The sequence below is a fragment of the Apteryx mantelli genome, chromosome 3, assembly GCF_036417845.1.
Source record: "Apteryx mantelli isolate bAptMan1 chromosome 3, bAptMan1.hap1, whole genome shotgun sequence".
NCBI lineage: Eukaryota > Metazoa > Chordata > Aves > Apterygiformes > Apterygidae > Apteryx > Apteryx mantelli.
In genome coordinates, this window is record NC_089980.1 from 42,209,943 (window position 1) to 42,453,735 (window position 243,793).

The 243,793-nt window shown below is 41.6% G+C and overlaps 2 protein-coding genes across 2 annotated transcripts; one reads left to right on the forward strand and one right to left on the reverse strand.

The window, feature by feature from the left end:
• Window positions 1–53,315: 53,315 nt before the first annotated feature.
• MOCS1 (molybdenum cofactor synthesis 1) lies at window positions 53,316–88,800 on the forward strand. The gene is given in 12 exon segments (XM_067293184.1): window positions 53,316–53,404; window positions 62,293–62,425; window positions 63,120–63,287; window positions 69,626–69,790; window positions 74,124–74,185; window positions 75,466–75,577; window positions 75,920–76,032; window positions 76,824–76,934; window positions 79,247–79,367; window positions 80,834–80,881; window positions 85,087–85,957; window positions 85,959–88,800. Coding segments are annotated over 10 exon segments (1,869 nt in total). The 5' UTR covers window positions 53,316–53,404; window positions 62,293–62,425; window positions 63,120–63,130; the 3' UTR covers window positions 86,068–88,800.
• A 19,771-nt stretch (window positions 88,801–108,571) lies between these two features.
• On the reverse strand, window positions 108,572–234,509 carry DAAM2 (dishevelled associated activator of morphogenesis 2). Its single transcript, XM_067293187.1, has 24 exons — window positions 234,307–234,509; window positions 210,614–210,703; window positions 188,284–188,358; window positions 180,928–181,022; window positions 173,120–173,453; window positions 164,530–164,640; window positions 163,107–163,210; window positions 160,931–160,997; window positions 159,888–160,005; window positions 158,196–158,334; window positions 156,713–156,771; window positions 156,092–156,276; window positions 154,795–155,112; window positions 147,251–147,358; window positions 140,620–140,726; window positions 131,642–131,726; window positions 129,925–130,031; window positions 129,105–129,193; window positions 128,172–128,340; window positions 126,296–126,403; window positions 124,748–124,808; window positions 119,246–119,377; window positions 111,145–111,315; window positions 108,572–109,060 (listed from the first exon to the last, which is right to left on the reverse strand). The coding sequence occupies exons 1-24, from the start codon at window positions 234,478–234,480 to the stop codon at window positions 108,845–108,847; spliced, it is 3,222 nt and encodes a 1,073-aa protein (XP_067149288.1). The 5' UTR covers window positions 234,481–234,509; the 3' UTR covers window positions 108,572–108,844.
• Between the last annotated feature and the right edge of the window lie 9,284 nt (window positions 234,510–243,793).

A 243,793-nucleotide genomic window follows, 5' to 3' on the forward strand; every position in this document is an offset into this window, starting at 1 on the left:
AATAACAATAGCTACTGCAGTAATAAGGATCAATTCAAAAACATGAAGTTCCCAAGCTTTACTCTCCACATGGTTAAAAGTAACCTGACATGCTCTCTAACTTGCCTGACCTCTCCCAGATGCTACTCCTGATGATCTCGTTTGCCCAAGCCATGCCAAGAGCCTGAGAAAGGCAGTTGTGCGCTAATTTATGCTGAGAGCTTTGCCATTTCCCAGTAGCCTGAGAGTCTCATTTTAGGAGGAAAGGATCATCAAAGCACAGGGGCTCTCCAGCTGCAAATGCTGGCCCAGCTGCAGCACCGACATGGCCCATCTGGCTTCTTTGCCAGCCTGAGATTTCACGATAGAGGCCAGGTTCCCCAGCAGAACAGCCATAACAAACCTCCAGTCAATCCCATCAGCTCCATGGGATCTGATGGTATAAAAAGCAAGTGCCATCTAGGCCAGGTAGCCTTGATCTTGTTTTCTGTCATTTAGACTGAGGGTCACTTACATGACAAGCAGTCTGTGAATGATAAAGTCACCTGCTCTGCCCTGATACCACTTTGTTGGATTCTCAGTATTCATTTTAATGTGGAGGGAGATGATTTGTTTCCCGGTAAGTCTACACTCTGCTGAGAGATACAACAAAAGTGATACAACATGGATTTCAGCTCAGAGCAAGGATAGTGGTTGATATCTTTTGTTCTGGGAGAGAGGTAACTAAGTGATAGATGCATTACAACTATGATTACTCAGAGAGAAGGATGGATGGAGATGTGCCATAGCAATCAGCCCTTACTAAGGAGTGGTAACTTGGTCTGTAGGACAGAACAAGGACAGAAAGAAAAATCTTAATATCATTTGTAGGACTGCATATGCATGACATCTGTTCTTTCCAACAAAGCTTGGTTTTCTATTTATTACACTGAAGTGTTTTGCCTCTTAAATACCATCTGGGTGGTACCATCAAACACTAATAGGAATTTAATCACCTACTTAGTGGACAGATCCACAGTCAAGCTGGGACCTTTCTGACCCACTAGGAACATTTCCATTTGCATATCTCTGGAGAGATCCCATGGGAAACTTTGACAGGCTTCTGTGGTGTGAGTATCAGTAAAAAGACACACTGGACTATGTTTTCATACAATATTTCACCAAATAAACGGTGTCAAGTTTGTTCACAGCTTGGCTGAGAAATGCTTGAAGAGAGTCTAGAGAAGGAAGTAGCACTAGTAATTTGAAGATAGAATTTTCCCCCACAAAGTGAGTACTGAAGCAGAACTTTCACAGAGTGCACGAGGGCTCTAATCCAGCAAAATGAAGGTTGCGTGACTCATTTCTTGTGGTCATTAAAATAGCAAAGTGTTGATCAGAACAAATCTAATTCCCCAACAGCAAAGGGAACCGTCTAAGGGAAAAGAAGTTCCCTTCTATGCCTTTGTATTTTCTGTTGGATGTGGTAGTCATCATTTTTTCCTACGTATTTGTGTACCCACTTTATCTCCTATGCTGCTCTATGTTATTAATAGCCATAATACATACCACATTTTTGTCTTGTGTGGAAAAATTCCCATTTCTTGTTTGTGAAGCCCTATTGATTTGAAAGATGCTATGTTTTTACATGCCTGCAATGGAATTTCTATGTGACATGAAGCAAAAACAGGCACGACAGACCATACAGAATTGGATTTACTTGGCGCTAGCCCTGGTTCTCAATTGGTTACAACTTTACTAAACTTTGACAGTCCAGGCTGAGGTTTCTTATCCTGAATATCTTTCCAAAGTTTTATCAGGGACCTAGAGGAGGTGGGGAGCACACTCTCACCAAGTCTGTAGGTGACACCAAGCTGGGGAAACAGTCGATATGCATGAGGGCAAGACCAACATTCAAAGGGTCCTAAAGAGGCTGGAGGAATGGGCCGACAGGAAATTACACAAGGACACAAGCAAAGTCCTGCCCCTGGGAAGGAAGAACCCCTTGCAGCCATACAGGCTGGAGACTGACAGGCTGGGGAGCTGCTCTGCCGAAAAGGCCCTGGGGCTGCTGTCCTGGCAGACAGCAAACTGGACATGAGCCAGTGGTGTGCCCTGGCAGCAAAGGAGGCCAACAGCATCCTGGGCTGTATTAGCAGGACCATAGCCAACAGGTCAAGGAAAGTGATTACCCCCCTTTACCTGGCAATCGTTAGACCACACCTGGAATACTACATTCAGTGGGGGACCCCCGATACAAGAATCACAGAATCACAGAATCGCTGAGGTTGGAAGGGACCTCTGGAGATCATCTAGTCCAACCCCCCTGCTCAAGCAGGGTCACCTAGAGCACATTGCGCAGGATTGCATCCAGGAGTGTTTTGAATATCTCCAGAGAAGGAGACTCCACAACCTCTCTGGGCAACCTGTTCCAGTGCTCTGTCACCCTCACAGTGAAAAAATATTTCCTCATGTTCAGATGGAATTGTCTGTGTTTCAGTTTGTGCCCGTTGCCTCATGTCCTGTCGCTCGGCACCACTGAAAAGAGTCTGGTCCCATCCTCTCAACACCCTCCCTTCAGATACTTGCACACATTGATAAGATCTCCTCTCAGCCTTCTCTTCTCCAAGCTAAACAGGCCCAGCTCTCTCAGTCTTTCCTCATAAGAGAGATGTTCCAGTCCCCTAATCATCTTTGTAGCCCTTCGCTGCACTTGCTCCAGTAGTGCCACATCCCTCTTGTACTGGGGAGCCCAGAACTGGACGCAGTACTCCAGATGGGGCCTCACCAGGGCTGAGTAGAGGGGGAGAATCACCTCCCTCGACCTGCTGGCAATACTCTTCCTGATGCACCCCAGGATACCATTGGCCTTCTTGGCCACAAGGGCACATTGCTGCCTCATGGTCAACTTGGTGTCCACCAGCACTCCCAGGTCCTTCTCCGCAGAGCTGCTTTCCAGCAGGTCAGCCCCCAACCTGTACTGGTGCATGGGGTTATTCCTCCCCAGGTGCAGGACCCTGCACTTGCCTTTGTTGAACTTCATGAGGTTCCTCTCCGCCCACCTCTCCAGCCTGTCCGGGTCTCTCTGAATGGCAGCACAGCCCTCTGGTGTATCAGCCACTCCTCCCAGTTTTGTATCGTCAGCAAACTTGCTGAGGGTGCACTCTGTCCCTTCATCCAGGTCATTGATGAAGAAGTTGAACAAGACTGGACCCAGGACTGACCCCTGGGGGACACCGCTAGCTACAGGCCTCCAACTAGACTCTGCGCCGCTGATCACAACTCTCTGAGCTCTGCCATTCAGCCACTTCTCAATCCACCTCACTGTCCACTCATCTAGCCCACACTTCCTGAGCTTACCTATGAGGATGTTATGGGAGACAGTGTCAAAAGCCTTGCTGAAGTCAAGGTAGACAACATCCACTGCTCTCCCCTCATCTACCCAGCCAGTCATTCCATCATAGAAGGCTATCAGATTGGTTAAGCATGATTTCCCCTTGGTGAAGCCATGCTGACTACTCCTGATCACCTTCTTGTCCTCCACATGCTTGGAAATGGCCTCCAGGATGAGCTGCTCCATCACCTTTCCAGGGATGCAGGCGAGGCTGACTGGCCTGTAGTTCCTGGATCCTCCTTCTTGCCCTTTTTGAAGACTGGGTGACATTGGCTTTCTTCCAGTCCTCAGGCACCTCTCCTGTTCTCCAGGACCTTTCAAAGATGATGGAGAGTGGCTTAGCAATGACATCTGCCATCTCCCTCAGCACTCGTGGGTGCATTCCATCAGGGCCCATGGATTTGTGGGTGTCAAGTTTGCTTAAATGATCTCTAACCCACTCCTCCTCGATCAAGGGAAAGTCTTCCTTTCTCCAGACTTTCTCTCTTGCCTCCAGGGTCTGGGGTTCCTGAGGGCTGGCCTGAGCAGTAAAGACTGAAGCAGAGGCGGCATTCAGTAACTCTGCCTTCTCTGCATCCTTCGTCACCAGGGCTCCCACCCCATTCAGCAAAGGGCCCACATTTTCCCTAGTCTTCCTCTTGCTGCTGATGTATTTGAAGAAGCCCTTCTTGCTGTCCTTGACATCTCTAGCCAGATTTAATTCCAAATGGGCCTTAGCCTTCCTCGTCACATCCCTGCATACTCTGACAATGTTCCTATATTCCTCCCAAGTGGCCTGTCCCCCTTTCCACTTTCTGTACACTTCCTTCTTCTGTTTGAGTTTTGCCAGGAGCTCCTTGCTCATCCATGCAGGTCTCCTGCCTCCTTTGCTTGACTTCCTACTCATAGGGATGCACCGCTCTTGAGCCTGGAGGAGGTGATGTTTGAATATTAACCAGCTCTCTTGAACACTCCTACCTTCTAGGGCCCTCACCCATGGGATTCCTCCAAGTAGGTCCCTGAAGAGGCCAAAGTTTGCTCTCCTGAAGTCCAGGGTTGCGATCCTACTTGGTGCCCTGCTGCCTCCTCGCAGGATCCTGAACTCCACCATCTCATGGTCACTGCAGCCAAGGCTGCCCCCGACCTTCACATCTTCCACCAGTCCTTCTTTGTTTGTTAGTACGAGGTCCAGCAGCACACCTCTCCTTGTTGGCTCCTCCACCACCTGTGTCAAGAAGTTGTCACCAATGCTCTGCAGGAACCTCCAGGACTGTTTGTGCCTAGCTGTGTTGTCTTTCCAGCAGATATCGGGGTGGTTGAAGTCCCCCATGAGAACCAGGGCCTGGGATCGTGAGGCTACTTCCAGCTGTCTGTAGAAGGCCTCATCGACTTCCTCATCCTGATCAGGTGGCCTGTAGTAAACACCCACAACAGTGTCACCTCTGTTAGCCTGCTCTTTGATCCTTACCCATAAGCTCTCGACTTGCTCTTCATCCACCCCTAGGCACAGCTCCATACATTCCAGTTGCTCTCTCACATAAAGAGCAACTCCACCACCTCGCTTGCCTGGCCTGTCTTTCCTAAAAAGCACGTAGCCATCCATGACAGCACTTCAGTCATGCGAGCTATCCCACCATGTCTCTGTAATGGCAATGAGATCATGGCCCTGTGACCGCACACAGATCTCTAGTTCTACCTGTTTGTTCCCCATGCTGCGTGCATTGGTGTATAGGCATTTCAGAGAGGTGATCAAGCATGCAGGTTTCCCAGGAGGGGTACAAGAGGATCCTCCATAGCCACATCCCATGCGTGCTTCCCCAGCTGCATTCACCTGCTGGAGGCCTCCTGACTTGAGCAGTCTTTTGCCAGCTACCCTGGCACTATAACTCTCCCCTTCCCCCATCTTTCCTAGTTTAAAGCCCTCCTTACCAGGTTGGCCAACCTGTTGGCAAAGACCCGCGTGCCCTGCCTCGTGAGGTGGATCCCATCTCTCGCCATCAGTTGTCGATCTTCAAACAGGGTCCCATGGTCGCAGAAACCAAAACCCTGTTGCCAACACCAGCGGCGCAGCCAGTCGTTAACTTGGAAAGTCCGTCTCCTCCTCCTCTCATCCACCCCCCTCACTGGCAGGATTGAGGAGAAGATGACCTGGGCTTCCAGACCCAACACCCAAGAAAGACATCAGCAAACTGGAGTGAGTTCAGTCGAGGCTAGCAAAACACCTGGGGCCTGGAGCACTTGCTCTGTGAGGAGAGGCAGAGGGACAGGGCTTGTTCAGCCTGAAAAAGAGATGGCTTCAGGTGACCCAACAGCAGCCTCCCAGTACCCACAGGGAGGTTATCAAGAAGGGAGTCAGGTCTTTCACAGTGGTGCATGGTGGAAGGATGTGAGACAACAGGTGTGAATTGAAACAAGAGAGATTCAGACTGGATATAAGGAAAAATTTTTTCCTCATGACAACAATCAGCCAGAGGAGCATGTTGCCCAGACAGATTGTGCAGTTTCTGTCCTTAGAGTTTTTCAAGACCACACTGAATAAAGCCCTGAACAGCCTGGACAGACCTCATGGCCGACTGCTTTGAGCAGGAGGTTAGATTAGAGACCTCCTGAAGTCCCTTCTGACCTGAAATATTCTATGATTCTGTGATCCTAAGCTCATTTTTTAAAGTTTCAGCCAGAAGATTTTAGCAATGTCCAGGAATAAAGTGAGGAAAACACATTTTTTACACACATTAGAATACATCTTACAGAATATTGTTTTGGAAACTTCAGTGCTCCAGCTCTAGAATGGGCACTTCTTTCATATTTTCATTTGAAGTGACCTTTGTGCTAGGGGTGTTCCTTTTGGTGTTCCATCAAAACCCACCCAAATCATAAACCTTTATAAACCTCTTCTCAGCAACAAACAGTGGAAACTGGTTGGAAGTTGCCATGGAGCCACCTGAAAATGTCTTTCTCTCTTTTCGTTGATTGCACAGGAAGACTAGCACTGAGATTCACCTTGCCTGCCTTTAGATGTCTACAGTGTAGGTGTTCACTTGTGAGCTAGTCAGCCCACGCTCCTTTTATAGTACGGTGTAGGAGTTAACAGCTGGTTAACTGAGTCCTGCCCTGGATGACTAGCCTAAACACAGAACTTTTAGTGGATTTAAATTAGATGAGCTGAATCTCATGACTAACAAGCAGCTATCTATCTAGTCTGTATTCGTTTTTTTCCTCATTATTTTCTTTTTCCCCATACCTGACCAGCAGGCAGCATTATATTGTTTCATCTGGTGCTTTTCTGTAGTACCTAAGTGCTTCATACACATCCATTAACTTAACCTCACTATAAGGCTATTACTATTCCAGTTTTATAGGTGAAGAATTGCACCATCTGCAGTTCTACATTCGTAGACATATTTGCCTAAAGACACCTGATCTCCAAATCCCTGTCCTTAAATTTGAGGGGTTGACTTGGTGTCATGTGACCCTACAGGAGACTTTCAAACCTCCCAAAATATGATTTCCTCAAATTTTCACTAAAGCAGTGCTAGATACATATAATGCATTGTACTCCCCTCTTTAACTTTACTGAGCAATGTACTGAGCACAAAGCTTTCTGCAAATCATGTTCAGCAAGGTTATTGCCATTTGCATACAGATAAACTGAGGCACAAAGAGTTTAGTGCATGTCTTGTTGAAGAGTGGGAATTGTCATGTTGATGCTTTTGTGTGACTTGATCTCACAATTGTTCCCCAGCTGAGAGAGAAAATGCACCTGGAATAGTGGGAATGGATCCTGGGTCTAATTCATTTCTTAACATAAGGGTAGAAACAAGTTGTAGGAGGACAACTGAATAATCTATTAAACATCTTTCTTTTTTTCTTCCGGAAGATTAGTGAATCTTGAGAAAGGTGCAGGGAGGAATCCAATAGGAACTGGATGGTATGACTGACCCTACAATGCACGCAGTGTTTGTGAAATATTCACATTCCACCGAATGTGGCATTTTCTCTCAGTTCTCTGAGCTGGCTCCCTCCCTGTTATACATCTGCATGTAAAGCGTAAGTCATATCCTTGTTCTGATGGCTTTGGAATGGATGTGTCTCTGGACCACGTTGTTGGGAAAAGATGAATCTTACAAATGGGCAAAAAATGTAAATTTGACTCCTTAAATTATAGTTTGCTGATATCTTCCACTGAAGCTTACTGAGTTTGTCCAAAGCAATCTTACACTTGATTCCTAATGGGTTTTTGTCTGGGAGCCTAAAGGCAATGACAGAGGAACAGGTAACTTAAATGCACGGGCTTTATACCAAATGCTCTGCCAATACAGCTGGGAAATCCTGGAACTGTGTCAGTTCTTGAGGGCAGAATAAACTGCACCTGTTTACAACACATTTTGTTCTGGTCCCTTTTTATCAGTTAGTTCCTGGTGACTGAGAAAATGCAGCAGGCAACTCTTACTTATTCTTGTTTACAGGAACTGTCTGTTTCACTGCTCTGGATGTGCGAGGGAGATTTGAAGTGAGCCAGATTTCCTGAGTGAGAGGTTGCAACCCAACCTTTGTGCTGAACAGCTACCAAGAGACTTCGAGGGCTCTTTCCACTTTCCAGACAGTGTAAAAAGAAATTAGCATAAGTAAGATCACACCAATCATCTTTCAAAAAATACAGCATGTCCATAAACCTGCAAGGTGATAGTTAAGGATGCCTGGAGTAACATAATGACTGGCTGAAGTTCTCGTTCATTCCTACTTGTAGTCTGTACTGGAACATGTCATAATGCCAAAGGGAGTTGCTGATATTCCAAAAGCTGTCATAGGAAATGGTTTCACTTTTGGTTCTTCATAGTTTGAAGATGCATCACAGATTCACCCAAAAATGTGGGATTGAAAACCTATTTTCTGAGGAAAGCCAGTAACTAAAAAAGTTGTGGTGATGGGTCCATCCTCCATGATAAAATCTTTTCATTCAGAATTAATTGCATTAACACTGAAGGGGGGCATTTTTTCAAGCTGCTGTAAATACACAACATTTTGTAGTTGCCAGTCAGAAAGATGTATTTTAGAGACACAATGGGCAAAATAGGCATAAACCTGATTCATAGATGGTGAACAGAGCATAAAGAGAGGAAAATCAGTCTCAAAGAATGTTTTATATCCTTTGGGTAACACCTAATGATGAGGCACTATAACCATATAATCAAACTCTCAGCCCTAAGGTGAGTGCCCCAATACAGCATACAAGAACAGTCACTAGAGTCAGGACCTGAACCTCCATACTGCAGAAATCACTCACTTAATAGTCTGTAGAATTAGGTGGTCTTACTCCCTGACCCAGTGAACATTTAATGATTTATACAAAGTGCAGCTTCTCCAATAGGGTATGGAGAGAGATGAGCACATAATCAGCAACCCATTACCAATAGCCAGGATGTGAGTTCAAGATCCTGCTTTGAATCAAGCAGTTTTGAAATTTAAACGCTTCACAAGCAGGCACTAAGCTTTGTGGCACAAGGAATAATCCACTGCATCACTAAGACTTCAAACACATCTTCTGACTTCTTGTTATGTGCCCAGCAACAAGCTCATGCTTCCTCTCAAAGGAAGCCACGTACATGGATGACACAAGCAGGGATGCTTAAAATAAGACATAGAATCATCACAGAATCACCTCCAAGAGTCATCTGCACAGACAAGACAACAGACTGATGTGAGACAAGGCGATTGCCTGGACTTCTAGCCATCTTCACAACAAAATATTTGAGGAATTTTACAGGAGTAGTCCAAGTGGAAATTTTGGACAGTCCCAGCGATTCCCCCAGGCAACTCTTGCTGCATCTAGACCAATTGATAGGAACTGAGTGTATGCTTAAATGTGCTGATTAACATCCTGGATGGAGAATCTGGCCATAGGTGGTTCCTGCTACGCACTTGATGAAACTGTACATAGATAAGACACTTGTAACCAGTAGAAATTGTTCCTGCAGATGCAGGAGTGGTTGCGTAGGACAAACTTTTCACAGTTAAGATAATTAGAAGATGTTTTATACTCAAAGATAATCAATAATAATGGGTCACACATGCACTGGAGTGATCCCATAGGACCACGGGCCAGTTGAGTGTAAGACTTCAGCAGAACAAGAGTTAAAGTCTCTCCTGATTCAACTGAACATGCCATTACAAGGGCACTTCCAAAGGAGACTCTTTTCACTATCTGAGCTACCCCATTCAAGAGATTTGATCCCCATATGAACACTAGTACATGCAAAGAACTCAATAAATTAGTTTTGTGGGTTTTTTTAATAAGAACTCTGTCCATGAGTTTCTGTGCAACACTTGTATAGGTCCAGTTTATTTAAACAGTCCCTAAACAGATCCTCCTCTACCACAGGTAGTATATCTCACCAAACACTGCTGTTATTTACTACTACTATACATGAACACCCATTTTCTAAACTGAGCTGCAGCTTTGACTTTTGACTTGCTTTGGTTGGGGAGAAGGGGATGGAAGGGGGCGGACAACTAACTGAACACAAAAGAACTTTGTAGTTAAAAAAATTTGTTCAGTTCTTGCAGATATTTCTGCATCTACTTGTTATTTTTTGCATAGGCGTGTGTGCGTAATGTAGGTTTCATGGCTTATGTAAGTTTCTGGTTAGTATACTTTAAAAGCTTCATGAAGAACATCACCAGTTGAATTATTTATTATTACAGACATTTTTAAGGCACTTATCACCATGATATCTGGATGAACTTTTTAGAGCTTATATTAGGTCATTAATAGCTAAAAAGAAAGAAAGAAAAAAACCCACCATCCTGCTCTGCTGTATCCCATAGCTGTAAGGCAAAGGAGGTGTTTTTGGCCAGTCAGCTAAAAAAGCAGAAGCTCATTGCTTCAGATCAGCCCACACATCGAGGCACAATTGCAATCCTTGTCAAGCACATCCAGACAAATACTTCAAAGCATTTCTGATAGAAGTTGTTTGTAGAGACAGGCCTCTTTTCCAGAGCGCCCTGTCATCAGATCCCAGAGCCTTCATCCTGGACCTACTGATGCTAATATTTTACATGAGCAGAAGCCACACAATCTGGATAACTGAATCCAATTCCCTGGCCATCAAATTGATGGGAATGTTAGAGCACCCACTAGCTGTGTCTGTTCTTGTGAGCCATATTGCCTAATTCCAAGCTGTGGGTGGAATATGTGGATGCTCTGGGTGGAATATGGAATAGGCTTTGTGCATGACATTATCTTCTGGTGTTGGCTAGACAGTTACTTCAAATTATTTTAGCTATATTTTCCCTGCGACCTAGGCTAATTTATTCTGCATCTGCTTCAGGCTAAAATGCATAGAGACACCTACTGCAGATTAGTTGATGCACAGTAACCTGTTACCCATGGTACTCTGTTCATGTGTCTAAACCATTAGACAAGTTTAATAGGAAGTAAGATAATCTGAGGTAATTCTCAAACACAAGTGTTTTGCATGGCTCGACTGGCATGCTGTAGCTTGTTACCTCAGTGCAACATGTCTGTGTATCTAAGCCATAAGAAAGATTTTCTTAAGCATTAGAGAAGCCCATCTTTTAGGGACAAGCAGAACAGGGTTCAAATCTTCTTGTGCCAAATGCATGCATTTCCTTGTTCTGATTCTGAATTTTGACAATAGACCAGTAAAACCATTGCTGAGCTGACTTTATGTTTTTCCAAGCACCAGAAGTCAGACTGTTCAATACAGCATTATCCCTGTATCTGTCTCATCTCATGTGCTGTATTATTATTCATATTATGAAGCTTTCCCTGCATCAAGCTGGACTTCACATTCATGTTTTTTTTCTTTTTTCTTTCTTTAAAAAAAAAAAACCTTTCACTTGTTCTATCTTGCAGTCTACCATGTTAGTCTTTCTGACTACTCAGGAAAGAATATAATATTTCTCCATTATTAAACCATAGCAGAGCATTACCCCAGTTAAACTTAATTAGCCCATAAAAAAAATGCAGTAATTGTATTCATTCGGAAAATAAAAATACTAGAATAGCCATACTGGCCAGAATCTATCACTAACCAACAGCAGATACTTAGGCAAAAATATAAGATTAGGGTAAATCTCCAGTGATATTTCCCTATTATAACATCCCACATTCCAGTATTCTCTGGTTTACAGACTTCATGAGCCAGAGACAGTACCTGCATCTTCATACTTCAGAGCCCTCAGAGGACTTGTCTTCCATGAATATGCCTGTTGTTCTCTGAACCTATCTATACTTTAGGGCCCTGCAACAATCTGAAGCAACAAAGTCCACAGCTTAACTGTATGAAAAAAATATCCTGATTGTTTCTTAATTTAAAAACATCTGCCTGATTTTTTCATGTGTCCTCTAGTTCATGTGTTAAGTGAAACAGTCATTCTCTAGTCACGTCCTCTGCACTATTTGAGAATGTATTGAGCTCTGTCAAATTCCTGCTTGGCTTCCTCTTTTGCAAGCTGAAAAACCTACTCTGTTTAACCTCCCTTCACGCAGAAGCCTTTATATACCTCTAATCACCATATTATTCCAGATTCTTTTTGGGTATAACTCAGCTGACTTTTTCTTACATCAGGACTTCATATGGCATGGGAGGTTTATAATATCCTGGCTAAGTACATCATGTCCCACTGCAACAGTTGGTCTGCACAGAAAAGAAAAATTCCTCTGCCAGCAGTTCCAGACTTTGCTCTTTGAGATCAAGTAGCAAAGACCCTTCTTTTAATGTAGAAATTTCTTGTTCAAAGTTAGCATGGAATGGGATTCTCAAGATTGGAGCAAGAAATTCCATTATAGCATAAGCAAAAAGGACCAGAAGAAAAGCTCCCTTGTAATCAGTTCTCTTCTACCATGTTGCAGAGCCACAACTGATGTACCTGTGATGTAAATAAACACTTTTGTGACCTTCAAATGTCAAACCAGGACACCACATTCCAGGAGTGACTCCACTGCAGTCAATTTTAGAGGGAATGCATTTATCTAGTTAGCCCCTGCTGATACCTCCATTAGGTAATTTAAGGCATTTAATATCCTTCTAAGTTAGTACCTTCTAAGTTAGTACTGAGGAGGAAATTATTTCAGTAGCATCATATATGATCATACCATTTGACTCCTCCCTCCAAACACCAAATGAATATTTGAACATATTTATGTTTTCCTGTATTACTGGAAATTGTTTCCACCTATTGAATTCTATCACTTTTGGCTATTCAGCTGTAGTAAATTAATAAGGTAAGCCAAAGTGTATAAAATACCATGTTTGGTCAGCAGAGTTAAATTAAGTGTATTAGGAAAAAAAACTCTAACATTGCATCAATCCATGACAAAATTGTCAATAGTAATGCAGAAACATTTAGCATGTAGTAAACACTTTATTCTGTATTTGGGAAAACATAATATGTATTTATGTCATGTGAGGCTTTGACACGAGGGCTGAAGATGCAACTTTTCCTAGATTCAAATTGTGCAAAATTAACAGATTGAAGTCAGAAGATAAGCAGGTACTTCAAAACTTGGAAGCTTAGTGGATTGCAGCAATCCAGTAGAGAAAAGGCAAACTTTGGGCTCAAGAGCATTGCCAGAGAAAGTTCTATCAGGTAGGAAGACAACAGGAAAACTGACACCAACCAAAGTGTGGTGGGTTTTTTTTTTTCATTTTAATTTAAAATTAGCACAGAATATCTCTCTATTCTAGGCAGCTTGGGCATTTCTCCTGCTGCCTGTGAAATCATGTAAAATCTTTTGCAATTGGCATCCAACTCCTGTATGTTGAATGCTCTAAACCTCGGTGTTGAATCTTCGGACAAAATCAAAAGCCAGGGAAATGTTATTCCGTCAGAGATTCTTAAAACATAAAAAGTTGCATTTCACTCTTGAAAGCAATATTCTGTAAAGCCAGAGAAGTTGTTGAAGGGTGGTATCTTTAACATCTACGATGACTGTGTTGGTAGTCTCTAGGTGCAGCAGTAACACTGGAGGAAGCCTGAAAGTAATTTTTTTAAGTGTGTACTAAGAGAAAAAGCCAGATGTAACTGCTCACCAAATTAAAGAAAATTATTTCTGAAGAAGCCTCACTATAAGATTATGGAGGCTGTTATAAGACTGGACTAACAGCTAAGCGCAAACTGTACATTGAAAACCATGACAAAGATATAGACAGTAAATTTGAGAATAGTTGCCACAGGTCTGAAAAGTTTGTATTCATAAAAGCCAGGTCAGAAAAAGCAAGATATTCCCATTTCCCACTTCTAGTTACAGGCTAAGGACTCTCACATTGCTGAAAAACAATGCACCTACTATCTGGATACACAGCTGACCAGGTTTATGCTGGCTTTTGGCTGAAGTTTAACCCCAGTAAATAGTCTGATCCATTTTGTCATAAAGCCTGATTTGTAATTTGTGAGTCATTACCAAATTATCCAGACACAAAATACAGGAGGCTTGCGGAAACTGGAAATAAGAGGAACAGAAAGAAAAGAAGGAGCTAGAGAAGCCCTTCCCTAGAAGCAACCCTTCAAGAGCATCATCTTTGTCCCAAAACTACGCAATGGAGTTATTCCAAACCACAGAGAATGTGGCCAGTGGAGTAACAGTGTATATAGGGAAAACAAAACAGAGCACATTTTCTATTAGTCATAACAGGGAAGATGACTGGAAGAAGGGAGAAACTTTTAGGAGGGAGAAAAGACCCCCTGTGAACTGAGAGATGTGACAGGGCTGACAACAATACAGCACATCATTGCTTTACCAGGAAATCCATCTGCCCCTTCCTTTTGATGACAGACATGACTTCCAGGTTAGGGATGATTCCTCCTCCACCACCAAAGATATTTCTAAAATTGTCTTGTGCCATCAAAATACTTTATAGCTCAAGCAGGAGTCACAGCATCAATACAGAATTTAACTAGCGAAACATATGGCCAGCACTGTGCAAGAAGGCAAGCAAGACGGACCTAGCAATAATCTCTTTCAGTTTTAATATCCACAAGTCTGTATAGATCAGTTTCTCCAACAGCCTTCCCTTAAAACAAGAGAGTGAGGTTGATTTTACACTAAATGATGGCTGAGATCCAGGTCCAGTCTCCTGAGGTACTGATTCCACAGGACTCCAGGATATTCAGTCTGACAGGATTGGGAAAAAATATCCATTTGTTGCGCTGACCGTTGAATCTTAAAAGAACTGATATACAGTGCACCTGCAGTTTCAGATTTTACCCTTGACACATTGAGTGCTTTGCTTTCCCATCTTAATTTGCCTTTATACTGGGGGAGAGGGAGAGGAGGAGGAGTTCACTGGTTAAAGGGTTTTTGCCTACTAAAGCCTTTAGGGTCAGGGCTATCCATTCTACCAGTTCCCTCATTTTGATGCTATTAATGGCTTAAAAATTGAATTTTGATTTGTTTAGGTAATCTATAAATGCAGGGAAACTCAAATCATAGATATTTCTAATGGTAAATACAAATTGCCAGAGGAAAAAGTACCTTCAAACTTAGTTCGCATGGGACAAATTATTCTACAATACATCCCTGGTCCTAAGGTAAAGCAGTAGGAAAGGGCTTTAAAGGACAAAATTGCCTCTCTTGTTATCATCCGCTTGCATGTGATCTAGCAAAATATAGACCAAGCTTGTGCATTTAACAGATAAAATTGGATTGCTCCAAAGAGAAGAGCAGCATTGTAATGTGGCTGTACCGGCATCTCACACTTCCACTGAATTGCAGGAGAAAACAAAAATAAGCAAAGATTTCAGAGGATAATAGATCTTGTACTTGCATGATCAAGCTCATCTTACTCATCTATAGTATTTTTCAGTATCTGACATAAATATTTTCCATTAAACTCTCTTTAATTATTTGATGCTGCAAACATTTATATAGGGCTCTGATGAAGACACCTATAAACTGATGCCTCTCTAGGTGTACTTTTTCTTTTCTAGACTACATAAATGTAGCTCCCTGTCTCTCATCCTTCAATTTGTGAATCATCTTTGTGCCTTTCTTTGTATTTTTCTATCACACTAGTGGTTTACTTATTGCCACATGAAATAGCCCCCAAAAGTGAATCATTCTGTCATCAAATTACAGCTCTGCAATCTTTCCCTTCTTGCTGCACTTCCTTCCTCTTCGATAGGCCAACTAAATCTTTGGGTCCCTATAAGCTATTCAGTTTGACCACTCAGAAATATTTTTGTCTTTTGCTGTCCTGCCAATACGCCTGAGCCCAGACCCACCGTGATCATCTCAAAGGCTGAGAAAGTTAATCATTCATGACCACTTAATCACCAGCTTCACTGCTGAAGCTGACAACAGGGGTGACAATTAGTGTGAATTACAGTGGCCTCTTGCATGAAAAAAAAAGAGTCTAGAAGATCTAGGAAATAATTTTCAATCAAAATGATTTGGGACAAAAAAGCAGCATCTGAAAAATTGCAGCGTCTCACCCATGAGGACAAATAGATTTGCAAGACATACATTCTCTTCCCACTGTAGCAAATATCTTCATCAGTGCAGCACCCTAAGGAAATTAATCTGTTAAGTTAATCTGTGAAGCCTGCTGCATAATGAAAGCTCATGAAACCCAAGATTTTAGCAGTACTGAAGAGAGAACTGGATATTTACGTGATAATAAGGACATCCACATGCTGATTTGGAAGTCTACACAAATTAAGAGACATGGAAACCTTTATGGTGTTATTACCAGCTCTGAATATGGGAGAATACTCACCTGAAAGGCAGGCTCCATCATTAGGATACTTACACTTATTGCAGCATCCTGTCTCAGAGATAACACACAGGACTAAACGGACTGCCAAATGATCAGTCAACGATCTTCCCCCATTCTGAGAGATCATCTGGCTGGAGTACCTCTGGATGAGTACATGAGGACTTTCTTAACAGTTAGCTTTGCTCCCCCTGTAGATTTACCTAATAGCTGACTGTAAAGCACTGTTAACAAAGACGAGACTCCACCATCTGTACTATCAGGTAGCACAGAATGGCTATAAACATTGACATGCTTTCACATCCACTGGTGCACTCTTCCTCCCTTTTCTGGCACTGACGGGGACATTAAAGAGAAGAGATTGAGAAACCATATTATGATGAAGGCAAACCAGGCACTATGACTCCTGCTATGCCTTGCTGCAGTGCAGTATGGATCCACCCCACTGCAGAGCAGTGGACTTGCAAGCTTTCTCATGGCTGACACTCCTGGTTAATGAAGAACGGTCTATTCAGGTCTATTTAACAAGAGATTTCAAGCTTCTTGGAGGATTAGTGTAGCCCACGGGAAGCTGCTCCCCAGAGCTTTACCGTGCAGAGTCCTGCACCTGTCTGACAGTGACTGGAAGGATTACTGCAGTTGTGAAATACAGATACATAATCATCACCTTTGAAAAAGATGCTGTGAGTGCAGTCCTGCAAACACCATTATGCAGTTTCCTTGTATTCTTCACTTGGGCATAGAAGTCACATTTTTGTGAATTCCACTTTTTGCGGATGAAGCCACTACACTTTTGTGAAGTTCTCAAAAAGAACCAGTGTTCATCCGTCGTGCTCTTCCATTAGGGCTGATCATGTGAGGGGCTGAGCAGCCTCTGCTGCACTGATTTGAGACATTCAGATGTTTGCCAGTTTAGGCCCCAGGATGCCCCCAGAGACTCTGCTGAATACACACTTCACCAGAAGCAAGACATTTCTGGTGTTCGACCTAAATTTTCCTATCTAGATGTTTCCTAGGTACCACCCAAACAGTGCCTTTCCCTCTTGCCTACCCCGTATTGTAGTTTGCAGATCTGCTTTATGGAATTATCTCAGAGAGGATATAAAATGCAAGAAAGGAATGGTAAATTTAACTTAACAGGAGCAACATGTAGGATTCCACATCGTATAGCACACTCATTCCTCTGTGGTACTGCTCAGATACCATTTTGATGGACTAGCATAAGAAACCAGATCAAATACTTTAGGAGGTGTACACAGAGAGATGAAAACACTCATTTAGATCAGTTAAGATAGTCCCTTAATTCACACTGACTGAATTCTAAAGCTCTATATTGCCTGCTCACATTTCTTTAAATAACAAAGAACTATCCTCCCAACCAGAATCTCTTATTAAATCCAATTAGAAAGCAGTCTGCACCATCATCAGTGCCACATGTTGCAATGGGAACTAGGCTGTAGCAGGAGCTGCCAAGACAGATTTAGACTGTAGCAAAATGAAATTAACTGGTTTTCATGATATTTAAAGCACGTAGCAAACCCCCATAAATCCCGCTCTCTGTGTTTATATAGTGCCATCCAGGGCATCAGCAGCACGTATTTTAAATAGCTCAGAAATTGGTCTATCTTGTAATGTTTTTAATTTATTGGCTGTATTGCAGATTTATTTATTTTTTGTTAGCATGTCGGTGGGAAGTACATGTTACTCGGTCCACAAAACCCTGAAACCATACTTGCTAAGAATGTGTAGCAGAGTGGGTGTATGTGAAGGGCAGGGGTCTTTAAGGCCCTGGGGTCTGGAGCAGAGGGCTTATGTTGAACCAAGACTACCTTCAACACAGAAGCCAGAAGCATTCAACCAAGTGCCTTTCCCTCCAGCCCTCCTCTTTGAGAGCCGTCACTCAATCTAATTAAAAAGGAACAAAAAATGGATGTTGGCAAGGGACCACGGCTAAGGGAAGAGAAAGCAGGACAACCCCCCCCCCCAACAAATTAAAAATTAACTTCATGCTGGAAAATATTTTTCCCTGTAAAACAAGTGCAGCTTCCCCTGTTGCTCTGGTAAATGAAATTTAAATATTTAACCACCGTGCTGGCACCATGACGGCTGCAACCTGAGCCATCCCCTGCCCACAGAGGCAGAGCAAATCTTTCAGAGCTGAAATAGCCCTGCTGCTCTCTGCTCTGCAGGGCTGCTTGGCTACACAATTTGCCCACCTCTTCTGCTCATGGCAGCTCCACCAGCCCCAGGCAGATGCAGATGGTGGATAAGAAGCCATATGGATGAGGCAGGTGGTACCAGGTACTTCTGCTGATGCCCATTATATTACTTCAGATATAAGCAAAAGCCAGTGGGACACTAGCCCTTCAAAGAGAGTACCCTGGCCTACTGCAGCCAGGACCAGCCATAAATCTCCTGCACTTTGCAGGACAAAAAAATCCAAGACACCTTTCGTAGCAGCATAAATGGGAAAGAGGTCATTGATGATCAATAGCCTGTATTTTCTTGAAAGATTAAACACCCAGAAGTCCTGCTAAAGTCAGTGTTAGAAACAGCCACATGGTACATTTAGAAAATCAGGCCACTAACCAGGTAATAGGCAGGTTACCTGCAGAGACAGGATGGTTCCTTGGAGTATATTCAATACTACTCTGTCTAGTCTGTTTTTTTTTTTTTTTTTTCAAAGGGACTGCATAATAGAGCCTCCATCACGCCCGTTGGTAACTATCCCATAATCTAACAGCTCTCTTTTCTTACTATTCTGCTAAAGTGTTCCCTCCTTGACATATTTATCTTCTTGTACTCACTTTAAAATCTCTCCTTTGTGAGACTCTTCAGGACCCTCACCTCCAGATACACCAAGATTATTTTGCCCACACTTGTTTAGAGCTTAATTGTTTCCCTCTTTCCCAACAACAGAAAGATGGCATTGTGCTCTCCTCTGTGCTTTTGTCATCCAAAAGGAATGAGGACTTTGCTATGCCTGGCTAAGGAACAGGCAAAGAAAACAGACAGGATGATTTATTCAACATATGTTATTGTGGAAGTTACAGCTGCATCAGAACATTGCCTACTCCAGACTTCCTCCAGGTAAGGGGTACTCCCCTCTGACCCCCAGCTAACATTAAAGTTTGGGCTCTGTCCTCTTATTCATTTATAGTGGACTTACCAATGCATCTTAAAGTGAAAAATGGATACATGTAATAAATGCAGCTATTTGCAGCTGAGAAAAGCTTCTGCCTGTGCAGATCAATTGCGATCCCTCAATCAGGAAAGGCAAAACAACAGAGCACACTAAGATGGGTTAAATACCAATGCTTCTCCTGAAGCCTGAGTGAAGTCTTTGAGAAGAAAATCAGAGCGCAGATGACATAGTTTACTCTGATTTGTCACTGTTTCACTCTGGAGCAAAATCCCATACCCTCTGGTGTGAAAATGCTGAGCCATGAGATCAAAATTGGGCTGTAGCCTGCAGGGCACCTTGTGGGGAGAGCCGAGCTTCCCTTCATCTTAGTTAGTCAGAAGCCCTGGAAAAGAAGGCACCAGATACTTTTGAACATGTTTCAGTCAGTCTCTCTATCTCACCTCCCAAGAACAGAGGGGACAGCCACAGCCCTGGTATATGTCAAATGCCTGATGAATGCTACCCTAGTCAGAAGAGAAAAAGCTGGATGCGGCAGAGAAAAAACCTTCTCTTGCCTAGCCAAAGGCACCCTAAAGCACTAAATATCATGTCTGGGAAAATCTTCAAGATCTTTAGGTCACCAAAGAAATATTACCTTACCTAGAAGAAGTAATAGGAAATGTTTTTAAGTAACTACTATCCCAATGGCTCCTACAATCAGGAAGAGAAAAGTCAACTGATCTTACAAATATGCTGGGAAAGACTGAATAACTCTGAGGAACTGAACAGAGATCACTACTGCCCCCATCATGCTGCTTCCAAACACACTTGCACCAGTTAAATTAAATGTTACCATCAAAAGTTACCGGAGCTGTTCAGTGGCCAAGGCTGGTTATCAAGTCCTGTTTCTACTAAGCCAAAGAAGTTATGCAGCCCCTTTCCACAGATACAGCACTTTAACTGACAGATTTTGCATGCTTCCTTGCAAGTATTAAGTGACAGTATCAATAAGGAGAGCAATAGCTGAATGGGCCTGGGAAGCAAATGCTTCTAGGGCCAGTCTGATAAGAGGACTACAACATACCTGACAAAATGAGAGAGGCAGTCTGCTTTCAGTACTGGTCATGATCATCCAAGGCCCTCAGAAAGCTACATTTCTCCACAGCTATATTACGTGCAGTCTGAAGACAAGGCTCTGCCCCAGAAAGCTCTGACAGACACCACTATTTTTTGGACTAGCAAAACTCAGCACTGGCTGCTGCAAGGAGCAATCTCTAGTGCAGAGCATAGATAGCTTTATTTTTTGGTGATATGGAAACAGAGGTGAGTTCCTGCTGGGTCCTCCTGAGAAACCCTTAGTGCAGGTTTCAGCTATGACTAGACTCTGCACAAAGGGGGGGAACACTTCTTATTGGACGCTTTCTGTTTAAATAAAACTCTCCAGAGCAGAACTGATACTATTATTCAAATTGGATACTGAAGATGATCATTACAGTCTTTGAGAAGAGATACATGGGCAAATCCACTACAAGAAAACATAAGCAGGATTCAAAGGAAGAGTTTGGTTATCTGGTAGATAGGTTAATGGACTGAATCATTTCTCCTGTATTTACTGCACAATTTGTCCACATCAGCTTCAGTAAAGTAATCTGACAGTCTCCCCTTACCTGCTCATTCACAAGTCATTGTGCTATGAGGCAAGAATCATCTTGCAAAAACTAAGGCCTTGAGAATGCAAAAAGCCACACTGAGTAACTATTATCATCCATTCTAGCCTTAAAAAAATCTATGAAACTGTAAGGTCTGAGGTTCTGTCTCTTTCTCTGCAGGTAAAAATCAATAAACACTGACCACTCATTTCACAAGGACAGAGCTGCAGCAAAAGCCCAGCACTCTCCCTCCTTAGCAGTAAAGGGTATCAAGCAAAAGTCTCCCTTTTGTTTCTAACTTCTCTATAATTTCAGTTCAGAAAGCACTCTCCAGCTCTGATATAGCTACCCTTTGCTTTTGCTCCTATGGGATCAGGTGTTCAGGGTCAAATGAAATCCCAAATAGGGAACACCTGAGTTAACAGGGTTTCTGCTCATCAGAGCTACTAGCTGCTCTTCATGCCCCTCTGGGAGTAGTAACGGTCTTTACAAAGTAGCTTTTAGGTGGACAACAGTATATTTTTCCACAATACTACATGGGTGAGAGGTTCTAGGAATAGGTGAGTCTTGATTTGCTTTTCTTGGCTTGAGCTAAGATGTTACTACAGCAGTTGTGAAAGGAGGTGCACCTTTAGCTAAAAGGTAGTAGGCTTATAGGGCCAAAGGCCCTACTTGTGGTTCTTGTTGATGATACTACTTACAGATAGGCGTCTACTGTTTGGTGCTGCTACTCAAGCATGAAGCTGCTGCCTTGTGGGCAGGAAACAGATTAAGTATTGAAAATGTGAGATCCCTTGAGATCCTATGGAGGTGAGTGAGTAATTTGGAAGAAAAGAAATTGAAGGGAGCACAACAGCAAACTGGAGGAAAATGGGGGTGGGAGAAGGGCTGAAAACAGCTTGGTCTGAGCCTCTGAGTGAGTATGAGGAAATGGAGCTTATCCAGTCTCTATATGTGACAAGTGTAAGGCCTCAACTTAGCAAGCCTTTTAGTGCATTCAAATTCAGGACTGAAGAACTCTTTATGAAACAGGCAACATCTGTGCATCCAAAGCAACTTCTAAATCAGCTAATCACTCTGTCAAGTCCAATTTCAATATATCACATCTCAAAGAGACGGTACATTCTGAGTCATGCTGAAGAAAACAGTCTTCAGATCACCGTGCTGCTTTCACCCCTTATGCTCAGAAAGGTCAGACTTTGAGAAGAATGCAGGTGGATGGATGTATAATGTATAAACTCACAAACATAAGCCTAATTATAGGGACTACACAACTACACTGTGCCTGATTCTTTAAGTTTCTTCTCTGTGTTAGGTAATTCTGAGAACCCCTTGCTGGTGCTTTACTTGTGGCGTTCCCTAGAAAAGGGAAACCCCTGAAGCTGCAGGTGAGAGTAAATACATTCAAATACCACAACAAAGCAGAGAGGTGGAGAGGTGATGCTTTAAAGTTTTGCACGTGTAAGCCTGTCTCCACATCCTTTGTGCAACAAGAGACAAAGGTGCTTCCTGTTACATGATTACATTTGTAGAGGAACAACTGTTCAGTTGAGAGCAGTTTTACCTTTTTTATCAGAAGGGTTTTTGCTGTCGTGGGGATCCCTCAAGGTGTTTCAGAGAGCTCTTCAGAGAACCCAGAGAATAAAGTGAGGTGATCCTTCACAAGCACACTAATATAGCAGGGTCGTGCAGCACTCAAAGCAGAAAACTAGGAGTCCAGATAGCTCTGCTATTTTTCCACCTCTACTACTAATTTCCTGAGTAGCTCTGAGCAGTGGAATTGATCTCTGCAAGGCCCACTTTCTAAGAAACAGAGCTCCCAGTACTTCCTTACTATGTGAAGAATGTTGAAATGCTTGGAGAGAAGTGCCCACATTATGAAAGAGCATCTTCCCTCATTAAACAGAGTGCCCAGGTCAAGGGAAGTTGGAGAAGTTCTGTCACTTTACACTAGTTCAGACAGAGCCCTGTAACCTGAGATGCAGATACATACAACAAATAAATATCAAACATTTTTAAGTGTCTTAAGAAGTAGCTGAGGTTTAAGCTTTACCTCACTAAAATCTTTATAAAGGTGCCCATTGAGTAGATCTAGGGTGAATTCATGCTTCAAAGTAGCAGATATATAACTCAGTGATGTTACAGCTGCAGGACAATCATGTTCCATGCTAAGCACTGATCATCTAGATCAGGAATATGGGAGTTAAGGCAAGCTCTGTCCTTTCTGTCCATGCACACTGCTTCCTGCAGTGGCAAGAAAGGCATGAGCAGGGCCTCAGGAGGTTGATGTACACTTTGGAGCAAGGCTTAGGTGCATCTGCACATGACTAGAATCTGGGCCTTGATGGGGAGCTGGGGGTGCTCCTGGGCTCTGCACAGCCATGGGAACCACCAAGGCAGCTCACACTTTTGCAAGGCAGGGCCCTTTCACACATTGGTGCTACTGTGTGCTGAAAACTCTGGCCATGCCAAAGCAAAGCACTTATGCATATGCTTAAGTGCTAGGATACTCCTGCTGTAGTCAGCAAGGGCCTCCATGCAGAGGATTAAAGGCTATCACATACTTAAGAGCTTTGCTGTATCAGGGTGAACAGACGCCATGCCTTGAGTGCTGGAGGTGTGATCACATGCACAAGTCTAGTACTCATATGGTCATATTCTGCTCTCACTTATGCTGATGTAAACCTAGAATAACTCCACTGAAATTAGTGGCATTACTTTAGCTTATACCAGTGTGCAATAACACCAGAACTTGACTCAGACTGTATTAACTGTCTCTTATTGTGCTCTGCACTTCTGAGGATAGCTTTGCCAGAATTGCTAAATTTCTGCAGAACTGTCTATTATTTGGGACAACTGAGAGATTTCCATCTCTGTAATATTAATTTCTCTGCTTTTATCAGCATTGCCCTGAGGAACCATCTTTCATCCTTGCAACAGAGATATTGATAGATTCCCTACTATGTATACTGCTTTCCTTTCAGCATTTGAACAGAATACATTTATAGAGCAGATATTATTTTAATCTGGAAAATATACCCCACCAGCCAAGACGCTATTGTTTTCATGGCTTAGCTGAGATGACGTTGCTTGCTTTTCCCTAGTAACAGTTTTGGTTGTTGAAAGAAACGTTGAACCAAAGAGATCTCAGGGCATCTAGTGGTTCACAGGGAAAACTACATCTTCATGCCAGCAATTTGTGGATGAACTGACTGCATTAACAAGTGGGGAGACGATCCCAAGTGCTAGAGAAGAGCATCACCTGTTCCAACCCTGGTCAGCAGCAAGTCTCTGGCTTCAGTCACAAAAGTTCAGCCTCTTAAAGGCTCTGCATGTGTCACTGCCAAACCTTCATCATCCCCACCAAATGACAGCGACAGGCACCAGATAGGTTTGAAGAACATAGAAGTCTGATTATTTGCCCTCTGCATCCATTCACAGGCTGTGATAGAACAGCCCAAGCCTAATTGGGCTGTAAAAGGTGTGAACTGGCCTTGCAATTAATGTGGTACAAATCAAAACATGGAATTATGCCTCAGTTTTACCTGTATGATTAATGGCACACATTAAATGAAGTGTACTTGACAGGGAAATTCTGCTTACTCCCACAAGGACTGTCCTTCTGAGGATGAAAGTACAGGAGATCAGTATAACCGCCATAGTCACACAGGTACCATTCAAGCCTTTATTCATGTTCATATACGTGCAAATAGCTTGGCTAACAGTGCTGGTTTTGCAGACTATTAAGAACTTCTTTGAAGATATTGTCTGTGTGGCCTAAAGCTAGAGGCGTCTAGGCTGCTAGGGGCTTCTTTCTAAACCCTGCATCTTGTGTGCAATTGTTGTAATCTGAGCATCCAGAGGCCCCAGCTGAGGCCAGGGCTTTGTTGTGCCAAGCACTGAACAAACATATCCTAAAAGAGAGCCCCGGGTCCAAATTAACAGTCTGAAAGAAACTGAAATGAAAGGAATAGCAATCCATGTGTAGAAAAAGACATTTTAGTACAAGGAAATAACACAGGATAGAGATGAGCAGGGAGGGCAAATAAATAAATGGAGACTAATTATCACTTCTATGTCCACCATTTCCCCCAAATGCCTGTCTAGAGCTCCCCATGCTTGAACTGTTACCCATTGTCTCTTGTTGTACAAGATAAAGTGCAGGTGCTCTGATTTAAATGCTGTGGCTGGGAAAGCAACAAGTACACTTCCCTCTTGATTATAAATTAGATCTATACACACTATAAGAAGTGAAAGCATTTTATTAAGCTTGCAACTTTGCAATGCAGCAAAGTTAAAAAGTGGCAGAATGATGGTAGTACACAGAATTTCAGTTCAATCCTCTTGTGTCTCTATTATGGCACGCTTCAGTTCCATGATTGCATGCCATTTTTCTCAGCAGCCCCCTGACATATATTGCAGACCTGGGCTGAACTGATCATCAAAATTATGCATGGCAACTAGCAGGGAAGCTGTCAGCTACTGCCAAGATCTACTTTGAATTCAGTAATGCTAGCAAAAACGAGGGGCCTGCAGTTCACCTGACCAAAGTTAGACTTACAGATCAGTGTATATGTACCATTTTCCAAAAGAGCACTTGTGTGCCAGAGTTACTCTGAACATAACAGGGAGGGCATATGCTAAATACCTGATCAGCATGCTCATTGGACAGCAGATAGTCTAATACATAAACTTTTTTGCAGCCCCTTAGCAAATGCATCATGCAATGACAGAACATATGTTCCTGTATAAAGGAAGTCAAGGCTAGTATACTTTGGATGCCAGCCACTGGATGATTTGCACAGGCATTTACTAACGCTGTGCTGTTTGGTGTTTGCCACTGCTAAAGCAAAGAAATCTAAATGGTGATTCTGCTACTAAGTCACGTCTTTGGCAAGGAAAATCAAAGATGAATGGGCTGAAAAAGGCAGGCAGAACTTGAAGTACAAGTGAGTAGTGATAGGTGGAATTACCCAAGCTGCTTTATTACTAGCAATCAGTAGAACTTCTTCTCTTCAAAGGCCATTTGTTCTTGGAGCAGATAGATTAGAGATGTGTTTCTGATCTGGGGTAATACACAGCAAGGTGTCCATGAATTCCCAAGTCATCATGGATTTGCATTTTCAGCAAGTAATTTTATTAAATGTTATTCCATTTAAATGTCACTATCAGTAGATTGTTCTTCACCATGTTAAAAAAGCAGCATGAGATGTGAGTGATGGAATATACCTATTTTATTGAGACAACAGAGTCCAGGTTGATGGCAAATGATGATACTATTGATAGCAAATACCTCAGAGAGACTGCAGCACAGAGGAAACCAGAGTGCTTGAATTAATTTCAGAGTGAAAGTATTCTGGTTAGTAGGAATAGTTAAAAGACTTGAGAGAGGTACATCACGACATACGCCTAAAGGAAAAATGATTGTAACTATGCAGCCTATACTGATTTGATCACTGGAATCCTACTTGAGGAAGAAAAAGAGACTTAAGATAATGTTAGATATTATAAAGAAGTAAGATTATTCAGAGTTATTATAAAGAATAACAGTATTAAGAGGTGCATTTTAATGGTGGATGCTCCTGTTAGAATGAAAACTGACAAGAGGGTTTGGGTTCCTGCTCCAGGATAGCTAGCGAAAAAAGGTGCTGCTCATATTATTAAACAGGGATATGTCCCACACATAACTGTCCATTTCTGTTCAGGGGTTCTCTAATGGAGACTTGTGCATATACTTAATATAGCAATATTGCCCTCTCCTTGTAACTCCAGCTTGAGGACTCTGCCAGTCAATTTCCAGTAAGTTCAAACAAGAAGCAGCTTCTTTTTATCCATCAAACAAAGTTGGGCAAAGACTGTAGGAAAAAAAAGTCTCCACAAATGTTCAGATGGATTCTCTTTAGAGTCATTTCTTGCTCTCTGCTGGGGGTTTTGTTTGTGTACATGTGTGCATGTAGCTTTCTGTTATGAAAACAAATATCTGACAAAAGAAACCCTAAAATGGATCCTTTAGGAGAGGATAATCAACACTCATTTCTCCATCAAAACTGTTTTCTTGTAAAAGCATAAACTGCATTATGTGTGGCCTTCTGATACTTTCTGCTTCCTCTACAATATATGGAACTGCTCATAACAGCATGTAGAGAGTGGGATTGTAAGAGTGAGATCATAAGGTTATTTTACAACTGTACCAGAAAAGATCGTTAATAAGTCCCCCACAGCAGAACCTAGATGGATGCCAGCATTTCTTGTTGGCAGGATAACAGTACTCAATGAAAGGTGAATGGACTGGCTCCAAACTTACTTGCTCCTTGCTCCAGCAGAAGTGAGGCACTCCTACATTATCCTCTAGGGAAATCAGATGGATGCTGCTTCTCCATCTGTCCTTTTTGCTGCAGGCTTAATGACATTCAGGAGACCATCGATGCACAGGGCAAAGATTCTGTCCAGTTCTTGTACTGTATAACCTGTCATGCCAAAATCTAACCAGTTCATCCTCTCGATAAATTTTCCCTCCTTTCCTTTCTTTTTTTAAGACACAAAAATTATTGAAAACACTGAAAAGAAGAGGCCTTTGCAGCAGGGCTGAGCATCAGAACTCCTCTGTTTCCTTCCCTGGTAGTGCACTGATTTGCTGTGTTACCTTACAAATAAAGCAATAATCTCTCTATGCCTTGCTTACTTCTGCTCTGTAAAATGGAGGTAATTAAAAACACCTACCTCATAGGAACGCCTTACACTGTGATACTTAATGGATTAACATTTGGAAAGCTCTTTGAAAGCCTTAGATGCGAGTCTCTATAGAAATTTGAATTACTGTTATCTTGCAGGATAAACAGGCATTTCTCAAGACCAATCCTTCCTTACTCTTGATATATGAAAGATGATAAAATATGGGGATTGATACATCAATATAATTCAGACAACAAAAGGAAGTCTGCTTACTTGATTGTACTTCTAATAATATCATCTTATTTTCAACATCTTCTGCTTATTTCTTAGCCTGAGAGTAAAAGTCCCAGTGCATATAAGCGTAATGTAACCTAGGACCTAATGACACAAATGTGTTTATTTTGAAACTCCATGACAGGTGTTGGAGAAAAGGCATACTCCAATTAGAATCCAGAACAAATATGCCTTTTTCCTTCATGCAATGGACAGACTTCAGCAGACCTTCTCCCCATGACTACTGAATGATGCTATCTTTCTGAACACAAGTGATGTCACCTGCGAGCCCCTGACCAAGAATACATACAGATTCATTTTTAACTTTTGCTGTTAAGAGCTGTCCGTTAGTTCTGCCAGTAAGGGCTTGTAGACTTTAGAGATAAGAGATGACAGTTCTAATCCTGTTTTTCTATAAATATATAGTTTATGTAACAGTTTTATCTGCTGTACTGCAAATAGGGGTACCCTTACACTATCTCTCCTCAAGTACATAACTGAAACCTCTTAAGAGGTCAAATATGCAAATAGCACAGCCAAAGTCTTAAACATACATCAGATCACACAACTCCAAAAAGAGGTAGATACCCCACTGTCAGACTGTGCACCAACTTATGCATTTCCACTACTTTGGTGATGGTGGGTGGGAAAACTACCCAAACTAAAATCTGGTTGTCCTATATATGTGCCTTGCAGCTCTTGGCAAGAGCACAATTTTGGAATGCAGCTTTTAAGTATAGGAAATTTTTTCATCTTTGTTCTAATTCTTCTGCTACCTTCTTCCCTCCTTACAAAACCAATGCATTTCTGCTCCTAATCCTGCCTAATACAGACAGATGAAGTGAGACATATCCTTTTGTTGTTTAAAACAAACATGAGATTCAGCTAAAATGTTACAAGTAATCACAAAAGTACTGATGATCTTAAGACAAATAAGGTAGTTGTGCTGAAGGGCCTAAAGGAGGCAAAACAGAACAACCTGGGTCTGAGAAAACAACAACTATGAAGAAATCTTCAAAGATTTGGATTTGTTTTCATCATAAAAAAGTGTAAGCAGAGATATTAGCTTTCTAATGAATAAAAGATTCTCCATATATACTGAGGGAAATTGAGAAATACTGACTTCATTTTTAGCAGAGATTTACGTTGAATATAAAGAGGTGTGTTCTAGCAGGTAAAACAGAGAGACACTGGACCAGGCTGTCTAGAAGTGAGGAATCCACTTCATCAGTAACTTAAAGGAGAGGCTAAACAACCTGAGGATGGCTTCAAGCTTGCTGGTCTTGCTTGAGAGTTGGAGGTTGGAGTGTACTCTCTCTTAACCTCCTTTCCAACCTCATAATTCTATTATTTAATGTACATGCACAGAATTTCCAGTTGTAGAGCATATCTGACTCTCAGCTTGTTTTTTGCCGAATATTTATGCAGCAGTTTTCACCAAAGAGTTTGTTTTACAAAGCAGATGAGAATCAATATTGTTACAAGTGCAGGCAGGAAACAAACAGACTTTCCTGAGGTCAGTCAACAGTCCATTTTGAGATGTGCATATGTGGAACTAAACCATTCTCCTCAAGTCCTCCCTTACCTCTATTACACTATTTTCTTGCTTGATTAACTTTTTCCTTGCTTTAAATAGTAGCTTGCATTTTCTTTACTTATTTGAATATTCATGTGCACTTGCATGTGACTTTATTTTAAAAGCCTTCTATTCTTTTGGAATATTGCTTCAGTTTGCCTTATTCCGTGTTATTTTTGGAAGATACTTCACTACCATGTCAAAGTTGGTGGTTGTTTTCTCAGTTCACTAGCTTGATTTCTGTCATCAATAGAATGATGTTCACAAAAATGCAGGCAGCAAGTATCCCATTCACCAGAGGAATGTTGCCCCCAGGGGCAGAATCTAGCTTATTTTGATGGTGGCTTCAGAAAGGTCAGTAAGTGTCATATTTTTGTTTTGTTCGCTTTTCAGAAAGAGCAAATCATCTAGAAGTGGGAAGACGCTTTCCACTATAGCTTCCCCTCACCATGTAGCATTCTAAAATGAATCATATGGGTTCTTTTCTACTACAATGAGTTACACAACCTTATGTAGAAGGTGAGACAAGGACACATGTAGCTCAAGATGTCAACAGAGATGCAAGAAACTTCAAGACATACTTAAATTCTTATTTAAATCATTGAAATAGCATACAAATAAAGGACAGTGGTCTTTGAGATTGTCTTTGGGTTTGCTTTGGGATAGATGAGCACTGTCAATGGTAGTTTGGGGTTTTCTTCAGGGGAGGAGAGGGTTGTATTTTATTTTTGGAATGATATGCCATGAAATATTTAGCTGTGATCTTGACTCCACTATTGACAGGGAAAGAACATGCTTTCAAGTGTTTTACTGAATAAGGTGCTATTGTTAATTTATTATATATAAGCAGACTCAAGAGTACAGTGCAAAAAGCAAAAAAACTGTATTTTATTGTGGGTGAAATAGACCTGATATGGAAATATCCTTAAGCATGTGTATAATTTTAAGTGCTCTGGAAAACCCATTGGTTTCAGCAAAGCAACTTGCATCTTAAAGTCCATTAAATGTCTTTCTGAATCAGTGCCTATAATGGCAAGTCTAAGAGATTTTTTCTTTCCTTTTTGCAAATGAGTTCTGTGAATTTTTATGATTCAAATGTATGTGCACATTGAAACCTTTGCAAACTTGTCTTTGAACTTTGCACAATGGTCTCTAACTTACAGTTTTGCAAATAGCTGCATATTACTTGATAAGCATGTCTACCCTACCATTACAATTTGTGCTAAATCCTACTGACATCACTGGTGTTACAATGGAGAGGAATCTGGCCCAGGAGGTCAACAAACAGTAGTGCAATATACTCTGGGACTCTGATCCGATGAGGAAATGTTAATAGTCAGTATCCTGGGTCTTGTTCTGGTTGCATGCTGGTTTTGCACAGGAGTCATTGCACTGACTTCTTTGAATTTGCACCTGATTGACAACAGTTCTATGGTATGTGAAATCAGAATCAAGTTTGTTCTTTCTTATTGCATATTTGGATAAGATAATAAGTGTTTATTGTAAAGAGAAAACGTCGTTAAATTTCAGTCACTTTTAAACAGCAGGATTCAATGACTAACACAAGCTAGATCCTGGTCACACAGGGCATAAAGCAGCATGAGTTTAACAACACAGTGTTAAAAATGAGTCACTTAATTAACAGAGACACAGAGTGATTAGTACAGACCAGAATAATACTTAGATAAAAATACTTTCTCTATTTCATTCCTTCAATTTATTTTTTCTTTTTAATTACATGGATTAGGGACACCAGGCTGACAAATTTCTTCATACAGTCAGTGCCAGCCTGAATAGTGTGGTGATGGACAACAGCTACATTAAGTATGCAGTGAGTGACTCTACAGATATCCATTTAGAGTTGTGTCAGTAGGTAAGAATGCCTTCTGGCAGGGAAATTTTCAATTGGCTGATAGTAATTCCTAGAAAAACTCAGAAGTGAAAAATATTCTCTACTGTGTACCTTTCTAAGTGTCAGACATTTATCTGAAGGCAAACAATACAGAAATTAGGTGGGCTACAAAAGAAATAAGGAAATATTCCAAACTTACAAATTTCTGCAAAGAACTGTAATATGGTAACTTTTCTATTCTACATGAGGGGAAGGTAAAACAGCCTATGAATTGCTTCAGTCAGATAACAAGAGTTACAAAATTTAGCACAGAACAGAAGAACACAAATCATAACTGTCTACTATGGTGGACAACCATAGTAGAGATTCCAGGACTCAGATAATATTAAGTGCTGCAAGACAAAGATGGAAGATGTGGTATAGGGTAACTTGCAAACCTCCCACTGCTGTATGAGGCTAAAGCCACACTGATCAGTCCCCTTGTTTAAGAGCAAAATGCCATCAGTAAATGAATGATAGTAGGAACACAAACAACTGCTTCTGATAAGCTTATTACGGGATCCTATGTACCCACAGGAGAATTACAGCAGAAGAGACTGTGATTAGAGGCAGCTGCTAAAATTGGAGGGTAGCAGGAAACAAAACTTCAGAGTTCCATAGGAAATGAGATGAAATGAAATGAACTAGCCCAGCTGAGATAATATAACGGTATATGCATTTGCCACACTTATAAATTAAATATTGACTTATTATTGCATTTCCATGGTGTGCAGATCCCAGGGAATTTAACACAACATGATACACATGTGGGGGCAGAAAGGAAGGTCATATACAGAAATGTGATGCTGGAAATGGCTTTCATGTGGTCTTAAGGGGAAAAAAACAAAACCAAGGAGTATTCAAAAACAGACTAATGTTTTTCTCTTTAAAACAAATTCTAATCAGGACTTGGGCACATAAAATATGTTGGACTTATAGCACAGTCATTCAGATGATAGTGGATAAAAGCATCATTTCATTTATTACTGTTTTTGAAATATTTCTACGTCTTTTTCAATTTTTATCACCAACTCCATTCATTGGAGCTTGATGTTGTTTTCATTTCGAGATGACGCAAAGTTTCCCGATAAACAGAAGAAACCATCCAAATAATGTGAAGTGTCTTGTTTAAAATCCATAAAAGTTTGGGCTATAAAAGCAGGTTCTCTTTCTTTAACTCCTGGTGTTTTGAAAGGAAAGAGAAACTCAATAGTGTATGTTCCAAATGGAGTGGGCGAGTATTTGATGAATGCACAGAATATAATACAGAGTTATCCTGTGGAGTGTCTTTGATGTAAATGGGATCTCAAAGGGCTTTATGAATTTAAACTGGGTGGAAAGATGGGGAAATTAAAAGCCAGGCAAGGAAATGATGAACTTTTTTTAGCTGATGAGAAGGAAAGATATGGACAAGTTGTCAGCTCTCACACAATAGTAGAGAAAGGTCTTGCACTGAGATAGTGGAGAGAAAGCTGAAATGAATAATATACATATATTCAGAATTTCCCTCCATGTATATTTATATATATATGTATGTGCACACACACACATATATGTATATATACATGTGCATATATGTATATGGGTGTGCATTTACAAAAAATGTGTGCGTGAAGTTCCCAAAAGGTTTCACACAGTTCACCAGAAACCCAGGGTTGTAGTGAAAGGGCAAATACAGAAGATCTGTTTAAGCGAAATAACTTCGTAGCCTTTTCGAAGGTGCCAGAGAGAAAGGAGAACAATTGCTGCTGCTCCTGAAAAACTCTAGAGGAGGCAGGAAAACTGACTGCCATGCAGATTATAAATGATTATCACTTCTTATCCACCCTATCATGCAAGCAACTTTCAGTCATTGGTAGCAGCATGTTTTAGTTGAGGCTACATAGCTTTAAATGCTATATTTGATTTGTTTGGTTGGTTTGCGCATCCTCCTTCAGACAGGAACTGCCTTTTGTAGACTTCTATTGGTCCTTTGAAGGACTATCAACACACTACTGATTCATCTAGGTCTAACTCCTTACCAGCCATTCTCTAAAGTTATTCATTATTTCAGTTGCAAACTAGCAACAAACAGACTGCATTCTTTTCAGGCCCTTATAGCACTGCTTTAGCCAACCCCACAACCAGTAGATGAGGAAAACACTCTATGTATAAGGAATTAAATGGAATCTAGAACCAAATTCAGGTGTTTTATATGATACTGTTAATCAGTATATCTTTGCTCCAACAACTGTCTGTCCTGGAATTCACGGAAAAAACGTGGTTCTTCTGTCATAGTAGCATTAGCTTGCAGGCATCACCACTAAACTTGTCCTATTGCTTCCACCCTCCCTCCATTACTGCTGGCTTCAAATATTTGTTGCTGTAGACAAAGGAGGACATGTCAGGCATGACATCACGTGCCATACCCAGATGCTGCCTATTTTTACTGTATTCCTGCAGTCCAGTAATGCAGCCTGTGGGTTTTTTTCCTTTCCTTTCCTTAGTTTACCTTTCTGTAACAGTTTCTTGGTCATCTTGACAGCTGCCTCTGTGTTGCCAGCAGATAAGGTGTGATTCTGTTTATGTTGCAAATTGTACAGTATTCCCACATGATGGATGGACCAAGGCTAGCTACATATGTCATACGGTGAAGCTTTTACAGTGGGGAAAACAAATCTCTGGCATTCAGTGATATGGTCTGCTCTTGTTTTATTTAAGGGAACTATTTGTCAATTAATGTTTGGATTATTAACTATAACAATGGGGTATCCCACTTCCTTGTTATACATCCATCTGTTAGCTCTGAAGCCTTTCTAATACTTGCAGATATACCACCCATTTGCCCTGCAGCAGGGAATTGAGTATTGCCTACTCTTATGTTAAAATGTCTCAATACATTTGGCCAGCTCCACTACAAATGAGTAAAAATTCTCCCATCTAATAACAAGCTAAGAGCAGCAAGGAAGTCATTAACTTGGCACATAGCCAGCAAACTCCCCTGATCCTTAAAATACAACTATAATGTGTGTCTATAGATGTATATGTGCATGTGTGTGCATGTGTGTATATATAATATATATATATAAAAACATAATAACCCTCATAGTCCATTCATTCTTGAGCACCTTCAACTGACCTACTTTGTACTGACAGCTCTACTCTTCCAAACAAATGACTGTGCAAAGCACTGCATTATAAAAGACCAGGCATAACCAATGACCCAGCCATCTGACCCAACAGCTGGCTGTATGATGATAGCAAAAAAAAGAAACAGTTCTACTGAACACGAGGACATCATCCTCTGATGAGTAACAGTGGCTACACTGATACTACATCCAATGGTATTGTGACATGTGAAGGGCTCTGTTCTCAGGTCTCTCTTCTACAAAGACTGAGTAAAAACCACTGGATTTGGCCTTCACTGAATAGCAGCAAGGAGAGGCAGCAAGGTACCAGATTATTACACATACCATGCAAGTGTGATTAGGAGAAGCACTAACAGAAATCTTTCTCTTTCCTGTCTTCAGCCTGTCTGCCTCAGGTTCCTTGTGAAAAGGATAATGGAGTTTCTAATGGCATTAGTCATTCTTTTATGTTCAAGGAGTTTTGACTGGTAAAGGCATAAAAATAAACAAGGCACAGTACAGATAAGCAGTAGGTAACAATTTTCCATACAATTGCTCTGTACACATTTTCACTGCAAATGTCACTATAAGAAAGAACTATATAATCAAGGCACAAATAAGGAAAGAGCACGGCATAAACACAACAGCCCTCTTACTGTAAGATTTACAACTTGTACTTACTGAAGTGTAAAGACTGCACTGAACACTAAGGGATGGATTACCTGTGGTAAGATAAATTATGTTTCCTCTGATGATATGGTTCTATGGGATGTGGTGACTCAAGAGTAGGGAGGAAGGGAAAAAGTGGAGGAAGAAGGAAGGAACACAGCTCTCAGTTACAAGGGGAGAACGAAACACACAAACCAGAGGAAGGGCAACCTAGCTGAGACGTTCAGTCATGAGACATTTCTAATGAGGGAAAAGTCCCAGATTTTAATCCCTTCAATGATTTCAGGCCCCTTGAGGAATGTTTTGAACTGAGGGCTCCCACTGCCCTTATGAATACTCTGTTATTGTGTTTAAACTACTGTGGCTAAAACTTGTCTTTCCACCTCCCCTAAAACTGATTATTTTGTTCTCTGCTTAATTCAATTCTGATTGTGTCTGGTGTGGTCAGAGCATGCCTCAATGAGTTTCAGCACCTCTCCTGCTCACATCTGAGTTGTTGTGGAGTTTCAGCACAGTCTAGTTACCCACCTGCTCTGCCAGGAAGTATGCACAGGGATTTAAGCTTAGACACTAAGGATCCTTCTTGTGACCCAAAACACAGGTGGCATTTTCAGGCAGCAGTTGAAGGCAGCTGATCTCAATAGCTCCTTAAGACTTTTGGCACTTAATTTCTGGGAAGTTTCCATTTAGATGGAAGTCCACTCCTAGTCTGTTAATGCATAACTTGCAAAGGAAATGTGACTACATGAGCTAAATAGTAAGCTCTAGAACAACAGAGAAAATGAAAAGGACTTCTAGAGAGGTACATGTGGTATCTGAAAAAAGAGCCAAGAAAATCAAATTTGAGTTGTATAAAATGTACATACAGCCAGTGCTGTTCTGTTATCTATGATCTATAAAATGCTGTGCTTGTCTTAATAATGGTGTGGTCACCAGAAAGCTGGCTAATCTGAAAACAATGTGATTAATTAAATCACACAACAGAAATACAAACTCAGAGACAGGCAAGGGCCCACCTACTACACCAACATTATGTTTCCAAGGGAACAGGGGAGGACAGAGATGCACCTCATCACAGCCATATTTAATCTAAATCCAAAATCTGCATTGCTTTGAATGAAAGAACCATGAACAGAGACATTTCATCCAGGGTAGAAAGGGAGAGAGTTATTGAACAGTTGTAAGAGGAGAGACTGAGTGTTCCTCTGGGGGCACCCTCTTGAATCTTTCCTCATTAAATACAGAGAGAAATTAGGTGTCCATCCAAAACTGGCCTTCCAGCTTCTGGTTGACTAAAATTAGATGAGATGAACTGCATCACCTAATTCAACTGACCTCTTGCCTTCTAATAATAGGGTTGCCTCTGTTCAGATTTTGTTATTAAGTTCAAGCTGGTGAGCCATACAGTTCCAATGCTCTACCAAATGCATTCATGTAATGATGATCCATTTGTGCTCAGTGTCATTTAAACTGTGCTACGTGGTAATGTAAGAATTATAAATAGACCTCAGAATTTAAATTGTTAGGGAGTACAGAAAAGACCCAACTAAAACAGTCCCATGAACCTAGGAGCAGCACCAAAGCACTCTGAATAAGAAACCTTATAAATGTACATAGCATGATGTTTTCCCCAGCTACATACAATTTCTGTGGGAGTTTCATGACAAAATTCTTGCTAGTTAGGTCCTTTTCTCCTATTTTGGAGGAATCAAGGGTGTTGAGGAAAAGTAACTGGTAGAACCAGATAACTATTAAGGGTAGAGAATAAGATTTGAACCTAGTATTCAGGAAGGAGTCATGAGAGCATGTACTTTCATGCACACAGAAAGCTAAAGTCTACAATGTTAACAAAAATCATCAGTGTATGTAATCTTTTCCAGGATTTTATGTTGTTCAACTCCAGTTTGAGCAAGATGATCTGCCATGTGTTTTTGGCATATCTTATTTCATGTGTAGCACTCGTGTGCAAGAATTTGATGAAGAGCTCATATAAAGTTCTCAGGAAACATGTCTCTTCCTCTGTCACGGAAAATAACCACTACTGCATCAATTCTGCTTCTCCATAATAGGGTCTTATAGTAGTTTCTATTTAATTTGGAGGGGTGTCATAGAACAGGAAATAATTCTGAAGTGGCTACTATTCCTGCAGTATTAGAGACAGTGAAACAGATTATCAGAAGCAGTTTCTGACTCAGATCACAGCCTGTTTTTGTATCATATTAAGTGTAGGATGGAAGTCCTCCTAAAGCATCACAAATTTTGTTGGGATTGCATAAGCCTATGGCACCACCTAGCTGGAAACGCTTGTTTTTCACTTCTGAAACATCTTTTTATTCAGCTCTTGCAATATATTTAGCTAGTGCAAAGCACAGAAAGGTGGGCTAAGCAGTTGCTACTTATCTACTTATGGTCTGACCTATGATTCCCCAAATGTGTTGCAGGTCTTCTGCACATACTAGCTTATCTAACAAATCTGTTATAGGATGACTCATGAGTGCTTAGTTATATCCACTGACTTTGTCGTGAGAACTCAGCTGTCTAAGGCTCACTTCTAATTACAAGACTGCTCATCTGAGCCGAACACCTTACTGATATTTCTTCCTTCCGAACAGGAAAACATGCTAAAGTTATTTGTTTGTTAAATCACAAAACTGTGTTATCACTCCAAATAGAAAAAAAGAATTAGAAATCTAAAGCCAACCATGAAAAAATATATTTAGTTTAGAGTAGGGATTATAGCTGCATTTAAAAAAAAAGTTAACAAATAAGCATTCCAAACCATGGTGGTTTGCAGTGATGGAAACCATTTGTTTCTTTGGATCAAATTTGACCAAGAGTTTCAACTTTACAGGTGGGGATAAGAAATATCAGCCTGCCCAAATGCTTTCTTTCTTTCTGCAACTTCTCAAAAACATGACAATTTTGTTTGTTTAAAAACAAAAAACTGTATTTTTCAAGTTTAAATGAAAAAGCAAAACCTGAAATGAAAGAGTTCTTTTAATAGGGGGTCAAAGAAACATTCCAACAACATAAAATGGTGTTTTGCATATTTTCTTTAAACAGATATTATTTTCTTTGTTAAGTTAAACCAATATTCCCTCCTTTTCTTTTCTGGATCATTTTTTATAGCCATCAAAAAAATCAAATACCCTGATATTCAGCCAATTTCACAAAGCAGGCTGGAGATGCACCAAGATATATTAATACTTTAATTGCTTTTGATATATTTCCCAGAAACCTGGCATAAAAGAAGTGAAATTTGACATTTACAAAATGGATCTTTTATGAACTCAGTGGCCTTGGATACACTTACAGTCAGAGAAGATGCTTGAGTGGTAATGGAAAGGTCTTCAGGAGTGAGTGATCATTTTATCAGAGAATAATATTTTATTTGGTGGAAGAATAGAGAGTTGATGTTTTGCTTTGTCAATGTTCCTCTCTGGCAGAGTTCAGAAAAATCCTTCAAGGAAGATACAGTACATACTTCACAGCATACAGAATTGTTCAGGGGCTTTCTTTTTCTTAAAGATGGTGTTTTAGACGTATCAACTTCCTTGTCTCTTTGCACTGTTAATGCAGGATGCACTTTTGCCATTGCACAAAAATACTTGGAGAAACTTATAAACAGTAGGGACTTTTCTTTCTGTATCATTATCAAAGGTGTTGCAGAAAATTTGAAATGAAAGCTTGAGCACAATTGGGACTGTGATTTCTCAGCATATAGCTAGCTCCTTCACACATATCCCCTGCTTGGTGCTTCAGAAGATTTAGTTTGGAAGCTGAAGGAAGAAAAAAGAGGAAGAAAAGAGATCATAATACCAGCACCTTAAATCTCATGCTCCAGGCCTCAAAGAAGACTAGTACAACCAAGAGGAAAGATACACCCTTTCTTCCCAAGCAGGTCGTCTATTATTAGCAACTAGCCAAGCAGTGAACAAGAGAGTTTTAAGAAAGATTAAGCACACCAAGAGGCTGCTGTTGCAGTATAGTAAGGTTAGCTGTTTGAACCACAGAGAGGTGGCTCTACCTTGCATTTCGTCAGCTCTGCTGACTTTGAAATTTAGATCCTGCTTTCCAAGTTCCATTTATTGCAAGATACACAGTCTTTTTCAAACCTTAATGAAGCTATTGCATTCTCCTTCCCAACGTATAAGTGCATCCTGACAGCTCTGGTCCTCCCAGCCCTGCTGCTGAAGTTTCCCAGAAATGAAAAGAGCAGAAAACATTTAAGTAAGTCATGAACTTTATCAGATCTTCAGGAAGGTTTTGGATGAAGTTCAGGGCAAAGGTTTGGGACAGAATTCACTCTTCTTAATGGTAATTTGGCTTGCACTTCCAGAGTAAACAAGTGAGAGTAGCTTCTAACAGGCAAAAAAGAGCTATTGCAAAACTTTCATGATTATGGACAAATACAAAATAATTTCCTGGATTATTATTCATCATTCATAGTTCTTCTGCCTAACTCTCCTTTCTGCTGCTTATCAAAGAATCTGCACATAGCGCTTTTGCTTCCTATCCATTATGCACTACAACCAAGCAAGCCACGGACACTCAGAAGGCACCAAGAAATTTTCTTGCTCGTCTTGTATCCGTTCGTTCTGATACAAGTCTCTTCTTGTGCCAGCACAGTTGTTTGTGGACAACATGGTGAGATGAATTGGAGAGTTAAAACAACCTTGCATTAAGAAATGTCCTTGGATTTAATGGACCTTTATGATACTTCTCAGAGTAAACTTTAGCATACTTCTCTGAACAAAGAGCTACAGCCAAGCTATGCTGAAAGGAGTTAGCATCACACGGGGAATTTAAACACTTATCGTTTAATGAAGGTGCCTGAAAAGGTATTTAGGTGTTTATGGTATTCAGGCCTCCATTTCCACACACATTCCTCCCCACTGTCCAGCACATACACATGTGCTTCTGCTATATGCCTGGAGACTGCTGCGTGGCTCTGACATGACTTGTCATCTCACAAGAAACACAGAAACAGAATTCACAGAATAGTAATCTATATGTCCATCTTACTTGCAGTGTCTGATTCAGTAAGCCTGACCCAATGATGCCTACCTTTCCTCAAATGAAAATCTGGGAAGAGGGAAAATCTGGTAGATTTACATGGCTCACATCCACCCCATCCAGTAGTCAGGTTCTAATAAAATTCTACATGAAATAAAACTTTGTTATGTGTGAGCTTCATGCATTGGGCAGCTGCTTGCTGCCTACTGCACAGCATAATTATTAAATATTTATTAGAGTGAGAAATGGCAGTCATGTTCCCAGAGGAGCTATATAGAAATTAGGAAAAAAATTACTAAAGTAGTAGTTTGTCCTAGATGTTCTTTGATCCAATGAACAGAGAATTTTTTTCACCAGTCCCTAAATGAATAAGGGTTGCTGCTGTTTAGATTTGGTTTTAGTCCTAAAGAGGGTTTTGCAAAAGAATTCAATAACTGGATTCACTGACCATTAGTGAATTCATTTAAAATTAAGTCCCTTAGTTATTTAGTTTAAAAGGACAAACTTTGAGAGAGAAGAGAAACTTGCTGCAGCACAGGAATGTAAAATACTGAAAAGGAATATAATTTCTTCCTAATCTAAAAAAGCAGGCATAGATTTACTCAGGGAATAAGGATAGCTGTTATTGCCTTTTTGTACCTGCTGCTGCAGTATGACATAGTAGTTTCCGATATGTTTGGGCAGCCTTTATTTAGATCACAGTTGCATTTGGGCTGGTAAAATTCCATCTGGTATTTATATCCCCGTCAAGGGGAAGAAACTTTATGAAAGAGCTCTGAAGCTAACATTCACTTCCACAAGAGTATCTGAAATGAAAATGGGTGTGAGAGGAGAAGCCTCAATCAGAAAAAAAGTTAGGCTTTGGAGATCTGAAAGCATAAGTACAAACGTAGTTGGAAAACATCAGTGTGTGTCAGAGTTTGCAGAGGATATTAAAATAAATGCCAAATGTTGCTTAGCTATAGAAACAGAAACAACATGGAAACAACTGACCCAAGTTTGACGGCAGGGTTCTTTAACAAGTTATGCCATCTAGTCTTGAATGGTTCCATGTGACCTGAGAATAGAATATTATATTTTCTATTTAAGAAATGGGTGATGGCGTGATTCAGGCAGCCTCAGGTCTATTAGTTTGACCTCAGCTGCATGCAAGACTTTATTCTCTCCTCCACAATTTTCTCTAACAGTATAAAGGTACCTGGAAAACAGAATAAAACATATCCTGATCTTAACAAATTAAATTGTACAGACTAATTGAATAGCTTCTTTAGTAAGATGTACACTTTTTCAGAGAAAATAAATCATATAAAATTTTAGTTTAAGAAAAATGGTGCTGGATGAAAAATGGTGCTAGGTGAAAAATGATTAAGATGAAGAGAAGGGGATTAGTCGATAACAATGTAACAAACTAAAAAGGATGAAGAACATCATGCTGGAAGAGAAAGTTTAGAAAGAAATGGCTAGTAGAGCTCTTCAAGATATGTTTTGGGATTTCTCTTATCAATTATTTTCACTAATGAAGCTGATGAAATTTGCTGCATACACTTTGCAGCCATTAGCAAATCAGAGGAAGTGTTGAATATCAGACAGGTAGAACTGGATTACCATGAGGCCCAGAATAATAGAAATGCAATGAAATTAAATAGCTCAAAACAAATAGTCATGCACTTACAGCATAAATTATTGCTAGTTCCTTAACAATGAAATGACAGAAGATCCTGTATGTACTAGTTAATCATCGGCTTTCTATTACCACCCATATGACAGTCTTCAAAAGGACGAATGTATCTTGGGATCATGTCAGAAAGAGATTTCCAGTAGCAAGGAAGGATTGTACTGAGGAAAGATTAATTTTACTATATAAGGCAGAGTTTGTATTTAAGCAGCTGTGAGGATGTATCCTGGAATATACCTATAGCTAGCCAGTTGAAGAAAAGGATTTTCTTCTTTCTTAATAGTGGAAAGGTGCAAATGGAGGGTTGGGTCACATGCTAAAATGATCAACATATGTGCCATGTCTACTGGCACTGGGAGTTTGTAGCATTGCTCTGTAGCTGAAGGCATCCAGGAATGGCTTTGCCAAAAAGCAGCAACACTCACAGGGCTCACTGCACCCAAAGAATAGGAAGAAACAGCTCTAGTTGCCCAAGAGCAAAATGAATTATGGTAGAACAAGTGCAGAGAAAGACTTTCTATTTCTCTATTCAGGCTAATAACACGTCTAGTAAGAGCAGTCTAGAAGAGGTGTTTCTCTTTCATCTGGTCAGAGGAGGGATAGTTATGAATGCAAAGCAGGGGAAAGATGTATGTAAGAGAGATGCCAACTTGCGCATAAACTGATGAGTAAGGTTTTTTTAGGTGAAAACTTAGAAGGTTTATGACCATCAGAGTCCTGAGCTTCTAAATCAGTTTTCCAGCAACAGTAAAGGTGCAAGTTTGTGATGTGGCCATCTGCAACAGCAAGGGACTCACCTTGATGACCTTCTAAATCCTTCCCAGTCCCGCTAAGTTTCATAGGAAAAATTTCCAGCCAGCTTTCCCCTGCAAACCCCTTTCCTTTCTCCACTGATATGCACACTTGTGATTATTGGAGGTCAAAGCAATCTGAAAAGGAGACAAAGAGGTGCTAACAGGCAGTGAGATAGAATTGTAAAACTCTAACAAGCAACTTGGAGTCTCTTGGGAAGATAAGCAAAGAGAGTCTGAAATACTGGTGGTTCTTTTTTTGGTTTCACCTTTGTTGGATTCTATCTGGTTTTAGAATTAACTTTTGCATATTTTCCTTCTCCAGACTCACAGTCTGCATGTGAATTGAATAAAGTCTTTGTAAACTTCCTCAAGACCGACTTAATATCCTAATCATGAATAAATTAGGAGGGCTAGGGGCATATCCTTCCTACTAATCCAAGAACAAAAATTTTTCTTCATTTTAGCTGGAGCAAAATTGGATCAAAGGGCTCAATACTCTGTAGCCTTGTTCACTCATACAGTCATTTACCAGTGCAAGATGATTGAGAATTACTGTGCAAGGCAGAAGCCAATGATGAAACAACTGCTTGGATTATACTTTCTACTTTAAAAAAGGACTCTCTGTTCCCCCTCAAACATCAATTGTATTAACAGATAGCATGAGTTGTTAAATAGTTTAGTCCTTCTGAAGTAGCAGATGAGTTGGTTGCTGAATTGCCTTTTTCCAAGGGGAGCATGCTCTGCTGAAAATTTTTCTGAAGTCTAACTGTTTTATGGGAAATTTCTGAGGAAAAGTTTAATGTTATTTTGTTATATTTTGCATATTTTTTGCAAATATAAAAAAGGAAATATATGGGGGGAAGAAACTACAAACACCCACCACATCTAAAGTGACAATACAGAAGTGAACAGATCAAATACGCTCTTGAAAGGCACTCAAGATTACAGACCAAAAATGACAGAGTAGAATGATACAGAGATTATAATGTTTCATTTAATATTACCGATATGTTTTGTTCCAATAAAGTAAAACAGATTTAATTTGGTTTTGTTCTTCCTTGCATATTAATCACCTTAAAGAGAATGCTTTAATATGGCTATGTTCTAGATTATAATTTTCTGTGCTAGTCAAATGTTTTGACAGCACAAACTACACTGAAGTTTCCAGAACATTTCTTTGCTAAGAATTTCCTTTTCATGACCCACTATTAGTTAATGATTTACAGAAAGTGGAGTCACTCCTGCTGGGTGGAGATAGAGACGCAGGACTCACTAGGTCCTGCAGGATTTGGTGTCATTCATTTTTGTCATTTCTGTCTCTTTTCCCACCTCCCTGGCCCTGCATTCTGTTCCCTGTTCTGGACACAGGCATGTTTTGCTGTTAGAACAAAGAAGCACTAGGACACCTTGCCTCTGTGACAGAAAAGGGGATTTTGCATCGCAGTGCTGTGACAGTTTCACTGTAACATTACTTCTTCATCACCCCTAAGAGCTAAATAAACGAAACACTGGCACAGTTAACAAGTGGGCAGATGATGCAGCTGCACTGTGCCGGGGCTGGAGGATCCCGGCTACCAGACTGCAACAATGGGAGAAGGCAGAACCAAGCACTGGCAGTAAAGATAAAGCAGGGTTCTTATTTCATGTCCTTAACGAGGGCTTGTATTTGGTCTGTGTAACAGCTATCCCATCACTCCTTCCAAAACTGAGACAGTAGTGCACAACAAACACAGTGCAGATTCCAGTGCTGGCGGTAAAGTGGTAGCTCCAGAAACAACAATTTCATCAGTGCTTTGCTGCACCCACACAAATTATCCTTGCCAGGATGCAGATACTGTGGCATTATGTCTGTGCTTCTCCTGATCTGAGCTGGTACCTCTGCAGAGCCAGGCAATGTACCGTGTGATTGTATCTGCTCCATTAGCTTAAGCAGGGTCCTGGCCCCACTGCATTGTGCAGTAAAGACAGTGTGTCCAGCGTGAAAAGAGCAGAGTTACTCTGTGGAAACCTTGCTGTAACAAAAGCTTTTTAAGGCAGGTCTTCTTAAATGATAAGACTTGTAAACTGAGAAAAAAGGAGTTTCTCTGAACCATCAACAGATGAGGCACAGCGCTGCTTTTATATTTGACCCAAAGTCACCTCTGATTCAAAATTCATTAGTGGAGAAGGGATCTGAACTATTTCCTATCACCCACAGCTTTGCCAAAGAGCAAAGCAAAAAAGCATACAATGAAGTTCATATAAGTGATTGAAGGCAAAATAAATTAGGTTAATATAATCAAATAAATGTGAGGATTTAATCAGACTGATTAAATCAATGTTCCTTACAAAATGAGGGGAGAAAGGAACCAGGAAGGAAGTTATTTTGTTTAGTTACCAGACCTCGTTGCTGTAGAGAATTATGAACTGTTATTGGGATGGGTGTACAGTCAGATTCTAGCCAAACAGCTACAGGGAGAGTCAAATCATTTCCAGATTGGAATTAATGTCACAAGTTCAGCTTCTGAAATTACAGGTAGTGAGGTGATAGACCTTTTCCCAGAGGCAGTGTTACACACAAGGAAAAAATACAGTTCAAAGAGACATCACTTGTTCATATGACAATAGCAGGACATCTCAGGACAATCATAGGACCTAACCTATAAAATATATGAACATCTGATGTTTTCTAACAAAGGCTGTCCTTGTGATATCTGCAGCATTTTTCTGTAGGTGTGAGTATCTACTTCTACTCACTAATAAATGCTTCTCTCACTCCCCTCATCCCACATGCAGAGCAGGCAGATGGGAGGGTTGGAATTTAAAGGAAAGGAATTAGGAAAAAGGAGGCTAGAAAAGGAGTTGGACAGTAGGACAGGCGGGCAGAAGCTGAGAGAGGAATATAAGAGAATGGAAGAGATGAGAAGGCCAAAAAACATGGAGAAGGGCATGTGTGTATAGTAATGAATGAAGACTGAGCAGAGAGGGATACCAGAACTTGGACTCTTTCCTTACATACTTGGTTTTGCAACTGTAACACAGGGACGGGCTGTGGAGGGGAAAACTCTATAATGGGAAGGGGAAGATGCATTTTTGCAGCTGGGTGTTGACTCCCAACAGTGGACATGTGAAACTACAAAGCAGTAATGCCATCTAGTAAGTCAGTTAGATGTCCTTCTGTACCTTTGGACTGATAGTCTTTTTTTTCCTTTTCTCTTCTTGCCTTAAGTAAAATTACTGTTTTCCACAAGTTACTATGCTGGACTGCAGAGACAGCTGCAATTATGTGGACAAAACAATGTCTTGTTAAAGCACTCTGGAATCTAATGGAACAATTACACAGTTTAATTGAAAAGTTGCAAAATCTTTATAGAAATTTCAGGTCTCTAAGGTTTTATGGGTGTTTGGCTCCAGGCTTCTTGACTGTGGGAGTCAGTTTCAGCTGTATCCAAAATCTAAGGTGAATACTAAAATAAGTATTTTAGTTTCCCTTCTCTGCTATATCCTTGTTTCATCCTTCTTTCTCTCTCCATTTTCTGTTATGCTGCATTTAACAAAAAGGCTCAGCCTTCCACATGGGTAGCACACAAGAGTGCTGTGTATGGAGATGAAGGATTTTCACAACAGCAAGACGCAGGCTTACAGGCCGTAGCTGCCAAACATTGTTGGATGTCTTTTGGAACAGGAATATTTCATCAAGATAAAGTTATTTTTCTCAGTCAGAGAATTTACAACTGCTGCATGTTTTCTGCTTACAGCAGAGCTGTTGTCATGAGGCAACTCTCCACTGGCCAAGATAGAAAGAGCTTTCCAGTGAACAAGGGCCAATGACTCCAGTGAATCTTCATTCAGGCCACAGAGTTTACATTAGACCAGCCTGTTCCACTTTTGATTTTATAATTTATTTTAACCTTATACCCACAGTGTTTTAACCTGAAATAACTGGGTAAAGAGATCAGATTTCCAGGGCTGGGCTCCTAATGAACACATCCCTAGCCACAAGGAAATACAAGGCCAACAGAGGGCTCTAAATGCACCCTTCCTGTGAAATGAATAACCCATTCTCACATCTCCACAACAGAGTATTTCAGAGACTCCGTGGTTAGCGAGTTACAAGGTCTGGGCAATTACCACCACACTGGATGAAAGCTTTAAAAGAGCAGCTACTGCAGAAAATAAAGCCTATGACCTCTCATATTTAGTGGGCATAGTTGTCATAACCTTTGAAACCTCTGCCCTGATGGCTTCTCTGAGGTTAGAGTGGGTGTCATTGTTCAGATAGCTAGTTCTCAAGGGCTTGATTTTCTGTAACCTTATAGATTATTTGTAATCATTGATGTCAAGGGGAGTGAAAGGGAATGGGAGTACAGAATTCTCTTCTCCTATAAACACAGCATCTCAGGCCCATTTTTCCTTCATCTAAGTGACTAAACAAGGCACAATAAAGTAATGATCCCCTGACTGGAAACTCAAAGAAAGCTTTTCCAAGTCATTGTCATGTATTCTCGTATAAAAACATAGCTTAGAAACTGGCAATAGGGAAAGCACTGGGAAGAGATCAGGGAGTGAACCTGTTAACAGCTCCTTCCTGTCTTTTTTTTATAAGATGATAGCCAAAAATGTGAGAGAAGGAAACATTCAGTGAAGACGTAGCTTGCTTTATCACAGTTACTTATTGTGACTTGCAAGAACTGAACAGAACTGTAGTGCCTAGGGGATCTGAAGTGATAGAGAAATATCTGTGAAATGCTAAATCTGGAAGTGACCTACAGTATCTGCAAAAATACAATCTTTGATATAAACATCTACAAAACAAAAATGCCAACAGCCCACAAAGATGCCCTAATGCTTTTATTTTTGTGTTTTGTTCCTTTTTTTGCCTTGCAACTTGCTAACTTGATAAAGCTCTTTGGATACAAATTAACTTTCTCAGAGTGCTTTTTGGTACAGTTGCACTTACCTTGAGGGGATGCTTTAACAGACTGGAAGTTGACTTGTTTCACTGAAACAAGCAAAGAAATAAGCAAAAAAGAAATCCCCTCATGGGTAGATTAAGACGCCAGCTATAAATGCTATCATAGTGTTGTGAAAGTTTCAGCATAGGTATACTTCAGAGCCCACACAAAACTTAATCCATTTCCAAACTGTATCAAACACTTTCAGCACAAAAAAAATCTCAAAGGACTGCACTCTTAATTATTGTTATGATGGGATATGAAGAAGGGGTTTTGTTGTTACTGATGAACTTTTTTGCTTCAAAGCAAATGATGTGGGAGATGATACCCATTATATTTCATAAGAATTTTTTTGCTAATACTTCAGGACAAAGCCATTTGGATTTTACTCCATCAGGCCATTTGGAGTTTAATTCTCCCCTTTTGAAGTCCTGTAATTTTCTTAGAGCGAGGGAGGGAGAAATCTTCCTCTTAGAGTAGATGAAGATTGAGAACTGGAATTGCACTTCCAGGAAAAAGGGAGATCATGATCTGTGTTATGTCCAAAATATCATTGTATCATCAGGTCTGAGAATCATCACCTTGACCCATTGCCATGTGCTTCAAGTGTCCATGGTGTTGATATGTAATGTACCATCATGTACCTCCAAAATGTAGTTAACTTCAACTCTGTAAATTAGGTAGGATTTTCTTAAAACAGGAAAGGAGGAATGGGAGTTACTCAAGGGAGGAGAGGGAAGAGGAAAAATGGCACTGGAAGCCCAGAGCACTTGAGGGAAGGTGAAAAGAAGTGTTTTCTAACACCTGGTTCTCCCTTTTGCCATCTCCTTGAATTCTGTCAGACATGAAAAAATGTAAGCATGCTAACAGATTAACCCCAGGCCTAGAACTGCAGCTACCTGGCTGCAAGCTACAAGCCTACCCAAAGTTAAGCTGAGACAGTGTATGACCGTCTAAACTTTTCTTTGGGCATGTCTGTGCCACCCTTGTGTGGTGGGGTTGTTCTGTATCACTATGTTCATTCTGTTTATAGTTCTCAGGATTTAAACATGACAAGCATCCAGTTAGACCAGCAAAGCTGTCGTGGTCAGGCCATAAATGCCCTGTTTATCATGAACTTTGTCTAAAGAACAGAACTGTGCAATTTTGCTTCAGGTAAACAAAAGATCAGCCGTTGTCCTTCATGGAGATTTTAGTTACAAAATGGGAGGCTTAAAAGTGCAACTATTCCTCGACTGGGACATGCTGAGGGCATGATGATGTTATTTCATGTAGAGGAAGGAAACCAACAGAGAAAGGAATGGTTCCACTTACACAAAAAGGTCAAGCTCATAGAAAAACTTTTTCCACATTTTTCTTTTTTGTTCTTTCTTTCTATTCCTCCTTCCCCTTATTTTCCTTTTCTACTGTATTTCACCCTCTTTTTTATGCATTGCTTAATTCCCTTTCTGTAGTGTAGCTATGTAAAAGTATTGAAAAGTAAAAATACTTAGCTGTAACATTTAGAATCAGTTGGATTCCTTGGTGTTCTACAGTCCCTGTACTCTTGATACTGCGTTCTCAATCAAACAGAGAATACCAAAATTTTCATCATTATGAGTTTAGTAGCCCTAAACTAACATTTTTCCTTTTCTCATCATTGTGAGCAGAAAAACTGAAGACATCAGAGAAAATAAAGTGAAGGTGGAGGCGCAATAAGATGAGGGAGGAGAGGGCTGCGTCAGCACAGAAAAGATGAGGGATAGGAGAAGACAGGTTGACACCTGCTTTCTAACCAGTCTGGTTCCTTTCATTCCAGTGAGTCTCAGACCAATTTGATTAGAGTGGCTGGTTTTGTTCTGACTTCCTCTGCATTTGTTGGAGTTAATCTACATATACACATTAGAGGGCACTTACCTAGAAAATCCATTATGGGTGAGAGGCTGTTGTTCCTGTGGCAAACTTGGCATGGTTACACTACAAAATCCCTATTTGTAACTACCACCTCTGTGTGTTCTTTTGACACATACTTTTTAATTCTGTGGGAGCAGTATGACCTAGAGAACTGTGGATGTTATTTTGTGCCAGCTAGAAACACCAGTAAGGCTGTCATGCCTCTTTCTAATGAAGAAAGCACACTATAACTACAGAAGTCTCTGTTGTGGCAGCTCCATAGGATTTCTCAAGTGTAGATAAGAACAGTTATGCAGTGGTGTGCTTTGAAATGAAAAATGCTGCGAAGCTCATGAACAACAGTGACATGTCCTATGCCAGTCATTCATATTTCATATAGGCCCTCAAGTTTAACAGTGAAACTCTATCCTAGTCGTTTCTTTAAAGGATTGCCTATGTTGCTCACTAGTAACAAGTGCAAAGAGGGATGGTGTTCTGCTCTTGCAAGAAACAGACCGAACAATCAGTGTCTTTTCAAATTCTAACAGTTATTTCCTGCTGGATTTGCAGGAAGCTGGACACAGAGGCTTTGCCTGGACTAGGCACTCCTGCAGTCATTCCCAGCTGAAGCCCTGGCTACGTTCCAGCCCCACATAAAGACAGGATCATGTCTTGCACTTTGCCCTGGTTTCTGTTCAGGCATGTAGCCCAAAGTTTCAGAAAGGAGTTGAGAAACTCTCTAAGAGAAGCCCAGTCCGGATAATGAAGCAATCAGGATTCACTGTAACAGACCCATACAGCTCACATGCTGTGCTCTCGCCTGAGACTTTTTTATTACTATTATTTCTTCGTTAACAAATCTTCAAAACTTTGGTCAGTGCTAATTTGAAATAATGCATAGCACCAGACATAGTCCAGCACTCTATATTTTTGTATTGTTCTGGAATAGGTTCACAGAGGACACTAGTACGTGGACTCTGTCCTTTGATTTCCCATGTGGATTTAATGCATTTTGGCCAGCACACTGATTTATATGAATGGCACAGTGCAGAGTTCATGGTCTTGAAAAGCCAGTTAATCTTTGAAAGTGCAACAGTGTTGAATGAGCCCCGTAAGGGGTTAAGTAAGAATTCAGCAAAAACTTAAAACAAGTAAACAGCAAAATAAGACACAGGTAATCTAGGCTCCATGTAAGTCAGAAAGGAAAGCAGGAGTGGGAAGGGGGGGGGGGAACTGAATTCTTTAGATTTCGAGCTACTACAGAATTACTCCGTGCCAAAGATAGTTAAGTGAAAGTCCGCATAATGTCTGGAAGATAACTGAAAGCCTAGTGGCAAGAGATTCTGTGTATCCTGAAATTGCCATGGGCAATTGTCTTGAGCTTCACTAAAGTGACTGTGCTCTCTGCAGGTAGATGAGGATAGGTATTATTTTGCCATGGTAGAATATCACATGTAACTTTGGCTACAATGCAAGCGCATGACACTGCACAGCATCTTGGCCTAAATATACAAATCTTAAACCTTTAATTCTTTACCGAGTACTACTTCTTTGGACAGCTGCTGAGAGAAGCAAAGGAAATAAACCTCCATCTGCTGTCTCAGGTGTGCAAAAATACATACTCTTTGTGACCTATGACATGACTGTATCCCAATAATAGCATCATCTCTTATGTAGATGCTCTTATGACATTACATTTATTTTACATTTTTGTTTACTCCTAGGGAAGTGCTTCTGTCAACCAACAACAGCTACTTCTGATAGTAGTAGTTGCCTTTGGAGGAATAAGAGCTGATTTTATGCTGGTTTAATAAAATATGCCTACATATGTATAATCTGGTAAAACTGGAGAAATATAAGGCTTCAGCTGTGCAAAGGCATTCAGTTTCTTAACTTTCCTGACATGCTCAGCCCCATCATATTCAACAGGATTACAGAGGTAAGTAGAGTTTAATATAGGCTTTAATTCCTTCAAAATCGGGACTAAAATAATTATAGAACCAATCCCTTCACTGTAAGGTAAGTACACTTAATGGAGAAAGATATTAGAGAGTCTGTGGGTTTTTTACTACTGCTTAAGCAAGTCATAATTTGTTTCTCTTTCTGAGGCTGTAATGAATTTTGATCTTTATATACTTTATATTTGATTAAACTTTTTTTTTACAATTGAAGTGTTCCTTTAATTGAACAATTACTGTGTTTAATATGAAGCTAAAATCCTTTCTGTATTTCAGCCTTCATCATCACTTGCTGTTCAATTAAATTCAGGAAATCCTTTAATTACTAGTTATTCATGTTCTGCAGGGAAAAGTGATGCTTCATAAAACTAATACAAATGTAACCATTCAGCTTACTTCTGCATCCTTTGAAAATAATAATTAAAAGCAATATTTTGCTTTGTTATATGCTCTATTGTCTTGATCTGCATAACTGTCACCTTGATGTCAAACTGCTGGGAAGTGTTTCAGAATAGTTATTTAGCCACATCACAAGCCCTTCAAGTCCATCATGTTTCTTCTCAAATGGCTTCAGCTTAAAAAAAAAAGAAAAAGAAAAAGAAAGAAAGCAGTGGTGTGTTAAACCTTGAAGTCTTTCTGTTAGTTTCTATCCAGCCTAAAGACTGAATAAAGTCTAAAGACTAAAGACTGAATTGGACAGAAGAAAATGTTTTGCTGCAGAGCAAGGATTTAAGCAAAATCTGACTCAGATCTGAATCTGTATACACGCGCATACAATCATGTCTTGAAATACTAGCTGACACAAGTGATTATAAAGCCAAGCTACTGGCACGTGAATAAGTACTTCATAGCTCAAATGCTGAAGGGTTAGGTCTTCCGCTACCAAAAGCAGAACTTCTCATTGACATCTCAGCAGAGAATTACTGGTTTTTGCAAACATGAGTTCCAGATGTGAATACCCATGACACAGTAGTCTGGTAATTGGTAAATCTGGTAACAAAATGACTTAAGCTGGAAGAGTTATCAAAGAACCAGCATGGATTAATTGTATGAATATACAAAGGTGTGAGTTTGACTCTTAACAGCTACAGCAATACAACAGTTGAAAAGGTCATAGAGTAAGAGCAGTAAGAGTCATTTAGGGAAGCATGTGTCTTTTACAGGAGTAACTGACAGGGGAAGGGGAGTAAGGCAAACTTTTGGGCACTCAAACCCTCCTGTGGGTCTGTCAGAACCGGCAGATCCACATTCAGATCAGCTGAGTTTAACTTGGTTGTGCGAGTCCAAGCACTGCAGGGAGTAGGCAGCTGGTACCTACCATCCGGAGCACGTGGACGCTGGCCAAAGAGAGACGGTCCCGAGGTCGCCGTCCCAGGGGCCTAGAGGGAAAGGTCAGGGGCCGCTGCCTTCCCTGGGAAGCACTGAGAGGGCAGGGGACAGCCCAAAAGGCAGAAGAAACAGAAATACTGTTTTCGTATTTCCCACAAAAAAGGAATATTTAGTTCCTGTGCCGTCTTTTGACAATATTTACAGATTTTCCTTGAGGCCCGGGACTGAGGCCGCAGAGGGAGTCACTGTTTCCACCAGAAACGTCCTCCAGCGGCTGCAAGGCGGGTTTCGGGTGCCCCGCCGGGGCTTGCAGCAGTACCCAGCGGCCGCGGCCGCTCCTTGACGCCTTTCCCCGGGGGCCCCGGGGCGCCCACTGCGGCCGAGGCGAGGGGCCGGCCGGGAAGCCGTTTGCGCAGGTTGCGCCCTTGCCGCTGCGGGACGCCAGGGCCGCGGGAGGCGCGCGCGGGCGCTCGGGCAGCCCCCGCGCCACCGCCCTGCCGTTCCCGCCCTGCCGCCCGGGGGGGCGGACTACAACTCCCAGCATGCAGCGCCGCACCTGCGGCCGCTCTCATTGGCTGCCGCCTCCGCCCCCCCGCCCGTGTGACGGAGCGGGGCCAGTGGCGCCCCCGCAGCCCCCGCGTGCTGGGGGCCTCCGAGGCCCTATGGCGGCGGCGGCGGCGGCGGCGGCGTGGGGGCGGCGCGGCGCCCACACGCTCCTGCGGGGGGCGCTTGGGGCCTCGCCGAGCCGCGCCTGCACCACCGGGGCGCCGGTGAGGGCTCCCTCCGCCGCGGCTCAGGTGAGGCGGGGACGGGGGTGCCGAGGGGTCCCGTTACAACGCGGAGCTGCAGGGGGAGGGCGGCGCGGCCGTTAACGGCCGCGAGCCGCTGCCTGCGGGGAGGGGCGGCCGTTAACGGCTGCGAGCCGCTGCCCGCGGGGAGGGGGCCGGGGCTGTGCGGCCGCTGCCCTTCGGGCCCCAGCCCACCGCCCCCCTCCTCTGCCTTCAGCCGGATCGTGGAGAGCTCTGCCCCGTACACCGCTTTTTGGGGGTGGGGACATTGGTTTTGGTGGGTTTGCGAGCGTGTCGCAGTCCGTTGGCTGCCCCAGGAGACAGGCAGGGGGCCGGGAGCGGGCTGGCCGCAGCGAGGCGGGTGGCAGTGAGGATAAAAGTCGATTCACTGTGGTGACTGGGGCACCCAGGCGTCTTTTAATCGGGAGTTACCTACCTACGAAGGGACCTTTCAGTAGCGTTAGGGTGCGAGGTCGTGGGAGAGCAGATCTCTGCCTGGCGTGGCTTCGAGGTAGCCCTGTGGGTAGTGGTCTGTAATCAGAGTGTTCTGAATTGGAAATCCCAGACTTGCGTTTTGCAATTAAAATTAAGAAAATAGAAATCATGACAGCCTATGTTTAACAAGCCAGGCTTCTTTTGGTAGGTTTTTCTGGGGGAAGTTTGGATTTGAGAATTCCTCTACAATAATTGTCTGTAATATAGTAGTACTTTAACTGGAATCTAGCAGGACGCCACTGAAACTGAATGTTCTTCTGCTTTGTCCAAGCCCAGATTATGAAAACAGGGTTAAGTGATTTATATAACAATGAATTAATTGTATGAATCTTGGGAGCAGGCAACAAAACTTAATATGGAGTAATGTATAATTCTATGGACTTACTTCATTTTGTTTTAAATATAAGGGTGAAATTTCAGTCTCATTTACTGAACTAGTTCTGCATGCTCTGCTAGACAAAGCAGAGATTACACAGTGGCATTTGATCTGCTGAAGTCAAAGTTAACTGTAGTTCTGGGGAGATTAATGGATATGTTCTGAGTGGCCCTGTGAGCTATTTGTCCATCTATTTGCATGAAATAAGCAAGTGTTGTCCAGATCTGGCTTCTCCTAGTTTAACTTCAGGTATCTCAAATGAATTCACTCTCTTTGTGTCAAAACGCAAGAGAAAAAGCTCCACAGAAAGGCACAGATTCTACAACTGCCTGAAAGAAATAGGGCATGACATGGGGAGTAATCCCAACTGACACATGATTTATTGATTTACTTGTGATTGCATGGCTGGCTTTAACAATCAGAAAATAACCTAAAGGTACCAGTGACGGTTTTTGGGTCACCAAATTGAATGCATTCACTACCATTTATTTATGTGCAGATTTTGTACATTTCTTTATTGAATGCTTACTTGCCACAGTTATCTAGGGAGCTTATTGAATTTCTTTTGTCTTTTTCTAAACTGTATTTTTTTTAATCAATTCTGATCAGAATTACTTTGTATTACTTCCTATAAACTGAGTAGTTCTAACATGCAGTCAGGAATACATTTGAAAGAGGTCGATTACAGTGTCCAGCTCTGAACCACCCCAACTCCCTTTAGGGGAGAGAGTGACAGTGGTTGAAATTACAAGATGAGTGACTTGTGTGTATGGCACAGTAGCTGTGATGAGTGCTCTGGAGCACTTGCTGAAATCCTGCAGGGTCTGAGAAGCAAACTAATGCAAAAGCAAAGACAGTGCAAACTTAGTAACTATAATGTTGTAGCCTTTGCTCCTGTTCTCTATTTTGCCTGGGACTCCACCTGTAGAGAGGAGTTAGTGTTGTTCCAGCCACAGGGAACACTGAAATGTTGTTTCAGATGGCTGTGGATATTCAAACATCCAGACATTCAAAACAGTTTTGAATACTGTTTGACCGTCTCCAGGATTGGATCTGAAAATGTTCATGGGTTCTGTTTAGTTTCATGAGCTTGCATTGAGGTGGGGGATGGAAAGGGGAGAGGAGAGAAGTAGACTCTCGTTCTGTATTTCAGCCCCTTTTAAAATGGACTGCAGCTCCCTTATATTTCTCAGGCAGTTATGGATAAAAGGACTCTAATGCAGGAGCTTCAGAAGACAACCAAAAGACTGCATCCAGGGCCCCTCTTGTAAGTCTTTAGGTTAGGTTAGAATCAGAAGAGGTCAATGTAGCTGCTGTATTGATATTGTGGGGTGAGGGGAAGCACATTATGACCTTTTTAGCATATTCTCACAAAGTTTTTTTTAGATAGTGAGAGAGTGTCAGCATGCATACTACCCATTCAGTATCCTTCATTCACCTTCATTCATCCTTAATAATGTTTTCTATGAATGCACGGTAAATTACTTCCCCCAGCAGAAAAAAATAATAGTTTTTGTTTGTGTTTTTGATGTCCATTAAGGCTTTATAATATTCTCTCTACAAAATATATGGTGAAAATGGATGTGTTTATAGATGTGAAATGCTACTGACCAGCTAACCAGACTGAGCAAATCTGAGGCTGTGAAAATGTAGATAACTCTTGAAGGTAAAAACAAATATACCTGGGAAGCTAAGGACAAATTCTTTACAAATAAAACATGAAACTTGATCAGATTATTTTTGAACTGGTTGGTCCACATGTTTGAATCTCTTTAGATCTTGGCATTTAAGATACAGTTGTCAGTCTTGGAGATATGACTTTCATGTTGCACAGGGTAGAGTCCTTTTTTCAAATAATAGATAATGGCAGGTAGCGACAGGCACTCTGAGAACATCAAGTGTTTTCATGCTTTTTTGGTTGTGTGCAAGCATTTCTTGACTAATTCACAGTTAACAAAGGAAAATCTGGTGCCATTCTCTCATCTTGCATACATGATGATACCTGCCCAAATGGTATTCTTGAATTAAAAAATGTTATGTAGGATTAAGTTTTTCTACTACAAAACTGTATTTTCCAGTACAATAGGAAAATGTCTTTTTTACCTTTTTATTGTAAGCTAGAGATTTGCAGGCAAAAAACAGTATTTTGAAACAGAGGAGGAAGATTAGAGGGCTTTTAAGGTAATAAGGCTTGAGAGCAATAACATTAAGGGAATGAGCATCCCTTTTTTCCCTCTTGCAAGATGCATCATTTCCAGTAAAGGGCTTTGACATCCTGGGATAAAGTTTTATTTCAGCCTCTTCCAGCCGTTCATTAGTAGATCATGTAACTCTTGAACATAATCAACTGAAATTTTCTGCGGCATCAATTAAGTCTTTGCTGTAGGGATAAAGAGAAGAGCCTAATTTGTCTAAAAGGGTCTAATATGGACCTTATTCTTGGCCGGTCATGTTGGAAGCTCTCCCTGCCCTAGAGCTCCATTTTGTGGGGAGCTGCTCAAAGTCCATGTCCTTTCTCTGCCAGAAAACCAGAACTGTAGCGTTCTGGTTAAGGTCTGTGATTGTGCCGCAGCTACAGAGCCCTCAGAAAAATATTTGTCTTGAACTTCTCAGCTCAGACCTCATTCTGGCACTTAACCTACCTAGACCCATTTCAGCCTCTGGGGTTCACTAATTTGCAGGCTGAACAAGGACACTGTGGCATCACTTCCCTACAGACCAAGGTATTAAAAGTGCAGCATGAAGCAGGAGAGCTTTTGCTGAGTTGCCTCCATGATACTGAGACAGCAGCATTAAACACTGTTGTGAGGGGGCAGCACTGGTGCATAGACTCAACCAGGGCTGCCAGAGCTGAAAGAGCCAATCGGGTTTGGCAGCAGGAGCAGCTCTAATGCTGTTATAAGTAGGTAGGTTGTGGGGGTCCCTAAGGCCCGTCCAAAAAAATTATTTGCAAACATTAGTGTTTCCAAGTGCACAGGTTTCAGTGGGGATGAGGTGAAGGAGAAGGGCTATAGCAAGTGCAGTACTCTGTTTTCAGCTTGATAAATAGATAAGAGCTGCATTCTCTTCCCCTTCTGTTTAACTTAGGCTTTCCAGTACCTGTCAGTTTGTGGTGTTCCTGATGGTTGTTAATATTTCTGGTGACAGCTTCCAATTTTGTTGCATTGTTAGAAGAGTTCTGTTGGCAATTGCAGGTGAATTGACAGGTCTGAAGGGCTGATGGCTTGTCAAAATATAGCTGCTAGGTGCAGTCACCTAAACTCTTGTTCTTTCAGTACTAGTATAGAACACAGGATTGACAGCCCAGAGAGTGAAATTATTTTTTCACAGATCAGATACAGCACACTCAGTGACAGGGCCAACTTCTCCTATTAGCAGAAGTGTCCCCTGTCAACTATGGACAGAAGGGAGTGGGGGCTTGGGGATTAAAACCATCCCTTTTGGGTGAAAAACAGTTGTGCTGTTGGACATTGATCTGTTAAAATACCAACAACCACCTCTCTTTTCCAACTGCAACTGAACTCCCCTTTCCCTGCAGTCTGGGAACTGCAGCAGGCAACTCCAGCTTTCTCCCTGCCCTGATAGCTCATATACAAGTGGCAAGTGATTTAGGTCCAACCTCAACCTATACTTCTCCTTTAGAAAGTCGTGCCTACACAACGTCTGAAAGCGTGCTTCATCCTTGCCCTGAGCTGCCAGGAAAGTTTCCGCTTCTGACCCTTAACCTTCCCTGGGGAATTTGATAAAAATATGAGTCAGTTCTGGGTGCGGTGGCTGGTTTGGTAGTACAGGGTCCACTCCCACTGGAGCTCAGACTGAATACTATTGAACTCCTCTTGCATGTCTCCTATTTCCTCCCCGCTGGCACCAAACTGGACAGAAACTGACAGAAACTGAACCAACAACTTAGAATTTCTATCTTTAGTTACTTGTTCCTTCCAGACAAACCCACCTCTGTATACAAGAAGCTGACGGAAGGAAGTTCTAGAAGCTCTGGAGAATTCCTGCCCTTCCCCCCACCCCCCAATCCAAACACTCCTATGAATTTTGCAGCAAGAGAGAAAAACCTATTTCCAAAAGAAACTTTACTGACACCAGCTGCCTGTTGAGTGCCTGTTCTTATATACTGCTTCTTGATAGTAAACCTCAGAGTAATTAATGGAGGCCAGTATTCCTCAAGTAAGACCTCTTTAGCTTCCCTGTCTGTAAAAGTCACCCAGCAAGTAGATGGCAGAGCCAGGAATAGAATTCTTGTCTCCCGTGTTGCAATCGGTGGTGGCTCCTTCAGGGTTCAGGGTCTGAAGTGGTCCAGTCTGGGTCAGACTAGCATGTTGACTGTAGGAGTTGTCTTCAGTTACTAGAGAAACAGTAGTTAACGTAGCTGGGTATTGTACCTTTTCCATACCGAGACTATTTCTAACTTTTTTTCTGTCTTGACTTTGAAAGCTTTTAACTTCTCTTCCTGAAACTGCATAAAGATTTTGAGATGATAATGAGAGTATTAAGACTGATAAGTAGATCACACTTTGATCCACTAGCAAAGCATATATCAAAGAGAAAAGCAGCATAAGTACTTCTGTTTCTTAGTTATAAGTGTGCCTCTAGCACAAGCAACATTTCATTAACCAACCAGCTGTACTTTTAAGGAAGCAGAACAATGTGCATGTGGGTTAATCATTTAAATTGTAAGCTAAAAGAGCCTAAATTTTGGAAATAGGAAATTACTGTAAGCAAATTACTGTCCTTGAAAAGGAAGTTTTGGCATCTATTACATAAAATCATTAAAATATCCCTCTTGCCTCCCTTCTGTCAGCAAAGGACAACTGTTTCTTTCTCAATCATTTATACCTTCTACAGGACCAGGCTTCCTTACCAATGCCGCTTTAAGAATGATGATATGAATCTCCTGCCTCCCTGTTTTCAAGCGTGCATTACAGGGATGAAAAGGACTGGAACAGAAGTGGAGTGTTCCTACAAGAAGGACTAAAATAATAAACATGAGAGTGCTTTCCCTCTCAAATATGAACACCTGTCTAAAATAATGGGAAGGAGAAGATCAGAAATCAAGACTGGCCAAAAATGCAGTGTAGTTTTCAAAAAATAATTTCATGTTAAGATTTTTGAGGTTGGCAATATTTAGAATGTCTTCAGATTTAGTCTGTTAAGGATTGGGTTTTCTAGTAGGGGGACAAGCAAAAGTGAGGTCTGTATATTTAACTGGGCTTTTCTACTTAAACCTTATTTGTAGTCTAAGAAATTCTTGCAATAAGTCCAGCTGAACCAGCATTTCTAACAAAGTAAGCTCCCAGCTTCTAATTCCCTAGCAAAAGTAAAGCTGTACAGAGCTTACAGACAGTCCACAGGCACTCAGGCGGCAGTGTTTTCCTGATGGGAATGAAAAATAGATGATTTGTTCTGCCTGTGCACGTTTGTCAGAAAAGATTCAGATGTAAGAATTTGTGGAAGTATAAGCAGCAAGCAGAGCTGTGGATTGATCAGCTTTCACAACTGTTGTCATTGACACCTTTGGTACAAGGATGGAAGGTCAGACCTGTGGAGTCTAGTGTTGTGGTGGTTGAAAAACAAACTGAAAGAGATTTCTTCCTTCCTGCAGAGAAGCGACTACTTTGAAACTAGTACTGCTGTTTTATCAGGGTTAAACAGATGCTTTCTGAGCGCTGAAGTCGGCCACTCTAACTCCTTTATATTCTGTAACCCCTACATTGCCTGGATTGTTTTGAGAGAGCTACTTATCTAACCACAAAGCCATTCAGATCCAGAAGTGAAGTAGATAGTTCAGAGACTGGTGGAGAAATCATGCTGCCAAGGAAGGCTGCTCCTGCTTAGCAGCTGTGGTGTTAGCACAGCTGGAATCAAAATTGTTTTTGCTGCTAATGGCTGAAGTTGGGCCTCTCCCCAGATACCCTTTGCTGTCTTGGCTGATCTGTTTGCTGAGGTTTTCTTCCCTCTGTTTTCTGCACCTCATGTGTCTGTCTTTAAAATGCTTTCATAAAAAAATGTTTTGAGGAGAGATATTTGGATTATTTAACATTGTAGCTGACTATTTCTAAACACCTTGCTAGAGCTATTTCTAAATACTGTGCTGGATGAACTCCTACTGTTGGTGTTGACCCAGAGCCAGGGAGATGATGGTCACAGCTGTGTGTGTTTCTGCCCAGTCCCTTGGCATCATCCCGTATGTGCTAATTTTAGTATTTCTGGAGCTCTCTCAGGTCTATCTTACTCCAGATGGAAATTGTGAGTTTTGCTCAGTAAGTGTAAATATCAGTTAATGTGTAATTTTGTCCATCTCCTCATTCTACATCTTAAATTTATGTCAAAACTTTATTTAATCCTTTATCTACTGCAGTCTATCATGACTAGCCAGAATGATTTTGACTGGAGGTGCAATTTTGAAGCTGATTTATTCCCCCCCCCCTCACTTTTTTAACTTGGTAAACACCACTGTATCCAGAAATGGTTTTGTATGTACTGTTTCACTGGATATGAAGTTCACTGTACTTGCAGAAATCCTTTAGCTTTCTTCCAGCTTTCTTAGCTGTCTGATAAGTGTCTGCATATGGTTAAATAACAAGCATACAGTGGGGGTAGTTAATTTATTTTGCTCCTGTTTTCTGTTTCATTTTGTGATGCAGCTGATGCCTGTCAGAATTATTAAATTGGTCTCCTATAAAATGTTAATTTAACTGTTATTTAATAGAGGAAAACAGACCAGACTTGGTGGGGTTTGGATGATGGTGCTTGTGGGTGTTTGTATGTGGTGCCTAAATCAAGCATCAACCAGCTGGTTATATGTTGGTGAATTTTTGCTTTTCTGCGATGTTGTGATAAGAGTTGGTTCAGTTTACTGCATGTTTTGCTTCAAGTATTGAAACATTTTCCAAAAGTAGCTGAGTGGTTCCAGCTGTGCCGTACAGATACAGAAAATAGAGTTAGCATGGTAACTTCAAAGCCATGACCTAATGGCAGAAGTGGAAGTCCCTGCACTTAGACCTTGCTGTAACCAGCAGTGTTCCGGTGTTGTCTTCAGTGATGTTTTAAAGATGCTTGGTATAAACTTTAACTGTGTTCTTTTCCAATAGCAACTAGTAATTTGGGATATTTAATTTGATACCTAAATTGGTTCTTTAGGTGGTTTAAGAAGTTCTGGAGGGCAGATATTCAGAGCTTCCTGAAAATGGTGCCCCTCTAAAAAGATGTTACCCTGGGTTTTAAGAAAACAAAAATTCTAAATAGAAATCATGTTTAAGAAACGATTAATAACAGTTAATAGAGAGACTGTTAAAATTCCAAGTCTTTTTATATGGGCTTGAACAGCTGGAATGTTTTGGATTGTAAATTTCTGTTCCAGTCCCACTGCACCCTATATATCTGCCATGTTTTTTTCTGAGACAAGATTTCTAGTAGTATTTGGTTGTACAGATTTGAACAAGAAAACCTTGCTGGAAATTGTCTTGAAACAGATATTATGAAACATACTGTCCATGGCAGAAATCTGTTCTTGTATTGACAGGATGTTATATCTTGAACATGAAACTTGGGATGGAGACGAGCAGAGATGTAGAGTTTCATCAACTTTCAGTTCTCTTGCCCTGAACTTCAGGGACTGTCGTGTATAGCTTCAGTTATCTGAAGGCTGTAGTGAGACCATGGGGGTTCTTGGATCATCGAACCTAGGAAGCTGAGAGGCATATTTGAAACAAAAGTGTGCCTCATACTCTGCACAAGAAGTCTGAAGCAAATGTGGCAAAGCGGCTATATCTTAAAATACAAAGGGCAAATATGTAGTACAGTTCTGTGGAATTAAGTAAGGTGTGAAAATTAAGCATTAAGTGGTCAGTTTGGGCCATAAAGAGAAGCCATGGGATTTTTTTGTTGTTGTTCCACTGTTCCTGTGGAAAAATGGGATAGTAATTATCTGTTGAGTTCAAAGTTAATATTTATACAGCAAGCTGATAGTGAAGATAACTATTCAAATATTTTGCACCTTTTTTTTTCCTCTCAGGAATTGCCAAGCTCAGGAAAAGGACATTTCCTCCTGGAACATGCTGTTCCCTTCTCTGCTTTCTTGACAGACAGCTTTGGGCGTCAGCACAACTACTTGCGAATTTCTTTGACCGAGAAATGCAACCTCAGGTGTAAGTGTCTGTTTTCTTTCTTGCCCTAAACTCTTATGGAGAAGCAGATAGAACCATGTTGTGCAAAGAACTGAGTTAAGGTCCTTCTTGTGTTGGCCCTGTGCTATGTTTCTTGTGTTGTGGAAGTAATGATAAAAATACTTAGAGACTGATTTTCAGCTGAACTGCCAGTGGGGTGGGGAAGCAGGAGCAAGAGGAGGGGTCTGCCAGAGACTGATGAGATGACAGTTCCCATGCCAGCATTGGTGGGGTTTGGGTGACGGTGCTTGTGAATGTTTGTATGCCACTGCCTGAAACGTGTGATAAGCACGAGAGCTCACACCCAGGCAAGTTCTCTGCATTTGCACAATTATGCCTGCAAAGTTTAGGACTGGCAACGTTCTCATGCTTGCCAGGTCAGTTTGTCTATGTTTTGAGTTCAAGTTAGATAGCAGGAAGATTAGCCTTTCCTCCCAAGTGTGGATCCATTGTAATTTTGAGATTCATCAAATTAGTATTGTTTTTCTTATGAAGGAAGCCAGCAAATTGTTGGTAGATTGCTTGTTAATTTTGTGTATGATCTATCTGCATTTCGGCAAGGCAGACTCATTGACTCTCATTGAAGGCAGTTGCACTTGGTGCATTTTGCCTGTCAGTCTTAGATTGACTGTTGCTGATTCTTTCTTGGCATGTATTTCTGGATTCTTTGTTTCAGGTCAGTACTGTATGCCAGAGGAAGGTGTTCAGCTGACCCCTAAATCAGAGCTACTAACTACTCAGGAGATAATCACCCTAGCCAGGCTGTTTGTGAAAGAGGGTGTAGAGAAGATCCGACTGACAGGAGGAGAGCCGCTCATCCGGCCCGATGTGGTTGATATTGTGGGTGAGTTGCAAACAAACAAACTGTTTCAAAGTGGCTATATATGGATCCAAGAACAATGCTTATAACTATCTACTGATATAGTCCAACAACCTGAAGAATTATTATATGTAACATGACAGTACTTTCTCCCAGTATTGTGAAATGTAACATAGTTCCCTCCAGAAAACTCTCAGTTCTGCTCTCCTGCTTGGATGGAACTTCTGTCGCTTCATACTGCAAGAGTTAAACTTAATGTTGTCTTTATATTCAGCATCTACTAGAATAGCTTGCAGTAACACAGCATTGAAGTGAAAAATCAGGGATCGATGTGACCAAGTCCTCACTGGGAAGGAACAGGTGATACTCACAAGCTAGAGGACAAAAGAGGTATTTTTTTTGATAACAGATGTCGTCTGCTCATCTGTGGTTAGTCATGAATCCAGAATCATGAATGCCCATGCTTATACAATTATTGCTGAAAACTATAACTTCAATGGGAGGTAAATTACTGGCAAATTCTTTGAACCCTATCTCCTTTTAATTGGCATGTGTTGATTGATTGTGCCAGTTTTGTCTTGAGCCAGCTGCTTTTCTTCCCCCCATCCAAAGTCTGGTATGTTATGGATGTTACAACAACTTGGTGTTTTAGATGTATTAACTCTATGTAGGCAGGAATTTAGTAGCTACCTATTGATATAGTGAGCTTTGCTGTGGAAAACAGTTGGTCTCTTTGCTCCAGGTCTATTTTGTTCAGGAATTAGAAGAGTTTTTGGTCTTTTCTAATGGAAGCAGCAGAACAGTCTAGTATATAGAGCTGACCTGCTTAGAGCTGGAAGAAGAATGGCTGGAGTGAGCTGTCTTGGATTCTGCTTGAACCTTTGTTATGAGGAGTCCTGAAACTGTACTAATTTCATATGTTTGGAACTCTGTGGAATACCATTCTCAAGGGCATTTTGCCCATGCATGGTAGCTATTTGTATTTATGATTGAGAGAACTATGTGCCTTTCAAGAAACCTGGTGCTTATGTTTCTCTCAAGAAGGCGTTCCCTATCTCCAGTAATAAAAGATGTAATTATTTTTAGCTGGCTTTTGCCAGACAGAAGGGGAGTAATAGGTTGTGTTTTTAAAAACTAGTAAAGCTTTTTAAGCTTGGCATATAGTGAATAAAAATGAATTGAAATCAATAACATCACCAGTTCAGTGCAGAATTTTCTTTCCTAGTTTATGTACCTTTTTGATTTATCAGTGGTAGCTGATTGCTTTTTATACCCAAATGCTGTCCGCTGTGATGTTTAGGGTATAGGTCGAAGTAGCCAGTTCACTGCGAAATAGTCTTACATTGCTGCGATTCTGAAGTAATTGCGAAGGATAGAAGCTTGTTTTGTATGTTTTATTGTAGTGATATAATTCTCAAAGGCTTGTTTTTTGTAGCTAAAGGAGGGAGATGGATCTTTTTGAACCACCGGACTTTCATTATTCTGCTTGTATTCTTGCTCGCAGCTGAACTTTGGCAGCTTCAGAATGGTTATTTTAGTGGAGGTCAAGAAAGTAGTCATCTTGGGATCAAGACAAGGGATGTTAAGATGATTGTCCTGTTGCATTAGCTCATTGTGTCCCAAAGTTGTATTAGCCTGGCTGTAATATACGTATGTATGTATATATTTTTTTATATCTATATATCATTATATATGATCTTCTTAGCACAAGGTCATTAAGAAACTATTCCAGAACTGGATATCTCAAACTCTGAAAATTTCTACTTTGTAATAGTACTTCTGGAAAGAAAATGCTTATCTTGTAGACTGAGGTCATTGCAATGTACTGACAGCAACCAACAAAAATGTTTATTCCATCCTGTACCCCAAAGATGAGAGCTGTGCTTGTCTAGGAGGACCTTTCCTGGCAATAAATTCCTTACATGAGCTGCAACCTTAGGCCAAAAACTGTTTTTATACTGGGTACTTTCTGCTTCTTGGGCAAGAATTGAAGAAGCAAAAATGGTGTTGATTCAGGAGCAGGAGAATTATGGGAATTGTGACTCCTTCAGTAAGCTGGTGTTTAAAAAAAAAAAAAAAAAAAAAACTTCGCTAGAGTAGGAAGAAGCCAAGATACATTCAGAAGTTCTGCTTGATTTCTCTCTTAATGTGATTCCATTAATATATTTGTATTCAGTATTTGCACTGAAATATGAGCTGCAGTGGATTAAAGGGATACTGTTTTACTGTACTCTGAAAAGCCTATTTGTGATCGCATAGCTGGAAGAAGTTGCTCTGCTTGGATTTTGGATTCTTTACAATAGAAGTTTTGAGTTCTTCAGGATTTCTGAAACAATCTGGGATAGAAAAGTTAATAGCACCTGGTTTACATGCTCATATTTCATAACTACCAGTGTTTGGTCTATTAATTCCTTATTTAGTGCCAACTTGCACTTGTGGGATTACTTTGTTTAGTTTAATATCTGCATCCTCTTTGAAATATGTTTCCATTGTTAAGATGTCATTACCCTGGTCAGGTCTTAGTGACTTCAACAAGCCTGCTGATCAGGTCATTATAGAGTGTTTTCACACGCATGTTTTCATGACTCTGTGATCTAGATTTCTTTTTTTTGTGGGGTGCAAGAGTTGCAAAATATTCTATACTATTAATTATACATTGCAATGCATGAATTGTTTCTTCTGGAGATTCATTGGAAACTGTTAGTATTTGCCCAAAATGAGTGCCTCCATCCTAACTCCAATCTCATGGCTATTTTAAGGAGCATGGTGAACTCTGATGTTGTTTGAAAATAGTTTAGCTAGCAAATAGTGTTAGGAGATAACATTTTTGAAAGACTGAAGGCACACTATATTTGGAAGAAAAAAAAAAAGGTTAGTAAATGCTTACTGTGGTCTTCATTTATTTAATATTATACAGGAGAATGTTTCTCTAATTAGCACAGCATCAGCTCTATAATTCCAGACCAAATAAGAAAATCCAGTAATGGTACAGATGTAGTAGAGCCAAGTGTTCAGTGACTATGCTATTTAAGTTTTCATAAAAATGGGCATTTAAATGTCAATTTATTTACTTTTAACTCTGCACTACAATAGTCCATACATATATAAGCATGAAATGATTGAGTTAAAATGGCCTTTCTGATATTTATATGATTCTTGTCCATAAGCATACCTTAAACTGTAAAAGTTAAAGGTTTCATAGTTGTGTTATTGTCTTGTTTCTAATGTTTCTTACTGCTGGAAGACTCAAATCTCAGCAATATCTCTCCTTCTAGAAGGTTTATAGAAGCTGGCTGCAATACCTCACTTGCTGAATAGGGTTGAGGTTTAAGTCAGGTTGGTTTTCAGCAAACTTTTCTCTTACCCATAAATTGTCTATGAAATACCAATAAAGTTCATGAATATTAATCATAGAGAGATTATTACTATGACATTTTCCTACTACTTTGAGTCAAACTTTTTTTTTTCTCTCAATGAACATATGTAATCTGAAGGTACTGTAGAAGAGACCAGGTTAATTAATGTCTATTTATTCAGAGGCCTGCTGCAGAGGGCCTGCACTGCCTGCGCTCGAGGGTGTCGAGAGGATGGGACCAGACTCTTTTCAGTGGTGCCCAGCGACAGGACGCGAGGCAACGGGCACAAACTGAAACACAGACAATTCCATCTGAACATGAGGAAAAACTTTTTCACTGTGAGGGTGACAGAGCACTGGAACAGGTTGCCCAGAGAGGTTGTGGAGTCTCCTTCTCTGGGGATATTCAAAACGCGCCTGGATGCAATCCTGTGCAATGTGTTCTACGTAACCATGCTTGAGCAGGGGGGTTGGACTAGATGATCTCCAGAGGTCCCTTCCAACCTCAGCGATTCTGTGATTCTGTGACATAAACTGTGACTCAGCAGCTAACACTTGCTGAAAGCTAAATCGTGTCCTGGTGACTGCTGAAAACATATGTTTGAGACTTTTCTGAAGCAGTTGATAATGGATAATGGAATATAGAATCTATCTCCTTTGGGATATTCCAAGTTTAAATTAGCACTGGACTTTAACTGTGTGATAGCTGTTTATTGTCTTCTGAGAGATAGAGGCTTGTACAGGAATGGACTGACAAAATCATTTTTCTTTTTTTGGGGGGAGGGAGCCTTTTCATAGGAACATACAAGTTTCAGGAGCAAAGTGGTGCAGGGTAGACTTGTTAATTCATATATGAGGAGGTAAAGTTTCCTTTCTAGCCTCAAGCAGGGGAAATACAAGTGAGGAAACTGTTGAAAGAGTATTTGCAGGAAACTCAGCAACTTTAGGGGGATGCTTGTGATCCTAAAGGAAAAGTAAATGTAAAAGTGTTTACTTGTTTGAGCCTGATTGTTAGTCTCTTCCTTCATGCTATTGAATTACAGCATGCGTTCTGTTTCCTATTTTACTTAATAGTTTTTATCAGTTGCCTTCACTTGTGCTGATTGTTGCTAAAGCAATGACCAAAGATAAGCAAACGGACTCTATACAGGACAAGGTGTGTTACAAAATTATGAAATCCTTTTAACCTCTATTGAATTTAGAGGTCAATGAGCCAAAAATCAGGGGACTACAAATGTTCTACTTCTTAGTTTGTGCAAGTAATGCAGAGTGTACTAACTAGTCCTCCTTAACTTGCTGGTGTTTAGTATTAAGTCTCCATCTCCAATTTCTCATACTTGGGTTCTGTCCAGCTGTTGTTACAGATGGTTCCCCATATTAGTGGATTCCCAGTGCTTTGTCGTGTATCTTGTCCTGTTATCTGAGGAAGAAAAAACATTGATCAGAGCAGCTGTCTGCACTAATTGACCTAATCAGCTGGTGCTTTTTTTTTTTTTTTTTAACAATAAAAGCAGTGGTGTTCCTATGCTTTCCCCCAGCTGCTGGTTGCAGTGTGTATCCCCTGCTCTCAAAAAGGCTAGGCTGCTAGTGGTAGCTAGTGTTAAAACAGTTTTTGGCAAACTTGAGCCCAGTAGTGCTTAGCCTCTACGAAAAGGTTATTGTTGGTTTGCGGGGAGGGTTTTGAGAAGTGAGTAGAAGAATGCTAGAAAAATTCAGCTCTTAGTAAAAACTTTTTCTTTTGTTATAGTCTCAGGTTTCACATATCTTTACAGGGCTCTTAAGTCATGTTACAAATTGCTGCTTTTGTAAGCTTCAGCATCTCTGGTGTGATCCTGTTTCTTCCATTCCTGAGTCCTTGGCTGAGCTTGGGGTGAATATCTTCAGAACAGCTGGGAAGGGAGATAAAGCAGAAGCGAATCCATTATCAGCATGAAGGAATAGGAGTAAAATAGGGAGGAAAGATGGGACTATGAGACACTTGTACTGTAACTCAAGCCGTCTCAAGAATAAGGGTTCTTAAGATATTTCTCAACTAATTAGGGTGCAGGCTATGAAAAAATAGAGAAGGGAAAATAAGAGAGAATGACTTTACTGTGGTTCTGCTTCTGCAAGTGGTTTATGGTGTTTTCTTTTTTCTGTTTGTAGTGATAACCAGAGGTTTGAAGCCTGCCCTCTGGAAATCTAGTATGGTGGTATAGTGAGGATTTCTGCATTTGGCTTATGAGGAGGCAGCTGTTTTCTAAATTTTAACCTCATGATAGTAATGATTTCTTATGTGGTTTTCTTTTGTTAGCCATTTTTGAGTGTCCTGCATTAGCCCTCCTCAGTTGGCTGGGGTACTAATGTCGATGGTGGAAAGATTTCCATTGACAAGTGGAAGTACTTTTGTCTCCTGCAAGCTGTTACCTCAGATTCTCTGTATGGCTCTGAAATGTTGATCTTTCTCTGTCTAACTAGGAGTATATGTGGTGGTTCTTTCAGTAGTTAAAATCAGTCCTGCTGGCAGCTACTGCTGGGTTAAAACTGATTTTTCTAAAGCACAGCAGGATTAATGTTGCTATATAAATGCAGGTGGTTCAGGTGTCAGGTGCAGAAGTGATGGCTAGCTGCTTATTATTATTACAGAACAAAGAATTCAGTTTGCCAAGCTAGATTGAAAAAAGAAGGGAAATAGAAGCTACATAGAATCAGAGGCCTTCTTCCAAAAGCAAAGTAGCTATTTACTCTAATAAGTGGAGACCAAAATTAGCGTGTATTTTCAGTGTTGTTCATAACCACTTTTGCTTGCAACAAACTACTGTCTTCTATATCTCTTGAAATGGATTCATGCTAAAACATGGCTCTTAAAGCAGTACGGCTGGAAAGAGGATGAAACTCTGAAGTGGCCATGTTTTCCTCACATCTTTAATGACTTTTTTTGTTTTGCAAACATTCTTTTGGGTTTTCTGTGTAGCTTACAGTGGAATTCCTTCCTCTAAAGTATTCTTTTTTTCTTTTCATTTCCTAGGTCAACTGTATAAGCTAGAAGGGCTGAAAAACATTGCTGTCACAACCAATGGGATCAACTTAGCCAGGCTGCTGCCCAGGCTGAAGGAGGCAGGACTGAATGCCATCAACATTAGCCTGGATACTTTGGTCCCAGCTAAATTTGAGTTCATTGTCCGGAGGAAAGGTATAGGCTTGTGTTCCAAGGCAACTTTGTTAATACTTATAGTAATGCTGTGAGTTGTTTGGTATCTTTCATTTTCATGCTCAGTATGGGGGAGAAATGAATAGCTATCCTTTTGAGGCTGGGAAAAGCAATCTATACTAGCATGTTTGATAGGGGACTCTTTCCTTCTGTCTATAATCCTTAGGCATGTAGAAACCCTTTATTCAGAACTGGTGGAGCAGAGGATGCTAAGCTCACCACTGTCTGTGGCACTGTGACTTACATTTGCCAGTGACTGACTGAGTACTGGTTAGTCATGGAAATCAAGAGGACCTTCCAAATCTTGTGCAGGTCTCGTGCTGCTCTTCTTTAACACTGTTAAACACTATTCCCACTAAAGCAGATGAGGACTTACATGCCACAGAAACTGAACTTCTTGTCACCAACAGCAGCAGTTTTTGGAAGTCATAGTGGGACACCAGCAATGGTCTCACCTGTCTCTATCTCCATTATTTTTTTCAAATGAAGAAACAGAAGCTATGCCTGAGCTCATTTGAGGAAGGGTGCTAATCTTGTAACTTCTCTGATTGAGCTAGTGATTTCAAAGCTTCAAAAATGCTTTGGAGGTGCCTGGTGTTACGGATTCTTATTTAAATGAATCCTAAAGCTCAGCATGAAGTTCAACACAAATGTTTGTGTTTTCTTCCAACCTAAAACTGATTTGATCTTGCATCGTTCTATTTCTGTCCAGTAATGCAGCTTTGGCAGTCTGTGAACTTCTGATTTAGACAAAACCTCCAGGTAGCCACTAGATGGTGCAACAATGTCAGCTAAATCTTTAACAAGGGATTTAGAAGTCTGGGATGCGATGAGAAGTAATTTCAACATTTGAATCACTCCACTGTCAAATCGAAGTTCTGCTGACAGGTGCAGAAAGATGTTCTTGTCGTCTTTGTCTCTGGGAGTACTTCTTCGGGTTTCTAAGTCATGGTGCAGAAATCTGCCCCTGTCAGAAATAAATCTGACTCGAGCATTACCCTTCTAGCTTAGGCTGTTGCATTAATGGATTGTGTTATGGCACAACTGGCTTGCAGAGAAGTATCTGGGAGTATCAAATCACAAGTAGGTGTTGACTATGCTCTCTCCTTCTGCTCTCTGCATCTGAAGATTTGCTAGTTTGTGACATTCACTGGAAACAAGTTACTCCTTTGCTACTGAAGGGAAAAACTTGATCCTGCAGCTTCCTGATTTATATGGCCACAGCTCTGCATATCTGATTGGAAGCTGTTAGGAATGTGCTGCTTATATACTACATCTCACTAAAAGTTGTTGGAGAATTTATATGAATGTTTTTGTTTTTGTTTTTCTTTTTTTGTGTGTGTTTCTCTTAAAGCAAAAAAGGCCTTTAACCACAAAGAGGGAAACTGTTCGACCAAATAGCATAGAGAATGAAGAGGAAAGTTCCTGTGACTCCTGATATTTTTTAAAGAGGAGAATAAAGTCTCCAAATCATTTTTTTAAATAGAGATCAGGTGAAAACAATAATATTCAGTGTGGTTTTTCTTCTTAAGGGCTGAAATAATGTAAAAATACTTTTTATTGTTTTTGAGGGTTTTTTATTTAATAGAAGATTTCCAAGTATGGAGTGAGCAGAGAATAAAGTGCCTGCCCTACTGTGCTACCCTGTCTCATGTGGCAGTTCCAGAGGTGACATCATATAGCTCTATTAAGGTGAGAGGGATTCCAGCTCTAGACTCCTACAGGCTGATAACTTCTATGGAGGGCAAAGGTGGCATCTGATTATGGAGCTAACCAAGAACTCAAGAAGCTTGGAATCAGTTTTTCTGCTCTTCTGGGGACTAGTTCTAGGATTTTAGGAAAAGCCGGGAATTGTGTGTCTTTAATGGAGATTACAGAAGGCCTACTTTTCTTCCCAAATGTTTGGGGATAAGATAAAGACTGTGAGATAATCAGATATTTCACAGAAACAAAGTTAACCTCAAAATATGAAATGCAGTTATGGATTTTCATTTATTCTGTAACAAATTTTTATTTTAAAAAATTACCCTGCCCTCAAAGTCTTTTAAGTGGAAACAAGCTCACAGTTGTTATTATCAAAATAGCTTGCTTTGTTGTTGTTGTTTGTAGAGATTTTTGAATAGTCATTCTAATCAGCACTTTCATGCTAGTGTGGCAGGAAATAAGGCGCAGAACTGGGAAGGACATTGATTTAGATCCATTGCAAACTGTAATCTTCTTCATACCACTCTAGCCAGCTGAGCCCAAGCATGCGAATATTCAGACATGCCTAGTTTTCCATCTACTGCTTGTTTGTTTTTGTTTCCTGGCCTTTTGAGTCAGTGTCATATTTCTGAAGTTGCACACAAGGTTTTCTGAGTTGTTGCTGAGCTTTCTGATCCCTTTTGTGGCTCTGGGATGTGCTTGCAGCAGTGTATTATCTCTCTTCCCACATTCAGTCTGCAAATTTGCTTAATTGAAATGAAAGCTACCACTGATGCTACAATCTTCCTGGTGCCTGCAAAGCAAGTAGGTGATGAAAGAGCAGGGTGACAAGTTACAACCTCAGGCAGTTATTTGCAATAGTTAGTTACTGTTCCCTCCTTGCTTTTCACCTCCCCCTTTTTTTTTTTTTTTTTTATAGCCAGACTAGCATTAGGACCTGTTTGTAAAACAGCATCTTCTGCTTACCCTCTGTCCCTCCATGATAATACCTGCTCTTTACCAGCCAGAAAGCAGTTATGTGAAAGCTTTGTGTCTCTCCTTTTTTCTGATTTTGAGCATAACAATATTCTGTGCATCTTAATATTGAGTGAGCAAGCTATAGTTTGCTTGCAGTATACACCTACAGATTAACAAAGGCATGATCTCTTCACCAGAGAATTTGAGTTTTCAGTAGAGAAAAGACAGGGAAAGGAGGGTGACAGACCTACACAGAAAAACATATAAATAGGACCAACACAGGGAAAGTCAGCACAAACTTCTAGAAGATGTTGCCCTCTTGCTAGTATATGTATAAAGTACTTATACTCTGGGGCTATAGCTGTGGGAGTAGGAGCTTGGTTTCATGTATTGTTGGGTCTCTCACACCTGAGTTTACAGTGCAGAAGAGGAAGGGCACTTAGTGCTGTGTTTGTGAATGGCTCTTCTACCCCATCAGGTACTAGACTAACAGCTGTGCACATCCACTTACCAGAAATTTGTACCCAGTGATCAGTAGCTTTCTGTCTCAATCTTCCTACTATCACCTTGTTTCTTCTCCAACCAGTGAGTGTGGCAGGGAAGGAATAATATCTTGATGAAAGGTCTTGACTTTGTTGAAAGTTGACAGAAGGCGTGATTTGAATGAGAAAGGAGTTGAGTGTGGGGTTTGGGGGTTTTTTTTTGGTTTGTTTTTTAAGGCCTTTGGAATCATAAAGTTGCATTGCTGCTTTTTTTAATCTTCCAAATCTAGGAGGTACATGTATGGGTGAAGGCATTTGCCCTAATTTAACTATATCTCTGTGTCTGGAAGCAGTTGACAAGTATAGTCCACACTTAAGTAGGGTGAGGATGAACAGTTCATTCCTTGAAGTCATTGCAGTTTCTGATATATTTCATTTCTTTTCAAGGGTGAAAGGTCAACTGAATTGCTTTCCTAAATGCTCTTCCTCTCACCACCACCACCACCCCCCCCCCCCTTGCTTGCCAAATCCACATGTTTAAAGTAGTGATGAAGATCCTGTAAAATGCTGCCTCTGATCTTCAAACCAAAGGGGCTTTGGGAAGCCAACTAAAGCTGTAGCTAGGGATGAGCACAGAACTGAGGATTTTTTTTTTTCCGAAACCCTCCCCCCGACTTTCCATTTTAAATTAACTTAGCAGCATTTTAAGTGTTCGATTTACAACAGTGAGATTCTGCAGTTTTAACAGACACATGCTATTATTATCAAATAAACATTAATTTAGTATTCTTTTTTCATTGCATCTGGAGGCAATTCACAAATGTTTGCCACTCCCTTTAAGAAGGACATAACACAAGGCAAAGCTGAAGTAAGGGAAGTGGAGAGTCATATATTAATGATACATGGATGCCTAAAGCTGCAGAAAAGCATCCTAATGTTTTTGACTACGCAAATGCCAGTTAAAAAACCAGATCTTAGTAACTTGACCTCAGTCACATTGGCAGCCTTTAGGAGAGGGATAGAACTGAAGTTTCATTACTTGCAGCTCTATGGCCTGTCTACTGAATCAGATTGTTTTTATTTCTTTTTTTTCTTGTCTAGTATTTAATGACCTCCTTTTGCATTCTGTTTTTAAACAAGAAAAATACAATTTTATTCCCCTTATATTTTAGGCTTTCACAAGGTAATGGAAGGAATCCACAAAGCCACAGAACTAGGATATCATCCTGTTAAGGTAAAGCCAGCGTTTGTTTACTCTGGAACTGTTGTGTTTTGCCATAACTTGTGATGAAAGGTACAACTCACCCCATGAGGATTTTTTTTTTCCTCTGTCAATAATTCTTGGTAAGACTTAAGAAAAATTTTAGTCAATTGAAGGTCACATCAGTAGGTAATAGGGGAAAACTCAGATAATCTCCATGTGCAGCTGAGGGTATGGGTTCACACTGTAGCAAAGCCTGTTGATTGCCTAGCTACAGGCGTGATCCTGCTTTCTGCTTGCCTGTTCCCACCCCCTCTATTGAGGCACCACTTGTCTGACCTGTCTGTGAACTTGGCCAAGGGAGTTAACAGCCAGAAGACTACCCTGCAGAAAGACGTTAATAATTTTCTCCTGGTTTATCTCCTTGAAACACTTAAAGCAGAATCTGATGAGTGTCAGTGCAAGGAAGAGGCAAAGGGAGTTCTCCTTTGGGAGTGCAGGTAGATCAGCTTAGCTGTAAAATTGAAACTTCACCCTAACTCAGCTGTTTGTAGTTCTGAGCTACAACTGTGATTCCTTGCAGTTTCTCCAGTGTTTTTGGAAGATCAATTATGTCTAAGTGGTTTAGACTGTAGAATTATGGGAAACATTTGAAATAAAACTAGATTTTATTTTTTTCTGAAAAATCTTAAGAATCATGATGCACTATGCTTAGGATATACAGCTCTGCCTTCCTAACAGTGCTTTAACAAATTCACGGCTGTCTTTTTCTTTCGATAAAGCAGAGAGGACCCAAGGCTCCAATGTAAATACAGCTTATGAGGAAAGTGCAGAAAGCTCAGTTTTAACTTCTTTTTGGAGGCAGACTTAACTAGTCATCCTTCAGCCTGTGACTCTGGAGTGCTATGTCAACACTTCCTGGTTTAGGGCATTTGCCTGTGATCTGCTGAAGTAGATCACGTTGCAGAAGGTGTCCTGCCTGTACTTTCAAGGAAGCAGGAAAATGTAGCACTGGGGAGTGGAGTTGTCATTTTAGGCAGTAAAACTGCCATACTTTAAATGGGTAAGATGATGCATTTGTTACCTTGCTTTTATTAGTCCTCTGTTTAGCAAGGCTAAAGTTCAGTTAGGTTGGATGCAAAAACTGAAAGGTGAGTGTGACAGAAATGATCCTCTGCACCATATCAGACCTGCCAACTTCTCTAATCATCTTTTCTATCTACCTTGCCTTGCCTGAGGACTATGAAACCCTGTGCAGGAGATAAGAAAGTCACGCTCTGCTCACTAATTTCAGGTGACTGCTTTTCCTTCAGGTAAACTGTGTGGTGATGCGAGGCTTCAATGAGGATGAACTGCTGGGCTTTGTGGATTTCACAAAGGATCTGCCCCTTGATGTGAGGTTCATAGAGTACATGCCTTTTGATGGTAAGCAGTCCTGTTTGAAATTCTTCATGGAGTTTGGGGTGCCTTGGACATAAGTAAATTATCTGGTGGTTGTGTTTTTCACTCTTTGGGCTTGTTTCTTGAAGCTTTGGTGAGCTCCTGTAGAATTGCCTCAGGTTTTATGTTAAATGTTTTGGTTTGGTTTGGTTTTTGCAGTTCATCTGTCTTCCCTGGATATGTTGGAGAAGGATTAGTTATAGGATTAGTTGGGTTTGGGATACCTATAGGGACAACTGAAATTTGTGGAGAATGGAAAGGTGGTTCTTCCCTCATCAATAAAATAAAATCCACAGTCTAAAGTTATGCTAATTTTGTTAATTCCAGGCAATAAATGGAATTTCAAGAAGATGGTGAGCTACAAAGAAATGCTTGATACAATTAAACAACGATGGCCTGAATTGGAAGAATTGCCCTGTGAAGCCTCCAGCACAGCCAAGGTGAGGGTAGACAAAGAGCATGTGAAATGTGCTCCCATTCTTCCCCCTCCTGCTGCCCAAAATCCCCCAAGTATGCCAAGTTCAGCATTTTATATTTGACAAGCAAAGTGAAAAATGCTCAGTATAATAATTCTGTGATTTTGGTCAAGCTGCCTTCATGTGGTTTGACTCTTATTAAACCCTGGTTGTAATCTTTACCTCTAGAAACACTATGTGTTTACTGGATGCATCTGTCAAATATAAAGAATAGAAAGTTTATATCCTTTATTTGCAGCTTTTGAAACTTTTTGACAGTCTGTGTGTATGCATCTATGACTGATGCAGATGAACAAGCCTGATGAAACAGTTATTCAGTGAACTAACAATATAAAAGTGTATCAGAACACATTTTCTTCTCAGTAGTAGTGTGGTTAAAGATTAGCTAAAGCAAAAGCAAATAATTTGTTTTTTTCTTTTGAGAAATTGGCAAATTGAGAGGGAGCGTTGTGGGTTTTGTGTAATATAGGTACAGCAACCCATTGTAAATTGAATGGAACTGAGTAGCTACGTTTCATTTAGGCACTGAGCAGCAGATGCATCAAAACTTAAACTTTCACCCTACTCGCATCATTCTTTTGATCCACCCCAGGTCTAGAGAAGGCAGGCCTTGGATTTTGTGACAGACCCTTGGGAAGAGGAAGCCCAAGCTATCTTTTTCAGACCAGATTTGATAAAAGCCTGAAATAGGCTGAGCTTTTAAAACAAAGAGGCTATTCTAGTGTCTCCTTTTTTTCTCCGCTGTGTTTCTATAGAGTTATAAGGTGCCACATTTTCAAGGACAAATCAGTTTTATCACCTCAATGTCGGAGCACTTCTGTGGATCCTGCAGCCGGCTGAGGATAACAGCAGATGGAAACCTTAAGGTTAGTAGTGAAACATGAATCTTTTTGCTTTCACACTGCTAAAGTAGTTTTGAAATTCTTCCCTTAAAAGTAGCTGTGATGTAAGGTAGGATGGAAAGACACATAATTATTACCAGCTCACTCCAGCATATTTTTCTTTTGTTTTCTTGCTGTTCTTGCTGTACAAATTCTTGTTCAAGCTTGTTGGGCTGCTAGGGAGATGTAACATCACCTTTTTTTTTTTTTTTTTTGGTTTCTCTGTTTTGTTACCATAGTTAACTTGAATTGTAAAATGTTGGTTGCAAGACCAGTACATATAAACATTTATTTTAATCTTTGATTCAAAATCATCTTAAACATGTGACAAGCAGATGATTTCCCATAAAAGAGATCCAAGCAGCTGTGAGGGCTTGGCTTTTGTGTTCTACAAGGATACTGTCCTGTTTCACCAAACATCTTCCTGCAGTCGTCTTCAAGGGCAGCCTGTACATTTGCTCAACGGCTGTAGAAGGGGGAGGGGGTACTGTTTCCTGCCATGTTGAAACTGGCAGTTTCTGGAGGCAAAATTAAAGTTTTCAATTAAAAATTGGCGCTTATATGTTGTCACCTGATATTGACAACAGCTGTGCTGCTGTCTAATGTCAGATGACCCAGGCAGCCTGAAGGCCCAATGAGCTTAGGTTACATAAACTTCCCAAGCTGTGTGTGTATGTATATGGAGAAAGAGATAAAGAAAAAAATCTTCCATAAACATTGTTTTTCCAATAGGCTAGGCCTCTTCAAAACTATTTACATTTTTAAAAGATGACATACAGTAATAACAGAACTGGACCTGAATGTACAACACTGAACAACGGAGCCCTAAAAGTACAGTTAGAAGGATGACGAAGGTTGATCAGGAGGAAGGGAATGATGAAGTCTGCAAAGAGAACAGGAAAAGGAGATCAGCTACCCTATAAACTGAAGCCAAGCTATGAGAGTTGATTGTCAAAGAATTCTTCTGTTGCATAGTATTTGCATGCAGAGGGACATTTGCCAAAGTGGAATCTGCTCAGTTAGAGGAGGAAAAATTAAGTAAAATCTGATGAAACTTCACTTCCTAATTTTGGTGGGTTTATGTTAGTAGATTTTCCCTTTTGAGGAATCAGGCTTGTGCAGGCAAGCACAATGACTGTGAAACATAGCCATGCTGTTCTGTATGGTACTGTTCTAGCTTCCTGTCACATTTTTTGTGTTTGTTTTTAACTTACTAGCTCATTTCAACCAAATATAAGGGAAGGGTTTAGATATCTTGGAGTTGATAATTTGCATGTATGAAATGAACACTTTTCTGTTCCATTTTCATCTTCAAATAATTGAGTTGTCTCTGACGAGCTCAAAAAGCTAATAATAGACTACCCAACCCCCCAGAAGAGTCTCTTAAGCAACAGGTAAGTGATGTTAAGGGAGCGGTAATTCCCTTTTTAAATTCCCTGTTAAATTGTCCTTTTTTCTTTTTGCCTTCCACTGCTTATAGGGTATAAACTGTTGGTTCAAGACCATTATTGAGCAAAAAGGGTTTCCTACAAGCTACAGAAGATGCATCTTTACTGCTCTGCTTCAAAACAACCACTCTAAATGAAAAATGAGTCCTTGAAATAAGTTACAGTTTTGCATTGGGATCAGTGTGTGCATGTGTTCAGGAACTGCTCACCATCTGAAAACTTAATCCAGGAAAGGGTACGGTTACTGGCTTCGATAGTAGGACGTCTCTGATGTATCCATGGTTTCTTGCCACAACATCAGATTGTGCAAGGGAACGGTAGTTTACCAGCAGTACTCAACTCCTGTAGTAGAGTATCCTGCTGACTTGCCTGCATAAACCTTCTAATCTCCCTGTGTTTATCCTGTCGGAATTGAATTACATACATGGTAGCCTAGTAAACCACCTATCCCTTGTTCTCCAATGGCCAGTTACCTTCAGTGTTACTAGTGTTGAAGCGAATGTGTTTGTTTTATGGGTTCAGCACATGCTGTTCTTAACCACAAATAATCATCTGGGTATGCTCTCCCTTAAAGCTGACTTTGGAGAGTTGGGTTGACTGTCTTTGCTGGCTTACCAGCCAGGACATCAGCATTATGATAGTGTAATATTATCACCTTCAGAGACTGACAAAGCTGTTGGTGTCTGTGCAGTCATGAGAAGGTGTTATCCATGCAGCTGAATGGGAACTTGCTACTTCACGGAAACATCTGTTCTAATCATTGACCCAAGCCTTGTGCATTACAGAAGGATCATTTCCTCTCTTATCTTTCTCATTTCTCCTCTTTTATTTCCTCTGGGTTGGCTGCAGGTGTGCCTTTTCGGAAATTCAGAAGTGTCCTTGAGAGATCACCTACGGTCGGGTGCCTCAGAGGAAGAGCTGGTTCAAATTATCGGAGCAGCAGTGGGCAGAAAAAAGAAACAGCATGCTGGTATGTTTGTTGTACCTGAGAAAGAGAGGCAGTAACTAGGACAAACAATGTTCTTCTCCTGCAGAGAAGAAAAAGATTCTTGAATGAAGCTGCATTCACTGAGGAAAGAATTTTCTCATCTGATGAAAGACTATATTATCTGGCAGAAAGTTGGTGACAGACCAGTCATACAGTTACTAAAAAGTTTGAATGCCAGTTTTGAGTCTCCTGACCTTGCACATGAGCTGGAATACAGACTGTCTAGCAGTCTTTCAGATTTCTTTTGATTTTTCATCTTCAAAGAGGTGCAAATACCACTGCTTGTGATCACAACAACAAGCCGTAAAGCTAGGCAGAAATTGATAGAGTTGTACTGGGTTCCATTTTTCTTGAAATTAGTTTTAGTTCTTATTTTACAGCAAACTAAATTGAGCTGTCAGTCCAACTCCTGCATCATCATGTTTCTAGAAGTGACAGGGTAATGACACAAGGTCCGTGATGATGCAGTTACATCCTCAAGCTAGATTAGTCTTATCTTAATTTGTATAGCTATAAACTATATTTCAGTCACATCTGAACCTAACCACCTTTTGGTAATCTGGCTGCAGCTGGGAATACTGACCTCTCGTACATGAACTGGCTACAAGAGCAGGGAATAGTCCCTTTTACGTTAAAAATATGCTTCGGCTCTTTTGTTCTTTTACAGATTCTGCCAGATTACTAACAGTTGTTTTTGCCCTTTTTTGGTTATGCATAAAACAGATTTAAGGAAGCTCATCAGTCTGCATGTAGACTCATTTTCGAAGTGCATTGCTCTGACCCAGATAAAACAATGCTTTTTAAAGCTAAGAATTGAGCTGGAGGTTTGGTGGGGCTTCTGGGTGGTGGTGGTGTTATTTTTTTCTTATAAAATCCATTTCATTCATTTTTTTTTCTTTTGGGTGTTTTGGGTTTTTTTATGATTTGGAAGGGTGGAGGGGGAAGTGTTTTCCCCCTCTAGTAAAACTGTTTTGCCATCAACAGCATTTACCTGACATTTTCTTTCTTCTTCCAACTTGTTATCCCAACATTGTCCTTGGGGTCTTCTGTGATTGGACTTCTTTGAACTGGAACACTGTTAACAGCTTATCCATAGAATTAATACAGTTAAATGCTATTGATAAGAAATAAGATAGTCTCAAGTTATTTGAATATTGTAGTAGGTAGACTGTAATTCAAATTATGGAAAGCTTTCTGGGAAAAGACTTTACGGGGTGATAGTTCCATAGCAGCTGGATACTTGCAGACTATGGCAGCTATGTTTTGAAATAATATTATCACGCTAGATTTCTCCCCTCCCCACCACATTCCCCCGATTTTTCTTGAGCTTTGGTTTTCCTAGCATGAAGGTTGCACTATGAAGAGCAGAAAACTAAGTATGTAAACCAGATGCATGACTTAAAATCTAAAAAGCTAGGATTTTTATGTGTTCCTTATTTTATTTCTAGGCATGTTTAACATTTCCCAGATGAAAAACCGGCCAATGATCCTGATTGGTGGGTGACAAATCAGTACGTAATAAACATACCATGATTTTGCTTGGTTTATGTCTTTGGGGAAGCAGAGTGGGCTGGGCTTTTAATTCTGATTTGTGTATGGTTCTGGTTTCGGTTAGGCAGCGAAATGGGTTATGGTTAAAATTATGCTGAAATGGAAAAGGAGGAAAGGATTATTGCCCCTGCCAAGACTTATCCCATCTTCTCATGGACAGCACTTTTTTGGGTTTTGTTTTTGTTTTTTCTAATTTTGAGAAGTGCATTAAATTTTTCAAAGGAATCACTAACTTTTCTTCTTAAATCCAAAGGAAGAGACAGGAGAATAATTAATAGAGAAGTTTGGGGTGAGTTTTATGTAATAGAACTGGGCTGTAATACTGACCAAGTTGCAAAATAAACAGAGAGGATGCAGGACTTCCTTTTATTCCTTGGTCAAGAAATTCAGCTCTGATTCCTACATATGCTTTATGTTATATAGGACCTGTGATCTGATGGAAATTCAAGCTTTTTTCACCTCCTTGCTGCTTTAGAATCTGGAACATGGGGGTTCATTCTTTTGAAATGTCCTCTTAATGCTGCATAACAATTAAAACTATAGTATCTGACCAGCCCTATGGACAAGAGCCTTTCTCCTTGTTGGGCCTATCGAAGATGTCTTTTCAAACTCCACTTTCTGCGTGAAGCTCTGTCCATGAGTGATGTGGCACTGCTGGGGTTCTGTTACTGATTTTCTCACATACCCCTCACTGTGTTTTTACCTCCTCTGTAGATTTCCCTATTTCGTAATATAGCTATCTTCCCAAATACTTCTCTCTTAAAGACTGAAGAAATGCTTGTAAAAGCACTGTGAGATCCTTAGTTGGAAGTAGTTCTACTGTTTCTTATTAATGTCAAAAAAAAAAAATGCATCAAGGGTAGAAGAGATGAACATTATATTTCAAACCCAAACTCTCATCCTCCCACTGAAACTCAGGAGTAGGTTAGTCACTGTGCAGCTTAAAACACAGCTTTTAAAGCAGGTACTCAAAGGAAAGGTAACATTCACTAATTTGCAGGTCTCTGCTGCAGGTGATGTGATAATTGCTATTTTTTAAACCACAAACAGTGCTTTTCTGTTTTCTTTACTGGAAAATAGATTCTTCAGAGGACTTTTAACACAGTTGCTGTTTTTACTGGGGAATATTTTTCACTTTATATTCCTCCTTAAAGGTCTGTCTTTTTCCATGTTGAGATTAAAAGTGAATGGCTTCAATGGCCCAAGCTCATCTAGTTCAGTTTGCTTTTGCTTTTTGTGTTTGGCCACTGCTGCATTGCGTTCCAGGAAAAGAGGAACCATTGTTTAAAATATGTACTCACTTGCTACGAAAGGAAGATTTTTCTGATTTTTAAAGGTGAAAAATAAACTATATTAAACTCCTGTTGTAGGTCCCAGTTCACTGTCATCTTTTGAGATGCCTTTGAAAGAATCCTCACACGCTGAAGTTAGCATTCATAACAATGTTTGGATGTGCACAGATTATATCCATCCAACTTCCTTTGGAAAAGTGCTCCAACGTGGTTTGATGCACAGTAAGAGAGGCAGCCTGTCCAGGTTTCCCCAGCTGTTCTATGTTCCTTGGACACTAACTGCTGGCAGTCTCTGCATCAAGGGTACAGACACCACAGCTGGAGATGAAGGGAGAATAGCCCACTGTGACATGTGGGGAATCACTAGGGAATTTCCTAATAGTCTTTTTAATTACTTACACAATTCAAATAATGCTGGCATGCAAATAGTTGGGGAAGGGGGAGGGGGGAATTCATGTAATGAAACTTAATGAATGCAATGGAAATCATTAATCTGTTCTGCTAGTCCCAGTAAGCCAAACTGCAATGGAAATTATTAATCTGTTCTGCTGTCCCATAAGCCTAACCTAGCTTCTTCCCTGCACTGCTGTTGTCCGATCCTTTATTGTAATATGGTATGTCTCCTATTGCTTTTAATCGAAATATTATTTTTGGCAGATTGTTCTCTTCACAGGTTCGGTTCAAGTATGGGAGGTCTCTCCTTAATTTAACCATCTCCTGCCTCCTTCTTTTGCCTGAAATTGTGCTAGTGGGAATCTAACACGATTAACTTTCAGGCTCAGTAATAGGGTACGAGATACCATTTTTTGGATAGTTTGTTTCCTTATAGGTACTGCTGTAGAAAACCATTATCCATTTGTTTTGTACGCATGAGCAATATGGGTGAAGATAAAGATGACTAGGTGAGACTTGAAGAAAACAGGTTGTTAGGACAGGTGAATACTTTAAGAGCTATTTTGTGTACATTCCTGTCTGTTGTTTTATTTTTACTTCCCATATTTCTTAAGCTCACTGAATTAAACAGTAGTTCTCTTCCAAGCTCCCACCCGTTTGTGTCTGTCCTGTGAACCAAGTACTTGTCTGCCTTTGTCTCCAGGAGAGGCTAAACACTCTGCAAGGTTTTAACTTCAACTTCAAAGCTAATCAAGGAAGCAAAAGAACAGAGTACTTTGAGTTCTTAGCTTTTTAAAAGAAGATTCACATTAGCCCTTGGTATATAAAGGAGGAGGGAAAGAAAGAAGGAATAAGCACAAGTTTCTTTGCTCTTCTAAAGCAGAGTAATGTTGCACTCAAACATTTATGTCTACTTAGTCCCATTTCTTGTTTTTCTAGACAGTGCTGGATCAGAGCTGAGAGTAACCACATTACTGCTAAACTTGCAAGAATCTTCATTTTAGTGCATAGGCCATCAGCTGTAGATCTGAAAGGGCCTTTGCCTGAACGTAAATTATTGCAGTGATAAAAACCTATAGTGATTAAGCTTCAGTAACCCACACTTTTGTCAAACAGATGGTCAGAGGGTGCTGCATAACTGAGAAAGATACTAAGCACATCAGCCTCTTGTTATAGCAGAGGCTGGGACTCAAGAGGGAAGAGGGGTTTTGTTTGTTTTTGTTTAAAAACAACAACAACAACAACAACCACCACCACCAATGCACTGTCCACAGTGTGTCTGTCTGTTATGATGTGGACAGTCCAAGGTAACACCTGCAGGTCTGGGCAGCGGGGGTGACACAGCAAGGTGCAGAATGGCCTGGAAGCTGCTTTGATTCACTGGTGAGCAGTCTGAAAATTTGTGAGTAAGGGAGTTCACCCCCAATACCAAAGCTACCAAAGGAGATTACTGAGCAAAACCTAACTAACTACCAAGTTTCTCAAAGTAGAGCAATGAGAACAGAGCTCTAGAAGAAGAGAAGAATGCTTGTCAATGAGGCTCTTAAAGTAGGGCTTAGACACTTACCTCTATATGGCTTCCTCTTTACTTACAAAACAAATCACTTTTATGTGAAAAAGGCTCCTTCTGTCTTGATACTGGGCATTAAGCCCTGTGGAAATGCCAAAACCAAGGGATTAAATGGTGAAGGGCAGGAGGGTTTGCTACCTCTGTGCCAGCTGGGAGCTCTGTCAGCTCAGCTTGGAACTTACTTCTGAGTGGATTTAAAAATCTATCTGTCAATGAGGGGAGTGTGATTTTTTTTTTTTTTTTTTTTTCCAGTGATTAAACTTCAGCTGTCATTAACATGGTAAGAGCTGGCAGTAATAAGTGAGGCTTCCATCACAGAGCAACCCTGTGAACTTGTGGACAGTGCAGTTACAGATGGTGCCTTTTGTCCCTGCTCTCCTCAAGTGCTGGCATGACCTTTCCCTGCAGAAGGAGAAGAAAGCACAAAGTGCAACTGCATATGCTGGAAGGAAGGTGTTTGGAAAGGAGTAGTTCAGAGTAGTTGAGAGAAGACCTTCCTTTTAACCCTGCCAGGCTCTCTGAAGCACACTAATACTGGGACAATGTCAATGGGATGCTGAGATTCTTCAGAACTAGTGTTCCTGTAAGCTTACTTGGATGTTGTTTCTCAATAAGTATTGATACTTTTTGAAAGAAAGTTGTTGCCTCTTGTCTGTGACTTTCCCATGAGTGTTTCAAGTTCTGGGGTTTGTACTAACAAACCAGCAAATGTGGAGAGTTAGAATGAGAGAGAGGAGAACTTGAGGAGAAAAGTGGATGTTTGCAGGCTTCTTGAGGTTCTTGTAATACAAAACATCCCAAGCAGTGCTCTGGTAGGGTTCTCATCCGTTACAGATGTAGCTTACTCTTCCAGTTAATGAGGTGTATCATCATCTTCTCTTCTCTTCTTTTTCAGAGGCTACACTGATGTCATCCCCACAATGCCAAGACACCCTGCAGAATCCCCCAACTTCAAAACAGTGGGGCCACACACTTAATCATTGGCTGAATTTGAGAGGAAGTTTATCCAAACAGACAGGAAAAACATTTAAGAAAAATAAGCTTACAGGACAGCTCATCCTGCCAGTATCTCACCCAGAGCAACAGTGGCACATGATGACAGGAATTCTGCAAATTCAGCTCAGAGGCAGCTGTGTCTTCCAAAAGGACTTGAGCTCCAGGTTTGACACAAAGTGCCTTAAGATAGAGACTCTTCCTGTTGGCCAAGTTTCTGTGGACTCTCACTCCAAAGAGACAAGTCCAGGATCTGAATTCTGCAGCAGGGATTCTGGGTCTTGCACCAAGGTACCTTGTGCCTCTGATAGCTTGACTCACACAGATGAGGAAGGACAGGCCACAATGGTAGATGTTGGAGGGAAACCAGATTCCAGAAGAACTGCTGTCGCTGGTGCTGTGGTCCGCCTGGGTGAGGAAGCATTTGGGATGGTGAGGCAGAACCAGATGAAGAAAGGGGATGTGCTGGCAGTAGCCCAGATTGCAGGAATTCAAGGAGCAAAGCTAACCAGCCAGTTGATCCCACTGTGTCACAACATCCCCCTCAACCATGTTGAGGTGTCTCTGAGCCTGGATGAGGCCAGACACGCAGTGGTGATTCGCAGCTCTTGTCAGACCTGGGGGAGGACAGGTGTGGAGATGGAAGCTCTAACAGGTGCCAGCCTGGCTGCTCTGACTGTGTATGACATGTGCAAAGCAGTCACTCATGACATTGTGATTGAAGAGGTGAAGTTGCTTAGTAAGACAGGTGGGCAGAGGGGAGACTTTTTAAGGGTCTAGCTCATACCCAGACATGTCTAGTCCTCCTCAGGTGGCCACTGCTAACATGCAGCCTCTTTATGGAAAAGTTTTTGATCAGCTGCATTGGGGTTGGAGACCTTAGCAAATGTACCCTACAACAACCATGTAACTCCACTTCTACCTTATCCTATCACCTTACTACTGGGTGAACAGTGGAGCCACCTGCTAACTACATCTGTTTTTTAGAAAACAGACTTCTCCACTCAGCCAATAGTTTCATTCAGTGTCCTCACCATGAGCTTGAGCAGAGACTCTCAGTTATACCACAGATTTTTTTTTTTCCTTCTTGCTGTGAAGTATTCACAGCTGCTGTCATCACACCATGCACCTGTGAGCTCTGGAAATGAAGCTACTGCTGAAAGCACAGTTATTTGGCAACTATTTTTAAGTAAAGGATTAAGACCTCAGAATTGTCTTTTCCCCCTCCCCCTCCTGAAGGTTGAATTTAGATGGTGACAGAGAAGAAAACAGCTCAGGGACCTTACCATACACCAGAGGTCATAATTTTGGAACAGTCAGGGTCAGCTCCTCTCCCTTTGCATTGTTACTGCTTCTCTTGTCCATAAGTTGGACAAGACTGATATTCACATATTGGTTTCAAAAAAAAAAAAAAAAAAGGCAGCTGCCCAGCCCTCTGCCTTGAGAGCTCTGTGAAGCATGATGTAGAACAAAGTTTCTGGTGTTGGAAGAATTATTTCGCTGATCAGAAAGATACATTTTACAATGTTAGAAGTATGTTCCAAGATTTTGCCTTTAGTGCTCAAATACTTGAGGCCCTGTGTCTGCATGCGGAAGGGTTTAATTATGCCAGGCAGTGAAGCTAGTATCAGCTCTCCCTGAGTTCAGAGTATACATCGCACGAAGCCCCAAAAGACTCCACTTTTTTAATCCTACAGGCCAGCTTCTCATAACCAGCCACATTTAAGGTGCCAGGAGCAATGTTCCTATGGTTTTTAATAACTTTGGTAATTGACTACCCTAGATTAGTTAATTACTCAGCATTGTTTTAATAATGATGGAGCCTTTGAAATATTAATTTAAATTCTGACTAAACAGTTTTCAACTTTGGTTTACTTGTTTTCCACTGCTTATGGCTACTGTGAAGTTTCACATATTTCAAGGTGCTCCCTTTCGATACTCAGAGTTGAAGACACAGCTCTAACAACTTTAAATGGGCTATTGAAAAAGTCCTAAACTTTGCATGTAGTCACTTCGCATGAAATAAGCTGAAGTTACTCTGAGCACCAGTAAAGCACATACCAACACTATCACGCATCCTGATCATTTAAAGCAAGCACAGCTCTACGTTGAGGAGGTAATAGATTTTTCTGAAAATATATTTACTTATGCTTTACAATTCTTACACACTTGTTACCACAAAAGGCACTAAAAATGGCACTTTCCCTGTTGCAGGTAAATTAATTTGGTTCTTTATTGTTACTGTGAGATAAGGCATACACACTAACTGTTACTTCTGAGCCTGCTTGGCAGCAGATAAGGGGAAGGAGTCTGAAAAGCTTGATACTAGAGCGATGCTCAGCTCCATAAAGATTTTTATGTCTATATTCAGAGTTATAGTCCTAATTCCCTTTGTGTCACATAAACCAGAGATTACTAGTGAATTAGCCAAGGTTTGGTGGCACCAAGGCTGGCAAACAGCTGCAGAGCCTCTCTCCTGGGAGTCCTAACCCATGTTCCTTTCCTAACCCATGCAGCCTAGGAGGCTGCTTAACTTCTGTGCTGCCTGAAGTGGAAAAAGAGAACAATACAGAGCACTCTATTTCTACTGCAGCAGAGGTGCAGTTGTCCTCTCGTTTATGCAGAGGGAGGAAGCCTGACCTGGCTTCAGCCTAATGAATGAGAGAGACAATAAAACAGTAACTAGAGAAAAGACTAGACCCTTGAGCTCTCCTATCACTGCCATGGAAAAAACACATGACTCCCAGGTTGGCCTTTGCAGGAGGGACCTTCCTGCGACAGGCTTCTGAATAGTGACTGTAATGCCACATAAGGATGAGGTGGTGCCATCTTCAGCTGAAGTCAGCCACAGCAAACTCTTTCTGGCTACATTATGTGCTCTCATGCCTTCCCTACCACTGTACCTAGCACAGCTTTTTTGAGCCTCAGGAATCCCAGCTGGACCGTGCAAATACCAGACACTGTGTCCATCTGTGGAGCTGCTGCGCTGTTAGCTACGAAAGCTTCCCCAGCTCAGAATGCGAACAAATGGCCTGGGAAAGGAAGCATCTGTGTAGCACCTGCTACCTGCTAAGTTACCTGACTTACACAAGCACTTAGCTCCCCTCTGCAACCACGCACAGATACCCTGTCCTCCCTGCCTTCATCTGGTCACTAGGTAGTTTTCAAAACTAAGAAGAAACTAGACATAGTAGTAATCAAATGATGCTTTGGGGCATGTGATTCTTCGAGAAGTTTGTTGTCATGGTGTAGAGCTTGTACAGAAGACTTCAGATCATACAAGGGACTATAGCACACATGCATGACTGACGCACATTTTTACAACTCACTACTTCCTTTCTGGGGTTGAGACTGTCAATCTGGAAGCTTAGGGCAAACAGATTTTGGTGCCATTTTATGCTAATGTTACATTATCAAGTCTTGAAACTATGCACATTTATAGATATTGAAGCAAGTGTAATTTAAGAGAATATATTGCAAGAGAAATGAATTGATAGCACTATATGTTTCAATGTTGCTGGGTGGGCAATGGTAATATTACATGTTGAAGAACTGAATATTTTTGGAGGCATGCTTTTATCCACTACATTTTTAATAAATACTAGTTGTAATTGCAGTAAGCATGTTTTGCATTATTCTGAATACCCTTTTTATTCATTCAAAGGCACATTTACATTTTAATCAATGTGTTTCTGTGAAGAGTTTGATACCATTTTAGTTTCTCTAACTCAAGAGCAGCAAGACAAATCTTAAAAGTTGCAATTGTTAGTCAGCAATTAGCAAGATATCAGTCAAGATAACTCCTTACTGTAAGGAACCCAACATTCCTCTTTGCTGAGAGAAGCTCAGCTCTACCTGGATGTTCTTAAATTGAATAATCCCATAGGCTTAGCATCATAATTTGTCATCTCTCCTTTTTAGCCCTGCTTCTCCCACTTGTCTGTTAACAAGTCTGCATCGGTGGATGCACGTAACTTGCCACTACTTTGTCCTGCCAAGAAATGTAATGAACTGGTGCCTTGAGAGCTGAGTTCCTCTTACTCAGTATGACCATACATTGAAACCAGTGTCCAGGGAAGCTTCCCTACCAAGTCCATCCCTTCAGAAGAGCGAATAGGTGCAAGGGAAATTCCCTTTTTAGTCTATCTCAGCTTCTACAAAAGATCTCACCTCTTTTAGTATTAGGAAGCCCTGTTCTTATCCAAGGGAGTTTAGCTGGTTGATGTGTTTGCTGTAACTAGCTGCAGCCCTGCAGGAAGCCAGTGGCCCCAGGGCAGGGGCAAAGCAGCAAGTGCTCTGCTGTAGGGCTGAGACAGTGGCCGCGCTGTCCCAGGGTCTCTCTTCCTACAGACAGACATGAACTGCTGCTGATCCTGGGACCACAGTGCAAAGCTGTACATCCTCTTTGTAGGAGCTGCTTCCTAACTTGGAACTAGGATTTTGAAGATTTAACCAAAAGAAATGGCCTACAGCATGGAGCCTACCACATCCTTCCCTTGAAGGATGCCATAAGGGCATGAGTGACACCACCAGCACTGTACACAACTGGCATGCAAAGTCAGTGTTGCAGAGCATGGTGGCCCTCACAATATATGCACAATTTTTCTTTTGCCTGCTGGAAACTCTTACTTGTCCCAACTAATTCCCTTTGTGTTTTATTGTCTGTTCACTGCTAATTCAGTCTGTGTCTTTTGTGGCAGGCCTTCATGACCACATCCTGCAGCCAGTTACCACTCCCTTAGGCTGCCCTGGAAAAAAAAACTTGGATGCAGACTATTAAAGGTGAAGCCAGCAGGAGCTAGTCACTAATATTCTTAGGATATTAAATCTGTATCAAAGAAACTAATGCTTTCAGAAAGTGCAGGGGGAAGGGAAGTGGGGAATAGAGGGATAGACATGACTTGAAATACCTTAAAAAGAGACCTTCTTCAGAATAGAAATCACTCAAAATCAGACTCTAAAAGCAACACCAGCAGAACATTAGAATAGGGAAAGAAATTTTCAGCTATTCTAAACCACTGACGACCTGCAGTAATTCTACTTAAGTCGCTGAGGTTACTCAGCTTTACATGGGATTTGACTGAACAGGATCTGGCCCTTCTTCCCACCCCCTCCTTGGCAATTAGCTAGTTTGCAGCTCCTGCTGGCTGGCTCAGTAACACTTATGCAGGCGTGTAACAGCTTAAAAATGGCTGTAACATTGTGTGTGCTTTGGCCAGGACAGAGGACTGCTAATTAGTTAAATGGAAACACAGTTTACTTCCCTCCACTTACTAGAGGCTTGTTCCAAGAGAAGCTTAGCATTTCAGTGAACATAAAAATGGTTGGAGGAGTTGCTGTTTGCGGTGGGCTGATGGACTAAGTTTTCATTTTTTTCGAGACTTCAGGTTAAAGCCTTGACTTAGGTCTCAACTGCAAGTGGATCGGAGGAGCACTGTGAAGCGATGACCATGGCAGACAAACCCCTGACATGTTTGGCACACTCTCTGGAAAGGCACAGGGTGGAGCAGTTGAATCCTTTTTCACAAGTTGGGCCTGAAGGGCTGAATGCACCCTGTCATAATAAGAGCGGATTTTCATTTTGGTCACAACAAGCTTATACAACAGTAGCTGAGAACAAATCCAGCTAGCTCTACCTTCCTCTGTCTCTCTGTGCTGCCAGGGCCATGTTTAGAAAGCTTTCAGCTTAGCATCTCTATTTTTGTACTCATCCTATTTGCTCCTTTGAGGAACAGAGAGTACCCAAAATAACAGTGGTGAAGCACAGTTAGAATACAAATTCCCTGCAGGGCCTGATGCCCTGAGACACTGCTGAGCCTTGCTCTGAAAAGAGCTGCAGGACAGACCGAACATTGCTTGGCTTCCCAGGCACAATCTGCCAGCAAGAGTGGCATGGCCATCAGGCAAGTTGCCTAATGTCTGTGGCTCTCCTAGGTGCCACCAACACAACAGCTCTGTAGAGCTGATACAAAGCTTTCTTTACTGCTTAAGCATTACTCCAAGTGTAACACCAATTAACAGCAGTATTAGAGGCCTTTGCCTCAGCAATAGCTTTTCCTGAACCAGGTGGCAAAAAGTTAGAGAAGCAGACACAGAGCAATAGCTTATCTTCAAATTCTGGACAGCCTACTCAAAACCAGAAGCAACTCTCCGTACTACTAAGCTATTCCTGTGTAGATTTAGTCTTAAAAAATAATTGCAACACAAACACTCCCCTCCATACCCATGATACTTCCAGGATGCACAGCTGAAAGGACGCAAGGCCAGCAAAAGCAAAGTTTCTGGTTCCAGTGCCAAGGGGAGCATGGCTGCAATACATGTACAAGTGACAGGAGGTGGGGAGAGGAAGAGGAGGAGACAGCAAAAAGACTGGGCAACTCTAAAGCTGTGTTAGCATTATCCTTGGAAAAAAAGCACATGCCATCAGATATGCAGCAGTTCCATTAATAGTGCCCTGGGCCTGTTACCAGCTGGTGCAAGCTGTGGCATAGTTCCGTCAACATCAGCAGAGCTGTGCAGCTTTACACCAGGCAAAGACCTGGTAGGTAGCATCTGCTTCTGTGGGCCTGGGAGAGTGGGATTTCAGCTGTGCAGCTCTGACCTTCCATTACTGCTGCTTTCTGGGTCCTTAAGGAACATCCATTTAATTAGCAGGGTCATTTCAGCACTCGTTCCCCATGTGCAAAGTTCCAGCTAAGCTGGAATTACTGTTGTCTGGAGGCAGTGAGTGGGACTGCGTCCTCCCTCCCTCCACCCGCCTCCCCAGCTGCCACCCACAGTCTCCATGCTACGCAGAGCTGTGCTTCCCCACCCTGGGTCTGACGCTGAATGGAAATGTTTTAGCTCTGTGTGACTCTTTTGGCTTCTGCAGAACAACTCCTGGGGCCATCCTCAGCCCAAATCCAAGAAATAAGTACAGCTGAGGGAAAGGAATAATTTCTGCTGCCCTTGAAGGCAGATCTCGCCTTTTGCAGCTGGCAGTTCGAAAGGCTCTGTTCTGCCACGACTGGATCTTAACTGGGTTTGGTGGAAAAGAAGCTGCTGCCAGGGCCGCCGTGATCCCGGGCTTGCAGAGAACATGGGCAGAGCTTGCCTGGCCCCTCAGGAAAGAGCCTTCACTAGGATTTATCAAAAAAAAACAACCACAAACAAGCAAACAAAAAAACTCCAAACCCTTGATACCAGCACAGGAGCAGACTGGATTGTGGCTGAGATTAAGACAGAGAGGGGCCGATGCGACCAGGTCATGCGCAGAGTGCCTGCGCCAAGGAGCATGTCAAGTGGAAGGTCCTTCCTGCCCTCGCAGCCCTCAGGGAAGAGAAGCCACTAGCAAGGCCAGGGGGCAGCTAGACAATCCCAAAGCCCTGCAGTGAACTCAAATACTACAACCAGCCCTGAACAAACACACAAAACCTGCCATGGCTTGTGCCCAGAAAGGCTCCTGCTGAGGGCTACAGGAAAGAGGACAAGACACACTTGTCTTCTTGTGAGAGAAAGGTCAGAACAAAAGCTCTTCACACATCCTGTGTGCATGTGACATGAGGATGCTACACGATGCTTTTCCCAAGCCCCACACACTGATTTCCAGCCGGCTCTCTACAAAGCCTATTTCCAGAGCTCACTCAAACCTCTGTGATTAAGCACAGTCTAGCCACCTCTTTGGCTTTGAGGAAGCACCCAGAAGTGGGGCTGTCAGCTGCTAATGCACCCAAGATGGGTGTTCCTGACAATTTCCTTACAAGCAGTGTCCTGTCATCACAGCCACTCTATTGTCCCAGCGGCAGCAGAAATGTGCACAGGGAGTAGCCAGCCACCTGGGTAATTTTTTGATATCATTTGTTCCACCTTGTAGATTTTAGGTCCATCTCTGAAGTCCCTACATCAGAGGAAGGCCATCACAGTAAGACCACATATGGGGTGAGCATCTGGCCCTGCAAATGAGCTGTTGTCCTTTATCCTCAATGACATAGCCAGAACCCCAGATCGGCTCCTGAACCTCCAACACAGGAGCTGGTAACAAGAGGAATCCGATTTACCTTTTCTGCAGATTGGACATGCCCCTCTGGCAATAAGAAAGGGGTCAGGAACTCTCTCAGGGATCACAGGTGAGGAAGGGGATAATACAGCTGTCTGGGCCTAGAAGCTGGAGGACTGCAGGATCTACAAAGCCTGTGGTGCTTAGTTGCAGAGATGATTGCAAACCAGGTGCAGCCCTGCCACAGCTCCAGCAACATCAGTGGAGCATCAGCAGCTGACACCAGAGGTAGTCAAGAGTTCTCCCTTTCAAATCAGGCTGACGGCCATTGTACCTTCAGCTTGTTACCCATCAGTCTTGCCCAGCCCCAGACCTCACCAGACTGGGAGCTTTAGAGGAGCTTGCCTTACTGATTCAGCGGAGACAGTTACCAACAGGTTTTGCAGCAGATGCCACGCAGGCATCTTGGAGCTGCTGGACTGAAGCAGTGAGGATGGGCTCTTGCCCTGGCAAGATGGATCTTAACAGGATTTTCCAACCAGCAAACAAGCTTTGGAAGACACACCCAGGACATTCAGCCATAAGCAACACAACTGCATGCACGAGGTTCTTGGCCAGACAGACTGGGAGGAGTATTTAAACACAAGTTTCTTGCATTCGTCCTTATAGCCTGCTATTTCCCTCAGGCCTCCCCAAAGATGCCTGAGAGTACATCCTTCTGGGATGTCCCAGATGCAGCAAAGGCATCAACAGTAACACTTGGCTGATCACGGGTAAACCATAGCTTTTGCAAACCTATGCCAGAGAACTTTAGCTGAACCCCAGCAGCTGGAGGTGTTTTCATTTCCACTTCTCTTCTCCAAGGCTGGTATTTCAAGGTGTTTTTATTTCTTTTTAATCAATGCACACAGCCAGATCAGGAGGGGGTTGAAGGGAGGCAGTGCAGCCACTGTATCTGTACAAAGTAGTTCCACATGCAAGTGAAACAGGGCTTGACTCGCTCAGTGCATGTTTTGCAGTGTGGTTATGGGCCGTCATTCCACCTCGACAAAGCTGTTATTTATTTACTTAAAGACTTGCATTCCGTGGAAAAAGATGCCCCAAGATAGCACTGCGTTTCTAAAATTAAACCCAGCTGGCTGGAGTGGGGAGCCAGCAAGCATGTCTGTGCTTCCACCAGAAGCAGGAATAGGGCTCCCAGTGTCCCTGCCTTCCCCTGCCCCCCAGTATTCCCCCACCCTCACCAAATTCACAGGAGAGCTTGGAAAAAAGTCTTCCACACCCTCAGCTGAGGGGCAGGAGAGAGGCAGCTGTCAGGGAAGCCAGACTTAGACCCTAAGTACCTTACCCAAAAGCAGAAATGTCACAGTTTTCTACAGTGTGGGATGAGGCTTAAATATAATCGCTTCCTTCTCCAGCAGTACAGGGAAAGCCCTCGCTCTGCTGTGGATTACATCCCTACTAAACATCTGACACAGGCTTGCTTTAGTGTGGACAGTCAAGTCCTATAACACAATTCATAGGAACAGGCTACATTCCTGATCCTCATCTCCTGTCTAATCTAGCCAAGAGTTTCTTCCAGTTCGTGTGTCACTAGTAGCAAAACTCATCTAGCACTCGCTGTTGTAACCTAAGTTAAGAAACCTGTTTTCACAAAAACCGTTTATAGAATGGAAGGGCAAAAACAAGTGCTCTTCCACAGTTGCATGGCACCAGCAAGAATTTTCCCCACATCATACACTTTTGACACCTGTTTCCCCCCAACACACATGCACAGAGGCCACATCGACATCAGCAAGTAATTCAGCTCAAAAAGAGTACCTCAGCTAATCGAAGCAGCTGGTGCCGGAGCTGCTATTCAGGGGGTTTACAGTGGCCTAGATTTAGCCTGATCCCTCAGACAAAATGTCTCCATGCACATGTGGTTTGAAGCTCTCCAAAGGACCTGTCGCTGGTTGGGACCCCCCTGTGTCCATGAGGGCTGGGAGCGCATTTGATGCACTTTAGAAATGAAGGTCAGGAACCACTGAAGTGGCTCAGAGAAGCCAACCAGTGCAAGGGGCAGTGGGGAGGATCAGAGGGTTCGGCCCCAAACCTCGCTGCTGCTCTGTGCCAGGAGGCTTGTGGGGATGCTGGGCAAGGACAGAGGGCAGCAAGTAAGCAGAGAAGTCTAAAACACACCTGAAGCCAGCAAAGGAGGAGACGGGGACAGTTGACACAGACAGAAAAGTAACAGGGAAAACGGTCAAAACTCTGGCGATGTCGGGGGTGCCTGTGCAGCTGCAGCTCCCCACGCATGCACACACACACACACACACGCCAGCTCTCCCACAGCCCCAGAGGGCTCTCCTGTGCACGGGCAAGAGCTGCTGTACAAGCAGAGGGACGGGTCCCTGGCAGCCCACAGAGCTTGTAGCAACCAAGAGAAGAAGGAAAGGATGATCCCAGCACCTCTGGCCTGGACTGTGATCTGGGAGGACACAGACATGGGCGTTCTGGCCAGACTGATGTGTCATGCTTGGTAACTCACCCAAATTATCATTTTCAGAGGGGGAAACTAATCAAACCGCCCTGATGTTAAGTACTCAGCAGTGGAGACCTGGAGACAGGTTTGCAGGCCTTAGTTGGCGCTTCACTTCTGATTTGCAGCTGGAGAAGATTATATTTGTTATCAAAGAAACAAGGCTGCTTTTGGCAGCCGCGACTTTTATTCCTCAGTTTCTCCTATCTATTAGATGAGGATCTCACTTCCCTGCCTCACAAGGAGACAGGCTTGCTGACACACTGGGGAGAGTCCAGGTCCTATTATAATGACTGCAAAAAAGATGTCCAGTGCTGGTAAAGCCCATTGTAAAGCTGATGGAAAGTGCTGGCAAGAGTAAGGGGGGAGAGAGCTGGCTACTGCTCCTGCGAGAAGTTCTCAGGAAAGAGCTTGCCCCTCATCAGAGCTCGGCTATTTCTATGATTATGTCCATTTGCTCATAATTATTGCTCTGCACAGCACTAAGTTAGGACTACTGATCCTTGTCCAAACTCCTGCTGCCTTCCTGTTTGGATTAGGGTCCCAGCATGGGTTAAAAATTACAGAGTAAGACTGCTTCAGTATCTGATTTAGTCCCTTCCTCCTCCAATCTCACTTTGGGCTCGGGATGCGCTGGCCAGCATCCCCCTGGGAGAGGATTAATCAGGAACAGATAGGGAACTGGCAGCTGCCTCACAAGGACAAGATCTCAGCTATGGGATAAACTGCAATTTGGAGTCACTCCCTTTGACCCTGGTGCAAGTCCAAGACAGGATTGCTGATGCATCCCAGCACTAACACTGCAGGAGCTGGCAAGAAATCAGCATCCTCGAGGCCACAGCTAGCTCTGGTCCCAACATCATATTGCCTCAGCTATGGAGCTGCTTCTGCGCTGAAAGGCCACATATCCCCAGAAGCAGCTACAGCTCTCGAGCTGGGGAAATAGCCTCCTTTCTGTTTAATAAAAAGCTTTCACTCCAAGGACCAGAAAAGGGGAAGATGTTACCACTATTTTAGAAGAGCAATGTTATATTATGTGTGTAACATCTGCTTCCTAGACAAACAGCTCAGCCACTAGCAGAAGTGGGGCCAGATTACACAAGGAGAAAGGTAGGACATGCTGTTTGATCTGCCTGCTGACGCCAGCACCCCATTAGAGCAACACCTGCACACAGAGCCGTGCTAAGAGCAGAGCAAGAAAGTTAGTACCAGGCATTGATTCCCTGCAAGGGGCTTTACCTGGAGCCCAAGGAGCCCAAACTCCGGCAGCCGTTACTGCCACAGAAAGGGCAGCAGGTCCTCCCAAGGCAGGCAGCAAAGGGTAATAGCAACAGAAAGGATGGGTAAACCAGCTCCTTCTACAAAGTAAGAGTAGATCTCTCCACTGACTTGCCTGGGGACATAGAAATAGCCTACTCAGTGCACAGTGTTACCTCAGGAAACCCTGGCTCAGTTATAATACTGAGGTCCCATTATAACCCATTACTGTGAGTCCAAGGGTGGGCAAACACTACGCTGATTCCTGCCTCTCCACCAGGACACAACCCGTCATTCTGCATGGGCTATTTTGAGGGCACTCATCACACTCAAAGGCCAGCCAGAAGGCAGGCTGCAAGGCAGGGCCAAGGCCACATCAGGCCTGCTGACAGTCACAATAATGTTCAGTGGCAAAGACATGATTTAAAGCACTGTTTCTCATTTCTTGAATCTACTGACCGCTTAACATTCTTGGGGGGAACCCCCCCCTTTTTTTTTTTTAACAGCATTACCACAGTGCTACAAGAAAATAAAAAATACCTTAAGCTTTAAGTAGATGCACATTTATTTTCCTCCCATTTTATTTGCTTCCTTGTGTGGAGATGACGAGTACAGAAGTTTTCATTCTTTTTTTCCTTCCTCTGCCACTGGCAATGGACAATCCTCGGATACCTTTAAAGACAATTAGCTTTCCAGGAACCACAAATTGCAAAACAGTAGCAGAGTATGAGCATGACAGTGTAAGCTGTAGGTTTAGCACACCACAAAGAAGTATTAAGGTAGCCTCTCTTGGGGCATCCAAGCTACTTCCTATGACAGCACTCTTTATATGTTAGTGGAAGATAAAGTACAAGCTTTGCCCCTGCAGAACTCTGACAAGGCAGATGCTTTACTTACAAATAGACAAATACCAAGTACCCCTTTTTCCCAGGGCCCTCAGGCACAAGAATAGCTCCTATCATTTCAAGAAATCTGACATAGCCAGTTTTTTTTCCTCCACCTCATCTTCTAAAACCTACACTGAGTGTCATGGAGAGAACAGATCTGTCTTTCTCTGCAGTGACCAGCAGCAACACCATGTAGTTCACAACTCGCTCATATCCCTATATGCTCCATGGGGAGGGGAATTCAGGGCTATTCTTCACCCAGCTCCCCAGATCCCTGCAGCATGTGCATGAGTTCTTGTGCTTCCCCCAGTTAGCAACCTCCTCAGTACTTTGTGGAACTGCTCAGAATAGCTATTTTTATTGTACCTCTGTGAAGGGAGAAAACTGGCAAAGGTCTTGCTGTAATAAGACAGACCAAACCTCTGTTGATACCAGTGACAGACATTGCAGCTGTACAAAAGCCTTTTTCTGCATCTTGCATGGTGCGATAAATTACCAAGTCCTTTTCCCAATGTTTTTTATTCATTGTTTACTGGCTGTTATTCTTCTAGCTAGCCGGGCCTTTGTCCTTTCACAAGCATTGCTAGGAATTGCCTGAACACCATTGTGCCCACATCTAAAACAAGGTGGGTGAGGAGTGTTTCCTTGATTCCCACACTGAATTAATCACAGCATTTCAGCCTCCTCTGGACCCGCAGGGTTCACAGCTGCCACTGTAGGAAAGATGCAGCAGCTCTCCCAAGAGGAGCCTCTAGTCCCCCACAAACCCTCTTCGACCCTTTGGCTGATATAACCTGAGGAAACAGCTGGTGAGGAGAGGAAAGAAAAAATCAGGATCAGTATGAAACCCATTCATCCTCGCCTGTGCTTTCAGCAGAAATGGTGAGGGGAGGGGGAGCGCTCTTTCACCTCCCTCTCCTTTGCACTGTCAGCAAATACCTGAGCTAGCTCCAAATCCAAGAGCTCGAGTGTCATGCGACAGGGCACACCGCTATCAGGAGTGTGATCTGCCAGGGATTTCTATCTCTGCCTCACAGGAGGACAAGCTAGCCTGGGTGGCATGGCCATGCCAATATGCCATGCTATATCCCCAGCTTTATAATCCAGAGACATACCTTCAGAGCAGGTGCCACAGGTACCCCAGCAAGACTGGGCCTGCAGTTACAATCTAATCATTTCAGGACCTCTATTTTGATTTACATTAGCAGCAGCTGTTAGGGGACTGTCTTGCTCACTCCAGCTCAGTGAAAATTGTTGAAGACCAAGCAGGAAGAAAGGTTGGCTTGGAGGGAAATGAGCATTTAATTGTGCTGCTGCCTAAAATCAACCATTTAACAAGAGAAGGGAGTCTACAGATACTAGTAACTACCTGACATGGTATCTCTAGGGAGAAACTGGTATGTGGGACATACAAATGATGACGTATGCCAGCAGATGACTCCAGGCCAACTCATATTTGGACAAGCACCTTTTAGGCTGCCAGCCCTGCAAAAGGCTGGGATTTGTGGTAGCCCTGGTGCAACAGAGCTGGAAATAGCTCACTAAGGCTTGGGGTGAGCACAGAAATGGAGGCACTCAGCTCCCTTGGGCAGACCGGCTGCTGGGTGATGGCTGGCACCCCTTCCCTCACCCCCGGTGACCCCATGCAATGGGAGACCTCAGGAGCCTTCCCTTCCTGCAAGCAGTTTCCTTAGGCCATGCATCAAGAGATCAGTGCAGAAGTTGTGTCCCTGCCTGCACCTCCCACTCCCACCAGCGTGCTGGAGGTCCCTGTCTTGCTCCAGCCAGCATCCAGCTCCCTGGCAGGCAGGAGATGCAGCAAGTGAGCTGGAACTCCTCATTACATTTGTGTTGTGTTTCATGCTTTGATCTTGGCTGGAAAGGGGATTTTTTTTTTCCAGCCAGGAGGCTCCTCCTCATTAATTAAGCATAGGAAGGAAGAAGGGAGCTCAGCTCTGGGAGACAGGGACGAATATTTGTTTTAAAAAGCAAAAGTTAACCCTTTTGAAGAACCCTAATTGTTTCCTTTCAAAGAGGCTTAAAAACAGCCTCTGGAGACTGCTATTTCTGTTATTGGATTATTTTGAGGCTTGGACTGTACTTTGATATAGGATCAGGACCCTCTAGATTAAAAAGAAAAAAAAAAAAGCTTTCTGGAACAGACAGAAAAAGCCTAGCAAAAAAAAAAAGAAAGAAAATGCAAATGCTTAAGCTCAAATCTCATTGTTAAACATTTGCTTTGAGACACAGACCAGCAAGGTGACACCAGCTCTAGGAAGGCTGGCTGCCAAGCACATTTCTGGCTTCACAGACAACATCGTGCACCCCAACCGCATGGGTGGAAGATCCCCATGGATCTTCACCCAAGCATAACAGGCATTAAAGACTAGAGCTTTCTAGCGGTCCTATTACGCAAGTAAGCCAAAAAAAAAGGGGGTTAGATGCTTCCCCTTCTATTTAAGACAAAAACAGGTCCCTTCACAAATGGGTTTAAAATACATTTAAGAGCTGTTGCTGCAGCTCTGTGGATGCCTTGGGAAGCTGATGAACCTCTACATAACAGAGAGGACTTTGGCTCCTGGGCAATCGCACCAACCTGGGGCTCCCGCTGGATGAGCGCAGGGACAGAGGCCTCAGATCACCACAGTCATCCCACCCTCACGCGTAGGGGACAGGGCACAGAAAATGAAGAATGAATTTCTGGCATTACATACGTCATCACCGTAGTTTCAAATATCAGTAAAGATTCAGACTAGCAGTTCCCTTTCACAGGCTTGATGTGAAGTTTGGTGTTTGAAATCAAGTTAAATCCAAGTTAAATTCTAGTTAGTCTCCCTGCTATTTTAATCCAACTTGATAATGCACTTTTTTTTTTTTTTTAAAGCAACAGCTAGACACCTTGCCAAGAAACAAACCAACACATGGAAACCAGACGCTCCAGACTGACATCCTACCCCAGTTTGTCCCCTCATCAAGGCACAGGCAAACAGGGTATTTTTGCTTTCTTAATGCATCTGTCCATCGCTCTCTTAGATGACAAATCATTCTGCCAGGCTGGTGCTCAGACAGAACAGCAGGCCCCCCAAAAATGTAGCAAAATGACATTTTACCAGAGTTATGTGACCCCACAAGCACTGTCACCCTCATCTCCCCTAATAAATCCACACCAAAACCAGGGGTAAAAAAAAAAAAAAGACAAGAAACTCCACCTCCCCAAAAAAGTCTGACCAAAACAGGGATAAACAGTGACCATGTCTCAGATTACAACAGCAGGAAGTTCATTAGCTGCAGAAAAATGAAGAAAAAGAATAGTATCTAGCACAACAGCCTTGAAAACCAGAGTTTTGGATGGGGGGGGGGGCAGAAATCTTTAATGATTTTGTTTCCCAGCAGCGAAAGCCAGGTCCCGAAGGGCCGCACGGCTTCTCCCTTCCGGAAGGTTCCATGGCCGCCTTGGCACAGACAAAAGCGCCACCTTCATTTAGACAAAAGCCAAAGGTTAAAGAACGGGAAGAAAGGAAAGGAAAGAAAGAGAAAACCACCAGCCCCCCATCACGGGGGCAGCTGAGCCCCAGCAGCAGTTTTGCTCGGACAAGCTGGGCGGCCCTTACCTCCCTGCTGCGGCTCCAACCCCTTCGCTGCGTTAAAAGAAAGGTGAATCTTGCCCCTGCAATTTAGGCAGGGCACCCTCCGCTTATTCGAAGTGGTGAGGGCTCAAGCGCCGCTGGGCTCGCCGCCTGCCTGCCGGCCTGCCCTGAGCCCGTGCAGGCAGTGAGCCCCGGGCTGCTTCTGGTCACTGCCAGAGCCAGCAGCCGAGGCTGCGCTGGGGTCCCCGGGAAGCCATCTGCTGCACGAACCTATGGCGCTGCTAGCAGGACTCCCGATCCAAAAAGCTAGGCGTGCGCTGCTCAGGAGCTCGTGGTTAAAATGGCCCCCCTGGGTGAGCTGAAGATGAACGTGTGGGCTTGCGGTTGAAGGATGAATTTGGTCAGCAAGCTGTTGCTGTTTGCAGAGACAGGGAGATATACGTGCAAATGCAACCACTGCATACGCTGCACCTAAGATGAAAACAAGGTTATGTCTTTGAGCTCCAAGGAAGTCCTCGGCCTGGCCCCTGGTTTACCCACTCTGAAAGCGCATCTCAATGAGCTCCAGCCTCTCTCCGCCTCCTACTTGCCCTGCTGTCCTCTATCCAGTGTCTCCTCCACCCATGTCCCTGAAGGCTTCAGCCCTGATGTTGGCTTTCCTGGCTTCTTTTCAGCTGGCCTTATTTAACTCCTTCCTTTGAAGCAGGCCTCTCCTCCCCCTTTCAGTCACTCCCTTGCTGTCAGCATACCGCTTAGGTAAGTAAGCAAGCGTATAGCCAGCGTCTTAAAACCTGAGCTTCCTTCATTGGCCTCCTATTGTACTGGTATGTCTCAATGTGGATAACAAGATCTTCGCTAGCAGGACTATCTGTCTTGTCTTTTTTTTTTTTTTTTAAGTGAACTCACATGTTCCCTTTGCTGTTCTTTGCTTTATCCACAGTCTTTTTAAAAGATGACCTTGGATGTGGTAATGATGTGGTGGCTCTGTGGCTAGTTCCCTACCATTGCAAAGTGGGGACGTGCTTGTGTTCACTTTGTTGCTTGCTCCCCCAGAACAACCTGTGAACCTTCTCACCCAACCTGCAGTGACTGTGTCATCTAAAGAGCTAGATGCTCGTGATCAAAGAGAAAGACCCATAGCCTAGCAAAAGAATGCACCCAGACCCCAACTCACCTTTCAGACTTTCCAGCAAAACGCACAGAAAACTCAACTACAAAGAAATTTACTGAGACACAGTGGGGACAATATATCTTTAATTTTTTTTTTTGCTTTTTTTTTTAGTATTAGAGTATATTCTTATAAAAAGATATGGATAAAAAGGACACTACAGGATTTGTACATTTAATTCACTTATAGTCTTAAACTGACTAAGAAATGAGGATACGCCAAGGCATTACAGCAGCACACAACCTCCCACTTTGGTAAGCAGCATTGTACTTTCTAGCTTGGCAGGCAGGAGCACGTCCCAAAGTGACCTGTGAGTTTCAAGCTGAGCAGGCTTGCAGGGAGGAGAACGGCTGGAGATGGAGGTGGTTTGGGAGAAGTGCAAGCGTAGAGGTACCTGAATCTCCTTACAATTCTCAAAACTGCAAAGGTTTTTAAGGAGCCTTTTTAAAGGTAAGTGTGAAGGAGAGCTGAATGACTTGTTATGGAGGCTTTTCCAGATCAGTTGGGTGAGAGCTCCTACTGGTGGACAGCCCTTCACCATGCCCTTCAGGAGCCTTGTGGAACATCTTATAAACAGCCAAAACAGTCCAAAGGGGAGTTTTGATCCAGATGCTGCTATGAATTATGCTGGTGTAAACCCAGGGCAACCTGTGCTGGCTATACGGGAACTATTCCACATTAACACCAGTAACAGAGAGGACTTGTTTTAAAAGATCTTTTGAGTGTCCAGACTCTCTCTTGAAAAGTGATGCCATAACCCCTTTCTAGACTAATGGCATCCTTCTCAGCAAGTACAGTGAGCAAAATCTAGCCAATTTCAGGGGATTCTGGTTATCAAAACTACTACTCAGAGTAGCAGATAGCTTTAAAAAAAAAAATATATATATATATACACACACACACACACACACATAAATTCTACGTTTTCAGTTGACCAACTTGTGTTAACCACGTTGGCCTCTTCAGCCTCCCTTCCTTTGATAACAGAAACTAAGGTGGCCAATGGGGGCTAACTACCTGGATGACAGACGACCAGAGATCTCCCACGTTCAGGACAGAAGCTGAGGAGCAATGGCCCAACACCTGGGGACTGCTAGGAACTCCATGAGTAGAAAGCCAATCAGTAGAAAGATTTTGTTGATCCTGTTGATGTTAATGGATAGAAAGTGAATGTAAATTCAGTGTCCTTTTGGCATCAGTCACTGGTTAAAGCTAACAAGCAGCAGCACTGAGCACACCCTAAAGAACCTAAACTTTCAGTAAGAAAAACAGTCCAGCACTTCCGGGTGCAAAGAGAAGCTTGGGGAGGGGGAAAGAAGGAAAAAAGGGAAGGGGAAGAAATCCTGGTTTCTTGGTTTTGGAAATAGGAAGGAATAATAGCTCTGAGAAGAGAGAACTGTCCCAGTTTGTCTCACACAACATGTTAACTCTGGTGAGAAGTTACAGGGCATGAATTACTTTTGTACATCTATCCAAGCTCCTTTGGATCATGGCAAGAATTTGGGTTGAAGGGTGAAGCCTGAGTGAACAACTGTGCAGTTTAACACTTTTCAATCTTCCCACTGTGATTCATGATGAGAAAATAAAAAGTTTTTTTTTTTAAAAAAAAAGCTCTAAAATAACTGATCTGTGTAAGTTCACCATATGCTTTAAAACACTTGCTTTCCCAGGTCCAATATCACTAGGGGCAGAGTGATAAGAAGAAAGCCAAAGGAAAGGTTTTTCTTCCTCCTTTACCACACCAACACTGCTCACACGCAGCCCTCACCTAGCTCAGCTTGCTGCAGAATAACCAAGCCAGATGTCTAGCTGGTGTAATGCCCTGGCATGGTCTCAATAGTCTTTGCTGTTATGCAGTGTATACATACAAACATAGCAAACTAAAATAAGGCAAAATAAATAGAGGTGTCAGATTTACAGGTTCCCCTTAGAGATTCCTAAAACCTTTTTTTAAAAAAACATATAACCCCCAAACAAAAAAGAAAACAAAAACAACCAACCCAGAAACAAAACTGCATACATCATGTACATCATCAACTGTACAACTGATCTCCATTCCCCTCACGGAAACTCCTGACACAAGCTTCTCCCATGCTCAAAGTATGAGCTTTCCTAAAAAAAAAAAAAAAAAAAAAAAAAAAAAGAAAGATTCAGCCAGTGGGGCTGGTCGTTACAGAAACACCTGCCCCACAGCCTTCCGACAGGGCCCCTCACACTTCCTTTCCCTTCCTCGGACATTGTGACCACATTACAGAAATGCTTCTGAAGGACACGCAAATTGTCTCTCTATTGGGAAGTCTCTCACCTCTAAACACTAGTCCTGCTTCTGCCCTTGTAGGGAACTGGTGCCTGGACTACAGATGTGCTACAGGGCAGGGAATGACCTTGCTGCCCTGAAGTTACTTCACCTTGTAGCATTTCCAGAGAGTTGTGACTGACTGAGAAGAGTGACCCAGGCCAAAGGGAGCGAGACGGTGAGGGAGTGAAGTAAGTTTTTCAGTCTTTTCTAGGGTCAACCTAATGCAACCTTCTTAAGAACAATGCAGAAATCCAGAGGTAAGTGAGGGAGGACTAGACCTCTGGGGACAAGGTTTGGAGAGCGAAAAAATACTTCCCCCTCTTGGTGTGAGGAACTCTGTCATAAAGCTAGCATTGCCTGCATTTCTGTAGGAAGAGTAAAGCAGAATAAGTCCTGGATTATACACCTCTCTCTCACATTTCCCCCTGTACTTATTTCCAAAGTGAGAGCAATTTTATTTAAAATGCTGGTGCTTGACACAGCTGTAAGGACAACAACAGACCTTTGCCCTTCTCCGGATCTCAGAGCCTGATGGAGAGGGTCACTCAGTGTTATGCCTCATGACAGCCTGCTGTACCTGCTGGGGCTCTGCTAGCACTAGAGGATGCTGAATATGATTTTCCCATCTCCTTCAGCAGTTAGCGACTCTACTGCAACTGCATATGAAGAACAGAGCACAGCTGCACTCACAGCACCTAAGTGACTAGATGCAAGGACAAATGCAGCTTCAGCAACAATCTGAAGCCAGGCCCTAGAGCAGAGCCATCTTTTTCCTTATCTTCTGTGTGGCCAGTCTCATCTTCATATGGTAGACATATTAACAGGCCTCTCCACTTGTCACCACTTATAAGAAATCACTACTTGCCTCAGCGTTCAACCAAGCTTTTCCCAAACCTTCTCAGTGAATGTTTACCATGTAGTCAACAGTCAGGGGAGACTGTTCAGCATGCTGAAGGAAGCCTTCAGCCACCAGCAGACACTCTAAAACAGAAGTCTGGTGCTCTATGATGCTAAGACAGTTGAGCTGCAATGAATCGGGGCGTGACTCCAGGCTTTCTGTCAGTCCCAGTAATGTATCCCACAGCTGATTTATAGGAGTTGTACGATTCTTTGTGTCTGAGTCAGGGAGGTGGCAAAACTAAAGCAGCTTTTTTTGACTCTCTCAGCATGGCTGGAGTACCATGTACCACCATACAGGATCTCTAAATCAGCACTGAGCTGCGTACACAAATGAACAGATGTCTTATCACATCATATCCTCTCTCTGCTTTTGCTACATTTGTGGCCTGGCAAAGTGACTTCAGTTTCAAAAAGCACAGCATGAACCTGGTTTGACCAGGTGGGGAGAATGCTGTATTTATATTCAAGGGTTTTGCCCTGAGCTGTTCCTTCTCTGACAGCACTGCCATGCTGACAGTCTGCTTTATCAAATAAGTACCTGGGGAGCAAGCAGCCGTAAGCTGGACAGAGCCATGAGTCACATCTTCTTGCACCAGGGCTGACCTTGACACTATGCTTGAATTTCTGAGCAAGTCTTAAAACCAGGGAGAACACAGAGGGAAAACACTACAATGTTCTAATCCTTAAAAACATCATCTTTGGAATTCAGAGATTATCTAAATCTAAATTTGACTGTATACCAATTTGGCACATATTACCACCTCTCATACGGCTTACATGGCATAGGTTATATGGCATGCTTTAAAACAAGACAAACAAAAAGGGCTGGGATATAGCATGTCTACTTCAGGGAGCAGCAAGGAGCTCGTTAATATAATTTATAAGAGACATTTTTAAAAATCCATTTTGTAATTTAAAATAAAAATGCTTAAAAAAGTGAGAGTTTTTTCTTAAATTTTCAAAAACCTTTATGAAATAGTCTTTCTTCTAAAAGGTGCTTGTGTCCGCTGCAGTGTGCATTGCTGTTAATTGCTAATCCCAGAAGGGGAGTGGGATAATAAGGGAGGAGAATGCACCCAGCTCTTGTAAGATACCAGCTCTTTACGATGAGTATTATACAGAGGCGCGGCAGTCTGGAATGTCGTAAATAGGGAAATTCTGGGGTGGGAGACTCAGTAAACAATAAAACATTAGAGTTTAACAATTATGACTTATTTTGCTTTTTCCCATAGTTTACAAAATTATTTTACTCTCAAAGTGTTCAGAAAACCACCACAGTTTGCTCCCCCAGTATTGGTAGTGTGTAATACTGATGCTGTTCTGTTCTGGAAGTTCTGTTCTGCAGACTCAGTGCAGAACCTCAGGTTGAATGACATTCAAAGAAAAATCAAACCAAAAGATTAAAGTGACAAATGAAGCTTTTTTCACTTCCCTAGGATTCCCTGACATTTTGTGCTGTTGACTACTGATGCACAGTTTGCACCTCTAGTGAGAGAGGTGAGTCCCTCTCTCAATTGTTCTCTCTTCTTCTTGCTTAGGAGGAAGAATCCATCACCATTTCTTTCTTTTCCTCTTTTCCCTCTCTGAGGAGGATGATCAAAAAGGAAGACAAGATTAAAAAAAAGCCCATGACTACCCACATAATCCCCACCCTTTCCTAGAGCCATGAAGGTACACAGAGTTCAGGAGTAAGAGGTGTCTTCTTGCGGTTCTTTGCTTTTTTGGCTGTGCTTCACATGTGTAGTTTAAATACAAATTTCTTTTTTTCCTATGAGTTAACTCATCTCCAAAGCCTGCTCAGTTTATACAGTTCTGTGTCCTCCTCAAAAATTCTCAGTTTTGTATATGGGATCCTCCATTTGTTCATCCTGAGAAATCCCTTCAAAATGGGAAAGGCTGTGGGTTCCAAGGCTCTCCTTTGACACCATTCATATCTTACTGAGTTATGTGATTCACCTAGATAGGAGTGGGGTGTGTGCAGTGAAGCCCATTAGATGGAAACTCCAGTTCATCCCAACAGCAATTGCAGTGAGCATCAGGTGGAGGAGAAATCTCATTTCTTGCAGCCAGTGACCCCATTTGTTTTTCGCTACTTGTGACCTGTGGATGATGCTAGAGAACTCCCAGTTTCCACTGGGTTGTACTAAGAAATGTTGCACAAACAGGTAAGAAATGTTCAGCTGCTTCCCTCCCACCCTCCAGCAATGACAACAGGCTCCACAGGCATCTATTTCTAACCTCAAACAGGCAGTGTCTTACTTTTCTGAACTGCAAGCCAGAGCTCCTTTCCTAGGAGATGTATTTCTTATCTTTGAGGCTCAACCATCAACAAATTCCAGAAAATGGCTTTTATAAAAGCAGAATCCAAAAGACTTCAGCGAAGTATGTCATGTTGATTATGATTCTTGAATTCCAATTTGTTCCTGAACCTGATTTCTTCCTTCTGACTAACACTTTGGACAGTGTAGGCCACACAAGACTATTATACAGCACAGAAGATCAAAAGCATTTTTCACGTTCTAATTGACGGCTTGCTGTAAAATCCAATCCTGGAAGGGGACTGGAAACACCAAGAACCACTTCTTGACAAGCCCCCCCGAGGCCAATCTAGATCTTGAAGAAGCAACAGGTGTGTTTACAGAGCTGCTTTGAAATTAATGTCTTCCTTATTATCAGCAAGATGGAGAACATAGCTAGTTTTTACTTTGGCACATAGAAAATTATCCTTCTCCAGCTGCGAGGCAGTCCACAAGGCCCAAGTACTTTCTGTCATCACCACAAGGCCTTTGATGACACAATAAACTCCCAGAAGCAAGTCTGTTAGCTCTGAATGGCCAAGTCACAAACCCTGCTGGCTCCATAGAGGCACTTCTACAATGGTTCAAATTAGGAGCACAGAGAAGGGATGAGAAGAAAGCTGATCATAGAAAGGTAATGTCTCTAGCCACAGGCCAAAGAAATCCTTTGGAGCAGCTGTCAGCCAGGCACCATTGCACACATTCATCTTCCTTGTTTTGCACTTTTTCATCATCTTCTTTTGGTTGATTATTTTTCTTCCTCTTCTAATTAATAATTTAGCTTTGTCACCACCCGCTCCCGGCTTGTCTCTAAGCCCTGGTTCCCCGAACGCTTGCGGTTACGCTTGAGCTTGGATAAGTCTTTGTCAAAGACTTCACCTGACCTTAATGCTGATACCAGGTCATCAAACTCCCCACTCTCCTCGGAGATACTTCCTGCTTTTGCTTTCTTTTGTCGCCTCTCTTTTTCCCTCTGCTCTTTTAGCTGTGGAGAAAGACACAGAGCTTTAGTATTAGCTAACTGAGACACTAGATTACTAGAAATACTGTCAAGGAGCAGATAGGTGTGTCAGTATGGTTTAGGAAAAAAGAAATCAGGAGCTTACATACAAGGCCATCACCAGTGCCAATGGCACTTGACAGCCATGCTGGCTTTCCCCTCTTCTGCACAGGCAAGCAGACAGCAGGAGAAATGAGAAATGAGTAGTATCTTGTGTTTGCGTCACAAAGCACTACCACCCTGGAGCAGGGAGGAAGCATGGGATATGTCTATGCTGCAGCTATTTTGCACAAATTTTGCAGTAGGCTAGCGTCAGCAAAGTAACTGTGCCAAAGTGATACTCTACAAATGATGCTGGCATAAGTGATTATCCAGCTTCTAGGGCCAGGCTTGCAGCGACCTCTGTGCAGCAGCAGCTACTGTGCTAACAGTACCTAACCTAGTGAGTTTAAAGTCAGCTTGAATGCATCTACACAAACCACAGTCACTACTATAGACACAAACAGTTTTGCACTTAGGCCAGGAGTAGCTACATTCAGACAGGCAGAAAGGTCACAATGCGGCAAAAGGAGGAAAAGAAGAAGGAAAAAAATTCTGACAGCCGTAACATAGGCTGCAAGCTGAACACATTGGAGAATGAAAAGTGCATGAGAAATCAAAATATCAACAGAAACTCTGTCCACCAAACAGCTCATGTTTGGATGAAGGCAGCATCTTGCAGTTTGTATGAAGGCAGCATCTTGCAGTGATGGGAACAGGAAGGAACATTGCCTTGAATCCGGAAAAAGAAACTGGTTATAAACAGAAAGAGTAATGAAACAGTCCAAATGCACTGTTAGTGTCACGTGGACAGCAAGTACTCAGCCTGGGCAGGGAATAGAACCACTGATTTTACAAATCATCAAATAGGTCCATCTGTCAATGTGAGGCCCTTGGTCTCACTAAAGTGGCACCAGGGAATTCGGTTATCTTCCACACTGGTCAGCTACATGATTAGTGGAGACACCAAGGCACAGATAAGACTTTTGAAAGGCAGGTTGCTCATTCTGTGCCTTAGTCCCAAGCTGCAGGAAGACTTTTTCCATAAGCAAACTACAACCCCTGCCCTGATGCATCAGGTTTGTCAAATCATCTCAGTGCTTTAACAGCGGGCTCCTGTACTTTCTAGGCTAGCTGATATGAAACTTGAGTCTAAGTCCTGGCATTTTATCTCTTTGTCCAACAGTTCCAAGAACCCTGCTGACATCCAAGAGTTTTACCTGTCTCCTCTTCTGACTAGAGCAGAACAGGGTGCATTTGGAATAACAAACATTAAAAGCAGCAGTTCTCTTAAGCGTAGCCTGGGGCTGTGGTGGCTGCTGGAATTAAAGTGCTGGCAGAGTGGAAGGATGCAGAGGAATGCCGAGCTGTTCTCAGGCTTCAGGAAAGTCTGAGGTTAGAGGGGGAGGCTGGTTCACATGAATCCCTGGGGATACACACATCAGTCTCCCAGCAGCAAAATCAATGATGCGCACAAGCTCTCTTGCCACGTCAAGGACAAAAGCAGCCTCAGTAATCAAGACATTAAGGCCAGTCAGAGAGAAATATTGCTAGTGTAGGTTGAAGTAGGCACCAGGGCATTCAGTGTGTTACTATATGCTGTCAGATGACAGGCACAGAGCAGATGATGATAGAGGCTGAGTGGAAGCTGACCAGCTGGCAGGACCGAGGGAAATCTGGCTCCAAGAGCTTTGTGCAGAGCCTGCAGCCTGAAAGGAGGACAGTCTGACCCTGGGCAGGGGTAACACCATGTTGCAAAGTGCCAGGGCAGAAAAGGCAAGGCCAGAGTTGGGTACCTAGACCCAAAGGAGGTAATTTGGGAGCCAAACAGCATGCCCTTGAGGTCTGACAAGACAGCTGACAGGAAAACATCATTTTTTGTGAGTAGTAGGACCAAGGGAGGTGGCAGGGAGAAGGGTATGAGACAGACAGGATAGGACATGAGCACTGGAACTGGCTCTGTCAATCTTTCTCTCTTGAGACACACAAAGGTGATGAAATGAAATCCCTTCCTGTGCGTGGGTTCTCACCATGGCCTCCATGCGTGCCCTGCGCTCCTCCTCTTCCTTTTTCTTCCTCATATTCTCCAGATCTTGCTTGGCCTCTGCAAATGACTGTAAGAAAGTGTCGAAGATACCAAAAAATTCATCTGGCTGCATCTTGCCCTCGTTCTCTCCAAAGTGCTTCAATGCCTTCGCATACTGTCAAGGGGGCAGAAAACATAACAAGAATTAGGCAGGCAGTCTAGTAAGGCAGCAAGGAAAGCCTACGAGTAGCCACACATGTAATTTAAACCTCTGTGAGCATTCATGTGGCGAGTAAAAACTTCTCCCTGGCAACCCAAGCACCTTTCCCTTAAGGCAGGTGCCTCTCTCCCTAAATAATCTGCTCTCCTGGGTATCCTTTGGGCAACACAGTGCTGGAAAACACTAGTATCTACTGATGCCAAAAAAAACTTGTCCAGTGCCTGAGGATGATGGAGTGATTTCAGAGGACAACTGTCTGATCACACCTCAGCTGCAACTGTGGGACAGCAGGGGCAGGAAAGACAGTATATCCAGTGAGCTAGCTGGGGAAAAAACTACTAAACAGGTAATTTTAGCTCATCATTTCCCCTTCCACCTTCCTCTTTCCTTTTCTCCTCAAATCCACTGCTAGAAGGATTGGAGGTAGAGAGCTTTTGAAATAATGCTACAGTCTGTCCTCTCAGGAGCCTTTTGCTATGTCATCCATCTCTCTGGAGTCCTCTGAGTCAGGGTGTTGCCTGGGAGAGAGGAAACTATGGACAGACATGACATGAGAGAGGGGCAAGGAAAGCAGCCAGGGCTCCCGGGCAGACTTAAAAGAGAGTGAATACATCACAAATAGCTCTTATTTTAAAAGGCAAATGTTGAGGCTGCAGGATGCATGTGGAGACTGCCAACTGGCGGGACTTCAGTCACAGGGCAGTCCTGATCTGAATATGGTGAAATCACAGCAAAACCTGGCTCTTGGACATCAGTCCTGCAGAACTTGTACTCTCTCCTTTGCTCTCACACACTCACAAACATCCCTCTGTACTCACTGAAATGCACTCAAATGCATGTGTATATAGTCTTTCAGCACCATATATGCACATGTCCATAACTCCTATATAACTGTATGCATCCAACAAACTGTCCAAACACCTTCACTCACACACCTCTATCACAACAGGCAGCACTGGCAATACACTCCTGATGGCATTGGTGCCCTGATGCACAACTGCCCTAGCACACTCTGCCAGCACTTTAATGCACCACCACTGACAAGCAGAACATCCCTAAAAACATCCGCATTCACTAAAACAAATCCAAGGTATGGATTGTCTTCAAATTGTGTGGACTCAACTCATACTAACACAACCCAGCTTCCCTTTCCTTGGGTGGGTGCTCTTGCAGAATGGAAATGATACTGAGAACAATTCAGGCTCAGCTCCCAAGGAGAAAATGAGTTTGGAAGCAGGTCTTATAAACCCCTTTGGCCCTGTACCAGGTAAAGCATAAACAATGTCTCCCAGTAAACTGCAGGGGGAAGAAACCTCCAAGGAAAGCAGCTTCCTTCTGGCACAGCCTGAGAGATTCAGCATCTCCCCTCCTTTGCTTTCCTTGCCAGGCCCACAAAGCAGTTTGAAGCAATAGCTTCTTTTTTCTCTAAAAAGGCCGTGTTCTCAGCCAGAAACAAACAAAGAAACCCAAAGTATCTGGAAAAAAAAAAAAGTGTTGGAAGAAGTGCAAGTTGCTTTGAGCTACCAAACATGGCAGGAGTTGAAGGAAGCAATACAGCAGTGATAAGTCATGGAGGGAGTTCAGAGTATGAAAACAGCAATAGATGACTTCTCTGTGTTAACTCCTTTTCTCTGAAACCTCTGAAAACAGCTACTCTTTTCACACAGGCAGAAGTGCTTTTGCCATTGCGTCCCCACTTCCACTAAGAGCAGTAACAGCATTGCTGTGCTGGAAAGGCCCAGCACCCCGAGAACCTTCCAGAGGCATTTGTGAATATAATGTGTTGTGGACTCTGTGCAGCAGCAAGGAGGATCCATGCTGAGAACAGTGGACTTTGGTGCCCTGTACCTGGCTTAGCAGATCACAATCACTCACTGTAAAGCACTGGAAGATGCAAAGCAAAAATCTAAAAGCTAAAAGTGAGCTAAAAGTACCAAAATAAGTACAAAAGAAAAATCTTCAGTTCACTGAAGAAAGCATTTTAATTCTTTGTCTAATCCCTCCAGAAAAAGCTGACCGAGCAGAGGAAGGCAAGTCAGGAGATCCAACTTTAGCTGCCAACTCTGCCCATGATGTGGCTTGGGAACTCATGTTCCCTGAGCCTCACTTTCTCCATTTGTTAAAAAACAGAAAATGTTACTCCACTTATCTGATAAAGAAAATGGCAAGAATTCAGTCATTCACATCTGTAAGGCACTACATCAATTCAATGCACTATTGTAAAGACAGCCATGTTGTCCTTTCACAATCTAAACTCCAACAGACCCCTTTGTTTTTATTACTTCTTCTCTTTCTCTTCTGTTTTTATTACTACTTCTCTTTCTATTACTTCTTCTCTTTTTTATATGTGCTTTTTCAAAGTACTGGTGCTAGGATGAAGGATGCTGTGCTGCTGGAGGCAGTTTCCCTGGAGCTAACCATGCTGCCTACCTCAGTCGGCACACAAGAGGCAGAGCAGCATGGCACAGACCCAGCAGATCTGAACCCCAACACTCTCTTCTGGTCTCTGCCACGGGTTTTGTGTGACCCTGTACAAATCACTTAACTGCTCCCAGTGCGGATTCCCTGTCCAACAATACCTGCTTTTGTGCACTGTTGTGAAATCTATAGCTAAACCTTTATACAAGCACAAAGTTTTCAGGAATTGTGTGACATGCTGTAATACCATGGAACAAGGGCTGAAGCTTGCTTATTCCTTAAGTCATTTGGGGACAAATGACACAGGCAAAGCAAAATGGAAAATTGCATTTCAGCTGGTTTTCCACTGCAATACAGGATGGTATCTCTTTTTTTCATTAAAAAATTCATTTCCACACCATAAGGGCCCCCAAGCTCCAAGATATAACAGGTCCATGAGCTCAGTGCCAGCTCTCCTTCCTCTGCCAAACTTTCCACTGAATTCATCCTCTTGCCAAAGCAAATCGTTTAGACAGTTGTTTATTTTGAAAAGGCATTTCAGCAAGGAGAGGGAAAGCGGGATAGCAGCGCACACACTCTCTGCTGCGCTTGCCAATGAAATGTTAAACAGTGGCAGAAGGGCTCTGGAGACAGCAGGGACAGGGCTTGTATGAGCAGGAGGAAAAATAGCCCTGATAAAAATTCCCGGCCGTCTGTGCTGCCTGCTATTGAGGGAGGAGCCAATGAAAAAATGAATTACAACATGCGGCCATGCACAGTCTTCCCCAGATAAGTAATCCTGAGATTGCTGTTACAAAGACTCCAATCCTGTACTAAGGCAGCTCAAATAAATGTCTGTCCTCTTCATAGGACAGATTCAAATCAGATAATGGAAAGAGCCCTACTGATTTCAGGCAGGGCTGGGTCCAGTTCTCCTTGCAACCAATTGCTCTTAAAGGATTCTCCCATGAATTCCACAGTAACTCTGGCAGCCAAAACCAGGTTACAGGTACTATAAATATTTCTGATATGCTAGATACCAACCTGCACTTCTAAATCAGTGTACAATAGGTATGTAATTTATAAACTGAGTGGCTGCTTGTGGTGGCAGGCTGCAGTGTCTGGTCATGCCACTGGAATGCACCCCATCTTGACTTCCTGATCTTTTCCTTCTACATTAGCCCCAGAGGCTGGCAGAACATGCCAGTCTCCAAAAATGAATGCTTGAAATGCACAGCCTCTAACTGGCACTTGGACTACAGTATTTCTGCATGCTTCATAGCATTCTACCATCAATGACTATTTTCTTAAAGCAGATTTTGGCCTTCACTGCCTTGCTGTTCCTCAAAACATGGTTATTGTATGTGCTAAGCTTACTGAGTGCATGCACAGATTTTAATCTCCAGTCCCCATGATAAATATAAATTCTCTGCTTGAGAGGAGCTGTCAGGGGAAAGACTGGGAATGAATAATACCTTTCCTACCCTCCTCATTAGTCTTGTTCAAACTGTCCACCTCTGTTGTGCTACCACATGTCTCTCTATACGGAGGCTTAAGTTCGATTTTCAAATCTAATCCATCTTTGGTTTCATGGAGCAACGGTGTGAACACCAATAATTATGGCAATGTCAATAATACCTGACTAAGTAGATGCTGTTCTTTCAGGAGGATCCAAAATGTTTTACAAACGGGTTTGTTATAAACCACACACACATAAAGCAGAGCAGTTATACAGCAGTATAGTGATGTAAGTTCATACTCGTCAACACTTAAGTATATTGTAAAGCTTCCTTTGAGGTAACCATCACCTTATTCAAGTGAGAAAATAAAATTCACACCAAGGGAGGACACTTTGCCTTGGCCTGAGCGTTTTCATTGTTTCTCCACAGAAATCCAGGGGAAGACTTTTCACAAACAAAATTCAACCTCATTCTGTTTTTGTTGTGAAAAAGTCTATTTTTCGTCTGTCACGTAAAAACTGGTGAAGGATTCCAGGGCAGAATTTCACAATCTTCCCCACCCCCCACTTCTTCCAGTTGATGGGAAATGGCAGAAAACATTGCCCTTGACCTAATCTATGTATTCCTTTAAAAAATTGTGTTGAAAGTGAGAAATCCAGAAAAAGAACAGGAACCAGCTGTGCTAGGGTTCCTATTTAAAGAGTCAGTCTAAGTTTTCAATCAGTTCTTAATCAAGCATCTGTTTATTGCATGAAGATAACTATAGTTACAAGGTTTTCTCTGCAAACATGGATGCTTGCATCCAGCAATCTGGCCTTTTAAATTTAAAATATCATTTCCTCCCCATGGCCACCAACAGTAAACGGTTCTGTTTAAGCAGAAAAGCCAAAAAAATCAAATCCCTTACTTTCCTACTAGATATGATAAGTTGAAGCCTGGGTTAAGGTTTATTGATTGGGAAATCTGTACTTTATACCTGCTCCATCAGCCTAGAGTGGCTCCCCATTAGGTTTTGTGTAAAATTAAAGGTCCCAGCTTTAAATAACAACATCACCAACAGACTTGCAGAAATTGCCTCTGTCCCCAGTTTGGCCCAGTGGGTCTCAGGACTTTGATTAGTACCATGCACAGGAAGTTTGAGATTCCTCCATGGCCATATCTCCAAGAAGGAGGAGTTTGTTGCCTTCCAAGACTGAAGAGGATATTTGTATTCCATATGCATAAATGACAGGAGAAAAGCTTTTACTGGTGGGTTGGCAGTGGTCACTACTGTGCTGATTAACAGGGACTGAGTGGTCTACCTGACAGTAAATGCTGAACAGAACTGTAAAATATACCCGCTACAGAGAGGGTCAGTACTTCAGTTTGGTAATGGATTGTTTTCAAAACTTAAATACTGAAATGACTTTTTTCCAGCACTAAAGATACTTAAAAAAAAAAAGAAAGAAAGAAAGAAAAAACTTCCCAGGTTTGAAAAGATAATTTGTATTGTTTTAAATCCCAGCTGTGGAAACATGGCTCTGACTAACTCATAGCAATCAATTAGCCACATCTATATTTAGAAAGATATTCAGCTCCAGCTGTTAAAACTAGAGCTTCATTATTATTAATAAATCTGTGAACCAGACCAATTCTTCCTGGGCTCAATAGGATATTTTTAAAAGCCCTCCCTCTCCCACTACCTTTTTTTTTTTGGTTTGGTTTGCTTTGAGAAATCAAAAAAGAACACGATAATCAGATGTCTGTGTCCCTCTCTTCCTTTAACTGGCCAGTTATAGTAGGTTTCCATGGTAAGAAAAAAAGCTTGTGATTCAACAAACACAGAGAGCTCACTGAGAATGGAAGATGTTATGGGTTTTGAGAAGCACATCTGGTTTGTTAAAAATTTCCTTTTTTTTTTTTTTTAAAGAAAAAGAGGAAGAAGAGAGGGGGAAAAATAATATAAGGCAAACATGAGAAATAGCTCAGCATTGGTAAGGACAGACAGTTCCCTTTTAGGAGTCCAAAAGCAGCTCATTGCCAGTGGAAGAACCAAAGCCATAGGTTGAGCAGAAGCTGGAAAGGCATGTGTTCAAACATAGAAGGGGTGTGTGAGGAGAAGGTAGAGAAACGTTTCCCAAGCATGTTATAGTCATTAAAATAAAACATCTCTTTTTGTCAAGTGCTTTATGTTGGCTAATGTCTAAAAAAGTGTGCAACAACTTCCAGACATATTGGTCTGTCTGTAGGGAGATTCTCTGGTTATTCTTAAAGCAAAAGATCTACGTTTTTCTTGCCTTTGCCTGGTCAAGGAAAGTTGCAATTCTGTGCTGGACATGTATCATTTTATCATTTTAACCCATGACTGACCTTGTAAATAAACCACATTGAGATTTAGTCCTAGTGTGCCAAAAGAAAGGTCCACCATTATCTGTAATATCAAAACAAAACAGGGGAGTCTAAGCCAAGGACACAGTGAATCCTCTTCCAGAAACACAAATCTAACTATGATTAAGTTGAAAAATTTACCCAGTCATAAAACAGAGGCCCCCAAATCATAGAAAACAGAGTTTTTCTCAGTAAATTCAGATAGCCTTAGAAGCGGAGGCACGGAATGTAAAATACTGTTCTTATGATTATAAAGCCAATATGGTGCACACATTATTATCTTGGAAGTGGTTTGAATATTCTCAAGCAACATGTCAACAATGAAAAAAAACAGGCACATTATTCTCCACAACGTTCCCTTGGAACATTTATGAGTGTTGGACTGCCCTGCTTTATCTTCCAAGTGCAGTAAAAATTACTCCCCTGCTGGCATTTGCCAAGCTAGCTAGCTTTAACTGAGACCCAGTGGCTTCTGGTGTTTGGGGTAGCAAGTCAATGTTACCAACATTATCTCCACAGCAAGAAGATGCTATCAAGTCACAGAATGACGTTACACCAGAGTCACTGAATGAGTAAGGAGTCTTACTATCCAGATCCTCGGGCAGTATTTTGCCTGTCCTTCAAAATCTATGGCCTACCAACCCAAGGGCAGAGGTTTCATTAATAAAGCAACAGGTCCCTTAACACTGCTTATGTTTCCCTGCAGGGACTGACACCAGCAGTGGAAACAATACAATCCAAAAGAAATAACCCATTTGCTACATAAAGCCAACTACTTTCAACATGCCAGCCAACAAGGGTAGATTTGCCATTACATTTCGTTTATTTTAGAACTTGTTCTCCTGTAAACATTTTCATATGCTTATGATCTTTTCATATAAACTCTTCCTCATCCAGTTGAGAGACAGAGGGATTAATGCCAGCTTCCAAATCATCAGCAAAGAAAAAGCACCTCCTTAGCTGTCTGCACCTCCCTTACCAGACTTGTACAAAAAAAGCAAAATAATCACAACAGCACTTGAAGAGTAACACACACATGGTGCTTGCTGTGTGAGAAGGATCCTAAAACATCTGACAAACCATGCATGTTTGGGATCCGCCCATGCAATGAAATGCTAGCAGTAACAGACAAGAGTAACAGACAAGAGTAACAGGAAAAGATCAGGTATTCAGGGTCACCAAACTATCCAAAGGCTCATTTTTAAAGGGAACAATGAAGCACAAATGTCCCCAGTTGAATATACAGGTGGGATTAAGTCAGCAGAGGAAGGTAAAAGGTACCAGGTCACTATCGCTAATAACCATGGAAATTCTTTTTGAGAACTTGTTTAAAAGGCAGTTCCTGCAATACCACAGCACAGTGTGATACCCTTGCCCAGAAATCACCATCACAGTTCTATCCCACACACTGATATTGTTAAGGAAGATTAGCCAGAAGTGGGCAAGAGCACTGAATCTTCTTTTAACCTTAAGACATAGTCTAAACTGCTAAGTTCATAGACAAGCCAGATAAGGAAAAGTCAGAAACTTCAGCTTAAAATATTTTCAGTGTCTACTGTAGTTTTCACTATGGTCCCAGCATCTGAAATTGCTGTTTCCATTTTGATTCACGCTTTTGATTTGGTCAGTGAAACCCCAGACACTTCAAAAGGTATCCATACCTTGTCTCTAGCCTCATTCAGAAGGTCTTCTAACTCCGAGAAGCTGAAACTTGCCACAGTGATGAAATCGCTCATGACAGGAACAAACCTGTCTCCTGATTCCCGCATGCGTCTCTTCTGATAATCCAGTTCCTGAAAGAGAAATGAGAAATATAGACTGGCAAGTACCAAGGATTCCTCACTGAGAAAAAAAGGGAATGGGGAAGCCCATCTATTTAATTCAGTACAGAGTGTGCTCTGCTCCCACTCCTCATGCACTCGTCCAGAATTATAATTCAGAAAACAAGTGTTTCTCACTAAGCCAAAAGTTCTGCCTTTGCCGCATGAGATGGAGGCCTAAGATGGGACGGAGGAAGGTCTTAGTTACAGTTTCTTAGATCCTAGAACAACAACCACTTCCAAGAAAGCCATCAATACATTTAATTTCTAAAGCAACTTTAGAATCCAAGCATCAGGTATGTGAAATGCAGCAGTTCTCTTTCTATACAGAATGGCAAAGAATAGACAACTCAGACTGTGCAGCAATTGAATTTGGAATTTTTAATAGTGAGTTTCCCTCCATCTTCTCTTCCCTTTGTGGCTCAAAGGGCTGCATTCTTGGGGAAATGTGTACATATGTGCATAATCTTTTTAGGTCCTAGCTCTGAATCTCCCCAATGTATTTAGATTCTTTGCAACAAGGTTCAGGAAAGCTGAGAAAAAATTTTGCATGGTCCCCTCTGGGAGAAGATGATGGAGTATATGACTAGACAAGATTCATTTTGGTCCTATTTTTAAGAAGCAAGGCTTGTGTGATCTCACTCTCTGTCTGTCTTTCCACCTTCCCTTCACCTAGTGACTTTTTATGTCTCTTACCAATTCCAGTCTGACAGAAGCTGAAATGTCAGAGATAATTAAATTCCCACAGGTTCTCTGAAAAGCTCTAGCTGAGCAACAAAGAGATGTCAAAATTTTTCCCCTGCTGAAGAACTGGCAGAAAGAAGTCAGGTATTATACAGCATTTGCTATCACCCTGCTAGTCAATAAGCATTTGCTTTGGTGTCATAAAAGTCACAGAATTAGAAACTGGGGCTATTGTGATAAGAGAATTTATGGGATCCATAAAACCATAAGAAATCAAGCTCGCTACTTAAAGAAAAACTGACTGTAAAATTCTTTCTTTCTGGCTCAAGTCTTTTACTTCAAAGCCAGAATTACCTATGCTATCCCTTCTCTTTCTTCACTATGCTTGTGGCACTGAAAAAACTACTGAGCTTCTCAAAATGATTAAGTTGTAGTAAGACAGGCTGTCTCCCATGTCTGTGCTTGGCTTGTGTGCTGTTGACAGTCTCACGGGGACAATGAAATGGTAATCTGGGACTCATCTTTATCCTCAGCTGCATAATCAGTGGGAACGATAAAGCCATGCTTTCTCTGTAGGAAAACCAGCATGAAACAGCAGCAGCAGGTCAAGTTACAATCTGACCCTGTGTTCCCTTTGGAAAAAAATATTTGTGCGTGTTTTTGTTCTTCTGCATCTCTGCTGGCTGCAATTCCAGTTACAAGCATGTTTGGTGCTCTTTGTTACTGGTCATCAAAATACCAGGTCACAGAGTCAAATGGGTAGGTTTACAATCATCTGCGCTGAGAAACTACTTGGGCTGTGCTCCACACTGCTGATAGGCAAAGAATGACTTTGGCTATCAGCAATCCAAAAATCAGACTTGATGTATCTTCTGGTCTGACATGCATTGGAAAGAGGATGTAGTCATTACAAGGAAAGAGCACAAGGCAGAAAAGTGTCAGGAAAAGAAATGAGCAAGTGGCTGGAGAAATGTAGAAATTAAAGAAGTGTTGCTTCCCCCTGCTTTATGTTACATCCTCCTCTTCCCTGGTTTTCCTAATACATCATCATCTACTATCTTGGGAGCACTACTCAGTTACACTGCTTTGCAGTGAATTGTCTCCATGTTACAATCCTGAATTGGACCTTGCAAGTACAGGAAAAGTCACTTCACATGCTGCTGAGAATAATGGGTATTTTTTTAGCCACTCTCTTCCCATTCTTGTTTATAAGCTAATTTTAGCTGAAAGTTGCTCTGCTCCTCTATCCTCACCCCCAAAGCAGATGAGTATAATAGTTCTGTCATCCTACTTGCACTGTTGAAAGCTATGGCATTTGGGATTGTTACTGGAGAGCAATGTTCTTCAAAGCAAAATTAGGATTTGGTTATCTGCTTTTCAATTTCAAATTCAGTCCTTCCCTGAAGAATAGTTCTTCCAAATTAAAAAAAATCCCACACAAGTAACTGCTATGACTGTTAGCCAGTCCAAGAAAGAAGCCAGAGAATAAGTCCTCTACATCTTCTTGAAATGGTCTATACTAGTCATAAAAGCATAACAGCAGAAGCTAACACTGTCCTTGGTGGGCTGGTCTACTGGTTCACTAGCGAGATGAAAGGATTCGACTGTGGCAGTGGTTTCTCAAGTGGCAGTCATGGTCTCCTTGTTCTGTGAGAGGGCTCCACTGCCAGAGTTTATTTTCTGATTCATAAAAGACCAAGAACTACTTAGATGTCCTGGGAGCATCCTACACAAAGACAATAGCTGCATGCATGTTATGACAAAGGGCTATGTCTTGTTTTTAAAAAGGAGCTGTGAGTCCAGGAAAGCAAAGGGTTAGCCGTACCTTTAAAAGCATCTGACTGTGAAACTATTTTTAGCTTTCTATTCTTAAGGGGCCTTGAAGAAACTTCTCAGTCAGTGGAGCCAAGGCTGTGGTGAGAACACACTGGCCTGGAATCAGGAATCGCACCTTCCCCTCCTCCCCCTTCCACCTGACAATGATCTTCTATTGTTGCTATAGTGCTACTTTTTACATGCCAGAAAACCACGAATTGAGCAAGCAGACTGGGAGGCATTGGCAGCCCCAGCTGATAAATACCATGGCAGGGAGAAGAGTGGGGAGGGAAGATGGTGATTGAATGGGCAGGAGAGCTTACCCATGGAAGCCATGGATGGGAAAGAGAAGGAAAATTGGCTGCAAAGGCGAAAGGGCAAACAACCCAATCACAAAAAAACAAAACAGAAGCAGGTACTCACATTTCAAGAGGGGGAATTGTCTGCCCCCACTGAAACTGGGCCTCTCCAAGTCATGAGCTTCATGTCAGCCTTCCCTTTACAGGTGCTTTTAATTCCCAAATACCACTTGCCATGCATGTGTTGCCATGCAGCAATACCTCTTCCTATTGCTGCCTTCTCCTTTACCCCAACAATCCAGAAATAAGGCTTGGAAGATCTCTTTTCACTCAGGAGGATGACTGGCTAAATAGATGAACTGTTGGAGACAGCCAGATGACCCAGGGGCCAGAAATAGGACACAGAGCCTTTCCTCTACCTTCACAGCCAAACCAAACTCAGGCCAGGTGAAAGGAAAATGAAGTAATCACTCTCTGTTTTATATATGAAGGACAGGAGGGTCCTATTTCAGTTCCTTGAAAGACAGGCAATTATTTCACAGAAACCACTCACCATGATTCCTACCAACTAGTCCCTTTGCCAGCAGTCCTAGTGCAGAGGCCACAAAATGAACAGCAAAGGCAGCAGAGAACATCTGCTAGGATACAAGATGCTTCTCTAGGTTAGCACCAAGGCACTAAGGCAGGGGTCATAGGGGAGGAAGGTATGCATTAAAGCTGCTGTTATTGGTTGTCTTTGCTTGGTATTGCTCACATTGAGACATTCAGTGTCACCAGTCTGGATCTCTCCACTAGCATTAAAGTAATACGATTGGAAAAAAAACAAGTGAAACAAAGCTTCCACCCTGAAGACAGAGGGACACTGAAAAAAATAAAACCCTGGTTGAAAAGGCAAGGAACATCTAAACACAGCAATGATCCTCTTGAATTCCAAAGGCCTTTCTCGATTTTCTTCAGCACCATCCTTACCTCAGTATATCCAATAGACAAGATGTGCCACAACCAAACTGAACTTATGATTTTGTTCCTGTACTTGCAGCTCTTAAGCACAGAAAATGTTTAACTGTGCAGATGATGGGAGACATAAAGAGACAGAGATGACAGAGTAACGTTAGCCTTTAATCTTTACTATCTTTAGTGCTGTGCAAACACTATTTTGTTGTTCCCCACATTAGCCCTTGTGTGGGAGGAAGTATTTATAGTTACCGTTTCACAGAGAGGAGGTAAACAGGTTGAGTTTTTCAAAGCCGCACATGTAAGTCAACGGCATAACCAAATTCCTGGCTCCTGCCACTGAACACACTGTCTCACACTGTGCTGTCCTGCCTCAGAAAGCCCAGAATCTTTTCCCAGAAACTAAACCAACAGCATATCTACTGAATTATATGGCAGTTACACTAAAGCCAATAGAAGAAGTTTAGAAAACAGGATCCTTCCTATGAGTTTTCTAACCAACCTACAGCATTGCTGAGATAGAAGTCCATGCAAAATTCAAAAAAACCCCAGGCTTTAAATGAAAAGGGACAATTTTCTCTGGGACTTCTCACTGAGGAATTCAAAGCAGCTCATGTTCAATGTCTTTTTTTTTTTTTAAAAAAAGAAACAAAATGACCCTAGGCAAGGGAGAACTATCTAAAAGTATGTAACTCAGGTTAGTTCATGTATCATTTCATTGTCTCTGCCATACACCTGAAGGAAGCTTTAAATCTAAAGTTCTGTTCTCTCCTCTGGCCTTCCCTAATAAACAGACCATTTGCTCTAGCTCTTGTTATCTAGAGAAGCAAGCTGCCCACTGAATTTTGCCCATTTTGTAGTTGTCCATTGTACAGTTGGTGGTAATGACTAAAGGAAGCTTCCAGGTAGGGGAATCATGGCTGACATAGAAAGTTATGTCTCCGGGGAACACTTAGACCAATACTTCAGTTTTAACTCCTGTGAGTTAAATACACAATACACAAGACTGCATCAATAAACCATTTGTACCGTTCTCTATTTAGATGGAAGGCTCTGCACTAACAAAGCACAGATTGAGCAAGGTAGCCCAAGCCCAGCTTAAAACATTTTAATTAATAGCAGGAACAAAGGCCATTGCAGCTTTGTTTGACAGCTCAGCTGCCTCACTTTTAGCTAGTCTAGCTTTTCCTTCATCTTCCCAAGGCATGCTTGGGATAGGTTAGGGTTGTGTGTAATAGTATATTATCTGTTTACAACTACTCTAAGAGCCATGTGAAACACTTGCTCAGCAGCCAGCCAGCCCTCAGTAAGAAAGAAAATGAATTTTATTTTTTTTTGCAGTGCGTGCCATTTGTCCTTTAACTCTCCAGGCTGAGATCAAACAAGATTTTTGTTAGGCTGAAGTCTGCTAAGATCATCAGCAGGAGCGCCCCATGAGAAGCTTGTATTTGTTTTTTCTTGGCTAATACATTGTAGAACAGAATGGAAAGGAGAAAGGAAAGCCCACTTTCTCTTAAGATAGAATATATAGTGCCCCTGATTCTGAGCGAGATATTTTAGTATGGAGCTTTGGAAACCTTCAGATACTTACAGCCTCAACAGCTTTCAATCCGGTCTTTATATTGTTAACTTCCTTCTCCAGCTCTACCAGGCTGCATGAAAGACAGATATGTAGAAGTTAAAACAAAAGGGGCAGTGTTACAGGGGAATACAGGAACTCTGTAGCAGAACAGACCATTGGCCCATCAAGTCTGGTTTCCGGCCTCTGGCATCAGCCACACCAGACGATGAGAAATGAGGGGAAGAAGGTCTGTTAATACTCTGTGCTGCTTTTTGTATGAGATGGAAGATCAGGCAGACCCTGTCTGCCTGTGGTCACAGAAAAGATTGGGATTTTCCTGGGAAGAAGCAGGGGGTTACCCTCAGAACATCTATCCAAGAGTACTAAGATACCAGGCCTGTGAACTGAGCCCAACCCTCCAGCAAGGAGTGTATGCCACATGGCTGGCTTACAATAATTGACTGACTCATAAGCAGGGACCACAGCTTCAGCACGCACATTGTGATAGTCTCAGATTAGCCCTGCATGTGATTCTTGAACCATTAGTTAACTATTGAATCCCATTAGCAATACATTTACATGTGATTTTGTCTTCCTCACAGTCCAAACACTGCTGATTTTTTCCAACTGCATTTCTATCTTATGGCAGTCCTTGCAAGCTAACATCATAACTAAGCATTTAACCCTACTGTGCATGTTAACGAATGCTTCCCTAGACCCAAGTGTTGTATTGGATTTCTCCTTGTCATATACAAACAAGACTTTTTTATAGGATTTGCATGAAATGAAACTTTTCACTTCTAGGTAGCCAGTTAGTACTTACTTGTAAGCCAGCAGGCATCTCCCCCAAGTATTTGGTTAGGAGTAGTTTACGTCTCAAAAAACACCACAAGAGCCTTAATAAATGCCTTTAGGTATGAACCTGTATTTATTTTTTACTTGTCTTTCATTAGCTGGAGTAGTGCCCCATACAAAGAACAAAGTCTGGGCAAATAATAAGCAAAGATATTTTTGAGCAGTGGTTTGTAAAGAAAAATGCTAGTATTTGGGGGGACAGCTTGTGTATTCGTTTTCCACACACATTTATGGAAATGGAAAAAATTATCACTGAAATTTGTGCAGAAAGTATGATGCTTTCCAAATTTCTGTGCACAACTCATTTGTGCAAAAGTTTGAATGATCTTCTTGAAAATGGCCTACTATAGCCTCTGTGCCTAACTGACTCTGGCTTAGAAACAAACTTTCAATTATCCAGAAAAAATAGCACACAACTTAGATGACCAACCACAGAGTATGGTGAGTGAGTTGCAAATAATGACCAGCCTAGTTACAATATCTGATTCAGAAATAAAGTACATACGGATATATCTAAGTAAAGCAGTCAATTTAGTTACCTAAATGATTTTGGACTAAAATTTTCTGCTGATGTACATCAGAATAATGTCAAGGATGTCAGCAAAGGCATTCCAGGTGCCCCAGCTGAAGGGCTGGCCATGAGTTTGGGACACAGAAATTTAAAACTAACAACCAAATAAGTTAACATAAATCATTGGGAACAAGGAATAGCACTGCACTTACTTGACTTTTGCTGCTTCTGGAAGATGCTGCAACTCAGACTGAATATCTAAGATATCTGGGTAATTCTTCTCAAAGATCATAATTAAGTAGTGTAACAGTGTAATGTTCCTAAAACAAAGAAGGAAGAAATGAGAGAAGGAAGATGGTGGTGAGAAGGAAAAGGAAGGTGGGAGGAGTGAAAAATATTTGGGTAGGAAATGTGCTTGAGTGAACAAAACAAACAATAGATCAGCAGTTAGTAGCTCTGTCACGGAAAGAAAAGTATTACAGACTAAAATGAATTAGCCCTTTATGAGCCATCCTTCCTAAAACCTCAAGGGATATTTCACACTGCCTTGCTTTATTCGGGAAGCACCAGCATGCTTCCTTCCGTTTGCATAGATGGTGTAACAGAAAAGAAAACTGCATATCACAGTATACTAATTTGTCCCCAAACATTTTAGAGAATAAACAATTAATAGTAGTAAAGTGTCATTAGGAAGAAGTGAGGTGCTGTCAGAGATGATGTGGAATAAAATGAAGAGTTAATGAAAAAGAGGAAAAGGTTTTTGAAGACTGAAGAAACTGCAAAGAAAGATTCCTATATTAAGAGTGACACAGCCATACTTAAAGACTCAAGCCCACTACTACAAAAGAAATGGCAGCTCATGTAGGACTGGAAAGAAATGAGATTCAGGAGAGATGCAGGATTAGGCTTGAGAAGATTTTTAAAGGTAAATGGTGAATTTCGCATGTGGAGAGAACAGCCAGCCAGAATGGCTACTTCAGATAGGTATTACGTGGCTAACTGACATGCAAGACAGCAGATAGCCACTGCTTCATACAGACCAGGCACTGGGAGTTGAGACCTGGAGAGAACACAGAGTTCGCAGAGGACATTTAATATATGGAGAGTCAAGCCAAACAACATTAAGGCAAAAAACTGTTCAACAGTAGCTACACAAGGATTAGCTTCAGAATATGGAAAGGACATCACTTGTTAAAACAGAGCTCTGTTAGTTCAAACTCTATTAGGTAGAGATGAATTTCCTATAGCTTCTTACTGCCATTATTCTGTTACAGTCTGAAGTCATTTCACCACAACTGTGGTCTCTGCAGGTCTCACAAGGCAAGGAAGGTGTGAGTTAGTAAGAACCAGCATAGGAGATATCCAGGGAAAAATCTGTAGTGCTGCTGGACCCCTAAGGTGGCATTCTCTCCCTAGTCACAGCTAGATCAATTTTCAGAACCAGCATGGGGATACAGGGCAAAACATGCAGTGTAACACTATGAATGCCTACAGCCCATGTCCATAAGTAGTAAGCACCACAACCCAACAACAGCTATTTTCCTTAACTGCCCTAGAAACAACCAAGCCCAGCTTCTCTGAGCTATGCCCTGGCCCTTGTGGTCCAATGTCAGTGTACGTAGAGCTAGTTTACAACCCTCCCGTCTGAGAAATATATGCCATGTTTTTTACAGGAGATGTATAACTGTGGTTTGAGTTTTCTGTACTCTGCTTTTTGCAAAACCATGGCCATAAAACATTGGTATAAAGGGCAAATTCCATAGAAAGCCTCCTCTTCCCCTCCAACTTCAATTCATTTATTTGTGAAATACTACATTATGTCATCTTTGTACAGTGTTGCAGAAACACAATCCAACAACAGATGTGCATTATCCAAAGAAATGGCAGAATGTGTGTGCTGTGTTAATAGCTGGTCTTAAGTGCTCCAGGATCTTTTAGAGTGAAAAGCACTACTTAAATGCCAAGTGAGACATTATTTTAAATGGTCTCCAGAGTTATTAAAAAAAAACAACAAAAAAACCCTCACTTTCATCACCATGATAAGAGATGCAGCACAGTAACTTACTCATTTAGGGCCTTCCAACCTACCTGTCTATGCTGGATTTGGTGTCTGCAATTTTGTTCAGGCTGGAGACTTTGAAGCCATATGCACTTCCCCTTTGGCCCTTGTTCATATAATTGCCAAAGGCCAGAACCACCTCCAGGAGTTGCTTCAAACGCTTGCTGCGGATAAGTTCTTTGGATGCCAGAAGAATGGCTTGAAAAGATTAAAAACGGATAGGTAATTGCGCAGTGGCCTTTCTGAATGTACTTGGGCCCAAGATTTGAAATACTCTAAAATGCTGCTGCTGACCAGCACATGTTCCAATTCAGACTGTCCAAGCACTGTCCTCCCACTATCCACATGCCCAGACCAGATGGAAAGAAGGGAGGAAGGCACACTGCATTTAACATGTAGGATGTCCTCCTGAACCCAGAAGCTGGGCTGTTCTCCTAGATCTCCACTCTAGAAACATAGCCAGTGTGAACAGGGGGAAGGCTTAAGCTCATCTGAAAATGCAGAGTAGAACACACTCACTTCCTTTCTGCAATAACCAAGGATGCTGCACAAAAATCATGCTTCTTTCCTTGTAAGTAACACATTTACAGAATACCACTGTCCTCAAGCATCTGTCATATCTGCCCCAAGGGAAAGGAAGGTACAAGGACTGAGGGTGAGAAGGGATGTCCGATCTGCACAGAAAGACCATAAATGTTTTTGGCAGCTCAGCACTATTGGATAGCACACTGTCACATCTGTCAGGTCACATTTACAGTGTAACAACCATGACATTCACTTTATTAAGCCAACAGGTGTAACAACAGTGTCAGACAGAATTTGCTTTGCAGCATATGACATGTCTTGGACTCACTGGCTCTGCAAACAGAGCATGCTGCTGTAACAGCACTTTCTTTGAAGATAAGGTTCTTTTGACATGTCTTGTCCCTTTAACCAAATCCTAGCACAGGCTTTAACCATACCTTCTACTTTTGGCTTTGCCTCTGCTAGCCTCTCTGGAAACTTCTTCTTAAAGAATAATGCTTGCAGCCGCTGCTGATAATGGTCGATCCTACACAAAAGGGAAAGGAAAGCCAACACTGAACTTGAACCATCTTTTGAAGCACAGGGCCAGCGTGTTGTCTACACAATCTAACTGTTGGATGCTGAGTCCTGCAAGACCAATGCATGACGTTACAGACATAGTTCCAACATCTAATGCTTCTTAATCAACATTGTTATGAAAATGGAGACCTCAAATATGTTTTGAACACAACTGAAGAGTGGCTGGAAGAATTCCTGTTACTCTCAAAATATGATATTCATGGGAGATGTCAGCTGAGGAAAATGCATCTCAGTTTGTAGAACAAGGTGTTAAGTCATGATCAGTCAGGAGCTGTAACAAGGGTGGAACAAGGAAAAGGAGCAGATGATGAAGAGATGGGACAGCTGGATGGAAAAAGGGATCTATACAAAATCCCAGGCCCCGGCTATTCTACACCTGATAGTTGGATCTGAAATCCTTTTTGTGTGAACAAGGTTAAACAGAGGAGGCAGATGTCTGCTTGTCAACAAGGGACTGTCCCTAAATGACAGCAGGGAGAGTGCTTATCACCAAGAAAAAGTTTGTGTAATGAACTGAAACATTTGTAACACTGTGGGCTTCTGGCAAATGAAGGATATAACACTGGCCCACAATCCCTTACACATTTCCCCTTAGGGTCAGATGATCCATTTTCAATAACAATTGCAGATGCTTCCAAGAAGCCCCCAGTGCAATTTCCCATAATGTTTCAAACAGACCTGCTCATTTCAAAGAGGAAACGATCTGCCCGGGCCATGCGCTCAATTTCATGTTTATGCTCCTCCAAGAGGTCAGTATCACTCTTTTCAGGAACGAACTTCAGCAGCTAGAATGGCAGACACAAACCAAATACCACCATGAGAGATTGAGGGAAAGGAAGAGAGGGAAAGAAAGGGACAAAGTGTGGTGGGGAGAGAGAGCGAGTGAGCGCACGCGTGCACGAGAGAGAGAGAGACGTCAAATTTCTATGCTACCACAGAGAAGCATTACTTTGATTCAGCCACATGACTGCAACTTCAAAGAAATGCAGCTGTGGCTACAAAAGTGACCTTGTTTAAACCTTTCCTTGCTGTTCTGTCTTTATTCTCCCTCAATGACCCCATTAGATGCATTTTTAATTCCAAGGGGGAATTTCCAATTTTTAAATTCTAAATGCTAAATGCTACTCCAACTTAACCCAAGGGGAAATACAGAAAGAACTTTGATTCCCACAGCATTATTTGGAGTTTAGACTGGTGCAAATAAGAGCAGGATGTGTCCCAGTCAGTGGAGAGTACCCATCGTGCCTATCCTAGAGTACACACAAAGCCTCATCTATCTCTCTCTTGGGTCTGCCCTGCTCTGCAGAAACAATAAACAATAACCAAACTACTGGATGTGTGTCTGACACTGGCTGCTATTCATGTGCTGACCTTAAAAGCTCGTACTTTGACAGATTTTTGACATATCTGGTGGTAGTTGTCCTTCAGTCTGGTTATAAATATTGCCATGCATAGAGCCTCAGCCCACACCACAAGAAGAAAACTGCCTGCAAGGCATACCAAACACTTTGCCTGCTTTTCACCACTACTTTAGTATTTTAACCTACCCCCCAAAAATGTGATATTCAAAGGTGTGGAATATCAGAAGCTTGCAGCGACTTCTAGAGCAGTCATGGGCATTCAGCTAATGTGACAAGTGGGCCAAAAATTTCCAAAATGAAAAAGTTTTTTGTACATGATTAATACTATGACTGCACACAAAAAAAAAGAATCACATTTGTCAGGGAGTTTAGAATTATAATGTTTTGCCCACTTTTAAGGAATTTTAGCATATGCATCTTTGGTTAAAGTATCATCTTTTACCCTCTGTAAATGGAGGAAATTGGGCAGTGGTGGTTTAATTGCTTTTTCCCCCCACAAGCTACACAGTGAACTAACTGCAGCAAACAATTCCCCAACTCCCATTCTAACCAATCTAGTTAGAATAGGAGTCCTAATCTAGGTCCTGCTCTAACCGTAACCATTGACCTACATTGCCTGGTTCATGACATTTCCCAAAGGAAAACCTGGGTGGGGACAGCAAGGGAGATTTTAAAAAAACAGCAGTATAAAGAAGAGGTGGGAAAGTTATGGGAAAGTCACAAAAAGAAAGGACATGAAAGAAAAACCCACACCAATTACAATCATGCGTATTTTGCATCAGGAAAAGCACACTATTATGAAATCCAAAAGCCCAAGGGATCAAATTCAACCTGATACAAACAGAGTTATATGAGGGAGGTATTTGACACACTGGGAAAAATACTTTTCTCATGCTCCACTGCACAGCTCCACTGACATGACAGGGCCATGTTCAGATCTGCAGACATACTAGCACAGTGAGTACAGACATCCACCTGCTTTTGGTGGAAAAAAAAATTATTTATAAAGTATAGCTGACTGTAATCTTTCTCACCTGCTCAAGCATATCTTTGGCCAGGTCTTCTTGTTCATCCATCTTCAAGATTGCCTGTCTGATTTCTTCATTAGACAGCTTCAGCCTTTCAACAGTATCAATATTGGTCCATTAGTGCAAAACTTAAGTGACCCTGACAATTCAGACAATAGAAGGCCTGAAAAGCTGCACTAAAAACATCATGAAAGAGCCACAGGAAGCTCCAATATGATGCTGCTCTTCTAGAGTACTCAGCAAGATGATCTAATCAGTTCCAAGGCAGAGATTTTGTAGATCATGACTTTTATTTTCCTCAATTAATCAAACACACATCTAAAAATAGATAGTGATTAACAATGATCAGCTCCTCACAGATCAAAAATGATAGATAGCTCAACTTCCCTCATATCACATACCTTCCTCATGAAGTTCTTTTACTACTGCTAAAACCCCTCAAATCTATATGGCTTTTTAGTGACTGTGGGCCCAAGTTACACCTCTGCTTGTGAATATTACAGGATCTCCAAGGATAACAAGTAATGGCACTGATCCTTCCATTTCGGATCTGAGAAAAGAGGTTTTTTGAGAAGACTGGTTGTGCTTGGTAAGTTCATTCTGCCAGCACTCACAGCTGAAAAAGGAACTGACACCATAGACATATCCAAGTAGCAAATGGCTTGCTTCATATTACCTCTTAGCCCTGCCAGCCACTGAAAACAAGTGCTTATTAGTATTATCGGAGGTATTAAAATTATCCATTCCTTCCCACCTATTCTTGCTTCTCTCTGTGTGTGTTACATGGCAATGTGCAATGAGTGGGGGTAATCAGTTACTACAAAACAGGAAAACAATGAAAAAAACCTCGAGGTCACCACTGGAAACCCAACACAGACCAGAAGCAATCAAAATTTCTTATCATCAAGAGATTGTTTGATAGATTAGCTGAAATGAACTTGCTGGTTCTCAGTGCAGGTGTCAGTGAATAAACCTGCAAGTGACAAATTCCACTCTCGCCCTCCTCAACCCATGACACCCTCATTAATCATTCTAGCAGAGGAGGGGAGAACTGAATGAACCATAAGGAAAGGGCCATCCATAAGAAAATCTTAATTTGGGGACTGAAGCAGGGAAGTGTCAAAAGAAATATTTGCAGAGTGAAGTCTTCAGTCTCCATGGACTTTCTACAATCAATATAATTAATTAACAGCAGAAAGGGAAAATGCAAATACAAATGAGAGACAGGCAGATGCATGAGCCAGAAAGTTTTTGTCTTCAGTGCTAAGAAATTCCATGTTGAAATTTCACATTGCTATTGCCATTTGGATAGAATCACATTTTTGGAACTACGTAAAAGCAAAAGTAAGAGCTTTATTTTTACAGACAGGAAATATTACTAAATTTGAGAAACTTAAAACATTCTAATATTGCCCAATATAACCAACAGCTGGAAACTAAAATATGAATCAGCAGACATTCAAAAGCTTTTAAATATGACACCTTTTAACTAATTGCAGTCACTGTTGCTAGCTTGTCATCTTGTCTGCTTTTGACAAGGAGGGCTAACTGATACCAGCTAAGATAAGGCTACTGAATTTCCAGAAAAGCTACATAATTGAGCCATGTTTGGACAGGATGGAAAGATTAGAAGTTTTGCAATGAAAAGCTGGAAACTTTTTACTTTAGGTCATCAGTTTGACTCAAGCTCAGTACAACAAAACTCAATTCATGGGTTTCTGCATAGAGCTCTACAGCCTCAGTCAGAAAAACTAAGAGTTTCTTCTGCCTTTAAGAAGCATGAATTGTAAAGTCCATGGTTGTGTGACCTTGAGCTGATCAAACCCTGTTACTACATGATGACTGAAGAACATTTTGGTGGGTGTGGGCCTGGCTTCTAGCAGACACACATACAGATGCCCAGACAATTTGGTGCCTGCAGTTTTGCAACTGTTAGGTCTTTTTCTTTCCCTTTAGACTGCACCTTTACATTTTCCAGAATCCAGCCTCCACATAAGGGATATGTCTTGTGACACAGGTGCTATAGTCTGTCAGAGGAGACAGAATGAGCCAACCCATGAACATGATTTTTTTGTTGTTGCTACTTTCATTGAAGATAAAAATATTAGGGTGAGTTTCATGTTTTTCCATGCATACAACTCAAGCAACTATTACACTGACCATCCCTTCAGATGGTGCAAGTTACTCTGTGTGTGTTTGGGGATGCAGGGGGAGGGGGCAGTGAACAGGACCATATATACACATTTGAGGTATGTCAACAGGACAGAAGGGGTAGCTCACATTATTGCTAATCTTGTTATTCTGTCCAGGAGCCTGAGGACTTCAGATTGCCAAGGTCCTCCTGTTTGGTGCAATTCATCAGCACTAAACACACTTGAAAACATCTTCTGTTCAAAAATAATTAAGAGTCCAGAGGACAGATAGTTACACAAACGCTTTGATTTCTTGGATGAGTCTGTGCCCTGCCATCAGCAGAAAAACATCTGGCTGGAATGGCTTAGCCCACAGAAAAGAGAAGCACAAAGCTTACCAGCCCCCTGCAGATAGGCAGTTTGACTTAGTCACTTACATGCCTGTAACGGGGTCATGGTGCCTGCAGGTGTGCATCCTAGACTATTACCAATTCAATTATGAGTACAGAACGATTTACAGCAAGTCAAGCTTATTCCTCTAAAGTGAATTTGTTCCTCTACTGGGGCAGGATGTGTTTCACAAGTTGTAAGCATCAACAGTACAAAACAGGGATCTTCTCAGTTAAAAGCTGGCTGAATGAATGGCCAAAGACTTGTTAATCAAGTGATTCTTACTGTGTTTTCAAAACTCATGCCCAGCATGCAGTAGATCTTAAAGATGGCCAGTGGTAATGTGAAACAGATGTGCTATTTTTAAACAGAAACCAGTGAACTGATTAAAGACGAAACTAAAGCAGATGGGTAAAATCTTTCCATTTAGAACTGAATAGAGGCATCTCCCAGAGCCTAAAGCTGGTATGAGACAGACAGCAAATTAAAGTGGAATTATGGCCTCAAAACTGACACTACAGAAATTTCATCTCAGTATCTACTAGAAAGATTGCATTGACTTTCTTACAAGTTATGCAGATCTACGCACTCTTTCTCCCGCTGCCAGAGACAATCCAGTTCAGGACAGCATACAATTCAAGCTGTACTCTGCTTCACACTTCCCCAAATTACGGATCCTGGCATCAGAACTCAGGAAGTAAACGTGACCAGAAGAAAACACAGTGCCCTTTCCTCAACTGCAGCACATTCATTCATAGCACAGATATTGACAGTGGTTTTTTTTTGCAGCAGCTTGACACTGGTCAGATGTGGGGGAAAAAGGACCTTTACTGAAAATACTCCCTCCTTCTCCCCTTACCCATACATCTGTTGGCAGTCTACGGAAGCCCAACTGCTTGAGTCATCTTCAAGCAATGCTGAAGCTCAACAACTATCAAATAACTTCTGATGGGGTACTTACTCTGCCTCCCTCTATCCCCTCTGGCTTCATAAATAATCTCTATTGACTCTGCAGAGTAATTCTTCACTAATCTCCCCAGGACACCTCGGCTGATTTAACACCAGCTTCACTTGCAGACATCAAGTGCTTTATTGTTTCGTCCTCTTGGAGGAAGCCAGTAGCCTGACTCTGAAAATGCCTGGGAGACATGTTGCAGTTTTGCATCAACTTCCTTTACAGACATCCAGTGCTCACTCATTTTTCCTCCTTAAAGATAGCCATTGATTTAAGTCACAGCACCTTCCCCCTTCAACCCCCCTCTCATGGATCAACACAGAAAACTCATCACTCATTAACCATCTCCTTTTGTAACAGAAAAAGTGAGTCACTTCATGGACTTGTTCCCTGGATCTTGCTTAGCTTTTGAGAAAGTGTGGTTGCATGCTACCAGAGAACCCTGAATTCAAACATAGCTACATTAATCTCTCTTACGAAAGGGATCAGATTCCCCTTCTTCCTTTTACCTTGGAGAAGGGAACTGATTATCATCTATCAAGACCATTTTCCTTTTCAAAGTGAACTGAACCACTTCCAAAAGATGCTAGAGGTAGTAGCTGTGACAGTGAGACATTGACTGTTTGGAGAAAGAGAAGCAGGGAAATAGCCTTCACCCTTCCCTCACATGTGCGCATGCCCCCCCCCCACACACACACGTGTGCGCGCACGCGCACACACACACTTCTCATCCACACTTAGCTGCATCATAAGGCTAGTTTCCATGGCTCATTCAAATCTTAGCTTTTATTGACTGCAGATTTCTCCATCTTCACAGGCTCCCAGCCAATTCACTCCCAAACTCAGCGACTGGACATAAACCTTCTCTAATTCCTGAACTCTCCTAAAGTTCTGTACAACAACTGCCAAGCTGCAGGCAGACATTAAATAACTACATTTTAGGAATACTCACTGTTGCTACCCCATAAAGGCAGGAAAAGGAGATCTCTCTAAACTCTTAGAAGTGTTCAAGAATGTCAAGCTGGTCTAACTGCAAATTCACCCACAAGACAAAAATACAGTCACTCTCTTCACATTCTCTTATCTCAGCTGCTTATCTTGTCAGTGGAGAAGAGAGACAATGCCCTAACCTTTGATGAAAATAGCTGGAACATTTTACCAGGTATGTCTTGCCCCACTATATCAACATGCTGGGCAAAACCCCACCACTTCATTATGAAAGTATTCTGCCAAATGCATAAAGAAACAGGCTTTTCTTTTACTCCTTCAGAGAAAGCTTACAAGTGACCAAGCTACTCTGCATCCAAATGCTCACACTGTCCCATCAAGGAGGATCTGAGAATGGCCAACTTCCCAAGCCAAGCAGAGCAAAGCAGGACCAAATTTGGGAACCCCCAAATTACAGTTCCAAGCTGATGAGGCAATGCTTTGTCCTTTATTGCATATAGGGCTCAGTCCCATTTACAAGTTGCTTATTGTGATCTAAGACAGGACAGCACTGGCTAATATGTTCAGTTTAAACCTGGGGTTTATCATACTCTAAATAGCAGGTAAAGACAACTATCATTGGCCTTAACTTACAGGGGGGAAAAAAAGAAAATCCCTCCAGGAAACCAGGAGGCAGCGCTTATTGCCTGGTGTTTTTCAAGACAGCACACTGAAGAACTGAACTGCCAACCCCAGTGAATTGTTTCTGTATCAAGATATGATCTGTATCCCTAGTTAGCATACTACTTGGAATCTACCTTCAAATAAAGGTGAACACTGTATCACCATGTGACAGAAAGGCACACAGGGATTTGGGGTCAGGCAGAAGCAGCACAGAGAGATTGGTATTGGCTGAATAGCTTGTACCCTAAAGGTCTGGACTGAAACGGTTTAGCAGCACCGAGGTGGCAGAGTTATGTGAGAAAATGCCCTTTTGCATCTTAGTTGAAAATGCTGCACTACTCCCTTCTCCCTTATTGATAGATGCCTGAAGTCACAAACACTGATAAAGACGCCTGCTAAGCCTGATTCTCAGTATCTAACCACTGTCATATTCACATTTAAAACTCTTTTTGTGTAGTCAAATTCTGCCTTCTGCTAGTACTGTTTTTATAACATTTTGCCAGCACTCACTTTCCAGTTCTTGAGAGGGTTACTGCTGACCAGCTGGGCCACAGCAGTAACAAACACATCTCAGAACAACTCTGACATAATGATTTTGCCAGGATCTTAGCAAAGTGACTTGCTCAAGAAAGTGCCACAAGTATGTGTTCAGCCTTCTGAATAACACTACCTCTCCAGAGCAATTCACAGAGCAAGACAAGAGGTACATATCTTGGGCTCGAGATAGTGTAAAGATATGGTACAACAAAAATACTAGAGCAGCAAAAATACTACCCATTACTTAAGTAATGGACCAAGACAGAAGCCATACTGGTGAGAGAGAGCAGAGAAATTTCCAGCTGAGAGGTGAAAGCAGGGAAGCACAGGGATCTGGAAAAGCTCTTCCAGACCATATAAGTCTGACAGTAAATCTTCAGCCTGCTGGAAACTGAAGACATCAGGAAAGTCATGAGGGATAGCAATTTTCCGATGTGACAAAAATAAGTACATGTTGGAAACACCATTAAGAAAGCCAAACTTGAGACTGGTGGAAGCCTGGACTCACCACAGAGAGATGGTTCCATGTCCTAGTTGAATTATGGCCTGCTGGAAATACTGTGAGATTAACTGATCTCAAGCCCATTTGAACGTTTTACAGTTGGGCTATGGGACAGAGCTGGGTTCTGGATCCATCAGACTCCATAAAACAAGGACAATTACATCCTCCCACTGCAGGAAAACTAAGAGATATGGCTATCAAGTAGCTGAAAGAGAGCTTTTACAAAAATAGAGATGAGAATACGGAGGAAGGCTTACAAATCTGTTAACTGTCAGCAAAAATCAGCTAACAATTCAATTTTCATCTCTTTTCAGTCCACCATTCTCCAGTCTCTCTGTGAAAGAAAGCAAAAGACATCTATTTCTCACTCTAGTTAGGTTTTGGCTTGTTGGACCATATGAAATATGAGCTCTGCCTGACCCCTTCTAACACAGTGTTAGTAAAACAAAAACATTCGAGTAGTGGAGGGAAAGAAAACCCAACCCATGCAGCTATTTTACTTTAAAGGACACGACAGTTTAGTGTAAACAAAGGGGGAATAAACTACAGGGATATAAGCACAGTAAGAGTCAATTGGAAACAGCTGTTGGCAGATATCGTGGCAACCTGAAAGATGGGCTGCAGCTCAGAATTGCACAAATTCTCTTTGTTTGTCACCACTTTTAAATCTCTTCTCACTGCATGTATGTGCACACCCTCATGCATACATGTGTAAGGTGCACTGTAGGAGCAGCAGGGGCATGGCAGCAGCCAGGAATCACTTGGCTGGGAGTCTCTCCCCCTCAGGAAAGGAAAACAAATGCTAAGAAGGAAGAAGCAGGGTTATGAAAGAAACTGCAAAGGGGTCATAATATCCTTTCAATTATCATCTGCAGCCAATCCCCCCAATTGCTAGCTTTAATGACAGATCTATAAAAACACAATGAGCAGAACAAGGCATGAATTTAGAGGTGCCATTTTAGTTTCCAAAGATTTTTGCTCTTCTAGTTGCCTGTAGATGGAGGTTTGGGGAGGAGAAGCAATCCTAGGTGAAGCTGTAAGATGTTTCTGACATCCTGGGCCTTAACACTGTCCATTCCAAACATTAAATGATCTAAGCCAGTGACAGCCTTGGTGACAGGCATTTCCCATAGCATAGCACAGTAAAGTTAACAGGGCACAATACAAACTTGTGGGCTCCTTAGGGACAGTGAGTTCAGTCTCCAAGACCATTCATCATTCATGCTAGACGTGCTAACAATAAGATCAGGACATTTCTCGCTGGAGAAGCTGACAGTCATGAAACAATTTTTCATATCTGGTTTGAGTCCAGACTAGCAAGTTGAGGTGGGCTGGCTTGGTGGCAGACCTGGAGTGAGCACATCCTGTACACCTTGGAGTGCTAAATTTATGCTTCAAGGCCATTTTGCTAAAGACAGCAGAATGGAATACAAACCCCAGAGACTGTCCTCTCCCTCTCACCTTTTAGAGAGGATTCCTCTCAGGTAAGAATAAGCCAGACTTGCAAGGCAGAAGAGGTGAACAGTGGAAAGACATGTACTGCTGCTGCCCACACTGCTCGTTTCGGGGATAGAAGGTGCTTAAAAATAAAAATGTAGTATCATACCAAAACATGGGTCACCTCCCTGGATCCTCCTCAGTGCAGCCACCCACACACATTACATTGTCACTCTAGGAAATGTTCCATGTGCTTACATGAGTTAATCTGAACCTCAGACACACTTTAGCAGGTCTGTCAAACAGCATGAAAATCCTGTTGCTCCTATACCTCCCCCCTCCCTGTGCCCCAGCCTGCAGTCAGCTGCCAACACCAGCAAAGACACACAATAGGCAACTACTGCAGAGACAGAAATGTAAACCTTCCCCTATAGCTGGTTTAGATGGGGCGGGGGGTCCTGCTGACATGCAGGCTAATGCCGCATAAGTAGCATAATGAGAGCCTCCATGGGTTTCACTAAGCAATGGAAAGAACTCATTCCAGTCCTGGTGGTCTGGCTGCAGCTTTGCTTTTAACCATTAGTTTGCTAAGGCAGACAAGCAATCATATCCATATGAACCTGCATTTTCTGCTGATCAATGAAACAGTTTTCTTGCTCAGTATCACAACAGCTTTCCCAGTATCTCTCTCCAGCCCTGCTGTTGTCATTCCTCTGGCAGGAAAGGCAACCTTCTCTGGCAGATCAGTGCCTGGGCAGATCTGCTGTACAGTGACATATATCCAGCCACGCCCTCATGTTGGTAGAAAGGCATGAAAAGCATGCAGAGGGCACTGATGTCACAGCATTTGAAGACATAAGGGTGATTGCAGGAGCATGCAAAGGTATCTTCTGGCTTCCAAAACCTAACTTATAAATACAAGACATAATTCTTGAGAATCTCTTACATTTACCACCTTTCTCATTAATAGTCGAAAATGCCAAAGATTAACTCCACTCTCAGCTCTGCTCTATCCCAGGGAGATGCTCAGAGGAACATTTAGAAAAACAGACAGAACAGAGCCAAATGACATACACAGAGCAGGGGGGAACACATCACTTAGAGGGAAGTGGCAGCACTGCCAACTAGCTGCTTTCATCTGCCTAGGAGTACTGACAGGTTTTTGATCATGAGTGTCTTTAGATATTCCTGGTTTTCATGTCTGCCTGTTCAATGTACAAAATATGTGTATGTGTGTACTGACTGAGCTAACCTTCACAGAGGTAGGTGCTTTTATGACACTGCAAGAGAGGTATCTCTGAATCTCTGCACAGGTATTAGCCAGCAGATCTAAGCGAGAAAATGAACATGTTCACCTTTTTAAGTCTTGCCTCTACATTAACCACAGCATACACTGTGAGCTAAGGCTTTGCACACTTACTTGGAAAGGAGAATGACACAATTCTGGGCCCTCCGGCCATCAATCACAGAAAGCTCTTTCACCTTTCGTGTGGAGAGGTAAAGGTCTTCTGTTGAACCCATCTCTTTCTGCATATAATTCAAAAGCGGGGGGAAAACAATCAGTATCATGTTTTTCCTTATCTACTCACCCAACACCGATACACTGAGTGTAATGGACAAAAAAGCCATCCCGACTTGATAGGAAAATCCACCCACATGGCAAGAAAAGGAGACAAGGAAGACAGAAAACACAGGCAGATCCTGTATTACTAGACAAATAGAAGCCATTCATTACCACCTGTAAGATCATCTTGGTTTGCAAATACTGGACTTGATCCCGATCTGTTGAACTCACTTCACTAACAGTTATGTGAGTGTAAAACTGGCATGACAGAAAAACTGGGCACATTATGGTAGAGCCCACTGATGTCACAGGACATCGCTTAGCAGATGCTTCCTATGGCGGTTACACGGCATTCTTGAAAGGTTGCAGCCCACTCAGGAAAAACCCTTCTATCATCTCTTAAGGCTGTCACTGGAGCATGGACCAGTCAAATGTCAAATCCACATCATATGAAAGGCGTAAATAGTAGGGCAAGATGGCATTCATCTTATCACATGTAGCTTACTAAATGGTCAACACCTATATCTGAACTAGGCTCCCCTTTTAAAGCCAAATTATTATCATTAATCATGGAGAAGTAACTCTTTTTCAAAGGGATCGGTAAGTTCCCACTGCCAAACTCATCACCTGGAAAAACTCTAGAAAGAAGAATTCGGCACAGCACATGGAGAGAAAATAACTGCAGATCCACTCAGATCATCCAGGAGTCTCTGTCTCCTTGTCCTGCCTACACACCAAAGTCACAGGTCTTGCTGCACTTCCAGAGATTGGCTTTCTGTACTTACTTCAAGTGTCTTTTAACATTTCTTTCAAGGGAAGCAGAGGTGATGACACAAGGTGATAATCCTGGATAACAGATCTCTAGTTTCCAGTTCCCTTTTCTCTGTTGGTAACAGGACAGTTTTTTCCCAGCTAGCTGTAGCTGTAACCACTTCAGAATGCCTTTCCATGACATCCATATTGTCATATCTAGAGATTTTGGCAGAATCAGTATACTCTAGCTTTGAATGCATCCATCAAATTAACAATGTGACTTCTTTCTTGGGACCTAAGAGCAAGCATACCGGGTCAGACCAAGAGGTCCATCTACCCCAGTATCCTGTCTCTAAGAGCAGCCAATGGGAATGGGGTAAGACCATAGCAAGCACCCAGTGGTGCTTCCAGAGTTTACTCCCAGGACCCAAGGTTCCGCAGCTCAGGACTTACATACATCAGCTTCTGATTTAAGTTACTAATTGCTAATATGAAGTTTTTGAAGGGTTTACTACTCTCCTGATTCATTCACTTCAAGAGATTTTGACACTCGTATATTTGACAGTTAAATGTAAATCCCAGAGATTCACACTGTTACTTCTCATTTAATTTCTTGGTACCTTTACCTACGATGAGCCTATGTTGTTCCTGGATATACAAAGGATTTATACAGCCATGCATAAATGTGCTGCAGTGAGCCACCACCAAAACTAAGTGTCATTTATAAACAAGTACAGTGCACCAGCTGAAGACACATACACACACACACACACACTACAGTAATGCTGGATGTACCCAAAGTACATCTTTTTTCTGTCAGAAAAAGATTGGCAGAAAAAGATTGGCAGAAAAAGATTGTAACGCTACTGGATACATCAAATAGTGCTTCCAAGGTGGAGGGTCATGGAAGGAAAAATGGGGCATTTGGCAAGTTTACGAGTTCTGAGATAGTAACTAACAAAAATGGAGAGCAGTGCACCCCCAGAACATATTATCTGACATGCAGAGATGTCAAAGTTTTCCTGAGTTTCCTCAGTTTGTGGGGAGGAGGGAAGAAGAACAGGAAGACAGACAGCTGTTGAGAAATGAGAGGCAAAAAGCTTTTGGTTGGTCTGTGCTTTGCTTCTGGGTTAGAAGCTTTACTGTACCTCACTAGCTAACGCTTGCAGACAAACACACCTGGTAAGCATTACCCAGCACCCATCCCAAGGAAAAAAACAAATTGCTTCAGGGATCGGCTGTGCTCTGTATGCGTGTTCAGATGGCCTCCCCTAAAGCCATACAGCAGTCCCAACCCCCAAACTTCAATACAGATGAATACCTGAACTATTCAGACACAGCCCACTCCTTGGTCATAACTGGGCCAGTCCAATCTAAAAATATATTCTCTTCTATTCATACTGAGGAGAGAGATATTTATAGATACTTTGGGTCGTGTGTAAGCAAAAGCAGATGAAGCCTCAGGTTTTACCAAAGCCAGATTGCAAGTTTAGTTGAAGGAAAACAGATTGCACATGGACTATCGGCATTTTCTTAGACATAGAAGAAAAGGAGTGAGGGGGCAGCAGTGATCAGTTTTTGTCAGCTAGGCCAAGCACACAAGAATAGTTGGAGCTGTTTTCAACCTAGCAGACAAAGTCCCTAAGTCCTATCCCATAATTTCTATTAACTTTTCATGTGGGACAACATTTTGTTTTGTTTTTTGAAGAGAAGATTTAATATATTAATTACAAATTCAAAAATCATCAAAAAAATTCTCTGTTGATGACTAAAGATGTGGAACATGTTCCTTATACTGCAGCTCTGTTTCAAATATAGTTTAGTTTTGGTGAACTGCAGAACATATGATCTGGTACTGCTGTAGCACACTAGGTTCCAGTAATTATCAATACTTTAGGGAACTATTTCTACTACACAGACTTGATTCATGGTGTGTCCTATCATGATGAAAACCAATAAATGGCCCAGAGCCATCTATTAGCTTTCCCCAGTGGTAGAGGTTCTGACCAGATTTTCCAACTGCAGTTACCTGAGCAGTCATGGTGAGGACTACTATCTTCCAGACTCACCAGAGACACTTGTGTTGACACCTGAACAATCTCCTTTCAAGAGCCTTACTCCTCCCAGAAGCGTCTCCCACAGTGAATAAGGTGAGAGGCAGCCAGTTTGAAGACGTTTAGGCAGTCTGATGTCTCTACTTCATTTAACCACCACCTCAGTCTTTCACTGAACTTTCTAAGGGTTTTGGCAGTTCTAAATGAAGTAGACTTCCCTCCAGCCTAACCCTTCTACTTCTTAGCTGACACAAACCCTTCCTCCCAACCTTCTACAGGAAGAAAGTTTTTCTTTATCAGGAGGTTTGTGGCTAGTGAACATATCTGGAGACTTCAATCCTGTGCAAAGCAGAGGCACCACAGATGGGAACAGTGGGAATGAAGGCTGCCTTACAGCTCCATTTGTTCTCAACTAGAGAGAGTATTACTATAGTTAAGGAAGAGTTCACATTTGCATTCTGCTCCGTTCCTGGTCTTTTTGCTCAGGATCATCAAAAGGGGACTACAGAGACACCAGCAGAAACTAGAATGAGACAAACAGCTAAGTGAAAGAATGGGAACTGCTCCTTCCTATCACAGAGCTAATACAACTAAAGGAATCATTTTCTGTCACCTTCCCCACCCAGAAAGCAGAGGTGCAGGGGCATATGAAAGACTGGCATGAGAGGAGCCCATGGCACCGCAATGGCATGGTAAGTGATTCATCTTCCACACACTGCGAGAAGATCAGGAGGCAGACAATGATACTCACCTGCTTGCAGGAGGAAGGGTTAGTTAGCAGGTCCTATGCAGGCAGCAGCCGCAAATAACAAAGAAGGAAACATGCCAAAATCAGTCACAGAGAAAAAGATACCAAGTTCAACAAGGCAGTTGAATTTAGAAACACACTGTATTCTAAGAGAATAAAATGCTTAGCAGGTAATACTGGACCAGATGGTTTAAAGGTATTTCAGCATTTCTTTGCATATTTTAAGCCAGCAGGTGTTGGGAAATTAGAGTTTTAGATCTCTTTCTTTCTGAAATGAAAACAACTCAGTCTCCAAATCATACATCTCCTCCGTCTTGAAACATTGACTAGGATGATGCTTAAATACTTTTACAAATCTAGTCCAGAGCCTTATTGAAAGAATTGCCAAGGTTAAAAATTGAGGGTCAGTTCTCCTCTCCTGATGCACAGGCACAGTTTACCATTAATACTAACAATTTGTTTCAATAGCACATTATGCTGTTGAACAACTTTTAGCCAAGTATCTCAAAAGCACTCAGTAACCACTAAACAAGCCTCACAGCATGACTGGGTGACAGACATCAACTATTTCATAACATATTCCATACTACAGGAAAACACCAGATATACTGCATCAAGAGGTCAATATTATACAGTCAGATGGTAGCAAAGTCAAAAGACAAGTGTGAGAACTTTTAGTCCAGCATTCTGTACACTAAACAATTCTGCTTCCCCTCATAACCACGAAAAAAAGATACATGGGGCTTGAGAGAGGAGAACAGACCCTTTGTCATTAAAAAAATGAAGAAGAAGAAAGAAAAGAAGTTGTTTAATATAAATGAAACTGGAAAAAATATGAAGAACATGTTAATAGCAGCAAAGAAAGAAATCTCTTCATCTGCACTCTTTCTACATTTCAGATGCAAAAGAGCAGGGCTTTTCTTTGACATTTTTCTTTACAAGACATTTGGATGAAGTTTAAAAGTCACAAACCCAGAGTAAACACATTCTTGGCCAGAGTGGAGTATTTTCAAAAAATAAAAGAGAAGAAAAGACTAAGTGTGAACCAACTGGAAAAGTCCTGATAGGATTTTGATTCAAAAGCAATTTTATTTGCCTCGCCTTTGAAAAAGTGAAAATTGATGAGGATTTGTTGATTGGAATCCAGTTTGCATTGGGGTGAGTATGGATGAAAAAGAAAATATCACTTAAAATAATAAGAATGGAATATCTGAGGAAAAAAGAATAGGGGTGTAAAAGTGAAATGAAAGCTGGAATGGCATCAATACACCTAAGTATAAAAAAAATAAGAGTAGCTTACATAAGTGATAATCTAGTGTCTGGAGCCACTGTCATAAAGTATTTTTAATAAGGATGTAAAAGGGCTGTTCTGAGACCCGCAGAGGTCACTCTGAGATGATGGCTCCATTCCAATGGGAAGGGGTTAGGGTCAGGTTAGTTTACAGTTGAATAGGCCAAACTGCTTTTCAGTGGTTGGTAATGCAGCCATAAATATTATGTTTCTAACTGAGACCTGGCAGATCAGGATAGCTTAGGTTTTGGATTTTGAGGCCAAAAGGAGGCAAGGCTTTAGAAGGTCATTTCTAGTGTGAAAGCCTGCAATGTTTGCACCCAAAATGCTATGTGTTGACACAAAAACACTGCACTGGAATGGTACCTTGATGCTGCTAAGGCTGCTCTTGCGTGCAGATGACAGAGCCTAGCTACTTGCATGATAACTGAGAGCTCACTACTACATCTATGCTGGTGGCACAATGCCTAAATCCAATCTTGTACAGCAGTGAAGTTTCATGTGCCTTTCTTCCTCATTATGAACTAAATTCTTGTTTCAGTGAATGAGATTCAACAGGAAGAGAAAGAGAGGGACGCACTGAAACAGCAACAGCTCTTTGCAAGAGCAGAATGAGAAGTAAAATCCCATCATGCAGTGGGTAACATCACATTCTTCACAGTTCAAGTTGGGATGCTTATCTAGATAGCTCCGAGCTAGTAAATCAGAAGAGTTATTCATTATGTTTATTAAATTAATCATTAGATGGAAAAAATGACAGAGAGAAAGAGAGAGAGTGAAAGAAGGGAGCAGATGGAAAAGTCCAAAGACAAGGGTTTCATTTATTAATTCTAAGGTACTGAGTAGGTTAATCATAACAACAATGAAGTAATCATCATTATAAGGTTTAATCATAATGGCTGTTTATGGCAATCATATCCAAGTCTTTTCCTAAAACACCAGAGCAATAATCTGATTCTGCAGAGTGGTAAAGATTGAATTTCTCCAAACATATTTCAAATGCAAAGGAAAGCTGGGGGAGTTCAGAGAGTGTAAGTACAGTCCCTCTCCTGCTAAATCTCATTCAGTGGAGACAGACAGATTGAAGGTGACTTGCTTTCCAAGAAAAAGAGGAGGAGAAAGAGACATTCTAATAAATGACTGCTTTTAAAGTATGTTGTTTGTGTTATAATCTGTAATTCGGACAGTTTCTGTCACCTAGCTACTTGGGTCAAGAGGCTGTTTAGGAAAAAAGAGACAAAGCAAAAGATAGCTGATTAAGTCACCTTGCTCAGTACTCAGGCAACTATAGACTTTGTCCTTAGTTGAATGGGAGAAATAGAAAGACAGTTATCAAGCATGAACATAAAGTTCAGGAGCTTTTGGAAGCCAGTGGCTGCTGAGGTCAAACTGAGCATCACCTGTTGAGGGCTGTTGTCTCTGACAGCTGTCCATTAGTATTAAGTATGTTGATAACAGAAGGTTACATTCTGCCCAGTAAGTCCTTCCCACCTCTTTCAGTCTTGTGATTTTTTGAACAGTGACAGAGCAGCAAACAATGCAGCCTGACTGCGGGTGGCAAGGACCCAGGTCACTGTGATGTGTGCCATCCTCCTTCAGAAATTCAAGGAAAACAAGGTATGGAAAAGAGTCCACCCCTACCTGGTGTCTCTGATATGCTGAGAACATCTTTTCAAAATCTTCTAGATCCAGCACCTTGAATGCCTTTAAATCATCAATCTCATTCCAGATTGTGCCATGGATCCTCTCCTGAAAGAAAAGGTCATATTTTAATGAGATACAGCATAGCAAAAACTTCTAGCTAAGCACATCCAAACCCATTTGGACAGATCACACTCTGCTATCCACTTGATACATTCCTATACATTGCTGCTGTCATTTTAGAAGGTACATTTTATTTCTAAGGTCAAAGGAGAAAAAATAGGGTCTTTTTTTAAAACATACTGAGTATTTTGTATTTTTCATCACAGCAAGCCTCTGATGAAAGGTCACATTCCAAGATTAGCAGACCTCATCTCAATAACCATGATCCCACAGTATGTTTCCTTTCAAGAGTGGCCATCTGTCTAACACAATGATTGTGGTCATGCTGAAAGAAGGGTTACCATCCCGAGGAAAAAACTTAGGAAGGGCACTGATGCATGACAAACTCCAGACACAAGTCTTACCACCTGCAAATTTTGCCAGGTTCTGGTGTAAACCCAAAGGGTATGTTGTTTCTATTCTGCCTGCCTATGAAAGCAGTTTAAGATTTTTTTTTTTTTTTAATTTCCAAGGCTCTGAGTCTAATTGTTTCCTAATATGTGATCTCCATTGTCCACGAGTCCTTTTTCAACTCAAACAGATACAAAATATACCCAGATCTATTAAAGAGCACCATCAACACTAACAGCAAAAATTCACAACCTTTGTGACACAGTATGTGAATGTTGGGAAATCCTAGCTGTCTGGCAGATAGATGACTAGTAGGGCCGGAAGAAACATCACACTTGGAAGATACAGACCTATCCTTCAACCTTGCTCTCCACCAACCCTGGACCAATTATGTTCTCACAGTACATCAACTAGCTAATCAGCAGGCATCCTCAACTAGGAAAAGGATTTGGGATCTCCTGCTCTTGCTCAACACAGTTGCCCTTGTCAGCAAAGAGGACACAATGACAGAAATACCTTCTTCCCACTGACTGTTAAGGTGCGTGTGGTATGGGACAAGCTTTGGGCAATCTACCCATTCAGAAATGGAAAAGTTGCTCTTCAGAGCTGACACCACTACCTTCCAGTACATTTAGTTAATGAAGTACATTTAGTGTACTTTATTAATGGGAAAAATAATAAAGGTGTTGACTAAAAGGAAAAGGAATGGACAGAAGAAATTGTAAAGAGACCTGAGCAAACCCTGGAGATCAAGAGCCAGCAGAGCACAGATGCAGAAAAAGCCAGGAACAGCAAGTGATGGCAAAGAAACCCTCAAACTGGCTCCAGCCTCTGAAGTACCTGACTTGCACCTATGAAGCAAAGCGTGTTAACACTTCATTATTGGAACTAATTAGGAACAGGCTCCACTTCCCATACACAGTCATCAAAGGAATGAGAGAAATGTGCTAAGCCACAAGGCTCAAGGAGCAAGGAAAAACACTTGATGGGAGGATGAAATGAGGGGGAAATAAAGGTGTGAAGTGTTCTGGAGGAAATTCCTGGCAGGGCAGACACTGTGAAGGAAAACCAACACCCTCCCTCCAGGTGCAGCCTGTGAATGCCCAAGGACAGGGAGGGAGGGGTGTCTGACTAAAATTGCTGCAGTGCTGTTTACAATGAAAGCATATACTGAATGGGAACAGCACCCATCCTCAAACAGGCTCACCAGTATAATTGTAACATGCCTTACAATCAGTGTGGCCCTGCTTTCCATAATAGGAAAACATTATGACCTTGTGACTATAACACAACAAATGAGTTTGGGAGGCTCACTTCAGCCAAAGGAATAGGAGGAACAGGAAAGTTAATTTTCATTTTATTCTATCCCTGGACTCTACTGCCAATCTCAGCCAGAAGTATCCAGGCAACGTGTTCATTCTCATTCGATTTCCAGGCCGACTTTATAAACTTCAAGTTATAAATCTTGAGGGCTGTATTCAAACTTCGGAGTGTTTCTCAGAGTTCCTCACTGTTTCAGATTGTCCCATCAAACATTGGGATAAAGAATATATTTTGGGGAAAGCCAGTGGACATGACTTCAGGAAGAGTCTTTAGTGTCATTAGTGGGAAAAAGCCCTGAGGCTGCCAAGAAGCTATATGCTGTGTTTGGAAAAAGGCTGAATGTGACTCAAGTGACAGCTACTCATATGAATGGCACTACTGGAGCAAGTCCAGCGGAGGGCTACAAAGATGATTAGGGGACTGGAGCATCTCTCCTATGAGGAAAGACTGAGAGAGCTGGGCCTGTTCAGCCTGGAGAAGAGAAGACTGAGAGGGGATCTTATCAATGTATACAAATATCTAAAGGGAGGGTGTCAAGAGGATGGAGCCAGACTCTTTTCAGTGGTGCCCAGCGACAGGACAAGAGGCAATGGGCACAAACTGGAACACTGGAAGTTCCATCTGAATATGAGGAAAAACTTCTTCATTGTGAGGGTGACAGAGCACTGGAACAGGCTGCCCAGAGAGGTTGTGGAGTCTTCTTCTCTGGTGATGTTCAAAACCCACCTGGACAAGATCCTCTAGGTCTAGGTGCTAGGTGCTCTAGGTGACCCTGCTTGAGCAGGGGAGTTGGACTAGCTGATCTCCAGAGGTCACTTCCAACCTCAACAATTCTGTGATTCTGTGAATCTTGCGGATGTACCTATTGGGCTGTAAATCTCTCATGTCAGCAAAATTTCCACATGAAGGTTAGGAACAGTGAGAATGTGTTACTGAACAGGCTCATCTCATTGGGTTGCAGAGGTGGCAGAACAGGCAATTCTGAGACTTGTAAAGGGAGCACAACAAGTAGCTCTCCTCAGTATCTTCCCAGAAAAACAACCCAAAGAAGTTAAAGTGATTCTTGTTTCAACTGGATTCACTTTAAGACCCTGGTAGAATCTGGTTCTGTATAAGCTGGTTTGTATGCTACATGAAGCAAGAAGACAAATTCCAAACCAGCACTCACTGCAACAGCACAAAGAAAACTTTCACCCAAGCTGCCCAATTTTAATGCTGAAAAAACAAACCAGGTAATTCAGTCAAAGAAAAACCAAGGCAGGCACAGGTATAAGCAACTTTTGTTACACAGAACACTTGCAAAGAGGCTGTCCTTTCTATTCCTATCTTAAGCTCTGCCCTTGAAAACTTTCGTGTTACTGCCAGACAATTTCCTACACTGAGCTCTTGCTACTCAGTTAAGGATTAACTGGCTGATAGTTCCTTGTCATCAGCCAGAGAGACCAAGCATTTTAAGAGAAACAGACTTGCATAATGTGGTTGCTATGATAAATGATTCCCTCAGCACCATAGAAAATATTTATGGTCCCTAACTAACAATTTTAAAATAAAGTAAATTCTTTACTTCTTTCCTTTTTTCTTCCCCCTTAAAAAAAAAGGAGGTCATTTTATCTGTAGCATACTTTTCACCCCCTATTTATTTATTTATTTATACTACAAGTCTGCCAAGCTCTGTGGTTTCTCTGCTGTGCAAAGTTTTGGCCCCTTTTGAGAAATAAATCCCATGAACTACATTTCCCAGAGTCCTCCAGCAAAATGGTAGTATATACTGCTTGAGGAAACACCTCATTAGCCAGATTAAGTGTTTACCTGGCTTTTGCTCCATCCAACTAAGTTTTTGGTATGTTGCATATAACATTTTGCTCGCTGCAGCTGCTGCAATTATGTCATTCCACCTTTGTAAAGAAGCTAAATTTGCTGGGAGGCCTATCAAGATTAAAGAATGGCAGCGCTTCATGGAGCTAGAAATCACACCAGTTTGTTCTCTGCTACATCTATCAGGTGATTTATTTGCCCTGCAAGATAAATAAGGATACTCTTCAAGTCACCAAACTCCATCATGCCATAATAACCTCACAGTATGAGTGAAAAATTACAGTACTTTGGGAAGTCCTTTCACCGTCCTGCAAGTCCAGAGAAACTATAGAAACTACGAGTGTCTTATGAATACTGGTTCATATGTATACTGGTGCAGGCTATTCCCAAATATTTTTAAAATATTAACCATCAAAAAGTGAAACAGATTAAAATTTGATTTATCTCTCATTCCATTATCAATCTGAAAAAGATACATGAGCAGGGTGGATTTCTCAAATTTCTCTCTTGATATCAGATCCTTTTTCCTAGTTTAAGAAAACTTCACTTTGAGCAAAAATTGCATTTCTGGCACGTTTGTTAATTGAGACAGCTGTTTTATCTCACTGTAGGATTAGGCACCACCAAAGCTATTATGAGTAGCTTCACACTGAGATTTTGTAGAAATCATTCCACTAATTTTAAATCTCTGGCAGCAGCCCTGCATCATTGTCTGCAGTGATCCTTGGGCTACTTTTAGGAAAAAAGTTCCAGAATTCTCTATATCATTTTCTAAAGGAAATCAGAATCCTCACCAACAGAAACTGAAAAAATGCAGTCTCAAGATGAACATTTTCTGTTCACATGCCTTTTTTTTTTTTCTTATTCCTATAGGGTATGTAGAACAAACATGTTTCTTCTGAGACTACCTCACACAGGTCTATTTAGGGCTGGCTAAAGCAAGACCCTTTTAGATCATTTACTGGAGTCATTACTAGTATCTGCCTGACTCTTAGTGGGATCCATCTCCTCCAGCCATGAGATAACAAAAACCACAGTTGAAGATTGACTTGATTTACTCTGATAAATATAAATATATTCATTTGAAGTTAATAAAGAGCTAATTATATGGCTCCATACTTCCAGAGTGCTTGAAACCATCATTTGGACTAATCATAAATATCTGGTCCCTGTTTGACTTTAGGTGTTGTGAAAAATCCAGGGTGGGAGAGTGACTCCACTTTCTGTCTAGAAACAAAGAAAGGAATCTCTCCAGGACATTACAGTGGTTACACTGCAATGTCTTTTTCTTAAAAAACAGAGATCCTTGGCAGCAGCGCTACTATAGTACTGTATGAATGGAATTCACAGACAATGCTGCAGTGCCCTATGAATGGATCTGTGGTGTGGAAGGCATTAGCCAGAACTCAAGTCAATCTATGCATCTAAATGGCTTTGCCGCTCACCATCAGCTCAGACCAAAGCTAATACAAAGTCTGTAATTCCCTGAGGAAATTAGCTGGTTGTTGGTTGTTTCCTTGTTAGAAGGACGAATACTTTCCAGTCAAGCCCTTTCCGACTTCCCTTTCTCGGTGGTGCCCATGGGAACTGTGGGCAATCTGTTACTGTCAACTGCTAAGAGTTAGAATATATTTGATCATTCTCATAACACCCAACAGATCAATCCTTTCTTTCCAAAGACAATACCAATACTGGGATAAAGGTGTCATATGAGTTGTCCTGCAGAACAGCCTTAGTTTCTCTATTGAGAAAATACAACACAGACAAATCCCTCTTGCCCAACCCCGTCCACACTTCTCTCAGGTTCTCTTAACATTCTCTGATTTGACTGGGGCTGGCTACACGGACAGAAAGTGGTTTGCGCCCATTTGGGCTAGCTCAGTTCTTACAACATCTTTACACTTATTTAATGAAGCTTAGAAGAGAGATCCAGCACTAACTGCTTTAAGAAGGATGGGCCAAACAATATGCAGAGATACCTAAGAGATGAATAAAAGGGCTATTTGACCTGGTTGCAGCCCAGAGCTGGATCACTGCACCTCACTATGGTGCATGGTGCAGACATGCTCCTGAACTCTCTGCTAACTGGTGCAGTCCTTAAAAAAAATAATAATAATAATACACATACACGGTGTCAAATACATTTTTTTTTAATCAAAAAATTTTTTGAGGGAAAAACTTGTATTCATGTAAATTGGAAGTTAAGCACTGCCAAAACAGTGCAACAATACTAAACCATACTTCCAGGCCTCAGTGTCACACGCTTGAAAACTAGAGGTATGATGACTACTCCACACACACGCACTCCTTCCCAGCTGGTATGCTCATTGTGAGTCTTTATTAATTTGTGTATGGCTACTTTGACTGCTTCAGGATAAACATCACAGAAATGCTGCAATGTAAACAAAGCGTAAGATAAGGCCATTCAACCTACCCATGACTCTGCATTCAGAGAATTCAAACTCATGTGTACAGAAAGAATGTACCCAGGAATGAAGCAGGGAATCTGGAGCACTGATGAAGATGGCCAAAACACATCGCCTCCTCCAGCAGCCAGAGAAATTAAATAATTCCATAACAAAGTGCACCCCAAAGAACAGGACAAGCCACCTTTGCAGTGTCTGCACCACAGCCTTTGCAGTTTTGCAGAGACCTTACTAGGTCAAAACACTGTCACTGATAACACTCCAAAAAGGAAAATCCCTCCCTCTTATGCCCCTTTTTCAACTGTTTTGCCTTCCTCAAAACAACATCTTTTACCCCCTTCACCACCCAGGCCTTCAATTTTATTAGCACAGCTGCGTTCACTCCTAACCAGAGGGCAGGATAAGCCTACAGTTACTGTACACTAAACAGAAACACCTGTGACTCTATCTTTTTCATATACATTCATATACATACATATATTAGTTATTATTTCTTTTCTTCAGAGCACTAAGTCCCATGTTCTGAAAAGGAAAATAAATCCCCGTTCTTACATTCTCTCCCACACCCCCCACGTGGTCTTGACAGACAAGCACAGACAGTGCAGCAAATATTTCACTTCACTTTATTTTAAAGAAAAGGAGAGAGGGGGAGAGAGAATTCTTGTGGCATTCCAGAGGTCCCTGGACACTCATTCCAAATGCCTGACTTGGGCCCTGGGTGAGTTTCAGTCTAAAAGAGAATCTGGGTTTCTAGGCAGCCATCCAAACTCAACACAGACACTTTTTTTCTTTCTAAATCAGTTAAAAAAATTAAGACCAAAAGAGAAGTGGAAGAAAAAAAAAAAAAAAAGAACGAGAGAGAAGTGGAGGGGCAGGAGAGGCGACTAAGGTAACAGAAAATGCATGCAACAGGAAGAATTCAAATCCTCCATTTTTATTGCCAATTTGGAGTTTTATTCGCAAGAGGCAGAGCAGTAACCTTGCAAGAGGGCAATTTCCCTTATGGCCACGAATGAATGGTGAGGAGAAACAGGCCGCCATCCCCTCCTCAACAATTGCTCCTGCCAGGGTAGAGGAGACTGGTTCGGGAGCTGTTTCTCACTGTGTTCTGCTCACATTGGCTCCAGCCTTCCTTTTCCTTGATGCACAAATGAGGGCAGCTCTGGCACACCAGCCCTGGCGATGTCTGCCTCTGGCTTACAGCATTTAGTCCCACTGCAGCTGTGCTGAACCAACAGTACACCCAGACCTACTGCAGATCAATCTAATCTGCACCTTGGTCAACATAGGAGATGTGCTGCACTGCTACAGAACTGGAGAAACTCCCTCAAAACAGTTACTGACTCCTACCGACCACTAAAAGCCACTAAATCACTGGCTTCTGTCACCTTGCACTTCACAGTGTCAGTCATCACTGGGCTACACTTGGCAAGTAAATTAATTGCTGAGAGCACCACAACTTCTTACCTCACTCAGTTTAGCCCAGTTGAAGGATTTCAGTGGGTGTGAAGGCTGTGGGATAGATTTCTTCTTCAGGCTGGTGCCACTGCTGCTGAAGGTGGTTGTTGGAGGGGGTGACATCCCCATGTTGAAGAAAGGTGGTGCTCCTGGTGGGGGAGGAGGCCCTCCTGGAGGAGGTGGTGGAGCAGGAGGAGGGGGACAGCTGGAGAAAGGCAGAGGGGGTGGCAGCGGGGGCAAATTTTCTGACATGAGAGAAGAGGACAAAGCTAATGGGCCACCAGGAGGGGGTGGCGGTGGCGGTGGGAAAGAAATGCTGCCACCTTGCTGGAAAATAAAAAGCACATAGAAAAAGAAAGCAAACAGTTTAAAAGGTACAATAACTCCATGTTGCCAGCTGATGTGATTTTATTACAAGTCTCAAAATATTTGGTGTTTTCTTTAAAACCTCCTGCACTGAAAGCCATGCAATAAAGGGAGGAATCTCAGCTTTCATTTAAGAGAAAGTTTCAAGCCCTTGAAGTTGTGGAGAAGAGCTTGAAAAAAGGAACCATAAATGGCTCAGAAAAACAGAAAGCTAGTAAAAGAAGCCAAAATGTATTATTTTCTCCTTATGTACAAAAAAAAAAGAGAAAAATTCAATCTTGTGAACTTTTGAACTCCTGGGTTTTGAAACTTAGGGTTTGAAATATTGAATACCTGTGATTAAGGCCCCAGTAACACAAAGTGGGAGAAGGGAGGAGGGAATGAATCCTGCTTTCTGAAGTGTCTAGCTACTCAGGGCTGTGTCCTGGTGAGTCAAGGCTGGGGCACACCACGAGGACAGAAGCAGCACCACGCAGGACAGCGCAGCTGCAAATGTCACTTCTGCAGAGCTTCAAGGCAGTGCAGACCCTCCTGAAGCAGGACATGGGTCCTGTTTCTCCAGTAAAATTTACTTTCATATCTGTGAGACTTCTCTCTATTCTACTAGAATAATAATCAGGGCCACCTATCACACCCACTCAGCAGTAAAAATTATGGCTAGAGGAGGACACATGTATCTCAGCAATTCTCAAATATCACAAAGCAGGGGCTGAGGAGAAGGAACGGGATAGCCCATTCCTGCATTATCCATTCTATACCACTCGCTCAAGTAATATGGTCTCTACCGAAAGTTTAAGAAGCTTCTAAGCATTTGCATTTGTGGCTGTCTCATCAGGCTCTCTTCTGTACAGGCCATAGAAAGATTTTCACTCATGTTTTTCTTCATCATTTGCTAGTTAGCAGGTTTTAAACAAGGATAGGAAGAATCCCAGTCTCATACCGAGAACTCATTAAGTTGAGCTACCAGGTCATTCATCTGGTCCCGGGTCTGGCGCAGCTCCAAGGATTCCTTCTGCAGCTTGTCCTTCATTTTGTTTAGTGTCTTCATCATTTCATCTTTCTCCTGGGTCTTTGTCTCACATTCCCGTTCCTTCTTCTCTAGCCTGCTCATCAGCTCTGCATGATCTAGGAGGAACAGGGAAATAGGGTTGATGAAACAAAGCTCATGAACAGTGCCCAAAGAGACATAAGTTACACTGGAGTAAAACTGACATAAATCTGTTGGTTCAACTGAGGACATATAATGAGAACAGGGAAATGAAAATGGAGCCTAACTGTCTTGACAGTGATCTTCAGTGATCAAGACATTGAGACAGTGGTGCCTAAGGTTTACTTGGATTGTGAAATCACTTTGTGTGAGCATTGAGGGAAGCTCTGTCCTATGAACCACATAAATTGATCAGCATGAGACACGAGAAAACGCACAGGAAGAAAGAAAGCAGGGTTAGTCCATGAAAGAAAACACTGGACAGGGAGTTCTGCCCAGCTCTGCTGCCTGCCTCTCTGTGACTGAATCAAGATCTTCCTCTCTTGCTTCCCCAAACACAGCGGGCATACTCACCTTTCCGGAACTTCTCTGCCTGATCCCTCCACTGCTTGACTTCATTTTCGTTCACCAGCCTGAAAGATGAAATCAGATTGTTTAAACTTGTTTTGAGCCATCCAGCCCAGAGGGCAAGCAGCCACTATGTACAGCAATCAATAAAAGGCAACCTGATGGATTTTCACAGGTTTATACAGAATCACACCAGTGGTCAGTCTGGTTCCAGACCCTGATCCCTATTGTAGCCAACAGCTAATATTCCAAAGGTGATATCTTGTGCTCAAAGCCCTAAAAAGGGGTTAAAGAAATGCATGGGGAAAAATCCTGACACTTTCCTGTGGTCAAGTAATACCCTCAAAGTGCCAAGTCTACTTATTTTTAAAGACAGAAGTCATAGCTAAAACCACCATTGTTACGGGTTACAAATTATCCCACCCTTGTAAGAAGGCTGGATTGCCATCCTTTATTCTACTTTAGTGGTTCTATTTTTCTTTCTTACAAGGAGAGAGGATGGTTATCTATTGGGTAATATATCAGTTACCAGGCAATGCTCATATCTCATACTGGCGCAGCTATTTCCCATTGCTGACAGAAAATATGCAGGGCACGCTGGGGATTGATTAGATATGCAAAATGAGGAGTAGCTATGAAAGTAGAAATGGAAGATCAGGAAGATCTTGATATCAAGACAGAGATAAAGATAAACACCAATATATTTTTCCATGATGAGAAATCAGTTTTGATTTTGGCTCATGCCTATAAAAGGAGGGACTAAGATTTTTTAATACAAGAGAATTTGGTTTTATATGAAGTTTATGTTCTGTGAGAATGCTCTTTTCAGTGGATAATTCAAAAGGGTAACGGGCCATGAATTACCTGCAGAGGCAGATGGATGGGATGCAGAATCCAAAAGTTTGGCTAAAAAAGGACTGAGAACAGGGGAGTTGAGATGAGAGCCAGCTCATGTAGCTAGACTTCTCAAATGATGCATCCTATGGGAAAAAATAATGGTAGAACCCTTGGCCAAGTCTGTGGGTGACAGCATGTAGACATTTTATAGAGAGGTAAAAGGCTGTGTCCCTTACATGGGGGCTGCTATCCACTATTTGAAATCTTTCTAAAGTATGTGCTCATTAGTGAGAAATGAGATCTAAGTAGAGATGACCACATTTTTTGAAAATATCAGTGAAATCTTTCATCAACATTTTGACAGAAGAAAGGCACATGCGGAAGCCTGGTTATATTATGAGGGATATTTTTTCTGCTCCTCAACCAGCTTAATATCTAAATGGAACTTAACAGGCAGAGGCAAGGATTTTGCTGAAAAATACAGGCTGGTTAAGATGTAATTTGGAACAAAACTTTTAGAAGACTAACAAACAACAAGGGGTTGTAATTAAAACAGGAAACTCCTCAGCCACAATATTTTATTTGCTAAATATCTGCATACTTATTATATTTTAACACCTGTATAACAGAAACAAACAATAATACAGCTTACATTTTAATGATATTTTTGACATTGAAATTTTCCAGTGGAGCTATATCTGGATCATCCCCTCGCTCATCCTGAAGAACAATTTGTTGGAGTATTCTGTCCAACAGCTGCCACTGCTGAAAGTTTCCTCCATTTCTCTTATCTGTATGGAAAAAGATCAACTCATAAGATCTTCCATTTTCATGGCAAAGTGCACACACCTACCAACAGACTGGCATTCCTTCCTTTCTTTTTCCCATCTTAAATCCCATAAGTAGCAAATCATAGAACACAGGACCTAATTCCGCATTGTGCTAGCAGATTATCTACAAACACCTGGCATATCAAAACAGCACAAGACAGGCATATGCAAATCTGTGCCTAATTTGCACATTCAGGCTCTGTGACCCTTTTGGCAGTTCAGCTTTAACTTGCACTTTAAACCAGCTACTGCAGTGATTTCATTGTGCTGCCTGTTACTTGGTATTTTCTGGGGCTTGATATTTATTTTTGGTACCTGGGTAACATTGTGACCAGGCTCTGCAAAAAGACTCAGATTTGCTGTCTGCATACTCAGTTACCTGAGGGTCAATGAAACTCATCTGGCATGGAAATTCAAAAAACATGACCAAAAAGTGTGGAGAGAAGGACAGAAATGGAACAAAAGGGACTGATCCCATAGATAGCAAACAGAAGAGCCAGAAAAATGTAAAGTTCACTTTAGCTCCCTGAGTTTGATCATCTGGACCTTCAATTTCTTTAAAATTGCTTCAGTATAATTCTGTCCTAGCCTAGCAGGATTTGACCCTTCTGCCACCATACATTCCAGGTCCATATCAAAAGCTCAAAGCCTAAGTATTGTCTTAAATAACAGTATCAAGGAGATCAATTAGAAAAACAACTGCATGAATTTGTGCATGGCAGTACTTGAATCTAACAAGTGCCTGATGACATAATCACACTACCTCTTGAAAAAGCAGACTACAGTATATATCTCCCTCATGTCCCCTTCTCAGTTCCTCAGTTTGACTGCTGAAGTATGGCTGAAAGTAACCAAAATCAGCCCCTGATGCCTAACAGGATTAAGGCAGATTGTTCTGTGGTGATCTTGCTCTGCCTTTGTTTGGCTGCTACACTCTGGAAGCATGACAGAATTATTTTATCTGACAGTTACCAAGTAGATTCCTATCACCTCTCTTGAAAACAAATGCCAGTGTTATTTTTCATTTTGTGTCCGGGAGCCTTCCACTGATGCATTGCCATGAGATAGCAGCCCAAAGACTTCTTGTGGAATTTCCCAGTGTCAGAACAGCTTTCATTACTGTATTGTTTCTCAGAAATGATTCCTCACTGAATTTTGTTAACATTCAAAATGGTGGCTATTTCTGGGAATTCCCTGATCTAGAGCACAAGGGCTCTTTCTTTTTTAAACCTTCTAATTTAAAGCTATTAAAAGCTCCGTCAGTGACTAATTGGAATGCCTCCAGCTACTTAATTTTATTTGCAAATGCAGAGAGGTCAAACTTCTGCTTTATATATTGCAACAAAATCAGCCGGCTAAGATCAGTGCCAGATACCAAGTCTCTTAAGCCACTGTCAAGATCTGAATGGAAGACAAAGAAAATGTGTATCCTGGTATCTGTCTCCCCTTCTTATACACCAAAGCTCCCCATTTCTTCACCAATCCTTGGCTCTGAAAAACAGCGAAGTACTCACAAGGCATCTGCAAGCAGTGCTGGAGGATGGATAACAAATAGGGATAGGCGTCCGTATGCTTCAGTCTCTTCTTGATCAGCTCAAACATCTGAGAGGCGCTTTTTGTATCAATGTGGATCTGAAGTGAGGGAAGCAGTGAAAGAACAAGTGAGACAAAAACCAGGCACAGTGAAAGCCTGGCTAACTGTGAAAGGTCTGATCAACAGAGACAGGCAGACTTCCAGCAACTGGACTGTTGCAGAGTTTCTTGCAATGTCCAATTATAAGCTCCAGTGAGGAAAAGGCACATGGGATTTTGAGATGAGCACTGCCATCCCCACTCCAGTAAGAAGATCCCCAAAAGGGTGAACAGGCGGGAAGCATGCAAAGCCACCAAGAGCTTTCTGGAGCAAACAAAACATTCGGGTCCTAAGAAGTGGTGGCACAAATAGCAGAAGGTAAGCAGAGGAGGGCTGGAGGTTCTATATTGGTATGTGGCAGAGGCCAATCATGGACAAAGAGGAAATTACAATTTTTCTGGGCCCTATAGTCCCTTCCTAGAGATTGTGGAAACTGCACTTGCTGTATGCTCATCTTCAAACTCCACCCCTTTCAAAGTACTAATCCTCTCCACAACCTCTGAGGTGACAACCTTCAGGAGAGTTTCCTGGGATCTATCGGGTAAAGTATCAGAAAAGAGCTCAAGCTTCATCTATAGTCCTGTAAAGGGGATGTATGAATCTAGAATGCATCTGCATCATCAGGATTGAGAACATGAGAGCAGTGTTGAGAACCTCCTCCGCTCCTGAACTTTCAGCCAAGCAAAAGAAGTGAGTCTTTGTCAAAGATACTTGGCAGAAGCTGTTTCTGTAATCATTGTTTTCATTGTTCACACATCACAGATCCCTACTTGCTAAATGAGAAACAGTGAAAACAAGAGCACCAACCACTCTCAGCAGCCAAAGCCGATCACTGCTTTCAGGGAACACAAGGGGAAGTTGCACAAAGGATCCAAAGCAGATGGTTCATCTTTGGCAAGTTCAGGCACTCCAGAGAAAACTTACCAGGTCAAACCGCTTGGCAAGCTCCAGGTCATCTTCATTTCTGACCATTTCAAAAAAATCTAAGTGCCTAAAAGAAAATGGAAAAAAAAAACAAAAACAAAACCGCCAATGTTCACAGCATAATTCAGACTTTAAGTAAACCTGCCACAGCAGAAGAAGTAACACCTCATTTCCAGCTAGAGGACCTGGAAACTGGCAAGTCTTTTTCACATGAAGTGTTGGAATATGTCTGTAAGGCAACTCATGGGGGTCAATGACAGGCCGAAAGGAATGGCTGGCTGAGGTACAAGTGCTCTTTAATCCCCATGCTAAGGCACTGTGTTGAGGTAATGGCTGCTAAAAATGAATATAAAATAAGAAAGGGATGCAATGTCTGCAGTGATAATACATTTCTAAAAAGTTCATGCCACGCTTGTTAACCAGATATGTTAAATAATTTGTTTCTTTCACAATGTGGACCAGAGATGCATTTAGTTAAACAACAGGGTTCATAGCTGTCTTTACATTTGCCTACTGATGAGCACAGCCGCGTGCCTCTGGCGGGATCTGGGGCATCTGGTGAGAGACACATTTGACCATGGCACCTGGACTTCCCTTGCATGGAGACCAGAGCATAGCAGATGGTGTGGTGGAAGGCGTGGCACATTTCCCTGTCTTGACCTGGCATATAGTCTATGTAATCCAGGCATCTGGGATCCTCTCAAACCTCCATATCATCCTTATCATTATGATTTGTGAGATCCACAAGTGCCCTTAAGCGCCTCCTGAATGCTCCTTGTTACTGGCCAAAGGAACAGGGATGGCCCATGAGCTAGATTCTCTTCTTGGCTACAATGGTGTAGATCAAAAGTGACACTACCAACTGCATCTCTGTGGCAAGTTGTAGACATATATAACTGTCTGACATCTACACACAGTCTTTTCCTGTGGCATTACTATGTAGGTATATGCCTCCACCTGCTCAAAGATGTAAGGCATCTATTTATGACAGACAGCTGGTACTAGCCTGGTGTTTATGCAAAATTTGTCACCCTACAACAGCTCCTGACACTGGATATTTGAAAAAAATCCCGAAGGTTGATGTCTTGAAAGCTGCAGACATAGGCCTGATCCTCAGTTTTTCACCATATACTTTGGCAAACTTCACACTTCTATCTATCAAGTCCCTGCAGATCAGCCCTGCTCTACAGAAAAAGGTGAAGATAGAGTAGTTAGGGGAGCAGCACGATAGCAGGTCAATCCCTCTCCACAGAGTTTAGTGCAGTTACAGAAGATATGCTCCCATGGCAGGCTTAGGAACAGGCATTCCCACACCTTAAAAGGCTTCATTTTGTTAAGCAAATGGGTTTTCCTAGGCTCCCTGATGAGTCGTCAGCTTGTTTAGCTTCTTGAGGTGTCTCAGTCAAATAGCTCAGGTCATTTGTTCCAAGTTTATTTTGGCTTGTAGCTTTGTGAAAGGTTTAATTTAAGCTCATCATCAGCTTCAGTTAATGTGGCAAAATACGGAATTGCTAGTGAGATTAACCTGGTTCCCTAGTGAAGACATGCTGCAGTGGAGAAAGCATTTATTTTGTGAATAACTTTTAACACAGCAATTTGAATTGCCATTTTGTGCAGCAGCAATGCCGTTTGAAGATGTTCCTCATTCTCCTCTCTTGTTCACTCATTCCTACCACTTTGCCCACCACAGGTCCCTCTCCTCTTATAGCTGTGCCAGTGCCAGTGCCACTGTTTGAGAGGCTGTGGTACAAGCTGGATCACAAAAAAGACTGATGCAAAAAAAAGTCTTGGAAACTCAGAACCTGCACTTTGACCACATGCACTCAGGCTCAATGAAGTCAATGAAATACTGGCTTCCCTTTCTCCTACCAGGTCAGGCTTTTTTTCCAGTTTTGCTGCAAGGGACAAATAATTAGAACATTTCTTTCTCACTCTGGTTGCCATTTCCATGATAGAAAAAAAACATTTCAGGAACTCCTTGTCAAAGCCACTGCCAATCTAGTATGTACGTTTCCTACTTCATCTGCTGATTTTAGTTTGAAGGAAAATCTCCTTTTTGTTTTTTAAAGGATGTCAGTCTTAGGGAGAAAGGCAGCATTGTGCTTAAATCTGAAACTCAAATGTTTCCCTAGAACTTTCTGTTGATCAATGACTATTCTCAGAAAGTGTGTCTTACCTGTCCAATGTGGCATTCTCATGTCCCCTTAGCTTGTCAATGACAGGTTGAATTCCCAGCATTAGAAACTCATATCGTAGGTGTAATCGGAACTCCAAGTTGTCCTTAAGGAGTGGGGAAAAACAACTTAACAACTTCCAAAAGGTTTTTTTTTTTTTAATGCTATAAAAACTTTTAATGCAATTAAAAAGATTTGCTTAAAACTTCGATTCTTCCCTTTTTAATATCCTCTATCCTGACACTCAATTCACAGGATGATTCACATTCCATGATCCCTTTTTCCAAATGTCTCTAAATAATCCTACCCTCCCAAGCTAAAGTAACTAAAAATTAAGGCCTTTGCCTCTGCTTGCTTTAAAAATGCAATCCTCATGTGCCTAGAATAAGTTCCACGCATACAGTAAGAAGGACAGCACACTCCATGTTGTTCCACAAAGACTAAAAGTTGTTAGTGTTTATCCTGCTAGGCAATTAGAGATCTTCCACGTGATTATAAATGAACAGTATTGCAGACTTCCCCCTAGTTTTTATGCATACATGGCATAAAATTACCATATACTCTGGCAAACTTGACACCTATTCAGTAGGGCTTTACAGGACTGCTGCAAACAGACACTGCCAGACAGAGCTGTTATGAGCTTGTTGCCTTTTGTGGTTTAACCAAAAAAAGATACCAGTGTACCAAAAGTAACATTTTCAATGAATTAAATCAGTTTAAACTATTGTTCAGACTCAAAAGGGAGTGTTATTAATGAATAAAAACAACAAGCAAACTGAAATTTCTGAAGTGTCCCACTTTGACATTTTAAAATCAAAATGTTTTGGGTTTTTTGAGTCAAAACATTTCTGAAAGTAAACCAAAATATGTTTTAAAAGGCCAAAATCAAGAGGAAAATGCTTTGCAGTTATTAAAAAACAAAGCAAACTATTTCTTCTTTCCCTTCCTCCAACTACTGCACCCCAAATTTTATGTTCAGGGATCTGGTCATGCTTTTGATTTTCTGTCCTCAATCTGGAGTGGGACTTTGTCCCCTTTCTTCCCACACTACCAACAATAATATTTTTAACATGTTCCTGAGTTGTTTTTTGACCAGCCCTACTGGCAGAGTGGCATAGGGTTAATGAGAGTAAAAAAGGAGAAATGTGCTGAATTATAAGGCATATTCATATGTATGAAAGAGAGCAAGTAGAACAGAAAAATATGGAGGGGCTTCTTAATACAATAGTCTATGCTATATTGGAAGAGGCTGGGAATGCAATAACAGGGAAGACACTGATGGACTGATACTGACAACTCACCCTTTTTCTACAAACTATAATCCACTCAATAACACAAGATTTGTGACTTAATCTGCTAGCCATTTCTCAGATAAATTACTTGAAGAACAACATTTCAGATGGAATTTCCAGGGCAACAACTCACCTCACCAGCACCAGCATTCAGAACAGCATTGATAAAGGACATGATGGCTGTTTTGAGATTTACTTCATCTCGATAACGCCCCATGCTTCGGTCTAGCTCGTTCAACAATGTCTGAAACAGAACAACAGGCTGGGTTAAAGGATATTTAATTCCTTGCACCATTTTGCACACTGTTCATGGAATCTGCAAACAGTTTGCTAAATAGTTGCTTAAAGAAGTAACTTTTTTCAAGCAAGGGTCTTGGCAATCTGGGGCATGCCACAATAAACAAATGAAGAATAGTGATGTGAATAAAATGCCCACATGATCCTAATGAAAAAAAAAACCACTTTTTTCAAAAGTAAGCTATTATTTGAGAAAAAGCAAATGCCCTTTAAAATCTCTGCCAACATAATCTAAGAAAGCAGCAAAATGAAGCCCTTTCCAGTCAGCTAACTCTGTACAGAGAATATGACAGGGAATTTATACATGCAGAAAAACATCATCAGATACATATACCCTTCTACTCGTGCCATTTAATTTTCATAAATTTTTTGAATGTCAGCAGGATAGACTGCACTTGTATATACAGTGGGGAGAGAATCCTGCGCTGTTGTCTGGGAAACAGAACTTGTAGCTGGGCCTTGGAGGACGTACAGTTTCTCCTCCTTCCTTCACTTGTAACCATTTCACATAAAGCAATTACCTAATCTTGGCAAGCTCCTTTTAGGGATGTGCAATTAACAAGAATATCCCCTGTCCATACAGCTCCAAACTTCTTAGAGCTAAAAAGTTGAGTTACAAAGCTGAAGCGGAAGTGCAGTTAAGTCCAAATTTCCATGTTACGTCTCCCTATTAAACAAACGGCAGGGGATATTTAGCACAGACATGCTGTTGGTCTAATCTCTATATTCTCCTGGATCTCCAGAAATATATTCAAGGCATATCGTGCGTGCGAGTGCCTGTAAACACTACACAGAATGACACATATCGAGATGCTACCATAGTCTTGTGAAAATTGGGAGACAGAAGAGAAGAGAAAAAAGAAAGAGACTAGACAATTAATGTCAGTAGCATGTGCCTTATACAGTCCAGTGAGGATCAATTCCTTCTGAATATTTACAGAAGAGTTTATATGTAAAAACTGATTAGCCATGGAAGCAACTCTCTACTTCTAGCTTTGTGTTGATGACTGTGAATCTTCTCTGATCAGTTCATAAGTCCAAGGACAATTTTCCTCACTGGAAGAGTAAGAAATTCCACTCGGGATCTGCCAGTTCAATTCTATGCGTCTCACACTCAGATATATGTGTTGTTGATGCACTAGAAATGTCAGAATTCTTTTTACTCTTCCAAAGAAGACTTGGCCATAAAGGGAGAATGAAGACAAAAATAGCTTGTTAGTGTTCAACCCAGTAGATCCACCTAAATAACATTCTGAAGCTATGATGCTGAGTAAGGAAGTTCATTTTCCTTCAGTCAGCCTTCTGTCCCTGGCTACTGAAAGCATTCATTCATAGCTAAATCTTTCCCACACCAGGCATCAGTTTCATAGGTCTATCTTGTTTCCTGCAGAAAATGGACATCACCATGCAGGCAGTATGTCTCTAGAAGCAGGGAGAGTATCCTCCTTGCTCCATGTGATCCTTTGCTTGTTTTTATACAAAAAACTTCTGAGCCAAACACCGCTACTGACAACTGTTCTTATACCTGAGCATAATGTTTACCTTCCCCACCACTGCAAGCTTTATTCCATAAACTTTTTCTTGCATCTTCTAAATTGCCCAGCTGGCACCTGTGAATGCCTCTAGTCCTGGTGTTTGAACTTTGACCAAATCCATGATTTCCCAGTAGCCATGTTACAGCCAAACACTTACCCTTCACCCATTTTGCTAGAAGTAGGAATGAGTCTTACATAAAAACACAATAAATTCCCTGCTTAGTAAGACTGATGGTCCATCCAGTCCAGCATCCTGACAGTGACGATATGACACTTGGTTTAAGGAGTCTCTCTATTTAAGGAACAGACTCTCTTTAAATTCATCAGTAAAAATAAACTGTTCAACTTGATAAATAAGCAAAAGTGAAACAAGTGAGAGAATTTCTTTCTATTACTTCATATTTGACACTGAAATCCAAAGCACTTGTGTCTTCTTGGAATGACTTAAGTAGCCATTACTACAGAAACATCAAAACCAAGCCTGAATTGTTTTTCTTCTTTTAGTTAATGTCTGGCTTCTTTTTCTTCACAGGCCTCCTTTCTATCATACATTCTCAAAGATTTTTGAGAACACAGTGGAACCTATGCAACATCATTCCAGACACAGCATCCAGGCAGGTTGAAGGATGTCAACTAGTTTTCTATCCCCTATTTCAGAAGGCTGTAATAGGAGCAGAATGCCAAGCAAAATTCAGGGTGAGAGCAACAAAAACCCCTTGGTTGCACTAAGCTAATTGAAGAGCAGTGCATCCTCATGCTATCGTTCAGCTCTAGAAATAAACACTATAAGGTCACACAATTCCTAAAGATCAGAGTCTACACCCACACACTATGGCCGAATTCCAGTATCTCTAATGCTTTGCAAATGGCTGAGGTTCAAGTCTTCACTTGAACATTTCCTGTGAAAGAGATTTCGCCACACCTCTTGGCAGCAAGATCAATTTGTGGCCTAATTGATCTTATGGTTATAAAGGTTTTTCCTACTATTTAAGCAAAGCTTTCCTCACTTAATCCCATTATTCCTCATCACTGACATCCAGTAAGGTTTCATTCAATATGCAACAAACCTCAAAAGGCTTTGGATGAGCCTTGAGAGGGAGAAGCAAATCAAGTGGGAATATAGGATTTTAATTTGTTCCTTTTTAACTCTTCTCCTACAATTCCAAATTGATCAGATCTGTCTCTACAGATCATGCTCTGTACTGATGGCGTTTAATACAAACCAGGCAATGGGCCTCTGGAAGGAATGCTCCTAATCTCCGTCTTTTCAACTGACAATATCAAGCTTCCTTTATTTCTTCCCCTCAACCTTCAAAACTTTTAGTGTGTTATAGAGGAAAACCAGAGAGCTCTGCCCAAAGTAGCCCAGCTAGTATTTTGGCCAGCAAGTGAAACCAGCTCCCTTCAGTCAGTATCTAACACCTGGCTTCACTCAATACTGAAAGGAAAATTCTTCCTTACCATTGGGGTCCCCAGTTGGGTAGGTGTCTCAGACAGCAAGCTAGGCTGGAAGGACACTGGAATGTCCTAAAATACCTTTCTGGGCCAGTGCAGCATCATAACTTTGCAATATTGGTTTGACTCAAAACAGGGCATGTTAAAAAGTACAAAATTTTACAATGTCAAAACAATGCATTTGCTCTACAGGAGAAAGGAGGGGAAGCAGCAAGCATAACAATAATCAGGAGGGCAACAAATTGGGAAGAGAGAGATCATGACCCTGTCACAAAGAATGTCAATCACAAATACGGCAATGCAGACACGAACAATGCTGAAATAGGAGGCTCTTCATTCCTGATTTTCAGAGCACTTAAGAGACTTCCATTTTCACAAGAAAGGCGCCTGAGAAACTCAAGATGAAGCGACTCTCCCATGGCCACACAGTAAGCCAGTGACAGATTCTGACTCTAGTATGGATACACCAAATAGAAAAGAATACAAAGAAATAAACAATACAAGCAAGGACAACAAGGAGACACCTCATCTTATTAATTCTGCCACTTCCGCTTTTAAGGTTTTATTTTCCAAACTTTTCTTTTGTCTTGCTTCTTTAAGGAGCAGTGTAGAATTTTCAGGCAAAGAAGCACATTTCAAACAGAAACTGGATGAAGCAAAGGCAGAGCTTTTTCAGATTGCCTCGGGAAGGAGATTTAAGGCATGTCTTCATATTATTGTGGTATAATAATATAATAATAATATATTGAGTAAATATATAATAATAATAATATATTGATAATATAATAATATATTGAGTAAAGATGGAGTACTTTTCTGAAAAGGCTGGTTTTCAGGAGTATCTTAAAAGAGGAACTACAGACTCTCTGTTGGACATTAATGGGAAAGTTACTCAGGGCAGAAGGGCAGCATGAAAGAAGGGTCAAAGATAAAAGCAGGTAAAGAGATCAGCTTAGGCAAAAAGCTAAGACACATGGGAAAACGGGAATACAAGTAAACACAACAAACTTGGACACAAAGTATGGAACCTTGAAAGGAAGCAGTATAAAAGTTGCAATGCCAAGAGAGAGATGATACGCCTGTGAATGAACTGAACAGTGGAGATATAGGGTGAGGCTGTAGTACTCAAAGATGTTCATCTGAGTGAAGTCTGAGGACTCAACAAAGAAGAGCAGCAAGTTCTAGAGGAACTTCCATAACTGTAAAGGGACTCTTCTCTGAAGTTAAGGACTGGACTGATAATTGAGGTCAAGGTCACTGTAGGTGAAATGTTGGCAATTTAGAAAACAGCAACATTTTACATTGGGGTTCCTACTCAGAGCCAAACGTGAAATTTCTTTAAGTTAAAGGAGATAGTCCTTCATATTCATAAAATTTCTGCCTATACTTTCCATTAACTCACATTAAAAAAAAAACACAGTAAAAAGGAAGTACATCCTTTCCAAAGCATTTTAGCACAATTAGAAATAGTGTAAGCCAATCTTCAGTTGGTACGACCTAGTGCGATTAGTTAATTTAATTGGGACAACTGTTACAACTGTTTATATCACTCAGGAATCTCGCTGTAATTTGGATTTGTATTTTAGATAAACTAGTATAAAACTTGATGTCTCCTATTCAAATCAGAGGAGTTATACCAACACAGAGCCACTGCAAGCAAAGTAAGAACTGTATCTAAAATCCCAGCATTCTTTCTTTACTAATTTACTTGGTGCCTCTGACTAAGCTAGGCTAGCTGTTGCAGGTAACAAGAGTTGCACTTACACTGAGCAGCTGTAATTTATGACATGCAACTAAAACATGCAGTGCATTATGGTACCATGTTAAATATATGATTTCTACAGTACTCCACTACATCTCAGCACATGCAAATAGAAAATAATCCTTGTTCCAGTCCAAAACTGTCAGCAGCAAGTTATGCAGGAGCTTAAGTTTTAGATGGTTGCCAGTAAATAATTCTGAACCTTGCTTCCTTGTTCTAACAAAGAGGAGTGGAAACAGACAGCCCCTCAACCCCCAACCCCAACCCAAACTTTCTTCACCACCATGATATTCCTCCACAAGAAGGGCAGGGGGAAGAAAACAATTTGTCTTGGGGAAAAAATAGTTCCTGAACAGTGTTTTTACATTTACCTCCCAACTCCTCAAAGAACACACTGCTGGTCACTGTAGATGATGTGGGGAGAATAAGATCTGCAATCTGCAAAAAGGGAAAATAAATCCAAACCCACAGAATCCAAATGAAGTACCAGCATTCACAGTTGAGGAAGAATCAACTGACAGAAGGAGACATAAGATGAATGAAGATCATTATCCACCGCTGTTGTCTGGAAGGCAGCTAAAAGGAAGACCACCAATTGTGCTGGTGATGTCACAGGTCAGCTTTACCTGTAAGTTATTTTATCAGACTTTCCAGTAAAACAGAGCTCAGGACAGTTTCCAGAAAGCCCTACCCTTTTCTACTTCAGAAGAACTGAGTTTGGCTTCCAAAACTGAGAATCTAAAATTATTCTCCTCTTGGGTGCTGTCTCGCTAGTTAGGCCATTGTCTTATGGAGCTAGATCTAGAGAAACACTGAGCAGAGCCTTTACAGTTTCCACATTTTCTTTCTTTTTTCCCATTACAATCACTCTGCAATAAAGAACCATACAGGCAGAGGAATTCATTCCTACTCTGCACATTCAAAGTATGTTTCTCCCATTCCTGCTGTTCTGTTCATTTTTTTATTATTCTTCATAGCCCAAGAAGAATTCTAGTTTCGTGGTTCAGCCAGATTCCCAGTTGTGGGAGATCATTTTCAACTAACAGTGATTAGGTGTGGCCAGTTAGAGTCAGCCTAAGGCTACAAGCTGTAAACTGTTCAGACGTGTTCATATACTGAGTGATGCTGCTAATTGTTCAGGAGACAGGAAACATCTCCCAGAAGAACTAGATCTGAAACCTAAAGGATCTCTTGAGATATTTTCAAAGTCTGGGTTACAAAGATTACATCTCAGGATCAGGACAAAGAAAAAAGGCTTTTATTAGCTTGACTGCACCGCACTGTACACTACATCTTTGACGTTCACAGTAAAGGCATAGAATAAGCACTGTCAGCTCATCCCTTTCTTGGAAGGGCCTCCCATGGTGGAGTTACAGTAGATGCTTCTTCCTTGACAATGAGCTACAAGACCATTTTAAGACACAGGTGTTGGACAACAGAGCTTCACACCTGAAAGGCGAGAGACAGAAGATTTATAACACTGTTTTAACTGACAAGATCTAGAGTATCAGAGAACTTTCCACTAAAAGGTAAGGGAGACCATGACCATATTTATTTCATCAGCATTTAAAATACCCCTCTGTGTCTCTGTTAGAAGATGAGTGAAGATGGATGAGGGGGGAGTCTCTGAATGAACCCCCACTGCTTTAAAATTATGAGAAAAACTTTAAACTCAAGCTGCTGATAAGAGTGCAGTGGAAAATCCCATTCTAGCTTCTAGACACGTTTCAAAAACTAACAAACAAGAACACATCCCTTCTGTTAAATCATTTTGGTTTTTTTTTTTTTGGGGGGGGGCTGTTTAAGAAGAAAAAAGAGGAAGTATCCATTCATCTTTTATATTTTCCTCTATGGAAAAGCATTTTGACAAAAGCAAGCATTTATGTAAACTACTCTTTTGTGAATGTGAGAGTTAGTAAGTTTCTCCAGACTTACAAAAGCATCTGTAAATCATTATATGAGACTCTTCAAAGGCTCAGCTATACAGCAAGACCCATGTTACCACACTCTGGCCCAGCAATGACTTATCTCAGTTATCTAGTAAATTTTAAGCCAATAAAAAAAAAAGAGAGAGAGAGACAGAGAGAGATGACATAACTAAGGAGACACTTGGGTAAAATCATAATCCATCTCCCATATAGATTTATTAAGCAGAATCACTTGGTCAGACAAGAACAACAAATTAACATGGCAGCATGAGTGTTGCCAGGGCCGTGAGTTACCACTGCTTTTTGCCACGCATGTGAGGTTACCCTCCACCTGCCTCCAGTGTAAACAAGAATAGCAGATTGATTCAGAAAGGATTCCTCAGTTCACCTCTTTACTAGAGAGCAAGCTGTGTTTAAACGTTTTCCTTCTCTCTTCAATATGCACTCTACATGAAACAGCACATCATATGTCTGTACATGTATGTACATGATTTTTCTGCTTCTGTCTTCTGCATCAGTGATTTCTGTCCTACTGCTGTACTAAAGAACAGGGACATATTCTTATGACTGCCATTGTAATCCCTTCACCTTCCAACTTTTACAATAATTACTATTCTCTATATTGAAATAGTCTCAAGCATCTTCAACCGAGATCAAGGGCCCACAATTCTGGACTCATACATTTTAAGATGTCATACTTGCACATCAAAGACATACATAGAGTTTAAGCAGACAATCGAGGCAAATGGCCAAGTCCACACAGAGGGGTGGGTCTGCCAATGCCACATAGAGGTTAGTACCAAGCCAAGATTTCCTTCATCCCAGTCTCAGGTCAGAGTCACAGTCACTGAATCCCACAGTACATTTGCTCCTAATGGCAAACATTGGCAGCTACTGTTTATGAGCACAGTCTGTTTCCCATTCACTTTTACATTCTTAAGCTCATTGTAGCCCAAGATCCACCGATGCATTAGCTGTGGAGGTAGCAGGAGATAACAGCTGACAGAAACCCAGATTCAGGGCCTCTTAGCCAACCACCATCCTTATCATTTCACCTGAGAAAGAACGGTATATTGGTGAGATGACCCCAATGTTTAGAAGCTACAGCTTTATACACAGCAACAAATTCTTTTTTATCTTTTTGTGAAGGTGCTCAGTTCAGTAAGAGGAGGAATATTGTAACAGCAGCCAGCAGTATCCACAATAAAAACCTGTCAATGATCTACTGACCTACCTCAAGGTCTCTGCGATTAAGTGAGTTTCCCCTCTGTGCTCTGAATGGGTGACACATGAGCCAACAATTGATAAGTGGTGATGATCCACAAGTGATTAATAAGTGGTAATTTAAGTGCCTCCACTGTCAATTATTTAATCTATACCTCTTGCAAATAATGGACTACAAAATCAGGACAGAGGCTCCTGAAACTCTGTGGCTTCAGCTTCCAGGGCAAAACTAATAATATCACTCCAGAAATCTCATCAAGTTAAAGTATGAATAGATTAGCAGCTTCCATTTAACATAGCAAAATCCAATTTTAATGCAAAACATATGAGATTTTAAATTAGCATTAATCGCAAGTGATCAGGTCTTGATGATAACCTATCTGAGGAAGTGGTCCATTCCAGACCTAAATGAAAAAAAATGCCCTTTTCCTGCCTAGCAATGTTGCAATAAACACATTATAAAAATTACTCTCTGAAGAGATGCATCATGCTGAATATTTTGGCAAAGTATGCTGCCTATACCTGGAATCTTGTCCTTTCTGCAGCATAGACTTGGTAGTGAAGCATTGCTTGCAAGACTTTCTTGTGTCCGTCTGGTACCAAGCAGACGGCCCCTAGGATCTCCAGCACAGCAATCTTGGTCTTGATGTTCTCAGTTCGTAAGCTCTGGGAGATGATGTTGATACTCTCTGGATGAGCAAGGACATGAGCCCGTCCTTGGGAGTTGTTCATCAGTGCCTTGATACACCCTATAACGGATGTGTGTATACGGCTCTCTGAGGTCTCATAGTCCATACTCTTCAGGAAATTCAGCAAACAGCTCAGGCCATCCAGCTCAATAAACCTGGTCACAAACCTGAAAGACAAGTGAAGAAAACAGATCAAGGGCAAATTATTTCAAAGATATCATATTGTTCAAACCTGCAGCTATAAGAACTGAGTAGTTTTTAGCTGAAGGGTCACAGGATAATTCCTGAGTATTTGGAAAGGGGGAAAAAAAAAAAAAAAAAAGACTAGCTAATACTGGTGTATCACACAGTTTCAGGATTACATTCTATCGCCTTATGACCCTACTATCTGGTCCCTGCATTCCATGTTGCAGGCACCACCAAACACCTGCTGTGGTCCACCCCAGTGGTTAATGCATTTTCAAGACTGAACTGATTCTTGCGTATTCCCTCAGTTCCACTGTCCAGATTTCATACTCTGATTCCATGATACATGTACAGAAACATATTACATTTAAGATGCACATGTCCTTCTTCAGTACATATTTAGACAAAGCTTCTAGAATGGCCTTGGCTGCCTTTTTTTTTTGTTCGTTTGTTTGGGTTTTTTTTAGTTGGAAGAGGTAAATCAAGGAAATACAGAATTAATCAATTACCAAATGACACAACAAAGACTAAACCTGCACTGGGACAAGTTTCTTTTCAGTATTGGGAACATTACTTTTCTGTTTCTATCCTATTCTACCCTAATGACAGAACCACATAAAGTTTACTTTGCTTCAGATTAAGATTAACTGAGGATGGAAATAATAAAGGAGAAAGTCTATTGGAACACTTTAAAGTTTTCTTCAAAACCAAGATTTAAAAGAAATGATGGGTGATACCAGACAAGTCAATAGGAGTTGCTGGAGTTATATAAGACAGTTCAAACCAGTGGTTCCAGCAAAGTTCCATTCAGGTTTCCCAGGGGATTCAAAGAGATGATAAGGGCTGCAAATCATTTCTCTAGACCACTTTGTTTACCTCCCGCTTCCTGTAACAGAGGTCGTTCAGCTAGGCACATTTCTTTAGAATGCCTGAACGCAAGACCACATGAATGCTATTCAAATTTTCAGTCTACCAAAACTCACAGCAACGATAATATGGCCGCGGCTGTGCTCTAAGCACCATAATGTAGAAAGAAACCGCAAACAAATGAAAACATTGTTAACAACTGTTACCTCCAAAACAAATTAAGACTACCAAAAGTCTGTATCTTTGAGTTTTTACCCAGCCTGCTGGATACTTTCTTTCTGTTGAATACTTTCCAATGTGCTGTCTCTCTATTATCTGCTCATAATAAAGTGAGATGATGTCCCTAATATGCATCATTAAAGGAAGCATCATACTGAAAGACTCCCAGCATCTCAGTGTTCTCTGTTCATGTCTCTGTACCAGCAAAACAAACCTGAGCCATACTTACAGGTCTTTTGGATAATACGGTCTTGTCAGATGTATGGTGGTCTGGTTGTTTATACCTTACACCACACAGGAAAGCTCAGGGCCTACCTGAAAGTTAGGCTCGCTACACTGACAGATTTGCCAACTTTCAGATTATTTGGGCCAGCAGTTTGACCAGAAACATGGCAAAGCCCAGTGCTTTCAACTATGTTTCCCTTTGAGGTTTGGGTTTTGTTCAAAACTGAATTTCAAAGTGAATATCAGAGTAAGAGCAAGCACACACAGGAACACGTGCGCACCAAAAATGAAAACAAGGTTTACTCAAACTCTGCTAAGACAACCTGCCAAGTTTCACACAGGTTTGACTGCACATTCTTTGGACACATCATCTTGTCTACCTTAACAAACCATAGGAGCGAAAGCCCCTCTGCTTCCAGGCTAGAGAGCAGAATCACACATCATGAACCAGGAATTTAGTAAGTCACTCAAAGCAGTTTGTTATTTTAACTGGTTATATAAAGATTAAAAGTTAGTCCAGTTTCTGTAATGTATGTGGCTGCTAGTCTGCCAAAGGAGACCGAAACAAGTGCATTCATGGCGGAAAGAGTTGCTGCTGTGCATGCTAGCGCTAAGGATTCATTGGGAACCAAAATAAGCACAAACTCAGTTTGTTACCAAACACTGTGATGCCAATGACTTCTTAGCATTTCTCTAAGCCTGGTCCTGAAGAGCTGAGTTGCCATTTAGCTCTACCCTGGAAGGACTAGTTTAAATTCTCCTTACTCCTCCTCACCTCCAAAGCTTAATGGTATGTATCCATCCTATGTCCTAACTGTCTCTTCCAGATCCCTTGTAAGAGTCAAGCCTTACCCATCTTTTTAAAAAAGAAAAGGCAGATATTTTGCTGTTCCTCTCAGTTCCAGGGCTGAGACAAGGCTTAAGATGGATACCTTTCTGAAGACATGGAGCTCTCTAGTGACAAAAGAAAACTCCCCAAAGAAACAGCTGAACAAAGGGTTTCTAAAACCTACTTCCAGATGGAACACCTGCTTTTATGACAAGACATACATGGCACTATAACTTTCATATATTTTGGCCTGCTGTGATGACCACATGAAAAAATGTGAAAGGCACCAAAGTCACATTGTCTCAATTAAGTACAATTCCTTAATAAATTCACTGGCAGAACAATTTCTCTAGGACCATTTGGATGAGATCATTCCAAAAAGAAGGCAGGCACAGGAAAGTGGTGTGTGTTATAGACCTTGATTAATGACATAATTTAAAACAATGTTGGGATTTTCCTGTACTCTTCCTGGTCCAAAGAGCAAACAGTAAGCTGCATTACTCAATAGGAAGCAAAACTGAGAACCCTCCCATTTAAGCTGACATCACAAGCAGGAATCAAATGATGATTTTCACCTTCCTTTTCCAAAACACTTAGTTCCTTATTGTCCGGAAAAGCCAGAAATCATGCAAAAGGGAGATAAAGGGAGAAATGGCAACTGCAATTTCTGGGCCAACAGACACTCTCAATATGAGGATCTGTTTGGTATGATCATGGGTAGGTTACATCTGTGTAAATGTCTGTAAAGAAGAGAGACAGAAGTGGGAGTTTAGCTGAGTCATAATCCTCTCAGTGTTTGGTGTTTATGCATCTTTATGACTGTAAACATGGACATATCTCTGTGTGTGTGTTTGTGTGCACACATGCACACACACACATGTATATGTGCAAAGAAAAGCCCAACTCATACATTATTAACTACCTTTTTCCTCACAGTATATCCATGTGCAACTGCCATCCTATATGCCCTATATACTGCAAAGTAAGGTTTTGTTCTAGATTGAAAGGTGTAAAGTTAGGCATATTTGCCAAAGTATTCTGGCTAATACATTCAAAAACCCAAGCATAAATAAAATAGGGCATGCTTTAATAGGTGCTAAACAAGCAAATTAAAGCCTAACCTCCCCTCAGACTCTCACTTGATCAGTTTAGCACACATTAAAAGGCAGGACACCTTTTCTCCTTTCAAGTTTTAGTGAGTGCTAGTCAAAATGTGTTAGTTAGTTAGCTTTAATAACAAACCTTTCATTCAAATATAGATGAAGCCTAAGAAGTAATGGCCTGTTGATGGATTCCAAGGATAGTAGGGGACAGTCTCCCTGTGAGAAATAATATGGCTCAGGAAAGACAGAAAGATCATATGCTGGAAGTGTGCAGAGGGCAGGATATTCCCACCCTAATAACAGCTAAGGTTGCACTTTGCAACATCAGCTTTTGAATTAGGACACACATAATCCTGACAACTACTACACTGCTGAAAATTTCAGCATAGTGAGTTTTGCTTGCTGGGTACATAAATGATCATCTCCAGCATGCACTGGAATGCAAGAAGGCTAAACCAAACAAAAGCAATGGAAGGTAAATCTGGATAAAACAGAAGGAGAAAAGCAGACAGTAAAGGGAATTAGTGCTGATAGTTTAATTGATTCAGACTGAAGAAGATCCTTTTGTCTGCCCTTCAAGAATTAAAGCAGAAAGAATTTTCTGTGGTTCCAGAAAGTTAATTTTTCCTGTCCTTGTTAGTTTTTACTTTCACTGCACTTCTGAACCTCCATTTTTTGGGCACTGAAATACCAAAAGAAAAGCTCTCCTCTCACTGCTTCTGTCCAACAGTTTGTCATCACACTTGTTTATAGTCGTAAGTTTTTACAAACCTGAAAGAAAATCTGTTTCCTTACTAGATGCAGATGTGTGTTTTCTGTTCTCTAAGGCTGAGTTTGCGCCTGCATGCTGGGACATAACCTAGCTTTATTATTTCAGGGCAGCTCCTAAATACCAGAACAAAATGCACTTGTTCAGAGTGGGCCAGCTAGTTGCCCAGAGAAGCTTCCATGTTTTCCATCACCTTTTCTCCAGAGGAGAAAAGAGCATGATTTTGGGAAGGTCTGCTTCAGCTTGTGTTGCTGTTAGAACTTGTGGGTTGGAATAGAGGCACAGATTGGTATCATTACTCTCCATTTTCTAGTAAAAGAGACCCAGTTCTTCAGCATAATAAAATACAGAGCCAGACATGTGCATTCTTCTCCTTTTGACTCCTCTGGATAAGAGCATTCAAGCAGAGGTGCCTATTAGGAAGCTGTCAGCATCCCCATGTGCCCTGTCATCACAACAAGATTCCAGTCAGTCCACACTATGTGAATTTAGATTTTCACTCTCTTTTTTCATCAGATGGCTGATGAACAGAAGCAGCAAGGAAAATAGGATTTGATGTCCAAATTCAATACTAGGAAGACTAGTATTTTGAAGGCCTGGGTATAGCACTGCTTATGAGAGGAATTTGATGGAGCTGAGGGCCCCTCTACTGCAACCTTTCCATCAAGAAGAAATTGGCTTGCTGATCAGGCATTGGCATGCAGCCCATTTGGCAGCTAACGAATTGAGTCGCTGGAAATTAGTTGAGACACAAGACTTAACTCAAAATTTGGCTTGGCTTAACTATTTAAAAAAAAAAGCCCCTAAACTATCGCCAGCGATTTAGAAGAGAACACTTTATGGGGTAGCTCATAGATGCTTGTACTGAAGCTTGTTAGGGTTATTATATACAGATGAAACAACAGCCTGTTGTCAAGGGGACCCAGCAGAAGTAACGTAGGTCTAATCTGGAAAATCCTGCAAAGCTTTGGCTAAAGACATTGCTCTCTCCTCTTTCCCTCTTTTGCCTTGCTCTCAAGAAGGGGGCCAGGCTGTCCTATTGAAAATGAGAGAGTAGAACAACCAGTGGTGGTCACAAAGATATCCTTCAGCTGGACACAGCAGCGGTGCCTTGCTGCTGTGGCTATACTCAATGATATGAGAAAGCTATTGCTTTCACAGAAAAAGCATCAAGCCAACTCCACATTAATGTAAGTGAGTTGCTACATTATATGTCAACAGTACAGGCCTTTGGCCTAAAACCCGTGCAAGAGTTGGGAGTTTGGCAGTTGTCTTAGCTTCCATTCTAATATAAAGACTAGTTGCATTTTATTGTGTTCTCTGCTTTAGGACAGTGACAGACAGGCTCAAACTGTCATTTTTTCCCTCAGGCTTCTTCTCAATATAGGTCACTGTTTCTTCAATTCCATGTTAAAAGCACCACCCAACCCACATGCTAAAGTTACCACAGCCTGGTGAATCATTATGGTTCAGCTCAACTTCAGAAACTGGCTGTGTGCTCTCTTACAGACCTTTACAATGGAAGGCAAAACACTGAAGTTTAAGCTGATGTGCTTCACCTCATGCTCGCCATGAACTAAGAAGCTGCATGCAGTCAATACTGAAGGCTCTGCTGAAGTAGAGTATTTTACTAAGCTGAGGAACTACACTTACATGTGCAAGTCCAAAGAGAAGATGCTGCCCCCTACAATAAAGCTCCAGCTACAAATTTCCTACCACAGAGGATACTGGGTTACAACAAATGAGGTCTGATTGCAACTAAATCTCAGCAGAGGTTCATCAGCAAGCTGCAGACTTACTTCTACCACAGCAATCACCTTTTGTCTTTCTTATTCACTTATCACTTAGTGCTCACTCAGTACCTCAACATTCACTAAGCCACCCCACATGAAGGAAGGGACCGTGATGATGGCCTCTCTATATTTGCTTGCTGGTTGCAGAAAGGAGATGTTTCAGCACTTTAGCTTCCTAGAGCACCCTCGCTCTCCTTCACATCTGTCTTTGAACAGTACAGGAGGCTTGACTGAGGGAAGTGAGGACACTTGCAAAGCAGGACTCCTTCTCCAAGTGCTTTCTTATAGTGCTCCATTTCTTTTCAGTAGCTTTGAGTGAAAGTTTCTCAGTGCAGAGAGACAAGCAGTAGCATTCTGCTGGAATTACAAAGATTCAAGTCCCTGCAGTAAATACAATTAATAAAACCAAGGACTGCATGTCACCTTTCATGGAGACTAATACTTGATGCTTCTGAGGAAACTAGACACACACATACACATGCACACATGCATGCATGCACACACACGCTTGCTAGTTTTTCAAAAAACATCCGTCCACAGAAGTATATCCATTTAAAGCACTGGCCCCAGTGGTTTCTGTCTGGTGCTCTAGTCCTTACAATTAAGATTGATCTAGGTGCGAGTCCACTGAACACAGACTTTGATTTTAAATCAAGCCCATATTTTATGTTCCTGCCAACAAGAAACTTAATAAAACACCATGAAGGGTAGAGCTGAGCAAAATCAGCACTTAGCTCTGCAAGAACTCCCAGAAATACCTTCACCTCAACTCCACCTAACTGCAACCCAAATTCATTTGAGGTAATTTTATGCTTTATTTTTACTTCCTTTCAGAAAACATGCATGATTGGGCATTACTGAAGTCCTCTGAAGCTATGACTTCAGCATGGTGTGGATGCGAACACATTTGCCTACTTCGGGCTTAATATAAAGACATCCAGAATCTTTTTGACCAGGTGTTGCCTGAGATCATATAAACTATGGTTATGGTTTCTGCAAGGTGCTCTTTTAAGTGTTAAATGCAAAAGGTTTCTATGCTAGTTAGTTTGCATTGTTCAGAGCATTGTTCCCAGAAAAACAAAGATGACCTTACCTTCAAAGACACAATAGACAATAAAGTGTTTCTTAACATTTGTTAAGAAAACAAATGTTTTCTTAATATTTCTCTATATCACAGTTACACATAAAGCAGGAAGAATGCCAAACTAGGTGATGTCAGATGGATTAGCTGCTTTGTATCAAACAGTTCACATTACTGAAGATAAGGGAAGGCCTGCATTCAAAGTTCAGCGCTGAGGCTGATATTTTGCCCATAATTAATCAAATTATGTGAGAGGTTCAAGGGGCTATGAGGTCTAAAAGTCTGATCTCCAGAGTCATTACCTGTGTTTGCACAAACCTTCCAAAGGCTTCTCACGACAGACTTTGTCTTTATTTTCCTAAAGTTGTATGCTTCAGCATTTGTGTGTGTCCCCCAGGTGGACAGGTTCAGAACAGGAATTGTAAGACTATCTGTGGATTGTCTAACTATCAGAGAAGGCATGTGTTGTGTATGGTGAGACAATGAGGTTTCTGTCATTGCCACTCTTTGCCATGTCACACCTGAGCATGGGGAGGAAGTGAATCGTGATGAAAGATGGACATCATTACCTCATGGGCTGAGTCCGCAGAGCTGTCTTTAAGTCTTCAACTATTTTATTTTTCATTTCTGTTTCTTCTTCATCAAAAGCATACAGAGTCTGCATCTGTTCAGAAAAACAGAGACAGTTACAAAAGCTCAGTCTCCTTGGAAGTTAATAGACAGGCCAGAAATCATAAACAACTAACTATCCCATCTATCCATGCAGACATGCCTGATGATCTCTCACCAGGAAAGCAGTGCCTAAGCTACAAAACCAGTGCCTAAGCTACAAAACTGAATCCAGACGAGGCTACTAATGTGCATTGGCAGCAGCATATTGCCTTGCCACACTGGATAAACTAAGATTCTCAGATTACCTCCCCAAAAATCACACTTGCCAGGATGCCCTCAGAAAACAGTGCCTAATTTAGAACAGCGATCTGTTGTGAGGATCTACAGATATGTGAGGCAGTTTGTAGAGAGAGGTAGTATCTTTTATTAGACTGACTGATATTGCTGGAAGTTTAAAAAAGAAAAAAAAGAAAGAAAGCAAACAGACTTGTGTGTCAGGTTTCAAAGCATGTAAGTTTTTTCTTCAAGGGACAGCCTTCAAGTACCCTGAAAAACAGTGCACGTACCTGGAAGTTTGACTGATCTTTCCCACTCCACTTATATCACCTGGTCTAAGATACAGATTCTCCCTATACACTTTGCCCTTGCTAATTAGGGACGTTTTACTACAAAAAGTTTGAGCATCATAAAATCCCTGTTGCTGTCTATCAACAAGTAAACTGAGGAACACAGAGACTAGGGCTTACATTTTCACATATTTTTCTTGTTGGGATCCACCTCCTCCTTTTTCCCTCCCTGGTATGCAGCCTGAGATAACTAGACCTTGAAATCAGCTGGAACTGAAGATGCTGAGAATCACTGTGCATGAGGGTGAGACTTGGTGAGTGGGCTACACAGAAAAATGATGTTCTCAAAATCAGACAATGCCATTAAAAAAAGGTGAAATATCAGGAAATCAGGACTGCAGATCTACACTCAGCTCTATCGCAACCTTGTGCTGTAAAGCAAGACTCTTCAATGCCCTTTGCACGTCACAACTTCAATGCTCAGCATTTTAAAAAGTCAAGTCTCAACACTGGAATGTTGTAGCCATGTCTTCTTAGCCTCTTTAATTGTAGAAGAGAGAGGATAAATACCTCTCTCACTGGCAGGACTTCTGGGGAATATCACTAAGTGATGTTTGGAAAGTGGCTCTTGACTTGAACTCCTTCTCAAATGAATACTCTGATTAAACCAATATCAGTCAAGGTTCCTATGCTACACCTCTCTGTGGTGGAATCCGAGTACCCACAATTATGGCCCACTACAGCAAAATATTCAAGTCTTTATTTTACTATTCAGCAAGCACCAAAGAAAACCTTACTCTCACTGGAACTTCCTTTAACCATCCCCAACCCCCCCACCAATACCTCACTTCCCTTGGAAGTGTTCCCATGTTGCTTGCTTTTGCAAACCATGTGGTGCCAATACATGTCAGATCCTGAGGGTGGTCATTTGGCTACCTGCCGTTGCTGTCTTATGCTGAACAGCTGGCATAAGGAGATGTGTTTAACTCTAGGGGTCCTCTCTCTGATCCATGCTAAAGTCAAATTCACTCAGTAACGGAGCTAGCTATTTCCTGCCCTAATGGAATGACAGAGTGCTACTGACGGAAAATGAGCTGATGATGTTTTATCTTTTGCCAGCATCCCCCGACAGCCAGAAACATAAATTGAAATGCTTAAGCCAAGCCATATATGATCCCCCTCTTTGAAAAATAAACAGAAATCCTGAACAGGCATTATGGAATCTCAATGGCAGAGTCCTGGGGTGTGATTTGGGGCTTGATTTGTATTTTCTTGGGTGACAGCCCATCTGGTCATCTTTCCTTTGGCCCATAAATGCTCCTTTGAAAGACTCCCATTCCTACAAAGGCTTAATTTCTCCTTGGAGCCATTGTGGGGGGAAAGCAAATGGATGGCAGGAAGGTGCTCAACAGTATTTCGTTGAGAGTGAAAAAGGCCCTTTTCCAAATGAAACAAATACAAATAATCCTGCCTTTACAACAGGGGGTGATTATAGAAAACTCCTTTTCTGAAGCTGCAGGCAGCCAAGAGCCCTTCATTTCTCACTCCTGTGCGTGGCCAGGAACTCAAATCAGCATGCCCTCTCTCTAAAGACAGATTGGTCATGCATTTGCATTATATGAAATAGCTTTCACTGCAAGAGTTATAGAAAACATAACTGTCCCTGGGAGACAGAGGGGAGGGAACTGTCATTATCTGAGGCTGGATTTCATTAATGTGGTTGACTGATGAATTGCTTTCCTGAACTACCACTTGCACTCTAGGACAAAAGTCTGCTGCACTGAGGATGCAGCTAGCTAATATCTGTTAACCAAACCTCCTAAGAAGCAGCAGCAGAATACCACAAGTTCCTTACCCAGTCCCTAAAAAGCAGTATACATGATGACCTACAGGTTCTTTTACACAAGCACATTTTGCATATTTAAAGTTTTCCAAACTAAGTTTATCACCCATGAGCATGACATCTAGTTACTTGACTTGTCATTCTAAAACGCTTACAAATGTGTGCAAAAATCATTCACGTGGAACCGTATGTGTAAAACTTCAGGTAGTCCAAGAGATGATTTTTGAAAACTTGGCTCAGTTTAAACAGCAATATCTTAGTTTAATTAAAAGCACACAGTAAACTCCCACACCTTATCTTAATGGCTAACCGTTCTCCTAAAATGCTGGGAAGCTAAATGTAATACCATAAAGACACTGCATGTGAGCAGAAAAAAGGGAAATGACTAGCAGCAGAAAGAGACTATATGATCAGTTTAGTTTTACTTGCCAATCTCTCACAAATGAAAAGAAAAAAGAAACAAACAAAATAAATAGTGAAAAGGTAACCTGGGCATTCTGATTTATCTTTATAGCCCAAGCTCTGTCTTTAGATCTCATCTATAATCATAACTACCAAAGTGTTATTGTTATTGAAATTACTTCCAGTCCATAAATAAATAAAGTGAAATTAAAACTGGGATTTGACAAAGAACTATTTTCTTTTGCACCTCTTGTGACTTATCTGGATAATACTCCTTTAAAACATTTCTTCAAAGAAAAGAGCAGTTTAAATTCAGGTGCACAATATCTCTAACTATATTAAGACTGAACTAAAAGAATAAATTATGAATTGTAAATGTAATTAAAAAAATTTGAACTTTTTCAGCAAATGACAGTTTAAAGTAACATAAATGTCACCTAATGCAGATGGGGGACAGAGCTTTCTACCTGCTAGATTCTGCTGAAAAATATATTTTCAGGAAGCTGTTTTGCAAAGAGCAAGTGCTTTCTGACTCAAGGAACAAGGCCTGGTTATGCTGTATTTATTACTCTTGACCCCCATCTCATGCTCTCAGCTGAGCCATCTCTCCAAAAAAGCCAGATCTGCAGCTACTGTACACCTGAAAGTCTCTCTGTGGAAGTGCAAATACAGTCAAGCTCATAAAAGCAATGTAGTGGTGTCAGAAGTTTTCCTCCTTCTCCCCTATAAAGTGAGGGCCGTGTGTATTTGTGCTGCCAAGCAGACAGTATCATGGGGTGGTGAGGGGAGGAGAAGCACAGGGAGGTTTCTTTACATGTGATATCAACAGGGCCACTGCTGCATCTTTATGAAGAGAAGTTCTGTGTGTTGATGAATCAGCAGAAGATGACAATGACCTCAATAGGGGAAGGGTCTCTGCTGGCAGGCAACTCACTAGCATTATTCATAGCATTCAGATACCAGATGACTGGGTTTATGAGCACTGCATATCCAAAGAAAATTTGGAGGCTCCTATTTCTAATTTAGACAGCATTAGCAGCCATCTCTATTTTTAGGGGACTGATCTAGAAGACACTCGAACAACTGATCTTCCTTTCAGTTAGGCAACCTGAAGGATGGGACGTTCCCTCCAAAGGAACTGCGCACTACAGATTAGTAAAGATTGAATTTTGCTGTCATACACTCTTGTGAGAATTGGGACTAAAAATTATTAAAATCTATAAAGTCACAGTGACAGAAACAATTGTGGGAACAGAACTGTGCCTAAAATGCATAGCTTTTTGACCTGGAGTAGGAATCTGTGACCTCAAGTTTACTGTGAGAGTGCTTCCTAAGATAGTGGTCTAAGGTTACAAGTAGGGAATGTCAAACATGTCAGAAATCACCACACTGCTCTCAAGCATATATGCAAGACAGATATGATGGGTAACACGGCAGAACATCTCAGAAAATGATCCTTGAGCACAGTGGCCTTGGCATGCTGAAATCCGCAGAAGATACTTAATGATATCGGTGGGATAAAGGTGCCATTTTCATTTACGAAGTGGGTAGGGAGAAGTTTTTTGCCCAGCTCATATATAAAACAGAATATCATAATTATGCAAAAGGATATAGAAGAAGCTGTGAAAGCTCTATATAGAAAGACTCTTATGCAGTTAATTCACAGGAGAGGCAATGATTAAGCTTTATTAAAAAACAGGACTTAAAGCATTTTAAACTAACACTTCTGTAATTACTGCTACCATTTCAACTCTAATACTTCTTGCAGTAATTCTAATTAAAATACTGTAATTCCTGATAGTGCCCGAGAGATGCAAACTGAAATAGACTAGACAATGTCAGGAAGCAACATGAAATATGTTTTTCTTTCACCATTTATGAGCCAGGTCTACTTGGAATAAGTATAAATAAATAAATAAATAAACCCCACACCACTATATTTAGGAGAGAAATTATAAGGGGATCTAAAATAACCATTTGCAAGTTAAGAATCTCAACAGTCTAAAAAATGATGAAGAGAACATTACTTTTAAAGTGTGCTGGAGCTGGGTTACTCCAGTTTTCCGCTGATACAATTCCTGTGAAATCAAGTCAATTACATTTCACCTGCCTAAAACCAGAGCAACTAAGTGGTAAATAAGAAGCAGAGATTTTAACCACCGAGTATCTTTTTAATACCTCAAGCATGAGAGTAAATCATGAGGCTTGAAGCCACAGAAAAGGTTATTAATCATTCAGTGTTGAGGCATGCAAACAACATTACCAGGGCTGGTGTTTATTGGTGCTCTTAAAATGTGTTTAAAATTAGAAACATAGACTAAAATATGGTCTCATTCCACGGAACTGCTCCAGGTTTACAACAGTGGCATTTACATATTTACTCCAGATTTACATCAGAATCATTTAAAAACTAATCCAAAAGCCACTGAAAACAATGGAAAAACTTTTGGTAGGTTCAAGGGGCCTTGGATCAAACCCTTCCAGCAGTATTTGGGTGGTTGAAATTGGAAGGTTTCATTTACTTATTTTTTGTTAGAGGTTCTGCTAAAGCAAATGTATTCAGTCAGTAAATCAAAGTACAGTGCCATGCCAGTCACAAAAGCTCAACCTCTTTTCTCAAAATCAGCCCATATTTTTTCTATCCCTTCACTCTGCCCCAAGAAAATCTGGCATGAAGGAAGGTGGTCATTTTGCTCATTCATGACTCACAACAGATAGCAGCTCTTCTTTTATCCTCTTACAATGAGTTATAAGGGCTTGCAAAATCTTGTTTTTCTTTTTAAACAAGACATATTTCACCAAAAGAAATACATAAATATTGATACATTAAGCATCCATTGAGGCATTAATAATCATATAATTATAATATATTATATATAATTTACAAAATTATTTTTCAGCTCATAACCACGATATAAAAGGAGCAGAGAAGTTTTCAGAAACAAAACATAAAAGTATAAGTAAACAAGCAAGGTGTATTACCTAAAATGCTAGGAACTGAATTCTGTCATTACTCCTGCACAACCGCCAAAAAAATCCTTAGTAGATATTGCATATAAATAACTGGAGGCAAAACTTGTCTATAAAATCAAAAATTCAAAACCTAAGATCTACCATATCAAAGCAGACTAGTGGACCCTATAGGCTTCTGCTGGTGGCCAGCTCTACTGGATGTTTCAAAGGAAGATACACATTACACAGCCATTGAACAAGGACAATTAAAGGAAGCTTTCCTAAAAATTCTGCTTGGCTTTTGCCTGATGTCTAAGGTGTTGAAGCCTTATGCTTCTCTGTTTATCTGCTCTTATATAAGTGGATATCTTATCTTTATCTTATGTAAACACCTACCTTTTCTTTAATTATTCTCCTAAACTAACATCAGTGTTATTATGCAGATTATATAGAAATCAATTTTAAAACACCCAATAAAACAAACCTTCCCTCCTTTTCCACTGGCTGCTTTTCTGTTTCATCAAATATCCCTTTGTTCTTCTATTCTGAAGGATAAACAGGGGACTTGCCCGTCCACCTGCCCACCCTCCTCCCCCCACTAATTTCATATAACAATATATATCCTCACTTACAGACTACACAAACTCCTCTTGAAGAAACAAATTATTTCACCTTTGCTCAGCCCAAATGGCACACTGGTCTACAAAGAAGCTCACTGCAGTCAAAATACAGTTCTGGAAAAAGATACATTAAAGCCTCACTACATCAGACTGGCTAGCCCTACCATAACACGTGCACAACTGTGTGCATTTGCTGAAAGCTAGCTTTCCATTACCACTTCTCAGAATTTTTAAAATAGGGGTAACATTTTAAGTACCTCTGTGCTCCACCAACACCCAACAGCATGACAGTCTCTTCAAGACCATTATGGTCTGCCACAGTTTAAAGCCAGCTGAAAGTTGCTTTGAATCATACAGGAGTCAATTTAGTTCTAAAATTAGTGGAGTTCAAAAAGGGCACAAAGCCATTTTTGTCCCTTCTTTTCAGGTTCTGTGCCAAGAACAGAGATCTAAGGATCAGGTCCACATTCTGTGATAGGCTTTGCAGTCAGCACGTAAATCATTTTAGAAGTTTTTCAGAATTCTCTTTAAATACGATTCAAAAAGAGAACAGCGGGAAGGAGGGAGGGACAGCAAGTGAGTATACACGATCATAGTACAGAACAATTGATGACTTTTAAAATCCAAAACATAGCGACGGCATCAAATCTCATTACTCCAGCTCTGAGTTTTCACTCCAGAACCTAATTTGATTGCCTTCAATGTTCTGAATCACAGAACTAAAAAATGGAAAATGCCTATGGTGTTATCTAATCCATTATTCTACTAGAATAGGGCTTTCTTAATACACATATACCTCCTCTTTCGCAAGGCGAATTTTAAATGAGTCAAGCACTTGGCCTAACATTCCTCTCCTTCAGGGACTTCTTCCTAAAAAAACAGTTCTCTGTGGTAGAAAATCTTCCCTGCTGTGCAGGAGAGGTAACTTACTGCTGCCATGGAGTTGATACGGTCAATGTAGTAATCTGGCCAGCTGGTAGCAAGCTTATTAGGATCCTCTTGTTCCTGAAACAAAAAGTTAAACAAGGTTACACAGGAAGCCTTACAGGATGAAGTGCCTCTGTGGAACCATCTGGGATTCTTCACTGCATTATTCTTTATTGCATTATCTCCTCCACATATTTTTGTATAATACACATAGACTTGTGGCATTTATTACAAATATTTCTAAAAGTGTAATGCTAGCGCTGTCACCACAGTGTGTCAGAGAGAAAAAGAACCCCCTTCAGCATTATAAAATTAGATGGAGACAGAGTTACCTTTGGTGTTTTGAGTGGCAAACCTCAGCCCCTTCAACACAGTGACTACATGACTACACTCCCAAGCAGAAGGAGAGCCCATTTACAGATAACAGGTTTACATTTTATAGTTTTATACTGATTGATCTTAGAAATTATCTTGCCTCACTAGTGCTCAAGAGATGGTGGGATTCACCAACAAAGGGCTCAACATCCGCAATGGAGAAAAGCACTGATTCAAGGAATCTGAAAAGAAGTGAAAAGGCTGCCTCTTTTGTGACGTAATAAACCACAAAACTTAAGCACAACCTCAAAACATCCAAAGGAACAGAACAGCATCCCATCAATTACAGAAAGAGCTGTATTAATCCTTCCATCCCTACCTCCCAAATTGTTCATCTGAAAGCTTCATCACTAGACTAAGCTCAACCAAGCTCAACTTTCAACAAAAGACCTACCTCTACTCAGGCACCAATTCTTTCTGGTTCCTCAGCTGGTCTATCTATTTATAGATAGACATAACAGTCACTGACAAAATAAAGATCAGTTTCTAGGATCCTAATCTCCTATTATAAGGTAAAAGTAACTCATACTAAGACTCAGTTGAAGTTACTCTTAGTATATGATAAGAGACTGAATCACCTGACATCCCAAGGGTGTCCAAAGATGGACGAATACTGTATGGATCTAACCAATGCTGTCTGTGTATGAATGTTTACTCACACTAGAAAAGCTATTCTGTGGAAGCTACACAGAACAATATTGAACATGTTATTCTGTAAGAGTGCCTCAGTCACTCCAAAACTGTTTGGTATATGAGAAATAGCTCTACATGGTCCCTGCTGAACCACATTCAGAAAACATGTTGCTATGTGTCAAATTCTTTTCAGGCTACATCCCAACTCACATAGCAACAATTCCATACAAATTGAAATCTTCATATTTAGAATTAAACACAAAAGCAGGACTAGGATTTAGATATTTCCTTTCTCTCTCCTCATTCACCTGGACTTTTAACATGTGAACTAAAGGAGTATCTCCATCCATGATAACAACCAAATAGAACAGCTCTGTCCCTGCCCAGCAAAGGACTGCAGTACAGACACATCCTAGGCAGTTCACAACTCTCTTTTTTAAGACTACTGCTGTAGTCTTAGGAGGCTGTCAAAGTGGTAAGAGATACCAATTTTATCCAGAGTTGCTATGCACCCACCACCTCATGGCAATAAATGGTACAATTAAAAACAAGGTGACCTTTCTCAAACAAAGTGAGAAGTTCTGCTGCTTTTCCTTTTTTCCCCTTTCCTGGCCGCAATCTGCAGCAATCTGCTGGACCCAAATACACGCCAATCAGCATATGCCAGAAATACACAACTCCCTACCAATAGCCAGTCAGAACTGCCACATCACATGTTATTGATACACTACCTTTCAATGCCTGTCTTCCGTGTAGAATACATAGCAGCAATGACAACACTGACTACTGCATTGCATTCAGCAGACCTTAACCTCTTATGCAAAAGTCAAAATATGACCTTGCTGAGGGAAAAATTAATCAAGAAATGCAGCATTATATTTAGAAGATAATCTTATCAACCCCAAAGAGGACAACAGAGAGGGGGAGCTAATCCAGAGATAGTAAAATAAAAGTCATTCTGCAGAGAACATAGAAACCTGATTTTAAAGGTGAACCAGGTTAAGCCACCAATCTGAAGTACAAAGTGTGCCGATATGCCCTCTGAAAGTTTTCCCTGCACAGAATTATAAAAGTGCAAGTAATAGGTATAATTGTTTGCAGAGTACAAGGGACTGGAAGATTGTCAGAACATGGAATACATATGTTCCCTACACCTCTTTTGCTGGCATTCTGAACTCCAAGTAAAGAAACAAATACAGACAAATCAAGGACTGCCTGTATCCATTCTTCATATCCCAAAATAAACTACAATATTCCTTCTCTCTAAAATTCTTCAGGAAAAAAAGCATAAATGCTGGAATACCATAATTAATTTTTCTAGATGTCTAGTTTAGACATGCAAGCCAAAGAGCATCAGGATAGATATGTTAAGCATCAGGACCTCCACTGAACCCAAACCATTAGAAATTTCACAGTCAGAACCAAGGCCGAGATGACTCTGAACCCCTAGAGTATATCCATATATTGGGTTAGCTTGGCAAATGAGACTAGGCCCATGGTATACCTTGCTTTTTACCATTCTCCATCTACTATAAATTGGTCTGAACTCTGAGCTCACAAAGGTTGTGTTTTGTTTTTGTTTTTAACTAGGATTGGGAGAAAATTGGTTTCAGTGAAAAAGAGCAAGTGTAAACTTATTTTCTGAATAAAAGCCAGACTGAATCTGGATACTGGTGAAGTTAAAAAAGTTTTATCTGATGTTCCTCTATGCAACCTCACTTTCTGAAGCTCTTTTGCCCCAGATGCAAATGATCCAACATATAAGCAAGAAAGTCCATCTAATTTCAATGTCTCTCCACACTCCCTGTTCAGACTAGAATTTTATGGCGCTCAGGGCTTGCTATGCTTCACTGGACCAAATATGATTATGTACTTAAAACATTACACTTTATTTTGATTATGAAGTCCCAGAAAAACAATTCTTGCAAAAGCTACTTTTACTCTGGATGAAAACATAGATTTTTATTGAAACCCCTCTAAACACTAGGTGACATAATGTTATTTATAGCCAGTCACCTGGTCAACATTTTTACAGAAGACACAAACTTGCACTAGAATTTCTTTCACTCTGTGGAGCAGTAGCATCAGAGCCATTGGAGAAAACATTTCGTTGCCCAAATTATGTGAGTGTTCCCCACGGCAAGAAATTGTTGTACCATGTTTCCTCTCAGAGTGGGGAAGATCAGCCAAAAATGCAATGCAATTCTCGTTTTGGTTTTTGTGGGGTGGTGACTGGGTAGGTTTTTTTTTTTTTTAAGGTCTTCAGGATTTGATTCTCAAAGAAAACCCCCAGAGAACACTGCAAGGCAAGTTGATGATGATGACCAAAACATTTTCTTGCCCCAGGAGACAGAGAAGGAAAAAAAAAAAAAAAAAAAGAGAGAGAGAGAGAGAGAGAGGTCCTAATATCCAAAGCCACAAAGGCAGCAAGAGCTGGAAACAATTACCCATCTGTATGAAGCAAAACATCAGCTGAAGGAGTGTATTAAAGCAAATCCTTCTTTTAGCTCCTTGAATAGTGTAAATATTACATTAAAAAACAGACGTCAGCTTGCGGATTTTATAAGGAGCCATATCATTCTTCACTGGAGTAAGAACTATATAACTGCTGTGAAAACAGGATCCTGATATCATACAAGCCTGCAATATAGCCAAGGTATTATATAGGCTTTGACACTAATTTGGACATGCTCCATCCCTTGGTGGAAAGTGGGACTTATGACTTCACCTAAAATAGGACTTGATGGAGTACAGCATATATTTGGACCATTTGAAACAATCAAAAAGAAATGAAATAAAACAAAGTATTGTGTGCACTGCTTAGCTGATCCTGAAAATCTTTTACAGAATGCTGGGAGACTTGACCCACTGCGCAAGCTGTTGTCTAAAGAACGGAGACCCTCAGTGGCTGCTATTCCAGTGGGACGAACATTTGCGGTACGAAGACTGCCATCTTCACAGACAGAATCAGAAATTACAGATCATTCTCTTTGTCAAGAAACTTTCTACAAAGTACCACTAAGCACTGGAGTTAAGGAAGCCATTCAGAAATGCTAGATATTCACAGCTGAGTGGACCATGAAAATGAAAGACCCTGTGTATCTGATTGCTGTTTCTTTCAAGACAGGTTGAGCACAGGGGAAGCCTGAAAAGTAACTGCCTGCACTGAAGCTCTTTTGTGGTAAAGCACCGTGTTTCAATTTCCAGTGATGACACATTGGTATTTTACAGTACACCAAATGGAACCCAAACAATGTCAAGCAGTCTTCTAGAACATGTCCTTAAAATCTGAGCATGATAAAACATTAACAAATGTATCCATGAAATTTATAACTTTACAAGGCCTCTTGCATTTGGTAAAAGGGAGAGATGTGGCAACATGACAAATAAAACCGATCCAGGAAATCACTGGCAGAGTTAGAAACAGGTTAGGAACAGACACTAATCTGACTCCAAATCCAGAGCTCTCATATTTCCACCATCATTTCTTTTGGGCTGTTTTTATGGGGTGTTAACAAAACCCATCTCCTCGGGACCAGCAGGTGCTTGGCATCCCTGGGTGTCCAACCATTACATGGACTTTGCCACTACCTGCACACACTGTTGTGATAAAGAATCAGGGCTGATGACTCATGGAGCCTTCTAACATGCAAACTAAAATAACATTTCCCTCTTGAACAGATGCATTAAAAATACACTGTATGTTATGGACACTGTATGACAATGGTGGGTACTATAAGGATGACATCTATTCACTGGAAACATGTTTCCTTTTCAAAGTCATCTCTTCAGAACTACAGACAGCTGACCTTACTATTTTGCACTGTTCAGAATGGAAGGCGGATGAGTCACATATTTGATGCCACAAAATCACAGAATCACAGAATCACAGAATCACTGAGGTTGGAAGGGACCTCTGGAGATCATCTAGTCCAACCCCCCTGCTCAAGCAGGGTCACCTAGAGCACATTGCACAGGATTGCATCCAGGCGCATTTTGAATATCTCCAGAGAAGGAGACTCCACCACCTCTCGGGGCAACCTGTTCCAGTGCTCTGTCACCCTCACAGTGAAAAAGTTTTTCCTCATGTTAAGATGGAAGTGTCTGTGTTTCAGTTTGTGCCCATTGCCTCGCGTCCTGTCGCTCGGCACCACTGAAAAGAGTCTGGCCCCATCCTCTCGACACCCTCCCTTCAGATACTTATACACATTGATAAGATCTCCTCTCAGCCTTCTCTTCTCCAAGCTAAACAGGCCAAGCTCTCTCAGCCTTTCCTCATAAGAGAGATGCTCCAGTCCCCTAATCATCTTTGTGGCCCTTCGCTGCACTTGCTCCAGTAGTGCCACATCCCTCTTGTACTGGGGAGCCCAGAACTGGACGCAGTACTCCAGATGTGGCCTCACCAGGGCTGAGTAGAGGGGGAGAATCACTTCCCTCGACCTGCTGGCAACACTCTTTCTGATGCAGCCCAGGATACCATTGGCCTTCTTGGCCACAAGGGCACATTGCTGCCTCATACTTAACTTGGTGTCCACCAGCACTCCCAGGTCCTTCTCAGCAGAGCTGCTTTCCAGCAGGTCAACCCCCAACCTGTACTGCTGCATGGGGTTATTCCTCCCCAGGTGCAGGACCCTGCACTTCCCTTTGTTGAATTTCATGAGGTTCCTCTCTGCCCACCTCTCCAGCCTGTCCAAGTCTCTCTGAATGGCAGCACAGCCCTCCGGCTTATCGGCCACTCCTCCCAGTTTTGTATCGTCAGCAAACTTGCTGAGTGTGCACTCTGTGCCTTCATCCAGGTCATTGATGAAGAAGTTGAACAAGACTGGACCCAGTACTGACCCCTGGGGGACACCGCTAGCTACAGGCCTCCAACTAGACTCTGTACCACTGATCACAACTCTCTGAGCTCTGCCATTCAGCCAGTTCTCAATCCACCTCACTGTCCACTCATCTAACCCACACTTCCTGAGCTTGTCTATGAGGATGCTATGGGAGACAGTGTCAAAAGCCTTGCTGAAGTCTAGGTAGACAACATCCACTGCTCTCCCCTCATCTACCCAGCCAGTCATCCCATCATAGAAGGCTATCAGATTGGTTAAGCATGATTTCCCCTTGGTGAAGCCATGCTGACTACTCCTGATCACCTTCTTTTCCTCCACATGCGTGGAGATGGCTTCCAGGATGAGCTGCTCCATCACCTTTCCAGGGATGGAGGTGAGGCTGACTGGCCTGTAGTTCCCTGGGTCCTCCTTCTTGCCCTTTTTGAAGACTGGGGTGACATTGGCTTTCTTCCAGTCCTCGGGCACCTCTCCTGTTCTCCATGACCTTTCAAAGATGATGGAGAGTGGCTTAGCAATAACATCCGCCAGCTCCCTCAGCACTCGTGGGTGCATCCCATCAGGGCCCATGGATTTGTGGGTGTCAAGTTTGCTTAAATGATCTCTAACCCACTCCTCCTCCACCAAGGGAAAGTCTTCCTCTCTCCAGACTTTCTCTCTTGCCTCCAGGGTCTGGGGCTCCTGAGGGCTGGCCTGAGCAGTAAAGACTGAAGCAAAGAAGGCATTCAGTAACTCTGCCTTCTCTGCATCCTTCGTCACCAGGGCACCCACCCCATTCAGCAAAGGGCCCACGTTTTCCCTAGTCTTCCTCTTGCTGCTGATGTATTTGAAGAAGCCCTTCTTGTTGTCCTTGACATCTCTAGCCAGATTTAATTCCAAACGGGCCTTAGCCTTCCTCGTCGCATCCCTGCATACTCTGACAACATTCCTGTATTCATCCCAAGTGGCCTGTCCCCCTTTCCACTTTCTGTAGACTTCCTTCTTCTGGTTGAGTTTTGCCAGGAGCTCCTTGCTCATCCATGCAGGTCTCCTGCCTCCTTTGCTTGACTTCTTACTCATAGGGATGCACCGCTCTTGAGCCTGGAGGAAGTGATGTTTGAATATTAACCAACTCTCTTGAACACTCCTTCCTTCCAGGGCCCTCACCCATGGGATTCCTCCAAGTAGGTCCCTGAAGAGGACAAAGTTTGCTCTCCTGAAGTCCAGGGTTGCGATCCTACTTGGTGCCCTGCTGCCTCCTCGCAGGATCCTGAACTCCACCATCTCATGGTCACTGCAGCCAAGGCAGCCCCCAACCTTCACATCTTCCACCAGTCCTTCTTTGTTTGTTAGTACGAGGTCCAGCAGCACACCTCTCCTTGTTGGCTCCTCCACCACCTGGGTCAAGAAGTTGTCACCAATGCTCTGCAGGAATCTCCAGGACTGTTTGTGCCTAGCTGTGTTGTCTTTCCAGCAGATATCGGGGTGGTTGAAGTCCCCCATGAGAACCAGGGCCTGGGATTGTGAGGCTACTTCCAGCTGTCTGTAGAAGGCCTCATCCACTTCCTCATCCTGATCAGGTGGCCTGTAGTAAACACCCACAACAGTGTCACCTCTATTAGCCTGCCCTTTGATCCTTACCCATAAGCTCTCGACTCGCTCTTCATCCACCCCTAGGCACAGCTCAATACATTCCAGTTGCTCTCTCACATAAAGAGCAACTCCACCACCTCGCTTTCCTGGCCTGTCTTTCCTAAAAAGTACGTAGCCATCCATGACAGCACTCCAGTCATGCGAGCTATCCCACCATGTCTCTGTAATGGCAATGAGATCATGGCCCTGCGACCGCACACACATCTCTAGTTCTTCCTGTTTGTTCCCCAAGCTGCGTGCATTGGTGTACAGGCATTTCAGGGAGGTGATCGAGCATGCAGGTTTCCCAGGAGGGATACAAGAGGGTCCTCCATAGCCACATCCCATGCGCACTTCCCTGGCTGCATTCACCTGTTGGAGGCATCCTGACTTGAGCAGTCTTTTGCCAACTACCCTGTCACTATAACTCTCCCCTTCCCCCATCTTTCCTAGTTTAAAGCCCTCCTTACCAGGTTGGCCAACCTGTTGGCAAAGACCCGCGTGCCCCGCCTCGTGAGGTGGATCCCATCTCTCGCCATCAGTTGTTGATCTTCAAACAGGGTCCCATGGTCGTAGAAACCAAAACCCTGTTGCCAACACCAGCGGCGCAGCCAGTCGTTAACCTGGAAAGTCCGTCTCCTCCTCCTCTCATCCATCCCCCTCACTGGCAGGATTGAGGAGAAGATGACCTGGGCTCCCAGACCCTTGACCACCATCCCCAGAGCTCTGAAATCCTGCTTGATGGTCTGCAGTTTGCCCTTGGTGTCATTGGCACCCACATGGAAGAGCAGCAGTGGGTAATAGTCCGAAGAATGGACGAGCCTTGGCAGTCTTTGCATGACATCTCTCACACGAGCCCCCGGCAGGCCACAAACCTCTCTAGACAAGAGGTCAGGTCGGCAGATAGATGCCTCCGTCCCCTGTAGCAGGGAGTCCCCCACAACAATCACCCGCCGCTTTTTCCGGGTGTTCCGGCAGGGCACAGGGTCTGTTGTCCCGGTTACTTCCCTGGCAGCCATGCCCATCTCCTCCTCATCCTGGAGGGCACTAAACCTGTTCTTCAGCTTCAGGTCTTCAGGAGGAGGGTGTGGGGTTAAAATCTTTTGTGGGCAAGGAAAACCATTCTAAGTCTTGAGTTGCTCTGTACATTAGTGAAAACAGCATGCAAAGACAGATGAAGAATATGAAATAAGGCTACTGAAATATAAATTCCTATTCCAGCTTGATCGCTATATCATGTCAGGAGACTGCATGTTCAAATTTATACTTGGGTCACAAAGAACTGATTTTGTCTGCAAAACTCACCTTAAAGTTCACATGGTGCCTCCTCTATCAATCTGCATGCATCATTCTAGTATCTCACAGGGTTGAAAGATGGGTTATTTTACATAGTGTAAAGGGTCAACATTATCACATACAGTATGGAAAATATAAATCATGTGGCTCAAGTCATTACAAGAAACTAACACATTTTAAGAAAAAGGTGGAATGTGTTATTTGGCATAATGGGTAAGTCCCTGTAGCTAGCTGTTCATAACTCCTATTAAAATGGAATGGGAATTGGGATCCTTATTACAAATAAGGGGTGATTTTCCAGTGAAGCAATGTTTTTTGGAAAATGCCAGTTCACTGAAACTTTAACTTTTAACATGACTTACATCAGTTAAGGTGAAAGCTTTGCTGGAAAAAGAGTCTCTGTTTCTGGATGAAGACCTCCCACACTCTTCAGAACAACAGTTTAGCTGGTAAACCTTTCATCTGAAATGTGCAGGATTGAGACTCAAGTCCACATTCCATCTGGTTCAAAGACAGAGACATGAACCTTGCTCTCCACATGAGCATTCCAGCCACTATAAACAAGGTGGGGTTTTTGTTTGCTTTGGGGGCAGAAGAAGGCTATGACTTATTTTTTTTATTTACCACATCGACTCTGCTCCCTTCAGATGCTTTTTAAAAAGACTCAGCTTGATGCAACATCTGTTACTAATGCTGAATATGCTACAATTCAGTAATACCTTGCACTCTAAAGTGACAAAAGTCCTTAAACAAATCCATGAATTAGTTTTTTCGGCTCCTCTTTCAGTGAGATCAGCAGAGACAGGCAAAAGGGGATGCAGACAATTACACAGCTCCCTGTCACACAGGAAGTCTGCAACACAGTCAAGAATCAACCCACACTGAAATCGTACAACCTGCACTCTCATCCAAATCACCATTCCCTCGTTTTTCTATGACTGACTTTCTGAATTCTCCTGAAGTTCACTTTAAGGAGAAGTCCAGTTTTCAAAGAAACATTTACCTTTTCCATTAAAACACTCTTCATCCTATTGGCTATATCTCAGCTCAGAGCAGATGAAGTTGCATAAATGAAAAGGACTTTCATTAAAGGCCCCAAACTTGTTTGATCTGCTGTGGGATGAAATACTAATTCAGAAGCAGAGCTACAATACATCCAAACTTTTCAGACAGCTTACACCTCCAGAAAGCCAACCAGGTCCCAAGAGATGCTGATTTTGAAACAGGACAGACCACAGGACTGAGCCGTTCATTAGAAAGATGCAGTCACTGCTCCGTTTCTCAGACTCTATGACTAGCATTTACGCAAATACTCTCAGGGTTTTGGAAAGGGAGTTATATCCAAGCCTTTTAAGCACAATTTATCCAGAGTGAGAAAAATAAACATTACTTCCCTCCCTGGAATTAAACTATTGACGTGCAGATAATAATCCTTCTGCCACAAAAGCAGTCGACTGTATAACTTATTAGAAGGGAATATTCATTTATTACCAGATGGAGCATGCAACTGAGTAGGCCTAATTCCCTCTCATAAAGGTCAGTTACCACCATACATGTTTCCAGTTCACTGGATTATGACGCAGGCATATTTTACCTAATAGACTATGGGGTTTTGTTTGTTTGTTTGTTTGTTTTTCTTTTTCTTTTTTCATTTAGCCTGATCTCTCCCCTGCTGCCAGTAACACGACTGGCCTAGTAATGACCTCTGATGCTGGTTACTAACCAGTCTCTCAAAGGAAGAATCAAAGCTCTCATATTATTATTCATACTACAGAATGTCATATCAATTGTGGAACTCACTGCCACAAGGTATGATAGATTCTAAAAGCATAAAAGTGAAAACAGGATTCATTTATGAAGGATAAAGATTCCCTCTTCATAATACTGAAATAACCTTCAATGATGCTAAATTCACTGGTCTTCAGAAATTAAAATGGATTACCAGCCATTTTTAAAAGATGGTTTATCCTACCATATGCCGGAAACTTTCCAATAAAGTTAAAACCATGCTTTATTTTGAACTGTTTATTATATCCATCATGTTTTCCCCTTCACAAGTACCCAGAGATGCAGACACTCTAGAGGTCTTAAAGTTAAATATACGATGTGCCATTTCTGACCTCATCTAGCACTGACATAACACTCAAAATAACATGAAATTCATTAGTTCTAATTGGTATCAGTCTAATGGAGAGGAAGATCATGATTCTTTTCTTCTTCCAGAAAACATGCCAGCTCCTCTGCACACTCATGCATGCGTGCACACACAGACACACACACAGACAGACTTCCACGCTGAAAATGGACAGGAATGCCACACCTGGCAGGCAAAAAGCTTGTTGGTGCATTCTTATGAGCCAAAGGTAAGGGTTAATTTTTTTTTTTTTGAAACCCAGCAAGTTCAGAAATCTCAAACACTGATTTAAATAAACTGTATAATTGCAGTGTTTAAAACAAGATTAAGTTTTACAATAACTGTGTCTGGCACGAGGTTTTCTATAGATTACTGGAGAGAATCCTGTTCTAAGGAACTTTAAATTATAGCAAGGCTGCACAGTACATTTTTAGTTTTAAGAACTCCCTTATGTTCCATTCTCCTTCCTCTTCTGTTGGCTCTTTATCATCCTCATCAATGCAGACAGATGTAAACTTGCTGGCAGGACTGACTGCATCAACCTCCTCTCATTATTTACAGAGCGTGCAAGTGTGTTTGTCCCTGTGCAAACATATTTAGTTGTGCTATAGGATGGGGACCCCACCATCACAAGGCATTGATCTACAGGTATAGTGTAGTGAACAAGCGGACTTCTCCCTGTGTTTACTGGTCTGCTTAAATATACAGCTGAGGCCACACTGAATTATCCAGCTCCTTCAGCCCTCAGGACAAAGCTTGCTTGCCAAGTTGAAGTCTACCAGTATTTCACATCGTTCCCCCACTGAAAGTTTCACCTTTGTCATGGAACTTGGCCTCTTGTTGGATACAGTCTCCCGACTATATTGCTGCCTAAAGATCTTTCTTTCCTATTAGCTGAACTTTGTATTCATGTTTAAAACCTCTTATATGCTCTACTTTTCACAAGTCCCAAATAAGTCAACTGATATTTAAATTATACACTTGACTGCATAATAACTGCCAAATAAAGTAATTCATGAGTTCCCTGGAAATCCAATGAAGGAATTCTTAGGAGCCTAGCTTCCCTCACCCCATTCCATCTACTTATTTTGGAAGTGAAGGGAAGTGTCCATTGTGGAGGACCCTAATAGTCAGGAAATCAATTTACGTTCATTCTTCACACAGGGTCTTCAGGAGAAGACATGAAATTTTTCCTGTACACAGCCTGCTCTCCAGGGACAGGAAGAGCTAGGCTAGGGACTGACATTGTCCTCCTGGACCACAGCCCAGTCCACCCAAACCTGCAGCAAGGTTGACGGCTGGTATCAGTATTCTGCAGCAGATGAAGACAACAACCTGCCACCATCCCAACAAACCCTAAGTAATGGCAACAATGAGAAACATTTTATTGTTTCATTAACATCCAAGATCTGTTTTGCCCCACCACTTTGACTCTGTGCTATGTCAAACTATTGTGTGTTTCTATTCTAGCAATGCCCCTGTTTAGATGACTACACTGTCTTACAGCCAACATGCTGTGGATACAGATCTGGATTTTTTCCTCTCCCCTCCAGCTTACTGCTTTCAGCTTACCTTGTTCGCATTCCAACAGCCCTGTTTTCAACTATACACCTACCCTGCTGGTATTTATGTCACTTGGACTGTGAGAAAGAAATCTCCTTCAGTTCCCTTTCTCATTCTCTTGGCATTCTTTTGGCAGCTTAGTGAAAAGCCACAGAAGGAGGCCAGACTGCATAAGTGGACCTCCCATCTGCCACATGTCTGCATTGGAAGTTTATCTTTCTATCCGGCTTTCCTCCAGCAAGCAACCACTTACAATCTTTCCTAAAATGAAATGAAAAGTCACCTAAAGTTCAAGGAGATTAGTCTACCTCTCGCTTGATGACGGGAACGAAACTTCACTAACTCTGCTCAAAGACATCTGGAACTGCCTAGGATACACCTACCTAGAGCTAGCACAGCTACCTAGGACACATCCTCTGGAAGCACACACGATTTGTTAATGCCAAAGTCTAAGAGGTTTCTCTTCACTGTCCACACACTGTGGACGTGGCGGACATGTCCACTATCTGTTTTTCCACTGATACTCCTTCTTTCTCTAGTTCTATTCTTCTGCTCTGGGCCCCCTACTAAGAGGGATGACGGCTGGATGGTGAGAGTTGCTACATATTTTTTATTTATCTCCCTCCTATAAACCTCAGCCAAACTGTCTGAAGCCCTGGGCAAGTTGAGAGATGTTGGATAGGGGAACACATTCAGATGGAGAGGCAGATGGCTTTTAAGTTGCTAATTTGAACACTCAGTGAAAGTCAGAATGCAGAGGAGAGTGAGCCCTCGTCTGTACCAAATCTGCTTCTCACATACCAGAGAAACATGCTAGTTACTTACATATTCTTTGCTCTTGCTTGTCCACCTGAGACTAATCTGAATGGTAAGAACTGCATTGTACAAAGCATGCAGTATATTATTACTGCATATCATCAAGAGGACTGACTCATACTTGGATTGCGGAGACCCAGAAGTTTTACAAGAGGACAGACAAGGACAGAACATAATCTAGTGGCAGCAACTAAACCACACAATCAGCATTTACATGTACTTCCCATACAGCAGAATCAGACTGCTCACCCTCATTTTTGTTTTTAAGTACAGTAAAATACACCATCTTCGTAGGGTGACAGCTGGATAAATGTTTTTTTGTTGTTTTTTTTTTTTCTCTCCTGGAGGGACAAATCTGCTCCCACTGAACTCTCCTGGACTCCCACAGAATGCAAGCCAAATGAGAAACACAGTATAGGCATTATGATGAGAATTTTCCAAATATCACTGCATAAACTCCAGAGCATTCTGGGCTTGATTTTTGAGAATTGTTAAGTACTAACTTCAAATGGAGCAGTAGCAGCACACCTGAAAAAGGCAGAAACTTCAAGCTGGACACCCAAAACCTACATACTCAGAATCACTATAACAAACATCATGGCAAGTTTATGGAATTTATTACTTCAGCAGTTGGAACCAAAGAGTTGGGGAGGCATTTTCTAGGCAACAGCTAACCTTTCTTGTTGGCAATTTCAAAGAGAAAGAGGGAAAGGAGGAAGAAACTAAAAATATTCCATGCTGTTCCCATGGGGGGGAGGGGAAACACTTTTCCTGATTATAAATAAATAAATATATAATTTCAAGGCCCTGACCCAAAATAACCTCTTTTCCCATGATAAATAAATGAGTCTATAACTGTTAGCATGGCAGCATGGGAAAAAAAAAAAAACAGCAAAAAGAATGATTTGGAATAACTCCTTATCTCTTCTAACATCTGCTACAACATGGTTTTTTAGGCATCACCATTCCATGCTGGAATAATGGTATATCAGCTAAATTCTGCACACAGTTTTAATTGGTTCTTCCTTTTCTCCTTGACACCAAGTTCATCCTTTAAACTGCTGCAAGAGTACTTCTGGGAAAAAAAAAGTATTTTTAAGAAAAGTCTCTCACATCATCAAGCCTTTTATGTCATATGTCAAAGTAACTACTTTGGAGTACTTGTTATAGAAGGAAAAATACCAAGGAAAAGAATCAAGGTTCAATTGCAGGAACTTAATGATAAACCATACAAAATGGCCAAATTTTCTTCTCACGTGCTGATCTATGTGCGGAACAACAGGGTCAACTTCAACAAATTTAATACTGATGTGAGATGAGAAAAAAAGCCCAAATCCATTATGTGGTTGTATAAGGGAATAAGATGGTTTCTTATGTGAATCTCAAAGGTTAGTCTTGCAGCCATAACACCTTCCCTACACTAAAAGATACAGAGGGAAACAGATACTGTTTTATGCTTTATTTTACACTGTGCTAACCATGTTGCCCAAATTTGGGGGCTACTCTTTCAGACTTCAGCACACATTAACAGGTGCCACCATTCAAACAGCTCTTTCAGATTGAAAAGACCCAAGTACACCACTCATCAGGAAATGTGTGCATTTGCTGCATTAGTGACACCCTTGCTGCATTTTGTTGGTTCCCATTATATCTTGTGTTTGTCATAGGCCAGAGTCTCTGAATTTACTGGTCTAAAAGCTACTTTTATTTATAACAGAGTAACATCTGAAGCCATGTGCCTGTCTTCAATACCTAGGCTAGAGATACTGGAATGACCCAATGACAGGATCAAGCTAACAAATCATCCCAAACATCTGAGCATGATGTCATTCTGTTAAAAAAAAAAAAAAGAAAAAAAAAGGAACAGATGTTGGTGGGAAAAAAGCAAGTTAACTCCACAATTGCTGGCATTTTCCAAACATCCAGCTGAAAGAATGCAGCGGTTTGCAAAGGGCAACATCCTCCCACTGTGAGTTACCAGTATCTTGAGATTTCCACTGAGCAATAGGCTAACTGAAAGCAAGTCTATTTTCAACTGAAGGCAAATCTATTTTCAGAGAATTCATCTGAGAAATGCCACATTTCAGACTGTCTCACCAGCCAGTCTCCTGAGCTAAGGAAGTGATGCAGTCACTCAGACCACGAGTGAACATGAATCCCAGGCACCGGGAGGGGACCAAATAACAGCTTCTGCTATGACTTATTTCAAGGAGCTGGTCTCAAAGCAACAACACAGGAGACAGTGGGTTGCACAGAGCCTTACTGTTGCCCCCTTTCTTTATAGGGCCATATAGCTGCTCTCCTAGTTTGGTTTACAGTCCATTCATAGAATCACAATTCAGGGTGGAAGGGACCTGCAGGGCTAAATAGAAAGTTAGAACAGACTGTTGAGGGCCTTGTCCAGGCAAATTTTGAATACTGAGTTAAATCAAAATGCTGACTGAACATGTTGACCACCGCAAACTTTAAAGCATCAGCAGGAACAGAAACAGTCATCCGAAGCACTAAAGACTTCAGATAAAGTCTAATTCTCTAGCTTAGATGTACTAGGCAAGCTTTGCCCTGTGCACATCAGATATCACTTAGCCACCAAAACACTTCCTCTAAGCTCTCCCAGCCCTACACAGCTTCTCTAGTCTCCTGCTATCTACCAACTGCTCCCGTTTTTAGGCTACCATGTGTGCTGTGAGGGCTCTTTTGTGTTCTTTCAGTCTTCTCAGAGGAAGAGAGAGTAGGAGCACTCCCCCTAAGCACCTCATTCCAAGCTGGGAGAAAAACCCTCATGAAGTCACATCCAAGCCTCCTGAAACTGGGATTCCTTATAAATGGCTTCTCAAATACTGCAGCAAATTATCTTGTGTGTTCATGTCTGCTGCTACCATACAGAGTGTGGAATAACAACTCTGAAGAAGGGAACTTATAAGGGACAGGTTAAAAGCTCCTTACAATGATAAATCCATAACCAGAACAGTGTAAGATTCCATATCAATAACAGATTCTAAGAGTATTTCAAAGGGAAAAACATCTTGCAAGAAGATAAAATTGAAAACAATACAACTTCAAACCACCCACTTCATTTATTATGAGCCAACCACTGCTTGGCACTCTTCATACAGAAAGGATGAACTCCAAAGGGCTTTCACAGCTCAGATCAGACAATACAAAACCAAAAACCCACACTCAGACAACACAATGATGTGATCTTCATCTGGCATATTATATCGTTAAATGAGACCAGATGAAGATCCAGTTTCTCTCTTCTTTAGGGAGTATCTATCTTCTGCTGAATATCTCCATGGCAGAGACATAATTTAAAGTAGGAACCTGAGGAAATGAACACTTTCTCCTACAACAAGAATGGCAGAGCTCATACCTAAAAACAATAGATGCAATGCATCCTCCTGCTCTGACTTACAGCTTCCATATGGAGCCTTAAAAACAGAGAAGTGACCTCAGGATTGGGAAAAAAAACCCTGCCAATTCACATTTAGCTAATAAATGTCTCTCTATATCATACCCAAGCTGCAACTACACTTTACAGGGCAAACACTGCATAGAGCAACCCAAAAACAAACACTGTGTGCAGGAACTTTCACTCACTTTGAAAAGTTTCCTCCAGCGGCCAGGAGGACTCCAGGTCTGATACTTGCATCCCTCTTCTGCTATGTCCTCAGGAGGCTAAAGTAATTATATCGAAGCTGCAAAAGCAGCTCAGATTCCTTCAGGAGATATATATGTGTGTGTATATGTATATACATGTGTGTGTGTGTGTGTGTATGTATATACATACATACATATGGATTAATTTTTGTATTTATATATATTTACAGATTTAATGGGAGGATTCATCCACAGTCTAGGGTGAAATGCTCTCTCTGGAAGCTGGAACTGTGGCTGGGTTTCAAACAGGGCTTATAGCAGTAACATAGTCTGGGCTGGTGTTGGATTGGAGATTTTGCTTACAGCTCTGCAGGAATATGAAGGCAGGCCTGGGCATGGGGGTGGAAGACAGAAGTATCTTGCTCTATATACAGCTGCACAATATCAAGCTATACTTTTTTATAGTGACATTTTGCTGACAATGCAAACCACAAGGGCAAAGTTCAAAGAGAAACTCTCAAAGAAAGAAAAAAAACCTGACACATAGACATTATCTTCATTAACGTTAGACAGCCAGCATGGGACCAAAGTGGGAGTTTGTGAAACTGAGCTGCAAATATTATAAAAAGCCTGCAGTAAAACTGTTAAAAGTTAAAGCCTAACTAAGGCTAGAATTCCTAAAGGCATCTGGAAGCCTAACATAGGACTAGATACAGCCCTTACATGAGAAAACAGGAACCGTGCATCAGATGATGCAGCAGTTGGTGGGAGAGGGGTAAAGCTTCTTCAGGACTGCACCTGGGACACACTGCACCCAGACTACAGCCTCCCTGGTGTCAGCAGCAACCCCAGCCTCAGTCCTACAGGACTTAGACTCCTCAGTGTTTGCATAAGGCATGGAAGTGCCTTCCACTTGATTACTCCTGCTCCTTGCAGTGAGCCCTCCCAGGTATGGTGACCTCACTGCAAATCCATTTCTACAAGAAAACCTTAGAAGAAAGACAGGTGCAGCAATGCAAAAGAACAAATGGTTCTTAAACTGAAAATATCTGAGATTTGATCCTCCCCCCCCACCAAAAAAAAAAAGTATGTGGCATGAGGCCAAGGCATGTGTATATCATGCAGGAAAAGGGTGAGAGAGGATGGCATGCCCAGGACATTGCCATGAGGTTTCCTAGCTTTCCTACTATTTATAAAGTTTCTTTCAGATACAGAGAAATGTGTTTACATACAAACATAATAATCAGAAGGTCTTTGAATTTATAAAGCAATTTAGATCAAAGAATTTTAGAACCAAGGAGTTTCCTGACTTTTAAACCCAAATTCAGTTTACTAGATTTTTATCCATTAGGTAGATGAAAAATGTAATTGATAGATATTAAAAAATAATTGCAGGTGATGGAATCATACAGAAATTCCTTTTTCTGTACATTAGCTGGTACAGCATATGTTTCAGAGAAATTCTCCTCAGAATTTTTTTTAAGTCTGCTTTGCTGCTGGAGAGTAGTCTTTCTCTAGATCTCTTCCCCGTAACAACAACAACAACAATAACAACAACAAACGTTACCCGTTTGAGAACTATAAGCACACAGTCTTCTTTCAAGTACCATAAATGTCCCTTTCTGTAAAGTTGTAGGGTGCTGATTATTGCTTCACTACTCGATTTTGTATTATCTCTCTTAAGTAGGAAAAGCACAAATGACTCAAAACAGCTATTCTAGAGTACAACTATGATCAGAACAGTATAAAATAACCCCAGAATATTTAGGAGATTTCAACATACTCAGTTATTAGGATTGAGCTTTTCACTGTTTGTTCTGTGTTTGGAGAGGAGCTGCATGATACAGCTAGTCCAGTTTGATTGTACTTTGGAAAGAGATTTGCTACCAATTCTTTCTCAAAGAAACACAGAAGTCCAAAAAACCTAACTTGTCTAACTTTGCAAAATATGCTTGCTTTCTAACGAAATCCGCTCAACTGAAGGCTTACAAATTAGTCTCAGGAGGCAGGCAAAGGCCATAAAAAGAAAACAACTTGACTTGCTTTCCAATAGTAATAATTCTAAGAGCTAGTCAGATTGTCCAGAAGGTAATAAGCTATTGCCTGCACAATGAGGCCTCATTATTTGAAATGCAGACTGCATCCAAAGCAACATGTGCTGAGGCAGTGCAATACCTGCATTTTCCACCTGTTTTGGATTCCTAATATGAGCTCATTTAACAGGCCAAATAATTAAGCTGACAACTTTTTCTTTCTATGGAATTATTTCACCAATATGTAAAAAGATTATGCACCTTAGTACTGGCTCCTGTTAAAATAGTATTCAGTAACAGTATTTTTCTAAACCTCAGCATCAGAAAGCTTTTATTTAAAAATAAGTTTTTATTTAAAAATAAATACATCTGAATGCACGGTCTAGTGTTTGATTTAATTCCTGCAAAACATGTAACTCTCAGGAAATTGAGAGGGAATTTTACAGGAATTATAGAAGCGGAGTATACGTTTTATATAAATCTGAGTTTCAACTGATAGTGAAACATGAAGATTATCCTAAACAAAACCAAATTCAGGTACATGAGCTGGGTGAGGATGTCATCACTTGCATTCTGTCTATATAAGGCTTTACTTCTAACCTTGATGTTCCAGTATGGTATCAAGGGAAGTTCATACTAAAGAGAAAGAGGCAATCTAGAACACATAGGACTGGTATTTTAGATAGAGGGTCAGGGTGCCAGCAGTAGGGACTGATTAATGATCCTTCTGATGCAAATGAAGACACCTGCACCTCTTATAATACAATCTGCATGGATTTTTAATGGCAAGGTAAAGGAATAGCTGAGACAGAGAGAACATATTAACATTTTCCAATAGAGCAGCCTTTATTCCTCACAAATAGCTACTCCACAAATGAGAGTGAAGAGTTCACTACAGCTACTAGCTGAAGCAGCTACACCTTTAGACCAAATTGTGGAGAATTTGTTTTTAGTACTAGTGGTTTCAGATGCAAAACTAGAATGGCCAATAGTTACCAAAGCAAGCTTGGCTATACTATACAATAGCAACATGCCTCTGTAGATATCATGCACAATCACTAATTTCAATCCAATTTTCTTTGAGCCCCACGGAACTTTGATTTGGTGAGCTATGTTCCTGGCATGCAACTTCAAATACATGCACTCACATGTCTTTCCCCATTTCTTTAGAATGGTTTGATATCAGAAACAGGTGGAATGAATTTTATGATACAACAGCAACCTTCTTCTAGGATGTTAGGAATAAGTGCCATAAAAGATTATGTCTGAAGCCTAACTGTCAAAATAATAAATGAACAGTCTGCCAACAGCAACATACGATCTTCATTCTTGCAAGTCACATTTGTTTAGTTAAGACAATTCACTAGTCTTGCCACCTTTAGAGCAAATCTGAGAGCTGTGACCTTCCACTAGTTTTAGACTAGAAAAAGCATCTTAGATTAATGGACGTAAACAGTTCCCTCAACCCGTACTTCTTGACCTTCTAGTTGATAGTGTTTTTACCTGGAGCCTAACAAGGCTTTTCCTCAGGGGGGTATGTAGAGCCCTCACGTTCCAGAAAACTTGGAGAAATTAGCACCTAGCAAGACAGAGGTCTTGAAGCGCTTATCCTGGATAGCTGACAGAGTTCTTTTAAGCAAAGAATCGGGCCCTCTGTGGCTAAAATTAGAATACAAACTTTTCAGGGAAGAGAGAGTTTTTCTCTACAAGGCAGCCTGCAACACACTTTTCTGTCACTGTAAAACAATGACAATAGGTGGATTAGGCAGTCAGCTAGGGAGAGAGAGGTGTGTCAGCACCAATCATCTGACTGCCTGTGAAGGGAAACAATGAATAATATCAGACAGTTAAGGTTTCAAGTAATTGAAAGTATCTGCAATGTAATGAATAGACATCTGGCAACAGTATCCTGATCCAGTTAGCACATCATTTTGGATAGCTGGAGTTCAGCTAACCGAGGTTGCACTATACATGCATTAAAAAGATTTTCCAGTGTATAGCTCCTTTAACTCTGGAGGTCTTCAGGATTCTTATATCAAATCCACTGCCTTAAAAAAAGTGTAATGTAGTGAATCCAACCAACATATTAAATACATTAAAGTCTGAAGCCTCCTGCCAAAGCTGACTGGTCCAGGAGATGGAATGTGTGGTTCTCTAAGACGGCTACAAATAGATCCTCTCCCACTAGAGCTGAAAAAGCCAGCTGAGCCTGCCAGCAAATATGTAAAGCAGACATTAATCACAGCAGCCTGCACCTTCCCTTCATGTGCAAGCTCTATGTACCAGCAGGAAGAAGAAAGCACTGAACATAACTGAGCCTAGAATAGTCTTATGCACTTCCTGGATTACCGCTAGCTCTGAGGTATTGTAACTTATTTGTTGCTATTAACTTCTCTGTGTGATGCATATCAACCACAAGCAACCTACACACAAAACACCATCCTGATTGGTTTGACTGAGGCTCTCTTTAATTGCACTGCAAAAAAGCTAAGCCAGGTTGGCAGTCTCAGACATCAAAGATCTTGACTTACTCGCAGAGCAAGTATGTGAACAGCAGCAAATACAATGACCCCAGAAGGATCAACAACTAGGTTTCAATCTGCCATCTTTAGTATGGAAGTCTAAACCTTCTCTTTGCCACACCTCTTTTTCCTCTAACATTTATTGTTAATGAATACATGCTGTCAGGGCTATCTTTATTTCCTACTGTTTCCTTCCTACAGCAGCAAAATTTTCTGCCACAGCACTCCTGCAGGAATACCTCTTCTTCATGTTTCACAACAGTGACACAGCTTGTCAATTCTCTTGGCCATCATTCTTCTAGGGACAAGATACCCAGAGTGAAATATCAGCCTCTAATGTACTGACCATCTCACTGGTTTGTCAGAAATTTGAGGACTTTGAATGAAGAAGGATCACATAGAAATTGATATGAGCAGGTATTCCTCACTTTCCAGTGCAATACAAAACATTTCCTATTAGCTCTGGAAGGTCTTGAACAACCAGGTTTTAAAACATCATTATTATTATGCACACTACAGATATTTGAAGACAACCTGAAAAATTTCAGCAACGGATTTTCTAAGTGATCAACAGACAGCTTCATGCAAGAGAGGCAATAAAATTTTTAAAATATTCTTTAAAATATTTCAATGATAGCTTTTCTTCTAGCTCAAAGAAAAAAACAAGTGGAAGATTCAAAATGGGACAACATATGACTTTCACTTGTTAACATGCTCCTCACAAATCATTCGTGCATACACTACTTGTGAGAAATTTGTGCCATATCCATGCCAATATAAATCCTCACATCACTCTATCATGTTCTTGAAAAAACAGTGGATAAACACATAGTTCAAACCTAGATGTCAGTAATTACTTACATGCACACAGAATTTATTGATTAGCTACTTTAATCAGGACAATGGTAGTACCTTCTTTTTGCTGCAGTAAATCTGCCATTTCTTCTCTGGAGGGAGTGCAAACATAGCTTCTCTGTTCTTATCTGTGAGATCCAATTCATCCTGGAGATTGTGAAAAAGAAAAAACAAAACAGTCAACAGCTGCACTGATAACTTCTCATACATTGGGAGGAATCTGGATGAGGCATGTTGACTAGCCTTCAATCAAAAGACTTAGTGCCTCCCAAAGACTGCCCCTTCCAAAGTTCCGCATTTTCCCCCACCTCTTCGACCATGAATTTGGTTTCATAACTTTTGTCTTGTTGCTGCAAGTACTCCCTATCAGAGCAGAACCTATAAAGAGGGAAAGCCTGAACAACTGCAGTGCCAAACTTTCCTTACTATGGATTAGTATCCTCACAGGGATGGGAAAGATCACAGTTTGGGCAACAATTACATGTTGTGAAAGGAGTGAAGTGAAAAGACTCAAAGTACTAGCTTACATAACACAGATGCTCCTTGTGTTTCTTAGGGAAAGTCTAAAAAGTCAATACACCTTTTTTTCTGGCCTGCAGCACCAGCCCAATCTCCCAGCTAACATTATCAATACATTTAAAATGCATGACACTTTCTTCTAGTTCTGAGCAGAGACTAATGGACACAATAATGATTTGTTTCTTCCCAGGGCTGATGATCTTCTAGAAAGAGAACAGTGAAATCACCAAATCTTTTAAACAAGGGCATGAGACAGTTTTCTAGTGGCAGTAATGCCAAACACAACCTACAGGTTGAAAAGTTTCTGTTCCCCTGACACTTGCCCTCTGAACCACATAGTCCCCAGCAAAAGACAACTGGCTTTTCAGAAGTAAAGGACCACTCTCCATACAACCAGTTCCCCATCAGCTTGAACAGACCAACAAATTCAGGCTCTGCTAAGAAAAGTAGGTTCAGCACAAGATACTCTCCCAGTGGCTTGCCAATCTTCCATCAGTAAAATGAAGGTTAATGCTGGAATCTGGAACCGAATCCCAAATCTGTCACAAGCTCCCTCTGCATACACTACTGAATTCCCCCAGCCTCAGTTTCTCTTCTCTTTAAAGGCTGGTAACAATACACCCTCTCCTTTACAATGTGTCTATAAAATCATCAAGGCAGGGACTGCTACTCGCTGTGCGTTTATGCAACACAACACAATGAGGCTCAATCACAGCTAGCAATTTCAGGTGCTAATGGGATTTAAACAAATAAGAATGATCTTCAGATCATTCAGGCCTGCATGACCAGGGACAGATGAAGATGTCTAAATGAGTCTGTGCAATATAAAGACAAGCTTCAAATGATGTTTCAATTAATCAGTTTTGGCACTTTTGACCCCCACAATATATTTAAAAGTGTTTGTAGAGGGAAGTGTCCAGGAGTCCAATATCAAGATGACATTGTAGCACTAACAAAGCTGCACAGGCAGATTCTGGCACCCACACTAACCTAACCCAAGCAGAGACAATACCTCTTTAACTCAGCCCAACAATGCCTCATTTGGAAAGCTTTCAGGGCTGGGAAACTTGTGAAAACAGTGAGCTAAATTGCACACTGAGCCTGGTAGCGGCTGCTGACAGATTTAAAAGCCCACAGAGGTTTCAGCTGTAGAAAGGTACAAAAGAAATGCAAACAGTAACAAGGCAAGGTCAGTGCCAGCAGCCCAAGGTAGAAAAAGCCGGAGGATTTTTTTTTAAAACAAGAAAAAGTTTAAAGGAAAAAAAAAAACCCTTTAGCTTTGCAAAAAGAGTGCAAACCATGTGGAAACGTTTAGGGTGAGTTTCCAAACAAGGGGGCAGCCAAGTGAGGCAAGGAGTTTTATCCTTGCTACACACAATTAGAAAGCTCAGGCCAGGATCACATTCTTGGGGGGTGAGGGAGAGAGAAACGACATGTAAGGTTTTCAGACAAGCGAAGGAATGCTGTTGGAGGTCAAGCGTGTGGGAGGGAAAGGAGGGGCGGACAGGGAATCAAAAATGCCAGGTTTGGAAGAAGAGCCACAGGGGCCAGAATACACATCTGAAATGAGCTGGCCAGGCTCAGCTAAGGCCTTAGGAAAAAAAAATTATTGTTGTTTTATTGAATTGCCAAATGATTTTAGCTTTCATTTTTATACAGAGCAAATAACTTGCTCTTCTAATGTGTACTGCTCTTTCTGAAGCCTGGTGTCAGATCAGATAAGCAGCAAGAGCTCTTCTTGGAAGCTGAATTTAACTACAGCAGCAAGCTGAAAGGTAATTATTTCTGCTTAGTTTTCACAGCAGCTTTGCCCACCAGACCAGCTCTCCAGATTTCTGTGTACAACACTGAATGATGAAAATCTCAACCGATACAGCACAAGATAATCATTTTATCAAGAAACCACTCCCATTGACTAAAGGCACCTGGAGGGCAGGGTGCTGCTGCTTAGCAACTTCTAGACATTGCTGAATCCTTCTGTACACACTGTTGATATCAGGGACATAAAGCGCACTCTGCCTTCAATGGGACAATAAGAACATGCAACTCCCGAGCACATAATTTTGCATGCTGATAGCATGACGTTCTTTTCAGAACAGATGCCTGGAAAGGCAGCTTGCAGGGATGGAAGATCTAGTGGGAACAAAGTGCATCCGAACCTCACTTTGCCATGACTCAGGAGGACTAAGCCAGAAGAGTATTATAAGTCATTACATATAGCTCAAGTAACACATTAACAGGAACACTGCTCAGGCTTCCAGGTGTAACATGAAAGCAGACCCAAACAAACCCAACTGAAAAACAGCACATAAGGACTGGGAGGATTCATTACCCTTCCTTTTGAAGCAGCTAGTGTTTTTCTTCATTAGGGGGCAAAATGCTGGGCTCCAGCCCCCAGGTCAGATGGTAAGGTTGTGAGCAGGAATATGGCACAGGGAACGAGACACCTTTTCCAGAATGCAAAGCCGTATTCAAGCTCTTTGACAGCCTTCCCCAAACTATGTAGGTACTCTTCAGCAGGTGTGCTCCTTCACTGAGAGGAAGAAAGGAGTGAGAGGAACTGAAGAGGCTTACCTGCCCCCCCCCTCTACTTACACCATTTACACATATCCTGCTCTATGAAGAACCAGAAATTGCTACAAAACACACAAGACATGAATCCTTCTTCTAGGAGTTCTCCAAATTCTCTTACCTTTCCAATTCCCAACCCCCTTCCAAAGTGGAAAAACAATGGACCTCCATGACTGCAGAGGAAATGACTGGATCTAGCTCAGAAATAAGATCCTGGATCAGGTGGACCATTTCCCTTTTCTGACTTGGAATCTGAACAGAAGGCACAAAAGAAAACTTGATGCTTTGGAGAGTAGCAGGAACAACCACAGCAAAGTGCTGAAAAAAATTCAGAAGGGTGATTTGCTCCATGAATAGGTCATTCTGACCTGACAACAGAGACAGATCTGTCCAAATGTAGATTTTCAGGCCGTAGAGTGAGCTCAGGGACAGCCACCACCTATTGAAGGAGGAAGGAATGCAAAGATTGGCAGGAAAGGGGAAGAACTACAACCTCGGATGGAATCATCAAGACTCAGGTTAGAGCCAGGTTAAGGAAGCCCACGTGACTGAAAGCCGAGGGAGCAAGCATAAAAGGCAAGAAAAGAGGTTTTGTCAGAACAAAGAGGGGAAAAAGCCCTCCTCCATCACCTGAGCCAATTTCCCAACAGAAATGTAGCAGTTCCTCTTATATGCCTTGGGTGGACGGCTTGGTTCCAGCAATTCATGCCAGCATGATCCTGCACAATGGAGCTAAGCTTCCTGGCTCTTAAAAGTACTTCAAGTTGCAAGTGTTCTCATGAAACACAGATTGAAAATACATTTGCCAGGCTGGCTTCAGGGAGATGTAAAGTACATCCAGTTAATGCTCCTTATATTTCTTCCCATTATCTATTTCCTTTTTTATTTTATTTACTGAGAGAGGGATACATTCAGTTAATTTCACTTTCATGTGGGCATTTTTTACTGACACAGATTGAATTTCGATGATAAAACATTTAAAATGTACTGGAGCTGGATTTGAGGCTCAAATATTTCCAGTCCACTTCTCAGGCCAAAGGGGAAGATGGCCTCCATTCAAAACGGCTACAACTCAAGGAAAGGATAGACAGAGAGAAAGAAAGGGAATGAGAAGGAGGAATAGGCAGGAAACATAAAACAGTATTTTGAGGGATTTAAAACCACATTATATCCCTTGTTTTTGGGAACATTCATCAAAGTGTGAAAGCTGGATTTGATGGGTGGTAGCCATTGGTTTGATGATGATATCACTCAGAGTCCAGAATGAGCTCAACAGAATGACATTTCTCACTTAGACTGGGCAGCACTTTTCTTAATGATGTGAAATGAAATTAATATAGAGAATAAGCAATACGTAGAGGAGACTGGTTCTACTGGAGAATCTTTAATGCCTCCTAACAACTGTGCTGAGACTTGCATCGCATCTCTGCCATTAAGACACCTGTGGAAAGGCAGCAAAGGGTCACCGGATAGCTGCTCCTTCACCTGGAGACCAGGACACCTGAGATTCACAGCTCAAACAAGGTTTTCCAGGTCCATCTGGACCTTCCTGGGAAGCTCCCTCAATTTCAGGACTTTCTCATTCCCAATTCCATAGGCTGACAGCCTGGTCAGCCCAGGGAGTCTTCTAGTGACTTAAGGGCAGAAAGCCACTCCTGTAAAAGTCCTTCTGTAAAAAACAAAAAAACCCCCCAAAACAACAACAAAAAAACCCAACCTTCAGAAAAAATTTTTTTTTTAAATTATCCAAATGGAAACATATTTGGAATTTCCTTTCTAGGAGGAATTTAGAAATTCCTAGCACTCATCTGATTTGGAATGAAAACTTTTTTCAGACTAAAAGAACTTCCTGTGAGACTGAAATGCTGAGCTCTAATTTGCTCCAATCTCAAAATCTGCATTCAAACTTATTAAAATCATAAAAGTTTAATGAATCATGTGTGGCATTTCCAGCCTGATGTGGCACAGAATTCTGACATGGTATGCTTTGTTCATCACAGGCAATAATTTCATTAGTATGGGCTTAATACATATTTTGGCAGGAGGGAGATGAGATTTTGTTTATTTTCTTATGTTTAGCTGGGTACCTGTCTTGTTTCATCAAGTTCTTACAATTGCAGCTATGGATGATGAAGTTATACTTGCTTTTCTCCCCCCCCCTTTTTTTTTTTGATCTGTAAGTCATAGTCTCTCTCACTTACAGTGCTCTTGAAAGCACATCCTTCCTACGAGCCTCCATCCCAGGCCTGTGTTTCACATTTAACAGGTCCTTTTATGACTGGGAGAAGTTCATGATATCTAAAAGCATATTCTCATTTTTTTGCAAAAGTTTATTTCTGCCTGCAAACACATGCATAGAATTATTCTCTACCAAAAACAATTGTCAGCATTTCCTTATCTTTGTTTCCTAAGGAACATAAAAGAATGAGATACTTCTACTGTCCCCAGAGGGAATAGCTATGGTGTGAAATCAATTTTACATCAGAGAATCCAACCATGAGACACAATCCACAGGAAGAGAGGCTTCATTAGTTCTGCTGTTCACAGAACTGCCTATTTTGCCAGTCTGACTACAGTTCTGCTGCACTTCCTGGTTCTTTAGAAGCAGATTGGTACTCAGGCAAAAGGACAGCCAGGCCTCAACATCAACAAGCACCATGGGAACTAAATTCTCAGATGGCATAAACTGGCAAAGCTCCATAGAAAAGTTAAACTTTACTCTGTATTGTTAAACTCAAAATAGAAACTTAAGAACCATCAGACTAGATGAGACCAGCAGTTCATCTGACCTATGACCAGTATCAAAAGCTTCAGAGGGCAGTGCACAAACCCTGTCAGTACAAAGCTACAGAACAAACTGTCTAGAGAGTCAATCAACTCCCAACTCTCTGCGTCAAAAGACTGGCTGATTCTGTGAAGCAGGTGAATTCATGTCCCCTTCAAGATGCAGAGAGCGTTAGTATTTACAAATATTTTTTGCTCAGCTTCAAAAAATTTCTTTTGCTCAATCACACCAGCATTATCCTTAATGGTTCTTCACTATTCATCAAATAAGGAAGACAGCTCAGAGAGCAGGAATAATATTAAGATGCTTTTAGACACCCTAGAACCTCCATGATTTGGAGGCTTCCTATCTGAATAACTTTCTTGCATACTCACCTCAAGAATTCAGGTTCCAGAAGATTGTTTGTTTTTATGTTATGACCTTGCACTATATGAATTTCAGTTAAATGCACCACCCATACCCTGCTTCCTGTTCACACTCCCAACCTTTCTTCCTCTCTTGCACACACATACCTTCTCCTCCCCCCCATCTTCTTCCTCACTCCCCTTCACCTCTTCTTCATGTCATGCACAAATACACTCTCCCTTACCCACCTCAATCATCGTCTCTCAGTCTGTTAACAGCACCAAATTCACCCAGGTTCCAAAATGAAGTATAATACATGTCCTGTTGCCCCAAGATCCACAAGGTCATTTATATAAATGTATGTCACCACGTCCCTAAAAGAAGGGCCAATAAATATTCCAGTTCCACTGATGCTCCCAAGTGGCACAGTAGGGCTGTGATCCCATAAAGTAGCCTTGTGTTCTGGATGAATTTATTTGATTTTGTACAAGGTAAACAGTGATTGTGACACATAACGGGATCCCATCCAGCATCCTCTGGCAGGCCCCAGAGAAGGTTCATGTTCTCTGTGCAGTCACTTTGAGGGAATAGTTGGTGGTGGATTAATCAATGCTGAAGTGCAGCTCAAGCTGACCTGAGATAAACAGCTCAGCTCTGACATCTCTGGGACTGTAGAAGAAGGGGAAGCAGTGGAAAGAGATCAGGGAGTAGGTTGTCAGCAGCATGCTACAAGCCTTTGCAATACAGGATCCAATCCAGCATAACTGTTATAGTGTTAACAAGTGAACTGAGTGAGACCGCATTGCTAACATATGATTTCTGTTGCTTGAAAGCTACCCTTTTGCATTAACAACAGACCCAGTAACCTTAATTTTTCAGTTCATGTTGCCTGTGCCAGGCCCTCTTGGCAAATAACAAATAGGTTACGCTGATGGCTCACGTCCTAGCTATGCCTCTGCCCACCAGGGAGGGAGGCAGGAAGGGATGGACAAAGACAGAAGAGTCTCATCACAGGGTCCAAAGGCAGCTGTCCTAAAAGCCATTTCAGAGACAACCACAGCAGGTGAATAAAAAAATAATAATTAAAAAAAATCAGTCTTCTTCACATCGCAATCTCTTTGCAAACAGCATATTAGTCCTTGAAGTAGAGGAGATATACTGTCCCCTGGAGGTGGACACAGTGATTAAATAGGGCATGTTTAGGATTGATCCCCTAGAGTCTTCCCTCTATTGCTTTGTTCAGTCCAGCTCTCCAGGCTGATACACAAGGAGCAGCCAGCTGGAAGATACCACGTTTCAAATACTGAGGAGGTTGATAAGGCTTTCCAAAAGCCTGTCTGTCTGAGCTCTCAGTGAATGAGGTTAATTTGACTACACAAATTGCCTATACCCATGCACAAACTGGAGCAAACAGCAGTGCAAAAGGAACACTACTCGGGGAAGCTCCCCAGCAAGAGAAACATTACAAAGGCTTTGCCTAAAACGCAACTAGAAACATTGGAGTGTAACTGATGCAGGCACCAAGTGAAGTGGAGCCCACTTCTCTAGCCAACCACCTGTTCCCATCCCCACCTCCTCAGGGCAGTGCCTGGCACAAGAGCATGGCGGTAGCCTCAGCAATCACTGAAGGCAGGTGCTCTCTCAACAGGCAACAGCACTACCACCCATACAGACACCACATCTGCAAAAACAGCAGATTAGTTAAAAGTTCCCACCTGGGCACCTGTTACATGTCCCTAATCCTCTGATAACCCATGAAGAAAAAGAAAAAACAAACTCCTCCCCCACAAACTCTTCCACCCCATCTTAACCTTTGCAATTAAAAGCAGTTTTTGTAAAGTACAAGGAAATAACAGACCATGTGAGGTGGACAGTAACATTTCGATTAATATCCTAATTGATAAGAATTAGGCAGATCACTGGAAAACATAGCTGGGTTTCCATGCCTTTGTATGCACATAATAGTATGCACATACAGTGCAGCTACGTATGCCACTTGCACATTACACACACAAGCACGTGTTAGTTCCATGTACATAACACACACAACACATATAACATCTGCCCACACCAACAACGTCCTATCAGTACAATTGTGCATGATGAAACCACTGTGCTCACATGAGTTGCTCACACACCCCGCTCGCATAGGAAGCAGTGTCTACACTTCAGCTACAGCCATTGATTTCACTGTAAAGCAGAAAAACAGACAAACAAAAGGTTGTGATTCCCATTGCACTCTTTTTCCTTCCTGCTTTTTCAGCAAGTGTGGCTTTAGAACACCAGCAATATTAGAGGTCTGAATCTCTTGATTCTCAGTCATGATAGTACAAGGCAGAAAACATCTGAAGTCAATGTACTGGAAGGCAAATGGGTTGAGGTGTTTCTCTTCTACCCTGTTGTCATAGCAGTTATTCACTCTTAAGGCTCAGCATCAGAGTAAGAATTTAATCTATCAAGGACACTGAATTTTTGCAAAGAAAATTCTCTTACCAAAAGCCAATTAACCAACTCCCCCCCCCCCCCCAATACTGCACTGTACTGTTTTCTTACTTTCTCCTTAATCGTTGGTAATTTCTTGTTTGCTTCCTGGAGAAGAGCTAAATCCTGTCTCACTCCTGATTCTCAAAGGTCTGTGTGGCTTGATGGCATCCAAGCACATACAATCAACAAGGCCTAACCTGGGAGTCCCCTTTCAACAGGTCACTAGAATCAGCTGTCTGCTGTTCCTTCTTTTGCCCTTCACAGGGAAACTGCATGCCTAACACAACAACCTGCTAGGGCAAACAGAGAGAGAAAGAATGAGGAAAACCAGTATCTATTTATGCAACAATATACACACAGGTGTTTAGAGAGAGAGATCACGATTCAGATATACATTTTCATATATACAGGGCTATAATATAGGTAAAACAAGAGGGAGGCTTTGTGGGTATTCCTCTTAGGTGGACAACATATGAGGGCAGTAATGTGAAAAGCTGACTGCCATCACTGCTTTTTCTGTTATGAAGATGGGCTGCAGGAATGAGCTCAACGAGAGGGATGGGGATGAAAACGGAATAGTCAGGCTCATGTCTAATCCAAATCCCTGCTGCTGCAATTTAAGCCTATTACTTCCAGCCCGATCAACCACAGACACGGAGAGCAGATTTTTTCCTTCCTCTTGATAACAGTTTTCAAGCCTATTAAAGACTGTTGTAATGTTCCTCCTCAGTCTTCTTTCTTGAGGCTAAACAAGCCGAGCTCTTTCAGTCTTTCTTAGAGGTCACGTCCTCTGGACCTCTCATTCTTCTTGTAACTGACTTCAAGAAAGATGTACTTTGACTGGAGAGAATCCGGAAGTGTGCTGTTCAAAAGTGGACACACTGTTCCAGCTGAGACTTTACCAATGCTGAATGCAAAAACTACTTCATGCATCTTCCAGACTGCATTCCTGGTTAAAAATCCCATGCTTTTTTCTTTTTTAATTCTTTTTTTTATTATTTTTTTTAAGCAGCATGACTCATGTTTGCTCGTGATCCACTATAAACCCCAGTTCCTTTTCTATAGAAGTATACCTACCTGGCTGCTTTCATCTTGTATTTTCAGACTCGCTCCTAAAAGGAGCGCATTTTGTCTGTCCCCATTGAATCTCATTCTGTTTTTCTCACACAATTTCTCCATTTTCTTCTAAGCTTGTCTTAACGTATTCACAGTCTTTACAGCTTAGTGCCATCTGCAAAGTTAATAAGTGTACTCAGTATTCCACCATCCAGTCATTAAATGAAAACACTAAACAGAACTAAAGCCATTAAACCTCTGTTTGTTGCATCTTTTCACTCTGACAGGTTGCAAGTCCTCTGGGGCAAGTTCCACATTTATCTCCACATTTTGGTTATACACAGTGTATCAGACATCTCAAACAGAGCTTCTAGCATCACCATATATAACACTAAATAACAATAAGATCTGCTGTCTCAGCACAGTGCCCGTTCTCCACCCCTCATTTCCCGTCCTTCTCCTCCCCCCATTTCCCTCTGCCCTCCCCTTTTCCCCTCCCTGGGCCAGGGTTTGTTTTTCATGCCAAAGTCCTTTAGATGAGACCCCATACAGGAAGGTAGGTGTGGGAAAGGTTATTAGGAAACTGCCGTCTAAACTGCTACCTTTCCAGCTTCCCCACCCTCTCCCTCCCTCCCTACAAAGTCTCTTCTCTTCTGTTTTAATACTGATGAGTTCAGAGGAGGTTCCTACGCTGGAGCAATTCACAGCTCGCACTGTGCCAAAGCACACAGGCACACACCTCTCTGATCGCTTCCTGCCCAAACACAGTCCTGCTGGCTCAACCCACAAAACGCAGGCTGGGAAAGGCACAGGGAAAGAATCATTGCTGCTATGGCCCTATGCCAAAGGCAGGCTGAATTTCCAGGGGCGTTGGTGCCACCTACTCCTCTCCTCCCAACTTTATTCTCTTGTGTGCCTCCTATTTACCATATGCCCCTATGGAGAAAAACATGCGTAAGCCAGAGCTTGGCTGACCTTTAATTCTCTGATAAAATATTATGTAAAAGGGCAGGAGGAGCTGAGAGGTCAATTAAGAATTTCATGAGTGAAACTAATGTCTTATCAAGCTTTGTTCGTGGAACTCAGACACACAGGCCCAAACTCAGCTCTTATATGCATGGGTAAACCCAAAGGAACTCCAATAAATCAACACAATTTGTGGCATTAGCTCAGATTTATATAGCTAAAAATGAAATCAGAGGATGGCTTTAGTTCTCTTGCTCTCAGAATAATTACTCCAGATTTAGTAGTGTAAACTAGAGATCAGAATGTCTCACTAACCCAATTAAACTGGGTGGAGTTACTCTGATTTTATACCAGTGCAAAATATCAATCCCTAACTCAATTTCCCTGCTTTAAATTGTTATTGACATAACAGAGACTAAACTTCTTGACTAGATAGTCTATAACACAGACTCATTCTACAGTCTATAGCACAGACTCCAGAAATAGAATAGACTTATCAGTCTATTGGTCCCTTTCTGCTAATTGTTAACTTCTACTTCAACAAATGTTGAAGAACTGTATTTACTACTAATTGATCCAGACTGGCTATAAGAACATCCACCTATGAGGCTTCTTTTATCTCCTCTGGGATGAAGTGGAGGGCAATTTCACAATATTCTTCACTCACACAAACTGAGTATTTCCACAGTCAAACACTAAAGTGAAGGCATTACAGTATATGTGGTTATTTACTCACACCCTATCATGTCTCATTGCTCAAGTATTCTCATAATCAGAATCTCAACTACTGCACTGACATCACTGGTGTTAAGAAAACACCAGCCAAAGATGCTTTTTCTAAATACTCCTAAGAAAGCAATTATCAGAAACATTCACAAAATATAGGAAAAGGAATAAAAGAAGGATGAGTATTTGCCTTGCATATTCAATACATCTCCTAAATGCAATTACAATTTGTTGTTATTAACTAGTTAAGTATTTGTAATCCAAAAGTTCTCTCGCTCATTAATGTAGGAGCCAACAACTTTAATGAACAAACTCATCCAGCTGTTGCTCTGTGTGCAAGATGTAATGCTGAAGCACAGCCGCTAAAGCAATCCCAATGGATTTTCCATGACTCAGGGATCTCCCTGGCCAGCATGCAAATTGGGTAACTGCAATCTGCTTTCCCCTTGCAATTTCCTTTGGAGAAGTTATTCGTCAAACCTCCACCTAGTAAACCACTGTATAACATTGATGTGCACACTGCTAAACTCTTTCCAAAAGGTGCTTGTGTTATTAGTCTGGGCAGCATCCCCTTGTATGTGGTCAACAAATGATGGGAAACTGCAAAATGAAGAGATGTCCTTAAGTGTTCTTAATACAGAAGCATATAGAATATACAGATGCTGACTAGGGCACTTTTGCATACTGTATCCACATACACCGTATCCACATAAAAAAAGAAAGAATTCTGTCCAGGAAGACTGCAGAGTCTCTGTAGGGGATTCTTCTTAAAAATGAAGTAGCTAAGGACAAGACAATGTCTATGACAGGAGAGAGTAGGGGGGATTTGCTCCCACGACTGTAGATAAGATACAGTAAATTTTGCCACTGGAAGACTCCTGTGCTGCCTATGACCCACACATACTGCATTCTTTCAGCACCTTTTCAATCTGACTGCAATTCTGTACCAAAGCTGGTAGAATAAATATTATTATTGCCTGTTTCATATTGGGGAAATAAACTCACAAATGCATGAAATAAGCTGTAAAAGCTTGCAGAGGGAGCTAGGAAAAGGACTGTGGAAAAAAAGCAGTGCTCTTAAAATATGTTTTCCTCCCACCAAGTTTAAAGACTTGTCTGTTTAAAGAAAAAGAAGTACCTAGCATTCAAAGCTCTGGGTGAGTGGTGTTTCAGTGCCAGGTGGAAAGCATCTGTCTGTACTTCCTCCAAACAAAACATGTCAAAGGCAGAGCAGCTAGGGAGGCAGCCCAGTGCAACAAGTGACAGAAGAAGCCCCTTCCAACACCTGCCTTCCACACATTCTCCCTCCGGTTCTGAAGGGCTGAGCAGAAGGGCCACTCATTTCCTGCATCTGGTGACACGAAAAGTCCCCCCTCACCAGTGCAGAGGAAGGTGTCAGACAACCGTAGACCTAAAAACGCAGTACTCTAAAAAGGTGCTACTCCATCCACTCAGCCCCATCTGTGGCACCCTGTGTTCCCAGATTTCCAAGTCCTGCTGATCAGGCACATGACAAGCAAAGGTGGCCATTTCTCTCCAACAACAAAAGAGCCATCCCAGGTTACCTTAACAGGTCCCCTGAGCAGTAAGCAACCTTAAGCATGTTTGAAGACGCATTTCATCTACAGAAAGACACAGAGGCATGACACAACTATACACCCTTTCCCCCTGTCCTCCTTCAGGCTATACTATATACCGCCTGAACAATGATTATATCTGATATAAATCGTTGTTAGATGAGCAGATACAGAAACTAACTGAAGTTAATACATTACACAGATGATCCTTCCCAATTGTCATCCACTTATTGATTCAATTATCTTATTTTGTTAAGAGTTTCTCCTAAACCCCAGCTATACGTCATCTCAGTAGGGTTAATTCCTTCCCCTCCAACATGCTTGCAGCCTTTCCTCTTGCAATTTCTCCCTGTCAGTGGAAAATTTCACTGCTGTCCCAGCTTAAGCTGTTACTTTTACAATAATGACTAACCTGCTTAAATTCATCCAGTGCTCCATTTTGTCCTTTAAATTTCTTCCCATAGTCATTTACAAACATTCTACACCAGTTTTGTAATAAATTCTATAGGGCTTCATCACCACAGGGATCCTCTCCCCCTTTCTTGCCCAAATCAGGCCAAACATCAAATCATATCTCCTATGACATCTCAGAAACATATACCTGCCATTCAGTCTCCCCTCATCAACATGCAACCTCACGCCCCAAAAGTGCAGCCCTAAGATCACCTTCTTGGCCTGTGGTTTGTCCCATGCCAGCTGCCTCCTTGCACCACTTCCTGCTGTCTCTTCAGCACCACAGCTGTTCCATTCGTTTCATCTTCTCCTTCACTGCTTTGAAAAACTTTGTCCCTCCTTATCACAATCTCCTGCCTGGTTATAATCCAGCCATCATGCTCCATCCATGACCTAGTACCTTCCTCTGCCATTTCTCCCAGATGCATCACCAAGTGTCCCCTTCTTATGCCAAATGACCTTTCTGACATGGTCCACAGAAGTTCTCCCACCCCTCCTCAGCAGATCAAAGTTAGAATTCAAATATCCTCTACAGAGTATGAGGGATAACACCTTACTGGATTTGTAAGATGTCTAATACTGTTTTGAGCAACCTATGACACTAAATAATAAAAGAGAACTAAAGAAAAGATAGAGACAGAAACAGAAGGTCAGGAATCATGCTCAGAGAAGCTATTTCGAAGGGGCAGACTGAAAGGATATCCCTGTATTTCCACTAGAGTGGGCAAAGCTAGCTACTGTTAGTCAGCAGGCATCAAAGTGGTAAGAACTGAATGAGAATACCCATTCATACCTAGAAAGAAGCTGGGAAATTGTCTACTTTGTACCCACACAAGTGGAGCTGAAAGAGATGAAGAAAGTAGAAATAAAGATAAATTAGTTAGATCTTTCCAGCTAGCAAGTATGACTCCCATTGTCAATATCATCTCAGGTGTGTTATCACTTCATCAGCCTTCATATTCAATCCAGAAAGCTCCTGCTTGTTGTTACAGCCCTAATGAAACACAAAGTTATTCATATACAAATGTCTCCTTACCAAGTAAAAGGTCACAACAAAGCTTTACATTATTTTTTTTCTGTTCACGTAACACTGCCTAACTTGCACTTGCAGCTGTGCCAAAACATGATAGTGTTATCAAATTAACTAATAAGGTATTAGAAACACGTGAACACAAGATTTCTGAACAATAAACATGTCCACCCTAACAATAGCTTAGAAGATAGAATCTCACAACAGCTTCCACACATTCAGTAGAGAGGACATTATACTGACTGCTTAGCACATCCGTTCTCTCATGCCAAAGACCTGTTCTTTACCCTCTTTTTGCATTCTCAGCTACATAGCTGCTGTCTTCCAATATCCAGTACTGCTCTCCTTACAGCATAGATTGACTACATGCGTTTCTGCAATACATCAGGGATATCCCATTACAAACAGGTAGTCAAGTAAGTGAGTCTCAGGTATTTTCTGTCTATTGCAAGCAAATCATACCCAGAACCCATTCAAACATTTCCTTAAAACATTTTCACCACCACCACGGCCTCCCCAACTTTCCAGCAAAGCAGCTGGTACACTCTAGTTGGGATAATCGGCAGCTGACAATCACCACAGACATATAAAATATCAGGCAGGCCAAATTTCAGGTAATGTAAAATGATATAATTCTACCACTGTCTTCAAGGGAATTGAACAACTTTATACCACTTAAGGATCTCTCCGCAAGTCTCACAGTAAAGCAAAAAACTCTGCAAAGCAACGTATCCCTGCACAATCTGATATCTGTGAACAAAAACCTTGTAACTACACAGGTACTTTGGTAACACCTCCAGCTTCCTCACATCACAATCTAGCACAAAAGCCCAGGTCTGTATTTGCATTTGTTTCTACAACCCTATTGATTCTCAGGCATAGAGTGTAAGAACTGTTCTTATGGCTCCCATCTCATGCTTCCCTCACAGCATCTGGGTCTCACACACCTGCAGCAGGGCAACTGCTACTTCTCCCACATAGTTGGTCAGCGAGTTGTAAGCTGCCAACCAGCTGCACCTACTGGAAGGGAGCTTAGAGAGAGAAACAGGTGCTGCTTGCAGTGCCATAAGCCTGTCCCTACCACATGACTCTGTATGTAGGTGTGTGTCTGTCACATAAGGCTAGACTTGTTTCTGCCACAAATGCAATATATCTCACACATCAGGACTTGAGTAGCTCTAGAAAGCTGCTTGTAGTGCTGTGTGCATTAGAACTTGGGACCTGCACATGTGTCCTGCGCATGGGGCATGAGTAAAGCCTAACACCTGACATTACAAAAAAATCTTTCTTTGAAGAGCAGAGTGTCTAAAAAGTTATCCTAGATATGTACAATCTTGGACTAAAGAATTGTGTGGGACATGAAGGAACATTTGTGCATAACCAGAGAAACTGTGATATCATGAATAGCTTTTGCCTCTCTAGCTTTACTCTTCTAATTGCTTCAGAAATCTTAAACCACTCAGTGCTTTTGCCATGATTATAATACAAGACAAGTGCATGTGGATGCATGAAAAACATTAATCAGGCAACTACAAAATAACCCAAGAGAAAGGAAAGTTTCTGTGGCCTGGCTCCTCTCAGCTACAAAAGCAATCTGCTCTCTCAAAGGTTTGCTGATTTCTGCCTTTGAACACAGTGCCTTCTAGTCAGATGGTGACGTTAAGCCTGCTTCCCAGATATGAGCCACTGGTCCTGTCTAGTGTCTGAAAAATCCAACTTAGTCTCATCATTAGTATTTTCTTACAGTTTCCACTGGCACATTCTCATTAAGTGCAAGAAAGAAAGCAATAACTGGGATAGGGAGTCTCCACTGGGCTGAGGCCAGCAAAGTCTCTTGGTTTGCTGGAATGAGAGCTCATCGCACGCAAATCAAAATGAGGGACAGATCTTGCCTGCATTTGGCACCACACAATCTTCCTGACTGATTAGGAACAATCATTCAGTATAGAAAACTACAGAGAGGAGGGACACGGAATGGAAGAACCACATTTTAGGCGCAAAACAGCACAGAGAGGCACTTTCAAAATAAGATTGCAGAGAAATTTGTACAGATCAACAATTCAAAGCCACAGGCCTGCCAGAGGTGCAGTCTGAAACTCTGATTTTTATATATCCATGCCAGGGAAGTGACACAGAAATTAAATCCCTGTATTGAAAAGAATCCAGGAAGAGGATAGAATGACTCAAAAGACTGATAATTTGAAACTGAAATACTTAAATCTTGGCAACATATCTGAATCTAAATGTGATTAAATACTGTTATCAGTACACAAGAGATGAGTTTGGGGGCTTAAGGTGACGGCTTGTATTTCAAAGTCACGAATTTTCAGAGAGAAACTAAGGACTAAACAAGCTATTGAAATGAAGCACCTGAGAGGCAGAACCGAGATCTCTGCATATCTTTCCCCAGCCCCCTTGTAACACTTCTGGGGAACAACTGAGGTCTTTGGCCTCCAGGCCTGTCACCAAACAGAGAAACAGAGCTGATGTCCTCTCACACCTATGTACATAGACTACTGTCTAAGGCAGTTGATAGTCACAAGAAAGTCCATAATGGTGGCAACTCTCTTTCCTTTTACCTAATAAATACTCTTTCAGGTTGCAGAGCCAAAGAAAGGCCTCATGAACACTGCCACAGCTAGACTTGGCAAGCTTGAGCAGGACTAGTGATATATGGGAGTACTTATGCAATGTGGTGAAGCCTAGTTTTCATCTGAGGTTTATGTTGTATCTATTACATTAAATGGCCTGCACGGGAGAGCTAAGCATGAAGGAAACTTGCTACTTCCAAGCCAGCTGTTTGCAGTGGGAACTGCTACTACAGTTATTTAGGTTTGGATCTCATCTCCCTCTGGCTCCTGATGAAGGTGTTTTATCCAGTATGTGTCATATTGGTGCCTTGCTCAGAAATTGTTTTGCTTTCTGACAAAATAAATAAAAGAATTCAGATCATTCTGTGCTGTACCATAATCTCTTTCAACACAGATTTACTTGTTTTTTCTTCTCCCCTGTACTCTTTCTCTCCTCTGGGAAGAGAGATTATACTTAGTGAATTTTACTCTCTATGAAGGTACAAAAGGAACAGATGTGGACAAATGTCCCAGAGTAAGCACAGAATGGAGTTTTTCTTCCAAACCTCCTGTTACTGAATGCTTCATCCAATGCTAATGGATATTTGGCCCCTGTAGCTCCACTGTTTCTTTGTCTCTGTCCTGAGACAACTAGCGAGGATGCCAATTGTGCTGATGGCCTCTCATGCACTGAGAGGAGACCGATCAACTCATTTCACATTCTTTAGCATTCTGCCACTAAAGTGCTGGCAACTAGCAGTCTGGTGGGTTAAGATATCAAGACAGTGCAGCAAACAGCGTGATGGCAGCAAACATAAGACTAATTCCAAAGTTTTCTTTCGGGACAAGATGAAGACATTGATTTCTTAGGAGGGGATTAGCTAAAGAGTGGTAAAAATGAAGTGGGAGGCATGTGGTGGGAGGGGACAGTTTAAAAAAAGTCAAGAGCCTCAGGTGAGGTAAAGTAACAGGGATCTTGCTCTAGGTCTTCCCCTTCCTCAAGTGGCACATGGCTTAAAAGGTTTAGTCAGAATTACAGAAATTCTCTGGACATTGAGAGGTCCCCAAGTTGCTGTCTCTGGTACTTGGACTTTCATACCATCTCTCCTCCTTGTGTTTTTCCCCTTCATGAATCACAAACTGTTGAAAATCCCCACCGTGTGTCTGCATAGGAGCTCCTCCACACTGCTCTTGTTCCAAGGAGCCTGGAGGAGAAGGAATCAACATGATACTCATTTTTTCCTCTTCTTTTTATTGCCATAGCCACTGCTTTGGCTGAATGCATAGCTGCTCCTTTCAGCTAGATCTCCGGGTAGCTCATCTTTAATTCAGAAACTAGGCCAGTTCCGATGCCACAGAAACCATTACTAAGTGTTTTGGGATGAGAGGTAACAAGACAAGGGATTAGTTGAATTTAGGGTGATGACAGAAAGGGACATAGTTCCACGTTCTTGTGGTTATTGTCACAGAGAGCTGCAGACAGAAACCAAAGTTAAGGTTTCAATCATGGTTCCCAGCATAGGCTGGAAGCACTGAAGGTGCTTGATCCCAAAGGAAGGACAGAGACCTTGATTCAGCACTTGGTTTCATCTTCATTTCATTGCACACAAGCAATGCTACACAGGACAATTCATTTCCAGTGGTCTCACTGTTCAGGACCACATAGTAGTAGGATCAGTGAGCATCTTCTCTAATGCAGAGACAACAAAAGCTGGAGTTTCTCAACACGGTCAGAAAACTAGATCTCTTCACAGACACGCATGCACACATGCATGCAGAAAGAGAATGTTGCCTCACCCAAGCAACAACCTACCTCTTTCAACAAGTAAAGAATGATGGGATCTCATACGATGTTGCCATTTCAATGGATGAGAAGCAGCAGAAAGGCAGGCCACAAGAAATATTGGGTAATTGTGAAGTTTTTAAATATAGGGAGTTCAAAATTATTTATGTTTTTCCTTTATTGTTATTAATGTAACTTAAGGGGTACTGTTGGTGATACAAGGTCTAAATTTTAGTTCTGAAAAGCCTGGAAGACTTGTAAATAGTAATATGGATAAAGAGCTCTCGTGAATTTATAAAGTCAACAAACCCAATTATTTTGGGACCCAGAGAAAACAAACAAACACATAAACCAAGCCCCACCAGATTCAAATGCAGTGCAAGAGAAACAAACCAAGACAGGAGAATTCAGTCAATGTCCTAGCTGAGCTAAATACAGGAATGCTTCAAAGCTAGCCAAGACTAAGAGGGGATAAGGGTAAGCATTTCTCAAGTCTTTCTCAGTGTAAGAATCTAATGTGGTGTAGGTAACTCAGATAAGGATATTATGAGTCAAGCTTACAGACTGTAATAATATAATCAACTCTGAAAAAGGCAACTCAATAGACAAATTCACTTCTTCTCACGGACTTTCCATCCTAAAATAGATGATGTTGAATTCTATCTTCTCAAATACCATATCCATCCTGACAGAGCCACTAACAAAAGAAACAAAGAGAAACAGAAGCAGCACATGCTCTTCACGCTTCTTTTTGGTCTGTACTAGCATTCCTTACATTTTTCTGTTTTCTCTGAATTTTCAGCATTTACAGTTACCCTTCTTAGCATGGTCTGAGTTCCCATTTGAGATCAGGTTGCTGGTGTAAGAGAGATCTAGATGGTGACATATTTAGTGTCAAGCTGCCCACCATGTTCATGAGCAAGAAGATCTCAAAACTTCAGATATTGAACAAAAGAATCTGAATCCACTGTGGCAAGAACACACCACTTCTAACAAATTTGAATAAGGACTTGGAGAAGCTCTTTCATGAAAAAAATTATTTCCCCTGGCCTTGCAATAGTTCTTCCAGAGTCTTCTGCAGTTCCTGTTCAGTCAATAAATCTGTGCAAAGAAAAACACATGTGCTTAGCACAGTCATTTTTGGCACAAAACCAGGTTGGCACCCACTGACTAGACCACCGACTGCAGCAGCACTTTACTGCATGGTAGTATACACAGTGCCAGCTGGGAAGAGAGACTGAGGAAAAGAAGAAGGGTAGCTGGCTAGAATGGCCATGATGGTCATGTAGGGCCAGTTTTACCATTTATGAGGCAGAGGGCCACTCCACACAGTCTTCCTACTGTGTAGGGCTTCTTTCCTTGCCTGTTTACTGAAAGAGAGACTCAGAAGCCAGGTATTCCTTCCCTCTTTCACTTGAAAGGGGCAAACCTTGGACTCGCAAGCATTTGTTTGCTTTGTTTTTTGTACATCTACACTTATGACAAAGACTTAGCCACATTGTTACTGCATTAGCTCCAAGTCAATCACTACCAGTGGATAGCTTGAGAGCTAATATGGCCTCGCCTCCTGCCTTAGCCCAAATAAAATCAGAGCCAAACACCCTGAGGCATAGTCTTTACTCAAACCTGCTCTCTGCATGTGTTCCCACCAAAATAAAACAAGATTGAATTAGCCCATACCAGGAGTAAGCCTTTCTGTTTCCATTTTCTAATTGAGGAGACAAGGCCTCAACCGTAACATCCAGCTTCAAGGAACAGAAATGCTTGGAATCCATACTAGAAAAGGTTGTCTGGTTGGGTTGTCTTCAGAGCAGACATTTCAGCTGAGATCAGCATCAACTTGTCCTTTGACAAACACTGCCTTGGTCAGAGTCCAGTCAGGCAACTACCGTTCTTGGTTGGTTCATCTGGGTCCATCTCCCACACAAAGCACCCTATACAAATATACGTGCCTCAGTCTGGAGTCTGCACCTGCAGCTTTACAAGCTGGGAAGGGTCTTACAACTCCAACACAAATAAAGGATCCCAACACATTCTTAGTTCCTCAATCTCCTGCTTTTGCAAAATGGACACCTCCAAAATCACTTTTCATGCTACTAATTTAAAGACCACAAGAACAAGAGATGTTCTGCTGACCCTCAAAATGTCCATTTTCCTCAGAAAGGCAGGTGGAAACATCCTAGATATTTACCAGACTGGAAAACTCATCACAAGGGAGGCTTTTCCAGAACAGCTAGGCTTAGCTTTTCTTGTTATTAACTCCTATGTGGGACAATGCCCCAGATTTTAACTGCAACAAGGGGAAAGTAGGGCTTTTAAAAATGCATTCATACACAGCACTATGTTTCATTATACCCTTTGCAGAGCAGATGGCAAGATGAGGCTATACCCTCTGGGCCTGCTCCAGGGAGCTAATGCAAATGCTTTTCTCATCACAGATCTCAGATGATGTTGGTGTCATCATTTCACTTGGAGATTTGGGTCGAAAGGCTTTACACTCAAATCTGTTTTTTATATAGTACAAATGCATCCCGACTAGACCCTAATGGATAATCAGCGGGGAAGCTAGTACACAGTACAGAGCCCTCTCAGGCACTTCCAGGTCACTGATTTACATTCATGCATTTACAGACTGAATCTTTCTAATCCAATTAAAAATCTCATCTGAGCTGTCAATACAAATGTAGCCTGTTTTATTTTAGTGTCTCATAGAACATGCATTAATCTGGAACTGTGGACAAACCAGCCCTTCTGGGCAAATTCTGCATTCTGCCAGCCTAGTTTCTATCCCAGGTTCTCCCACTCAAAGACTTTACTATTGTCATGTTACTTACTTATACAGGAACTCCTATGGACATGTATCACCATTCTATCTGAGTGCTTTATGTGTGATATACATCATTAACCTTCTGAAAAATAGCAAGTTTCTCTTCCAGCACACTTCTTATGTAATGATGGCTAGGGTACTATCATTAAATATATGAACATGAATTTGATCTATTTTTATTTCAATGGCTTCATTTGTTTGAAATATATATGCCAGTTACAGGCTGTCAGCACATTTAATAAGTTATAGCATAGACCAACAACTCAGAAACTTTTGGGGCCAAAAATTTCTGCAGATCATCATGCACACTTGTCATTAAATTTTGCGCTGAAAACTTTATAAATCATACTGTTTAATAGACTTCCACAGGGCAGCTGTGAACTATTTTGCCACAAGCACATGGAACAGCGACATTTGCCAGGCATAAACCAAAAAGTTAAAAGCACCCTAAATACCATCACAAACTCTCAAACTCCTCACAGAAACTGATCCTCTTCTCAGTAAGCAAAGCCCAATGGCAAATAAAAACAGTTCTTTCCATATGACCCAAGGGTGAGCAGGTTCAAGTTTTAGCAAGCCAAGTTCAGCAGCAAAGCATGTTGGTGACATTCTCAAGAAAGCCGGATTTAATGCTTCAGCAGATCTTGGTATTGGAGAAAGCTGAACTTTTATACAGCCATTAATACTTCACATGTAAAAAACAATACTTATGCAGCATCCAGAAATAAACTGATAGTGGAGCAGATTACAGATTACATTCATACCCAAGAGTAATACCTGTCACCAAGCAGAATTCCCTGGAGTCAGTCAGCTGCACTTTCCAAAAGGAATCAAATTGGTTTCATATAGGAGGCAAATGAACTTAAATACAGACCAGGATTTTGTAAGCCACATCCCTAAGAAGAGATTTGCCATCCGCTAGTCAGTCAGAAGAGAGTAAGATCTCTTTCTTCTTCTGCACCCCCTATTCTTCCTGAAACAGCTGCAAGTCCTACTGAATTCTTCTCACATCCCCGCCACAGGATACTGCAAACCCTAAAACTTTTCACAGGTTCTAGGGCAGATGAAAGGAGTTAATGGAAGATAAATCCATACTAGCTACTGAGTACTCAGAGAGCAACTTTGGCTGAGGAAATCCTTGAGCTGAAAACTTTTAGAAGGAGCGAGAATATTTGCGGAAGGACCCAAAGCTTATCTCATCTAAGCTCATCTCTTATATTCATCCTCAGGAATCTGCTCTTTTAATCACTGTTTGAAATAGGAGCCTGGGCTAGATGGCCAGACCATTGATCTGGCATACTGTAGCTGTCCCTATGCTCACCTCCACCTGTAAACCCAAGTTATATAGTTATTTTTATCACTACAGCACTGCAAAGCCTTATCAGTGGACAAGGACCGACTGGAAGATTGCTGGCAAACCCCAAATTAAAACATCCAATATTCTCTTTGCTATTCCTCATCTCAGTAGCACAATCTCAGGCATATGTACACTCACAGACACCTCATTTTACATAAACCCCAACCACAGAGAGACAATGAGATACCTAATGAACTGCACCACATGGGCATCACCTTTATGGTGCAGACTCCAAAACCAGTACAGTCTTGAAACCTCTCTCAGTGTTTTGCATACATGCCAAAACATGAGGGCAAAGACAGTGAAGCCATTTAATGCCAAACATGAATAGTAACTGCCTGTTACTGCTAATCCACAACATTTACTGAAAAAACAAGCAACAAAGTTCATCTGAAATAACTCCTCCTTTTCCTGCTTACACTCGTTACTGCAACAGCACCATTTCATGGTTCAAAGGCAATTGACAGATGAAATATAATTAGCATGATCACTTGATTCTTATATCTCACCAGCAGAACATTACTGATCAACAGAACAGTATAGTCCTTATTTTACATACAGGCAAACCCCAAGATTTTCCACTGTACAACATTACATAGCAGATTTTATCCTAAAGTTGCTAACCAGAAATTGACCTCCTTCTTTGAATGGAGGAGTTCATTCAACCCCTAAAACATATCAACATGCCAGGAGAAACTTACCACAAGTTCAGAGAATCTGGCATTGAGCTCCTCTGCTGGTGGGATTGGGACAGAGAACTCAAGGAATTGGAGGGGGTTATTGTCTTTAAGATTGATTTCGGGGAGGTCAGTACCTCCAAAACAACAAAGAAACCCCAACACATGACGATTCCTCTTTCGCGGAGCCATGGTCATGGTGTACGATGTTATCTTCTGATCATGTTCTGCAGAAAAAAAAAAAAGAAAGAAAGAAAATAAAAGATAAACAAGACTCCACCGGATCTGTACAGCTCTTTGCAGTTACAATGGTTATCACTCATATAAAGACAAGAGGAGGACAGAAAGATTTGAGATACGAAGGAGCAAAATAAACACTCAAGCTGAACAAGGTAGCTGAGCTTTAACATAATATTGCCATATAAGAACATGCTAATATAGCATCACTCCTCCCAGAGTTTCTTGAAAGGCTTTACAAATGCAGTGTGGGATTTCTCAGCAGCTAGATTTATCGGTAACACTCAGTAGTCAGGATCAAATGCTACCACTGAACACTAATATTTCCTCTTCTCTCACTACAACAAGAAACAAAGTATCAGAAGCAAAAAGCATATACTGGAGAACTTACCCAGAAAAAAAAGGAAGAATTCCCCAAAGACATCCCATTTGATCACAATAAAACCAATGATGAAACAACTAAGTGGAAATCAAATTTTCACCACTCTGGAGTCAGACCTCCAGCACCAACTTACCCCTTAATGGCCAGACTAGCTCAGTAGGCTATCACATTTTCAAACACACATAACTAGTTTGGGCTGTTTTATGAATCCAGGGGAGAAACTGCACTGTGCTAACGCATGCTTTCAGATTTACACTTAAGCTGCCAGATCCAGTCTTGACAGGACCCAGGCTTGAAGGGCTTGGTATGAGGAGTGTAAAGGCAGGCAAGAGAAGGCCCAAAGGAGGAGCTGGAAAGTGACTGATTTCACCACACAACACCGTTTGTGAACAGCCCATCCAAACAGGAAGTCTCCTGCCAGCAGTTTGAAAGGAGGGATCTGTGCAGTCCACAGAGAGCTGCATATTTTGCCCTTTTAAGGGACTTATTGTTTGACAGCTCAGGGGCTTATTTGTGTTATATTTTTTAAGGGCTTCATTTTTTCACTTAATCTGCAGAATAAGCCATATCCTTAGAGACTAAATAACTAAAGCCTGTTGTGAAGCCAAGCTCCCTGGCCACAAGGCAGGGAAGCAGTGAGGGAGACAGCAGGTGAAGGTAGTCACAGGATGCTGGATGCTGTATCAGCAGCAACACAGCTGAGCTTTGTCATCAGACTGCCTGCTGCAACTTCGCCCTAACCTGCCCCACAAAGTTTTGACCTGTTTGCTTGCCAGAACAAGGCTGCTTTAAGCTGTCATAGAGCCTAAGTGAGAAAAGCACCTTTGTGACAGCAGTTGCATAGTGGGACTCATTGTACTGCATCCAGCCAGAAGCTCTCCAGGGACATTTTGTGTAGGAATCTGAGCATGCTTGCTTAAAAAAAAAAAAAAAACACAAAACCACCAACAACAAAACAAACAAAGACAAACAAACAAACAAAAACCCAACAACATCCAATCTCCTTGTTGCACTATGTGTTTGGCAGGAATCACCTGCCCTACTTTGCGGCTGGGGTTAATGTACCTAGCACCTCTCCTTTTGCATTGGAAGTCATCAGGGGCAACTCATGCAGCTGGAAGGAAAAGAACAAACCCAGGTGAGCTGGTACCATGCACTGCTCTTCTGGCATGCCTACTTTCCTTTGCTCTCCGTGCCAGCTCTGCAAGGGCGGTATATCTCAGCAGGACTCAGTAGGGCAGGTTGATGCTGGCTTCAGAAGGACATTTGTAAGAACATTGGATTCTAACTAGGAGATACCAAAGGCCAACTTAACCCTGGAACCTAGTCTCTGACACTGGTCTAGCCAGAAAAACCAAAATGCCCTCAGATAAAGCACAATAATGTACATGCAAACTTCTGTTTCTTCTCCCTGGAGCAGATTTAAGGGTGTGAGTTCTTAAAAGATTTCACAAGAGAACCTCAGAAGAAGTTGACCTTGTCTGCTGGAGACCATCTTCTCAGGGACTACTCCAAGTGCAACGTCCGTTATGACAAGTTGGCCACGGATAAGGTTAGAACTCATTATTCTGACATAACATCATCTTGGAAGGAACCCAAATCAATGAACCAAATTTGATTTAAATCCAGTATAAACTACATTTGCATCAATTCAGTTGCAACCAGATTCTGGCCTGCTATCTAGAGACTTCCTCACTAACCATCAAAGGACAGGAATGTCCGGGGCACAGAGATTGAATCATACGTGGAAAAATTGGTTGAGATACCAAAGTGATAGGACCATAACATCTTCCATTATGAGCTTGGGCCAAGACTTCAGTTAGCATTTTGTCAAAAAAAGGCATCCTACCAGGAAATGAGAAGTACCACATGGCTGGATATGAAGGCCAACATTTTCTACAGAGCAGGCACTGCCCTGGTCAGGGCAGCACAGGCTGCCATGTACTGACATTTCATCATTCAACTTTCATCTTAAGCAGATTCACCCAAGACATGAGAAGTCAGTCAGTCTCCAGGCCTTCTTTACCCATAATGATGAAAAAAAGGATCAGCTAGTGCTTATTCCCCTGGTGTTTTTACGATACAGGCACCATCTGCTGAGGATCCATACTTAAGCCACTCAACAAAGTTACTGAGTTTTTATTATTCTGAAAAAGCATGCAGAGCTCAAATGAGCAGAAACCTTACACTGTAAGACCTTTTACAATGCATTGTTCCATTGCACAACCCATACTCTAACACTGTCATTTTCCAGGTCCACCTCTAAGTGACACGCAGCAAATCTATACTGACACAGAGGGGTAAAATGGCATTTCTGTAATGTTGCAACACTATAATTGTAGATAGGAGAGGTGTCTAGATGGATTTAAAATACAAACAATTGAGGACTGACAGAGAAGAATCCAGCACAGGTATTTTAGAATTGAATCAGTGAATGAATGAGTGATATTTCTGAGTGGGAGCACTGCCTTTTTATTTAAGTTACACTGTTAATGTTATTTAAGAAATAATTACATCTCTTTGATCTTTGGTGGTGGAAATGGTTAAAAAAAAGTTTCTCTCTCAAGAATCAAATTTGGGAAAGTGCTTCTAAAGGGGGGAAAAATGCAACAGAGATAAAATGCTGAAATGAACATCTTTCATTTTTCTGAAGTGGAAACTGATAATATAGATATCGTAAAAAATTGTTTTAAAAACTTATGAAAGTAACAACAAAAGTAATTTTTTTTTTTCTAATGAAAGAACTGTTGCCTTTCAACTTCTTACAGGTAAGGCAATTGTAAAAAAAAAACAAACAAAACAAACAAAACAAAACAAAACAAAAAAACCCCACAAAACAGTTATCCACTTCTAAACAGCTCCAGTGAGGATCAACGGGAAATCTCTCCAGAGGAATCCTACCATTACACATAACTCCCTCCCACAGCTCTTCTTGGCTGCACCATCTTACCCTCTTGCACAGCACAAACAACTTGCTGTCAATTCAACAGCTAACTGCACACCCTCTCCTCATAGCTAACCCTCTCCTGCTTCCCAGCCCCATCTATGGTTCAGCTCAGGTCAGGAGTCTGAGTCTGGAACTTTGCCCAAGATCTAATTATAACAATGTCCTCTTCCTCTGACAGTGAGTACGTGTTCATTTCTAAACCACTTGGCCCAGTGACCAAACATAATTAACCTAAGGCAATTTCTTCAAGTCTTATCAGAAAGTTTAGTCACATGTGATAGGATCCAGTTTAACTGCACACAAGGATCCTCTTTCAATTGCAAGTTCTAAATCCTTTCTTCAGGCTCTCTCTCTCTTCATTCTCTTCTCAGAAATTATATTTTTCCATACAAAAATGGGCAGCATTCCACAAAGAGTAAGACATGTGAAACAACTGTGTCAGAAGCTCTCCTGCATAAGTGGCCAGTTATCACAGTTTTTATCTCACTGTCCTGTCCCTCAGTGCAGTGAACAGTCAGGGCACAACTATAAGTAAAATAGAGAAAATTACTTTTGAATCCATCACCTTTGGGAAAATTGAAGAAAGAGGACTCTACGGGCTAACTAAACATGTGCAGTCCTGCAATACCAGTTTTCAGCATGAGAAAGCACTCATGGAAAACACTGCATTCACTTCCAGAATTGAACCTCCACTAATCCTCAAGAGGCATAAAACTTCAGTGGGTGCAGCCAATGCTCTGATCTAGATGAGAAGTATGGGACCATACATCTGATGCAGAATCACCATCCACACTGGTTGATTATAGCAGAAGAGCAGACAAAAATAAATAAATAAGTAAAATAAAATTACTTCAGTTTTCCTGGTAAATCTTCATCCTTCTCTATGGCAGGATGGAACACATATAAATCTGAGGCAATGCAAAACTTGAAAGATACCTGAATTCAGACTATCTTGGAACAGAAGCCACCCCTCTCTCTCCAAATTCAAATGGAATCTCTATTTATTCAACTGTTAACCAATAAACCATCAGAATTTCATGGGATTAGAATAGCTACCTTCACCTTCACTTGCAGGATGGTGAAATGGTGGAGAGAATAAGCACCATGCTTGAAATAATGGAAATAAACACACTGGGTAAAGCTGAACAGCTCTGTTCTCCTAATCCTTCGATCAGTCCCCTGTTGCATCAGACCATGTTGCTTCTCCAGTGCACAGATGGTGAAACTGTGAGCATCACGGCACGTTCCAGTTACCATGGGAGCTTTTCATATATGCCATACGTAATGTGACAGATGTCAGATGCAATATTACACAATTGCAGCATAGGGGGGAAGGGCAGGCAAGCAATCCCTTTGTCACATCTGGAGTAGTAACCCAACCCTTTTGATGTGGATTTTTCACTATGCTAAGGAGCTTCCTTGTTTCCACAGCATGAAATAATAACAAAATAACCAACACTTTAAAATCCATTGAGTTAAAGCCATTCTTTCAGGAAGGCCAGCAGTACTTCCTGAAAAGCACACCTGCCACTGTGTTGAACAGAAAGCATCAGACCCAAACAGTATGGAGCAATGGATCACAGGAAAGAAAACCCTAGAAAGCAAATGGGGCCTCATGTAGCAACAGCCCTTTAGTTCTGGGAGTCACAGCCTACAGTTAATGGTTCCATCAGAGAGGAGAGTTTGGCACTCAACATGCTGCACATTTTAAAGCTGATTCATTGTTTTTCTCTCCCACAACACATCAGAACAGAGATAGGAATTTCAAGGTAGAATAAGAACACCACAAAGCAGCCCAGGCCCTCAGCTCCATTCTGCTCTGCACACCTGTCAGGCTGCTTCATGGCACAAGTCCCCATGTTGTTTTTCACCATTTTTCTGCCACAGTATCCCAATAAAACTTAATTGAGAATTTCAAAGCACCCCGCACACCTGCAGCTTGCCTCCTGCTACAATCATATATTTATAGTACTTTTTTTTTTTTTTTTGCATAGGAAATATGGCCTGGGACTGGGGAAGAGGCAAGCACTATTTGAAAACTGTCTTTAACTATATCCTTGAACCTACCTAGTGCAATGTGTCTGTCAAAAATCGATTTATTTTTAATTATTTAAGGATGCTCAGGATGTGCTGGATGATTAATGATCACTAATGTCAGTCTGTTAATGCCCAGAAATCCAATAGTGTTTTACCTCTTGCTTGAAACTAATTCACCCACACAAAAGAGCTACAAAGATTTATAAGAGGCCTTTTCCCTTCTGAAAGATTATTTTGGAGCTCTTTCTCTGTCTTCATCAGCAGATGGGAAAAAAGACACAAGCAGGTTCTTCATGTTCCTCCTGAACCATACATCTACACAAACTGTGATCATAGAAAAACAATTCAAAAAGAACACAGTCAAATCTAGAATCAAAACACAAAAAGGAAAGAACAGTGAAGTAGTTAAAGCCAGTAGTTAAAGCCAGAAACCCAGCTAGCGATCATTTTTTTCTTTACATCTTTTTTTCTCCTTTCAGTCAAGCACAGATTAATAAGTCCTGCGCCTGAGCTGACTGAGCAATTTATTCATTCTTTTACCTGCTGAGAAGTTATTCTATTTTCACAAATTTATTAATGTATTGTAACTCTGACTCCACACAACAATTTGCAGGGTCACAACTAGTCTGTCCTCTTAGATATAAAAAGCTGAGTCCTAAGCTTAATAGGCTCTATCCTGCTCTCATTTAGATACAAGTAAATCTACACATCCGTAATATTTGTGAATGGTGATGTGACCACTGCATCTTAAACTACAGATAAAATAAGTAAAATTCACAGCATTTTTAACATGTCCTTCATCACCTCAGCATCTAAGCATACAGCACATTTGGATACGAGGCACAGATGTCAGACTAAACAGCAGCTTTGGAGGCAGAAGTACCTTTTGTTTTGTGCTTATTATAACACAGGTTCCCATTCCAAATGATCAACTACACACTTATGCAAGCTTGCCAACACCTTACACTCAATGGGTCAAACCATCCTGTTACTTACAGGTTGTGGATTCAATGGGATTGCATACCTCCAAATATAAGCAACCTTTTAGGTTTGAGTACAGTAGTATGGAGTTCACAATCCTCCCTTCCTTGCCCTCCTCCCGTCATCACCACTGCTCAGTCTTCTAGCATCACAGCCCTGCAGTTTCAGTAACATCTACAAATACCCTTCACTTTCTACTCATATCAAAAGGTCTTATTACCAAGATTAATTTTCCTGTCTCTCTTATCATGGACCAAATTTGTTCAATTTCTATATCTCACTGAAAATTGCCATATTCCCTTCTACAAAGAAAAAAAAGATAGCTCCTTCAGACACAGAAGAGCAACACTTTTCAGTTCGACCCTTAGTTCTCTCGCTCTTTCTTTTCCATCAGCTTTGTTTTTGTTCTCCATTTTTTTCATCCTTCCTTTGTTTTTCTTGCCTTTTTTCATGATAATTCTTAGGCTTGGAATGGCTTCCAGTACCCACTTCAAGCATCGCAAACTCCAAAACTCCTCTTTTTTAAAGAAATGTTAAAAAAAAAAAGAACTTCTGAAAAGGGACCTACTGCACGACGCAATCTGTAAAGACTGCACCACGCTCTGTGTATGTTTTGTTTTTGTTGTATTATAGTCTATTGTCCCAGCTGCAGCACTGAGGTTTTAAGTTCTCCAGGGTAGGGCCTTAGTTATATATTTAACGCAAATAAATTATTGTACAGTACCATGTAGATTTATGATATTGCACAAATAATAACAAAAACAGTAGGTCAGCAGAATGTAATCAACCAACTGGAATCTGGCCAGGACACCACGATTCACACCCCAGTAATGATGCTGCTTGTAGGGGCAGCATTTAGCAATGTCTGCAAGTTCAGTCTAAAGATAGTTAATATAATAGTTTGAGGTGGATAAGCCTATGCTTTATGAAATGATGGTTTTCCCAACCACAGCATTAACTTTGCTAGATGGGTTGGGTTGTTATGTCACTGTTTTTCTCCAAATCACTGTGATTGTGAGAGCCTATGGGGAATCTGCTACACAAAAACAAACATGGGAAAAGAAAGCCACAGGCCCCACAGATGCCACCCCATGGCCCAATCATAACTGAGAATACCCTCAAGCCGGCAGTCTTTTGCAACACTCTCCACAATCCCCAGGCGATTTGACTCTTGAAAACGATCAGGTGCTCAGAATGTTGGTTTTAGGACTGTCCTGAGACAATACTGTAATTTTAAGGCCCTGAATTGCAGGACATAAAATACCTTTAAATGTCACTGGTTTGAAACTGTCCCTAATCAGTAATGTCCATCCTAACCATAAGACTAGCTCCCAAGGAACAGAAGACAACCACACTGCAGAACCGAATCTTTTTGATCACCTCAAGAAAGAAGCCAAGGACAAAATGATCTGGAGAACTAACTAGCCCACTCTTTCCTCTACACCAAAGACAGGGAATACTGGAAGGGCAGACTACCATAAAAGCTTGGGCTAGGGGGTTGAAATCTCTGTAGTATTTCTATTGAGAAGAGTGAGATTTAGTTACAAGGGCTGTCAATTCAGAGCTTCCCAGTAGCGCTAATAACCACCACCTTCAGAAGAATGAACGCACAAAGCCCCATTACTAAGAGCATCCCTGTCTTGTTTGAGTCATTGCAATTTTTCCATTCTGTCATTGCCCAATTATTTCCAGACATGATGTAACTATTTTGCCAGGGGGATTTGGGAGTCAAAAAGTCGCTGTTGTTGTCATCATTATCCTGGGTGCATGAATTTTCCAGACAAAATAAGCAGCTGAGGGCATTAGAGTGCCTCTGCTGAGAGAGAAATAATCTGTAAGAACTGTCAGCATGCTCCAAGAAAAACAAACAAATGGTAATGCTCCAATTACATCTTCTCAAACTCCAGCTCATTTCCGTGTGAATTGCTGTTTTCTTTTTCAGACAATTAGCAGAAGAATGTTTCATCCCTGGTACAATGTCATGACAGCATACAAAAACTGATTTCCATTCTAAAATGGGGTTCAGGGTCAGTACTAGACAGGAAAGGTTGAGTTGACTGAGAATTTGCCTTGATTATAGTCACCGGTAACTAATCACAGATATAGGTGTATCAGTGCATTCTTCACTATTGGCAGACAAATCATTTACTCACATGGGTAAAATTTTCCTCAAGTTCTCCTGTCAGAAAGAACAACTCTGTCTTTATAACAAATGGGTAGAACCGGGGAAAAACCCAACACAGACAACACTTGGACTTTTATATGTTTTTCCTAGACCATACAGAATCTCTTCAAAACTGGTCTTAAGCAATGCCACCTGGGAAAGCCAGGTTCAAGCTTGCAACTCCACTGCTTTCCTACTTAGTGCCCCAGCCAGAGTAGAACATATTTCTATAGGTCATTGCAGGCCTGGAAATAATAAGGATGGTGGTTCTCTGTTCAGTTCCATACACTGAAAAGCCATTGATAGAGATGATAATTAAAAGACCCCGTTAGTAATTAAGTAAATGGAAGACAGGCAGTAGAAGCATCACAGAAGGAACAGGTCCTGGGATTTTGATCCTCCTTCCATCTTAGAGAGGGTTTCCTCTAGGTCATGGCACAGACAGGTTCAAAATGTCACTAATTTTATATACCTATTTTTTAAGTTACTCAGATTCTAGGGTTGGCAATTTGGCACCAACAATAAATTAACTTTAGAAAACAAAATTAAGAAGAGGTCACATACAGTATTTTATTCCAGCTTTTTTATTTTTCTTCAACATTCTGACAAGGGATAATCTAGGTTCAATGCCCTGAAACCTCAACATTACGCAAGTAGGTTTGGACTCCAAGCCAGCAACTTGGTGAAAATGTTGAACTTTTAACCTAACGTGTCTTCATGAAGAATGGATAGTTGGAAAGAGTTCTGCCTGAGGATTTTGGGT

Excerpts from the sequence above, each read along its gene's own strand:
- DAAM2 (XM_067293187.1), bottom strand. The coding sequence starts at position 234,480 with ATGACCATGGCTCCGCGAAAGAGGAATCGTCATGTGTTGGGGTTTCTT. Across the intron at positions 210,704-234,306 it reads CCAGATTCTCTGAACTTGTG|GATGAATTGGATCTCACAGA; the intron begins GTAAGTTTCTCC and ends CACAATCTCCAG. Across the intron at positions 163,211-164,529 it reads TGAATGCTGGTGCTGGTGAG|GACAACTTGGAGTTCCGATT; the intron begins GTGAGTTGTTGC and ends CCACTCCTTAAG.